The sequence below is a fragment of the Dermacentor andersoni genome, chromosome 1 (genome assembly GCF_023375885.2).
Source record: "Dermacentor andersoni chromosome 1, qqDerAnde1_hic_scaffold, whole genome shotgun sequence".
Lineage (NCBI taxonomy): Eukaryota > Metazoa > Arthropoda > Arachnida > Ixodida > Ixodidae > Dermacentor > Dermacentor andersoni.
In genome coordinates, this window is record NC_092814.1 from 105,108,417 (window position 1) to 105,384,733 (window position 276,317).

Genomic DNA, 276,317 nt, shown 5'->3' on the forward strand with positions numbered 1-276,317 from the left:
ACGCTCAATGCCGTCAAGCGACGGCGTCCGCAAATGTGCTGACAGCACTTCAGAGTATGCCTTTTTGACTGCAAGATTCGAAGGGGGAGGACACTTTTGGATGTCATTTTTTACTTACAGCATATACCAATAGGCCAAACATTGCGTAAACGGTTCCGCAGAAGTCATTGGTCTCACTTCAGGGCCGCGCTAAAGAAATATCATCTTTCAAGTATTGGTGGATAAAGTTCACGGATAAGCCGGTTCCTAGCTGTAGATCTATGTGCTCGAGATGTGGCTGTTTATAACATTGCTCCATGCAAAACAATGGCCACTTTTATAGCAGACATGAAATCCTTACTGCTGGAGCCCTTGACTAACAGGTATTACATGCAGACAGCTCCGCGTATGGTGACAGTCGACTCAATGAATGTAAACCTTTCTGCGCCCGCAGCTGCCTTCGTGGTTGCAAATGTGAACACTGATGAAGGGTCACACCATTTTAGCGACATGGCGTCTTCACTGTCGCTGACTGCAGGGTCGTCTCTTCGGGGCTTAAAAGCCTGACGTTCTTGCAACTTTTTCATTGTCGATTGACTCGGAAAGCGCCTCCGTTTAGTCAGCTAAGAATGGATAAGCTAAAATGTTCGCGAACACTACAATTTAAAGTGAAACTTGAAAGGATTGAACGACGCGTGTTTTGTTCAGAGAATCAAGCCACTGAGTGCTTGCTGCAGTCGGGAAGGGCACCGCCGTCCAGTTACTCCAAGCACAGCAGGACTCGACTTACCAAAGTTATGCGGTCCCAAGACACTTCTGGTCGATGGGAATCACTTCCAGGCACCCACCGCACCCAAATAAATTTTCCTTACAAAGGCTTCCTACCCGTTTAGCATGGAGTCCGAAACCGCACACGACTGCGGTTGCAGAACGCAGGCTATGCTTATTCTCCGAAACGCACTACTTTGGGCCTCCAGTGTAGCAGGTGACATGACGCACTTTCTTATGGGTTTTAGTGAACTTGTAACAAAGAACACTACACCCTGATGTACGGTGCCCTGAACATGATACGTCAGGGATGATCTGCCTACAGGGACCAATGTTTTTTTTTTTTTTTTTTTTTCGATGGGTGGTCCCGAATGGTACAGGGTGACGCTTCAGCCTAATCAGGTGGAACACAGATTGAGTAGATTCGGGCAGTCTTGCAAAAAAAAAAATGGATCTCCCTGAGGAATTAGGACACTCAATCGTTCCCAAGCATGTACAGGGAGCCGATTTTTCAACAGCACGGAGCGAGCGTTGATTGGTCTGCCGGTCAGCGCCTTCTAACAGTGCGAAGCGACGAGATCAGCAAGATCTTGCTGATCTCTTGCTAATTTCTCTTGCTCTTAATGATGTCATCGGTTCGCGCCGTTAAAATGCGCTGACCTGCCGGCCATTCGAAGCCTGCGCGGTAATTATAAAGAATCGGTAGACCGTACGCGTACACACACACAACGTGCAATATAAATATAGGAAACAATCACAACCATCTACACGCAGAAAATATGACCACTAGAGCGCAAGGTGTCACGCAACGCCTAAAAATACTGAACGGAGAGTCTAAATCTCGGTTGGTCGCGCCAGCGGCGACAGCCTACCTTTCTTCCAATTATTTTATTTTCTTGGTGGCAAGCGCAATACCACGGACCTGGTCGATGCGCGCTACATAGAACTGGAGGGCTAGGAGTTTATTAAGCTGCGCGAAGAAATGATCAGGCGCCCACTGGAAAAAAAAAAAAACTGAGACGTGGAGGAAAGGGGGGGGGGGCGTTTTTAATATATCCTCCTCTCCACTCTGCGTCTCCTCTTTCGTCTGTTCACTTCCAGGCCAAAGTCGATAGGCTTGCTCTCCGCGGGAAGTTTGTACTATTATCTGTTCATTTCGTCAAAACTAAGCTGGGTTTCAAAGATGCGGCGTTCTCCTTATTTTTTGTTTCCCTCAGTGGCCGTCGACCATCTCTTCCTCCCTCGTTATTTATTTATTTTTATTTTCGAGCGCCAATACGGTATAGGGAGGATGGCGCGTGCAGTCACTGAATGGCAGCGAGCGCGCCTTCTTGCTTTTCATCGGATGCGGGCTCAGAATTTTCCGGCCATCTTCCATGGTTCGTGATGCGACGCTGAAGTTGGCTGGCAGAATGCCCGGCCTTTTATGCCGCCCATATTTAACAGGCCGGACCCACGACGATGCATTAGATGTCTCTCCTTCTCCTCTTTCTGCGTTTTTATTTTTCTCGTTCTGCGTGAATTCTAGACTCGTGAAGCAGCGAGACGGAACGTAACAAGAAGTAGCGGGAAAAAAAAAGAGCATTGAGAGATGAAGAGAGAGATGCGCCGAGGTGGGGGGAGACTTTGTTTACAGCTCTCGAGTATCCAGTTGCGCGGCTACAGAGGAAAGCACTTTAAGTGCAGCCCGATGAGGGTATCCCATTGCGGCTGCCCGTCTCGCGCGGAGGCGTGTGCATCTCTCTCGCCGCTCTTATGAGAGCGCCCCTGCAGCCGCCGCCGCTTCGACCACCACCCCCGTATCCAGGGCGCATCGCTGTGATCTCTAAACTCCATGAACCACTGTGTTGAATTTTTATTCCCCCGTTGGCCTCCTCCGCTTCAATTTAAAGTCGTCTTTGATGCTCCGGCATTCGGCCCGTTCCACGCTGCAACCGGGGTCCGAATCCCGCTTGCGAGCGCCTGTGGCTGCGCCGACGTTTCAGCTTTCGTGGGCTATACGCCCCGGACCGACAGAGTGCGCCGTCAGTGCGACGCGCTGTGGGGCTTGTCACATAGCATACGTATAGACAGAGTGGAGTCTACTAGACACGTCTCAGGCTTTGGGTGTGACCCGAAGAGTCCTTGGTGGACCGACCAAGCAGGGAACGTGGCGGTCATGCTCGATGCACTATCCCCACAATATGTAACAGGCATGCCGACATTAACGGGTGCGTGCATAATTCTTTCAATCAATGTTTTTTTTCGAATCGCGCACGTATCGCCTTCGAAGGTCTTTCTCGGCGTTTCCGTCCTATACAAAGCCTGATCATTCATCCTGTTCTGTTCGCATGCCGAAGCGGCACTAGGTACGAGGAACGCCGTTAAGGAAAAACCTCGGATTAAATTAGAGCGATCATGAGTTAGTTAACGTTCCCTCCCCCAGAAGCACACACTACGTTTTTGGCCATGCTGCCACAAACTTAGCAAAAAAAAAACGAAAACAATTCTTACAATATATATATATGATGTTTCAGCCGGGGTCCGGCCTTCATCAAGAGTGCGACTGCAAGCTCAGAGAGCTCCATTTGCAGGCATAACAGCAGCGTCAACAAACACCCACAAAAGAAAGCAACAGTGACACGTACGGACAATCACTGCTGTGTCTGTCTGTGTTACTTTCTTTAGAGGGTGTTTTTTGACGCTGCTGATATGCCTGCAATAAGTGACCAACTCGCCTAAGAACTCGTTTTACAGGGCTCAATTTATACATTTCTCAGTAAGAATAAAAAGAAGTGAGCGAGAGGAAACAAAACGTAAATACAAACTTTACGAAAATTCACGCGTAAAGAAGAAAAAAAAAATGCCGTGGTGTCAAGAAAACCAGCACGCGCACTGGCTCATGTCAAAGTCGACGAAAACAACCATGAATGCGTTAAAAAATTTGCATGAAAAAAAAAGAAGAGCTTGAAACAAAGCAAAACGGGTAAGCAGTTTGTGAATGACCCACACGTCAACAGGTGCACATTCGATCGTGTCCACAAGGAAAGATAACAGATGTAGCCCGTGTAATGTAGGGAGGGGCGATAGGTTTGACCGGGGTTGCCGCTGCTGTGACCTTGAAGATGGTCAATACCTTCATGGGTTAGAAGGCACCTGTAATGTGACCTCCACTGACCCCTGAGTTGAACGAAGCGGCGTTCCATCGCCCTCTCTGCACAAGTAGTATCATTTGCGCCTGCGGGCAAGCTGTTTTTTATACAAAGTCTATGCGTGCGTGAAGAATAAAATAAAATATACGTGAAAAAATATTTTACAAGGTGAACTGATAAGTATGAACATAGCAGCAGGGCGAGAAGAATTTCTAAGAAATAATGTGCAAATATAGATGTCGTTTCATAAACGTGCCCTATGATATGCATCATCTATAACCGTCTGGAATCGCATAAGGCAACCAGGAAAATTATTCAGTGCTGCACCAAACTGACGTTTCGCTCGCACAATCAAAAAAGGAAAAGAAAAGAGAGAAACAAGTGAAAAGTAGAGACGCATGACAGCTAGAAATGCGCTTGTACACAATTTCACATCATGTCGACCAAAAGCGATAGGGATAAACGCATATCTAAACGTAGCTGGAGAGAACCAAGGTAATGTTGTTTGGCATCGCTTAGAGATACTCAGATTATGTTGGTTGCATTCCCCGGATTAAATAATTAGTGTTAGATAATTTCCCAGTTATCTTAATTAGATTAATATTCTGAATGATAACATTGTAGAGCAACATTAGAAACTCCCGATACAGCTTTCTCTTGCTCAACACGTGCTCCATAGAAGTGTTTGTCCGAGCATGAAGAAGCCCGCGATTACACGCAATGTGACTCGAGTGGCCGGTAGCGTAGCAATATATATATATATATATATATATATATATATATATATATGTGTGTGTGTGTGTGTGTGTGTGTGTGTGTGTGTGTGTGTGTGTGTGTGTGTGTGTGTGTGTGTAGGCCTTTGTGAAGAACTACGTAGAGTGGGAATAGACAAGAAGAAATATACACCTTATCGACTCTCGTCTATAGACAGCCTACAGACGAAGAATGAACAACAATAAATAGAGACTGTATCGACTTTTGTCTATAGGTAGTCTGTAGAGGAGAAGTAGACGAAAAAAGAACAAACACCTTATCGACTTTTTCTATAGACCGTCTATAGACTGCAAATAGACAACAAGAAATAGAAATCTTGTCGACTTTCGCCTATAGAAAGTCTATAGACAAACAATAGACAAAAATAAATAGAGACTGTATCGACTTTCGTCTATAGGTAGTCTATAGAGGGGAAGTAGGCAAAAATGAAACAAACACTTTATCGACTTTTTTCTATAGACCGTCTATAGAGAAGAAGTAGACAAAAAAGAAATAAAAATCTTATCGACTTTCGTCTATAGAAAGTCTATAGACAAATAACAGAGAAAAATAAATAGAGGCCGTATCGACTTTCGCCTATACGTAGTCTATAGAGAGGAAGTAGACAAAAAAGAAACAAACACCATATCGACTTTTTTCTATAGACCGTCTATAGACTGCGAATAGACAAAAAGAATTAGAAACATTATCGACTTTCGTCTATAGACAGTCTATAGTCTTTGTATCAACAAAAGTCCAAATCTATAGAAAGGCAAGATCGTCTATAAAAAGTCTATAGACTTTGTATAGACAATCTAAAGTCATTTTTGTAAGGCGAGATACCAGCAGTCATAGAGGCATTGCGTAATCAAAGAGTACAGACCGCGTACGTAAATACCCTAGAAAATATATACAGAGATTCCACAGCCACCTTAATTCTACAGAAGAAAAGTAGAAAGATACCTATAAAGAAAGGGGTCAGACAAGGAGACACAATCTCTCCAATGCTATTCACTGCGTGCTTAGAAGAAGTATTCAAGCTATTAAACTGGGAAGGCTTAGGAGTAAAGATCGACGGTGAATACCTCAACAACCTTCGGTTTGCCGATGACATTGTTGTATTCAGCAACAATGCAGACGAGTTACGACAAATGATTCAGGACCTTAACAGGGAGAGTGTAAGAGTGGGGCTGAAGATTAATATGCAGAAGACAAAGGCAATTATAAATAACCTGGCAAGGGAACAAGAGTTCGAGATCACAAGTCAGCCTCTAGAGCCTGTGGAGGAGTACGTTTACCTAGGTCAACTAATCACAGGGCACCCGGACCATGCGAAGGAAATTCACAGAAGAATAAAAATGGGTTGGATCGCGTACGGCGGACATAGTGAGCTCCTGAATGGGCGCTTACCGTTATAATTGAAAAGGAAAGTATACAATCGGTGCATTTTACCGGCGCTGACATACTGCGCAGAGACTTCGCGACTGACAAAGAAGCTTGAGAACAAGTTAAGGACCGCGCAAATAGCGATGGAACGAAGAATGGTAGGCATAACTTTAAGGGACAGAAAGAGAGCGGTTTGGATCAGAGAGCAAACGGGCATAGACGATATTCTAATAGACATTAAAAGAAAAAAATGGCACTGGGCAGGCCATGTAATGCGCAGACTATAGATAACCGTTGGACCATTAGGGTAACAGAATGGGTACCAAGAGAAGGGAAGCACAGTAGAGGACGGCAGAAGACTAGATGGAGTGACGAAACTAGGAAATTTGCGGGTGCTATTTGGAATCGGTTGGCGCAGGACAGGAGTAATTGGAGATCGCAGGAAGAGGCCTTCGTACTGCAGTGGACATGAATAGGCTCATGAGCATGATGACGATGATAATATATATATATATATATATATATATATATATATACTTTTTTATTGAAGCCTATGATGTAAGCGCATATTTCCCAAATTAGAAATAACAATTACGGGTTAAATCTTTCACAGTGAACAGCAGGTGTGATATTCGTCGTTTCTTTTTCGTCGTTTTGTATGCCACTCCAAGTCGGCCTGATGACTAGCATGGTGCGAATGGTACAAATGGGGCAGTATACGAAAAAAATTGCTTAGCATTTTACTTTCGAGAAAGTATGGACGCTTAGTTTTGGCGCAGACAAGGTCATGCACCTCCGGTGGGAGTGTCTGGAAGACAGATATGTGGGCACAATGCGTGTTGAGGAAACCCGGAGAACGGCTTCTTTGACGGATCTTCTTCGGGCCACCGAGGATCGCATCGTCAACAGAAAGCTGCAGAGTGATAGAATAAAGAGGGAAGAGAGAACAGAAACACAGAGATTAGATACGTAGCGTGCGGTGTTAGCCAATGGGACCCTGATACGGTGGTCACGACCCATAAAGCGCGGAGGAACTCACTCGTGAGGAAAACAGACCCACAGTGCTCCGGGAACGCAGTTAGCCCTAACGGTCCCTTGAAATGATCCCCGTTGCGCCAAATCATGCAATTTGTTATCTTGTTTTGCAGAACAAGGGAAGTGGGGACGCAGCCGGCAAACGCTGTGAGCCAGGTGAAAAAGACGGGCGGTTATCCCCGCGTTCACCCCTCCCAACACACACACTCAGACACCCACGGTATGCCAATAAGGCAGTGCTCGCACCAGGAGAAAAAGGGAAGAAAAAGCCTTCGTTTCGCTTTCAGTCAAGCAAGACAAGCGCAAAATACAGAAGTGGCCGAGATGTGCTATCGACTGCGAAAGGTTCTCACGCGCCTTCTCTGCTAAAATGTCGAGTTTTCGGGAAGCCAGGACGCGCAACCCGGAATTCAGAAATGTCGCGTGCACTTTGCGCTGATCACGTGGTTCAACCCTCCTGCAGGCTGCGCGCATATACGGAGTGAAAACTTGCAGTGTGTCATTTCATGCATTACTTTCACCACCTGGAGTAGCATCATATAGGCGCATATATCGAGACGAATATATCCAGTGCCCTTCAAATAATGTGTGCCTCTCCAAGCAAGAGTTTTCTTTTCTACCCATGGACACCGCAGCGTTTGCGCTGCTTTCACTAGCACGACTTCACACCGCAGATTTCAGCTAACCGGCTCAGTTGTGCGCACTTGTGCAGAAACAAACGGAGCGCACATAATCTAGGAAACACAGTGCACTCAAAGAATGCTGAAATGCGATAGAAGTACTTCGCACCTGGAAAACACAACACTCGCACCGACAGTGAAAGGTTCATATCCAAACTGCGCACTAACTATAGTCGGCAAACTTTTTCCGATATTTTGCCTCTTGTGCTGAACACTGCACGCGATAGCTATAGAAATAAGCTCGATGGTGACTGTATGCATTTATCCCGTTTTTATATGTAACTATTTTTCTGTATACGGAGTGTGTTTATAGATATACATCATCATCATGATCAGCCGCCACCGCAGCCACCGCTGCCTATATTTATGTCCATTGCAGGCCGAAGGCCTCTCCCACCAATCTCTAATTTCATTAGCCCTGCGTGGCACTAGCTGAACCCATTTTCTGTCTGCAAATGTCCTAATTGCATCACCCCACCTAATGCCCTGCCGTTCTCAACTACGCTTCCCTTCTTTCGGCATCCATTGTGTAACGCTACTAGACCACCGGTAATCAGCCCTACGCATTAGAGCACTAAATGGTCGACCCAGTGCCATTTCTTCTTCTTTATATCAACTAGTATATCAGCTGCTTCTGTTTGCTCTCTCATCCACACCACTGTCTTCATGTCCCTTAACGTTATATAAGCCCATCATTTTTTTTTTTCATTCTATCGCTATTTGCGGTGTTCATAACTTGTTCTCGAGCTTCTTTGTTAACCTCCGAGTTTCTTCCCCATATCTTGTCAGCGGTAGAATAGAATGATTGTACACATTTCTTTACAACGACAGTGGTAAGCTCCCAGTCAGAGTTTGGTAATGACTGCCGTATGCGCTCCAACCTATTTTTATCCTCCTGTAAATTTCCTTCTCATGATCAGGGTTTCATGTTAGTAGTTGACCTAGATAAACGTATTCCTGCGCAGGCTCTAGAGGCTGACTGTCGATCATGAATTGTAGATATATAATTGCTTTTAATTTTCATTTGATACAGATTTTCACACTAACTTGGCATTAATTTAGCAAGCACACAAGCTTGTGCGCTTGCTGTACTGTCAGTAGAGCCCAAGTATGAAAGAAAAATTTATCCTACACCCGACCGTAGCACGAAGCTTCATGCTTCGGGTCAATGACGATCTTCTGTTTCATTAACCCACCTCCACATTTCGGGCTTGTGCAGAATTGATTTGCGAAAGATTTGCCAAAGCCCGAGCATAAATTTGTATCGATTGGTCTTGAAACTTAGCGCGAAGTTTCATGAGGCCGAGGAACCCCCATGTAACGTCATGCGCCGCTAAATGTGCTGGAATTGAAGAAAGAAAGTGAAATGCATAGACAACAATTAAGCATGGCGTAGAATAACGCTCCCCCCCCCCCCCCCCCCGCACTACGGTTGTCGGGCTAGGTGGACAGAAAAGGACCTTCCATTAGAGGCTTCCATCTCTATCTTCTTTTTTCTTTAATTTATCATTTGCTGCAATGCCTTTAGAGCGAATCTCTGTTACAATTTATTCTCAACAACAACAACAGCAACAACAACAACAACAATAATAATAATAATAATAATAATAATAATAATAATAATAATAATAATAACAGATAATTGCTGACAGCCTTGCACAGAATGGCGCCGTGTGGCTGATGAACCTCTTCTCGTGGAAGGTGAACAGCAGCAGCTAAAGTAGGGGGACAGCGAAGGAGGGCGGTTACGCCAGATAAACATAACAGCTCGTATACCTTTGTTTTCTCTCTCAATTGGGCAGCCCGTAACGGGACAGCTGTAGAGTATCGTTGATCCTGGCTGTCTGCTGGCGTGCTGCCTACAAATATGTAGCGCGAAGTCTGCTGAAGAAAAAAAAATTACGAAGAAAAGACATACCTTGCAAGAAAGTACAACTAGCAAATGAGAAATAAAAGAAAAGAAAGCATTTCCGTGGGAGACGTCCATGTCCAATTTGCAGGCTCAAGTTGGAATCAGTTAGCACAAGACAGGGGTAATTGGAGATCGTTGAGAGAGGCCTTGGTCCTGCAGCGGGCATAAAAATAAGCTTTTCAGCAATCAGGGGATGCCTCCCCAGTATTGATTATCCCACAATTCGGCAAGTGGTGCCGACACGGACAACTTTATACGACCGAGTTACCGTAAATCGTGACCCACTTTAAGTTAGCGTCATGGAGATGGCATAATCACACGAGCCCAACTGCTCCCTTGGGTATTCGTAGTCTTTTTTTTTTTTTTTTTCAAGCGCAGTAACGGGAGATAAATGCAGAAACTTGCTTAATATTTCGCAGGCGTGTCGTATACTTCGCGCTTCGTCAAGTAGTTAAGGATCGGAGCTAATAGCACTACCTTCAGTTTATGCGCAACCGCAGGTGTTTTGTGTTTCAGTTAATCGCGTTTGTCGCATCAAACCGTAACCGAAGAGAGAGCCCAAAACGAGCGCAGCCGCTGGTCAAGCGAAGCAGCCACGACACCGCGCGCCTCCAGGGCATTGCGCGCATTCAGCCGAGCGGCGCGCATGCAGAGGAGCGGTGCGCGCATATGTGCCGGGCGGCGCGTCCGCATGTCGTCTCTCCTCCGCTACGCCGGCTGGAGTCCACGGGGGAAACAAGTCATAGAGCCGGTGGAAAGCCAGGCGCGAACAGGAAAGGGCCGAGAAATCGATATGTATCGATTGAGCGACTCTGCAAAAATGTTGTAACGCGAGTTGAGGGAGAGGGAGGGAGAGAGAGAAAAAGAAAGAAAGAAATACAACAATGGTGCGTCTTGCTTTCCTTATTTTTTACACTGTGGTATTCGTTTCTTCGGCGCCATTGGCAGTGCGGCGCAGAGGTTCGGTATATGCGTCGTGCTTTTAGAGAATTTGAGCGCGCGCTGCCTTGCCTTGCATGGAAACAAACAAGCTTGAAAGGGACGGCAGTGGCGCCTCGACCAGGCGAAACGGGGGAACAGGGGAAGGCCAGAACAGGAGCTATTCTCTTTTTTTCTTCCTTCTACTCCTACGCTCCGGTTCCTGCAACACCCCCTCCCGCGCCAACATCGCGTCCCTGCCTGACGCCCTCCTTTTCTTTAAAATGCGCGGCGAAAGTACGGTGTCTAGCGGGTAAGTAACAAAGCAAGAATTGAAGCTTCCCAAACAGCTGGAAGGACGAAGAGCGAGCACTTGCGTCACGGAAAGAGCAAGAAGAGCGGGATACGCGAATTTGGGAGGATGCAGAGCGATCGCGCAAGTGGCGTGCTTTCTGACGGGATATGGATTATTCTAGCCTCGACGCGGCAGCAGGGCGACGTCTGCGAGCCTTCTGTGCACGAAACTTTAGGGCTGTTGCTGCCGCTTTTCTCGCTTCCTCTCTCTCTCTCTCTCTCTCTCTCTCTCTCTTCCTTACGCCTCTTGTGCCGCTGTTACCTAAACTGCCCTTCCTCTACAGAGGCAACTGTCCTGCTTCTTCTTTGTACGGTTTTGCGCAATAACGCTCACGTTACTCTTAAGATGTTTATTATGACTAGCTGGCTAGCTTTCCGGCGTTATTCCAATGATTTTTTTCAGCCGAGTTGAAAGATCATTTAGGCTACACACAGTGCTATACGTCAACGCGTCCAACGCTGGAGTAGTGTTGCTAATGCCAGCTCACTGGGAGTAATAATATCTAAGAACAGCCACTCCGCTGCAGTTGTAGTCACCTTGTACAAGTATTATGAAAATAAAATATGACGCTTATTACAGGTATTGAGCGTTCTTGAAAAAAAGAAAAGCAGCATCAGACGATAGTTAGGGTACAAGAGTCTACACGTCTTTTGACAGAGAATTAGCTAAAAAAAATACGAGCGCAATCTTCGTCTTTGTCAAAGAGAATGAGAAAAAGAATGAAGCAAAGTTTGTACTTCCCCAAAAGTTACGTTGAAAAACACACCTAACGAGCAGTAGGAGAAAGAGATAAAGTTCACGAGGGTTTCAATGTGGGCTTGTTGGAAATGCATCTTCAAGCCTCAGCTAATCTTTTAGTGCGAAAACGCGCAGAGAAGGTGTCCCGTTCAGGGTAATGGTATCGGAGAAAGGCACGTGGCAGAAATCCATTGCAGTCTATTTATTAGACAATCTTAACCTACTTGAGATTAAAGATTCGTTCATCACGAGAAATTCCAAGGAAGTTTTAACCTTTGTAGAGGCCAACTGTAACGCGGGAATAAAAGCCTTCTCAGCAGATGTGAAGGACCTGTATTATTCTTTGCCCGTAAAACGAATTGTTAAGTTGTGTTCAATCATGTATAGGTGAATTCGGGGCTGTAAAATTTAGTACGAAAGCGGGCACAACCGTTGAATATTTTTTAGAACTTTTAGACTTGTACATGAAGTCAACATTTATGCAAGGAAATGACATTCCGTACCTTCAAAAACAAGGGGTCTGCATAGGGTCCTGCTTAGCGCCTGTTTTAAGCAACCTATACTTAGCCAAGCTAGACAGAGACATGTGCTCACGCATCAATGATACAAAAGTTGTTAAAATATTTAGATTTGTTGATGATTTTTTAGTGTTTGTCAATGTTAAGCTAGAAAACTTTCACACAGAGTGTTCAGCTGTTAGTAATATTATACGCGAGTGCCTTTGTCCACTGGAAGTTACGTTCGAAGTGTCCATAGAACAAAAGATCAAGTTTCTTGATGTTAAATTTAGCTTCGGTGATGATCTAACTTGGTGGTGTTACAGTCCCAGGACAAATAAACCATTGTCATATCATTCAGCCCATTCTAAACTGGTAAAAAGAGGAACTGCGAAAATGTGTTTTACTAACGCACTTAGTAAATCATACCATCATTGCGCTGACGAAGCATTCACACAACAGGCCATGCGGCTACATGAAGAGGGTTATCCTAATCATGTTCTGGCATCAGTTGCAAAGGGAATACTAAGGCGAGTGCAGCAATCAAAGACTTCTGAGCAAGCGGAAGGAAATAGTAACCGAGAGAAAGAAAGGCTAACAGTAATACCTTATGTCCACCGGTTGTCGCACAACCTAAAGAAAATTGCCCACCGAGGTAACACTGATGTGGTTTTTTCTGCACCTAACAAACTAATCAGCCTGTGCAGGAAAACAAGACCAGAAAAGAAAAAAAAGTGCTCTTAGCTGCCAAGTTAAACACAAGAAGGAGTTTAGAGATTCTAAGACATCAATTATATATCGTATACCCTTATCATGTGGGAAGTATTACGTCGGACAGTCGGGCATGCATTAATGATAGACTGCGCGAACACAAAATTAAAGTGGACAAACTTGTATCAAATGGCTTTCTCTCCCTTCATTGTAAGCAACATAAGTGCTCCCTCCCCTCTCTTCGTATCAACAATCATTACTGGTCGGAATAAGTGGGAACTCACTAGACTTATAATAGAAGCCGAGCAGATTGATGCCCTATAGGAGATTCATGTATCAGCAAACCGTCATTGGCTCTCTCTGAAAAAGAGCTGAAATTTTTTCGCATGGCTTAACATGTCACTTACAAAGATGTTTCGCTCTGATTGTTTATCTGTTCACGTGGCTGTGACTCATGTTGGCTGAGTGTATAAGTACGACCTGGTTTTCGATAATAAACATTGCTGGAAGTTAGCGCTGTGTGTGTCCCTGTGTGTCATCTTTTTTCCCGTCTTTTAATCGCGCTACCATACACCCTTAAAAAAGAGAGAAAAGGTCCCGGGAAATTCACAAACCAGAGGCCATGTTCACAAAGGTTTTCGTTTGTAAGTGCTACAATTCGCTCTAATGAAGTTTATAGCCTAAGAACGTTTTTTTTTTTTTTTTTTTTTTTTTTTTTTTTAATACGGGCCCTGGTTCGTTTTCCACTTGGGCAGGGATTTCATGTTTCCTGCATAATATATAAAGGAAAGGAAGATGGAAGAACGGCGGCACCGAAGGGAAAAGGGGGTCTCTCTGGGAAAGTGCTCAAAACCTTTGGTAGGAAATTTTATGTTGATATTTCTGTTCGTGAATCGCGATGATTTTTAACAGACACCCCAACTGACATATAGACCGACTCCTTCCAATAAATATTGAAGGAAGCTTTACCGATTCTTGCCGGAATGGCGAGAATGTGGCCGGGGTCGAAACCCTCTGCTGTGCCGCTGTCGAGTAGCTGTGTATGCTCCCATACACAGTAACTCTATCGGATAATGCATCATAGTGCCTCCTCTCGATCGATTCCGCCACTAACCTTTGACTCCAACTGTCGCGTCATGCCCTTTAGCATTTCCTCTCGGTCTATACTCTCTACCTCGCAAATGTGCACCTATTCTCTCAACCTGTTTTCTTCAGCTCTGAGGAGCTGCGCTTGTGCTTTTCGTTCTTCGTTTTCTGTGTTTGGACTTCGCGTGTCCGGTTTCGCTTAATTTCTCTGTTATCTGTGCTTGTTTATGCTCGTTTACGTCTGTTGAAATACAGGAAGCATTGCAATGATTGCCTCGAGATGCACTGATCTTCTTAGCTCTCGTACCTTGCCGATGATCTGATGGAGCTGACAGTTCGAGCTTCAGTTTTCATGCGAAAAGCCTCACTTTCAAAACGGCCATAGTACTTCTTTTAGACATGAATTAAATAAATATTTTATTTTATCCTTTCTCCGCCTGTCATGCCGCGTATAACAACGCGATCATCGTTTCGTGTTGCATGGGCGGTCTTAAAATGGTGCGCGCCGAGTCCACGTATTACTAACTGTCACTAGAATAGAACAAGGTGAAGTATGCATCCCCTAGATTTACAGCCGACTACTTAACCAAAAGAAATGCGGGAATATGTTTTTCATTGGTGGTACAGTTATGACAGCTAGAAAATATTTTACGGGTAGAAGTTGTCCAAACTGAATGTTCGCGCAATTTAAAGCTAACGGAGTGCGCTACGCCAATGGACTCAACTCGTCTGTGCTTGCGTCTGTAGCCCTAAATAATATAATTGAAAACTACACTAGTAACAATGAGCAAGTGTATAGAGATATTGAAGAAATGTTTCGCAGGAAGATGGAGAGTTGAAGTATTCAACAGCAGCCGAACAAGGTTTCGACAAAGGGACTTTTCTTGTCTACTTGTCAAAATGTGCCCGATACATCCCTCGCTCAGTCACTACCATATAGACGCTAGTGTAACAACCACTTTCTTTATATTCCGATCATAGTTCCCCAGCGCCGCACCTTTGTCCCAATCCAAACACCTGTAGACCTTCACCACCGACTTGACGTTGGAGGCTGAGTTTGGTCCGCTGCACGGCGTCTGTCTACCCTCTGGCTCTGTAGCCAGCTATCACGATAAGTTCCTCTGTGATCTATAGAAGTAATCGTAAAGGTAAGCCAATAACTGATGATTTGGGCCGCCTTACTTTGACCCTTCACGCTACGGGGAATCGAAGGTGGCTCTGGTGGCTCAAGGCGTGCTAAAAAGAGCAACCTTTGCGGTCGCACTGGGCGGTGTACGTCCGATGAAGACAAATATTACATTGCCGACGAGCAGTCCGAGGCGTGTCGTCAAATGTGTAACAGAAGATAAGAGAGAAAAACAAAGGGGGGGGGGGGGGGGGCGTATGAAGTTGATTCGAAGACATAGACAATGCGATGCGGTATTATCGGGTATTCTCTTGGGTATTATCTGCCACGCAGATAATGCCCAAGATCCCGTAGTCTACCTGTATTTTTGCTGGGAACTCGCCGCTGTGGCTTAGCGGCTATATGATGTTGCCCTGCTAAGCACGAGGTCGCGGGACCAAATCCCGGCCGCGGCGGCCGCATTTCGATGGGAGCGAATGCAAATACGCCCGTGTGTCATTCATTGGGGACACGTTAAAGATCTATTGGTGGTTAAAATTAATCCGGAGTCCCTCACTACTGCGTGCCTCATAATCAAATCGTGGTTTTGGCACGTAAAACCCCAGAATTCAATTTTTGCTGGGACTCAAGCGGCTTGCCCACACAAGTGGAACACAAGCCTCTTGCGTCCCGTGATTGTAAGTTCTCTATTGTATTAGACAAAAAGAACGTTTACATTGGGTTGCGATGATGTTTACACAAACACGCACACATGTGCGCGAAGACACACGTACACGCACATACGCATGCCACACACATACACAAAACTTGCCACATTTCAGTCGCTTGGTGCCCATTTTGTTCCTTAAGTAAATCGGCTATCTGTTTCTGGGAACTATCCATCTGGGAATTATCCATCCATCTGCGAGAGGTCCCTCCTGGGAAAGTAGCCGTGACATCACAAGGAAGAAGCAGAAGAAGGCCAGCATAGGTGCGGCATGAAACAGCTAGCCGGAGTTCGGACCCGGGACTTATCCATATGTTGTACGCATTACATGGCATGCCCAAGTTCACTGATTGCTCTGAATACTAACTACAGTTTCAGATATCAGTGTTTCCTCTAAAATAGAACAATTTGTTAAAACTAACCCCTTCGCAAGAACGAAAGAACGCGAGGACGTGCTAGAAGACCCTAAATACAATGGGATTGAGCTAATCAAGATGCCAAGACATTGCACCTGTATGAGAAGCCTTCCCGTCAAGAACTCCGTGGGCCGGGACTATGAGCCAGCCGTCGGATCATGGGCTCTTCAAGACCAGATCGTCGCCGCCAGCGCCGTACCGCTAAGACGTAAGGGACTCGCATTACTGCTACCATATATGGTTCGCATCTGCTCCCCATGGCCCTCCATCAGCCCAGGCTCGTAGGTTTCAACAAAAAGTTTTACTATCTCTTTCTAATCCACGCAGCATCTTGCTGTATCAATGTCGGTCTTACGATTATCTTCGTCTGCCATCGCTCCTGGCACGATCCTCAACTTCATTTCAAGTTTATTTGCTCTCCTCCAAGTTTCGGAGGAATAGGTCATGTGGCAGCTCATCTGAGAATATTTAAGGCGGGAACGATTAAGAACAATCATGGTAACATCCAGCACACTACTCGTATATTTAGACAGAGTGTTGTGACCCAGTGGCGCGAGTTTTATAGGAAAGACCTGAAGGCCTAATTTATGCAGCAGCGTTACTTGAAACGTGGTGTAGCTTATTTCAGAAGGACGTTCCTTTGACTGTTCTGCATGTCTGGTGTATTTTCACTTGCGTTTAACCTTGAAGGACTTTAACGGACCATTATGAAACGGACACAGAAGACACATGCACTAGAGTTAAACGACTTCTTTTTTTTTCAGAAAGCGATCGACTTCTCTTGAAACGAGAGTAGTCAGCATATCCACAAACTTTCGATTGTACGAATTTTCCATTCAATTTTCTATAATTATTGATTAGTGAAAGTTCACCCACTAAATCATGTTATTACATGCTTCGCTGGCCGAGAAACCGATTACATGACAGTTGGGACAACAAACAATTCCAAAAACACAGTCCTTCCAACAACTACTAAATATAGAACATTAAACACTGAATATTGAACGTTATGCTATTATGTTATAGCCATGCGCCGCAGCACGGAATAATAAGCATACTAGCGATAGAACTCACACTTGCATCTCTAGAAAAAAAATTATACAAAAGAAAAGAGAGAAAGTAGAAATACAGGCTGTACAAAAAAAGAAGACAGGCCATGGAAAAAAGTTATCACAAGAAATTGGAACCTCAGCAACCTCAGTAATTGCAACCAATTGCAATCTCAGAAAAAAAAAATTTCTCATCATATATTCAGAAAGACACGTTATTTGAGCGTGAAATATTGTGCTAGATTGCATTTATGAAGTATTGCTGGCAAATTATGCCATAACGCTTAGAACTTGTATCTACAGCGAAATATTTCAACATCCCAAACATTGCTTTGAGTGGGTGCATGATTTAACAGCTCAGGCACTGAAGGCACAAAGGTCTTATTTCGTAAGGAATATATATATATATATATATATATATATATATATATATATATATATATATATACACACATATACATATATATAATACGAAAGCATTATATGGCCCATAACGCGAAAATCCGGCGGCGGCATGACCGAGCGATTGTACCAACATGGCCGACGGCGCAAAGAGCGAACACACGTCAAGAAATGCTCGGATGGATGCCAAATTTCCCATTGAGGTTCATGTAAAGAAAGTAAATCAGTGGCTTTCAAAAAAGTAAAAACAATTCGTGCATTTCGGTCTGCGCGGGAATCGAACCCGAGAGCCAGGTTGCGAGATGAGCACTCTTCCCCGACGCCACGGGAGCGCCACGCTTTCGGCGGACTAAAGGTGTGGCCTAGTGCGCGCGTCATTGGGCACGTGACGGCGCAGTCAATGCGGAGGAGGTGGCGCCACGTTCTGCGTGTGTAAAATGAGTGTATAAAACATTTCGCCAAAGGGACTATAATACTTTCGCATTCCCACACGAAAGCAGTCTTAAGTGTCTCTGCCGAATTTTTCATGGACCGGCAGCATTCGCTGATATTATCCCCTTCAGGTGTTGTGAGAGCAACAGTGCTCGCCTAGATAGTGCACCAAAAGCGAAAGCACCGATGAAAATTATCATACTTCGAACGTGTCGAATACATCTTGAGGCAGTTGGGATTGGACATGGGCTGCAAGTAAGAGTAATACATATATATAAGATATTTTATTAAAACGAGTTGGAAGGTATACGGCGGAGCGTTTGCTCACGGTGTTGGTATGTCGTCATGCAACGGAATCACTTCTTTCGTTTCCTTTTCTAGTTTCTAGTTCCTTTTCTTAATCAGTAGTATTTTTCATGTCGCCGGATTTCCAAGTATGCTAAGCATGAAGCAGTTGATGCTCTCGTATCTGACGTTCCTCTGGGGAGTTCTGGCATAAAGACTGCATTCTTTAAGCTTGACAAAACACATTAACCATCGAAAGTTCCTATTAGTATGTTATGAAGCTGTACATTTTCCATTGTTCCGAATATGTAAGAAATGGGGTAAAAGTAAATTTCTAATTGACAGTATTAATTAGCGCCTGAAGTGGATAATTTGGGTCCTCACGATGCGCTAGTGCCTCTTCTTGCGAACCACCTTAGCGTACAAAATACTTTTTAGTATACGGGTCCTGGTGCAGCAACCTAAAAAAGTGTTTAAAGGCATCAGATGAAAAATAGGAGAGTGCAAAATACAAGAAGCATACATGTTCTCCCATTTTTACCCGGCGGTAGCATGTTTTAACTATTCCTATCATTCAAAGTGCTTCTGTACAAAGAAAATATAATTAAGCTATTTGTTCAGGGTAGAAGCAGCGAAAAGAGGAGAAAGAAGAGAGAGACAGCGAAAGAAAATTTTGGATTGGCAAGCAATCCAAAATTACCTAATTGAAACCACTCGATTACCATGTTAGACTGGTCGTCCTCCCTCCACCATAGCTTTCTTTTATTTATTTATTTATTTATTTATTTATTTATTTATTTATTTATTTAGTTAGTTAGTTAGTTACGTATTATTAGATTTTTTATGCACGGTTCTCTTCTGACTGCCTTCTTTTTTACAAAAATTTTACTTTTTAAGCGCCAACGTCCAAATTGTTTATTCCCCTGTCTTTCCTATATTTTTATAGACCTAATTTAACCGCCCAATTCATGGATAATCGCCACTATGGTTATGCGGCACAGCCACTCAGGAGAACAACAACAACAACAAATCGGCGTCATGCCTCGACAAACGTCCTCCAGGGAGCATTCTATCACAAGACTTCTTGAAATATGTTTAGTAGTGCAAGTAATGTGTGATGCGATGCCTTGACCTTCATGCCCGCAGGCTCTCATCCTTTGCTCGACCAGCGCCCGCCAGCGACCTTCCTCTTTTGCATTCCCCCATATAAGAGTTATATAAGAGTATATAAGGGTTCGCCTCCTTGTACACGAATTTTCTGGTATTCGCACAGATTGTCTGCCATATGTGCAGAGCAATTTAAAGTCGTTGGTCGTTGCTTTACAACTTGTGGTTCTCTTTTTCCTGTGTGATTGCGATAGAACAGTTCGTGGATTTGTGAATAACTACACGGTTAAATGATAACGACGTGCCCGACTGACAACAAGCACTAGATAACAACCGATTTTTTTCAGAAGAAAAGAAGCGCGTTTTATCAGAACAGGATGGTTGCAAATATATGAAGATGCAAGATGCCCTAGTATGCATGTTCATAGGCACGCAACCTTTTATCTCAGAATAAACTTGAAAAGGCCAGGAGAAACTTGTAACAGCCTAAATATTTGGCGCCTCAGCCAATAACCGTGTTTGTCATTATCACCAGCATCATTACTAGGGCCCTGAGGTAAATTTGGCCCCGGGGCCTAAAATGTCTTAATCCGACACTCTTGGAGACCTCTCGAACATGAGCTCCCTAGGCGTAGCCTTAATGCCATCTGGACGGTTGTAAGCCTGCGTGAGCACCTACTCAAAAGCGCTAATGGCATTAGCACGGCGCACTCTTGATACTCACGCGCACCGTGCACAGAGGGATGTTTTGTCGCCGCGATAGAAAGGCACGGTGGCCAAACCAACACACACTGAAGCAAAAGAGAACATGCAGAAAATTTACCGCATATTTATTGAACAGTGCGATTAAATATTGATAGGGATCTATTCTGCGGCAAAGTGGAATAAGAGATGAGGCCACAGTGGCTGAACCAAGCTAGCCTGCAAACATCGCATTAACTGTCCTCTTCAATTTAACCTTGATTAGCAATTAAATATGCAGCTCAATAAAGAAACAATAATTTCTCTTATATTTTTATTGGCTTCATATGGCTGTCAGTAAATATCGAGCTCCTAAGTACCCCTTCTCAGTGTTAGAGAGGTAATTTTGTTCCGCAACTAAAATCGATAGTGCGACTGTGGGCATTTGTCTCCGCTAACGCCAGATATTTTACCCTTAGAAACACTTTACGTGACGTGTCTTTCTTCAAAACAAATTTTCAACTTCAATATATCGTAAAAACAGTGATTCTCGCAATGGAATTGTCGGTTTCTTTCTGTTCATTTTTTTTTTCTAACGGCAGGACACTACTCGCGCTTACTATAAGAAAAAAGGAAGGAAAAGCTGGCATAACGATTCACTTAAGCGTAAGCCGAAAAACCCAAACAGCGAAGTGAACATTTCTTGGTTTTCCTTGTTTTAATTCTTATTATATTTGGTCAGCTCATGACTTGTGGAGTGCTTGCCTCTCTGTGAAACAAACACTTGCAGGAAAGTCAGCATCATAATCGTTGCGAATAAAATGTAATAAGAGCTTGTATTGCCACCAGAAACATATTAACCGATCCAGTTTTCTTTAAGCAGCTAGCGCCAGGCAGTGCCGGTAGCCTGCGCTTCCTGAGCCGCTTCAGCAGGCCTCAGCGGCAGGAGAGCAGTAGCAGACGACGCGATGCAATTTTCTCGTTAGAGCGTTTCTAGCGATCGCCACGACGGCGCTGCGGTGCCTGAGACAGCGAGCGAGCGCCAACGGGAAGTGAAACAGGCGCGATCCAAGGTAGTTCGATGCTTTCTTTCGCCTTTCTTAACGTTCTCTCGTGACATTTCTAACTTATAGGAGCGCCTGCTACTCCATTTTAAAATTGTGAGTTTGTCTGAGCCTTGATTTTTTCCGCTTGCGGCCGTACTCGCCCGGCAAGCGGCTTGTTTACATTCGTGGTAACGCCGGAAAGAAACGAGTCGCTGCAGCAAAGCTTGGTATTGCGTCTTTGCAGTGCTCTGTAGTTAATAACGTCTCTCTGCGTTGACATTGACATCTAGTTCAAGTCTACCGTTGCAAAGAATTAAAGACTTAAAGCACGTAAATGCCGCACCAACGGGCTTTGCGCAATTGCCGCAATTCGTGTTGCTGTTCTGATGTCGGTCGCAATGCGCCCGACCCGCCTAGCAAGAGCATGCGCTCTCTGAGTAACAAAACCGAAACTGCGCTTTCGAGGCGCTCAAATTTTGGTGGTTTATCCGAGTTAAAGAGCCTTGACACCTGCCCTGTGCGTGCGCTGTATGTGCGCCGAGATCCTTTGTTCAAATAAGTTGCTTTAATTCCTTTATGAATTTGTTAAGGTGGTTATTAGCGGAACTGATTACCTCAAAGCCACGCTTCATCAGTTACATACTCTATTTAATAATAAAATTGAAAGTCCAGACATTCTGTTACAGCTATCCGTGGCAGAGGTGGGACGCCGTGTCGTGGTATTGTTCCCTCCAACACGCTGAACCTCTTGATCGATAGCATCGGTGAGCGGTGCGCCTGGGTAATTGGTCTCGTTCGTTTATCATACACGCCGGCGGTGCTTTGGTGCGGTATTCAGGCCGGCGAGCGATGGGACGTCTTCACTGGGCTTATGATAACGACAAAGGCGCGCCAGGGCTTGATTTGCGTAGCTGACGTGACGCGTCAATGCTGGGCGACCGCATCCTCGCCTACGAAGGGTGGCGGGCGGTAATGGATGGCGCCTCAGCCCGGCCAATTAGGGCTGGTCAAGCGGGACTTCGGCAATGAATATTTGATAGCGCGTCTGCCGCCTATCCGCCGGGCAATTACCCTGGGAGTGGAGGGGCGCCCGTGTGCCTCCTGTAATGGGCATTCCGCGGCCTGCCAAGACGGCCGGCGTCTTTCCTCGATGTGCTTAGGCCGGCCCCAAGACAAAGGCGATTCTGCGTGCGGTGGCGGACCCTCCGGTGGAGCCACCAAAGTAGATTGCAGTCGCCTGTCGTTAACATAAAGAGCGCCCATTGAAAGTACGCCGAAGCAAAGGCCGCGTGGCATGTGGGCTTTCTTGGCGCGGCGGTCTCGGGACCCCGGTGCCACCGGCCTAACGCCCTCCCCTCTGAGGGTTTGAATGCTCGTGACCGCACTAACGTGGTGTGCCGTTTCGCCTTGGCTGCTGCGGCCACCTGAAGACACGAAGAATGCTGTATTGATAGGCTTCTATAGAAGGTGCGTCGTTATCTGGTTAACGTTTGAAATAAGAGCGAGGTCAGCTTCGTGATAACGAACGATGCGCACTGTTCCGTATATCTCAATTCCGCTGGTGGTTCCGGTTGCATTGCCGGCGGATCAAAAGTATAATTCATGTGCTTCATTTCGCGTATATATATATATATATATGTGTGTGTGTGTGTGTGTGTGTGTGTGTGTGTGTGTGTGTGTGTGTGTGTGTGTTTACGGCCGCGGCATCTTGAAAATTGTTTGGTACACGAGCGTGTTTGCATTTCGCCCCCATTGGTATGCGACCGCCTAATTCCGAAATCGAACACACAACCTCGTGCTCAGCAGCGCAGTGCCATAAGCACTCGGCTACCGTGGCGGGTAGGATAGACCATAGAGTTTCATATAATTACTAGTGGGTTCTGTGGCGCTAGTGTTTATGGGAGCTGGAAGCAGGGCAGTTCAGCCAGCATGGGAATCGTGGGTGGCGCATGGATTTGCCTAAACTTCGTCCTTCTGGCTTTAAATGGCTTCGTTACTTTGCAAAGTGATGATTTTTAAGAAAATACTGCGTTATAAATAATTAAAATACATTATTAATATTGTTTGACGCAGCATTCGAAGACAGGTCTAGCACAGATGCCTGGTATTGGAACTATTACGCTACGGACGCATGGAGAAGTGGAACCACTGAAATTAGCAGTAATTATGCGTGCTTGCGGAGTCTTATTACCCTCTGAATTAAAAAAGTATAAATCACTTTGAAACTTAGGGAAATTTAGGCCCAAATAAAGCCTAATGAACGAAGCCACAAGAACGTGTGAAGCCCCAAGCACGAAGATCAGACAAATCTATGTACTACCCATAATTTCCAGAGTGGCTGAATGATCACAGCGCCTGAGTTTCCTCTGGTAATGGTAGGAAACTCTGTGGCATAGCTGGCATGTTTTTATTTTCGCAGGGGTGGCTGGGAGCCAAACCAGCTTCTATCTATCTATCTATCTATCTATCTATCTATCTATCTATCTATCTATCTATCTATCTATCTATCTATCTATCTATCTATCTATCTATCTATCTATCTATCTATCTATCTATCTATCTATCTATCTATCTATCTATCTATCTATCTATCTATCTATCTATCTATCTATCTATCTATCTATCTATCTATCTATCTATCTATCTATCTATCTATCTATCTATCTATCTATCTATCTATCTATCTATCTATCTATCTATCTATCTATCTATCTATCTATCTATCTATCTATCTATCTATCTATCTATCTATCTATCTATCTATCTATCTATCTATCTATCTATCTATCTATCTATCTATCTATCTCTGTCTGTCTGTCTGTCTGTCTGTCTGTCTGTCTGTCTGTCTGTCTGTCTGTCTGTCTGTCTGTCTGTCTGTCTGTCTGTCTGTCTGTCTCTCTCTCTCTCTCTCTCTCTCTCTCTCTCTCTCTCCGTCTCTCTCTCATTTTCCGTATTTTGTCTCAAATCCCACCATACCGCGAATATATGAAACTCTAAGGTTGTATAAAAAATTGGTTAACATGAGAAACGTGGATACTTTTAGACTATTAAGTCTCGCTGTTTCTTAACATGCCTTATTGAAAAAAATCAATACATTAGTATTTGAAACTTATGAGTGACTTTGCCCTTATCACTAAAGATTCAGTGGAGGATGCTATTCCTGTAAACTTGGAAATTAACAGGGTTAGTACTTTGTATGAAATCCGCTTACTTCTATTACAGCTGGACAGCAACGATGCGTGGATACCAGCAAATTATCGACTCCAGTTGACGATTCCTGTCGATGTCTTTTGTTGTCGACAGTCTGATTGTTCAACTTCGCCGTGCGAACCTACAGACTAACAGTTATGGACATTTCCAACTATTTAGCCTTCAGAATGGGCCCCTCTGTGTCTGCCAGGAGTACAAGGCGTCAGCTACGATTTGTTGATCTTAATGCACGCAGACCAACAAAGAAACCTTTTGTCCGCAAGAAGAACCAGATTTCTCAGAGTAAAGTGGGCAAAACAGTATGGCAGCTGTACTCCTAAACACTGGGAAAAAATTGTCTGGTTAGATGAATCCAAGTTTCCTCTCTTCGGAAGCGATGGGATTCGTTACGTGTGACGTCCTATGGGAGCCATATTCGACCTTCCCTACATCGCTCCAGCTGCGAAGCATGAAGGAGGAAGTATTATAGTGAGGGGCTACTTCTCAGATTGTGGGCTTGGCACACTTCATGGAATTGAAGGCGTACTGACTAACGAAGTGTACGAAAATGTCTTCGAAAAGGCAGTGCCTCGGAGGGCAAGACGAAATTTTGGTTCTCAGTTTATTCCAGCAAGACAAAGGCCCAAACAATGAAACGTTCCTTTCCTTCGAGCGCTTCCTGACCTTACGTAAGGCCTCCTTACAGCGAAGAACCGATGGAGGAAGCAAGCGTACTCTGGAAAGCTCCCTTCGCCCGTCCTCACGTAAGGAGTGGTTGTCGCATGTCTGGGTTCGAGATGATCTCTTAAATGCTTTACGCAAACACCATTATTCAATTAAAAAATGTTGTATCGTTACACAATTTTTAAATTGAAGAGCTAATATAGAGATGCGTGGGTGTTTTTTTCTAGTTTTGTTCACTAAACGTAAAAAAAAAGTACCATATTACGTGCAAAACTTGATGTGCTCCAGCAACGCTGGCACGCCGGCGTCGTACAACGCCTAGCAACGCCTAGCAACGCTTTCATGCCGTACGCGTGACTGAAACGAACATGCCTGGCAAGACGTACCGTGCTCGCGCTTCTCCGCAGGTGGACGACAGCGCACATGCGCAAGGAAACGTCACGTGGCTATGCGTTGAGGTGAAGCGCTCGTTCAGGGCCAGGAGCGGCGTAAGGACGCATGAAGGTAGCTTCGGAGCTACCTTACGCTGAGGAAGCACCAAGGAAGCCTTCACCGAGGACCCCTCAGTAAGGAAGCTTTCAGAGTAACATGAGGTGGCCTCACCGCAATGAAGGCTTCCTTACTGAGGTAAGGAATATTTTATTGTTTGGCCCAAAGATGCAAAGTGCACATCTGCCGTTGTGAACGGTCGGCTCAAGAAGAAGAAAGTGACCATGATGGAGTGGCCGGGCCAGTCTTCGGATCTGAATCCTATCGAATGCCTTTGAGACGAACTGGAACTCCACGTGAAGCAGAAAACCGCGAGCGACGCCGACCAAGAATTTATTCAGCTGCTGCAATAATGGTCGATGATGCCGCTAATGGCGATTGACAGTTTGCCGGAAACCATGGCTTGGCGCTGGCAAGCTGTAATCGAAGACAACGCCTTCCCTAGAAAGTACTAACCATGTGTTTTTACAAATTTAAAGACTTGCTGTCCTTCGCTGATTTATTTTGCTATAAGGGCGGAATCAGACGTAAGTTTCAAATACTAATGCACTGAGGGTCGCAATTTTGTAGCGATGCCTTCCGCTCGATTCTATACCACGCTTATCATCCACCGTTCACGGCTCTCTGATCCCATTGATAATGTGGGCGTAACGTCGCTCCGACCACTCTTGAAGCGCGAAAAACGTGAAAAGGAAAAGCACAACAAAACGCATTGATACAATATCGCGGCCCAGATTTTTTCAATAAAGCCTGTTAAAAAGTAGTGTGGCTTAACAGTTGTAAAAATAATTGCCTTTCTTATTTAAGCACGTTGTCTTATAGTAACCTTAAGGTTTGCTGCCATATATCAAGTTTGATCACGATTTAAGACTAAGAATGAATATATATATATATATATATGTGTGTGTGTGTGTGCGTGCGTGCGTGCGTGCGTGCGTGCGTGCGTGCGTGCGTGCGTGCGTGCGTGCGTGCGTGCGTGCGTGCGTGCGTGCGTGTGCGTGTGCGTGTGCGTGTGTGTGTGTGTGTGTGTGTGTGTGTGTGTGTGTGTGTGTGTGTGTGTGTGTGTGTGTGTGTGTGTGTGTGTGTGTGTGTGTGTGTGTGTGTGTGTGTGTGTGTGTGTGTGTGTGTGTGTGTGTGTGTGTGTGTGTGTGTGTGTGTGTGTGTGTGTGTGTGTGTGTGTGTGTGTGTGTGTGTGTGTGTGTGTGTGTGTGTGTGTGTGTGTGTGTGTGTGTGTGTGTGTGTGTGTGTGTGTGTGTGTGTGTGTGTGTGTGTGTGTGTGTGTGTGTGTGTGTGTGTGTGTGTGTGTGTGTGTGTGTGTGTGTGTGTGTGTGTGTGTGTGTGTGTGTGTGTGTGTGTGTGTGTGTGTGTGTGTGTGTGTGTGTGTGTGTGTGTGTGTGTGTGTGTGTGTGTGTGTGTGTGTGTGTGTGTGTGTGTGTGTGTGTGTGTGTGTGTGTGTGTGTGTGTGTGTGTGTGTGTGTGTGTGTGTGTGTGTGTGTGTGTGTGTGTGTGTGTGTGTGTGTGTGTGTGTGTGTGTGTGTGTGTGTGTGTGTGTGTGTGTGTGTGTGTGTGTGTGTGTGTGTGTGTGTGTGTGTGTGTGTTGATGTATCGGCCGGTAAAACGTCGGGAAATAAAGATATTTTGGTACCTGCGTTCTTTTGTCTAAGTAAGCATCTAGAAAAACTGGAGGATAGTTACTTAGACACACACACGTGCGCGCGAGTGCGCGCACGCGTGTGTGTGTGTTTTGTAGTATTGTGAGCCTTTGATGGATTACTTAGTCCCGTTTAATCGGTTGTGTCAATTTCTATACAGAGCATATATATTCATAAAACACTACGTGCACATTACACTACATAAGTGTCTAAATTGGGCTGCAGAGCAGGTCGCGCTTACAAAGCAACTGCCTTTTTGCTCGTCACTGCCAGCACTTTAGAAATGTTGTGTCTGCATCGGTGGTTAACACTTATAGGGGCAGTCGCAAAGTGCAGTCACGATTATTGTTAAGTAAAACACCAATCCAATGCGCCGCACACTTTCAAGGCGTATCTTTCGATAGTCGTGTGAGGCACGATACTGCTAGAGAATGGGTGTGCTTTGTGTTCTAGATAGCTTCAATTTTGCATTAGAACATGCCCCCTGAATTATTATCCACAAGCTTAATTAGTGAATGTCAGTTGATTATGTGTTTGATGAGTGGAATTGTTCGCGCAGGTAATGTCTAGATAGTGTAGCAGAAGCTTGATGTGGACGAGTTGGTTTTGCATACTTGAAGAAAAGAGCGCTACGAAGACGCGGACTAAAAGGAACATGTACGACGGACAAGGCGCTGTCGTACATGTTCCTCTTTTAGTCCGCGTCTTCGTAGCGCTCTTTTCTTCAAGTACTAGATAATGTAGCATGCAGAAAACAAGCAGCACTCAGGTAACCTCAAGTCAGCTTTTCTAACCACTGCACCACGGCAGATTGGTTTACACTCAGGTAACCGGCACAGACATCTGTGTGTAAGTGGCGAGTTTCCATCACTGATAAATGTTGTAAATAATTAAACAGCTAGGTCATAAGCCGTGAACGTTTAGCGTACTCGCAAAAAGATGCAACATTGAGAAACGTATCATTCACGTCCATTTAACGCGTCTTTGAAAACGACTCCGCTAGAGAGATCACCGAAGTCTGCAGGTCTTTCCTGGCGTCAAAAAGAGAGAACAGAATCACCCTTTAACATTTCCCATATTCCCTGCATACGTAACTTAGTTATAAGCAGCGCACTTAAAAATATTGACAAAAAATATTCAGTGCTTGTAAATTTCAGTGCTTCGTGCGTGTCCTTATTTTTTCTGTGTCCGTGTTTTTCAGGAGCCCTGCTCGTAACTGAGTTATGAATTACCAGTTAGCCCATCAGTACTTCTTAAGATCCAAGTGTAGACTCCGGGAGTTATCTAGTTCTCCGAGGACACCGTTAGAACACGCCTATAACTATATATTTTGGGCTCCTCTAGTTGCACTAGCAGTCTGTAAAAACTTGCAGAACAATGTTTGAAGCAATGTGAATATTAAGCAACCGAATTTATTCTCTAGGTATATGCTATCAATACCAACAGAAATGAAGGTTAGTTTGCTAAATCTCTCTTTAACGGACATTTCTCCCTATTATCAGCATGCGTGTGTCGTCCGCCGCTTGCAAATGTGCAGTCGGCGGCCGTTGGTAATGTAGAACGCTACGCCATGCTAAAATACTCTAAATGACCAGAGGCCCACTGGGGATGTAAATGTTGCAAAGCATCATGCTTCCAACGACTTCGGAAGGAACCTGAGGGAAGAAGTAGAAAAAAAAATTACCGACGATTACGTTACTTCCTAATGCGAAATTTGAGCGCAGCAAATAAGCTGTTTCACCTTTTCGATAGATTGAGGCAAAGAAATCGAGCAACACATGTATGCGCTATCACAGAATTTTTTTTTTTTTTTTCACACGCATTCCTTTAACAAAGACTCCACTAACAGTTCTTGACAGTCATGAAGGAAGCTTTGTGGTCGGAGAAATAGACTGATATATGTTCGACTTGGTACACCAATGCTTGATTCTCAAAGACGAGATCTATACAAGTGCCTCGCGAGGTTGTCACAGCCGTGGGACGCGTTACGAGCAAGAGGAACGGGATGTTCTCCCGCATAAGTGTTAGGAAATTGCTGTTTGTCTTTATGTCAACATTAAAGTCCCCCACTACTAACATCGGTGTGGATCGATGGACGGTTAATGCGAGTTGCAGGAAGTGCACGACGTCTTTCGTGCTTGCGGTAGGGGCGAAGTAGGCAGCTACTACCAGCAAGATAATTTCGCAGTGGCGAACGGCAGCGGCAATTTCGGCTCGGGCGGTGCACATATACAGATCCGCCGCCACCGATCTGGCTCTCTGATTGCCACCGCACAGGGCGAACGGCAGCGGCAATTTCGGCTCGGGCGGTGCACATATACACATCCGCCGCCACCGATCTGGCTCTCTGATTGCCACCGCACAGGGGTTGCATTGGAGGAGGAGCGAAGAAAGGAATTAAGTTCGAGCCGGCGCTTTGACAACCGGAGACTCGCAGGAAGAGGGGGGAGGGGGGCGGCGTGTACACCCAGCGGCAAACGATGGGGGCAGAAGCGCGCGCAGCAAGCGGACAACACGATAAAGGGAGGAGGGAAGAGATAGCAGCGACTGACTGATGCCGCTGACGCCGATAGTGAGTCAACCCCAGCTGCGGAGTTGGTTTCAGGGACAACGCCGCCGATGCCGACACAAACAATATGATACCCTCGCTTCCGCAGCGCTAAGAACCAGGTCTAGCCGTGGGAAGGTGGGCACGTATTCGTCGACGTGCCGGGGCCTACGTGAAATAACCGGCGCGTCGGCAACTGAAGAGCACCCTATCCGCCACACAAGAACAGGGGGGGGGGGGGACCCTTTCCTCCTCTTTCTGCATGGCGGCGACGGTGTTCTATGCAGTCACGTTATCTTGACTCTCTAGCGGCGTCAGCGGCATCCAGCGGTATCAGTCGGTCGCTGCTAGCGCTGGGGGGATGAAAGGGGGGCGGAGCTGGTTACGAGGCCGACGACAGCGCCGACGACGACGCGAAACCCAGGAACGGACGCCAAAGAGCTGCGCTCTAAAAAGGTCGTGCATGTAAGACGGTCGCTGTAGGACGCTAGTGGAGGAGGCTATAGGCGTTCGCTGTAACATAGGTTTGCACATGTTTCGTTTTATGTGGCACACGCTGTCACTGCATCCGGGCATCTTCTGATGGTCTCATAGACGTTATTTTCATTCAGCGCGCAAGAAAACTTAAGGTGGGAGGCCACACACACACACAAAAACGTTTTCTTTTTTTTATCAGAAGCCGGGATTGAAATAATTTCTTTTCTGAATAAGCATGTGTTATTTAACTTAACCAACTATTGAAGCGCAAAAAATGGTTCATTTTATTATTGGCAGGTAATTTTTGTTATAAAATGTGTTAAAAAGTGTTAGTCGCGCCAGCAATCATAAGTAACTAATGAATTGCTGAATTGAGTAAAGCTTTGGCATTTATGTAGGACCTATGCAATGAACTAGGATAAGTGTATTATAATAAATATTAAGGAAGTAATGTTTGAAAAAGTAAGCAAAGAGAAAAGATTTGCTCATTTGGACCAAATTTATTTGCAATAGGAGCTGTCAATTCCAAAATATTACATCAATTACTTTTGTTCTAGTTCGTTGCACACATCTCTATGTGAGGAATGAATGTGCAAAACTTCATTTCAGAATATTCATTCAGAAAAAGAAGGTTATCAAAGTTTGCGTAACATGAGCTGGAGCAAATATTTGTTTCAAACGTAAATACATGTTTCAAGCCATGTGAAAGATGTCAGAAACAACACATAGAGGTCATAGATGCCATGTGGCCGTTTTTATAGATTTTAAAAGAATAGCGAAGGCTCAACTAAGTACAAAAATAATCGTTAATGTTACCGACAAAGTGAAAAAAATATTTTGAATAATATTTATTTAACAGAAACATCACTGATTTTCGGAACCAATGCAATGTGATTTCAGTTTCGCAATACGAGGGTATGGGTTGGAAAACTCGCTGTAACTCCCACTCTGATGGCGATAGGAAGATAATGTCTTCTGCAACATGTTTCTTAATGTTTGGGTATACATAATATGTAAAAAACAAAAAAAAGCAAAATCAGTTTTGTGCAGGAAAGCGCTGTCTACCAATTTGGCGTCGATTTCTCTTTGAAGGTCATTCATACAAGTGATAACAGGGCATGAATGTCAAAAAGCGTACCAAGACATATTTATATCAACACGTGCATTGACAGCGACACAACACGCGCGAGGTATAAAAACTAACCATCGCAAATAATAGGCACATAGGCAGCTAAAAACGATAGCTCGGGTCTTGTTCAAATATTTATTCTTTTGTCAGCGCGATCAAATGCTGGTTGACACTTATTCGCTCATAATTTGCAATCCAGCGGGCTTCTGCAAGTTCTCGAACACGTTGATTACTGTGTTTGGTAGCGTTCGGTTCGTGTTCGGCTTGTGTACTGCCTAATCATTTAACTTTATTTTTGATTCACTGATCTAAGGTCACATTATCTGCTAATCCTCCTTTCGTGCATAAAAGCCAGCGTTCATCAACAACAAAGCTAAAGTAGTGAGTTTATGCGCAGTTTGTTTCTCTGCTATAAGTGCCTACCATTGTTCCACATTCCTCGCTGAAATGCAAAAAGACTGCCGCTGATTTCAGTTATTTTGTTACGTTACCCTGAACGACGGCGCACTAACAGGGCAGCCAGGTTATGGTACTTCATTCACGGTTTTCAGAGAACGAAACGATTTTTATTGCAGTAGCATTTCTAATAAAAGCCTGTTTCTTTTTTTTTTTTTTTTGCCTTTTACTAAAGGGGAAACATTGTCGTCGTGGTCCAATCTTTGTTCGCACTGAACGAGTTTTCGTTGTAAGTGAGGTCTTCATGTGTGTAATCGAATGTATAGTGAGCTTCTAAGCTGGAGGCAGTCCCATGCTATGTGTTTATTCGCATAGCTGCTGTGCCTGAGCGTTGAGTTGCCTTATTGAGCCTTAAGGTATTGGTTCGCGACTGCTGTGCTGAAAGTGAACTTCTTTTAATTTAACAAAAACTGTTTATTGGCACACAAGCATCTCGGTACATCTTTTTTGACTGCGTGACTGATGTGACGGGAACATGTTAGCCCGGGCCGAGTTGTACTTCGGTGCATGAAACACTTGTGACATCAAAAGAAGCAAAGCGCGTCGTCATTAGAAAGTTTCGCGTGTTCTCTGCTCTCGAAGTGCGTGCTTACAAGGAAATAGACTATATAATTTCCGATTAAAGTGATCTTTCTGCAGCGCCTGAGAGAGAAGGAAGGAAAAAATATTAGAATGATTTTCTCCATAGTCTGCGCATTCCTAGACATGTGAAGTTCACGACCTCGTGAAGCACGACGTTCAGACTTCATGAATATTCTTACCGTGCACACCTGATAGGTTATCACAAAAAAGACAGACACTTTTTGTTACTTCACTGAAGTAAGCTTTCTCTCCCGCCGTTTATAGACACATGTCATAGTCGATGTAAACACAACACCGTGCTTCCTGTTCTTCATTGTCCTCACTGTGCGCGTTCTTGAAATGCTCCTGTCCTTCTTTTCCCCTTGTGTGGCACCAGGTCCAAGGATGGCGCACTTGCGGCCGATGCTGCACTCGCCCCTGGCTCGCACCCTCTACGAACGCCTTCTCCGCGACCGAGACCTGGAGCGCCTGGACAAGACACAAGTCTGTTTCACGTTATGCATGCCCAGCTTGAAGGGAAACTGAATGCAAACGTTAGATCAGGCTAGACTGGTAGACTGGCCCTTACGGGACCCTCTCAGCATTTCTTCTCGGCTAAGAGGTGACTTACATGCATGCCGAGAAAATGGGGATTGGAGGCCGAAATTTGTCCGGCATATTTGACTCGCTCGCAAACGCGGATGTAGCGTCACTCTCTTGACGCGTCTGCCTCCACCCTTCGACCAAGTCGGAGGGTAGCGCAACTGGAAATGCGAAAGGCGTTTGGGAAACGGAGGTGGGGGGCTTTTGCGGGTCTATGATGCCAGCGAGGCAAACTCTTCCGCTGCGGCATGCGCACGCTTTTTCGTAAGTTCGCAGGTCATTGTTCGCTTTGCATGAGCTATTACAGGTTGGTAAGGCAGTGCACTTATTGTATTCTCAACGCACGAATGCTCTGAACAGTGGTCAGATGCATCGTGCTCGCCTTCCACCCCTTGAGGCACTACGAGTGGCGCAGGAGCCTTACCGCACGACTCACCGGAAACTCTTCCAACGCCCGCATGTATATAGGCGTGTGTACGTATACTTCTGTCGAAAATACCCACCGTCCATGGTGGCTCGGAAGCTATGGCTTTCTGCTGCTGAGCACAATGTCTTGGATTAGTTTACTGACCACGGCGGATCCATTCTGTCCGGGATGAAATGGCAAAAACGCCCATGCACTTAAATTTATGCGCTCATTGAAGAGCCGCAGGTGGCCAAAACTAACTTGAGTCTATGGAGAGTCTATGAGCTAGAGTCTACGGGAGACGTGCCCTAAAGTACGTTATTAGGAGCTATGGACTTAATCATTTATTTGAGGGCATTACACTTTGCCTGCGCTTATGATTTAATGAAGAGGTGGTAGCTTTACCACTACATTTTTGTTAATTAAACATCTGAGCCATTACTCGCAAAGCTATTTGTATGTAAGAACGAACTTTGTTAACTCTGGGTTATCACCGCAAGAGCGGTTTTAGGAACTTGCCTCAGCCAACGGTTATAGGTAGAGTTCTGTGTTTTCTGCCAAGAAAAAGAAGAAAGGCTTAGAAAAGTCCTGCAATTTTTTTATTCGGATTATTCTTAAACGAAAACACAAATTTTGATCGAAATCACGAAGGCGAAAGAACACATGGCGCCATCCGGGCGAGTTAGAATATCCAGAGCACTTGGCGTACCGGAGTTTAGCGCTCGCGAATTCCGTCGGCCAAGAAGGCCCACGTGGATGCAGTTTTGCTTAAAGGGCCCTTCGCGAGGTTTGCGGATAGTAAACAGACACGTGCGGTGCGTGGATGATGTTGTAACGATCGCGTGTGCAAAATATTATCTCGCGAAAGCAGCTGAATATTTTAGCAAAAAGTCCGCGCGCCCTTCTCCTCATAGGAGCAACTCTGCCCGCCAGCAGCGACTACGTCACTGACATCGCCTAAACGTCACACTCGCCGACTAGAGTGCACTATAATAGCCGTCAACCAGGCGAACACCTCTGGGGTTCCCATGAAGTGCAGAACACAGTCAACCGCCACAGAAAATGCGTCGAACAGCAAGGAAAGAAGGGGGAGAGAAGGGAAGGGGGGCTTGCGACGTAAACGTCTTATGGCCATCGACTCGGTTATGGGAGAAAGCAGGGGATGAATGTTGCTTGAGGGCACCGGTCGACGCAATGGAAGAGCGTCTTCGCTAGGGCAGTTCGCCTCCTCGCACCATCACACCGGAACATTTAATTAGCTTCTATCGCCACTATTAGTAAACCCTTTTAAAAAGTTCTTGCGGTGGAATGGTTCCTGGGCGGCGCTGTACAACTTCAAGTGTACAACCGAAATTTTAAATGGTACCTAGTTAGGGGCCCTTAACAGTCTGTTGAAGCAGCGCGATGGGACGATGACACAAAAAGCACACACAACAGGAGTAACGCTGTGCATGGTCTTTTTTTTTTTTTTTTTTCGTATAGCGCTGCTTCAGTAGACCTCGAAGACGAATAAATTCACCCATGTCATGTTATTGCTATTACGGGCCCTTTAATTACCGGCATACCCGAATGCAACTGCTCTTTTATTATTTTTAGTCGGTAAAGTCGCCTAGCTCCTTAGCTCGTTTCTATTTCCCTAAAGATCACACGATCGAGTTAGAAGCAGTTGCAGCGGTGCACGTGCTGTTCACGATTTCGTCGTTCAATTTGCGACTTATAGTTGAAGGCCTCGTGGGAAGAGCTACCGTGTATTCGGCCTTGTACTTTATACCAGTGGGCATGAAGATCGTCTCTTCTCGGTGGTTTTGTTTTCGCGAAGCCTCAGAATATGTCCTGGATCGTTGGCACGTCACTCTGTGAATTTCTAGGCACGATATGACGCTGTAGGGAGGAGACGTGAGAAACGTGCAGCTTTTGAACCATCGCCACGCGCTGCGCAGCTTATCAACCTCGTTTCATAAGACAAACTTCTCGGTTGTCTTAGTAATCAAGCACGCTCAAGACGCGTATTCTTATGCGTGAAGTTGACCCAATGCCAAAAGTCACAATTCCCAATAAAACAAAATAAACACTGCATTTCGAATAATATGAAAATTGGCAATTCTCTTATAAACACCGAACTTTCGCAAATAAATGAAAAAAATTTAAAAACGAGAATTTTTGCGGAGAACACTTGGGAAAACATTCGCCACATTTTATCAAAATAAATTCCGAAAGCACGGAACACTATAGCAGTATTCTATAACTGCTGGCGCTCCGTTCACAACAATTTATACCGAAGGAGGTGATATCGAAGGTGCTAGCCAATGCAGACATAACTTATCAACTACAGGCATCGATGCCCTGGTGACTTATCCCTGTGAGTGTTGTCCCAGCCGGTGCCTAGCTTTACTGGTATCTCAGTTGCAGATGCGGCATTCGTGAAGCAGTCGTTGGACTTTGTTCACTCGTTTAGCTCAACACAATAAAAGGACTTGCTTGCTACCCTCTCATTAATGCTGTAGAATTCGTCAATGTTGCCAGCTATGTCCTAGGCTTCCTGATCCATAAGAACATAGCGGGCAACATTGAGGAATTCTACAGCATTAATGAGAGGGTAGCAGTAGTCGTAATAAAGCTGAATAGGAGGTGTAGAAGAAAGGTAGTAAAAACCTACACTCCAACCTCCAGTCACGATAATGAAGATATAGAAGAGTTTTATGAAGATGTTCAATTAGCGATGCGAAAAGTGCAAACTCAGTATACGGTAGTCATGGTGACTTCAATGCAAAAGCGGGGAAAAGGCGGCTGGTGAACAAACAATTGGCAACTACGGCGTGATTCTAGGAACACTCAAGGAGAGATGTTGGTAGAATTCGCGGAAAGGAATAAGCTGCGAATAAGGAACACCTTCTTCAGGAAGCGTTGGAACAAAAAGTGAACCTGCAAAAGCCCTAATAGTGAAACAAGACATGAAATTGATTTCATACTTTCTGCCGATCCCAGCATAGTGCAGAATGTACAAGTGTTAGGTAGGGTAAAGTGCAGTGATCATATGTTAGTGATGACTAGGATTCACTTCAATTTGAAGTGAGAAGAGTAAAATTGGTCAATAAGAAACAGGCCAACCTAGACGCAGTAAGGGTAAAAGCAAACCAATTCAGGTTGGCACTTGCAAATATGCAGCCTTATAACAGAGAGAAGAAGATGACATAGGGGCAATGAATGGAACCGTAACTAGGCTGGCTTCAGAAGCAGCAATTTAAGTGGGAGGTAAGGCACCAAAGCAACCAGTAGGTAAGCTCTCCCAAGTAACAAAGGACTTAATAAAGAAAAGACAAAGAATGAAAGTGTCCAGTTCAAAAGACCAGATAGAATTCTCAGAATTGCCAAAACTAATAAACAAGGAGAAAATAAGGGATATTCGAAATTATAGCGGGAGATGACTGAGGAAGCAGTAAAAAATGGACGCAGCCTGAAAACAGTGAGAAGGAAACTAGGCACCGTACAAACCAAGTTGTATACACTGAAAGATGGGCAGGGTAATATCATCAGCAATCTCAAAGATATAGTAAAAGCAGCGGAAGAATTCTATACTGACCTGTACATTACCCAAAGGAGCCACGATACCTCCATTCGATGTAGTAATGAACAGGTTACAGAGGCTCCATCTATAACTAGCGTTGAAGTTAGAAGAGCCTTGCAAGACATGAAACGGGGTAAAGCGGCAGGAGAAGATGGACTACCAGTCGATTTAATCAAAGATGGTGGAGACGTAATGCTTGAAAAACTAGCGGCCCTTTATACGAACTGTCTATCGACTTAAAAGGTCCAAGATAACTGGAAGAATACCAATATTATGCTAATCCACAAAAAGGGAGACGTTAAAGAATTCGAAAATTACAGACCTATTAGCTTACTTCCGATATTATATAAAATATTCACCAAGATAATTTCCAATAGAATAAAGGCAACACTGGACTTTAGTCAACCAAGGGAGCAGGCAGGTTTCAGGAAGGGATACTCTACAATGGATCACATTTATTTCATCAATCAGCCAATCGCGAAATCCGCAGAGTACAATCAGCCTCTATATATGGCTTTCATAGATTACGAAAAGGCATTTGATTCAGTCGAGGTATCAGCTGTCATAGAGGTGTTACGTAATCAAGGAGTACAGGACGCTTACGTAAATATCTAGGAAAATATCTACAGAGATTCCACAGCTACCTTAATTCTCCACAAGAAAAGTAGAAAGATTCCTATAGAAAAGGGCCAGACAAGGAGACACAATCTCTCCAATTTGATTCACTGCGTTCTTAGAGGAAGTATTCGAGCTATTAAACTGGGAAGGCTTAGGAGTAAGGATCAACGGCGAATATATCTCAACAACCTTCGGTTTACAGATGACATTGTCCTGTTCAGCAGCACTTGCGACGAATTACAACAAATGATTGAGGACCTTAACAGAGAAAGTGCAAGAGTGGGGTTGAAGATGAATATGCAGAAGACAAAGATAATGATCAATAGCCGGGCAAGGGAACAAGAGATCAGGATCGCCAGTCAGGCTCTAGAGTCTGTAAAGGAGTACGTTTACCTAGGTCAATTACTCACACGGGACCTTGTTCATGAGACGGAAATTTACAGAAGAATAAAAATGGGTTGGAACCCGTTCGGCAGACATTGTCAGATCCTTACTGGACGTCTACCACTATCATTAAAAAGAACAGTGTACAATCAATGCTTTCTACCGGTGCCGATATATGTGGCAGAAATCCGGAGTCTGACGAAGAAGCTCGAAAACAAGTTAAGGAGCGCGCAAAGAGCGATGGAACGAAGAATGTTAGGCATAACGTTAAGAGACAGGAAGGGAGCGGTGTGGATCAGAGAGCAAACAGGGATAGCCGATATTCTAATGGAGAAAGAAATGGAGCTGGGCAGGTCACGTAACGCGTAGGTTATATAACCGGTAGACCATTAGGGCTACAGAATGGGTGCCGAGAGAAGGGAAGCGCTGTCGAGGACGACAGAAGGCTAGGTGGGGTGATGAAAATAAGAAATTCGCAGGCGCTAGTTGGAATCGGTTGGCGCAGGACAGGTGTAATTGGAGATCACAGGGAGAGACCTTCGTCCTGCAGTGAACATAAAATAGGTTGATCATGATGATGATTATTGTTTTGCCCGTTCAGGTCTTTAAGTACTCCGGCTGAACAAAGTGGTTGAGCCGTCAGAGAGCCGCCCTGCGCGCTCGGCCGCTGGTGTGGACTTTGTGGGAGCGCATAAAATGCATACTCCGCCAGCCTTTCGACCCCGCGGAGCTGTTTCCGTCGTCGTCCAAAGCGGCCATGGCGGCGGTCGCTTGTTTTCGACTGCGCGGGATGCGGCGGCCGCAATAAGCAGCGCGCAGCGGGAGGTACGGCTCGTTCGTCACGATATGCGTGCCTCCGCCGCGGGTCCTCTGGTAGCGCAGTGCGCGAGCTCTTCCGGCGTTCGGAACCCGGCGGGAGGAGGGGGAGGTAGTTTCGCGGCGCCACTCGCGCACGGGTTAGGGGCCGTTTTATTGCTGCTATTGCTCGCCATTTGTCTCCCGTGATGGATCGGAGGCGGGATGCGCGGCATTCCACGGAAACAACACGGAGATCGCTTTAAACGAAACTCGTGGCTGGCCGGCCGCTGCAGCGCCAGCCTGCTTTGTTTCTTCCGCTCGAGCCGCCGACGCGACCCCGAGGCGGCGGCGCTGTCCCGCTTGGTGGCAATATGGGTGCCGCGCGACCTGTCTTCGGCGGCGTTTTGCACTTTTACTGCTGCCGCTGAGCGCTGCCTGTCCGGATGCGGTCTGCGTCATTTCTCAGGCCGTCGTCCACCATCCGAACGTTTCTCTTTCGGAAGCGCGCTGGGCAGGTGTACCCCGGAATCCCCATCACCCCTGCCCGGTTAGCCAGGAGGGAAGGGATTTATCTTGCAACAGAAGGACCACGATTTATGCCCTAGCTTTGTGCGGTGTGCATGCGAACAAATGAGGTACGGGCTTTGCCTAACGGCAACCGATGGGCTGCCGTGTGTGAGGCTCAATCTTTTATGTGTGCTGGCTCAACGAGGATCCCTCGTGCAAAACTTCCGTGGCATCGCTCCAGACCCCGTGTGGAACAGCTAAAGAAAAAAAAAACAAGAAAAGCATGAGTGTAACTTATTCTAGCTTGAATAACCGTTTTAACGAACATCTTGCCAACTAAGACTTTCGAAGGTGCGATAGGGCATCATTGGAGCAAAGCTTAGTTCTCGTTTCCCCAAAGAAGTCCTCGAAATTCAAATTTTTATCTACTTCTAGGATACCCGCAGTTGATTAATAGATAGGCATTTCCTGCTACCTGGGTTCGCTTTAGCGTATATCTAGACTTATTTATAATTCTGTTCCGTAGAGATACAAAAATGCAATTTTCTACGTTGTCTTTCCTGCTTTGTCAGTTTTAATGTTTCTTGGCGCCTTTTAGAACCTCTTTTTTTCTGATTGCATCAATATCGTCAAAATAATAAGTGGCCAGTGCGTTGTTAAACTCTCAGAGATTCAAAACATTAACTCTTTTGTTACCGCGCCTATAGAGATGTATCAGTTTGATCGACAATTTTTCTACGCGCTGTTAAATATTTATATTTGAATTATTCTGCTATTAACGTCAGGCACTTTCTGAAATTCACTATTCACAATTTGTGCCTTATTGTGGAGTCTGGAAAAGTAAATCTTAGCCTAGAGGTATCGTCAAAGCTAGCCTCCAGTGCTCCTAGCACTGAACCCGATAAAACGACGCAAAGTTCGCACTTTAGTCCTCTCGGCAACATAATATATAAATAACAGCAGCAGTGAAGACACAGAAGCTTCTCCTCGGGTTGTCTACTTTTCCGATACGACATCTAGGGTGTTTTAATGATGTTTCATACACCGGTAGATGCGCATCATTACGTATTATTTTGACAATTGCGTTGGCCTACTATCAAGTGCAACATTATTTTCCCAACTGTGAGTTGCTTTATTCCATCAGCATTTCGACAGCGTATGTACATATTATTACGAGAAATCCTTCCCATACTGTGGGGTTTTCACTCACACAAGATCACGCAGTCGATTTCAGACCGACCTTTGACGGAAGCTTGACAAGCAGCCTATTCTCTTACATTTTGAACACTGCCTCTGCAGGCACCCCTAATCATTACTGTACAATATTGAGCAAGATTTCACTTTACTCTACAGCACTGCACAGGAACTGAACAAAGCACGTGGAGGTTCCAGAACCAGTTGAACGCATACTGAACTACCGTGCTTGCACAGAAAAGTTGATCGAACGCAATAACCAAGTATAAGGAGACTTCCGAATGCTCTCTGACCTGATAACCATTGCTTCATGAGTCTTAATAGTGCAGTAAAAAACTAATCAGGCGCCTCCAGCAATGAGCAAACACAAATACTCCCTGTAGAATAGGAACTTATCCATTTCACATTTGTGAAGCTATTGCTTTCCCGCATAGCATGGGCATCGCAATGGCTAATATTGATGCCAACAAATCTTAAAATTCTTTTCTTTTTTTGCGTGATCTCACTTACAAAAGTTGGAAACTAGAATACACGTGCACATTTTGTATAATTCTGTATAATTTTGTATATTTCAGTTGTTTTTTTACTCTCAGTAGTTATACTAAAAAAAGCAAATGATCATTTTCATTCGTGTTCCTTGAGCTGTTTCTTTTGATTTTCACATAAATATTTTCAAAAACTGTGTGAGCAATTAAACCTTAAAGTACCGAAAAGAGCACAGTTATAGCGGTAACGAAAGAGTTTAGACTGTGAAGTTATTGTATTTTTCCTTGCCCCGTCTTCGCGCAGTTCACCCAAAAGTTTATACTCACCTCTACTTACACGAACTGGTATTCGCTCGCGTTCATACTCACGTCCACTAACTCACACTAACAGTTACTCACTCGCGTTCATACTTACTCACATTCAAACTCACACCCTTCGTTACTCACTCACCAATACTCGCATCTTTGAAATGAGTGTGAGTTGTGAGGGATGGTACTCATGAGAGTATGCTGACCTATCGTAGGCAGTGTAGGCCTCATTTCGCTTTAGGTCGAGACTTGCGTTAAGTACGTATGAGGCAGATGTCTAAAATGGGTTGCATAATGGACGCAACCGGAAGGCATTGTGGCCCAGGTTGACCCCATTCGCTCGGAAGCGAAGGTCAGGGCAGACCTTGCTAAAATTCGATCCATTTTTATAAGTTAGCTTTGCCGTAGTACAGATATGATATGCCGCGAAGCATATTAGGAGCTGAAAGGGGCCAGTATCTCCGACATAGTACGTGTTTCCTAATTATACACGCGCGAACTCATCATTTCTGGTCGCAGTACGAGCGCCGAGACGTCTAATAACCGTACTGGCAGCCAATCAGAGCTGTTTTTGACGTTGTTATAGCCCAGAAAAAAAAAAAAAAAACATCAAGATTTTCTTTGGTTTTCTTCAATTTATTTAAAGCTGTATACAAAATTAATGATGCATACAGGTGCTGGGAGCAAAAATCATGTTTTTATTTGAACACATCACAAAGGAGGCTTCTGGAATAAGGAAACATTTCTTTCTCACGCGGTAATGAGAACTGTAAACTCTGCGTACTATCACGGCCAAACGTACACCAGCATGTCTCTGCCTCTGGGTTTCTAAGTGGAAAAAAAAAAGTCGATGAAAAAGAAAAAAAAAGCTAAAAGGCAGTGTTTTGTGACGGACTACCCCGGGGAAAAAGCGCAGAAATGAGTAACTTGGCACAGCGCAGGTTGTTATTGCTACAGTACTCAGTGAATCAAGCACTCTCGCACGGACGTGTAGACGCGTACTCGGTTGTTGGTCATACCTACATTCGGGGTGCCCTTGTGATGGAAACACCAGAAAAAACGGCGTTGAATAAGGCCACGTTGGGTCGCAGACACTGGTCATTTCACGTTATGACCTGGTAACTTCACGACACGTACAAGTGTTCCCAAAATAATAGTGGCGGGCAAGGCACTTTAATTTTTTTTTTTTTCGTTAGGCTCTAGCGATACAACAGCTTATACAGACTAAGCAGCCGTGCTGTTTCGAAAGCACCAGTGATCTGAGCCTGAGTGTGAGCGACGTTCTTGAGCCCCGCCACAAGAATAAGCGCGCAACTGTTAGCGTTGACAATATGCGCCACCGTGGTCGGGTACCGTTTCAGTGCGATGACAAAGAGTTTCGCGGCCACACCGATTAGTGAGCGGCACAAGCGAACTTGACATCTCATTGATGCTTCCTTTAATGTACAAGCTACACGTTTAGACACGATACCCTGACCGCGCTTTGGTTAGCGTAGCAGAAGCCCCTTTTGAGAGGACAGTACTAGGAACGTCATACTGCTTCTCCTGCCGTCACTGAAAAACACAAATTTGCTGTTATCCCATATAGTATGCGCTTTACTAACCGCTTCAAAAAAATTTTGTGCCCTTCCACTCTGTGAAGAAGGATGACCAGCGAAGCTGTGTATCTGGGCCCCTTAATGGCGAACTGCACCTCCGCCGCGGGTATTCCCAGTTTTGCACTATCTTCGGGATCGCCCCACGTATGGGGAGTGCTTAGCGCCTGCTTCACCTCCGCCGCGGGTCGGCCCGGCGTTGTACTATCTTCGGGATTCTGTGTCTACACGCAGACACGATCCGGGGGGAACTAGCCCTTAACAGCTTCGCTGTAAAAATATAACAATGAGCCGCAAATGTTAAGTGGTGGGCTCCGCTCCGTCACCTGTTGTCTCACCAGGCCTTCTGGTCCTGTTAACCGTGACAAAGTCCACAAATGCAACTTTGTGGGCTCCAAAGCAGAGCATGCCCTTTATCGCGCACGTTTTTTATGTCGTTGGACCTCTGTTGGATAAGCAGTATAAATGCGTGAATGATCGGCGCAGACAGCGTCTCAACAACGTCAACAGCGGCTTTCTAGATCCTTGTTGCAAGGTTCACCGTTGTGAGATAAATTTTGATAACTGCGTTAGGGTCAGGAAAAGCCGTGACCAGCTTATCAAAGAAGTTACTGAACCGGAATTTGATAACTAGGTTTGGTGAACTTTTTTTGTTAAGCCCAAATATCAACCCAGCCTTCAATCGCGCTATCGAAAAAAAAAAGGAAATACGCAAATAAAACGAATGAAAAAACGAGACAATGGAATTTTTTAGAGCATGATTTGTTGATACTTTAGCAAGCTCTTGTAAACTCACGTAAATGCTGCAAGGTTACGTAAACAAGAAGGCCGTTGAAAGTTGGCGCTGAGTGTGCCTCCCTGTCTATGCTTTGTCCTTGTTTTTCGTGCGCAACGTGAACCAAATCATGAATTACCAGCCCGCCCAAACGATGCGCTTGCCAATGATGGTTCCATTGACACTTGCCAACGTCGCGTGATACGGCAAGTCAAGCTGGCTGAATGAACTGTCACTGTCACTGCCTCTCTTTAAGTTGATTTGCGTCGGCGCAGTGACCATCGTAGGAAATAAGACATTGATGTTGTATTTATTGGCAACGTTTGTGTCGTGAACAAGCTCATACCCAAGGCGTTTGCTGTGGTTATGTTTTGTTCAGTGAGTAAGATTATATATCTAGGAAATAAGCTTCTGGACAACTAGCCACCTTTCTTATATACAGCGTTTGAACGACCAAATATGACATGTGCGCGCTTTTTTTTTTTTTGCTTGATTATATATTAGCGTTTGTTCATGAGCTTATGAACTTGAATTCGTGTCTTCTTATTTCGTGCATGTATTGCGGTATATATTTGTATATATTTTTTGTGTTGTTTAACTACCCTCCAAAGGCGCAAGAGCGAACGGTATCAAAATAAACGCGTGAGGGGATATTCGTTTCACTTTTTCGGAGCAGCGTTTCCTATTCCGCAGGTGTTTCCACGCTGTCATTCTTTTTTTTTTTTTTTTTTTCACCGACCGTCGTGATCACGGAAATCTTCAAAGGAGGGGTGCTCCTCGTGTCGAACAGGTGCCCCGTCGATTGGTGCACGCACCATGCCGGGGAGGGAGGGGGGGGGGGGGGGGGTTTCCTCAAAGATGCGTGTGGTTTCCGCTGCACCAAGGAATGCGCCCGGTGCGGCGCGCAGGTCCTGTGCCCGCGACGCGTGAGCAGGCAGACAGGAGCGCGGCGAGCAGCGGGAGGAAGCGACAGCTCAATCATCGCTCGTGCCACGCGAGGTTAAAAGCCCTGACAGCGCGTGAACGCGGGCGCGCGCGCGCCCGCTACCCTACACGAACACAGCACGCGCGCGCCACACCGCACAATGGGCGTCTCCGAGAAAAGAAAGAAAAATGGGAGCTGTTGGGGGGAAAGGGGTACCCGACCACACGAGCTGACGCAAGCGCGCCCCTTCTCCCGTAGACACGCACGCCCCACCTGGGGTCTCTCTCGCCCGTCCCCCCGTTCACAGGCTGCCGTTCGAGGAAGAAGGGAAATCAAGCCGGCGACATCGGATATAAAAAAGGGGTCGGGGAGTTACAAAGCGCGATGCGACGACCATCGGAGGCCCTGAAGGGGTTTAAGATCCCCGACTCCATGTTATATCCCGGCGGTTCCTCTGTGCCGCTCTCTCTCTTTCTGTTTCTTTTCTTATTTTTTCTTTGGTTGTTACCACCGTCTTGCCACGCTTGCGTTTGTTTGCACTTGCTGCGAATGCGGTTCAGTCTGGGTGCCGCTTCGAGACCACCGTGCATGGAACACGCGGCGTGACGACACCCCCAAAGAAGCCACAAGTGGTGAATGGGGGTTTCGGCCAATTAAAAGCAAGTCGCGCGTTTCTTCTTCTTTTTTTTTTATGCTTCGCTTTATTTTTGCGGTAGAAGCTTTACATGCGCTTTTTCATTGTTTGAGAGCAAGGCTCCCCTTGGCGCACTCTCACAACAAGCGAATGTGTAAATAACGCGGGGGGCAGGCTACATTTTCAGCGTCGACATTTTTTTTTTTTTTCTGCCTAAGTGACATGGAATGCGTAAATGTTCAAATCTGTGCTATGGAAAGCTCGTTTCTCTTAATGCCTTGTAGCCTTCTTTTTTTCTTTCTCTGTCTCTTTTTTGATAGTGCCGGAAAGTGCTCGTTAACACGCATGCTTAAGTGGGATAGCACAAGAACACGCAGCACGTTTTGCTATTGCGTTGCCAATGGTGTGACATGTATATTTCACTTAGGTGTGCCCCGCAAAATGCACAAATTTCCACCTTTATTACACCTATTCCAATAACTAATACCACGCAGTGCATATTCGTGCATCTTTGAACCTGTATACTTGTTTTTTACCTACACAATTTGCTTCCGTCAAATAGAGTTCATATTGTACTCAGCTAGTTTTAACGAAACACTTCGGGACCGAGCAGCTTCCTGCTAACTGTTGTCATAGTTTTCAGAGTTCGGTGTAAACATTCCCCAAGCTTTAGCTGACCTATCCGTCAATTTCTCTCAGTTATTCTATCATTTGAATCAGCAGCAACACTCTTTGCAATGGCATTTAATTTACTTGGTTTCGCTATTTCGCTACACATTAACTCACAGACTATATCAAAATGTTTCATAAGACAGACAGTTGGCGAGAACAAAATTCAAGCTACCGGTTTTATTTTTTTTCTTGAAGACAAACTTCCTGGCTGGCTGCAGCCACCCATCACTGTAGAAAATATTAATTAGACGATGACCTGCCTTTCCACAAACTACTAGTAACAGTGCTATAAATACTTTAGATCATGCAGTTCTCGTAGCCTACATATATCGAGGTTAAACTAAAGCAAAAAATAAAAAATAAAAGTGGGATTACAGTGGTCCGCGTGATTAGTACTACGTACTAGGTCAGATTTTTTTCTGTAGTGCCAGTATTTGATCTCGAATTTCTGATTATATGTTTTATGTGCGAAGTTTGCTTCATTCAAGCTCGAACTACATTCCGTCTCGCATATGTGTAAGTATATCACTCGCTTTATTACCTTTTGCTATAAAATTAGTTTCTGGATGATTTTGTTCATTTAACATAGGTTGATTTTTCCTCGCGTCACCGCTTGGCAACGAGCATAGAAAACGCGCTGGTCTCACAACAGGCTCAATGCAGCACGTCCAGATAATATTGGCCAGTCGCTCAGTTTCATGGGAAGCGTCCTCTCCTAGTTTCAAGCAGGCAAAATGTTTTGCTCATGGTCCACTAGTGATGAGGATTTGGCGAGTTGGTATTTCATCCTCAAACTGGCACAGCGGAACAAGAGAACTAAAGAACGGCCGAGACAGCCAAAAGTAGGAGCAGAGACCTGACTTCCAACTGGTTTATTAGCAGATTGGGCGAATTATATAGCCACCAGAAAACGTCAGACATTATCGGCAAAACGTGTCACAAAACGTAATTAACATCGAGAGAGGACGGCGCAGTCATTAGTCACAGAACACGTGCAAATTTGCAGTGGTATAATGGCAGCTCCCGTTTCTTGGCATTCGAACTCTACCGAGGTATTTATCTTTTGTCCAGCTCACAAATCATTTTCAACACTCTCAGGTCCAGTGTGTACGAAAACCTTGCAGACTGCAAAGCTCTCCACACACACAGTATGCGTACGCCTATAGCGATTTAATGTTAAAGCTAGTTATAATAATAATTATGTACTTAGAAATTTATGGTTTGACAGTATCTCCAGAGATCAAGTATTAAATTACCTAAGAACAAGAAAACGAAAGCAAGAAGCCGGCCGAAAAGGTTGCGGTTAATATAGGTTTAAGACGTTTCGGGCTACTGTACGGAAGCCTTGTTCACAAAATATGAGCTGTTTGAAAGCCTAAGTTTGTTTTTCTATCCGACATTGGAATCTTGTGTATACAGGCGGAATATTGTCGTTGCTGCGGTTCAGCGTTCTTCCAGTAATCTGAATAGCCACAGACTCGAGATACTGCCGTAAAATACAGTGTCTTTTTTTTTTTTTCATTAGTGATTACGAAAGCCTTAACCTCGTCAGTCGCATGATTAGCACTTATCACGTGTTGTGCAAGTGCATTGTAAGCGGGATTCTTTTTAGCATCACCCATGTGTTGTTTCGGGGTACTTTGTAAGTATAGGTGCAGCTTACGCACGGTATTCTCTATTCCACATCTGGCAGCTTTTATTTCTTTGAGCTTGGATTTTACGTGCGCCACTTCATGCTGCGAGCAACATGCACTTCATACGTGCGCAGGACATGTGCCAAGGCTTCGCTCGCGCCAGGTGCTGCGGCACGGGAACGGGGTTCACGTGATGGTGCAGGGCTCCACGAATAATGTTCCACTGGACAAAATAAACGCTCGAGGCAACCCCGTTCGGAAAGCGCACCCTGATCGTCTTGACTAGAGTAAATCTTGTGGACTCACTGTGTGAGGGAAGCGGTGACTGAGCGCTTGTGACAGGCCGGCTTGACGGAGTTAAAATGCAGCTACCGGCCTGGTGTGTAGCTCCTTTATGAACGCTTCTATAAAGGCCAGTGTGCTTGAAAATGGCGATCGGCCACCTATACTTCCTCCTCGGTCCTAAACCTTTCTTTCTTTCTTTCTTTTGAGCCTCGTTACGGCGGTGTGCATGCGGCCAGCGAGCATGATCCTTTACTTTCTTCCCTGCGCCGTGTCTGCGTTGTCGACTTTCCCTCTTCTACCGCGTGGTGTCGCTCGGTACTTCTTGAGATGGGCGGACGCTGCTTGTTTGCGGTCATTTCCGTTGCTTCCGCGGACTCCATCGTTAATCTTACCCTATATGTCTGAGCTGTCGCCAGCAATGCTGATTCCGGTTTTTTTTCTTCTTATTTATACTTTCTTTCTTTCTTCCAATCAGTTTTGCATCTTGTGAAACGGAAGGCGTACTATGGAACTGTCGCTGCCTATAAATCTTCGTCGTCTTTTCAAAGTCGCCTGTGATTTCATTTAAAATTTGGTCTTCCGAAATGAAGAGGGAAATTGTGTTTCATTAATTGTGAAATGTTGAGGCTGCGTCGAGGTCTACGTGAGACATTTATCCTCTTCCTCGTCTACTTATTAAACGCGTTGAAACCTTATAGGAGCACTTTTAAATAATAAACGGTGACGAATTCAAAGAGCACAAGGGCGGCCTTTAATGCATGCTGTTAACCCTTGCGCAAAGAAGAGATTGAAATTTCACTGTTGGCTGGAATGCGAAACGCGCGACTACGTGGTATTTGTGTACATTTACTGCTTTCGTGTAGGTGCGTTTTCAAACTGTAAACACACAAATACTGAGTCTTTCAATTTTTTTTTTATTGGCATTTAATTTTTTTTTCAGGTGTAAGGTATATTATAGGCAAAATACCATGTGAGTGTCTTACGGCGATGCAACAAATTAATTTTTTGTTATTTTGTCCTTAACTACTGAATTCACTACTAAATATTGCATTATTTTATAAAATGGCACTCTGTATCGGTCCCTAGAAAACCAAAGGCATAGCATGGGATTGAAAACGCGGAGGCGTCGAAGTGAGGATGGGCTGGTGACCTCAATCTTCGCGCACTTGCATAGCTGAAGAGCCAGTTGTCAGAACGTGAACATTTAATAGAAAAACAGAAATCCGTTGCTTCGCTATTACCCTGTTCACTTCCTACGAATCCGAAGGATTGGCGATGTATTTGTTGGCCCATTTTTCGGTTTGTTTTTGATGACTTCCGCATCGAGGACTGCCAAACGAAGACAACCGCCACGTCATGTTTCAATGTCGGCTGGCAGTTGTGTCTGGGCTATCATTTTCAATAATAAAACAACTTTTGGTAGTAAGATATATAGATACATAATAAACCTTTAGTAATGGAAGGTAAACGCAGTTTGTTTTTCCAGTAAATGTGCGTTTGTGTGCACGTGTGCCTCTTAGAAGGAAGGGACGTGTTCAGTTTGTCCTCTTATAGAATGGGGAGATGGGAGCTTGCAGAAGTTCAACAACTGTAGACAAGCCGTTTGCAGTAGCTTGAGGGCTTCAGAACCTCAGGTGCTCAATAATATCAAAGTGGAAAGTTGGGCGAGTTGGTATGCATTCATAATGTAACAGCGCGAACAAAACGACGATGGACGTTGTTTTGTTCGCGCTGTTACTATTATGAAAGCTTAATGATATTCCAGATCCGAGTATTTATTTATTAATTCATTCATTCATTCTATTCATTTCAAACCGCACTCATGAGAGATGCCGTAATGGTCGAGAATCTCTCTCTCTCTGCGTGTGCGTGCGTGTGCGTGCGTGCGTGTGTGTGTGTGTGCGTGTGTGTGTGTGTTTGTGCATGTGTGTGTGTGTGCGCGTGCGTGTGTGTTTGTGCATGTGTGTGTGTGTGTGTGCGCGTGTGTGTGTGTTTGTGCATGTGTGTGTGTGCGTGCGTGTGTGTGTGTTTGTGCATGTGCGTGCGTGTGTGTGCGTGTGTGCGCGCGTGCGTGCGTGTGTGTGTGTGTTTGTGCATGTGTGTGTGTGTGCGCGCGTGCGTGCGTGTGTGTTTGTGCATGTGTGTGTGTGTGTGTGCGTGCGTGCGTGCGTGCGTGCGCACTACTTCAACGGTCAGTTGCACTTGTCCTCTACAGGGATGACAGCAATGGCACTGCCTGTATGTGATGAGCTTTGGCACTTATTTCTTCGTTCTATTCCGAACGATAAATGAAACGTACGCAAAGATATTTGATACGAGTATTGAGGGCAGAACAAATTTAATTTTGGCCGTCTAATTCATTTGAGCGTCAGGCTTATTAAGCTTGTGCGTTCTGTAACATTGTGTGCCATGAACCCTAGAGATAAATGGCTCGTGTGGTTTTCTAACACTGTAAAAATAGCTATAATAACAGGGGATATTCTGAGGGTCATTGAAGAGAGAGCCTTAACTGTGGCATCCAGAACAGTTGTGGCTAGCCCGACAACGATGACAACAACGCCGACGACGGCACAATGGCTGACACGTGCTACGCACGGTACTGAACGCCAGGTTGGGACAAATGCGGTTTTCTTTTCCTGCGGCTTATGAGATGACGACGTGATTATGATTGTACGTTATGAACGGGCACATAGACTGCTGTGAGAACCCATGACAGCTGCAGCTGAAAAAGACTAAGGGGGTCGTGCAGTTCCCCTCGCAAAGAATAAGACACAGCCTAAACAGTTGCACAAGTGCTTAGATCTTCTTGTCTGTGTGCACATGCTCGTCATTACACATTGCTGTTCTGTGGTGTTTCGCTTTGTATTGAACTTGTTTATTGGACTGTTTATTATTCCCTTGTCCGCACGCCTCTGTTCGCAGTCGTTGTATGCTTACATGTCTGCCTCTTCTTTGCTTTCCTTGGCAGGAATAAGTTGCTGATCCTCGAAGCCCGACCCGACTGGACGTTGCTAAACGCATTGATGGAGCATTTACGTTCTGAGAAATCCAAAGCACCTCGCCCTCTGTTTGCTCGTTGCCGCTGGCGTTGCTGTTTTTTTTACTTCATCGGCAAAGACCTCGAGTGTCCCGCGGCAATGCGAATTCCCGCGAAAATCCTGTCGACCAGTGGGCACGCGCGAAGAGCCATGCATCTAGATGTGTCATTGGCACGTCGGTAACGCATCGAGCAACGTCTGTTCTTAGCGCAGCAGCTCAGACGGTCGCTCGCGCCAAATAGCGTCTTCAGCAGCTGTCAGGGTGACAGCTACGTGACGGCGTTTTCACTCTACTCTGGTCGTGTCGTTGTTGATGTTTGCGGGGCTTGCGAGTGTCACTTGATGAGCACATTTCAAGTTTTCAAGGAGGAAAGAGAAAGCATGGGGTGTCGCCACTCCCGGCCGGCTTTGATCTGCATTCGTTGAGATAAAAGCCTGTCCCCTATTTCCTAATTTTTTGTTTGTTTTTTTTTTTTTTCTTTTTACCTTCCCTAGTTTGTCCTGACGCTTCACTCACTTCCTATATGGCCTTCCGAGCTTCTTATAGGCGCGAGAGGATGTTGTCTCCATTGCTGATTTCTTTTTCTTGTTTTGTTGTTCTCTCACGGATACAGGCGTGGGGCGAGCGCTAAATAAGTAGGCGAAGCACAACACACCGCTGAAACCCGGCAGGCACAAGTGTGGGAGAGGAAGCTTGGTGTTTGTTTGCTTCGGGCGCGGGTTATTTATCGGTGCAGCCAGCGTGTATGCACGAGCGCGTAAGCGCCTTCGAGGAAAAATATAAGCGACGCGGCGCGTGAATACGGGCCTGGCTCATCTTTGTTTTGCTGCTGCTGTTTGTCCGCTTGTTTGTTTGTTCTCAAAGATGGCCGACAGCAAAATTCGCTTTGTCGAGGAGCGGGGAGGAGTGCGTCGCAGGGAGGTCTCCTACTCGCGGGGCCCTGCTTGATGTATATATGTATATCTTTTTTCCATCCTAAAAGAGAGAGAGAGAGAGAAAGCGGGGTGAAGCGGTGGCGAAAGGGAACTGGGGAGAGCGCCGAAGAGGCGGCAGCGCCGGGGCGCTTTAGAGGCGCGCGATCCCTTGCGCGAATGGCTGCGGCGTCCTTCTGCCTGTGCTGAAGTTGCACACTAACCTGCCTCCCCCCACCCGCTTCCCTCTCCTTTCCCTGCATATAGCTGCCACGGGCAGATAAAACGGGGAGAAATCCGTATGATTGGCAAAGTGCACTCGCTTGAGGGGCCTCCCTCAAGCCTGGCGTGGGGCACGCTGCCAGTGAAATAAGCGGCGCCGCCGTCCAAGGTGCCGCCGTTCTAGCTATTGAGGACGCAGCTGTGCGTCAGTCGCCACTGCAGCCATCGCAGCCCTCCTCTGTCCTCCCCCGGCCCTGATTTCCAGTCTCGCCCGCCAAGATAGTCGCATATTTTTTGGCGCCCTCCACCCTCCCTTCCGCTTTCCTTTCATTACGGCCGGAATGCAGACGTCTGGAGGAGTGCGTCACGCGTCGGGTGCACTTGTACGCGCCCGAGGCGTTGGCAACAACACAGCTTCGGGAAGCAAGAGAGGTGGGATGGCTGCTTACCGTTGACGGAGGTGGTGAGGAGAAGCGCACCTACGCCTCAGCTGAGAACTTGATCAACTCTCAGCACTGAATGTGAAACGCGGTGTAGGAGAATTCTGGCTGACAATGCGCGTATCTCGGAAACGTACTCGTGATGTGTAAGTGTCAGGCGTTGGCAAAGCAAACACAAGCCTCCCTGACGTTACTGTTTCGCATACGCGTTGTGGCATCTGGAAAGGTCTAGTTCGCTGGTGATTCTCCCTGCCGGCGGCGCATGCTTCAGCTATTCAGAAACGCAAACCATGAGGTCGCAAGAATATATGACGACAGTAGAACCCTTGATAGTCAAATGTCTAAAGTCTTGTATTTATTCTTCACGCTGCGATTTTCGTGCCCAACGTTGAACATCCGCGTCAAACATGGCCATGACGCGTTAAACAGAAACGGAACATGTGTCGCTGTATGTTCCTTGGGCGCCATTCTATAGTATATACGTGCGCCTAGTTACGCCCGCGAAAGCTAATGAGGGCAATAATAATGCAGCTTAGAACTTTAGCTGAACTTTATCAGATTTCGCGGGACGAGCGTATATCGTTCCGGAAATAAAACTACAAAGAAATGTTCAACTTTTCTACAACGTGCTTGTCACTCAGGTGCTAAGTAGGCAAAGGATGTAAAGGCGCAACGAGAAAAGAACGAATGGTAATAGAATAACTCAGCGCCTAATGACACCAAGAAAAGCTAACGTTCACTTCCTTGGCACCAGCTGACATTATTATTATTACTTTATTCAGAACATTGTTAGGTTACCACGCGTTGTCTTTTTTTAAATCCGCATGTTCGCTGCTGTAAGAGACTGTTAATGCGCGTTAGGGATGTTAACGCTTTTTAAGTTCCAATACATGCTTCTTCCTGTAGCCGCAGAACTCACCGCGGTTAATTAAGTAGCTTAACACAGTTATACTCGACATAAGATTCTCCTTTGGTGGGGAAAAATCTTATTTACAGTATTGGTTCACTATGATCGGATAACGCGTGCTTATCATACAGATTAGGCTTTTGCACCTTCATAACTTCAGCTTTACCATGAGCGCTTCCGAAAGCATATGCGGATTCCTGGCTCCAAATAATCCGAGGATGACGTGTGGAGTTTACGCCACGTAACTGCGTCTTTATTGTGGCTTTCTTTATTCGCTCTAACATATGCTCAGTTAGTTCCTTCTATCGGCTTTGCATCGCTGCGCCAACCAGTGGCCGGACCTACGGCTCTTGCCCTACCACTGCTTGTCTCATCGTGGCCTTCCTGCAGCGAGCAGGTCTCCACTTCCAAGCGCTGGCCGTCTAGTTTTCCATTCGCTGCTCCGTCTCTCAGCCGGCCGCCATATTTTATTGGCATCCTGGCGCTTCCTCTCGCTTCGGCCCGGGCGCTTCTTGGCGCGCTCTGTTTATTGGAATGCAAACTGATTGACCTCCCCTCCCTAGAGCGCTCCTACGCTCTCTCGCTTCCTTCTTTTTTTTTTTTTCTCGCACTGGCTCGCTCTCCCCTCCCCGTCCTCTCCGCCTCTTGCTCCCCCTCCTCCCGCATCTTCAGCCTAAGTTCCCCTTCATTCTTCTCCGCTCGTTTCTTTTCTCTGTTGTGCCCGCTTCATTTGTTCGCTGGGATGCTGGGCTCATGGAGATCCCGCGTTGCTGCTAGCTTTTCCCGCTTTTCCTTTTTTGAACACCAAGCTGTACTTTTCAGTATCGATTCCCTCGCTTGGTTCAAAATAAGAAATGGCTACAAGAATGCTGATGCAGAAGTTTTTAGGCACTCGGGGCTTCACGCAAGCGGAGCCGGCGCGATGGAAGGAACGCGAAAAAACTGTTTTGTCGTCGTCTGCATTATTGCGATCCGAAGGAGTGCGCCGCGGCAACGAAATGAGAAACTTGTTTGCCGCGTTTCGTTTGCTTCCTCTTCTTGCGCGTCCGCTCCGGGGCGTTTGGCGCCCACCGCCGCCTCTCCCCCTGCGCCTGTCCCTGGCTCCTTCTTCGCCTTTGCCATTACGGCGCGCCACGTGGACCCGCAGGACTGCAGAGCGGTCCCTCGGTCCTAACGACGTTGCCTGCCGGCGTAGCGCCCTTCGCCTCGCCGCCTTGTCTGTCCCTAGTGTGCGTCTGTGCGTGCGTGCGCGCGCAGCGCTCCGGGAGTCGAGCGAATCCTCGCGCCCCCCGTCGCACGTGGCAGTAACGCGCGGATATGATAACGACAGTGTTGCCAGGGCGCTGCTTCTACATGCACGCCTGGCTTTCGTGCGCGCCGGAAATGACGACGGAATACCGAAGGCCGGTGGCATACGACGCTAGCCCATCGTCATGGCTCGCGTACTGCATTCTCGTCACGGATGCCCGTTGATTCCGATTGTTACGGGTGGTTTCTCTTTCCTATCATTTTGTTTTGTTTATTATTCACTGCCGCTGTTCTTGGCTGTTCGCGCGGATCTTTATGTCTGCTAGGTCGTGAAAGAATAGCTCTTGCAGAACAAAATTTAGCAGTAACGTTTTCACAGTTCTAGTCATTGATTTACTACCACTATGTTAGTTTATTCTGCGAGAAAACGATTTCGCCTTTGTTGTGGACGTTGCAGTGATTCTGAATGGGTTCAATAGCCGCGTTTCGTCGTGCGTGCATTTCAATATCGCATTTCGTTGCGGTGACCCTTGGATGGTTGACGAGAAATATATATCTTGCGCAGTGATTCAGCACTGAGCAAAGTTATTGCTCGAGTTATGAATGTGTAGATAGTGCTCGATGGTTAAGTGATAGCTGTAGAGGCCAGGTCTGGTATAACTGAACAAGTTGATCCCCATTGTTTTCCTTTTCGCGCTTCTTCAGTGGTGAGAGCGGCGCTCCGCCTACGTTCTCGCCATAATCATTCGGTCATTAACGATGGGTGATAAGAAAGGAATAGAATTGAGTGAAAGGAATCCTTGCATTCAACCAGCTCAGATCGTTCGTTTATAGTTCAAATGTCAAACACACCCTCTTAAAGGTATTTTGCACAACGAACAGACAAAACGATACAGCACACAGACACGTACGCACGTACGCACGCACGCACGCACGTACGCACGCACGCACGCACGCACGCACGCACGCACGCACGCACTTGCATTATGAGTTACTGTAGGTATAACGTGCATAACGCTTCTTATACAGGAACTACATCCCTACTCTTCGTGAAAAATGTCGCACTGAAGAAACTGCTGCGGCCTTTGCACAAATAATACAAGTCATTGGCAAAAATTCGTGAATTGAGGCCCGTCACTGCCGGGACGTGTCCCCTTGCTATAAATGAAAATGTTCACCCTCAAATGTGTGGCGGACAAACTCAGTTTATTTTGGTGTAAAATAAGAAGGGCGGGCGGGGGAAGGGGGAAGATACTGTATAGAAAAAGTGGACTGAACAGAACGGGCGCCACTTGCGACTAAGCTTACACGAAAGGAAAGTATGAACCAACTAGCACAGTAACATGCAGTAATAATGTATTGGCGTAGCGCCGCATTTACTCACCCCCCCCCCCCCCCAAAAAAAAAAAAAAGAAAGAGGAGTTCTCGTGCACTTTGGAGCAGTAATGCCTGATCCGCTAATTTAACTTGTGGCGCATTATGGAGACGGAATGTTCTTGAAGCTAACGTTAGTCTCTAGGATTTCTAGCAAGCTAGTGAGCATGAGTTGAACGCTGGCTGGTTTTAGTGCAGATTCAGTGCGCACACTGAAGTTGGTAATTTAATTTCAGTTAACGGAATGTCTTAGTAATTTTCTGCAAGGTTATGCACATCATGCAGGTGCCGAAGCCCGCGACCACTAACAAAGTGTTGCCGGTAAAATCGCCATATTCCCTCTTATGCCCTGTCTTATAGAGAACTCATTCTTTCATCTCAGCTGAAAGAGGTGATGTAAGTAAAATATAATTGAGTACGAATGGTTTTACGAGATCGTATACTCAGCAAGAAATACACGTATCTTCAGTTGTATTCTGGCAAAATCGGCTTCAAAGTGGGAGGACTGTGTATTAGGCAGTTTCATCTCATTCACTCAAAGTGACCATGTCATCTTTGGCTGGACTGATGACGGGGTAGGTGTAATTTTTCTTTGCTTACAACCAAACAATGAGCGCGCAAAGAAGCAAAACTATAAAGATCTGCGCAAGTGTTTTAAGACACAAAATGCGCGCGGCATAGCAGTGATTCGCATGGCGAAAGTGTAGAGAAAAGAAATAATATAATCAGGTTCTGGCATTTCATTGTTTTGTCGACATCGATCCATTGCGAGTGTGGTTTTACTGTCTTCCAATACACCGAAATATTGGCGTTAGTGAATGCTGTCTCGCATGTGTTAAGTATGAGGCACTCTCCTCTTTCATTTCCGGTCAGTGGATTTCACCTTATATGCTTAATGAGCGCTGAACACTGCAGAACACCCTTTTCTCCCTGTTGAACTTGTTCTGTCTTCCAGAAAAATATTTCTGCGTACATTGGATGAAGCCCAGGGACTTTCTTGCCGTGTCTTGAATATCCAGCATGTCGATGTAGAATTCCCGGACACCCTACAACCGCGGGACGTCTGCCGGACCGCGCGAGGCCAAGTCTCTCGCCTTGGTAGAGTCGATGTGCTGACGCTGACATGGTTGGGCTCGGTCGTCCGGGTCACCAATTTGTGGGGGGCGGCGCGAAGAGGTAGCAGCCATGGCCACGATTAATTTAGGTCGGCGAGCCATGGTGCAGCGCGGTCTCAGGAACGGCCGACACCGAGGCCGCTCAGGCCGAGAGCGCTGTCGTGTTCTATTTTCGCGCTACCTGCATGTGAGCCCATCTTCTTCGCCTGCTTTGGATTCGATAGTCGCGCCGCTACAAAGGCTCGCACGGCAATTTGTATATTTCTACAGTGCCCTTAATATCCCTACAACTCTTAAATTCCTCCGGCATATGTCCCCCAATGTATCCTTTACTTCTACAAAATTTCATCATGATACGCATATTATAGTTCGCATACGACAAACGTGTTTTAGTCCCTTGACAAACATCAAACGGATTATCAAATTAAAACAAATTTGATAATCTCCTACGACGCTCTTAAAGCACAAAAAAGTGTCTCCTAAGACACTTTTTTCTCACCGAGTGTCAGCTTAATACGTCTGCTCTTTCTGAAACGACGTGTTATTTAATATACCATCGAGCTGTAAACCGTAATTAATAACTTTACTAATATTCCGCAACGCGCCTGATTACCTAACACAATTATAACTCTGCCCACACATCACCACTGGCATGCACAATATTTTTTCCAAGTTTAATTACACCTGCTTCATTGGTTCTTAGCCAAGTGAACTCATTGCTAAATTGTGGCCGTAAATGCACGAACATCAAAATAGGCACTAAAGCCAACACTAAGCCTATTATTAAATCAAAATGCGGGCTTCTACATAGAAGAGGCATGGTATACATGAGAAGAAAACTATAAAGATATGCTTCATTATACCTGTATGAATTAACAAAGCTTTTCGTTCATAAGTGCTACTTTGCACTGACCCGCAGCTTTCGCTAATTTAGTATGTCCGTCATCACGACTGGCTGGTATATCTTCTTTGAATGAGAGCCCTGGTCGTTACTGATAACTGAAAATACGCGAGCGCATCTTCGAATGTACAGGCATTGTTTACATTTGAGCTACGTGCATTACACAAAACTTTTTTCCGCTTGCTGACAGAGCATCTTCAAGCTAATTGGCTTTTATTCTGTCTTCAAGCTTTCCGTAACTCCTTGCTTAAGTTGGCTCTTGCAACAAATGACAACAACGCCGTGCCGCTTTCCGTTAATGAAGCAATGAATGTAGCAATATGCGTGTTAGTTATTAGAATACTGTATTGCCGCGCGATGCGCCATCCATTACCGCGATGCGCGGCCACTATGTGAGCAGCGCCAGGACATAGCGCAGTTCGCTGTAATGGAACACGTGTCGCGGTATGACAAAGGGTTCTTATCGCGCTTCTGCTCTTGCGTTTGCCGCGTGATATATGGTTGTACGCGCTTTCGCTTTCTCTTAACAGCCCGTGCCTTCCCCCCACGCCTTCCCCAAGGGCTGCCACTTATGCATCGAATAAATCGAAAGCATGCATTGCCTGTAGCTCTCTGTAGAAATGACAAACGCAGCCTGAGCATTCAGTCATCCAGTGTGATAATTGTGAAGGTCCATCCAAATTACATTTAAAGGGGCTGAAAACCAATTTTTAGGGTAACCGTTTTTTTTTTTTTAAGTCCGACGGAGACCTTACTGGTCTGTGTGTCCAAGCATACGCTGGTACGCGGAAAACGCCGTGGAGCATTTGTTATTAGCGCTTTCCCATCTGGCTTGAGGATGTAGTCGCGCTCAAGGAACACGCTGGCAACAGTGACAGGTGAGCGCAATAACATTTATACGCCGGCATTGGTGGGAAGCAGACCACAAGTGCAGCTCTAGCTGTAAGAAAGTAACGTGTTGTTTATCAAACCGATGTTCCTGCGGTTCGTGTTTTATGAAGCAGTGGATTATTTTTACAGCAGTAGGTGGTGTCCGAATCTAAACCCCAGCGCGGTCCCTCAACGTAACAAAAACCGATCTCGAAGGCCGTGCTTTTGCTGGTTGCATGCACCAGGCATTTTTTTTTATTTTAGCCAAGCGAAGCTAAGTGGTAGCATATTCCAGTAGTGCTATTATTGCAGGGCTCGCACCCATTCGTGGTACAATTCGTCAATGGCATTTTGCATCTCGCAGAGGTAACAGAACTGGGGGTACCAACTCGCAAACTAGCTCATGTGCATCATGTGCGCCGCCATGCATTGAACAGCTCCGCCCGCACTCTCGCTCCACTCGTTACCACAAAGGCAGCGTCGCTCGTCAGCGTGCACTTATTTTACTTCGTAACGCGCGTAGAATAAAGCGCAAAAGCCTAATAATAAATGAACTGCAGTTTTAAAGCAATAAGTATGCTGTACTTAATAACAACCGACTTACCTACAGTAATCTCATATACTACATCGGAAGTACCAATACTTCACCGCCAGGCCGCGCTACTTGCTCGTTTTTGAGATGACCCCTTCCTAGTTGAGGGTCACGCTGCTTGCCTAAGGATAAAAACATACCGGAGCAAATATTCGCATCAAGATGAGGCATGCGTATGCTGCAGCAAAAATCCGGATACCACTCAGCACATCATCATGGAATGCGAAGGGATTCACCCAGTGAGACCCGGAGGTAGCGTAGACCTTCCAAAAGCGGTTATATTTAAAGTTAGTGGAAGCGTCAACCGGTCAGCAGTCGAGATATGCCAGGCACATTTAGGGTATTGGTGGAAAAAAAGCAAGGAAGCAAATGATACGACCAGGTCCGTTAGAGGCATAGTTAGCGATACAAGGTAGGTAGAGAAGTTTTGAGGGGAAAAAATAGGTAATGTACATGTATAGAAAAATGCTAGAAGAAAAAATATGTGCAGCATCCCTGATTAAATCAAGTGGTCTAGGTGACTATTTGTCACCGCCCCGTTTCGAAGGGAATGTCAATTAGTAATAATAATAATAATAATAATAATAATAATAATAATAATAATAATAATAATAATAATAATCCTCAACATGATTCTTTCTTTGCCAATTTAAAATTATAATTCCTACTTAAATTTCGAACAGCGTCCTAGACTCGTCCTAGAATAACTATAAATCGTAGTTATTTCATTTACATCAACGTCTCGCAACACATTCTGGACAGTTGTCAGTCCCTTTAAGCTATTGTGTTACGCGCTTTGCGTACTATTCCGACTGCGACTTGCTTTCCGGAGAGCTTGTTTCTGAGCGAAGCAGGACGCCGCTCGCCATCTACCGAGGAGCGGCTAAAACCGTGGTGTGTCGTCACATCGTATACACATGAGGCGAGATCGAACTCGTCCGCAAGAGATCGATGTCTCGCTGCAGCCGATGTTGAAGCCACATTCGACATATCGCGTCGCGGTTTCGGAGCTGCAGCGCCGAAACACCGACGTGCCAGGAGCTGCACCTTCTGGCACGTATAGGCGGCAGGTTACGACACAGCATTTCCCATGGGAAATGGTGAGGTAACCTCCCGCCTACGTGCCAGTCGATATATTTTATTTTGGAATATTCCTCTCTTTAATAGTTCAATTGCCTGCGTCTCAGGTGGTGCTCCCTTACGTTAATTTCACAGTAGTCATGAAGTTATGAATTATGTAAGGCACCGCCTGACAACTAAATTCTAGGATTCCCGCTAGTATGAGCAACAAATGAAATGCACTGAGCCAAACTACTTCCGTCTGCTGAAGCCATCAAGAACGGCTCAACAAGGTTCACCTGATGACTTTTAGTCACATACCGGGATGTTGTTAACGTCGCGCGCTCGCAACATTCTTCTTGTACCCACAGTTCATGCAAATTCCATTCTTTTGGGAGAGTTTTCACTCTGGACGTTAGTTGACGTCTAGTCTGGAGAATACGCGGGTGCTTGAGCCATAGTACCCACCTCCTGACTATAAGAAACTCGTCGCGGGCAGTTCATATTGGCATATTATTTCGTAGAGGTACGTCAAGACAAATTTTCGTGAACGAGCTATCAAGAACTGGCAAGAAGAGACTGTTAGGTGTTCCATCGTTCAACCATTCCATGTGAATGATGCTACGTGGTTGTCGATAAATGTGATAAAAGCTTTGATGTTCGAGTCCAGATCGTTCTGCTTCTCGGCAGACTCGTAGCCTTACCGCTTCATGTCTTGCCTTTTCCTATGACGAATCGTGCTGAAAAGACGACGTCTCGTCACCTTTGGGTGGTCCTTATTTCTTAACGGCAGTTGACACTTCGGTTGAGGCTATGTGCACTTTGAAGCTTTAAACTATGCTGTTCATCTGTCGAACTGTGAGTCTGCAACCTTGCACATATCTTGTTTTCCGAAAGGTACTCCTTGATAACTGGCCGCGTTGTTTCACGGTTGAATGTCCGATTCCGTCACTCCATTATTTCTGCCGGTAACTTTGATGGTCCGACTACAGCTGGTGGCAAACCTTCGCCGCTATTTCTTTAAGTAGTTTGGCTCAGCCCATTTCATTTTTTGCTCATACTAGCGGGATTCCTAGAACTTAGTTGTCGGATGGTGCCTTACACGATTCATAACTTCATCACTACTGTGAAATTACTTTAACCTAAGGGAGCACCACCTGAGACGCAGGCAATCGAACTACTTAAGAGAGGGATATTCCAAAATCAAATATATCCTGCCTGATACGTAGGCAGGAGGTTACCACACCATTTCTGGCACCTACGTGCCAGAAGGTTGACGGTTGTGTAGTCCTTAGCCATTCCCTTTTTCTTGTTAGCATGAGTATGATATGCATACAAGCACTCGGCCGCATTATGAGGCGTTGCCCCGTGAACGGGTTTGATCATTTAGACGGGTCTTCGCTTTGTTCTCCATCTTACTGCAAAACATCATAGTCACGTTCTTCTCTGTAATCGATCAGACTGGACAGCGATGTAACCGCGAATAAACATCGTCAGGTCAGGACATGTTTGCACGTTCTATACTTATTTGCATTGTAAGAAGAAAAAAAGGTATAACTAGAATTTCAAGAATTAACGCTAGCTGCCGCGGTGGCTCAGTGGCTATGACGTTTTGCTGCTGAGTACGAGGCCGTGGGTTCGTCTCCCTGCCGCGGCGGCCGCATTTCGATGGGGAAAAAATGCGAAAACGCTCGTGTGCTTAGGTATAGGCGCTTGTTAAGGAACCTCAGGCAGTCAAAATAAATCGGAAGCTTTTCACTACGGTGCCTCTCATATCTGTTGCTTTGAGATGTTAAACCGCATGAATGGAGTACACATTTGAGGATTAACGTTGAGCAGTGTATGATAGGTATATATCCGAAGTAAACGAGGCTTGCATCATCATCATCATCATCATCATCATCATCATCATCTTTTTATGTCCACTGTCTTCCGCTAGCTAATTCCAACTTGCGCCTGCAAATTTCCTAATTTCATCACCCCACCTAATTTTCTGGCGTCCTCCACTGCGCTTCCCTTCCCTTGGCACCCATTCTGTAACTCTAATGGTCCACCGGTTATCTGCCCTACGCATTACGTGGCCTCCGCAGGTCGATTTTGGTCTTAATGTGAACTAGAATATGGGCTATAGCCGTTTTCTTTGTTATCCACGCCGTTCGCTTCCTGTCTCATAATGTTACGCCTAACAATTTTCGTTCTATCCCTCTTAGGCGAGGTTCTTAACTTGTGTTCCAGCTGTTTTGTTATCCTACAAGTTTCTGCTCGATATGTTAGTGCCGGTAGAATGCAATGATTGTACACTTTTCTTTTCAGCGACAGTGGTAAGCTTCCAGTCAGGATTTGTCAACGCCTGCCGTATGCACTCCAACCCATTTTTATTCTCTAGTTTTCCTTCTCATGATCAGGGTCCCCTATGAGTAATTGACCTGGACAAACGTAGTCCTGCACTTGCTTATTAATACATTAATGCTTGTTTCCTGTGTATCCACACACGTGGTCCTTTACTACCAGTGGCATAACATACGGTGACTGGGTGCGTGACTGAGCTGCTGGTTTCACGCAAAACAAATTGCGTAAAAGTTGCCTTTTCAGGGGAGGATATCAACCGAAAAAGCACCCTGCGAACTTTTTTCGCCCATAAGTCGAGTAAGGTATAATTATATCAAAACTGCTCAGCACTTGTAACTATAGTGCGACATAATTCAATAATTTAATAACTTCACGTTATACTATTGGGGCTTTACGCAATAACTCAGGAATTTCTTTCCTATTGGAGTATGAACAACCTTTATGTGCAGTCGTGGGGTGATTCTGTGAAGTTTAGAAGTAATGCTCGAAACAAGGACCACCATTCCTCACTGTCAGCGACATTTAGTCAGCTGCAGCGTATTGAATACAGCGACAAATTGAGTGGTAATTGTCGATCTACCGAAGAACTCGTGCGTTCACTGCTTGTGTGCACACATAACAAAATACGAAGAGCGCGCGCACAGCCCGTATTCTCACGCCACCGTGGTATTAGCATTCGGCGCGCGTTAATTTATTAAATTGCCATGCATTGCTTCACGCGTCGGAACTGTGGCGCAAAACTGTAAAGAGCGCGGAGTACGATAGACAGGAGTGCCAACTCGCCTGATAAGGTATAGTCGAACTTACGTCCCGCCGACTGAAGTTTCTTGTAGAAACAATTTCTTGGATAGGTGGCGTTGAAACTTCTAACTATTGGTGATAGCAAACAGCGGCGCTGCGCAGCACCTGCGCTCGCTCGAAAGTTCTGGAATACCGTGAGGTCCTGCCTTTTTTTCTTGTTCTAAGATAACGAGCTGACGCACTTCGCTGACACGCGCTTCGCGCCACTGCCGCCGGTTTCGCGATGCCGACGGGCACGACGTGTTGTGCCTTCCTATGGAGTTTTCAGGCACAAAATGCGCGACGATTGAGCCTTTTCGCAGAACCCGTGCTCCGGATGCGTTTACACGCCGAGTGTGCATGCCGTGAGAAACTCGACATTTCAGCATCTGCCGCGCTTCGCGCTATCCTTGCTGCTCGGCAAAGGCCAGCTCGAGCATCGCGTCTCTCCGGGCCACTGCTGCGGACCTCGTTTAAGGGGACGGGCCATACGCCCTGTCAGAGGGGCTTTGCCCGGAAGACGCTCGGCGGGAGAGCTTTCGTGCTCAACGGGAGAGAGGAAGACGCCGAGGAAGGCCCCCGTTTGCGGCGGCCGGCTCGGCGCTGACTGACAGCTTTACGAGCTCACCGACGTCGCGGCGGCCGTCAGGGGAATGGAGCCAGCCGTTTGGGCGCTGTGCGTGTGTGTGTGTGTGAGCGGCGCGCCGTTTACGGCCGACCCCTGCTCCGCGTGTGTCACCTATTCATGCGCTTGTCTCCGAGACGCCGAGGCGCGTGTCATTAATTCCCGCACGGCAACGGCCGATTGCATCGACAGAAGCCGACGACGGCTGCCGCGGGAAGGAAGCTAAGAGAAAGCGCATCTGGCGGCGCGCTCCCCGCTCGCGCGCGCCTTCGCTCCCTCGTTTTACTTCCGCTTTGGCGTGTTTCACGTGCGTCATGTGCGTGTGTGTGTGTGTTTTTTTTCGTTGGTCCGGGCCGTTCCCGTACCACCGTGCGTTCGTTCGCTTTTATGATTTTTGCTGCAAGTCGAAACAACCGCCGTGTGCTCAACTGCCTTAAACGGGAGAAAAATGTAACGATGCTTCTTCTACCCTGAGGCACCGTTGTGGCGGCTAGGCTCATCATTTCTTTATTTTTATTTTTTTTTACTTTTCACGCTTAACGAGTGCGATGTTTGCGCGAGTGAAGTTAAAGAGTGCGCTCTCGCCCTTTTGTGTAGCGGCTCCAGGTTCGTGTAGTCATTACTTACATCCCTCATCGTGTTTGGCTCGTGGATGCCGTCGCTCCGGCGTCATATTCACGCCGACAGGCGCGTAAAAAAAAATGAAATGAGAAAAGAGACGAACAGTGGGGGGAGCCCCTGTTAGCGAGCTAGATGGAAGTGCGGGATGTGTCACTGACCCCGGAAGTAACGGCCGCGAAGCCTTCCTCGTCGCGCGTGGTTATTGTGCTGTCAATTCATGTTGTGCGTGCGTTCATGGCATGCGTTTGTGCATAAGAATGAAAGGCGAACAGTATGGCAGGAACATAACGTGTAGAGTAGGTGACGCAAAACACGGGACAAGACTGAGCTCGCGCTCTGCTTTTCTTTTTTCCACCGGTCGAAATTTTTTGAAACGTGCCCGTTTTTTCAGGCAACGTGGCTTGCTCTACGCCGAATATACGCGCGCGTGGCGGCCTTCTTCCGTGCGTGTCGGGTGACGCCATACAGGGTGGTCGTTGTCCCCGTAATGTGCGCGACATATCTTCGTTTTCTTTCTTTCTTCTTCCTCTTTATTTTTTCGCTCGTTTCGTTTCTGTCGCGCCATTGCGCGCGTCTGCGCGGAAGAAAAAAAATTGTTGGTTGCTGATTGAGAACTGGTTATCCCAACTTTCTCTATTGAGTTTTTTTTCAATGATTCCATCAACGAAGCCTATAATCTGCAATAAAGCCCTACATTTAGCATGTTGGTTACACATTTGTTCTTAAAAATTATGGCGCTAAAGTCGATCGCGAATGATGACTGAGACATAAAGAGCGCCATGTGCTGAATGATGTTTATTGCTCGAAACGGGACGCTCCCACATTCTGTGTTTCGGCACTGGCTACGCCTGGCTTGTGCTGTTTGTAAGTTGGGTCACATCTATCAGCAGCATTCTCATTAGCACAGCGTTGCGCCATATGTCTGGATGCGAAGTCTTCATTACACATGGTCAAAGGAAGCATATTATTTATGTATTATTGTGGTATTGTTATGTAATATATTGCTGGTCAAGGGAAAGGATATGGAAGCTTTATTGAAACATTAATTGGCAGCCTGTGAATCTAGGTACACATGCTGAAACTGACTACAAGCCATTCGTGGCGTCTTGTGGCTATTATATGCAAGGATGTAGTAATATTCATAGTTGAGGTCGTCACTTTCCGGAAACAGTGCGCCGTGTCACGGAGAAGCCGCCATAAAAGCAGGTCATTGGCAGTTTAAATATAGCCGGTGTTGGGGCAGGCGATTGGCAGAGCATGGTTAATATGACACAGTAATGCCAACGCAGTCTTACATTGATCTATAAGTTTGCCTGTTTGTATTTGACTCCCGCGCTGGTGTGGTCACGTGGCTTAAAGTAGCATCGCTCGACGTTTGCTGAATTCTAACGCCAAACTACAGGTTCAAGACGTTCGCAGTTGGCGAGGTGTTGCTCCATCACATTCTCCATACTCAGCGAAATCCGTCTTCCTTTCTTAACCGTTCCTTATCGTTTGAATTTTTGGTGTACAATATTGCCGGGCATGTTATACAGACTTTGTGAGAGCGAAAGTGGCTAGATCTGGCCATTTCCGCCTGTGGGCATCTGGTTCCAAACCTGTGTGCGAAATCGAGGGTTTAGGTATCACGCCACTAGCCTTCGAATAGAAGTACAATATGTACAGGCTTCGCGTTGTTGGGATATTGGTGGTGACGGTGGTGGGGTGTAGGGAGGAAGGTGAGATGTGAGTGGGTTGATCTCTGCCACCAGGGCAACGCCTCTCGCTGTTTGGATAATTCTTGATTACAACTCAGTGAGAGAACAGTTCAATGATTCCATCAACGAAGCCTATAATCTGCAGTAAAGCCTTACATTGAGCAAGTTGGTTACACATTTGTTCTTAAAAATGATGGCGCTAAAGCCGATCGCGAATGATGACTGAGACATAAAGAGCGCCATGTGCAGAATGATGTTCAGCACATGGCGCTCCCAAAAACGGGACGCTCCCACATTCTTTCGCGCATAAACACTTGCATCGTCACCATCATATTCAACAAAAATTCTAACCGCTGTCAAGGTGAGTGCATGACAGTTTCGAAATAACATTTCTTTATCAACGAGTGACGGCGATGCTTTACAAACACGTGTCATGTCCCGCTGCCAGATACAGACGCCTTATGTCACTTCTCTTTTCGTTTTCTCCTTGCTTTTCTCGCGGAAGTTTGTGCGTTGGAATAAAATGGAACGCACTTCCAGGATTTTAAAATTAAATTATGGGGTTTAACGTGCCAAGACCACTTTCTGATTATGAGGCACGCCGTAGTGGAGGTCTCCGGAAATTTCGACCGCCTGGCGTTCTTTGACGTGCATCTAAATCTAAGTACACGGGTGTTTTCGCATTTCGCCCCTATCGAAATGCGGCCGCCGCGGCCGGCATTCGATCCCGCGATCTCGTTCTCAGCAGCCCAGTACCATAGCCACTGAGCAACCACGGCGGGTTCCAGGATTTTGCATGCGCAGCCTTCACGTTAAGTATGTGTTCTTTCCCGCCGTAACAGGGTGGCGTTTATGGCGCTCCGCTGCTAAGCAGGAGGTCACGGGATCGAATCCCGGCCGCGGCGGCTACATTTCAATGAGGGCTATAGGTGGAAAAACTCCCGTGTACTGTGTGCATTGGGGGCACGTTGAGGAACCTGAGGTGGTCGACATTAATCCGGAGTCCACCACTACGACGTGCCTCATAATCAAATAGTGGTTTCGGCGCGTAAAACCTCAGAATTATTTTTTTTTCTTTTGGGCTTGTGTTCACGCGCCCTTTCATCGAAACATTGGCCAATTTGGCTGTAGTGTTCTTTCCCGCAACTGAGCAGAATAACGTATAGACTGCGCGCGCCAGAGGCGAACTATGTCACATGGTCGGTAGTGAATTTCCTGGCGTGCGTTACTCGTCATGGCGCACACTTTGGAAATACTAATATGGCGCAGACAGAACAACCTTCATATTAAATCAGTCATCCTACTGTGCATGAATGTGTGGAATCGCAAGCACGGGACGATGTCTGCTTCGCGCACCGTCGCATTTTCCGGAAGCGCTGTTTAACTTTTGCGATATGATCTCGCTAGAGATCAGACTGAGGGGATAACTTGCGCGAGAAATTCCAGCAACTTGTGTCGTAAAAGTGGCACGGAAGCTGATGCTCGTATATATGCTTTCGTCAGCGAGGCGAAAACGATCCCGCTATTTATCAACTTGGAATGGGTGCTTGCGAAATAGAGCGAGTCCATCCTTGAACCGGGGTTTAGGCCCGTAACTCGCGTTCACTCATTGCAGTTATATCAATTTGATATCTAGAAACTGAATGGACATATCTTTGAGTGTTTCAAGAGTGTTCCAACCCTTAGAAAAGTTGTCGAACTGGGTGGCTGTCACGTTAGTGGCCAAGAGGTGCGTTAAGTACATGAAGGTAGCCATCGCTATAGTAATAAATCTGGGAACTCTTTCTGTCTCGCGTCCTTCTTGCCGTCCATCTTTCGCACCGTAATCCTTAAAAGGAAACACGTGACGAAGCACGTCTAACGGTTCGGGCAGGAACTCACTCCTGTGACCCTTCTGCTGCTCAACCGAAGAAGTCGCGCAGTGCGGAGAACAATCCACAAAACGCACTATACAGTAGCAAGCGCGAAGCTTCATTTACGTACGAGCCGCTATGTATGAACGGGGCGCGCGTGCTGCACAAGAGTGCGTGTACGAGGCCGCGAGTCGTCGTTCCGCGAGCCGCACTGGTGGGTCTTAGTTTAACGGGTTCTCTCGTCACGGGGAGCGCGGTGTACAACGAGGCCCCTTGCCCGTACATCCGCTTGTTCGCACGGCGCCTGTAGAGCGAGCCTCGAGAGAGAGAGAGAGCACGCGAGCATGCCTGGGTGGAAAAGGCGACGAAACCGTCGGGCGGTCCCCGACGAGTGCGTATGCGGGTATAGGGGAAGGCTGCGCCAGCTCGTTATTACGAGCGCGCGTTTCTCGGGTGCCCGCGCCGCGCCCTGACACCCGTTCCTCAGTTCTTCTCTCTGTCGGAGGAGCGCATTCCAGGTTAAATGCTCGGCCCTCGGCTTCAACGGCAAGGGCGCATTGAGTAACGACTCTAATAAAAGGAAACGACCGCTACAGACGCTGGATTTATGGAGGAGTGGCAGTTTGAGAGTGGAGGATGCTTTCACCCGTTGAGGATATTTATCTTCGTGTACTTTGTTTCTAAATTCCTCCCTCTCTCTCTCTCTCTCTTGTTTTTCTTCTTGTTTCTTGTTTTTTTTTTTCCCTTCTGTATTCGCGTCTTCCTGCGCGGAAGAGCAGCGAGCGTCGAAGTTGGCGAAGCCATGCGCCGGCGTGGGAGCAATGCCATAGAAATTTCACTGTGGTACGTGGGGCTCGAGGAAGCTTGAAGCGGCCAAAAAAAAAAGATGTTGCGAGGCAAGCTTCTTGCTGGGCCTCATTTGCAAAAGTGCAAGACCTTGGCGGCCTTTATGGCGCCCGTGGTGGGACTTTCAAGCTGCTGCTGCCGCCGCCACCACCGCCGCGGCTCCTGTGTCGATTGAGGCGTGTGCCTCCCTCGTGAAACTTTCCTCTATCGGGTTACTGTATATATTCAGCGGGGATGCGTGGCCCACCTTGCCCTTCCATGCAGCGTTGCCCCTTTGCGTGTTAGAAATTTATATTTCATGGCAGCTGCCTTGCCTCTGTTTCCTTATACACTCGTCGTTCTTTTTTTTTTTTGCCTTCTGTGGAAGCAAACTACACTTTTGTATGTGAACGCAAACTTCGCATTTACGAGTTTTATCTTTCCTTGCAGCGAACGTACGAAACTGTGTTTCCTTGACGCAACCTGTGCAAGCGAAATGAACACCACCGGTTGTCTGGATTCGGGGACAATGGCTTCCTTTTGCTAATAGAAATTGTTCGTACGTGTGTCGCACGCACCAACAAGTTATTCAATAAATTATTTCAGTTTTCTGATATAAACTTTCCTGAAGTATTTTTTAATCTTTATCGATGATTAGAATAAACTACGAACAGACTGAACGCAGTAAACTTGACGGCATTGTTGGTTGTAGGTAACTTATGGCATCATTCTGCAGATAACCTAATTTCACCCAAACTTTATTTTTTAAGAAATGAATTATGGGGTTTGACGTGCCAAAACCACTTTCTGATTATGAGGCACGCCGTAGTGGAGGACTCCGGAAATTTCGACCACCTGGGGTTCTTTAACGTGCGCCTAAATCTAAGTACACGGGTGTTTTCGCATTTCGCCCCCATCGAAATGCGACCGCCGTGGCCGGGATTCGATCCCGCGACCTCGTGCTCAGCAGCCCAACACCATAGCCACTGAGCAACCACGGCGGCTCAATCCTTATTTGTTGTGGTTACCATGGACGCAATAATAATAATAATAATAATAATAATAATAATAATAATAATAATAATTGTATTAAATGCATGCTAACAAAGCTTGCAACTATTTCGAGCACCTTCGTGGCTTTCACTGGTCAGTCACATTCTGACAGAGGTGAGAACGGCGCTCGCGTGCGCACTTACATCGGCAAACCCTTCCCATTCGTTACAGCGTTTATGCGAACTCGCCACACCGTGGCAAAGAGCAGCAGTCCTGGCAAACAGAAAAGCGGCGTCTCGCGATGGCTGCTCAGGCGGCACCCAAGCGGCGCGTGTAACGACACGACGCGCGCAAAGAGCTGCCGCTCTGGGAAACCGGTGTCTTTTCACAGTCGATTAGGAGTTGATTTCACGCGAACACGCGCCGTCCCTTCTTCCGCGTGCCAGCACTGGGGATGCGTGGCGACGCTATCTGCACGGAGCCGACGTCGCGCACAATGCGACCATCACGCGCCGAGGAAACACTGGCTAATAGGCGCAGAGAAGCGGGAGCGGAAGGCCCTTGACGGCACACAATGGTGCACCCCCGGAACCCTTTCTCCCCAAAATGGAGGGGAGCGCAGCGCCTCCTCCCCGGGGGTGCTGCCAAGGAACTGCGGAGGCAGCGGGGGGAGGGGGGTTAGAGAACAGGGTTGAGGCGTTGCGCAACCAGCAGCCGAGCTCCCCAGATGGGCGCAAGAGGCCAGAGCACACGCGAGCGCATCGGCGCTGGCAGGTGCCGCGTGGTTCTTTCCTCCGAATGTGGATGGGGTTATAATGTGCTGCACGGGGACTTCGTATTACCCCCCTCCTGCCTAAGACTCGGTCGCCCGGTGGCGCGAGCTATTATGGGCTCTTCGATCTAACGGGGTGGCTTTCTTGCCGGCGCTAGGGAAGCCGGGCACCACCACAACCGTGCTCACTGACACCGTAAGGGGTTTGGCGACAATGAATTTCCCCAAGATCGCCTCACTGATACACGCTACATGTGTGCTGGGGACGCCGGGGATTGAGACGTTAGCTTCCGCACGCGCGCGCCCTCCCGGTCTGAGCCCTCTGTACGAGGGAGGAAACGAGGATATCGTGTTGATGGTTACCTTTGCAAGTTGTTGACGAACATCTCTAACTCATTGTTCTAGTCGCATTTGTGCAATATAATGCGCTGTTTAGCTTTATGTATATATGTAACAATGATATTTCGAGTCTCTGGCCGTGTTTAGGTCTTGTAAGGACTAATGCATGCTCCAGTCATAGTCGCATACGCTATAGTCTCTGTGCTTGGATCGTCCGCGTGCGTTGCTGCAACGCGTTTACCTGTCTTCTTTTTTTGTGTGCTCTTTTTCTTTTTTTGAACTTAACGCGTTAGTTTACATATCAAATTTCCTTTCGATCGCACATCCAAGTCATTAGTTTGCAGGCTTGACGAATTTTTTTTGAAAAGGAGATTGAAGAAAGAAGTCAACGTTGTGTAGTATATCATAACATGACTTAGTTTTAATTTTGTTGCGTCTTTATTGGCACTGAACCAATTATTTTAGGGTTTGACAATATATTTCATTCTTTTACAAATTTCACCCGAGCATGAACGCAGACGGGTTTGTCACGTCTGCACCCACATGTCATTCCACGTGCATATGGTACTTCCACAGCGCAAAGGGGCCCTTCTGCATCTTCTAGTGGATCCGTACGCAAATTTAAGAACAGAAAGAAAAGTGCGGTGCCTAATGGTCCAACCGTTCATTCACCCTGGCAGGCTACACCTATATATATATATATATATATATATATATATATATATATATATATATATATATATATATATATATATATATATATGAAAGCTGGTCCTCAGGACGCGACCTGGTCAGCACTGCCTAAAAAAAAGAACTTTCACCATGTACGTGTAGCCTGTCGCGGCCGCCGACTCTCTTACGAGTTTAGCTTTACATAGGAATTATTGCCTTAAATACGGCCTTGACACATGTGTAAGGATGAATCAGTACAAATATCAACTACCATACAAGAACCAGGGGCCGAATTCACAAAGTTTTTCGTTCGTAAGTGCTCTTTGCAACTGGCGGATTGGCATTGCTAATGATAAGTTGAGCTGAATTGATAATTGAATTGAACTGAATATACCTAACGTCGTTATTGTCTGGCATTTGCTTACGAAAATTGTATAGCCCAAGAGCCCAGTTGCTTCGCGTTGCGTGTTGCCAGTGCGTTGGTTCAATGTCGGGCCTGTGGTATTCAGCAGGAATGAAATGAGAAAATATCCACACCAAAGCATTGATTCAGGCTCAGGAACCTCGTTTATCTATAATTTCGCTGCCTGTTGGGATTTGTTTTACATTTAATGCGTTCCGCCCTAGTGCGTGTAATGCGTTCCGCCCGACGTACCTAATTTATGAATTAGGTAAGCCGCAAAGTAACACATTGAATTCATCTCCAGTTGTCGCGCTCTGTAGTTGTGGGTACGTGGGCTTCTTGTCTCTCTCGAGTACTTAGAGAAAGTAGTAAAACTGAAAGTTGTGTGCATCGTACGCTATAATTTTCATGTCTTACTTCTGTTCTTCTTCCTCAGTGCAAACTGGCATGAGCACAGATACTGGGCTCGCATTCACACAGAAAAAAAAAAAAGCTCTTACGCAAGAATTTTTCGTAAGAGCAAATACCAAGCGATTCCGATGCTGAACATATTATTACTGAAGGTGGCAGGCCGGTGGCAAAGTGCACTTACGGCCGAAAGTACTTAGTTGTTCGCCCCTTGATTAACTTTTGTATTATAATTTGTAACATATAAACATCTTAAACAGCGTCACCTTACTTTTTCACGTCGCAGTGGTACAGCATCGATGCAGAGCAGCTGGAGGACGAGTTCCTGCGCTCCCGCTTCGTACAGTGTGAGCTTGATGCTGAGACGCAGGCCTTTCTCGACCGGAGCACGGAAAAATCCAACTGGCTGGGCACCCAGATCCTCCACGCCGTGGCCCGGCTCTTCCTAGGGTGGTTCCTCACAAAGACTACACTTAATGGGTGAGTCGCTGAGATTGCTAAGTTTTCGTGTCTCTGTTCTGTGTGTGTAGAATTATGCCATAATTCCTCATTTTGTCTAGTGTGGAGCACGAAGTCGCTCGTTTTTTCTCGCCTAGTGGCATGGGTTGCCCTCGGGATTTCCCTGGGCCAGTAATACACAGATAACCGCTGTACGGAGTTGTCGGTGAACGTTAAATGTGCCCCAAATGTAGTCCTGCTGGATCATTCTTTAGGAGGCATTGGTCAAGATACTGCGCCAGAGCGGCCAGCTCCTGTTCTGTCACAGTGGTGTATTTTTTAGGCTAAGCGGCCCTTCTTAATATGGGTGCACCTGGACAAGTCTAGCTTATAGTTGTTCTCCGCATTATCATTTCTTGTCTTGCTTGAATCAGGCACCACTCCAAACCTTAGAATGTCTAATCGTTGGAAGGGAATTAGAAGTCAGGACATTAAGTACACGAGCCGCCTGCTCCATTTCTACTCCACGCCACCATCATCCGAAAAATAAACGGTTGTCGATTCAGTAGAGATACCAGCACTCATGGCGGCACTCTGTAGTGAAAGGTAGACGAAGCACACTTGAATGTCTTATGTAGTATCTGCTGGAATTTCACGGCTGCTATAATTCGTCACAAGAAATGTGAAAAAATACAAGTTGAAAAGGGTGAGAGGAAAACAGACGCAATACTTCGTTTGTTTTCTCTGCAATCTTAAAAAAGTGCTCTAGATGCTAGATTTAGAAACATGAGACGTAAAAATTTAAAGAGGCATATATCGCCCTCCTATGTATCGCAAATGACGTTCTCCTTTTCTGACATTGGAGATGACGCAAAAAACTCGAAGAAACATGAACCAGGAAGCGCTAAGGGTAGATTTGAAGATATGCGGAAAACTGAAACAATGTTGCGTACCCTTGCAAGAAAAATATATATGCGTGACGTTAAGAGACACGCGACAGCCTTGTGAAGAAGAAACGGGGGTTGGCTATATTCTGGTTGAGATTAAGAGACACAAATGAAGTTTGACTGGGCAGGAAATGCGTAGATCAAGTCTATTAGAGTGACAGAATGGGTGCCAAGGGAAGGGAAGAACTATAGGAGATGGCAGAGGTCGTGTGATGACATGAAAAAAGCTTAGGGTGGAGTCGGCTGACGCAGAGCAATGGTAACTGGGGATCGCTGGGCGAGGCTTTCGTCCTGCAGTTATCCTAAGCAGGCCGCCACCGCCTCCATGTAGTCCAAACAGTAAGCGGTATCAGGTACGCGGATACGAAGTGGCTCTTTCGCACATGCACTTGTACGACGCCTACAACACACTAACTCGATTTTGAAGGTAAGTTAAGATCGTGACCGGCTGCATATCGCACGAGAACGTTTGAGAAATGCTTTTTTATGTGGCATTACTCGAGCGGGTGTGAATATTGCTTTTCTTCTACAAATCTATAAGGGGGTATACTTCTCATTTTACGTGACTGTCCGCGACTGACCGCGCGTAGTACATGATAAGGCAGCTGGCCATTGCTGAGAACTTAGGTCTGCTTCCACTTTACCCTCTTGGCTAATCTGACTGCAAGAGCACTGGATGTAATGTACTGGCACATGCTTTCCTAAAAAGGTTTCGCTCGATCTGCCTGCTTGCTTGGGCTGCCGTTTTTTGCCGGAGCAGTGTTTCTCCTGCACACGGTGTTGAGCGTTATTCACTGGGAAAAAGAATGCGGACAAACGGTCGCTACGTATTCACCGTGTTGCCGTTGAGCGCAGACTGCGCAGAGACTGTGTGACCACAGGTTGCAAGCCCCCTAGGGATTTCATTGTCAAGTTCAAGGCTCGGGAAAAAAAAAAAAAGCTTTCCTTCTATCTACCCCGCCTTTGCTCCGATTTTTGTGTCTGGGCGCTCCTATAGGGCGCCGTTGTGTAGCCAACAAAAACTGCCGTCTTTGAAAACGTCTGTCTTACCTGTTTGCGTGCTTGCGCGCCTGCTTTCTATTTTTTTTTTTCACTTCGTTCTACTTTTTCGCCCTGCCGAGTTTTCCCGCTGCTGGCTTTCTCAGCGGTGGTGGCGGCTTCTTTTGCATGTCTCGCGCCGGCTGAAAAGCGAGGGTAGGAAACGTTCGAAAGAGCGGTGGCATTGACAACAGGCAGCGCCGTTGAAGCAATAATCGACAAGTGAACGGAGCTGAAATGCAAAGCGCACGCTTCAGAAAGGAAAGCTTGCTGGAGCCGGCGGCCTGTTCCGAGCCATTGTGGACGATGCGGACCAGCGCTGGACTGGCAAGGGGGGGGGGGGGGGGGGTATGCTTCATCGCGGCTCCGCCTCGCTGTCGGACAGTCTCAGGTGGCGCACAGTCAGCCGTTCTTCGCGCATCTTGTTTTACTTTTCGCGTCATTTTGGTCAATATATCTGTGTTTGTTTTTCGTTCCCTTGGCTGCTGATGCCAGCGGCCGTTCTCGTGTTCGACTTGGTTAACCGCTGCCGTATGTCGGGGTCTCCACGTTTGCCTTCTGCACGTTAAACAGGCGGCGTTTAGCTTTTCCTACTACTTTAAACCTTTTTTTTTTTTGCTACTACTGCCTGCTGTCACGTATTACCGTAACACCGTACAATTGAGGGCAATCATAGACCGATATTATAGGCATAGACAACCAACGCCTCTATAGTAACCGCGAATTAAATGCAGGCGCTGTATTTACATATAGAAAAATGGTCACGCGAATATCTGGTCAGACGAGCAAGGAACTCAAAGTTACTTGAGTAACTGAGTAAATAGCTACTGGGCACGCATATAGACTCACAATACGCATTCGGCAGTGCTGCTTTCTGCAGCCGCACTTTTCTTTTTTTCTTTTCGAAGTGTCTGCGTAGCTCGAGCTAATGTAGTTTAGCCGCACTTTAGCCAATCTCTTGCCTGTTTTTCTCATCGGCGATTCGGCTGACTATTTGTGGCTACGTTTGGAAATTTCGGGATGACAGTTTTAAATTTGGGAGCTGACGACCGTGTCTGTGTTAATTACTAACTGTGAGGTACGTAGTGTGACTGATTAGTCGTTCGCTCCTGTGCCTCTTAGTCAGACACATCCACTCCGATTTTTTTCAGGCAGCGGCTATACATGCATCTTTGCCAGCGCAACGCCATAGCAGCGTCAACAACAAATAGACGCCATGATGTAGAAGTCGTAAGACGTTGTCCAGAAGTTGCTCCTCCTTACAATTTGTTAAGTCTTCTTCCTGGTTGTTTCCAGCGAATCTTCGCAAAACCTACCTCTATGCACGCTGTGAAGGAACCGTCGTAGTTTCACCATGCCGCCAGTGCTGTGAACGTGAAGAATTACGTGGTGATTGTTCTGAGATACGAATTGGGAACTGACATAATTGTCATTGTTTCGTGATCATTCTTTTTAGGCATCCATGGTGTTAGCGTTCCTCCGACACTTTCGCTGAATGTACGATGCGTGTCATTCTGGCTGACGGCTTGCCGTACGCAGCATGTCTACATGATTGGTATGCTCCATAGAGGCCGTTCGTAGTCCAGCCTCACAGACCATTGTCCTCCTGCCAAGTTTAAGCGTTATAACTTCGCATTCGCGTAGTTTTGTCGATAGCAAGCAATGCAATGTTTTCACATATTTATCTGGTTACGAGGTTTTTTAACCAAGAATAATACACACTCCTCATTTTAGCAGTGTGGTTAGACTATAAAATTAACTGCGGCTGTCTTCTCTGTCTTGTCCTATGGTTGGTCATCGCTTCCAGTGAAAAAAAAAAAAAGAAGAAGAAGAAGAAGAAAATGATCACAGAAGAGATGAGCAGTGGGGAGTAGCAGAGAAAGCACAAGGAGATGTTAAGTGAACGTGGCCACAATGTTCACGCGAGGGAAACCGCTCGTATTGCTACAGTGGGAACCTCAGTGGCGACATGCAACACTCTGCTTTTCTCTTTACCTTTTTCCTCCTCCGTGCGGTTCTCCTCCCCCTCTTTCATCATTGATGCGCTATATGTATGCTCTCTCACAATCCCACATAGAGGAGAGACAGAAGGCGCCAACAAGCACAAAAAGAGATGACAAGAATAACAGTGCCCCCGAAAGCGTGGTTCCCACCGCCGCAGAAAGACCCAAATGGCCAGGCTTGTTTCTGACCCCTCCGATTTCCTCCTTTTCGTTCGTCGTTCTTTCTTTTTCGTCCTGTCTCTCTCGCTCCCTCTCTCCCCCTTACCCCCTCGACACTTTCTGCGCTGTCTGGGATCTCCACTGGCTGACCATGATTCATGGAGGCCGAGCTTGGATGTATACACGAGGCGCAGTCGTTTGTCTCGCTTCAACAGGCCCGTCCTTGTGGCCCCGTGTAAAGACGCCTGACCGCGGCGTAACGTGCTCTTGTGTCGCGGGCCGCGGCTGCTTCGCCCCGCACCTCTTCTCGCCGCATCGCAGGCGTGGCTGCCGCTCACGACACCGATCGCCTCTTTTCGCGCCGGCCTCGTTTCGCGCAACACGCTTTTCGCCGCTGTCGCCGCCGAAAACACGCGCCCTGGGTCACATTTAGGCAGCAATGGGACATTTTTATCTCTTTGAAAGCCATAACTGAATGATTATTCACCCGGCAATGTTTTTGAATGTCTGCGCGCAGCCGAAAAGCAAAAGCACTTGTATTTACATATGCACATACTGAGATAGCACTTATTCCGCCCCCCTTCATCAACGTTACTTCAGCATGCAGCGTGCTTCCATTGCAAGCTGCTCCTTACGTTGACGACGCTTCGCGGTTTCTTACTCGGGGCGTTATTGTGTCGCTATGAAAAACGTTTTAGTTAAAGAAAGCACCTGCAGTGAGTTGTTGACTGCAGCCGTTCATTCCTGTTTGACAAATATTGTGATAAAGACAAGGCATTTCAACTTGACGCGAGAGTGACCGCGGCACAATGTGATGCACTTCTTGTGGGTCGTGCTGCAATGCTCTATGTATACTTCGTGGCTTCATCCGGTGGCAGCACAGCTGCTTGCTGTGCCACTGTATTGCCCACCCTACTTTGGCGAAAGAAAGTCTATCACTGCTACGAATCGCAGCTACGTGTCGCAGCTACTACTGTAATCGCTGCAAAGTATACATAGGATGGATCCTGCAGTAAGGGATAATCGCGTGCTGACATATATCTTTGACTGGACGATTAATTTGATCCTGCACATCGACCTCTTAGCCTTCTGTTTACCTCATTGGGTATAATGACGACCCCGACCAAGCGATGGCCCCAACTTCTGTGCTCTGTTCCCGGTCGAGGGCAATTCTTCTTTTTAAACTACGAATTCTGCTTTCCCAGGAGCTCTTGCAGGTAGTATGCTGCACCTCTCTCCGCCTGCCGGATTCCTGCGTGCAGTACTTGTTTGGTAAACGCTTATCGCCAGTTCGCTCACAATGTTGAGTCATATTTGCAATGTGTGCGACTGCTTATGTGAATGCAGTTGCCACGACCTATTATGTATATGCATCTTGATCGAATGCATGAAAGGCCTGCAATGTAATCGCGTGCGCGTGGATTTTACATCTAAAGTATGTCAAATATTTGTATTGACAAATCTGAAAAATGTCCTTCGTGTAACCAGAGGCAAGACGAAGGCGTGATAATTAAGGCGACAACAATTCGGAAGGATGACGAATGTATAAATAAAATTACGCCGGTGTCGTGACTGGGGGTAGCGCTCAGGCCAGGAGCCCTTCAATCACAGGAAATGAGGACGTCCGAACAGAAGGAGAAAAACAAAAAGAGGGTTATTTGCTTCTTTCAGGAAGTAGCAGATTCTAGCGAGAGCTCTTTCTAGAATGTCCTACGTGTTGCAAGATATAAATAATCCTCTTCTTCTCTCGCTCCTTCTGTTCCGACATTCTCATCCCTATGCCTGCAGGGCTCCTGGCCTGACCGCGACCCTGAGTCACCACACCAGCCAGCCAGAGGCGGTGCGTATAGGGGCAACTTCTGTCAGATGGACTAAAGATATTCAGGTCGTCCAATGCGGTAAACATTTTAACGAAAGGCGGTCACCTGAAATCATTTCGTGCCATAGTGCGTTAAAGCTGGATTTGTTTAAAAGTGCCTAATAGATTAATCAGGTGTACCTGTGTTTGGGTATGTCGGTAGCGATTGCTACGCTGAGGTTTAGACCTTGTTGGCTGAGCCAGGATATCTGAGATCTCTTCGGCATCCGATGGCTTTCCAGAACGAAATACCCCTTTTCTGTGTTTCTTCGCACACGAACGCCGTCCTGAGGTATGTCAAACGCCTCTGGAGTGCCCGTGTGGCATGGCTTATCAACTTGGATATGTGGATATAAGCAGGTTCAAGAAGTTTTCAGCTTATTCTTGGCACTCGTGAGGGTTGTGAATATTTTTACATTGGAATAGCGGCATTTAATTTGTTCAGCGCAAAAGGATAGCAAGTAAGTAATGCTGGCACTCTTTACAGCGATCAGTTGCGGCTTCCGGAGGAACTAACGAATGATACGTAACGTAAAATGGTAGCCCTGACGGTGTTGTCGGGACATGGGGCACCCATGCATTTGAAGCGCGTTTATGCACGTGGAGCAACAAATGTATTTTTGTCTCATTCCAATGTGCGCGGGAGATTTCAAAGAAACATGCGGCAGGTCACGTTTCCTTAAGAGCAACAGGGTGCCGCATACTATCGGGACTTTCAAAGCCGGCCGAGTGGCGCATATCTTTCACATCTTTCACATCATATCTTTCACATCGAAATAACCGTGATTAAGGCAAGTGAGAACGTTGGTACGGCGTGTAGAGCATGACCACGTACACGAATACTGAATTCTGAGAAAAGCTTTGTTTCAGTATATCATGTTAAAATTCTTCAAAGCCGCTAAGTGCCTCTGACACTGACGCATAAAGGAGATTGCTACTATGAAGTACCTATAAAGAATAGATGCTGAACTCGACGATGCTAGCAATATACTTATTCTAGGGATAATTTTTTTTCTTTCACACCATTCCCGAGAACGAACTTGCTTGCTACGCTGTGCATATTGTCCATCTGTTGGACTTGGTGCTCACAATACTGGACTTCTAGTTATTTATGATGCATGAAAGACGTATTCTTCTCTTTTTATTATGACTATTCTTTACGTCTGCGAAGTAAAGTGGCATTTGTGCTTGGCCGTGACAAGTATTCCAAGCCGTCAGATTTTTTTGTGCATTTTACATATTAATTATGATATTTTTTTTCTCTCTCTCTCTTGACGGTGAGATGGAGCAGGCATGTCTCTTCGCGACCTAGCGGCGAGCGCTGAGTGATCTTTCTTTTCTCTCTCTGTCGAGTTCTCTTCCTCCCCGCACCATTGTTCGTGCTTGGCGTTGCATTAACGTCTGAACGGAAAAGCCAGGCCATGCGGACGGCACTATAAATAAACGCGCGCATGCGATGCTTGGCGTGTAAAAGTCATCAAATAAGAAACACACAGAAATAGAGAGAAAAAAAAAAGTAGGCGTCTTCCTTTTGACGCTGTCCGGCTCTTTTCTTTGCAATGGCCGGTGGTCTCCCTCCTTTATTTTTTTTTCCTCCCTGTGTCCGGCTCCCTCCTCCCACGGGTTATGCGCTTCTTTTTTCAAGATTTTCTTTTTTTCGTATTCCCGGCCAGTGCCGCTGCTCAGACTAGAGAACAATATCGATTTTTTTCTCCGTGAGCGGAGGGAGACCCCCCCCCCTCCCGTCCGGTGGCAACTTGGTGGCAGACAGCGGCAGTCGAGAGAGAAGGATGACTGTGCGGAGCGCGCGCGCGCTGCCGTCGTCGTCGTCGCAGCCGCCGTTTGGCGTGCTTTAAAGCGCCGCCATCTTGACTTTGTCCGGCGCCGATGAACTACGTTCGGCGTCCTCGCCGCTGGGCTTCCGGATGCGAATTCCCGCCGCCGTGTCCCCTTCGCGTACGCTGAAGCGTCCCATCGCGCGATAAGGCCGCGCAGTCAAGTTTTGGCGCGCCGAACGCGTTGCGATACTGTAGTATGTTTGCCCATTGGCAAAACGACCTCACCGTTGGCCTGTTTCCCCGTTTTACCGGTACAGTGTGTGATTTTCCAGATAAATCCTGCTGGTGAGCGAGCGGTGTGCGTGACCGTGTCACCGGTCGAGGAAACGTCTGCCTTGTCGACAGCAGATGAAACGCGTAGGGGGTAGCGTTTAAGATACCAGGGTTGCTGACCGGGATGCGATGGCTGGACTTGCTTCGGGAATTCGACTGCCGTTCAATACTGGCGAATCACCGCATCGAACAGATGCTTCGATGCCTAGATATGGTTCTCCGTTAAGTGTGAAAAACGTGTGCCAGTCAAACGGCTCGATTGTTTTAGTAGCAGTTGCTTTGTTTCTGCGTTATTATTAAATTGCTACAGTCATAAAGACTAGTGCACTTCATTTTAAACCGCGTTCTTAACTTGCGTTCACGCTTTCATCATCTCGGCGTGCGGATTGTGGGTCAGTTCATGCGTGTTTGTGTGTGCGCGCGTGGGTTTTAGCCTTATGTATGTCTAATCGGAAAGAAGATTGCGGGTGTTGCACAATGCAGGAAAACGGCTAGTAAAAACCTGCGTTGAACGCGTTAATAAAATTACTTACACATTTGTCACAATACCATCTTCTCATAGAGAAATTATTCGTCCATTTGACCCACTTTGGTTCCGCAGTAAGAAATTGACGCTGTTATAACTGGGCGTTCGCTCCTTCCCGCTGAAAGCGGCAAATGCGAAGACCTCAAATTGGTCCACACGACAGTGAAGATGAGCACTCAAGTTCAACGGGAGTGAAGAAAACATCGCAGTAGAAAAGGTGGCCAGTATAATTTGAGCACCGTGGAAGCACAGGAAGGAGGTTTCAGGCGTTGCATGCAAGGGACTAAAAGGAGCCGGCCAAGTCATATTTTGCTGTATATACCACACAATAAGCAACGCTGAGTACAGCACCAAGTACATTTCGAGGAGGAAGTCTAGCGTTAAGAGCATGCACACGAATGTGGTAATTGACAATGAAATGAAAAGTTTGGAACCGCAACATGTGCGGAACGATCCAGTTTCTAACTCAGGGCGTTATTGTGTCGCCATGAAAAACGTGGCATCTCGCGGAAATTGCAGCGGATGGAAAAAGAGACGATGATGATGAGGCGAGGGCTATGTTTGCAAGATAGCAGTGAAAATTATGGACTTTGGCTGCAAGAGAAAACAACTGACTTAAGAAGAGGTAGCAAAGTAATATAGATAAGGATGCTAACACCAAGCAGCTCAGGAAGGGAAAGGGCGGTAGTCGTTGGTGTCTGGTTGGCAAAATTCGCCAAAACAACAACCGCGCACGCAGAAACCCAACACATGTGGCAAAAGGATATCCGCACCATTTTCGCAGTACGCTGCGTCCAGATCCCTTAAATATAATAAGCATGACACTGGGTTTTTTGCGGAACTACTCAGGGCTTATATTCCCCCAAAAAACTTATTACTCCGGAACTTTTCGCAAGAACAGGTGCCAGCAAGTTGTGATGTTATACATATTACTAGCGAAGGCACTCGGCCACTGGCAAATAGCTCTTATCAAATGTGATTATAGCTCTGGCAAATGTGAAATATCAAGGTTGCGTGGAGTCCGTTTGCAAAAAAAAGAAAGCTGATTTACGTTATTTAATTGATGCATGTAATGCCGTTCGCAACTGGATGGATATAAACACGGATGTAAAGGATGGATGAAATAATAAAAAAAAAAATGTTGTAAATGAGATACAACTGAAATCTCATTGCGTCTGGCGCACCATGACACTGACAGTAATGAAGGAAAGGTTATCCTGCGCGTATAGTATAGAGTGTCGTGCTCGCTGAAATACTACAGCTCCGCACATCACTTTAATGGAATTCCAACATGGTGAGATATTAACCAACTAATGAATTGCTCTGCCTAAATTGAGGCAAAAAATTCGTAGGCTTCATGAGGTGAGGCGCGCTTGTTGAACGACTCGTAACTATTGCGCATAAATTATCTCCTCGCTCGGCAACTGTTGCCTCCGCGCAACAACCGCGGCTGCCGCGCAGCGGAGTCATTCCGAAGATTCTTCAATTGCACCAATCTTTCTCTATGCAAACTGCGATAGTTATTGTTATCGCTTATAGTATTCGATAGAAACGAATGTACGGCAACTTCGACTGGTTACTTCTCGAATCGAATAGCAAAGGTTATTCGATTTGTTTTCGAAATTTCGAATATTCACACATCTCATGTTTGTACCGAGTGCACCATGCTGATGTCACTCTTTAAGTTTGACTGGTTCTTGGAGGGTATAGATGTTGTGTCGAGGCAGCATTTTTTTTTTCTTACGCCTAAAAGCGAACAGGAATCTTAGGCATTTTGTCTAATGCGTCTATTGCCATTAGGATCTGAGTGTTCCAGTCTCATACTGTGAGACCGAATGGTCGTTTTCAAAGCTTTCCTTCATTCAGAATGGCCTGCACCTCGCCCTTGCACTGTAAAATAATTTACACCCCAAAAAGTGAAAAAGGGTGTAAATGTGTCTATAACTCACACCCTTAGGGTGTCCGTTATATAGATAACACCCTAAGGGTTGTGAGTTATAAACACATTAACACCCTTTTTCACTTTTTAGGGTGTAAATTATTTTACAGTGTGGTGGGAGAAAGCTGGAACCCCTAACCATTATGTCCATTGAACCGGACTTCTTGAGGAATATTTCAAAAGCCGCAAGGTGCATTTTTAGCCGTGAACTTTTGTTTCCCCATATTGCCATCACTTTATTTATGTATTCTTTTTCGTATGGGAGTAATATAAAGTTTCACGAGCCTACTGCTTATTGTCATCTTTGATTGGGGACCTCTGTCAAAAACTGTTTAACGTTTGCCTTGTGTCCTGTTATCAGGTCGTAAAGTGGTAGTCAAAATTGCACACGCTATAAACCTCTAATCCCCTTTGTGGGTTAAAGATGTGGTCTTACGTGTGCTTTCTGGTATTCGCGTATGGATTATGTGCCACGTATGTAGAGCAATTTAAGTGTCCATGTACAACTGAAATGTTTATTGGTTTACAACACGCGGCCCTCTCTCTCCTGAGTACGATGGGTCAGTTCGGGGATATGTGACTAACTTCACTGTTAAATTATAGCGACGTGCGCGTTAGAGAAAAGACGTTCGATAACCTAACAGAGACAAAGAAACGCGTTTTCGCAAACCATTAGTGTCGCAAAAGTTATACTATATAGATGCAAGGTGGCCTCGTGTGTACCTCCATAGGGATGTAACTTTTTATCTGGTAATAAACTTGAAAAGGGCAGGCGAAACCTGTAACAGTTGAAATATTCTGCACTTTAACCAATCACCGTGATCGTCGTCACCATCATCATTATTGTCGTCACTGACAACTCATCATTACTGGGGCCCAGCGGCAAATTTAGCCCCGGGCCCCAAAATTTCTTAATCTAGCCGTGATTTTTGTATAGCACTGACCCATAAGTTACTTCGCTTCACTTTCCTCTTAGGCAGTCGACTCGGGCCAGGAGGCCTTAGCGCGCTTTTTTATCTTAAAAATGAATTGTGCGGTCCATACTCGTGGTGTTGTCCCTACGTTCCGCCATTAAACAAATAACTTCGAACTAGTTCCGCACCGGGTACCCTATTAGAAAGACATGGATATTTGATGGCCCTTTACCTGATTTTGTGTGCTGGTTTATAGCAGGTATCGTCAGCTTTCGCAGCTCTATATTCAAAGAGCCATGCGCTAGCCTTATACGTGCTGACAGTGCGAAGCCGGAAACCTGTCTAGAAATCTGCCTTGGACAGGTACTGTGTGCTGCGGCTCCCATGTGCAGTCGAGTGCAACAGTCTAGAGACCCCCGCGTCAGCATAATAATAATAATAATAATAATAATAATAATAATAATAATAATAATAATAATAATAATAATAATAATAATAATAATAATAATAACAATAATAATAATAATTTCTTCTATCTATAGCACAATCGTGCAACGTGAAATTGTATAAATGCATGACGCTGGTCAATGAGGCGCACGTAGGCAGCATACCACTTGATTTCAGCCTATAGGCTGCTAAGAAAAACTAAATATTTTAGCGGCATCTCTGGCCCTTTGCACTCGACTGTACTTGCTTCACGGGGATACCCTGCATCAACCATAGCGTGTACGCAAACGTTTCATGGCAAGCGCGCCGGCGGGCGCGAACCCGCCGTAAAGTCGTGTTCAAGCAGTGTGTACTCGCGTGAAGCGCGTTGTGCGCAATCGTGTCGTCAAACTGCGAATCCTCTGTTCGCCACACTGCGGGCTGATGTCTAGCGTTAGACAAGTTACGGCATTTGCGACTATGGTTAGACGCCCCGTATCACGCAAGTATCGATGTACTGTGTACTATATAGGAATATACCTGTACGGCGAGAGGCGGTCAGCGCTCGAGCCACAGTCGCACAAAAGGGGAAATCCGCCCGCTGCGTTATCTCGTTTTCACTTACCGAATTGCTCCACACGGCCAGCGACTCCACGCTACAATGGTTGTTAGAAGCGGCTGCAAGAATAAAAAGTAAATAAATGAAAGCTGCCCAAAGGGGATGAAAGCGCTTTTTCCCCTCCTTTTTTAACACTCGCTTCATGTTCCGCCGACAGCCGTAATGGCGGCGCGAAACGCAATTAAGAAAGAAGGGCCTGACGAGATGATGTCGCTCAGAGTTCCAAAAAAAGTAAAAAATCGAGCGAAAGATCAGGAGGCGCAGACCGGGCCGCCGTGCACGAAACAAGTAATGTCACCACTCGCTGCTGCACTGCATGGAGCAGCGCACGCCTCGGGATGCGGCGGCTGAGAAAGCACAAAAACAGAAGCAGCCCTGCTCTGATTGGAGGAGAGCAGCCCCGTCGCTCCGCCAATTACAGAAGATCCCAATTATTCGAGCGCCAACGGTTTCACAATTCTCCTCCTGTCAAACGCAGGAGACGTATTTTTCTTTTTCTTCCTTCCTTCCACGGTTCCTTCCGCCCTATCTTCCCGCATGTATAGCGCTCGGATTTTTTTGCTGGACGTGTCATTTTCTTTTCCAGCCCCGCTGTTACCATGGCTGCTTTTCGGTTTCACCCCATGTTCTCTCTTTTCTGGGCTTTGCATCCCGCTCTTTTACAGCGGCCGCCGTGCGCAGCGCGTGTCCTGGTGGGCCAAGTTCTCTTGTTTTCGTCGCTTCCCGTTTTTCTTAGAGAATAGTGTTTTATCTGTCACATTGAAACGACAGTGACAAATGGCATTGTGCCTGTCCGTTTCTCTCTCCCGGCCCAAGGAAGGTGTTTTTTAATGGTCCCTTTACTTTCTCTTCAAACTCCAAATTATCTCCCTGTCGCCTCGTCCACGCTCCAGCTATCGTGCTCCTCTCCAATCTCTGCCCGTGCCTCTCGCTTTTCTTTTTTTTTTTTCTTCGGTGCTGATTTCTGTTTCCATATACTTTATAGGGCGACATTTTTTTCTCTCTCTCCCTCGTTGCTATTCTTGTTTCTCTGCTGAAAATGTTAATGCGCCGGCAGAAGCTCCCGAGAACTTCGTCCGGGAGCCTATACATGACCAGGGAAGTTGGTTTGTTGTTTCATAGGATCTTAGGTGTCGAAGTCGCATTGGCTTTCATTTTAGGTTGCCTTCATATACTGACATTTATGCTTCTCTCTCGAGCTGTAGCAAATGTGCAGTCACTTTCGCATTGTGCGTCTGCAATTTTGCATTCTGAAAGTGGTGAATGTTCAGTGTAATGAATGACTAAAAAAATGCTACAAAATTTCTAAGAAATGCCTACTAATGCGTAAGCGTTCTTTAGCTCGGGTGTTACTTCGCTTTTGCTTACATGCTTTCCCTATTATTGCGATAGCAATTATACGGACACTCCAGGCGCATTTCTGCCGTTGGCGTCGGCATTTTCGTCGCTGTCGCCGTGAGGTTCCGTATAAAGTCCAAGGGCGATAAAATCGTCACCGCGCGCCGTGTGCTGTATGTGCGAGTGAAAGCGTGCAAGGGTGAGCCGGCGATCGCACCTCAATCTCGCGCAAATAATGGACGAAAGCGGGAAGGAAGCGCGCCGCCTTCCGTCGGGCGCATGGATTCGGGAGGAGGGGAGAGAGGGGGGGGGGGGTAGCGTTCTACTCCGGGCGGCCGCACGCGCCCGGCCGAGCCGCTCTTATCTTGAAAGCCATCTGCGACGGGTACAGAATATGCGCGGCGCTTTGTTTTCGCGACTTAGTTCGCGTTGATGCGAGCGGCTGCACAAAGGTCAATTCGCTCGCTGCTACTGCCGCGTTTCCTCACTGCAACGTTTTGACAGCGAGTTTCCGCGGTCATCGAGTGAGACGTCTTCAGGTTTTCTTGTGCGCGTGTGACACCATGCTGGTTAATTTAGTTAGTATGCCTATGTTTACAAGTTTATACGGCAGATAAAACTACTATTCTTACTTCATATAGCTAGCTGTCAACTAATTTGCTATCACAATCGATGCTTCGCCTTTCGAGCGAAAGTGTGACTTTTTTAACCATGTCTACCCATCGCTTTTTCCGGTGACAAAGAAATGAAATACATGTACTGAACGGTGTGAAGATAAGTTGCCAGGAAGCTGTATGGCCCCTTTAAAGCGATCGTTTCAACTGAACCGGAACGCCTGACCAGTTTTGCCACAGCTGTTGTTTTCCTGTTGCTTTTATTTTCGCTTTTATCCTTTCTTCTCTCGACGGGGACGCGGTGTCGGCGACGTCATCAGTCTTCTTTTTTTAATGCTACCAATCATTTATTATTATTATTATTATTATTATTATTATTATTATTATTATTATTATTATTATTATTATTATTATTATTACACTATTATCACATGTACCAATTAATTATTTTCATACTCAGCAGTCCCACAGCAGGCTTCTCTGCACACGTACCCGTAATGCGGAAAAGTAAGCTTTCAAGGCGGCCTGACAAGAAAGTTTTTCTCTCTGATCATATTTTTTTTTTTTCAATTGTTCCTTATCGCGTATAAAACGACTAATCATCTTCATTTACTCTACTATAACGATTAAATTTAATAACTTTGAAAATTACGTATTTTTGTGCAGATACAAGGCATTAAGCTTTTTGCGTGACATGTTTTGCTGGGGTACTCGCCAAAGAATTTTACGCATTAATAAGGATTTGGTTTTAGATGTATTTCCGCAGGGGCTAACTTCTGTGCGTGTGCAAAAAAGCACGCAGATTCAGAGAGCGTACGAGGTGTCGGGCGCACGTAAAGACATGCGTTTGGCGCATAATTATTTGTTTTGCATATGAGCGTTAATATGCGGTTTGCTATTGATGCGAAGGCGTCAATTGGCCCATTGAGCGAAAAAGCCGACGTCTGTCCTCTGTAGCAACGAAACGGCAGGTAAATTACCATTTGCTGCGATGCCACGTCACGCGCACGCCTCGACGGAGTAGAGTAGGTGAAAGGGCACACCTGCTTCGGTGCTAGCGCTCCAGGTGTTGCGTGAGGGGAGGAGGTATCGCCGCGACGCCACGTCACCCTCGCTCACGCTCTCGGAAGCGTGTGTTATCCGTGCGTTCCTTCTCTGCGCAAGCTCTCACCTGCGTTCGAACTGCGCCTCCACAAGGCCAAGTCAAAACGCGCCAATCGTCTGAGCGCGCTCGCTTGCCCACGAGGAGTTTATGACTCGAAGGACCGCTGAGCGGGCGTTCAGTTGGACACTAATGCTTTCGCATTAACAACCCATAAGAAGTGCTTAAGTGTCCTCGGATATTTTTCTATCGTTTTGTTGTGTTTGTATATTTGCGGGAAACGGTAGTTAGCACAAGCCACCGTTTCGCACATGCAGACACAGACAGAGAAAATGAGGACAGAATAGCTCTCGTCTTGTTTGTCTTTTCTCCGTGTGCATTGTGATGTTTTCGCTAGCCACTATTTCACGAAGATGAACCGACTAACTAAGCCAACACCGTGTGCTGTTGATCTATGTTTTTACTATTTGCGTACAATAAATAGGTCGTGACTTTTTTAAAGGTAATGCCGTTTGACATGTCTAACTTAGTTATATAAACCCAGAAGAAACCATGGCCCAAAAAGTAAACCAGCAAGTTTGTTCTCGTGGTTCTTTCGTTTATTTCTCTCTCTCTCTCTCTCTCTCTTCATGTTAGCAAGAATGCATCGTCGTCAGTTATGTTATTTCTTGATATTACTTTTTAGGATTACATTAGCACCTGTTTTGTACTCGTCTTACGTTCGCCTGCTTCAAATACGTTCGACTAATTTGATCGATTTTGAGGACGGCTGAAGGCGTGATGTCTGGGTAACCTGCGCCTGGTCGCAAACAGATGCCATGCTTTTCTGTCGGCATATTTACCCCCTCCGACTTATTGGCTGAGCGCGTGTCCGGTTTATGCGCAGAGGAGGCATATGTTCTCTGAGCTCAGGTTACCGCGGCCCTGGTTCCTTCGAGGGCCTCCCCCGAGTTCTAAGTGGGGCCCTCAGAGAGAAGAGCTGCGATCGGTTCGATCACAGGGAACGGCGTGCGCCCTGAGAAGCGCAAGTCATCGACCGACTGGGTCGTCAAACCTGAGCGAGGTCAGGGTCGAGGTCGCATGCCGCACTATACGGCTTCCTTTTTCAACTGGCCTGCACTCCTCTCTCTTTCACTCACCGCCTTTTTTGCCTGCCTTCTTCCTTCGCTGTTTTGATGCGGCACGGGCCGATTCGTCTTGGCGTCGGTGACGCAACAGCAACAGCTTCCTGCGCACTTCCGTTCCCAAGTGGACGCCGCGCTTGGCGCGTGTGCGCGCGCGTGTGTGCGTTGTGGCTTTTGCGGGCTTGTGAGTTGCTTCTCCCGTGTTTCCTCGGGCTGGCTCGCTCTCTCTTTCTTTCTGTGTGTGTAGAGCTCGCGTGCCTCCAGCCAGCGCTGTTCTCGGCCACGCAAGGCACTGTTCCTGCGTGGCGGCACGCCCTCTCTTTCTCCTCGCGGTGAAGGCTAGAAGAAAAGCCGCGGCTGTGCGCTCTCCGAGTGCCGTCTGTTTGTCGAAGACGATGCCGGCTCTATACCGCTTGCCGTCGGGTGCACTCCCGCTAGCTGCTGGCCGCTCGTTGTTGACCACGCCGAAAGGCGACGTGCGTCACTTGGATGGGAAACTGTAGAAAAGAAACGAACGTCTCGAGCGTAGTCTAGAAGAGCACACTCGGGTATCACCGCATGTTGGCGGCAGGTAAACGGTGTGCTTGCTTTTGACGATCGCTGTTCTTGGTTGGCCCATTATTGTTTGCAAACGCTCACCTTTTCTCACTTCGCTATTTTGTTCTTCGCTGCAATGTTGTCCCTGTTATTTTACTTTGACAGCTTAATCTGTCTATGGTTTTTAGAAGTAGCGCGGGCTTAATGAGGGGAACCAAAGTGCGCCGAGTGCCTTCGATCCGCTTGTTTCTCTTCTTTACTCTATGATCGAGCAACGTTGTGTTCTTTTCCGTTATAAACAAGAAAAAGAAGGGGACGGCGCGATTCGTTTTTCACTCTTCAGAAAGGACATTGCGCGTGATGGCGAAATTTTTGGGACGGCCCCTGGCTTTCGGCGAGTTGCGCATACGTGAGCAGAAGGGACGCTTTTGAGGGAGCGCGGCCTTCCTCGCGTCTGACTCCCATTGGTACGGTTCGTTGTTTCAAACGGCCCCATTTTGCGTTACACCGTAGTAAACAAAGCTGCTCTTTGAGATGCCATTCCCGCAGTGGACCACGCATGCTGAGTGCGAATGCTTTCCGTGCCGTCCGGGCTGGGCGGCGCGAACGTGGGCAGGCACGCGCGCAGTTTAATCGTTCGTACCGAAAGGCCATAATAAGGCCGGCGACATCGCTGCGTGCGCATTTTCGTGGCGACGCGCCTTCCGTGGGCGCCATTTTGCGACGGCCCCTGCGTGCTTCGTTCCGCCAGGAGCGAGCAGAGAGAAAAAGGCAATTCCAGGGGCGCAATCGCCATTCGCGTGCATCGTGCAAGAAATTTTGCCCTCCCCCCTTTTTTTTTACTCCCCATTTTTCACGAAGCGTGCTGCGCAAGCTGTGCGGTGCGCGTTGCTCGGCACCACAGTGCTGCAGGGCCGACATGAAAACAAACTCCTCGCGAGTAAATACGCAGCCGTCGGGCCCTCTCGGCAACAACATGCAATAAAGTGTGTTTTCGCAGCTGGAATATCGACCCGACGTGTTATTTCGCGTTCAATTTGTGCGGGGCGGGGAGATTTGTAGCTTTACTTTCGTAAACCGCCGTGGCTGCTCGTTTCCAGCTCGCCAAGACAAGAAGAGGGAAAAAGGAAAATAGCGCGAGAGTGCGTCAGAATCCTGCAAGGGAAAAGCACTAAGGAAGGGCACCCGTCGCTGTGGGGTTGGGGATCTTGGCTGCTGTAGAATTTTGCTGGTCCCCGAGATTTGCGGGATCGAGAAGACATTCTGCATGAGCTTTCCGCCAGGCAGCGCCGGCCCGAGCTTCAGTCGCTATTTACATTTTGCGAATTTCTAGCCGGCCAATCGCGCGTCGCCGCTTTAATCAACACGAGTCGCTATTGGCCCGTACCTTTCTTTTATGTTAATGCGCCGAGTGAGAGATCGGCCTTCGTTGCGTTTCGCTCTGACTTGCTTAGCGCGCGCGGTGCTGCGCTGCTGGCATGGCGTGTGTGTGCGTCATACGCGGCGGGGCGCCTCTTAATGCGCCCTTTACGAACCGCGCTTTTCGTGTCTTGCTGGCCCTCTTTCTTCCGCTTGCGTCGCCTGGGCACCAGATTGTGTATTTAGTACGTCGACGCCTTGTTTTGCCGAGAGCGTCGCGAGTGTGCAATTTTTCGCCGTGCACACCTCGAATCTCTCCCTTGATGTCTTTTTACGCGTTAAGGTGCCGTCGATTGGCGTTATATCTCTGCCTTTCAAATGTCACTATCGTGTGTACTGGCTTTCGAGTAAGCCTGATGTCGGGTTTTTGCTGGTTTGGCTTTGTGAAAGCAAAAACAAAATATGAAACATGGCTCCTCTTAACCGTGTCGGATCAAAAAAAAATAATAATAACAACATGGCTCAAATGAATTACTGCATATGCATTGGCATCGGTGATTTTTATAATAGGCGAAGGTATTTATCAAAGTTAAATCGATCTGTTTTAACTTCACTACGCAGCACGGAAGCTGTGAGATGCGTAGTAGTGGAAGGCTGCTGGTTTAGCTGGGCCATGTATGAGGCTTCTTGAACGTGTACCACTGGAATCACTCCAGTAGAGTAACGAATGTCTGGCTCGTGCTCCGTTTCTGGCTCACACGTTTTTAACAAGGCATGCGGGTTCTGATTTCCTTTAGGGCCCCTAGGCGTGGCGCGTTCACGTCATCGACACCAGAGGAGGACCCTTACTCGCAAAACTTATCCTGCGTAAAAGTGCGGTCGCGGTTTAGTCCGTCTCGTTATAGCGCCGATCGCTGTCAGGGATGGCCGGCGTGCCGAACGGTACGGCCAAATGAGGAAATGCTCTTCTGTAAGGAAAATACGGGCCCAGAATTCTTATTGTTCATTTACTTATATAGAGACCGGGACCCACCGTGGTGGCTTAGCGCCTTTGGCACTGTGCTGTTGAGCACAAGGTCACGCGTTCAATTCCCGGCCGCGGCGGCCGAATTTATATGGGCGAAATGCGAAATTCTCGTGTACCGTGCATTGTGTGCACGTACCAGGGAACAAAAAATTTTCCGGTGTCCCCTCATAAAGATATCAGGGTTTTGACACGTAAAACTGCAGATTCTTTTTTTTTTTTCCTTTTTTAGATACCAGGCTAGTGTAATATTCCAGACGTAGATAACTGGAGGAACGATGAAGTAATTATCTTCGCTGGTTGCCGCAAAGGTGTCCGTGCGGTGTGCCTCGGACAGTGGAGAGCTATCGCACACGTCTACACGCAGTTTCGTGATGAAAAGAGCTCGTGAGCGCTTCCGTGCGACTTCCTTGTGCGCATTTTCCTCCACATCCCTCTCTTCTTCGGCAGCGTACATTATTTCACCACCAGGATAAACCAAGTAGAGCAAAAATCAGTTCACCTATATGCTCTCAAATGGCGAAACTGGCCAGCGTCGCAGCAGAGCGCTGTCCGGTTTCGCCGTAGTGCTTTTCTGCGCCTTCCCCAAACTACGCTGCCGGCCGAATCGCATTCGAGCTCTCCCGACACGAGGTGCTTTGCCTCAAAGACACAGAGCGTGCCGCGAAGCAGAGCCCGCGGTGTCAGAGCGGCGAGCGCCGTCGTCCGGGCGTTGACGAGGCTTCTTGGAATAGGCCTTTATCGGCCGGCCCCGCGTCGCCACTCCGAAGCTTAGCCTCGGGCGACTCCGCTGCCAAAAAATAAGCAGAAAGGGGGGGTTGAGGATGCTGGCGACGGCGGTTAGCGACGGCGCTTGTGATTCGCAGCCGCGGGCCCTATTGGCGCCGCCATGGCAAGCGGCTTTATTTGGGCTTTCTCGAACAAAATGCCGCCGCCGTGATGAGCGTGTCCGTGTATGTATGTGTGTTCGGTGTATGTGCTGCGTAGAAGGCTGCTGAGATTGCGCCTTAATACTTGTACATTGTGCGGCCCCCGTCTGTCGTGAGGGCGCTGCTTCGCTCGTCAGCCGTGTGTTCTTTTAGCCTGCCGTCGGGCCTTTGGACGTCGCTGCTCGATTAACGTCAGGCCATTGAGCTAGACTTATCGGTTACGCTTTCGGCGCCCGCCTCTTTCATCTCAGACCGTTTGCTGTATAAAAACGTGCGCATTTGTCGAGGCGTGACTCGCGCTGCAGAGACGCGCTGATAGTGCTCTGGAATTAAAGTCACTGTATATGCTCGATCTCAGCCTTTAATGTGAAATTTCTGTTATATATGTAAGGCAAGTTTACTACCTGAGCGTACAAAATATAGCGTGGCTTAGATGTGTGACCGACGTTGACCTTTTTTGTCTGATTACAACCGTGCAGCTTTATGACTGACATGGCTGGCGCCTACTGTTCGGGAGCCGAATTCGCATATTGAAGTGTTTATCAGCTGGTGCAGTCGTAGAACAATCATGCTAGCCAGCGATACTATGACCAAGGCAGTAGACAGTCATAGACCATGCTCGTGAGCGATGCGTCACGTGAATGCCTTTGTATGCCACTTCTCTTTGTGCTTGCATTTGGTTTTCATGCTATATATATATATATATATATATATATATATATATATATATATATATATATATATATATATATATGTATATATATATATATATATATATATATATGGCACTGTGAGGCAAGTTGTTTTTTCATCCACTTTCATTTCCGGTAATTTATCGTTTCTTTATTTCATTTATTAAGCACCAGTAATTTCCTCTATGTTGTCCTTGGTATCAGTGTTTGTTGGCTTCTTATCATATGACTAATCAAAATCGGGCCCCTCGGTTAACCCCCTTTCTTCTCGTTTGTATATATATATATATATATATATATATATATATATATATATATATATATATATATATATATATATATATATATATATATATATATATGTGTGTGTGTGTGTGTGTGTGTGTGTGTGTGTGCGTGTGTGTGTGTGTGTAAGAGAGAGAGTGCAGTGCTCACCGGTTCAAAGGCGGTATGCTGAGAGCACATGGCTGCCGGCGCTTCTTGAGGCGCATTGCGACAGCGGTCGGTCCTGCCGCGGTCACCCAGCGCTCTCCTGTGGCGCAAGAAGCACCGGCCGCCATGTGGTTTGATTACCGAGTTTCAATCGCTATGCGTTTTACAATTTCAGAACTAGCAAAGTTGAATTGATTTACTTTTCAAGTCGGCTCGTATTTTTTTATACGTTGGCTCATGAGAGAAGCCCGCGAATACGCGCAAAGCGCCTCGAGAGGCCAGTCGCGCGGCAATTTTTCGTGTATTTGCGGGCTTCTTTCATGCTTGGAAAAACACTTTTATGTAGTACGTATTGAGCAACAAAAAGCTCTGTCAGAAGTTTTTCGTGTTACTCTGCAATTTTATCATTGACATTTTTCTTCTAGTTATAATATTGGCGAAGTTAATTAAATAATCAGACTAGTTATGTAATTAGGCGGAATGCAAGAAATAATCTGAGTACGTCCAAGCGACGGCAAACAACATTACCTTGGTTCTGTTCAGCTACGTGGCATTTGCATATATGGCTCAATTTACTTGAAACATCCTATACAATGTGAAACGATTAGTCTACTATACTGCAGTTGCTGAGCCGATGCCGTTAGTGTTTACGTAGATGTAGCAGTGTGTCCTATGGGGATTCCTCGTCACGTATCTTTGTAGTAGGAGGTTCGTTGTCCTCTACTTTCTTAAACCGTTACTATTTCCAGCATGCCTTGGTAAGGGTGATATGCGTATTAAATTTCTCAGTTTGGGTAGTATAGTTGTTACGGCTATCGATGGATGCGGGGGTAATTTATGCCCTATATATGCTGCTCCGCGGGTGTCTCGCTTGTTTTGTCCGTTGTAATCAGCATTTCCTGGTCCCTGCTGTGAGAGTCACGCACAGCTTTTCAATGGCGTTATTTGAGCCACATTCGCAAGGAGCATCGTGCTTGAAAACGTCGGTATACTCTCATGTCTATTTTGTAGCTTTGCGCATTAGGCCATTGTTTATTGATATCTCATTTTCCCACATCGGTGAAAGGTAACTGATACCGGAGTCTTGGCGCTAAAGCGCTCGTGTACCGGGCATTGGGAGCTCCTTAAAGAACTGCAGGTGGCCAAAATTAATCCGGAGTATACGGCGTGCCCCGTGATCATATCGTGGATTTGGCTCGTCAACCCCCAGACCTCTAATTTTCTTTGGCGCATTCCACAGCCTGAGCATGTCGATAGGTATCCTTAATGCCCTTAGCTCCATGGGACATTCTTCGAAGCTTGGGCAGCAGCGGCGGACATTGTCTGAGTTGGGGCTGCATCCTTGCTATTGCGCATACATCTTTTTCCATCTGTAGGCCTAGGAGTTTCGTGTGGCCTATAGGCCTAGGATCATATGTGGTAGAGGTATTAGTACGCCTTTGTTGGTAAACACAGTTGCCGGTGGTTATGAACTAGCAGCTTTCCTTTTTTCAGGAGCACATTAAATCCGTATGTAATTAACTCTGTTTTTTAAGGACATTCAGGGATATTGTAGAGCATACTGCATGTGTCCCGTAGGTCCATTGTTTATCCATATTTCGATGTCATTGGCGTATATTGTACTTTTTTTAGGACTCGGTGAACGCGACAAACGCCAAGGTTTATAGCGTTGGCGATAGGAATGATCTTCGGGTATATGTCCCTTAGTGGGTACGGGTAGTATGGCACGGTGTTAGCTAATTCAATATTGTATGTGCGGTTACTCAGGAAATTCGAAAGATGATTATAAATTTGGTGGCCACAATTAATAGATGCTAGTTCTTGTATAGCAGTACATCGTGCGTTATGTTGTCGAACGCTTTCTTTTGATCTACTGATAGAATCGATTTTAGCTGCGAGCTGCTTGTTAATGACCACCCACAATAGGAGCCTGAAATACACCTCAGGCACCGGGTCGAATACATGCCACAAGTTTGCTCTATGACGCACTGTTACACGTTCGTCTGAGGAGGACAATTTCTGAGGAGGAGGAGATCAAATGAAATAGTGTAGGAAGAGCTGAACACTAAGAAGGACCAAGTGGCCCGCGATCGGCCTCGTATATTTCATACCTTCGGGCTAAAGGGACTGATCACGCCGTAAATCTGCGGTTGTACCTAGCCGCCGGGGTCCTTCGAAAAAAGAAATGCTATTGAAACACTCTGGTAGGTGCCGTTAGTTTCCATCCTTGGATTTTCTTGCTGTTGCGCGTTCGTCATAGAATTCGCTCTTTCATACAGATAACGTGGAAACACAGAGTCATGTTCGCCGTTGGCCCAGCGACTTGCGACTTTGTGCGTGTTTATCCGTGCAAGCGCGGATACGAGTCTGAGGAGGCGGGGGGGGGGGGGGGGGGGCAGCATCCAAACAGACGCGCGTGAGCGTGCGGCGGTCGTGAAGCGGCGGCGGCGTCGCTCGCGTGTGCATCTCCGCTTTACAGGCGCCCGTGGCGCATTGCCGAGGAGCGTGGGGAAAGGCCCTTAACCGAATTACTGGCAGTATTACCACGAGCGGGTGCGTGCGCCGAAGCCCAATTCAACAATGGGATCTGCTTCTCGAGACGTTCGGTTTTTCTCGGCCGGCGAACGCTTCAATGGCGTAAGAGCGCGGGCCGGGTTTGGAGATGGAAAAAAAGACCGGGCTGGATGAAAAGCGGGCTAGATGAGCGAGCGAAGAAATATAATAGACCGCAAGAACCGAGAAAAAGAGGAAAAGAAAGGAGACACGGCACCAAAAGAAGACGCTCGTAGAGAAAGGAAACATGAAAGGGGGGGGGGGGGGGGGGTAAAAAATAACGACAAGCGGTGGTTGCGAGCCACCGCGAGGCGGAGGAATGGAGCCCCATCAGAAATCATCATAATAAACTGCGCAATTTTCGATTGTTCGCCCGGTCCAATAGGAAACTCGGCGTTACCCAACTGAACACGCTTCGCTTCCGTCACTGGCGCGTCTCCTTCGCTCCCGCTTCATCGATGGTTTCTACTCTTCTTTTTTTTTTTTTTCTGTTCAGTTGGTTTTCTTTGGCAGACGTTTCTCGGAAAGGTAGAATTGGAAAAGCGAGAGAGAGAAAAGTGGCCGCTTGCCCCCTTGCGATGTTGGCATCCTCTCTCTCGCGCGTACGATTTATTTTACGCCGAGCTTTTGAATTCCACAATTATCCACTACCAGAGCATGCTGCGGCGGACAATGGCAGCCGAGGCACAAAAGGAAGCCAAATGTTGCGCCGCTGAACGACTTCGCAACGAGAGAGAGGAGAAAAAAATAAAGATAACGGGAGAGTTAGATGAGCACGGAATCGAAGATGAGCCACGGAACAGAGCTGAACTAGAGCAAAGTAATAATAATAATAACAGACCGCCGTACTCACCGCCAAAGAAGGCGATTGGCTTAAACCTTCGACAGAAAAATTATACGTCGTCTCGTCTGTCCCTTCCCGTTGTCTACGCTTTGTGTGAAAACTACACAGCTAAACAAAGAGGTTGTCCAGTGCGGCAGCCAAGCCAGCGGCCGGAATATAAGAGAGCCCTCGGGCAATACACGAAGCCATTGTGTTCGCTCACGAACGCACGCACGAAAAATAAAGCGCCGAGCGTAAAATTGATAATGTGCAACCTCGAGCCGTGTTTTTATCTCGAGCGTCGAAATACCGCAAGGGCTAAGTAGAAAGCGCTCGCACGGAGCGAATGCAGTGAACGAAAACGGCGCCATAGTATGTGCAACTAATGACGATTGTTCAAGCTCGTAAAGATTGATTCGGTATAGTGTGTTCGACATGACGAACATCTTGAGTTATCATGGGAAGCCGCAATGTGAAGGAAGATTCTGAAAAGGTTGTTGGCTTCCATTGCGGTGATATCGGGACGCTGTCAACTTTCCTCTAACCCAGTGCCTCTGTATATTTCTTCTGTTTATTTCAGTCTGAAAGGCAGAATCAGTTGTTTTTCTCCTCTCTTCAAAGATAAATATCATATTTACGAGGAATGAACCGAAAATAAAAGTAATGCATGACAAGAACCCTCACCTGCATTAGAACGTGTATCTCCTGGGCTCACAAAGTACGCGTTCCTCTCGTTAGAGGAAATGTCTTGATTATTATCTGGCATACCATATGACTCTTTATAGGTTATTGACTTCATATAATTGCGTTTACAACGCTGTGTTATTCGCTGCATTATATTCCACAGTTACTTCTGTTTATCATCTATCTTCATTAGTGCACATTTTTGCAATGTTTATCGAAAGAACGAACCATAGGTATGGAATTCAGTGTCTTCTAGTGTCCTCCTAACATCGTCACCGATAAACTGCTGAGACTCGCTAGCAGATACCCTGCGCTTATTTTCTAAGATACTCCTCAATTATCCATCTACAAATGTGAACATTTTCTTCACTAGAGTATTGGAATCGTTTTGTTATAAATCTCGAAATCGGTTAGCAGAGAATGCTTCTCACTGTAGTACACCATCGCTGCAGCGTTGTGTGCAAAATGTCCGTTATGCACAAATATCAATAAATTCGTAGATTTTAATTACTAGTTTAATCCCACTTGAGGGAAACTATTTCTGCAAAACTGTGTTGCGATGAACAATAGACGCCTTTAAAACATCACATACAAGCAATTATTTAATGGCAGGAACTATACATTTTCACAATTTCTGTTTGTTTGAGCCGTGTAACCAAGCGTGCCGCGGACTAGGTAATTTGGGGCAAAAGAAATATTGATAGCTTTGTAGCCTTGTTTGATAGGTTTCTTCTCTTGCATTGCTTTAGTGACTGTAGCTGTCGATCAAGTACTTTTTAATCCTGGCTCATCTCGGGGTCAGATTTTAGCTCTCATTTTCTCTGTTATGTAAAGATAAGAGGCATCGCCTGTAGTACGCCTTTAAATGTCTATTGCATTCACTCTGGTGGAGAAGCAAAACCAAAATGGTAGTTATTACATTCCGATTAAGAGCAACTTCATGAATAGCTATGCTAACGCTCTGTCTCTCTTTACGTTGAATTTCAACTACCGCATTACTATTTTGTATGGTTCTATGTTTGACACTTTTCTGTGATTTACCTGCATTCGCGTTTTACGACTGCGTTGCTTGACTGCGTTGTTATTTTCTGTTTTCTTATCGATTGACCGTGAGCAATCATCTATGTGGCCTTTTTTTAATTAGCATCCCTTAACGTAGCCCACTTTAAATAGAAAAAAAGAATTGCTGGCTCTTCCGTAATCGAGAGTAGGTGTAAGCATGAAATGGCAAGCGACAAAGCAGGTCGGTTGGAGATGATACTAACCACAATCTTAAAATGGACGTAGAGCATGTTCGCAGCGGCACACCCCACCACACCACACCGCACCACGCCATACTATGCACTGGTCCATATGGACGCTGCCCAGCTAGAAGTAGAAACCCGGCTGAATGCGGCACGATAGGCAGGGAAAGACGCCAGGGAGACAGAGCGCACTGCCTAGCTAGAAGAAAATCGCCACCATCTCTCGAATGAGGCGGCGCAAGACCCGCGTCGCGGAACTCACGGGCCGCTGGCGTTCGAAAGGGCACAGGCAACGCTGTCTCAGCACCAAAAGATCTGCCTTTTGAACGTCGCTATTGGAAATGACAAATAAAACTTCAGCGTTCTAGAAGTTACAGGTTGATCGAGTGATAGGGAGAACTCGGAAGTAATATTTTTTGTAACTTGTTTGGGCAGTAATTAGCGTATGGAATGCGGTCGTGTACAAAGGGTTGGGGGCCAGAGACCGCATTTTCTTAAGCTTTAACTGGTTGCCCGGATGTTCTCGTCTTGTTCTCGCAATTTGCCTGGATGTTCTCATTTGAATGCACGGATAACAGCTCTGGCTTTTGGCTCAAGGTCACTTGAAGGTCGCTGACCACGGGATCTAAAAGCATTTCATGATTAAAAAGACTGCCACGTCGTGTGCCGCCCACGTGTACAGCGCGGTTCGCTGTTAAAGCGAACACCTGAGCGTAGAGCGCGTTAGAAGTTTTCTTTCTGGCAGGTATAAAATCCACAGGCGTTGCAGCAGATTACTTGTGGTTGATGGCACTGGTACCTTTCTATACAGAGCTGTGCTGCGCATTGACGTAGGTTCAACAGGCACCTGCAACTCGAACGCCACCAGCAAAAAGAGACCCGTGCATTCCCCGTGTTTCATAAACAGCAAGTCGCACACCTTGTGGTTCTTCGGGCACGTAATGTACCTGAATTTTTCGCGGATAATAAAACTACATACGCATCTGAGCATGTGTGCACGTATGTAGCGTATAATGTTTATAATGTATCTGCTTAATCGCCATCTGAATAGCCTAGCGCATCGTTAACGACATCGACCCATTGCAACGGGATCGACGTGCACCATTAAAGACAATGTTGCTACTGATGCTCGCAAGTCAAAACATTGACTTGATATCAACTTCTAACTTATACAAGAGAATATGTCATGCTTGACAGCTTCTTGCCCGTCATTGGGACGTGCCTTTTACTACTATCGGTATTGAGAAATCAAGTGCTTCATATTCTTAGAATAATGTCATTGTCACATGACACCTTATCTGGCCATCCTTGTGCTTTTCTGCTGATATTTCTACAGACTGCAGCTACATACTGAACATGATTCGTCGTCGTTACTGCTTCATTAAAATTTTTCAATCACGAAATATTAACCACTACGAGAGAGAGAGAGAGAGAGAGAGAGAGAATCTTTGTTAGAAAAACACTGATAAACTAGAAAATACCTTTAGCATCGGTAGCGCTACTCGTGCTGTTGTAGTAGTGTAACGTAAAATCTATTCTTTGCATCCATTCCTCGTGATCACAAGGAATTAAACATTTTTATATGTCTTATTAAATGCTGGAGTCTGTTACTTTGATGGTAAATGTACTATCAGTAGAACGTCCCAACCTAATACAAGTATTCTGGAAAAGTCTACTTCCAACGTCGAATCCAACCCCGAATATCTTGATGTATTTCCTAAAACAGCCAGAAAACAAGAACTCAATAAGAAAGGACGTGAATGAGGTTTGTAAATCTGCAAGAAGCGAAATGTCACAATCTGAAGGACAGAAGTGGAGAAAGGAACGTAGTGCGGCAAGACGTGCATCTAAAGAAAAATCGAGTTATATATTTATGCAACAGTTCAATTTTTTTTTCTAATATATTTCAGGTATATGGGACTAAGTATCTTATGTTTTTGTGGCGACTCTCTCAAACTGTTAAAAATCGGGTATTCCAGAAAAAAATTTTCTGGCTGAGCTTTATAGGAGTGACGAGCATTATGATTTGTGTGCTAGTCATCAACGCGATTATAAATTACCGAGATTTAGGGGGCACACTGTAACTGCAGAATTCAAGTTAACCAGTACTCGAAGCATAGCCTTTTACTAGAAACTCTCTGTTTTGCACGAATATCTTACATTCTGTATTTGTGGATCTGGCAAGTGTTTAATTTAGCGTTAATATTGCTTAACGTTCTAATATAGTGTGCGTGCCTGAGAGATGTTTGTTTTTCTCTGTTGACGACACAAAGATTTTTTCAAACCTCTCCTGCCGCACTGGGCCTTCAAGTTTTAGATGCCACATATGATTAGATGCTAATCTTCAAAGTATTACCCGCTCATAATGCCAAGGTGGATGATGGCTGGTCAATTTACACTTATAGGTGGATGGAGCGCAACTGACCAGGAAACGGTAGAACAGGCGCAGGTCTTACACTGATACCCGTGCACGCGAGTAAACCACGCCAGTTATCCTGTATATAGGCACAAATGTACACATCGGCAACAGCGCTGCTATCAACAGCTTTCCCGCTGTGGTTTCATCGTACGTTAGTAGATAGCCACCACTTGCAGGGCTTTTCGTGGTGATTTCTTGCGTGTTCCCCTCGGGCTGCTCCGATTCGCAAGCTTTCTCTCACATTTGATCAATGGATCCCCTCATGACTTGCTGAGCAGCGACAAGTCGGACGCTGCGCTGAGACGAGCGTTTGATTTCATGACCCCCGCATTCTGGTCTTGCTGTAATAGCGCCGAAATAAAAAGAAAATGTACTAAAAAAAGAAAGAAAGCTCTTGCAGCCACAGAACCAAGAAAGCACTGGTGCACGTTTAGATCCAGGGACAATGTATTGTAATGCATTCCTCTGAGCAACCAGTTTGGATATTGAAAATGCTGTCATCTGTCGCACTTATCGACCTGTTTCACGCCGCAGATTACGCCGCACTTTGAGTCGTATCGGTGTATTAAACTGAATGATGGCACTGGGATTGTATGCATGATGCCGGCGCTCCTTTTCTCTCAAGAGTGGCGAATATGGTTATATGTGTAACTATAAACGCTTCCTGGGTTTTCCAGTATGTAGTCCAGAAGGAACTCCAGAATCATCAATGCTTAGAGACTCAGTGATAAATTGACTTATGACACACAATCATGAATTAACAAACGTAGTTTCTTCTTATTTTGCTGAGAATTAATTACTGAGCAAGCAGATCTGTTACTGTTCATTTGATCTCGTGAATACATTAAATCACTTGTGCTGAAAATTACACAGAACTGGAACCGCCTCCCTTCTCCGTCGTCTCCATCACGGATCCCTTGTGATTCAAACACACCGTTTCCGATTATCTAATAAAACCAAATATGTGCGATACATATATATTTATATGTATTCTCATTACTAAACTCACACTCTGTAAGGCCTAGTTGGTCCTGCGAGCAAGAAATCAAATGTCATGCGGTCAGGGGGACCAACTTGCAAGATTTCATAATGAATGGCGGCAATTTAAGCTATTCGTGAGAGCTAAGCGTTATTGTTTTTCTTTTATTCTTATTTTCTTTTCTTACGCTAGCACTTGTACTTTTGCACGCCACTAGTATACTGGAACACATTGCTTAGCTAGTGAAAATAAGAAAAGACAACTATAATCATTATTTTTATCAGTGACCATTAGCCAAGAATGGTTAGGACGCATATGCAAACAAAACTGGTCCTTTGCTCACTGTTTCGCTTTCCTTGAGCCTAACGACAGTTCAAGCTGTTAAAAACATTTTGGACGGCTCAGAGTGCACGTGATAGAGTCAAAAGAGTGGCTTGTTGTCTGTCTTAGAATCGGCAGAAACTGCTCTGGGGCGTTTGATTATTTTTCTAGAACGCACCATGACTAGGTATAACCATTACTACCATCACTAGTCTGACGAAGGTCGAAACGTTAGCAAGAAAATATGTGTTTTTTTTTTTTTTTTGTAATTGTGCTCCTTCTTTCACAACTACATACGTGCCGGACCAAGCCGCCGTGGTTGCTCAGTGGCTACGGTGTTGGGCTGCTGAGCACGAGGTCACGGGATCGAATCCCGGCCACGGTGGCCGCATTTCGATGGGGTGAAATGCGACAACGCCCTTGTACTTAGATTTAGGTGCGCGTTAAAGAACCCCAGGTGGTCGAAATTTCCGGAGCCCTCATCTACGGCGTGCCTCATAATCAGAAAGTGGTTTTGACACGTAAAAACCAATAACAAAAAAAATACGTACTGGACCCACAGAACATTCTGGTCTCTCTCTCTCTCTATATATATATATATGTGTGTGTGTGTGTGTGTGTGTGTGTGTGTGTGTGCCTTTTTTAAAATAAAAGCGAGTCTTTATCATGCATTGTAACCGTATTCGGCTGCTGAGCGATCATCCAGCGCCCACCAGTGGTGCAAAAAGCGCTGGTTGCCATGCGGTCTAACTATCAAGTTTCAATCGCGGAGAACCGTCCAAGGTTATCTTCGTAGAAGTTTTCGAGTCATACTGGGAGGTCAGCGGCCTTTCGGGATAAAGAAGAACCATTGCACTCAACGTTGTGCTGGTGCATTGTGTTTTGTTTTGTCAAGCAAAGCGCAATGAACCGTTGTTGTGTTGTGTTTCTGTAAAGAAAAAAGTAAATAAAGCAAAAAAAATGTCACACAACTCTATACTCCGAAACAAGAAACGTCCGCGGACATATCATACGTCCTGTAGCAAGCACTGATGCTAAAAGGATGCCAAAAGCAGTACACCACCTTTCTGTACGCTTAATGTAGCGTATCTCTTTCTATATTGTGTTTCTTCAAGTATATGTATGCTATATTCTAGAACAAAGCCACACTCATTATTTTGTCCTGCGCTCATACCACTGCCATTCATTACGAAAAAGTCACCACTATACAATGCCGCCTTTGTATGGCTTTACTGCGTTTTTCTTTCTTGTGCGCATGCCAAATATGAACTTATCCGTGGTCTTGGCATACAGCGCTAGTAATTTAACATCGCAAAGTATAGCTGGTCCGCGAGACTGAAACCCCTACGCGCAGGAAAAACACAGATTGTCTGTATCTGCATCTTTAACGCAGTTCGGTCGCGTTTATATATGTAGTCCAGTAAATACACTTGATGTACGTCTACATACTTTCTCTTGTTTTCATTATGTACTTTAGGTATCGCTTTGCACACGTACACCCGTGAGCAAAAGTATAAGGACCAGGGATTGCCCGATGAAACTCATGTTCTCCTCTCTGTGAATGCAACCTGACATTAAAGGCTGCAGTCCAAACTGCAGGGCATTGCGAGTTTTTGAGTGCACTCGTCAGTTTCCCTTTACGCGTGTTAATTATGAAGAAATTCTGTTTTTACGGCGACCCTGTGGTCGGTATACTTTTGCTCACGGGTGTACAATGTGAACGTACAATGTGAACGTACAATGTGAACGTACAATGTGAACGTACAATGTGAACGTACAATGTGGACGTACAATGTGAACGTACAATGTGAACGTACCACTCGCTCATCGTAACATCATTTTTGCAGCCGTGGCATGTATAGTGCGCCGGTGCCTGTGAACCTGCGTTTTCTTGTCGTGAATACGCGTTTGGGTGACTGCCCCGTGGCTCGTACCGTAGCTGTCCGGTTCTTCGGATGAGGCCATAGAAGTTTCTTATAGATGACATAAACTCTTTCACTGAGCACTCTCGGCTTGGCTGCCTACCTCCAACTGTGACCTGTGTGTCAACATTTCTCTCCAGCACTGGCTGATTGCTGAGAAGTCCTGTCACGCCTGTAGGCCACCTTTATTTCGATCCCGCTTACGACGGCCCGATGGCACTGTCCCAGAGAGTTCGCACGCCGCGGGAACGCGCCACTCGTTATTCTCTCTCTCTCCCCCGATGCCGTGCTGCAGCGCGTCGGTTATGCCATCGTGTTCGATCGTGCCGGGGCGGCTGAAGATGGGTTCGGGGCCTCATTCGCGTGCCGCCGTCGCATGCAAGTGCAGGGCCGTCCCAATTAATAAAAACAAAGGGGCTGCGCGAGGAGGGGGAGGGGGGGGGGGAGACAAAAGCGAAGTCAGGAGTGGTCGGGTCGAAACTCCCGGCGGGCTGCCTGCGAGGAACGGCGCGTTTAGGGCGGTGCCTCCCATTTGCCGCGCACCACAGCCGCTCATTATTGATTCGTGCGCGCGCAACCTAGGCGCCGCCCCCGCCCGCCATGGGCCCGCATAAATAATTACCGTCAAGACACATTCGAAAGCGCGACGCTGAAGGAAAGAGGGAGCTGGGAGCGAAGAGGAAGACGCAGAGCACCCGCTCTTCCTTCTCGTCACGCCTTGGAAGATGCTGGGCGCCGTTAGGAGAGTGGGGGCGGAGGATGCGGATCGTCTTTCCCGCGACTCCTGGCGCTCCCCGTTAGCCGCAATTGCACAGCGGCCTCGCGACAGGGCGCGCGCGAGACTCACCTGGCTGCTGCTCTTGCCCGCTGCTGGGTCTCTCGAGTTCCCGGCCCTACCGGCGTCGCGCAGGCCTCGCAAGCGCAGCGACGCTGGCGCGACCACGCGTGGCTCGTCCGTGTCTGGAGCTCGGACGCTGAGCCGAAAACGCGCTCACCGATCCCCCGCAACGAGGGGAGAAAAGGAAGAAAAAGTAGGTGCAGGGAGAAATGGGGAATTGGGGAAAATGTCTGCGCGGCAAAACAACAATAAAGTAAGCCCACGCGCGCCACGCTCGTTCACTCACAAAAGCTCGCGCCAGACACGCGCACGCACAACAAGCGCGACAAAAGAGAAAGAAAAGAAGCGCGCGCAAAAAAAAGAACCTAGCGGAAAACTGCCCTGCGCTGGAAAAGCAGGGTCACGTGGTTGCCAGGCTGGTTCTAAGCGCTGCCGTCCTTCACTTTGTGTGTGTGTGTGTGTGTTGTGTGTGCGTGCGTGCGTGCGTGCGTGCGTGCTAGCGTGCGAGCGCGCGCGCGCGCGCGCGCGTGTGTGTGTGTGTGTGTGTGTGTGTGTGTGTGCGTGTGCGTGTGCGCGTGTGTGTGTGTGTGTGTGTGTGTGTGTGTGTGTGTGTGTGTGTGTGTGTGTGTGTGTGTGTGTGTGTGTGTGCACGCGCACACGACTTGTTTGGCGTTTCTTTTTTACTCGCGTAGCGTTGATAGCGGGCTGCTATACGGGCCCGTGTCGGCTGTCCGACCCACCGGGAGAAGGCGGCTCGGGACAAGGGGAACCCCCGCGAGGCATCGGCCAAAGCGGACGTGGTCAACACGCCAGCTTGACGTAGGATTTGTTGGTCAGCTGGTCAGCGTGGCGACAGGGCTGTGGGCTTTCGCTGCTGACTTTTTTATGAGCTCCCGAGGCCATGGCAGGGACGCTGGCCGTCCGCGAACCGAAAAGGAAGCGCAACTCTTGTTTGGCGCAGGTCCGGCCCTCGCTTGACCACACCGTTGAGGTTTTTCCCCAAATCTTTTATTTTCCCCTACTTTTTTGCCCCTTGTTCTCTCTTTTTTTTCTCCTTCTTCTGTTGAGGCGTCTGGACAAAAGCCCTTGATACGTTCTGGACGCCTACAGGAGAGTCTTGTGAAGTGTGAATTCTCGCTGATGCTTCCATTGTTACTCCGGCCACTGTAGTTTGCACTACTCATTTGCTTTATATAGTTAAGCAGAAAGTAGTGTCGGCGCGTTAATCTCTTTGGTGGTTCTAACGGTTGCTTTAATTGAAACTTACACCCGAAAATCAATGACAACAGACCCTCTTTGGGGTTTCAAATCGTGCTCTTGTGGCGATCAGCAATGCTCTTGAATACTTTTTTCTATCTTAAAGTTTAATTGTGCACCTGAAATGCTGCCAGAAGCAGGAAAGAAATAAAGAGCAAGATTCTCACTCGGGATGCCAATATGGCTCGCAAGGTACGAGTTATTCGGTCTGTGCTCGTGTCTGCGTACATCTCGGTTTCTCCTGGTCATGTGATGGAGAGTTCCCGTTTCTCTTGTGCAAGGCGTAATCTTCAAAGCCTGAGGGCTGACGGCTGTTTTTTTGCTAAAGCTCTGTTACAGCCCCAAGTTTTGTTAAATCTGCATATGGTGGTCGTCCTGGCGGCGCGATTAAGTGTTCTCGCGCGTGGCGGCTTCGCAGTTCCGGCAGAGATGGAAAACGCAAGCCGAAGCCTCTGGGTTCGCGGCACCACTGCGCGCAGCGCCCTTTTGAACTCTGTGGCACTCGGAGGTCGAGTCAAGGACCGCTCCGACGGGTCAAGTGCGGCCGCTTTGTGCCGCGAGTCAGCTGCCCTCCGCCGCTGCGTCTGCGGAGACCGTTCGTCTCCATCCAGGCGCCGCGTGGCGCGCGTGCACGCATCTGGCAACGCGGGAGCCTGTTGAGCGGCGCATCTGCGGGCAGGGGTCACCGTCCCGCTCCTCAGTTTGCGAAGGTTGCAACCCCACCCCCTCTCGCTTTTACGGCCCCCTCTCTCAATTCCGTCCTTCGTATGCCCCCCCCCCCCCCCCCCCCCCCCCCAGCCCTGCCCTCTCCGTCTCGGAATATAACAGACTGATTTCCTTTAAAAAAGAATGGTAGGTCGAGGGTTACGTGGCGTCGCTCACAAAGACATTTCCCCGTACGTGGCGGGAGCAAAGGTTCTCGCACATCCTGACTCGAATCAGAATAACAATAAAAAAAAGGACCGAGCTCTGGCATAAAAGTAGTAAATAGTTTCCGGTGCCACTCAGCCACACGAGCCCAACGCAGCGTTTCCCTGTTATCCCGATACACTGGGCTTTTTTGGGGAAAAAATGGAGCTACGAGACGGGTGCGCGATTTTGGAGACGGCCCGCGCGTGCCGCGACTGCAGTCGCGCTGGCGCACGCGCCTCGGGTTTGTACCTGGTGGGGCGAGCACGCGTCTCGACAGGTAGTGTGGTGTCTCTTTGGGTTGTTTTGTTTTGTTTTGTTTTGTCTTTTATTTTTGTTTTCAATCTCTTGTTTCTTCTTCTAGATTCCACTTATATACATCTGTCTGCATGGCGTCGCTTGAAAACTTTGAGGCTGCCATTATTATTTCTTTTTTTGCGCTGTTCTTGAGAAAAGTGTGAAAGCGGTATATCTAATAGCTGCGTCCCGTGAGCGCCTTGACTACTGCCAACCTTTCCTCTCTGCCGAAATTGGGTGAGTTGCCCTTAGTTTTGATCTGCGGGAGTCAATCCGTCTGCACAAGTGATGGCTAGAGCTACGTTTCAGAATGATAAGGCTGCTAGTTGTATGTTACATGTACTGTATGCTATTGTTGGGTGGTGCTTTGTAAATGTAATGCCGTGCGTGCTTCGAACTTGTTTTGTGAATTATAGTTAAAGACGTCATCACTGTATATATATATATACCTGTGTGTGTGTGTGTGTGTGTGTGTGTGTGTGTGTGTGTGTGTGTGTGTGTGTGTGTGTGTGTGTGTGTGTGTGTGTGTGTGTGTGTGTGTGTGTGTGTGTGCGTGTGTGTGCGTGTGTGTGTGTGTGCGTGTGTGTGCGTGTGCGTGCGTGTGTGTGTGTGTGTGTGTGTGTGTGTGTGTGTGTGTGTGTGTGTGTGTGTGTGTGTGTGTGTGTGTGTGTCGCGCGCCGTTGCAAAAAATTGGGCATGATATTCAGTTGCTTCTCTACAGAAAGTATGTTGAGGGCGACTTTCTGTCGTCCTCAACATACTTTCTGACAACATAAGACGACCTAATTTTATACTGACTTTTGTGAAGGCTGAGCCCAAGTATGATGGAAATGCAGCCTTAGCCAAAGTGCCCACCCTTCAATCTAAGCGTGCAATGGATACTTCCCCGCGCAACCACCACATCGCTCAAATTTCCTCTTGATCCTGCCAGGCGAGATCAAGAGGAAATTTTGTTTCTGTTTTCGCTTTATCTAGTTCCGGGTTTTGAACGCTTTTGCGGTCGGCTGTACATTAACCGCGTGGCCAGAGAAAAAGAAAATCACCGCCCCCTTCCAGTCCGTGAAGATGGTCGAACAGCGAAGCTATGTTAGTTACACCGAGTGTTGCACCATGCAAGTCAAACTTCGCAAGTAGTCTATGCTATAGATCTTTTGTTTCACCATCTTTCACCTGGCGCTGCCGATGTGTTTCCACGTCTCGGGCGCGCACTTCGGGATCGGTCTCTCGGCGCTGCCGTTTAAACTCGGCATCTCTGGCGCGCAGCTCGGAATCGGGCCTACGACAACGAGCCCGTTCACGAGCCAACTCTCGCTGACGCTCGTGGTAGGCAGCTTCTTTCTCGGGAGTACGTGCTACTCGTGGTCATCCCATAGCTATAGCTGGGATGGAATGTGCGGAACCACTAATACAACGCTCCGTATATTGGGCGCAAGGCCCATCACTGGAGATGCGGGCGCTGCAATCGTTTCGACGATTGGTAGGATTTATTTGGCGGTTGACGTGGCTGCCGGTACTCGTTGCGCCAGCAAGAAGTTCCGGCAGCATCTCGCTCCAATCGCTGGGCACTGTTCGTTGGCCGCAAACCGCTAGCGTAACATCTGTTTCTTTCGCGGCAAGGTGGAATCAATTGTCGATAAATTCGATGCCGATCTTGCTCGATCGCCGAAAATGCACCGTGTGACAACCGTATAAGATTTGCGCATAAGATAGCGTTCTCACAGGAGGGAAGGGGTCACTTCAACGCCTTTCCCCCTGTTGTGCTCTTCTTTTCCTCTCCCGCTAGGTCACGTGGCCCCTATTTTGCGAAGTCCGACAACGACGTCACAGGGTCCGCATGCACAGCTTCGCTGTAAAAGATGCTGACAACAGTTTCAAATATGTCGCGCTACTGAGCATCGAAATCTCACCGAAATAAGATGCACGAGACGTGGACAAGCGCTACTCGTGAACGCACCTGTTCACGTGCGGTGTGTCTTTTTCCCATGCGTTCTTGTTGCTGAGCAGCGCGATTCAATTAGAATGCACGACCAATTAGCAACAACCATTTCCCTTTTATCTGATAGGCTCCAGTCAACGTGTACTGTTCTAACTGTTGCGCTCTCTGAAAATAGGTGAAAGTAGCGTGGAGTGCGTGGTGAAACTATCAGTGTGGCCCGTTTGCATCGCAGGTATCTGGAATATAAGACAAGCATCTCCTCTAACAGGAAGGCCACGTTGAGTTCTTGACAAAAGCCCCAGCAAATGCCGCATTTTTCGTCTTTTTTTCTTTCTGTCGGCCCAAACTGTGATCGGCCTGGCACCGACTTGCCGCTTAATAGCTATGGACTCCATAAGAGCTGTCAGTGAAATAATCATTAATATTCCGTTTATTTGTTTTTCTTGCACCCATCGTACCTGTCCGCTCACTCTAAGCAGTTGAATGTCGCTCCTTTTTGCTCTCCCATTAGCCTTAAGATCCGTGTCCTATTATTATTATTATTATTATTATTATTATTATTATTATTATTATTATTATTATTATTATTATTATTATTATTATTGCGGCTTCTTTAGCCTAGTAGTTGTGTTACGACCCGCCGCGGCAGCCGCATTTCGACGAAGGTGAAATGCGAAGACGCTCGTGTACTTTGATTTGGGTGCACGTTAAAGAACCCCAGGCGGCCAAAGTTAATTCAGAGACCCCACTACTGCGTGCCCCATGATGAGATCGTAGTTTTGGCACGTAAAACCCAAGAATTTAATTAATTCGTTAGTTCTGTTGTGTACACACTGCTGATAAGAAAAAAAACATATATTACGCCTCATTGCGTTCGCATGTGCATGTGTGGTGAACACACATACTGCACAAGGAGAATACATTGAATAACAGGCGAAATAGCTTCCTTGGCAGAGGCAGCAAACGCCACACGCAACAATTCGCTTCTAATCTATAGGGCGTCGAAGAAGCAGGCACGATATCACAGTATAGAACAAACAGGATGCCGTCGCCTGTCGTGGCTCTCTCCTTACCTGTTCCAAATAAATTTTTGTGGAAGTGTTTCTCGAAAGCCAAACTGGTATGATTCGTTTCCTTGCTCCTGAACAAGATGGTCGTTCTAAAATATGAGTCTCGATGAACAGACAGCCGTTGACTCTTGACCATCTCAAACACGACTGTACAACGCGAACATACTTTTAGTGGCCCACGGCCGAGTTTATACTTCTGTAGTGTGCTTTTTGTTCATTTGCTTCTGCAGTTGTTTGTTTGTGTATTCGAATCATTCCTACATAATTTCAGACCATTGACATCCCAGTGTTAAAATTGTTAGCAGACAAAGGTCCTTAAGATATGCTTCGGTATCTTCGTCATATCTCATTGTGTGTCCTTTGGCTTGACGTTGGCTAATCCTTATGTCTTGGGGCAAGCTTATGAAAGAGTTTGGATTGCAGATGTGATACTTGAAATCCGTGCTCATGAATGGCTGCATGCCCTGGAATTTTGTTGCTGTGGTTAGCCTCAATGAAAGAATGAATTGAGCAAGTCAAGGACTCATGTCGAAGGCTACGGCGTGGAAGCGGACTATAAGACATAAGGGGAAAAGACAGTAATGCAACGCTTGTGTTGTGTCTCTTCCTAACATCTTTGCTTACTTGCTGTATTTTCGGCATGAGTGGTTATCCTCGTAGGATTCTCTCGTGCATAGTGTTTTTTTTTTTTCTTTTTCCATACTACATTTTGCGTCATTTATAACATGTTGCCAGAAAGTTACGCAGGTTTTCAGAATCCACATTTATCTTGCTTAAGTCTCGCTCACCTTGTGACCTAGCTAAATATCAAATGATTATTATTCGCAAACATTGTCCGTGGAAACGTGCCATTGTGGAAAAAATTTCTCGATGATAAATTCTTTAAATATATATGGTCGGAGCTCGTATCATTTCGTGAATGGCTGACTAGAATAAGGACTGGGGAGCTCGGTCTTTATTCAAGTAACAATCACATGGAGCCTGCCAACAGTGAAGCCAAGGAAATTACAAGGAAAATTAAATATTGTGGCAGTGTTCGAATACAGAAATTTGCGAATCAAGTCGAATACTGCTATTTGAGAAAAACAACCTTGGAATACCGAAGTGAATGTCTTTTCTCATTTCGATGAAAAGTGAAGTATAAAGGTTGCCTGGAATCCTGTAGGCAAAAATTACGCCGTAATTGGCATCCGGGTGTCATCCTTCAACATGAAAAAACACGCCCTCGCATCACAAAAATGACCGAATTAACCAAAAGGGATAGGAAATATTTCCACGTCTAGCCTTTTCACCACAACGTCTATTTACGGAAAATCTTTTACCCTAGAACTGTTCTAAGAGCAGCTCTCAGCCAATCGGGAGGTCAAAATTGTCGAAGGTGGTCGGCCAATGTCAATTAGCTCTTAAGTGCGAAAAGCTTCGTGAGTCCGGCCGAGATTTCGCCTATTAAGACTATCGCCTGTTTCGGTCTCCGTCGAACGTGCTGCGCGGAAGAGTGTTTGACAATGGAGAAGAGGTAAACAATTTCTCGATTGCTTTTTTTTTTTTTTTTTTTTGCGGCATAATCAGCAGAAATTTTAGGAGTAGTGGTATAAAAGACCTCCTCTGGCATTGGAAGAGCATCGTGAACAGCGGTGGGGAATATGCAGTTGAATCATTCAGTGATTACTTCTGATAGAAGATGTTTTTTTTTTGTCATAGAGGCAAAAGAAAATAAGCACTGCATTAACTTACGCCCCAACCAATGCAATACGGTCGCAGTGTAACGGCTGCATTCATGTAGCGCTCCCTTCACTTCAGGCACTGCGAGCGTCTTACAGTGGCGCATCTCAAGATGTTCTGGATCGTTGCAATGTGATCGCGCCAGACGTTATCATTGCCTTTTTTTTATTATTATTCATGTTATCGCCTTTTTGCTTTTAATTAAAATCCGCATGATTATGTTTCTAACTGCATTATGTGTATTGATCCATGGTAGAGTGTATAAGCGCGACTGGACGAAGACGTAGAAAGAAACAGATACACAGACACAGCGCGATGAAGCGCTGTGTCTGTGTATCTGTTTCTTTCTACGTCCTCGTCCAGTCGCGCTTATACACTCTACCATGGATTCTAACCAACTAGCCCGCCAACGTGTTTTAGCCAAATGTGTATTGAAGGATTTAATTAATATTTGCCGACAACATGACTTCCATCTGGCCTTGCTTTTATGCACGTAGGTATACCGTGTGTCCTAGATAAGGTTAGCCAAGCTGTTGACAGAAAAAAAAAAAATTAAGAAATCTCTGTGCATGATACGTTTACTTACTTACGGTGTTCGGTCGTGAGAAGTCTCACCACCGATCACCTTACGTCTTAGAATTATATCTTGCAAGTGTTCCTTAATCTTCTTTCTTTCAACAGCTAGGCTAACGTTAGTTGGGACACCCTATATATGAATAAATATGCAGCATTAAGTTCCATATTCGAAGTCAGCATTTTCTTGACCCTTTACTGCACAATTTTTTGTTTCCTCAAAATATTATTCATGGAGTTGTAGGGAAGCATAAAAGTAGCTGCACTGCCTTGGAAACTAACTTTAGCGAATGTCTGTGGTTTGAATTTGCAGAAAAAATGGTATGTTGCATATTTGCAACAACGTGCAAATAAAGAAGTTGAAAATGAAAGATACGGCTTTGTGCGATTCAAACCCAGATGTTTATTTGCACGTGACAATCATTGGTGCACTTATGTTTTAGTGTGGAACAAAAAGAAGCAATTGTTTTTGTTTGTGCACCACAGGTGGTTCCCACAGTTCCTGTAGTGCGTCATGCAGATTCCCGTGCAGCCAGGAAACGATGCCGTGTTTTCGCGTACGTTATTGTCAAAATTTAGAACATAGAAGCACATATGTAAGGTTTGGCTCTTGACGACGGGACACGGCAGCGTGCGGATGCACCGCATCCTTTTGAAAAAAAAAGCGGTAATTGGACCAGAAAACATCTTGCGCACATATTAAATCGAGATGGACTTACACTCTTGTTTATCGTTGCTCCTGGAAGGGTCGCTGCCTTCACTGTCAGGAGGAATTGCTCGGCCATAAAAGTGTTTGGGAGCTATTTCACTTTTCCGAAGAAAGTAAACCATGCACACGTTGTTGCATTTGCGCAACATAGCAACGTTCCGTCGCCAGGAACAAAGTATTCCGAGAAAACATTGTTGTTGTTGTTTTTTTTTTGTATCTACAGAGTCAGGAGGATGTGGAGCTTAGCGTAAGAATTCTTTACTTTGCGATTTGTCTTATGGAGAAATACATTTACAATTGGCAAAACTTACCTGTATCACTGCTCGCGGGCAGCCTCCGCCACGTTTGTTTTGCTATAGAAGATGCAAAGGATGAGCACACATGGCAGCACAGGCGCCGTTTTTTAGACAAATGTTGCGGAAATGCAACAACGTGTACAGGCAGCTCCAAATGGACTTTGCTTCTGTTTTTAACGCCGTTCATCGGAATGTTGCGTAACTGCAACAAGGTGCAGTAAAGGGTTAATATTCGGTATCACGATTCCATTAGAAAAATTCTACTTTTCGAACGCCCTTTACTTGGTGTCATAATATGCAATGTAAAGATTATCTATTTGAGATTCTTGATTGCACGGTCAAACAAATTTAGGGCTTTAAAGTGGTTGTGGGTTGATGTACGTTAGGCGTTACATTATATGTTTAGTTGGTTATCGTACTTCGCTGGAAATAGAAATGGCCGTCTGTAAACGATTGCTTCTTCTATTCGCCGTATCACCTTCTCATATCACCACTACCCGCTGTTGCAGATGAGCGTATTTGCAATTAACCAATCGGTACTGTTAGCGAAAATTTCTTAATGTCGGTCACTGCAACACTGGAAAAGATTCCTGTTGCCTGCGTATATTCCTATACTAAAGAGTACTGTATAAGCACCAGCACACGGCATACTTGCAAAGGCGTTCTGCTGCTGTGTGATATGTTGGCTCGCGTTCCTTCGAACAAAATAGCTCGAAATAGTCATTGACTCAAGAGCATTTTTCTGAGGAACATAACCTCTAAACTATTTATCAGATTCTCTTGTATAGTTCGCAAGCGAACAGAAAGTATAATCCTTTGTTCTGCTCAAGATTATTATTATTATTATTATTATTATTATTATTATTATTATTATTATTATTAATATTATTATTATTTATTTATTTATTTATTTATTTATTTATTTATTTATTTATTTATTAAGAACTGCGCACAGTGGGCTACAAGAGAAACCGTAGTGAAAGGCTCCGAATAAATGTTGATCACCTGGGATCACCACCGCCGCCGAAATACAGCCACCATGGCGGGCAAGATAATTTGTCGATAGGCGGGGGTTTCATGCGAATAGCAGTGCTTCTCCTAAGTGGCATTCTCTGATGCCTACCGCCGATCGCATGGTATACTATACGACAGTCGGCTGTTTGGCCGCAGACACTGATCATCTTTCCTACCCGCGATGTTCGCCACTTCGGGCTTAACACCGTGTCGCTGTACGTTATCATTTGCGTCCTCCTTTTTTTCTTTTTATTTTATTTTTTGTTTTTGTTTTTTTTGCGGCATAACTACGGACGCAGTCTTTAATAACAATTACAACAATCAGAGTGGTACACTCTTGCTGCCTTCACTCTGCAAGTGACACATGCACTTTTTGGGTGTGATGCTTTACCAAACACGTGTCTCTTTCTTCTCAGTAACGTAGTAGCCGCGTGTGACCGCTGCTGACATGAAAGAAAACGGCCACACTTCGTCAACAAAAAGCGCGCATGAGTGCGGTGGCTGTTACTGTTGGGGTAAAAAACTGCTCCGCAATTACGGTATCGCTTCTCTAAAGCGCTGACTGGTCTTTGCTTGCGGTTCCTTTTGTCAATCGAGGTGCCCTTTTACCATTTCTGTGGTCTCCGGTATCGTTTACAGTGGCTTTTTGCTCTGCCGCGAACTATGTGTGGAAATATCGAGCTACCCGCCATGGTAACTTAGTTGTTATGGCGTTGCGCTGGGGCTCAGCTTGAGGTCGTGGGTTGGATCTTGGCCACGGCGGGGGCATTTCCATGGGGGATGAACTGCAAAAACGCTCGTGTGCTTGGATTTACTTGTAGGTTTTAGGGACGCTAAAGAGAAAAATTATCTGAGCTATAGTAGTAAATTACTCTTACGCCGTGCCATAAAATGGCTCGGTTACCATGACAGGATGTTTGATAAAAGCCAGGATAGACGCAAAAACGAGAAATCGGTCGCGACGCCACTTTGACGTTCGCGCACCAATTCGCCGTGACGTCATGAACTTTGACGGCGTCAGCTCGGGCCTTGTTAATTTGATATCGGTAGATATTGACTACAATGTATTCTAAAAAAGCCAAGGACTGAACTTAATTAGCAAGTTTTAAGAACGTTTACTCGCACAACTGCCCAAATACAAAAAAGATACTTTGAAATCCGCGACGTCACACTGATGGCGGGGATGTTTCGGGCGCGAAATTCGGAAAACGGAACCATGACCTTAATTTTATTTTGTAATGATCAACTTCTTAACGCCAAATCAACGAACGTAGAGACTTGAAAGCGTAAATTATTAGCCTAAACTGGGGTTCTTTGGCGCCCCTCTAAAGGACCTCAGTTGGTCAATATTAATCCGGAGCCTCGGGCGGCCTAATAACCAGATCGTGATTCTGGTACGTAAAACCACGTAACTTTTAGATATCGGACCTTCCGACTCCTGAGAGACTTGTGTAGTCAAAAACTCGCCATGCTGCCTTGTCACCGCCACGCTTGTGCTTCAGTAGCAACGTGGTTTCCACCGGTTTTCTTTGAGATTTGTGGTCATTCATTCATTCATTCATTCATTCATTCATTCATTCATTCATTCGTTCGTTCGTTCGTTCGTTCGTTCGTTCGTTCGTTCGTTCGTTCGTTCGTTCGTTCGTTCGTTCGTTCGTTCGTTCGTTCTTCTTCTTCTTCTTCTTCTTTTTCTTTGCTCACGTGATGCAATACTGGGGGTATTCACTATGAATACAGGCTTTTAAGGGAATGCACTGAATTTCGCTTTAGCCATAGACAAACATAAGTGTGCTGTAATGACTGGTTTTGAAGATGTCCTCTTTTTCTGAGGCACTGGCGGAGACGTTTTCACTAAAGCGGGGCTAAGTTCAGACACTCGGCACGTAATTCCGTAGCGTGTCAGGACGACTTCCTCGGAAAAGCGCGTGTGAAACACCACTCTATTCGCGCTGCATAGTAAGTTGGGTGGTTTATGCAACAGCGCGGTCAAGATACTGCATTTGAATTTCCTTCCTGTTTTTGTCGTTAAATTCAGGAAAGCGGGCTTCGGGGGGAAATAAAGCTTTTTGTTCAACTACACGTTTTCCACACATTGATGCCTAAAAATGGCGCTGGGAAGTTATGTGGTACTTTTGTTTTTTCATTCACTGGGCATTCGCTTGTCGCTAACACTCGCGCTGCACGACCTGCGATTAGTGCGGCGTCATGTAGCAGAGAAAGAAAACGCGCGAAAAGAGTACCTATACAGGGACGTGTGCTCGGAGTAAAGAAAACCCGCAATCCTGATGCAGCACTGCGGCGAGTGTCTTGCATTCTGGTGCGGTTGCACACAAACGGGACGCAATGCGTCTCCGAGTAGTAACGCCGGGTGTGCGACTGAGGTTCGTCGTCAACATCCGCGTGCCGTGGTTGACGTACATGGCTCGGCGTGAGTGCACGCGCACAATGGTGGCTCCGCGGGGAGGACGCACCCGAGGAAAGCGAGGTTGGAGGGAGGCGCACACAAAGGCGCGTGTGCGGCTTGCCTCTGGGTGGTCATTAGGCCTAGACGAGGCATTTCTGCATCTCGGGCAGAAAACAAGCGCACGACGCAGAATAGGGAGGAGGGGGCCCAAGACGACGCCAGCGGCAAGAAGGGCGCCCTGCTATGGGAACGAGGAGTAGGAATTTAATAAGCGATTTCTGCTCCTCTGGCTGCGCGCCCTTGTGCTCGGCTTGCCGCGGGCCCCGCCGCAGTCCCTTCTCCTCCGCGATGCATCCGCTGCGGCCTCGCTCACGCTGCTTCTTCCTGCAGCAGGGAAGTTTCTTTTACATGCTAATAAACAAGCGCCGAAGCGGAGGGAGGTGACCGGAAGCCTCGTTTTCCACCCCCTCTTGGCGGCGACGTCGCGCTGGGCAGCCGAGCCCTGGCAGCTACGCACACGTATCGATCTCGCGACGTGATCAATCAATCAGGGTTCCCGGAGTCCGTCCCGAACGTCCGGCAACCATTACCGATGCGCCAAGGGTGAAAGAGGCGCGCTGGGCTGTAGGAGAAGCGCGGGATGGGAAGGACGCGGTCCGCTAATGATGGCGCATTTTAAAAGGCTCGCTTTCTTATCGCTTGCGCTGTCCTCCCTCTCTCCCTCGCTCTCTCCGTGGTCCTAGTCTTTCTTTCTTTCTTGTTCTTTGATTTTTGTTTCCTTTCCTTTTCGCTTTATCTATTTACTTTTTTCTCTCTTTTTTTGCGTAATCAAGCGCTGTGGCTTCATGTCGATGCGTTGCCTGGACCTTCCCTGCCGCTTTGCACCACGCTTTCTTTCTTTCACTATATCTTTCCTTTTTCTCCTTTTTTGTTCCCCCTGATCCCACCGCCTTTCCTCATCCCTTATGCGGCCTATCCCTGCTCTCGTTTTTAACCGTAGAGCCCATACGTCTTAGGTGCCTCGTGCACTGGCGACATGTTTGTCAATATAGCCGCCCGTGGCGGGGGGTCTTCTAGAGGGTCGTTATATAGGCGGTGGCGCAAGTTGAAAAGAAGCTGTCGGATCCAGGCTGTGTCGGGCATTTTATACTTTTATTCCTTAAATTTCACGTACTATGCCGCTATCCTTCCGTTGGTTTGCATGCATGCTAGGAATGCTGGGAAAGTCCTATTACTTCAGTGCACACCGTCGTCATGACCGCTAGTATGAAGAATAGGTGCAGTGCCTCCGCAAACTAACATAAGCATTGTTCTTGTATTCAAGTCTTAAAAATAGGTGCTCCTCGGAACTGCCCATATTAGACCCGCAATTTCATTGAGCATCGCTTACACGTTATTGTGCCCCACATATGTAAATGAACCTGTCACCTGGTCAAGCACAGTTCAAATTAACCTTCTTTGGTCGTTGTTAGCGATTGAACGTTGCATTCATGAGCGCTTATTACTTCTTCACTGAAACATCGGAAAGGGCTAAGCGCAATGCCCTGCAGTTTCCGAGGAAACTTAAAAAAAAAAAGACAATCATCTTGTGCGTCTGCACTTTCTGAGACGAATAAACGTACCCTTTACTTTGCCCTGAATTCATTTTACGAAAGGGACCTTTCATTGCAAGCGGATGTGCTCTCGCGCGTCGACTACGCAAACGGCCTAAAGAAAGCTGCTGCGCTTCTCCAAGTTCACCGGCCTTGGTGACCGCCTGAGAGACTGGCTGTCTTCTCTCCTATACCTCTTCTTTCTGTGTTCCCCATTTCCACTTTCATAGTAGCGTTGCCAACCGCCACGTTGCCAATGTAACCTCCTGACATTTCCCATATCGTCTCTCTCTCGCTCTCTCTCTCAGCAGATTCACATTTCCAATCGTACAGGCAGGTATGCTTTAGGCATTGGACAGGTATTTTATTTAACTGTGACAAACATACATGATTCGATTATTTTACTATTTGTGCGCGACCGGCAAGAGTGAGATGATTATTCGTGTTCTTGCCATGAAGCTTTTTGGTATTTCGTTTATTCTATAGAAATATAATTGTTGATATTAAAAGACGTACCAGCAGATGGATGAGAAATTATCAACAATGTATAGCTTGCCCCCATGACCACATTTACAAAACAACTGAATTAATTGCTGGAGCTATGACGACGTTCGCGGCGAGTGGAATATGTCGTTGGTGTTTTCCTTGATTATACCACATGGAACTGTCAAGCGATGTGTGGTCGACACTTCGATAAGACGCTCCATTCGTTAAGCGAAAATTCAGCAAGGGGAAGAGAACTTATTCATTCCCTTTTTATTTATTATTTTTTTATTTATTATATTAACTTAGTTATTTACCTAATTATTTACTTTTATTTGGTATTTATTGATATTTCCTTATTTACTATTAACAAACCCCTTTGAGCACGGTCGAACGGATCCGCGTCTCCATAGAAAGTTCAACCGCAGGAGATTGAGGCAAGCGCAGGAGCCCCAACCATCTACGACTGCGGCTGGCTCGAAAGGCGTGGGGCAGTCTCGGGCGTCACGAGTAGGGGACTCATTTCTGCACCTTGGCGGCCCAAACAACTTTTGGAAAACACATGAACCAACCACTAACAGGGAGCGAGCACGATTGCAAAATTAGAACGTACGACCCCCACTACCTGTAACATAAGTTAAGCATGTAAGATTTCTAATGTGTGAATATTCTTTAAGTTGTGTATTTCGTTACGTCATTTATGTACCCCCCAGTGCCCATACACACTATGCAGCAAGCACAGCACGTTTCCACTGACGCAGCCCCACTGCGGCTGCTTCCCTGATATAGCCTACCCGATTTTTTTTTTTTTCTGTATTGAATAGATTCGTTTAACCGTGACAATAGGACATAATGTGTGTCGGAACTTGCATATCCGGAATGTTTGCTTGACGTAAAAATCATCTCACCTGATTTAAAAATTTTATCCCGTGTAAGCCTTTGTTAGTCAAGTCTAGACGTTGGTAGTTAAGTGTTACTTCTTATTGTAGAGTTATTTTTGGAGAAATTGTGGCGTTATGCGCATCACCCTCTTTGATTGGAAGGTCTTGACTCAAAGAGCTTCCAAACAGAATTTGTTTAGCTGTCACTGATACTGTCTATGCAATGGGCACTTTCCGCGGCTGCGGCTTTAACCTATGTTTGGGGGTGAATCAAAAAGTATTACCCCCCCCCCCCTTTTTTTTATTGCCAAGTTACTGCTGTAAATGCTAAGTCAACATATCCATTCCCAACGGTGGACCATTCTTGGACCGGCACGGCGCTGCTGTCAGTTGTTGAAGATGGCGGTTGTGCTTCACACGTCCACGGCGTACGAGCAACGAAGTGGGATTCGTTTTCTGTGGAACAAGGGACGAACACCCATCGAAATCCACAGGGAGAGTGCAGCCCACGTATTGGGAAAGGTGTCTCGCTTTGAGAAGTGTGAGGTGGCGGTGTTGTGAGTTCGCAAAAGGCCGTGAACACGATAAAGTCAAGACATCTGTCCGACGGTGGTTCCGCAGTCAGCCGGATGAATTCTACCACACGGGCATCTCAAATTTAGTGCTGCGATGGAACAAATGTCTGAACCGGTGGGGGGACTATGTGCAAAAATAGCGTAAGGTACGTAGAATAGTACGTATATTTGTACTTGAAAAAGGGGCACCAGCGAAACACAAAGGACGCGTACACAAGGAAAAGGCGTTGGACAGCGTCTGTCCGTGTCTAACGCATTTTCCTTGTGTGCGCGTCCCTTTGTGTTTTGCTTGTACTCTTTTTTTCAAGTTCAGCATGCAACAACTGGCCCAAGTGCTTGCGCTAATGTACGTATATTTGTAATTACCTCTGTGTACCTTATTTTGCTTAATAAAATATAAGCGCAAGGACTTTCTCATTGGCTCTCGTAGTATATGTTATACAGTGCAAAAGCATGCCCGTTGCTTGGTTTCGTATAGCAGTACAGACGATGTCAAGGTGCTTTTATGGGGTGTAAAACGGCAAAAACTCCAGATATTTTCGACTGTATATTCACAACTAATAATCTATTATTCCTAACAAAAGCAGATAGACTAATTTGTATCCATTTATTGATGTCCACATTTGGAGACAGGAATTACCATGTTTCAAGTATTGCTTTGTCGTTGTATAGATTAGTCGCCGTTGTTTGTTCGCATCCGGAAACACAGATAACTTTATGAACGAACCACTACAATGATGGTTGCTACGTGGTTTTGCGACGATCCTGAGCCATTGTCTAACTCGGAGCTTGTCTTGACAGCGGTCAAAAACGATCTTAATGTAGTGCCATCGCTTGTTCCAACTGTAAACATTGTGCGCCAAGTTTTATCTTAGTATTTAGTGTATATGCACTGAAATGTCAAAGCTATCTTGGAATGTCTTTAATACCTCAGTTTTCATTCTCGTGCACAATACACCCAGTCTTTTTTTTTTTCCTCAACGCCTGTGCGTCTAAGAAACTGTAATACGTTGGCCATAACTTTGACATAGCTGTGAACCTGCGAGGTTATAATGGCAGTCGGTGCAGAAAGCAGTGCGCTTCTGAATTTTCGCAGGTTTCCTTAGGACGAATTGTCAGGGTCCATTGCTTCTCCAGTTCTGTCGCAACTTGGAGAACCGGAAGTTCGCTCATTAGTGACAAACACGACAGCATGGGGCAAACCAGGTGACTTCTACATGTTGTTCGGAAAATCAGTGCGTGCAGTGTGTTAACTTTGTAAGAATTCATAAAATCTTAGTCGATTTCCATTATACGTTTTGCACACCGATGATGGAGAATTTTACGTTATGCATCATAAGTTATGCACGGGTGCCAGGCGTTGACAGCTTACTTTGCACAAATGTTTAATCTGCGGATTCTGCTAGTACTCTGGGGTTACGTTCCTGTGGACATCTCGCATTTATGTCTACGCAGTCGGTTAAGGTTATGCTGCTTGATTTGATGCATTGTTTCATTCGCTCTGCCAATAACAAAAAATGTCGCATCGTGTCAAATCAACGGAGCTACGTTCAAATCAATGGGGCTACGTGGCTCTTTCTTTTTTTTTTTTTTTCTTTAAGAACGCGTCAAATAAAATTGCTAAATGAAGAAACAACATGTGCTGCGCTGTCAACTTGTGTTTCGGACTCGTTTCTTCGTGTAGTGCTTTCAAGTCAGCGCGTTCTTAAAAGAAATGTCAATTGAATGTTGTGACACATGGTACAGAGAGGTTACCCACATGGTCTCGCACGTAAAGTTACTACGCAATTCCTGAATCCTGTCCTGCTACTTCGACTCAGTACTAGTTTGCTTCAGCTTACTGCTACTTCTTTCTTACTACTCCTACTTCGACTACACTGCTACAGCTACGACAATTACTTCTGCTTACTACTACTTCTACTCACTACTACTACTACTACTACTACTACTACTACTACTACTACTACTACTACTACTACTACTACTACTACTACTACCACCACCACCACCACCACCACCACCACAACCACCACCACCACCACCACCACCACCACCACCACCATGATTGTGCCTTATATGCTAGGAATGCATACAACTTTGTATTCAACGAAAACGAGCTTCACTTTATTGTTCAACACGCGCGTAAGAGTAAGCGCAGATAGCATATCGCCCTCCTCTGTATGCTGCCCTCGTCGTGCCCTTTCCAGCAACAGTCCCGCCATTCGTACTGCGCGATGTCACAGCGACCCGGGCGCGTGACCATCGCGGCGCCACTAGCGCATTCGTGGTTCCAATCTCGCCATGCGGCGGCGGCGGCAGCACCTTGGCGCTCCAGAGCCGAGCGGCTACCTCACTTCCGCGCCCACTGCCGTGATGCGGAGCTTTTAAAATGGCGGACTTTTGGGAGAGTTGAGCAAAGAAAAATCATTATTCTCCTTTTGCCGGAATGGCATTTTTCTTGCCCATATCCCCGTCTACGCACCCACACACTTACATACACAAAGATACGCACTACGGGACTTTTTTTGTTTCAGTCATTCTTTTCTTTTTTCTTTATCGTTTATCACCAGCCAAGAATCTTTTCTTATCTTTGGAGCTCCCTTTTCCCCTCTCGGTGCATGCAGGCGTGTAAAAAAATGGACGTGCGAGGGACGGGAATGCCGTGCTCCTTTGTGCGTGGGTCCCTTCCCTTTCCCACTCTTAATGACAGCGTCTCGGGGCAGCGGTAGTGGCCGGTCATTCCCGCTCCGAGCCCCTCTTTTTAATTTTTTTTTTTTTTGCTTTTCTCTACTCGCCATCACCTCACCCTCGGTGCTCTCATCACAGCCGCGTCGCTGCCCCCGCAGCACCTCCCTCCTCCGCGCAGGCTCTCCTGATTATACGTATGTACATATCTTTCTTCGCCTCCGCTGAGGATACTTTCCCGGGTTTTTTGCTCCTGTCGCGAGGGTTCCGCCTGCAAGGGAAGGGGGACAGGCAAGTTGAGGAGCGTCTTTAAACGAAGACGACAGGCGAAGGAAGTTGCGCGGCCTCTCCCACCTCTGCCAGCCGTAAAGAAAGAAGGTATAAGTAATAAGAGGTACCGAGCGGCAAGAACAAACGAGAAATTCTTTAAGATTCTCCCGCCGCCGCTCCCGCTTTCTTTTTTTCTGCCTCTTCCGCTTTTTCCCTCAAACTCGCTATTCCTTCCCCTCTGGCCGCACATACGCACATCTCGCTGCCCCTCACCGTGCCATCGCTCGGAATCGATCGACGTCTCTTGGACTTGCGAGATTTTATTTTCCCTTGTCCCGCTCGCGCGCGCGCGCGCTCGCTCGCTCGCATTTGTGTGCGTATTTTTGTTCTAAAGTCCGCATTTTCTTTCCACCCCCTCCCTTTTCCATATCCTGTGCTTCTTCCTTCGTGTTACGTACTCTTGTGTATTTGTAAATAGGCGGGGGAGATCCCGGGACTTGGCTCTCTCTCTCTCGTCGCGAATCTCCCGGAATCCTTCTTCTTGGCCCCCCATCCGCTGGCGACTAAACAAGAAAATTTCGCCTCTCTCTTTCGCCGACGTGCCGTATTTGTTCGTTCGGCGCGCGCTCTCTTGGCACGCGCCCTGCCTCCTCTGCTGCCGGCGTCTTCCTCCGCCTTCATTCCGGCGCTGCGAGATTAAAGGAGCTGCAATGAACAAACAACAAGCACACGGCGCAAAATCGACGGGAGACGCGCTTCGAGAGTGGAAACGGAGATAGATACAGACTCGGGCGTGCAGATGCGTGCGCCACGGAAGAGAAATGAAAGGACAAAGAAAAAAGAAAGAGGAAGAGGGGCGATGCAAAGGAGGAGCGCAGCGAACTGTGCCCCGAGCCTCGAAACAAGAAAGGCGGAAAGAGCGCGCCCTGAAATCGGCAGCTGCGGCGGCCTCCCATTGGCTCATCCCAAGGTGGCGAGGAATTTGCATGTAGCACGCCCCTTCCTCTCCTCCGCTCCCCGCGCTTAATTTTTTGAGCAGGCGCGCTTTCTCCCCCTCACTCTCTTCTTTGGACGCGCGCGCGCGCCTCGGGCTTTAATTTTATGAAACTTCGTACGAGCGGCGAGGAGGGCCGTCCCTTCTCCGCAGTAGCCGTTGTCATCATCATCATCAGCCAGTGTTTCCTTCTCGCGCTCGACACCCTCGGCACAGCGGCGTTTTTGTTTCCGCGGCCGGCTTGTCTCTCTGCAGAAGGAGGAATTTGAATAGTGGAACGAAGGGGGCCCCGCAAGGCGACGGCGGCCACCGGAGGATGGAGCCAAATGGATGCGGAGCAAAAGAAAGAGAAGGAGATCCACGCGGCCGAGTCCACCCCCCCTCCATGCCCCGCGGCTGCTCTCACCCCCCGGCTGGTCTTCCCTCTCCCCGCGGCGCTTTGCCTGCTGCTTGTTTGGGGCCACCGTTGTTACTCAAAAGTTTAAAAGCGTCGCTAGCTGGCAACAATGGTGGCCAGCGACGGTCCAGGCGAAGGAAGGCAATCGATACATTTCGCGTTTTAAGCGGATGGAAAAGAAAGGAGGTGAGCGAGCAGTGGGCGAACAGAGACAGCTCCTTAGGCAATGGCGGATGCTACTGCATGGGCTGCCCGCACTTTCTTTTTTTTTTTTTCATCTACGAAATGGCCGAGCTTCGTTGCACAACGCGCAGCGCGCTCGATGGCTTGCGTCGTACGGCTGCGTTTGTGACAGGCCCGTCGCTGAGGAAGTCATGTGGCATCGTTGTCTAGTTTCTCTTTTCTGTTTGAACCTGTCTGCACTGGTGTTCTGCACTGGTCATTCATCGTTCCATGCTGCATGTTCATCTTTAGGTGCATGCCTTGCCTGCGTGCACTTTGGCTTCACGTTGTTTGTTTGTTTGTTTGTTTGTTTGTTTGTTTGTTTGTTTGTTTGTTTGTAATAGAATAGTCTCTGCTTTCGTTAGAAAGCTGCTGCGGGGCAAATTAGGTCTGCATAAACATCCCACAGTGCTCTCAGTCTAAAGGAGGAAGTGTTATCGAAAGATTTGCATATTACACATCATGGAGGCGCCGAGCTCAGCACACGAAGCGTGAAATCTCTACTTGCAAGCTCCTCGTAGTTCCGTTGCTAGTCATGCATACCTCAATGGGAGAGAGGGCGGGGGACAGCTGTCATGGATGGGGCCTCTTCGATACAGTGCGGGGTGTCAAATTCCGGAAGTCTAGAACAGAGTCCCGATACGCACACTGAAGTTTTTGCATTGATGGTTACCCCTGTCCCGGAATTTGAATCTTCCAGCAGGGATAGATCACACTTCTCGCATCGTCGGAGAGGACAGTGGCGCTCATTCTTAAGCAATAATATATTATTGTTATCGTGAGGAGCTGCGGTCTTTCTTCTAGAGCACTTGGGGTGTATCTTTAACCAACGCTGTCGCTGTTAGTATTCGAGCGTACGTCATCAAAGTACAACAGCAAGTGCCTGTCTTCGCTATCGCCGTCTCCGTGGCGTTGAATCGGATCAACGATATTCAAGTTGCCGGCCACCATCTAGAGAAGCCAGGCAAACACGCCACAGAGAAGCTTCAAGTGCTCAAGCATATAGCAACAACGGCATCCTTAAGAAGGTGTTACCGCGCCTCGCTGAATATCTCGGAGGTCATGATGCGAGATTTCCGTCGTATCCGCTAAACACCAGGCGTACGAGTCGTCTGCTTGGGTGCTATTTAAAAGTTATTAATAAGAAAATTCAACAGTTACCAGTCCTGAAGCTTCGCAACGATTGCCATGAAAAGTATATACTACTAATTTATAACTAATTTAGCCAAAGTGAAAATTCGTTACAATTGGCTTTGACAGGGCCAATCCAATTGTTCAGTTGGATTGGCTCTGTCAAATTCATAAATTCACATAAGAAATGCTAAATACGCCGGACAGCCGTCTTTGCTTTGATTGTAAACACTCCCCAAAAACAAAAGCCACACTTTCTTAACTACTCGCACACTGCTCTTATTTAGCATGCTTATGTTGGTTGTTCTCTTTTCCTTTTTTTCTTTCTTTTTTTTTTCTTTCTTTCCCTCTTTTTTTTTTTTTGTGCTACCACATTTCGGTCACCTGCGTGAATTTCACATGGTGGCTGGCAGCCGAAAATATTTGCAAAGAATAACTTCGGCGAATAATTAATGCGACTGAATGATCAAGCATAACTTTCTTTTTGGAAGAAATCAATATAGGTCGATTTAGGAAATAAAATCAAATAACTCGGAACCGCTGTCGTAGCACGCGATCGGGCAGCCTGTAACGACAGCGGCACCATGCCAAGATAATGGCGCGAGCGCAGAAGCCGGAGGGCAGTGCGCGTGCGCAATGGTGACTACACGAGCGGGCCTGGTCCTTGCTTAGCCTACGCAAATAAAGTGACTGCTGATTTTCAAGTACTGTAAGCTTTATTTAAATCAAGAGCAACAACTGCAAGGCACACCGCGCCGTCATATCTTGATTTCACCAGCCGAGAGGAGAAGAGAGATAGAGATTCTTGTTTGGGAAGGAAAAACATGGGGTAAAGTGCAGCGCAGTAACTGTCTCTCAGATGAGGACACCTCAACCGCGCTGCACAGGGGGGGACGGGGTAGAAAAGAGTGGCTGGGTACAGTTATCATCTTTGCCTGTACCTCCGCCCTGTTGTCAGACCAAACGCCGCACGCAACAGCCGCGTCACATCAGGGAGGAGCTTTACGCCGATCCTCGTTATCTTGCACGCGTAATCATGCGAGCGACAATTAAAATTTGGAGTCGGATATCTCGGAGCACAGACACACTATAGCACTGTAAAATAATTTGCACCCTAAAAAGTGAAAAAGGGTGTAAATGTGTCTATAACTCACACCCTTATGGTGTTATCTATATAACGGACACCCTAAGGGTGTGAGTCATAGACATTTTTAAAAATTATTTTACAGTGTAGAAGAGTTATTCCAACTGATACCGTGTAGAAACACGACTGCCTCTAAATATTCAATACAAACATACTCACTTACTGCATTCAATAAAAAGTTAATTATTCAATTTTAGTTAATTAGGCTGCTCACAGCGATAATTATCATCTCTATTTGTGTCCCCCTGACCACATAACTTATTTGCAGACGTGGTCTTCGCGTGCCTCCCAGTGCCTAATTTTAAGAAAACCATAACGCTTAATTTTGAACACCCTGTATATTCTTTGACTTTACAACCACAAATTCAGCGTTTTTTAAAGAGCGGTGTTTTCTTTAATGAAGTGTATGACTATAGTGCTTTATATACGGGGCGTGGTAAGGTGCAGAATTGTGAGTGGCTTTACTACACAACTTATAGACATGATAGTGAGGAAACCATAAATAAGGTGCACAAGACTTCTTCTTATTCATACTAATCGATCATCTCCTGTTCCACAAGCTCCAGTACATCTTTATTTTATGGACATAACATGGCGTAAGTTAGAAAAGTGATGATATACGCACTGTCGTTTTCGTTCCTTACTGTTGTTTATCAATTTAGTTGTCGATGCGTTTAAGTAAAAGGACCCGAGTGGTTTTTCGTCGGGGTCAGCCATCGTTCAGTGACATGCTGTTTTCATGAAGTTGGAAACGCGACTGCATAGTGGTCATGTTAAGGTCACGTGAACATTGCCCCCTTTTACGTTACCTCTGCATAGCTGCACAGCGGTGGGTTCGGCGCAAATCATGAAATCTATTTATTTCTTGTTTCCGTGTTTGGGGATTCCCAGGTCCACTTCCTGTTGCTGCGTTTCCGGAGTAAGGTATTCATTATTTGCAGTCGTTTTTCTTTAGTGCAGTCGTTTTTCTTTCACGAACTCGGCCAACATACGTCCTCTAATATTTTTTTTAGTCGATCCCATATAGTTCCTGTTTCACTATTCCACTGCTTACCCTTTCTCCTCTTTTGTATGGAGGTCGGCCGTGGCTACGGTGTACCAAGCTCTGACCTTTCTCTTTGCTATTTTAACTTCATAGTACTGTTACCCGCCGCAGCGGCTTAGTGGCCGTGGCGTTGTGATGCAGATCGCGAGGTCGACGGTTCGATTACTGGCCGCGGCGGCCGCATTCCAATGGCGGCAGAACGCAAAAACTTTCGTGTGCCGTGCTTTGGCTGCACGTTAAAAAAACGCACACACACACAATGAATCCGGAGCTCTCCACTACAGCGTCCCTCATAAAAAATTGTGTAATTTCATGACGTTAAACCCAATATTTTTTTTTTTAAATACAACTGTTCCACTTCATCATCGTGATTTGGCTTTGGCGCAAGGACTTGTACTACATATATCAAATTTATGTCTCTCACTTAGCTTTGTTACAATGCCCGCTGCACTTTCGTTAATGCTGTTGAATTCATTGATGTTGCCTCTGTGTCCTTAAAAATCATATACCCCACGCCGTAATCTCTTTTAAATGAAAGGTCCTTGTAGCAGAAGAAGTGCCGGAGACTGGGGGTTAATTGCAAAATTTTTGCACATTTTATTCGTGCGAGATTAGCACTTTATAGCTATATAGACCTGCTCTCGCAGCTGCATTATGCAGCGAAACTCGCGGAATCTCTGCTGCAGGCTTCCTGTGATGTAGTGAAGTCGCCTCGTTTCAGTTGACATATTGATGCTGTCGTGTTAAACCTTGTAATCTATTTTATTTTTGCTTACTATACGCACCCTCTCTACAGCCTTGGTTATATTCAACTGCATTTTTCATGTAACCCGAACCTTGAATTACAAATATATATATATATATATATATATATATATATATATATATATATATATATATATATATATATATATATATATATATATATATATATATATATATATATATATATGGTAATTAGTAGACATATCACGCAAATAGCGTATTCTTCAGTCCTCTTGAGCTTTTCAGACGGATATACTATATCTATGTGCGAAGTATTTCTTTTTTCCTTTTAATTTGGTTTAACTTACGTCTAATGTGTGGTATTATAGTCTGTTGGCTGCAAGCCGAGGTTCACTGCCAAAGGGTTTCCGAATAACCATGGTGTGTCGCTTCGAATGTTAGTTTTGTTCTAGTTTTATCCACCTACAGTTCGCCTTGGCAGGTTTTCTGAGGAATCTCTTTCTTGTACGGTCAGCAGTAAAGTTTCACGCAAGCATTATTACTGCGTCGAGTGGGTCGCATTGAGCTCTGCGCATCATCGGCTTTTGATGAGCTCGTCCTCCTGACATAAACCGAAAGATCAAACGGCCTGTGCACTTAAAGGTAGACACGAGGCGCGCTTCCCTTTACTGCCCCCCCCCCTCCCTTTTCCTCGCCTTCCTTCCTTGCACCGCAGCCCTAGCATTCCGCCGTCGGCCGCCATGAAGCAGGGTGCGTGTTCCGTCTTCTCCGAGCGGAACGAAGAGCGAGGCTGCGTAACGTAAATAGCCTTCAAAAGGCAAGGAGATCTAGATCGAAGATCTCGATCAGAACGAAACTTGAGAACGACGAATGGGATGGACACGGAAGCGGCTTAATTTGCATACGAAACTTGCATCATCGACCGGTGGGCCTTTTGCGTTCGCGCCACACTCGCAGCCTCGGTGCAGGCCGCCCGAAGCCTCCCCTGTTCCAGTATAGTAGTGCCCCCCCCTCTCAACCCCCCAACCTTTCCCCTGGTCGCTCCCCCGCGTAACTCAAGCCGCCGTGCGCGATCGGGGGACGACGCTGCAGGGCGACTTGTTTATTTGCGGCGGGGTAAATAGGCCGCCCCGGTTGCATCTGGGCCCGGCTGATCCCCTCTCCTTTCCTCGGCGGTTGCTGCTTACCTGGCCGGATGCATTTGCATGCGGTTCTGCTCGTGTTACCAGGCTCGGTTTAGAGCATGCCGAATCGACCCAGACACTCATTTCCATAAGCAGCTTTCTTGCTCCAGTTTCTCTTCTTTTTTCTCTCTCTCTCCTGCGTGAGCTTTCATCCCCGTTTCGTGCCGCTTTTCTTCTTTGTCCGCTTGCTCCCATGCTTTCTTCATCACTCCGCTTCTCGTGCCTCCGGTTGGTGAAAGGCGAAAGGGAAGAATTCTCTCCTTCCACGCGCCGTTCATCGCGGCGGCTCTGGCGCTTCCGCGGCCGCTCGTGTTGTCGACCGCGAGGTGCGGCACGCGCTTGCGAATGCGCCGCCGAACGGCCGCGGGGGAGGAGACGCCCACGTTGTGTGTCGGCGTCCTCTCGCCTGTGCGCCGCTGGTCGCGCGCGCAAGCACGTAACGAGCGCGGGAGCGTTGCACGTGCGTGCGTGGATGGTGTCGTAATGCCGAATATGTCGAGCATTGGCTCTCGGCACGCCTGGTCGTTCCCGTTCAGTTGGGCTTATTTCTCTCGCTCAACCCTATGCTATCCCACTTTCAACGTGAGCTTGATGCAAAGTACCCGGCTCGTTAATGCTCCTTTGATTCGTTTGCTACTGTTTTACTGTAGGAACAGCGCCGACAGGCGCCGACGCTCCGGGGTGGGGAGGGGAAGGGGGGAGCGACGAAAGTATCGTTCCTGCGAATAAGCGAGGAAAATGGCGGAGATCGACCTGTCCTGGTTATTTTGTGCCTGCATTCCTTGAAACTGACCATGCTGGTAACGTCGGTTGTCGCTTAGGTGTTTGCGGTGATACACCATTCCACGTAAATGAACATTAACACAAAAAACTTCTTCGACTTCTTCGATTTCTTCGATTTCTGGCCATGGAGAGTACATTCGTACAGAAAAAAAAAACAGTGCAATGTTATGTGAATTAAACATTAAGTTGCCTGGTTTAAGCATGGTTTAACGTCCCGAAACAGCTCAGTGGGCTGTGAGGGATGCGATAGTGGAGGATGCCGGAATAATCGCCACAAGGCCCATAGTAGCGTTTTTGATACGCTATAACGAACTTTCAGTTAGGAATATTTATAAAAGACGACTACTAATTAATACAGTAATTAATTTTTATTTCTAATAATGAATATGACGTTGCGAATATGACGTTGCGCAAATAACATTTAATGTCAATCATAATTGGGATCAAGTTGGAACACACAGTATTCTCACTCATATAGCGACATCAATCATGCAATGAAACGGTCCAAGTAAATGTGGGGCCTATGGTAGGATATTAAAGCAGGCTTTGTTGGCAACTTATTCAGAAAAATTCAATTCAAAGAATAAATTTTGTATTAAGCGAAAAGATAGATTTTTGTACTGAACAGTCACAATATTGCGCCGAGCTTCTCTTTATTTTGTCTTCACAGCGCTGTTCGACATGTTGAATTGAGTTCAATTGGATTCTGGGGTTTTACGTGCCAGAACCGCGATTTCATTATAAGACACGTCGTAGTGGGGGACTCCTGGTTAATTTTGACCACCAGGGGATCTTTAACGTGCCCCCAATGCACGCGAAGCTGGCGTTTTTGCATTTCGCCCCCGTCGAAGGGCGGCCGCCGCGTTTGGGATGTGATCCCGCGACCTCGAGCTTAGCAGCGCAACACTAAAGCCGCTGAGCCACCGCGGCACGTGGTCAGCATGTTACACCGGCCCCATTAACGTGTTTTTATTTTGCCTTTTTTAATATTTACTGGGTTCTTCACCGATGTATTATTTATCAAACTAAACTTTAATTGAATGCTCATTGCGTTTTATGCAACCCCCCCCCCCCCCCCGCTTTTTTCTTTTTTCCAATACAAATTCTAAAAATCATCCTTAACAGTTAGCCTAATTGTACAGCATGATAATAATTATTTGACTAGGCGGACGTCATTTGCACAAGCAAAGTAAATGATTGGCTGATTAACAACGTTTCGCATATTTGGTCGTTAACTAGGAATTGTAGTGCTCGTGTTAAATGTGAATTGAATCGAATTGAATTGAAGTTTTATTCTCCTTGAACAAATACACAAGGAAGGAGTAGCCACAAAAAGCTACTGAGATTAGTAGCTTGACGAGGTGGCTGCCCCTTTACACAGCAGCATTTGAAAGCCGGTGAGTTCGCAAGGCATGCAGGTATGTCTATTTAGATGAAGCTGTGATGCTTGCACCAGTATTGGCATATTTCATTTCAAATACCGCCGTGAAGAAAATTGGCGTTCCAATTAAATTTGTCCTTTTTTCCTCGAAAAGTATTTCTTTCTTTTTTTCCTCCAAGAAAAGTGATTACACGTGCAAGAAATGTCCACCGCATCGAGGCATACATCTGAGACAGTATTATTGTGCTTATGCCACAAGCTATTAAGGCGCAGAAGCTGTTTTTCGAGAGGTCACCTGCAGACTTCTGTTCCATGAGACGGAAGCTACGTCATCGCCCAACATGGCGACACCTGGTCAGCCCGCTTCAGGTCAAATGGACAGCCGTTTCTAACCCGTTTGCCTCCTCACGGGAAGTGAATTGTGCTGCAGACTTTCATCACACCTCCGCAGCAAAGTTGCGACGTTATCTCGGTGGTCTCTGGAAATTGGTTCACGAGGTCGAGGGAAGAAGCCCTTGCGTATGGTAACGCACGCGTGGCTAGCCATTGTCACTGTCTTGGATTGACGTGGCTTCAGGCAGCATCGTCTCAAGGCAGCTCGTGCCTTGAGACGATCGAAACATACGCTGGCGCATGCACACGCGTGAACTCGTCGAATCACTCAATTTCAGTAGGTATAAAGATGCGAAATAAACAACGACATGAAGACACACGTCCCTCGTTCTACGCGTCTCACTACTAGAGCCAAATAACAAAGAACGCTCACAAAAAAAAAAAAAAAACGAATAATCTTTTCGGCCACCCTTTTCTCGCGACAGCTCGCGTCGTGAGGCGATTGAAGCGCTCATTTATGTTCAGAAACGCACCAACGTTTCACAGGTGTATCGTCTTGCCATTGACGGAATGACACTATTTCAGGCAGTACACGCCAACATACTATAATAAATTGAAAACACGCAAGGCACTCAGAACGCAAGCGTTCAATTGAGCAGCAATTTGATTAATAATAATCCGGCTAGGCGCTCGACAATTTAAGAAAGAAAAAAATAAGAAAAAATGCGTGAAAGGGGTCTGTTTAGCATACCGTCCGGCGTGCTGTGCAGTGAAAGCGAAATAAGGGAATGTGCGCGCAATATTGTAGTTCGGTGCAAAATTGTTGGGCTCTCTTGGAACAACATTTGCTCCTTTAAATTTTTCTGAGTAAGTTTCCAACAAAGCATCCTGTATGATGCTATATAGGCCGTGTATTTACTTTGACCGCTACAATGCGTAATTGATGCCGCAGTACCAGTTGCATTTTCAAATTTGTCACAATGTTTACAGAATGTTTATGTTTGCTTGTTCTCAAAGTATAGTTTTATCAGCTAGTGTACACACCTAAGAAACCTACAATTTGAATTTTTCCTTATGAAAAAGTATTTTTTCTTCGAAAAAGTTATTAATTGCAACATTTTGTAACATTTTTTCTCGTTGATTAAAACAATGTAATTTTTTTCAAAACTATAATATTAACTAAGGATAAGCGTGCTTACATTACAGAGAATAAGTTTCGCAGTATTGGGTGAGAACAATTATTTCGTAGAAATTATTCTGCACGACCTAGTTTCACGTCTGTGCTCAAAGTTCGAAGCGCCCTCATGACATGAAAAGAATCAGAAAAAAATATCTTGTGGTAATACTTCCCACACTGAGCTTAACAACTACGGTATTTTTCAAATGTATTGGAGATGGTCGACAAAACCTCTGGTAAAGTTGTGATAACGCGCGCGCGCGGATGTGTATGTGCGTGTATGTGTGTGCGTGCCCGCGTGTGTGCGTGGGCGTGTCATTTACCTAAAATATTCCATCGCAGGATTGCTGCATAACTTCCTTGGTTGCCTTCCAGAGTAACCTATACATGATCATTTCATCATTTGTACTTCCCTCACCCCTCATTTCTTCTTTCAATTATCTGTTAAACTTACGAAGTAAGAGGTCAATGATTTCCATCTAAAATGGGCTTAATTAGCACCCAAACGCATGAGATGGTTTTTTTTACCAGTGGCTAAGCTTATACACATATTCCTTTTCCTCTTTTCAATGATTGAGAATAAGCCAGCTATCGAAGGATAAACGTAATTCACAACGGTTAATGCAATTTCCCCAGATAAAGTCAAATATTAATTCTTGTTTACTTTCTTTATCTTAGTGTTAGCACCCTTCCTACTTCAGTAAAAAGAGCTACTCTCTTTGGTGAAAACCACTGCATGATTTTGGCGCTGATCGTTGATGCTGTACCTTCGCCTTGTACCTCTTTCTCCGTCACTTTCAATCTATTTATTCTGCCTTATATTAAGCACGAAATGCTTTTAGCTCCCGTTGCCGGCGACGTTCAAGTGACCTTGAGCCAAAAGCCAGAGCCGTTATCCGGGTGCTCAGACGAGAACATCCGGGCGTCGTTGCGAGAACAAAACGAGATCTTCCGGGCAACCAGTCAAAACTTAAGAAAATGCGGTCTCTGACCCCCTACCCTTTGTGCAGGACCGCATTAAATACGCTAGTTATTGCCCAAACACGTTACACAACACAATTGCTTTCGAGTTCTTCCTAATCTTTGTTAACAATATCACTCAAGCTGTAACTTCTAGTATGGTATGGTATGGTATGGAGAACTTTATTGGGTCCTGAAGGTCAACCATACGTTGACGCGGGCCGCTCCCACGTTGGGACTGTCAGGCCGAGCCCTTCAGCCACATCGCGGGCCTTCTGGACTGCCCGTAATTGGTCAGAGAGTGATTCACTATGTAGCATTTGCCGCCACCATTCTTGTTCCTTGTCACGGTCTGTGAAGACCGCGGGGCACTGCCAAAGCATGTGGTCAAGAGTAATGATGCCATTGCACTTATTACAGTTGGTTTGAATTTCCCTCTCCGGATAGATCCTGTTAATAAAATATGGACTTGGGTATGTTCTTGTCTGTAGCAAACGTAATGTGACCGCTTGGGCTCTGCAAAGCTTACCATGTGGCAATGGGTATTCCCTTCTGCTTAAATAATAATGCTTCGTGATTTCGTTATATGTTAATAATCGATCCCTGTGTTCCCCGGGTGAAGTGTAAGTTGCTCGGTCTTGAAGAGCACGGCTAGAAAGTCCTCGTGCTGCTTCATTTGCCACCTCATTGAGGTTTCTCCGAGCTCCGTCCACCACCCCCAGATGTGCAGGAAACCAGCGGATTTCGATCCTCTCACTCTTGACCTTCTCTAATAATTTTGTTGCTATCCGTGTCACATATCCGTTGGTAAAGTTGCGTATGGCTGTTCTAGAGTCGCTGTAAATATGTGTCCACCGATTAGCCCGGATGGCTAAGGCGATTGCTACTTGTTCTGCTACTGCTGGGTCCTTGGTATAGACGGTGATGGCATCCTGTATGTTACCTTGAGTGTCTACGACAACGGAGGTATACGCATCCTTATTTTTAACCCAGGCAGCGTCAACGAACACCGCCTGCTGCTTATGTTGATCTATGTCTTGAAGGAGTGCCTTCGCCCTTGCCTTCCGTCTCTCGAAGTTATGTGTCGGGTGCATGTTCCTAGGGAACGGGGTCGTCTTTATTGTTTCTCGTAGTCCCGCTTGCAATTGTGTTAATAATTCTCCTTCGTTGGTGTGGTTGTTAATTTCTACGCCAATTTCTTCAAGTAGCGCCCTCCCAGGGCGTGTCCCTATTAGTCTCTCCTGGTGGGCCACCTGTTGAGCCTCAGCTATCTCCTCTAGTGTGTTATGCAGCCCTAGGCGCAATAAGCTATCATTGGCCGTGCTGATGGGAAGTCCTAGTGCAGTCTTTATAAGTCGTCTGATTAAAGCGTTTAGCTTGTTCTTATCAGCCTGTGTCCATTGTAGCATGCCAGCCACGTACGAGAAGTGGCAAAAGGCGAATGCATGTACCAATCTTATGGCACTGTCTTCTCCTAGCCCCTTATTCTTGTTGGTAACTCTACGCAGAAGCCTAATGACTTCTTCTGACTTGTTAGAGATGTATTCTATCATCCTGCAATTAGATCCGTTCGCTTGCAGGAGAAGTCCTAACACTCTAATAGTCTCCACCTGTCTGATTGGTTCTCCATTCTTGGCGTATATGTCAATGCGGGGTTCTTCCTCTGGGATATATCCCTTCGGCCTGCGCCCACGCTTACTGCTCCGTAATACCAATAGTTCTGATTTTTTAGCAGAGCAGTTCAGTCCCATACCCTCAAGTGTTGTTTCTACCACATAAATGCTTTCCTGTAGTTTGATCTCTGTTTGTCCCATATTACCTTCGGCACTCCAGATTGTTACATCATCTGCATATATAGCAAAGTGGATACCCTCAATCTGCGCGAGACCTCGAGCCACTTTTGACATTGCCAAATTAAATAACATGGGAGATAGGACAGACCCTTGTGGTGTCCCACGATTCCCAAGTTCCAGGGTTGTCGATTGGAGTTCGCCTAACCTGAGACAAGCCGAACGGCCACCGAGAAAGGCTTTGACTATATTGTGCAGTCGCTTACCCAATCCCATCTCCGAGAGGATATCCAATATGGCCCTGTGCTTGATGCGATCAAAAGCCTTTTCTACATCTAGGCCTAGAAGAGCTCTCGTATGTAGCAGGCTAGCAAGAATAAGGTGATGCTTGATTAAAAGCATTGCATCTTGAGTCGAAAGTCCAGGACGGAAACCGATCAGGTTATGCGGAAGAACATTTCTGTTTTCTACATACTTAGTCAGTCTATTGAGTATGACATGCTCCATGGTTTTGCCCAGGCATGATGTTAATGATATGGGTCTTAGGTTATCTAGACTGAGTTGCTTGCCTGGTTTGGGAATAAGAATTGTGTTAGCAATTCTCCATTCCTTCGGATAATCACCGTTTTTCCAGAGTTCGTTGAAATACTCTGTTAAATATTTTATGGAATGATCGTCCAAATTTTTCAACAGCCTATTGGAAATGCCATCTGGACCGGCAGCAGATCTACTGTTGAGGTCGTACAGGGCTGCACGAACTTCGCTTTCTGTGAAGTCTTGATCCATAGGCTCACAGTCTTCCCCTGTATATTCAGGCAGGTCTGTACTCTCATCGCTATCCTTAAGTGGTAAATACCTAGCTGCGAGCCGATCCAGAATGGCTTCCTCCGTTGTGTCCTGACTCTCACGATGGACGAGTCGTGCTACTGCTGTTCTCCTATTAGATTTCGTGTCGTTCTCATGAAGCAAATGTCTAAGTAAGTTCCAATTCCCACCACGTCTGATTCGACCATCTATGGAATTACAAAGCTCATCCCATTGTTGTTTCTGTAAATTTCTGGAGTGTTCTTCAATCTCCCTATTCAACAATGCTATGCGCTTCCTGAGTCTCCTGTTCAGTCGTTGCGTTTTCCATCTATTTAACATAGATTGTTTCGCTTCAATCAAGTGCGCCAGCCTACTGTCCATGATTTCGATATCCTCCTCTGTGGTAATATCCTTCGTTGCCGCCTTTACATCTTCCCTGAGCTGAGTGGTCCAAGTTTGGAGTGTTTTCTTTTGTCCTGCCTCTGTCTCAGCTCTGCTTTTCCTTGCTTTCCGAAAAAGATCCCAGTCAATGTAGTTAAAGTGCTTTATCTCATTACTTGGTGTTTCCAATAGTATTTGTAATATGTAATGATCACTACCCAGGTCAATATTGGAGTTATTCCAGCCAGCGTTCGCTAAGTTTGATACAAAAGTAAGGTCTGGGGTGGAGTCCCTGCATGTAGATGTACCACACCTAGTGGGATAAGCTGGGTCTGTGATGAGGGAGAGATTAAGATCTGTAGCTAGGTGCCAGAGTCCATCCCCCTTCTTAGTATTCCAGCGATATCCCCAGGTTTGATGTGGGGCGTTGAAATCCCCTCCAATAATGAGTGGAGCGTGCTTAGTAACAGCCATAGTCTTATTAAGAAGTGCCCTGAAACTCTGTTTCATGTCGCTAGGGCTGCTATAAACATTAAGACAAAAGAGGCTTTGCGGTTTGCTTCTATTCCTTTTCAAAATTATTTCCACTAGTAAGTATTCTAATTTGTTTAGTCCAAGGCGCAAATCATGTTCTATGTAAGGTATTTTCTTATCTACGAGCGTGGCTAACCCCCTACCCGGCTCTTTGCCCCTGCATGTCGCTTTGTATCCGGATAGGCTGATCTCATCCGCCAAGGTTTCCTGCAGCATAATTATTTTCGGTTTGTCTGGAGAGGTTTTTATTAACTGCATAAGAGGTGCTTTTTTGTGATAAAATCCTCGGCAATTCCATTGCCACACGGTAAAGCTCCCCCTGCTAGCCATTGCTTATAGAACCCGCCTTACTGCTACCCGCTAGAGTACGCTTCGTAGAACCCCCCGACACGCCAGGGAGCGATCTGACGCTTTCTGCTTCTGAGGGGAGGTATTCGTCGTCATCGCCCTGTGCTTCTACTTTGGTGAGCCTCTTTTCAGCCGTCAGTCTCCATTTCCATAACTTATCAACTTTGAAGGTAGTTTTATCTATGGCATCTCTAAGTTGTTTAATCGCCTCCTTGATCTCTTCCAAAGCAGAGCACACTGTGGTTTCTACTGGGCTTATTGCCCGCTTCTTTGGAGCTGGTGTGTTTTCATCATCCTGGCTGTTGTCATTATTCACCGCTTTGGCTATTGCTACTTTTGTGGAATTAGTCTGCGAGTTCTTGCGAAGTTCTACAACCTGCTTAGTAAGTTCTTCATTTGCCTTTCTCAGATACGTTACTTCTTTAATTAGCTGTTCTACCCTGGCATCATTATCTCCGACCAGCCGCCCCGCACCGCTCTCCGCAGCCCTCACAGTACCTTTCACTTTGTCGGCCCAGGTTGTTCCAGATGTCGTCTTGTCGCCAGGCGTCTGCCCTCCTCCTTCGAAGCGCACCTGCACTTCACGTGATCTGGAGCGGCTTCTGCCCTTCGACGGCGAGCGGCGTCTTGACCGTGTGGGGCTCCTTGAGCACGTGCGCCCCCTGGTGCCCGTTTGGGCATCCCATTGCAGCTGTGCTGATGTCGCCTCCGATGCAGATCTGTTGCGTTCTCGTCGTCGAACTCGTACCACGTATGGAATTTGGTACCGCTGTCGGCAAGTCTTGTCCCCAGTTGGGTGGTCCCCTCCACAGAATTTGCACTCAGGCACACACATGTGATTGTCCTCCGGGTTTTGAGTTCCACATCCTCTGCACTGTACCACGTCCGGTGTTGGACATACATCTGATCGATGTCCAATCTTTCCGCAAGCATAGCAGACATCAAACTGCTTCCTATACAGGTAGCACTTTACGAGGGTCGACCCGTATCTTACATAATTGGGTACCTTGAGCCCATCAAACAGAACAATAACCGAACCCGTGGATTTAATACGTTTCGCTGCCAATGCCAGTGGGTTAAAGTCATGCACAATGTTCTTCGTTATCGTGGCCTGATTGTCTCTGAGGTCAACTCTCCGAATCACTCCTTTACACGTGGTATGCGGAGCTGTCTCGTAGGCGTTCACTTCGTATTCGGTTTCCACTATAATGATTGACCTGATTCGCACATACCTGGCAGCATGGCTGGGATCTGGTGTACTAACCACCACGATGTTTTGCGTGAAGTTAGGGCAAACGACATCCTCTCGGGCTTGTTGCGGAGTCAGGCCCGATGCTTCAATAACCGCCACGCCTATCGCTGTGGTGCTCACTTTGCTCAAGTTGAGACCTCCTCGTGGGCGGATGATGATTTTGCTGTGCTCCTCGGGCAATTGGGGCATCCTTGATGCCTTGACAATCCGGTTTTTGAACATAGTGGCTGTAGGTCCCTTGTTCTTGCTGTTGTTGCCTTGCTCTTGCTGGCTCTGCGGCGATGTTTTCCCATCGCCAGCAATCCTTGTGGTGGAGCGAAATTTTCGGCTTGTCACAATTTGCCAACCTAGATCTTCCTCATTCTCTTCTAATCCGGTAGCGTCTTCATCTTCCATGCGCGTTTCGGCCATCGCGGCACGGCGGGGCCAGTAGGCCTACTTGGGTCTTGCACCAAGAAAGGCCAGTAACAGTCCAAAAATGAAAGTCCCACCTTAAAGAAAGGTGTCCGCAAATTCCCGGTGACTTCACAAATCCAGTGATGTGCTTGAATCCGTGATGGTGGCAAAGAAGGCTGCACAAACATTCAAAAACGACGGAGCCGATGTGAGGGACGTCCGCACCTCGGCTTCTTCTTCCTCCAGCGCCCCAACTTCTAGTACGTTGAACTTTTATTTGTCATTTCCGATAGGCGACGTTCAAAAGACAGATGCAGTGCACCATACACTTTATTGTCATCTTTTGGCACCGAGACGGTTGCCCGTGCTCTTTTCAACACCAGCGGTCCGTGAGTTCCGCGGCGCGGGTTTTGCGCCACCTTCTTCGAGAGATGGCTCCACGCTGCGTGACCAGGCCGGCAGCGTTCGGCACGCCGCGGTTGGTTGTGAGTAATCGTCGTAAATACTTCAACCAATCTGCTTTGCCAGTAGCCATTCCGTGCTTACATCTACTGTCGATTACGGGAGAGCCAGCATTTTCTTTCTTTTTTCTGATGCATGATTGAGCGCTGCCTGGAAGAGTTTTTTTATGTGGAGTTTCATCGGGATTAACAGCTGCGTTTTCTTTTTGTTCTCCCTATTTGCTTTATCATTTCATTGTCTCTCTGCTACGGTGTATAGAGGCTGGCTACAGATATTATATTTCCCATCAACAGACTTTCGTTGCCACGCCCTGCAAGTTTATTACGGTTATTAGTTTTGCGAGCATCTTTCAAAAGTGACAATAATTCTTTTACAACCATGTGTGCCAGTTCCTGCGTGTGGATGTTTCCACAGTTACGACGTGTTCTTGTTGGAATGGTTTGGCGAAATAACGAAATTGAAAATACGTGTGCTGCCTGTAGACTCTTGCGCAATATTTTGTTGGATCTTAGAAGCAAGTCCAAAACACCCTATTGGTTTTTCTATCGACACGGAGTGGTATCTTATAGGGAGAATCTCGAGCATTGAAATAACTTTGCTTTCTTTCTTCTTTTTCTGAGTGAGGCAGGAAAGCAGGGAGCTTCTGCCTGCATTGTGACTGCAGTACGTACACGCCTTTCAGTAAAGAAAAATGGTCGGCATGTGCGCCGCAAAGCGTCATGGATGTTAAGTAAATGTAACTGTTGTGCATTCTAGTTCTTTAGTATTGGTGAACTTATATACATGCGCCGACACTGGAAGAATGGGATCGCCCAATGAGCAGAAGCCGTCGCGCGTTTGGAAGTGAATTTCGCAGAAACCACGTGCGCGTGTGTGCGTGTTCTCCGCTACGAGAGTTCCACCGCACGCCCTACGTTAGATGTCGTCACACACTCCGGTCGTGCGAGCGTCGCGGCAGCGTTCGCAGTTTGTTGACCTTCCGGCGTCTCTCGCTTCTTGTTCCCGATGGCAGCTGGCCGCTGCTGCGATCCGCCATCACTTCCCTCTCGTGATAACATCTCAAGCAGCGGCGAGAACCCAAGAAGTAGTTTAGGTTAAGTTGTTCCTTTGTGCGGGGAGCTCCCCGTCCTGAAAAGGGTCGCGCCCGGCTCGCAGAAAAGGGACGCCTCGGGCTTCCCCGTCGGAAGTTGATAATTTGGGCATTCCGAGAATCCCTGCGCCCAAGGTATCAGTGGATAATCCAGCGGTCCTTTTCATATTCCCGGAAGGCGCCGCACCAGAGCTCGCTCGGCCTGCGTGTCACTCCCTTGGGGCATTACTCCTGGGGCCGATGGAAACATGCGGCAACACCTAACTATTATGCCGCGAGCGTCATTGTATGTGCCGCCGTCGCGTTTGCTTCGGCTGCGCTTCCGCGGCGCGCTGCCTCGGACGTGGTGCGTATCTAGCCGGAAGTGTTCTCCTTCCACCGTGAATGCGCTTGCGTGCTCGAAAGGAGGGCGATGACTCGACTCTCCTGTAAGCGTGTTCGCTTGCACCGCTTATCCTCGCCGACAAGAAATGCTTCCGATGATGTCGCTGTATTGCGGCTTGCTCCTTCAGGTTCCCTTGCTTGCTTCTTAAAGAATTTATTAGTCGCCCTGCTTGTAGCTCTCGAGTGTTCAGCTTGTAAGCGTAGTTATCTTGGTCTGCCCTTTGGTTGGGTAACTGCATTTAAAAGTGCAAAAACAGAGCGCATGCGAACTGCCGTTTACGTTTGAGGCTTGCGAGGGAGTAGACATAAATTCATTTACGCGCTGTCACAAGCAGTGTGTTCGGTACGTAACTAATGTGTAAAGAAGTTGGTAGACCTTAGCCATGCGACAGTGTTCACACCTAGGTGTAATTGAAAAAATTTCTTGCTGGAATTTAAACGCTCTCAACTTGAAAATAAGCGTAGGACTATACGATTTCAGAATAGGTGAACAAAAAAAACACTGCTCGCTTTGTAAGCATCTTCAGCATACCACGTCATCATGTCACGTGATAATGGCACCAGTCTGAAGCAGCATGAAGAAAACAGAAGTTTGGCTTAATTGATCATTGCAAAAGTATAGGCAATCACAACGCAGCGATCGCCGACCTATGGCTGCCATCCTTGTCCCACCATTCATCAATTCCCAAGGCAATGAAAATACTCCTGCTGCTTCTGAAATCTAGGAGTTTGTTGTGCCAGTGCGCGGTTTCAAGCTCGTGTGCCACATTATTTGTTCTTATGTGCTTTATTTATTTTCATCGTCTCTCTGGCCCTGTTGCTTATTGCATTTCCCTGTATTGGTTGCAAACCCTCTTCCGTATAACGTAAAACTATTCCAATACGTTTTTATTCCAATCTCCTGACGTCAAATTTGCGTAACCGCCGACGCAAGCATCGGGCGGTTATCCGCAGGGTTGTCTGAACAAACCAATAAAACGCTCCCCTCGTTCATGGGGGTCACTTTTGTTTTCTTGAAAAACGAATAACATTGCCTACACTGAGCGGCTTGTCTTATCTAATTGGCTCACAATAGGCGAGGAGCACGCTCTAGTGGAGAGGGATTCGATGGGGCCGAGCCAGTGCACTGAAAATAGATAACTGGATGAAGAGAGTGGTACCGGTGTCTGCGATTGGTCCACTTTCTCTTACTTAGCTTGCGGTCGCTCGTCGACAATCGCGGTGGCATGCAACGGAAGCTCAAGAATGACGCTAAAACGGATCCTCAGCAAAGAAGAGTTGGCAGAACGAGGTCGTAAACGTGCCGAAAGTTCTCCAAAACGTTACACGGCCACGCAGAAAGTTTTATTACACGCAAATAAACCCATGCTCTGCGGCAGGTGCAAGTAGCCAGTGCCCCAGCGATCGGCGGCAGCCATCTTTTATTCCTTTCGGAACGGGGCAGCCTGCGGCTATTCAGAAGAAAATTCAGTTTTGTTCGGCGTATTAATGCATCTTTAACGCGTATAAGTCGCTTAGACGCCGTAAGTTTTTACGATTTTGTGACGTCGCGTTAGAGGCAGGTGAAGTGGGCGCAGTCCGAAATCTTTTTACCAATAGCCGAGGGCTAATGGCGAAAAGGCGTCGAATGAGAAATAATTATTTTCTTTCGTTCGGTCGAATCATGCATAATCATTGTGAACACGTCAGATCAGATGGGGAGCTATCGCGGTTTTCGAGACGTCGCGTGACAGACAGGTGAAGTGGGGGTAGTCCCAAAATGTTTTTGACCAATCGCAGAGGGCTGATTGCAGAATGGAATAGAAAATTTGGAATAGTTTTACGTTATAGCGCCCCCTGTCGGGTTCATATGTCGGTTCACTCAGACTACTTATCAGGGAGTGAGTCTTATGTTGAATTCCAATGGCGGAGTCAGAGCAGCCGATAGACTCCGCGAGCGAGCACTCGACTCTGGCGTAGAGCAACCCCTCCAAATCCGCAAGTGGAACACAACCTGCGCCGCCGGAGCAAGGCGGAAGCAGAAATTCTATCGCCGAGTTACCCAGGATACCTTGCGTGTTGTCATTTTCTTCCGCTGTTTGATCCCAGCACCGCCGCAGCGGTCACTTGTCTCTTTAGCGCCGTTCACGTGTTGTTTTTTTAAAAGTGCGGAATGAATATCTCGCCAAGCGTGCAGCAGCTTTTGCTTCCTCGCGAGTCGTGACCGGTGGCGCCTCCCAGCAGACAAACGTGGTAAAGGAAATACGTCACGCAGAGTTCCGGTCCACTCCGCCGATTTTGGCGGAGCACCTTTTTCTGCTCCACGGAGTGACTCCCGCTCTGAATCCCCTCCGACTCTCTCATTGGAACACCTTACTCCCGCCCTCACTCTGTCATTGGAACAAACTTGCTCCGAAACGAGCAGAAAAACTTGCTTCGACTCCGCCATTGGAATTCAACATTAGTGAGCACCGGCAAGTCCTAGGCAGTGTGAATCTGGGTGAGCCCAGGTGAGTCCGAGTGATTGGGAGTCCGAGTTTGAGTGCATCGAGGTGAACCCGAGGGGGTGGGAGTCTGAGTCAGAGCGAAGCTGCAGTGAGCATGAGTCTGAGTGAGTCCCGCTGAATCGGATCTTGTGCCAGTCAAAGCGAGTTCGAGTCTGAATCACGTGCGATCCGGTGCGTTTTTGAGCGCACATGACCACATTTATACATGTGAGGATGGAGTCAACATTTTCCGAATTCAATCTGCTTCATGTGACCGTTGGAACCATTAAGCCGGGATGAGAACGTGTGAATGCGGCTCATATGAAGTAAATCATTTAACAGCCTTGAGAATGCCCCTAAGGGCACAGACGTTGCAAGCGGTATCTCGCGTCATTCCATCCGTATATTACAAGAAAAGTTTATTTTAATTGCTGTAAAACGCGCGGAATCCACTCCTGCATTGCATTACTTACTTAGGACTCTAAAAGTTATGAAATAAAGTCGCAGTTTTGCACGAAAGGCGAAGCATTGATTGTGATAGCAAATTAGTTGACCCCTATACGAAGTAAGGATAGTAGCTTTATCGGCTGTATAAGCTCTTAAACATTCGCTTACTAACTAAATTGACAAACATGCATGGTGTCACGCGCGCACAGGCAAACATAAACACATCTCACTCGATGAGCGTGCACACTCGCTGTCAGAACGCTGGCGTGAGGAAGAGCGGCAGCCGCAGCGATTGAATTGTCCTTCGTGATTGCCTCTTACTTCAACGCGAACTAAGCGGCGAGAACACAGCGCGCATGACACTATAAGCCTCCAACGCTCCTAGACTCTGTACCCATCGCAGATCGCTTTCAAGGTAGGGCCCGCGCGGCCACGACATACGCAGCAGCAGCCGGAGTAGAACCCCCCCTTTCCTTCTCCCCTCCCCCCGGTTCCTTGCGCGCGACGGAAGACTGCGCGCTTCCTCCCCACGTTCCTCCCTTGCGCGCGCGAGATTTAGCCGCCATCGTTGGCTCAGTTTCGCACGCCTTCACTCGCACATATAGCATACGGTGCGCGGTGACGATTTTGTCGCCCTTGGACTTTATACGGAACATCACGGCGGCGCCGACAGTGACTGAAAAAAGTGTGCCTGTAGTGTCTATATAATTGCTATCGCAACATAACAGTTCCCTAACGGTGTTTGCTGAGCCTTGTTTGGTTTAACAACGCGTGAATTAAATAGATACGAGTTCGCGAAACCTAGCGCTTTACATCGGAGGGCAAAGGAAGGCCGCTTATCACACATGAGAAACATGATTAAAAATATGCATGCTTTCTATAGTACCTAAAAGCGTGCTCCATTTTCAGCCCTCCCTTCCCACCTTTCCAGATACTAAAACGCATATATTTTGCTCCTTCGTCTAGCGAACGCAGCCCGCTGATAGTCACACGATTATCTATAGACTCCTAATCGAGCAAATGCCCTCACCGGGAAGTGGAAATTCTGAGCCTCCGTTATTTATTAGCCCGTGAGTCTGAGTCATGTGAGTGCATCGCCACGGCTCCATGATTCCGTGAGTCTCCCATTTTTCTTCGTTTAATAATAATAAAAAGTTTGTGATTCCTTGAGTCTGATTGATTTCGTGATCCCGTATGTCGGGTACAGCCTGCTTGAGCCTGGTTTCGGTAAATCTGAGTCTAAATCAATCCAGCTGGGTCTGATTCCGGTGAGTTTCTGTTCAGAGTAAATTTGCCGAATTTTAGTCATTGAGATGAGATATAATATAAAATTTATTTCGTGAGTGAGCCTGAGTGAGTCTTGATTATATTGACGATCTGTATCCTGCGTTTACGTCTCGATTAGTTTCTTCGCTTGTTTCATGTACCCTTCTATCCCTCTCCTTTTCGTAGTGGCCTCTTAGCGAGAGCAATTACTTTCTGTAAACATATCAACGAAACTTGTAATGGACTGTTCGGATAATTAAATATCTGAGAATTTGCGCTTCTGAGTTGCTTGCTGAAGTTGGCACCCAGCATACGCTTGAAAGCACACTTCCAAGTTTTTCGAAGCGTAGTCTCTCGCACTCTCCCTCGCCATGCACGTCTCGTCAGAGTTTCTTGCATGAGAATCCCTGCGAGTAAACAGTCGAGAAGAAAACGTCGAGAAGGAAATAATTTTCTGGAGAAACAAATTTGCTCCGGTAAGTGAGAAGAGAGGCCGCGGCTGCTCGCAATTGAATGGCTCACATGAGCGCGGCGCGTGAGATTGCCTCGCTCTCCGATGGTGGCGCCCACCCATCACTGCTTGGATGCGACCCTCCCGTTGGCCGTTTCCTATCGGATCGGCTTGGCAAGGCTGTGAGTCGGAATACGCGCCGACTTTTGAATTTCGCGAGCGCTGCGCCGGGGCAGCCACGATGCCTCTCTCCGACTCTCGCCGCCCGTTATTTTCTTTTCTTGTTCTTTATCCGCGCCTATTCACCGCTGTGTGTGTATATGTGCGTGTGCTCGCACGAGGCCGCCTCGGCATCGGCGGGAGCGGTGAGTAATTGCAAGGAGCGGCTCGAACCCCTGGGCGAAACCTGTTTACTTGTTTACTTACTCGGATGCACAAAGAGGGACGCGCCCGATCGGACTGCAAGTGCGCTCCTGCTCGGGATGTATAGATGCGGAAAGGGGGAAGGAAAAAGAAATGAACGAAGAAAATACGCACATTGAGCAGAACGCGAGTGCAGGGAGACGCAACGAGAGCGCGAGCAAGAAATGCACGGAAAATTGGGGGATCTGCATTTGCTTGCGTTGATGACTCACAAGTTCATTGAATTGGGTTGCCCGTTCCTTGTGCGGCTTCGAGACCTTCGCAGTATACGCCTATAAAAAAAAAAAACATCTCTGCAGTGCAGCCTTCACGTTTCATTTTATATAAAGTTTGTCCTTTCGTGTTTTTTTTTTTACTTTCGTTCTTTTTTTTCCGACAGTTTCCGAAGAGGTTGGAGCATAAAGTGCATCTGAGAGGAGAGGCCAAGTGCGCCTCTACTGCAATTTTTTTTTATTTCCAAGCGCCTCGTGTTGCTGTCGTTCGTCCTTATTGGTGTGCGCCAGAAGAAGAGCATTTATATTTTATTTTTCAAACGATGTCTTTAAGCAGGCTTAGAGGGTGAACTGCAGGAGAAGGTATACATCATGCAGAAGGTGAAAGCATCTCTGCTTTTGGCACATTGAGCCTTCCGGGGGTGCCCTTCGAATGGCGAAGAAATGCGAGAACCTATAGCAGGCTAAGGACCTTTGCTGCGTTTACTATAGCAGGGTCGTTTGATGCTTAAAAAAGAAGAGAGGATTGAGGATGGTAAAGCTGGATGAGGTGAACCTTCCAGTCAAGGCAAAGTAGGGCGGGCTTCGAGAACATCTAAAAATATTTGCGCATTTGTGAGATGTCATTTGACATAACTAGCTGACGGGCTGTGGTCTGCTGAGAATTTCGACTGTGACACTTCTTCACGCGACGAGACAAATGGCTGATTCAGTCAGCAGATGAGCGTGATGTGGGCTAACTGGCTGAGCCGCTACGAATCGGGCCACCAGCAGCTCGTCTGCGGCGTCCTTGTGTGCAGTGTGACTTGGTGTCACGTAGCCACGTCATGCACGTCCGCGGACTGAATCAGCGATCAGTCCCGTCGTTGAATCTAGAAGTTTCAGAAGTGCGGAAGTCGTGGACATGACGTGATTGTTGCACGTGCATAGACACGCGTAACGCAATATGGCCTGAATTCATGAAGCAGTACGCACGTTAGATTCGTAAGAAAAGCCGTCGGACAATCGCGGCAGCGGACATAATATTAGCCAAAGCGGACTACCATTGACATGTTTCTAACGGGTGATCTTCTTTTGTGAATTCGCTCTCACATATTTTTTTTTACTGCGAGCAGCCGTACTTGCCGAGGTAAATCAAGGCGGTATTTCTCTGGCGGCCGTGATCGTGACTTGACGTTTGTGAATAAGGGCTTCTGTTCACAAACGTTCCATCGTTTGTGAACAGACAAACGGCTTCTGTGAACTATTGAGGATGTACTCCAGATGAACTATTGAGGATGTACTCCAGATAGCAGCAGCTCGAGACCAAGCCGTCGCGCTGGCTTGCGAGCATTTGGAGCGCAGCTCTTAGGTGCCCGTTCCTGCGGCGAGCGTCGGCGTCGACATAACCGAGCGAACGAGCACAGCGAGGATGAAAGAGCGAACTCGGAGTGCAGCGGGGGATGAAAGACTGCGATAGCGGAGAGAGCACGAGGAGAAAAGCGGAGGAGGAGGGCGCAGCGGAACCACGAAGCGGGAAGTGAACGAGGAGGGTATGGCGAAAGCGGGAGAAGAAAAGCGTCACGCCACGCAAGACGAGCTCTGCGGTGACGATGGATACGAGATGGCGCCAGAGTAGCGCGCGTCGTCTGGGGCCCTATAACGTAAAACTATTCCAATATGTTTTTATTCCATTCTACTGATGTCATACTTGAGTAACCGCCGACGCAAGCATCGGGCGTACACCCGCAGGGTTGTCTGAGCTGACCAATCAAACGCTCTCCTCGTTCATAGGAGGTCACTTTTGTTTGCTTGAAAAACGAATAACATTGCCTACGTAGAGCGACTTGTCTTATCTAATTGGCTGACAAGAGGCGAGGAGCACGCTCAAGTGGAGAGGGATTCGATGGGACCGAGCCACTGCACTGAAAATCGATAACCAGATGAAGAGAGTGGTGCCGGCGTCTGCGATTGGTCCGCCTTCCCTTACTTCGCTGGTGGTGGCTGGTCGAAAATCTCGGCGGCATGCAACGGAAGCTTAAGAATGACGCTAAAACGGATCCTCAGGAAAGAAGAGTTGGCAGAACGAGGTCGTAAACGTGCCAAAAGGGCTCCAAAACGTTACACGGACACGCAAAAAGCTTTATTATACGCAAATAAACCCATGCTCTCCGGCAGGTGCGAATAGCCAGTGCCTAAGCGATTGGCGGCAGCCATCTTTTATTCCTTTCGGAATGGGGCAACCTGTGGCTATTCAGAAGGAAATTCAGTTTTGTTCGGCATATTAATGTATCTTTAACGCGTACTCGTCACTTTGACGGGGTGAGTTTTTGCGGTTTTGTGACGTCGCGTGACAGGCAAGTGCAGTGAGTTCAGCCCGAAAACTTTTGACCAATAGCCGATGGCTAATGGCGAAAAGGCGTCGAATCAGAAATAACTATTTTTGTTTTGTTCGGTCAAATCATACATAATCAGCGTGTACGCACATATCAGATGGGGAGCTACCGCGGTTTTAGTGACGTCGCGTGACATACAGGTGAAGTGGACGTCCTCCAAAAAAGATTTGGACCAGTCGCGGATGGCTAATTGCAAAATCGGCATAAAAACGTTTAGAATAGCTTTACGTTATAGCGCCCCTGTTCACCGATGGCAACGATACCATATATGGAAACGAAGTGCTGCATGAGCGGATGTCTGTCTGCGGCGGCTACTGTAAATCGCGCGTACGCGTCACCGACGAGGTGCCTCTCGCGATCTCCCGGTTAGCGAGGCAGTCGCGCCACACTTCGCTCCGTTTGCAAAGTGCCACACGAAACAGATTGTCCGCGCCAGCCAACATACCGCGGCATGAAAACACGTATGGAGCGGCGCTCAAATTTCAAATTTGGGAGCATCGTAATCGTCGGTTAATATTTTTCTTCTTTCTCAGTTTGAATTTCCGATAACTACCTGCTTGTAGGAGGATTTCCTACGCATGAAGTAAACTTCATTCTGTGTCGCATTCGGTGCCACGCCGCGAACGTACTTGCAGGTGTGTGAGCATTAAAACGAAATTTATCATATCACATCGGCTCCCTGGTGTTCTGCGATCTCTATACTCATCACTACATCCTATGAGAATTCATGCTTAGCGACTATGTGTGCTCGCAGACGCTTGCTGCTGTAGGACCGCTAAGGCCGTCAGTTTTTATCTGTACAGTGGACGCACCTGAATCCTGAGTGGCCGATCGAAAAACCTGTACGTGGTTTTGTGCAGTCTTCATTTCTTTAGCGGAACGCATCTTACCGCAAAGAGAATCTTGGCCTTTTAATTGGCATTCTGATGCTTTACCTCGTTTCACTTTTCTAATAATTGTCATAGTTCGACGCGTTCAATACAAAATATGCTCTTTCTGCTTTCTTTTTCGACCATAGTCTGGTTATGTCGTTAACCCCCTACACTTACTGTCCTGTCCGAAACTCTATGTTACTATTATTGAAAAGCAACAGCCTCGCATGTTCAGTCATCTCTACATACGGAGCAGTTCCTCCCGCAGTAACACGCAGGCAGAACCACAGTCCTGAGTACCGAAGGAAACATAGGAGGCGCCCTGAGGAGACGAGGTCAACTCAAATGGATAAAAAAAAAACATCGTAGAAAAGAACAGCTTTCGAAAGCCACGTCAGTACATGAGTAGGCTTGCGCATCATGATGTTTTATTCTCGCCGCACGGCATGGTCAGGTTCGGCAAGCCGAGCTGCGAAAAAGAACGAAAAGAAAGAGAAAAAAAGACGGAGCGGCTGAAGAGAAATGAGGAAGGTAAAAGGGGAATGAAAGGCGCGGGGAGCGCGCCGCAACCCACAGGGCGGAGAGATCACACCTGGTATAGAAATTAAGGTGCGAGGTCGCGCCGTTGGTGTGGATGCATATTGTATGGCGCGCGGAGTGGCTCCATAAAGCACGCCGCCGCTTTGTTAGCAGTTGCGTGCGTCGCATGGGCGGTAAACGCGGCGGGCGCCTCGGCTCCACCGCTTTTCTTCTTCCGCGCATCTGTGATCATCTTGTTTGATTTACCGCCGCCCGCGCAGGATTACTGCTTGGATCGGTGAGGATATATGCGGTGCGCTCTCATCCTTGCCTTCTGTTTCCCGCATATGTAAAACTTTGTGCTTTGCTGCTTACGTTTCCTGCTCTTGCTGGCGTGTTCATGCACGTGCCGCTGTAGCGGTATCCTTAGCATTGCGAGTCTCGGGAATGCAGAATGGCCGTCTGGAGGAACATTCTGTTTTAAATCATATTGCGATGCGATGCACGTATACTAGATTGGAACAGAGAAACCCGACTGCTGCTTGCAAAAGCAAATACTGATTTGACGAACGCTATACGAAAGTGCGGCTTTGACAGAACATTATAGAATTCTCCCGGATTCGCGCAGCACGCGCTTGAGACGTTCCACTTTTATGAAGAATAAGCCTACTGTTCAGCACCTGCTTCTCACCGACTAGAGTTGTAACAATTCCTTGAATGTATGCATTTTTTAGAATTCGCAGAGATTGAACGTGAGAGATTATTCCCAGTACACAAAAGGACGTTCCTCCGTGTCTATTGTTGATTGGTATATTTCTGTTCAGAAATCGTTTTACTGTGTGTTCTTTCTTTTTTTCTGTTGTCATGTATTCAAGGTAGAAAATAACTCTCTGTGGCGTATCTCGCCTGAACCCATATTTTTTAGGAGGATTTCATGCTTCCTCTTGAAGTACTTGAAATGCGTGTGCATTGTTGTTGTTGTTGTTGTTGTTGTTGTTGTTGTTGTTGTTGTTGTTGTTGTTGTCGTCGTCGTCGTCGTCGTCGTCGTCGTCGTCGTCGTCGTCGTCGTCGTCACTTGAAGCGCCATTTAAATCGACTCTAATGTCTTTCGAAAACAAATGCTCGCCCTCGGCACAGCCTTAAACAAGGTTTTGATACTACGGGCTCGCATGTATGCATGGGTACGCGATCCGTAGAAATGCAAGGCCGCAACATGCTGGCTACCACTTACTCATATTACTATCCGTGCCTCGTCAGTGCATGTTTCGAAAAAACACAGGACCGTGGCCCGTACTGTGATTTTGATACTAGGTGTTTGAAACACGGAGCATGTTTTCAACAGACGGGTCGCAATTGATCGTTGCGTGATGTCATTTCTTCTAATGCCACTTTGAATTATTCGAAAGTATATCCTTAGCGCTGGGTTGCATTTGCGACACTCTATGATATAGTGAAATTAGTGATGTGGACTTAGCGATGAGAAAAGTGCAAACTCAGTATATTGTAGTAATGGGCGACTTCAATGCAAAAGTGAGGAAAAAAGCAGGCTGGTGAACAAGCAATTGGCAAATACGGCGTTGATTCTAGACATGCTAGAGGAGAGATGTTGGTAGAATTCGCGGAAAGGAAAAAAGCTGCGAATAATGAACACCTTCTTCAGGAAGCGTAGCAACAAAAAGTGGACCTGGAAAAGCCCTAACGGTTAAACAAGAAATAATATAGATTTCATAATTTCTGCCAATCTCAGCATAGTGCAGGATGTAGAAGTGTTAGATCGGGTAAAGTGCAGTGATCGTAGGTGAGTGAAGTCTAGCATTCACCTCAATTTGATGAGAGAAAGAGTAAAATTGGTCCATAAGAAACAGGCTGACCTAGACGCAGTAAGGGTAAAAGCAGACAAATTCAGGCTGGTAATTGCAAACAAATATGCACCCTTAGAACACAGAGATAAAGATGACATAGAGGTAATGAATGAAACCAGGCTGGCTTCAGAAGCAGCAATTGAAGTTGGAGGTAACGCACCAAGGCAAGGAATAGGTAAGCTCTCCCAAGCAATGAAGGACCTAATAAAGAAACGACAAAGAATGAAAGTGTCCAACTCCAGAGATCAAATAGAATTCGCTGAATTGTCAAAATTGATGAATAAGTAGAAAATAAGGGGTATTCGAAATTATAACGTAAGAAAGACTGAGGAAGCAGTAAAAAATGCACGCAGCATGATATCATTGAGAAGAAAACTTGGCATAGGACAAGCCAAGATGTATGCACTGAAAGATAAGTAGGGTAACATAATCAGCAATTTCGAAGAGAAGTAAAAGCAGTGGAAGAATTCTATATTGACCGGTACAATGCCCAGAGCAGCCACGATACCTCCATTCGAAGTAGTAATGAACAGGATACAGAGGCTCCTTCTACAACTAGCGATGAAGTTAGAAGGGCCTTACAAGACACGAAACAAGGAAAAGCGGCAGGAGAAGGTGGAATAACAGTCGATTTAATCAAAGATGGAGAAGACATCATGCTTGAAAAGCTTGCGGCCCTTTATACGAAATGTCTTACGACTTCGAGGGTCCCAGAGAATTGGAAGAATGCCAACATTAGACTAATCCACAAAAAGGAGACGTTAAAGAATTGAAACATTGTAGGCCCATTAGCTGACTTCCAGTATTGTATAAAATATTCACCAAGATAATTTACAATAGAATAATGGCAAAACTTGACTTCAGTCAACCAAGGGAGCAGGCAGGTTTCAGAAAGGGATGCTCTACATTGGATCATGTCCATGTCATCAATCAGGTAATCGAGAAATCTGCAGAGTACAATCAGCCTCTCCATATGGCTTTCATAGATTACGAAAAGGCATTTGATTCAGTAGAGATACCATCAGTGATAGAGCTACCTTAATACCATCAGTCACAGCCACCTTAATTCTCCACAAGAAAACTGGAAAGATACCTCTAAAGCAAGAGGTCAGACAGGAGACACAATCTCTACAATGCTATTCACTGCATGCTTGGAAGAAGTATTCGAGCTATTAAACTGGGAAGGCGTAGGAGTAAGTATCAACTGCGAATATCTCAGCAATAATCGGTTTGCAGATGACATTGTCCTGTTCAGCAACACTGGGGATGAGTTATAACAAATGATTGAGGACCTTAACAGAGAGAGTGTAAGAGTGGGGTTGAATATTAATACGCAGAAAACAAAGATAATGATGAACAACTGGGCAAGAGAACAAGAGTTCAGGATCACCAGTCAGCCTCTAGAGTCTGTGAAGGAGTACGTTTACCTAGGTCAATTACTCACATGGGGCCCTGATCATGAGTAGGAAATTTGCAGAATAATAAAAATGGGTTGGAGCGCATTCGGCAGCCATTGTCAGATTCTGACTGGAACCTTACCATTATCATTGAAAATGAAGGTGTACAATCAATCCATTCTACCGGTGCTAACATATGGGGCGGAAACTTCGAGATTGACAAAGAAGTTCGAGAACAGGTTCAGGACCGCGCAAAGAGCAATGGAACGAAGAAGGATAGGCGTAACAATAATAGACAGGAAGAGAATGGCGTGGATGAGAGAGCAAACGGGGGTAGCCGATATTCTAATTGACATTAACAGAAAGAAATGAAGCTGGGCAGGCCATGTAATGTGTAGGTTGGATAACCGGTGGACCATTAGGGTTACAGAAGGGGTGCCAAGAGAAGGGAAGCGCATTCGAGGACGGCAGAAAACTAGGTTGGGTGATGAAATTAAGAAATTCGCAGGCCCTTGTTGGAATGGGTTGGCGCAGGACAGAGGTAATTGGAAATCGCAGGGAAAGGACTTCGTCCTGCAGTGGACATAAAATAGGGCGATGATGATGAGATATTTATTAACTCGAGAAGCGTTTGTGTCGTCCTAACCAGATAATTTAACAGGGTGTACCTTTAAAAAAAAAAAAAAAAGATGCACAGGGTCCTGTTTACGAAGCAAATAAAGAAGGCGCCTTACCAGAAGTTCCATAACATAGCCGTATGAGTAGAAATTCTTCGTTGTGTTTTAATGCTACCGCACATCCAGCTACGTTACATTGTGTTGTACAAATGAGCTGTTCTCATAAACCTTAAGAGTTTTGCTGGAAGCACAAAATGTGCATATGCTACGCATACTGAAGTACCTTAACGAAAATGCCGTTTTCTTTTAAGAAATAATGTATACAAAATAAATCTGTTTTCTTTCCCCATTCCTTTTTTTTTTTTTTTTTTTTACCGGCTATCTGCTTATTGCACCCCTACGCTTCTAAGTATGCTTCTTTCCAACGGTCACACTGATGCGTTATGTAAATCGTATGTAAGGCATGAATTGCGTTCCTTTTAATGATTTAATTATTGGTTCCGAGAAGATCGTAAGTTATTTCTGACTAGCTAAGTTTCGCACAACACACCAACTTCAATTAATGGTTTAAAGCACGCTTTCCAAGCCAGGTGAAATTAAAGGCGCGCGATAATTTTTTTAGTTCACACGTGATATTTCTAGCTGCTGGTAGCTTGTCGCCGCTTACGTGTAAGGCTGTGCGTGTTACTTGACATTAGCACAATCCAGGACCAGAAAAACAGAATTTATCTGAAGAAACGAAAAATTTTGAAGCCCTAGGTAATGGTGAAACAAGAATATCTAAAAAAAAACGCCTATGAAATCCTATTGAACTGAAAACACGCAGAAAAGAGGGAGCTGAGCGAAGGTTTGAAGGGGATGCCGGTATAGTTCGTGTCTGCAATTCTATAAATTTCAACCGTGATCGACGCTTTTGTTGCTTGCCTCGCCCGTTCCGCTTGGCAGCGGGTTGGGGGTATATGGCCGTCAGCAGCTGTGTATTAGCGCAGATAGCTGACTTAACCGGCAGTTCGTTGTTGCGGTGGCCGTCGTTGTTTTCGATGTCACATGTGGCCTCAGACCGGCGCTTTCGGGTCCTTCTGCGTTGCTGTCGAAAACCGAGCGGCAGGTGCCGCTAATGTGGCTGCCAGCCGCCCAGTTATAGCCTGCAGCAATTGAAGTTTCTCCTCCCTCTCTCTCTCTCTCTCTCTCTCTCTATGAGGCTTGTGGTGGAAAAGAAAGTAACAGAGACGTTTCACATGAGTTGGGGCCCACTTCATTCCCCCTGTAGGTGCGATGGCAGAAACTCACGGTTTGTGGACTTTGATTTTCCGGCCGTGGTCGTGGATGTCCGTCGACAGGTTGCTATAACGGCTGCTGTAATTTCGGCTCGACAAAAACAATTACATTGCTCCTCCAGTATTTTTCCCCCGTCGCGTCGGCTGCTGTGGCTACAGGTTTTCCGATTGATGCACTTCAGTCCAGCTTGGCATCATTGTTCGCGACAATTCGTTGCGTTTTCTCCTTCTTCTTCTCCGTCTTCTTCTCGTTCTACAAAATCTAAATCATTTTTTTTTTATTGTTAAAAATTTTTCAGCATAATGTGTAGCATCGGACACGTTTCACTCAGTAATTCAGTTCACTTTTGTTAGCCAATAATATAGAAAGCTCGGTCCACGCGCTCTTTTTTTGTATTGTTGGCCCGTTTGGTGGAACACATTTACCCAGAGGTAAATTTACCTTGGAGTAAATTGGTGAAGAACCGTCGTCAGTCATAGCACAAGGTTGTCCCTAAGCACCCGTTCGCAGCGTCGGGTGTGTCACTCGCTCCTTCACGCTACCGCGCGGCGAAACCACTCACCAACTTATATGAAGTTGTATCCTTTTTACTGTTACTTTGTTCTTTTGACATGCATCCTTCGGCGCGTCCTATTTTTTTATCTCCTTACACAGCAGCTTGTAAGACTTCTAGCAATTTTAACGCTGTTCATAAAGCTTGCGTTACGCCATTTTCCCCCACCACTTTTAGGCGCTATCGAACTTTATATCCGTTCTTCCATCGTAAAAGTGCGACGAAGTAATGCCAAATATTGCGGCCATCTTTCTTTCATATTTTGCACATTTGCACAATGTCTACGATGGGTGCCTAGTGAAAACTATTGGTTGAGGTCGCAGTACGGACGTACACTCGAGTTGCTCGCTGTTCTTCACTATTCCATCCGATATCCACTGCGAGGCTCGTACGCAATTTACGAAACGTGAACCTACTTTGGCCTCAGTTATGCTCGAACTGCAGCAATACGGGCACTGCAAGGAAGACGAGCTTAGCGGACAGCACAGCGAGTGCATACTATGCTCGTCGCGTGCGCGTACATCCGCGGTGCCAGTGGCGGGGCCCCGCTCGAAGCCAGCGTGGGGCGCATGCGGCTCGTGATGGGCTGGCGGCGGGGCACCCCTTTGGCCGCCGCAATCCATCAGCCGGCGGGCCCTCCGACTTGGCCCAGTTTGTCGCGTTCCCCTCCCGCGGCGGGAGCTAACCCGTGCCCTCCCTCCTGGGAGCAGCGCCTCGTCTTACATATAAAAAAGAAAGATGCGGGGTCCCACGAGTGGATCTATATAACCACTTGTCAGCCATTATTATGACGAGATGGCGGAGTGAGCTCCCACCAAGAAAAGAGAACATCTCCCCCCCGTCCCTCACTTCTTTCCCGTGCCGCTTGCCCTTGTCTGTCTTTTTTTACCCGTGCCCTGCACGCGCCACGGCGAGCGAGAAACCGGCACGCGTGCGCCACCGTAACCTTGGCCACGGCTTTGGCGCGGCTCTGCGGACTACGTACCATACAGACACGCTTGCCGTGGCCTCCGCTCGATGACAGCGAGGCCCTACCTCCCCCCCATCAGACCGTCCTCGCGAAGGCTGCTTTCGCTGCATCCCTAACCCTTGGGCGCTTCTCACTCACCTGCCCTGATCGCGTCTAGGGCCGGGCTGACTTTATGCTGACGTCACTGCTGGACGGTAGTCTTATCGACACGAGGCTATGCCGCTCACAAGAGAGCGCAATCGCAGCCCCTCCTCCACTCAAGATTGTCGAGGCGTCTGAGTTTGGGCACAATTTATTTATTTTTCTTAACCGACCTCCAATTTTCTTTAGGAATTGCCGTTGCGATATATCACAACTCCGCCTTTACAGCTGAATTGCATGAAGAGGTGGACATAGTTCGACAAATCACGTGACCTCTTAGATTTCACGAGCCGTTTATGTACGTTTATGGCATATGATTCTACTGCATAGATGAAGCTTATCATTTTCCAAGGAGTCTCTATTTCGCGTGAGTCAATATAACCGTTGCTCAAATCGCGATTCAGGGGTTCAGTTCACAGAGCTTGTCGTTTGTAAGTGCTGATTGATCAGCCGTCTTCGCTATTAATAGGTTAGTTATCAAGATTGGCTGGCATGCCATCTGACGAACAGTTGTGTAGCGAAAGTGTCATTTCTGAATGCAAGCCTAGATGTCGTTTTTTTTTTTAACCTCATGGGTTGCCCCCGCATGGCTTGCATGCCTACTTCATGCAGAACTTCTGTTCCAATAAAGAAAAAAAATGCTTTGTTATTCGAGTATATGGTCCGTGATTTCTCGCCACCTGTATAGGGTATTTTTGAAGATTTTTTTTCCATCATTCAGATTTGGCACTGCTCCCGCAGTACGTAATTCTCTCCTATGTGACCTCTTTTACGAGGTTGAGCGCTCAACAGTGATACCGAAAGTTCTGAAACTATTTTTCAATTACAATAGTAGCACTTCCATGCTGTGATGCCTATTTGCTTAGTCTAACCGCGAGAAGGCTCATTAACCATCCTGTACGCGGAATGTTATGCACCGAAAGTTTCCCATTCGCTAAGGTAAGTAGTTCGCGGAGGAGCTGCTCTAATAAAAGAAGTCTGATGCACGTGCACTCGCATAGTTTTCTGCTGACTACAGTCTAGTGTAGTTGCAGGTAAACACTTCCGCCTTTATGGTTGATTTACAACATGTTTTTCCGTAATATTGAACTGCGGTCATTAAATATCGTTTACAGCGCTGTCAAAATCTGTAGCATGTCTGTGCGTGCTTGATATATGGGAACGCGACAGCCAACGCCATATTCTGGGCGCCGCGAAAACCTGTAGACGTGTTTGTAGCCGGCGACTTTTAGTGATCGTAAAGAGCGGGCCGCCTCCGTAAGTGCGGGCTTGTTTTGGCCCTCGCTTTCGTGGTCGGAGCTCCTGCCGGGTGGTCCTCTTGCTGCGAGGGCAGACGAATGAAATAGAACATTGAAGATAGGCCAGCCAACTCAGCGCACTCTTATCGTTAAATTGCATCGTAAATAAAATAGTGTTGAAGCCACCGATGACGACAAGCCTATGCTGGCGTCTTAAATTGGACGGAAAAACAGCGCTCGGCCTTGGCTTTCTGTGCTTTGTATAACTAACTACTCACTCATAAGAAAACGCGTTCAAAAATCGTTTCTTGATTCTTTTGGAATTTGGTTATATCACGCTTTCTTTAGTTTCTGTTTTTCTCCTAAGTTCAGGCGGTCTCTATATTCTCCTACTGTCGTGTAGAACGATTTTGGTGGCATGTTTGCAAGCAATTTATAAAAGCCATGTTTGCTTAAGAACCTTTCGGAAGTTCTTGTGGTACCGCCTTGTCAAAAGTTTTCCTTGCCTCCAACACACGGGTCTTGTAAAACTTTACTTTGTAATAGGTGCCCCGTTAGCAAATGCCCGTCATAATCTGTAGGTCGCAGCATCCTGACGTGCTGCTTTTGATTTGTTTTGTCTTTACTACTTGAAACATGTCTTATTATTGTGCAAACTTCGCCCGAAAGTGAACAAGGCCTTTAGTTGTAGAACTATGGCAATTTTATAGACCTAATTTGATCTCTGTGGAGTTGATCACTTGTATTTGCTTTCTTAAGGCGCGCTAATAAAAGTTATTCTGTTGAGTTTAGCTGATGCTATGACTTTCCAAACAAACAATATGCTGCACCAGTAGTTGGCTTAATTGTTTAAACTTGGAAAGGGCACTATAATGCGTCATATGGCTAGAACTTGCGTCAGCTTCGACCGCGGAAATTGCGTCAACTGGAATCGAAGACTATAGTAATTGCAAATTACACGCATCTTGTACATCGGATTCTTATATACAAGAATAGTAGGGAAGTATGAGTGACCCGCCGGTTGGTGATTCAGTGATTATCGTGTCGTGTTATGTTGTTGAGCACGAAGTCTCGGATTTGATTCCCAGACGCGGTGGCCGCGCTGCGATGCACGGGGAAGGAATTCAAAATCTTTCGTGTACTGTGCTATTGTGTGCACGTTAAATGCAAAGCTTTTCGTTCGTTTGTGCTGTTTGCTGTCGCCCAGCCGCCTTCGCTAGTGATATGTTGTAATGCAGTGTGTGCGTGTGCGTGTGTGTGTGTGTGTGTGTGTGTGTGTGTGTGTGTGTGTGTGTGTGTGTGTGTGTGTGTGTGTGTGTGTGTGTGTGTGTGTGTGTGTGTGTGTGTGTGTGTGAGAGAGATAGAGAGAGAGAGAATACGGGGCTCAAGTGGTCACCAACAGAAACTAGTTGGCGGCTAGAGAGGATATGTATAGGAATAAAAGAAGTAAATGACACAGACTTGCCGAACATTTTAATCAGTAACCTAACGAACTTTTGGCAGACAATAAGCACGCGAGAAATAACAGCGCTCAAAAAAAAATTCTGTGGCGATTTACTGCTAAATGCGAGAGAAATGCGTCAGAATTGCGTCGCCCTCTTTGGGGTCCCAGTCTCTCCCACTAGCGCTACACACACACACACACATACATACATACATACATACATACATACATACATACATACATACATACATACATACATACATACATACATACATACATACATACATACATACATACATACATACATACATACATACATACATACATACATACATACATACATACATACATATACACACACACACACACACACACACACACACACACACACACACACACTTTTCTAAGCTTTCCCATACCCTCTCTACCATGTGACCGGCTTCTCGCTTGTCACAAGCAAAGCAGATTTTTCCACTTTGACACTCCTAATGCTAACGCATTAATAGTCGATGACACTGACTGTCCCACGATCTTCAATACGACCTTTGCACATGTGTCTAACAAAGAATCTTGCATCCCCAAAGATTCTCACATCGCTACCGTCTAAAGCAACAATCCGTTTCAACCACCAGCGTACCCTCCAATATAAGACAGCATGTCTTATGTTCTGAAATTAACTTTCTGGACGTAAACATGCCTCCCCTGCCCCCCCCCCCTTTTTTTCTGAGCATGGTTTCCGCAATGACTTCATATACTAAACCCAAATTATCATTTTCCTGTATAAACTTCGTACTAATCTTGATCTCACCCTACAAACTTATCTTCTTGTTCTGTGCTTCGCGAAAGCATTCGATAAGGTGCCTCAACTTCCACTATTATTAAGCTTGCTCAGGCGAATTTATATCCAAGCTTCCTGCGTAGAATAAAGCATTCATAACAGGCCGGAACCGGTTCTTCTTTGTTAACCGTGCATCTGAACCCCTCCCAGCAGCAATCAGCGTTCCTCAGGGCTTCGTTCTTGCACAGCTACAGTTTTTGTCTATATCGACGACTTGTTCTTAAATCGGTCCTGTCACATTCGAATGTGCCCACATTATTAAGTAATCTCTCGCAAAGTCAATATCAGTACTGATGAAACAGCCCTTGAGATCTGGATTCACCAGATTCCTTCACCCTTTCACCAATGCTCTTCACCAGATTTGGACATTGCAAACAGGCAAGCGCGGTGCGTAGATCACACAATGAATATCGTGTCTCCGAGGTATTGCGCTGATGTACGTTGCGAAAACAGCCGAAAATTCAAACGAAAGTCCGCGCGCCAATCTTCTCAGGGAAACCACTCTCTTCGCCAGCGGCGACGACGTCATTGGCGTCGCCTCTACGTCACACACGCTGTCTGTAGCGCACAAACAGCCAGCAGCAGCGCGAACAACTCAGGCGCTCCTGTGAAGTGCCCAGCATTCAAAACCGCCACTGGAAATGCGCTGAGAATCAAGAAGGAAGAGAAATAAAAAGTATGCGGGTGTCTCCACGTAAACATCACGTGGGCCCTCGGCGCTGATGTGGGGAAAGCAGGAGAGAAATGTGACTTGCCAATGCTGATTGAGGCAATGGGAGAGAGAGACAAAGAGAACGAGACATTTATTTAATTCCGACCCACTGTCTGTGGCTGCTGGCAATGGAAGAGGCTATCCTCTGCGGGGAGCGTAGCTAGTCTAATCGCCGTCGCATCGCAACATTTCATTTGCTTCCATCTCGTCTACTACTAAAATTTTCGTTTTTTTTTTCTTGTGGTATACTGCTTCCTCGATACCACTTTACAACTTCCAATGTATAGCCAAATTTCCGACGGGGCCTGGTGAGGGTTACTGTAATGATAATATGCAGATATCATACGGGATTGTGGCAAGCGCAAGCTCACCAATGCTATTCACCAAATGCTATTCACCTACGCCGAAACCTTTTGCTTAACGGTTACTCTTTTTCTACAACTCCTATATTCTACTGTTTCCCGGCGATGTCCACTGGGAAACATTACGATAGTATAAGTTACGGTGTAGCTGTGTAATTACCTAACCTATCGCACTCACATGACAGAAGTCATATTATCCACTAAAATAAAACACTGGAATATTTATAACGTCACTTCAAGCACGCCCCTCAGTACATTTGTAGTCGAGCAAACGGGCGAATTATTGTTTTGTGTTAACGTTAACATAAAACTAAGACAAGCATCCGCCCTGTGGAACCCTCAGCAAATGTGCCCGATGAATGCCTATAGAATCACTACTGAACTGCCACAAGGTTTATCCATCTTTCATAATCATCTGATGTCAGTATATCAAACTTTGGGTCCGATAACGTAAAAGTATTCCAATCTGTTTTTATTCCCATCTCCTGACGTCACATTTACGTAACCGCCGACGCAAGCATCGGGCAGTGACCTGCAGCGTTGTCTTAGCAGACCCATCAAACGCTGTCCTCGTTATACGAGGTCACCTTTGTTCGCTTTCGAAGCGAATAACATTGCCTACACTGAGCGGTTTTTCTTATCTTATTGGCTGACAAGAGGCGAGGAGCAGGCTCAAGTGGAGAGGGTTTCGATGGGGCCTATCCAGCGCAGTGAAAGTGGATAACCGGATGAAGCTGCGTCTGCGATTGGTCCGCTTCCCCTTACTTAGGTTGCGGTGGCTGGTCGAAAATCGCGGTGGCGTGATACGGAAGGTTAACAATGCTGCTAAAACGCATCCTCCACAAGGAAGAGTTGGCAGCGCGATGTATTATACGTGCGGAAAGGACTCCATAACATTTTACTGCCCCGCCAAATGCTTTATTATAGGATATAAATCCATGCTCGCCGGCAGGTGCGAGTAAGAGTGCCTGAGTGATTGGCGGGCAGCCATCTTCTATTCCTTTCGGAACGGGGCATTCTCTGGCTGTTCAGAAAAAAAAATCTGTTTTGTTCGGCACATTAATGCATCTTTGACGCGTACACGTCACATAGACGCGGTGCGTTTTCGCGGTTTTGTGACGTCGCGTGACAGACAGTCGAAGTTGGCACAGTTTGAAACCTTTTGCATTTTTCCATTTTTCCAACCTCTTCTTTCGACTAGTATACGTTTATACTAGGGCAACAACCGACTGGAACGGCCTTCCATGCGGAAATGCAGCGATCGCTTGTTCATCTGCATTTACACAAACTGTAACCGAGCATTGTTCAGATAATGTTTCCGTGGCCCTTTTAAGTATATTTAACCCCACCCTTTACGTAGCACCTCTTGCTAGCGTTTTCAGAGAACGAACTGACGCGGTGTGATGATCAGGAGCTCATCACGATGGTGTTGACATGAGTGGCTGGAGAATATATGAATAGAAGTAAATGGCGCGTATTTATTTCACGTAGCTATACTAGAGTGTTGTGTCCATGGTCTTGTGCTAGCAACAGCGACAGCTCCTGACAGTCACAGCGTACATCCTGATACGCTGATCTTATTAAAAAAAAGCTGTTATCATGACGTGCAGTGCACCAGGCCACGGCAAAATAAAGATCACGATGGCGTCCTCCTGTGCGCTGTCTAATCTGTACTCAAGAATATTGGTTGTGTTAACAACGGCATCTGTTTGCATAACTCATTTCTCACTCCTTATGAACTATGCTTTGCAAGTTTGTTGCACAAATTGCTACTATACATGCAGTTAGCCACACTCTGCGTAGTTGCACTATTTATTTCCTTTGTTTGATGAGAAGCTCTTGGCGTTTGCCTTCCTGAACGCCTTTTTAATGATAGGGGCATTATTTCGTATTTCCGTCCCATGTGGGCTTCCTGGGTTCTATTTTTGCTCAGCCTCATTCAACTGTGAAGGAATTGGCGCCGGCGCAACGCCGCCGACTGCAGCCTAAGCCACAGCTACGCGCGGCCGTCCGTAATCAGACGCTGTTGACCGAGAACCGGGACCCGATCTCTCCCTTCCCCCAGCGCTGCTACTGGCTTCTCGCCGTTGACTCAATTGCCTCTTTAACAAGAGCGCGGGCGGCGCCCCCGTAGCCGCCTGCACCCAAAGACAAACCCGCGGCGCCTCTTCCTCCGCCCCGGCGAGAGACGTCTCTCCTAACGAACGGGAGCTGCTGCTGCTGCACTACGCGCAGGAACGCTCCCCTGCACATCTCTTGTTTCCTGAGCCCGATGCAAATAAGATACCTCGTTCCACCTTCGCTCCCCCCAACGGGCCGTTCTGTTCGCTCCGGGCATGCCCAATTTGGGAACGCGCGGGGCCTCGGGTGACGACACTAATCCCTGCTCTTTGCTCTGCAAATTCAACCACCTTCTCTTTTTCTGCGTTCCCGGTTCTCGCGGCGGAGCGAAATGCGGCGAAAACAATGCTTATAAAGTAGTTGCGTATGTCTGGCGTTGCTGTCTCGCCTGTACATTTTTTTTAGCTTCTCTCGGTGTTTGAGAGCAGCATGATCCTCGATGTAATTGAGCTACCTCTGCCTGTTCGGGAAGCCGTAACATAGCCTCCCGCTCTCCGTTTCAGGTCCCGACGAGGGGCGGCTGTAAAGCACATCCAAGCGCGCCGTGGCATTTGTTGCAAGCCCCGGAACGCGGTGCAATTGTTCGCTCAAGAAACGAACTCGCGAGCCTTATCCGACTGAAGGTTTTAAACAAAATAGAAGGAGAAGCGTAGAGGAGGCAAATTGGCAGGCTCCGCTGCATGCCTCGGAGGTCTCCCCCAAGGGCGAGCGTACGGCTTTCGTCCGTGGCCACTGGAGGCGTAAACAAAAGGCGTCTTTTGCTCTGGACTCGCAATTGTTTTCTTGCTCACGGTGCGACACGCTTCGTTTGCTATTTGCATTCGCGCGTCCCCTTCTCGTTTGGTGTAGCACAAAGCCGATGCGGATGCTTTTGAAGTTCGTTGGAAATTGGATTCTTCGTTCGCGGAAGTGTAGTGCACGAAAGATGATGTTCCAACTGCTCTTTTTTTTTTTCTTGTTATGACTGGTGGCGAATGCGGTGAAATTATCATCTCCGATACTATCGTGTGTTATAATCCCGCGCTCACAGAGGCATACGGAAAATAAATAGAGGGATGTGGGCGAGGCGGAGGAAAGGTTATGCGGTGTTTGTTGGTTGCTGCGCAAAAGTTTCGGAGTAGGGGGGTGCTGGTCTTATAGGCTTTCAGCTATGCAGACTTCGCTACTCTTCGGCTTCAAATTCGCATTTACATGAACCCTAAAGCTAGTAATTCAAAAGTTAGCACATCTTAGTTAATTAGAGAAATAATCGTTGATATATTTCTTGCTACTAATGCCCACCTAGCCATAGCCCATCACCAAGAACGCCAGGCGCCATATATGACAGTTCTTGGGCCCTATAACGTAAAACTATTCCAACATGTTTTTATTCCAATCACCTGCCGTCACATTTGCGTAACCGCCGACGCAAGCATCGGGCAGTCACCCGCAGGATTGTCTGAACAGACCAATCAAACGCTCTCCTTGTTCATAGGAGGTCACTTTTGTTTGCTTGGAAAACGAATAACATTGCCTACACTGAGCGGATTGTCTTATTTAATTGGCTGACAAGAGGCGAGGAGCACGCTCAAGTGGAGATGGATTCGATGGAGTTCGATGGGATTCGACAGTGCAGTGCGACACTGCACTGAATATCGATAATCGGATGAAGAGGGTGGTGCCGGCGTCCGCGATTGGTCCCCTTGCCCTTACTTAGCTGACGGTGGCTGGTCGAAAATCGCGGCGGCATGCAATGGAAGCTTAAGAATGACATTAAAACGGATCCTCAGCAAAGAAGAGTTGGGAGAACGCGGTCGTAAATGTTCCGAAAGTGCTCGAAAACGTTACACGGCCACACAGAAAGCTTTATTATACGCAAATAAACACATGCTCTCCGACAGGTGCGAATGGCCAGTGCCTGAGTGATCGGCAGCAGCCATCTTTTATTCCATTGGGAACGGGGCAGCCTGCGGCTATTCAGAAGAAAATATAGTTTTGTTCGGGATATTAATGCACCTTTAACGCGTACACGTCACTTTGACGCGGTGAGTTTTTGCGGTTTCGTGACGTCGCGTGACAGGCAGGTGAAGTGGATGCAGCCCGAAAACTTCTGACCAATAGCCGAGGGCTAATGGCGAAAAGGCGTCGAACCAGAAATAACTGTTTTTTATTTATTCTGTCAAATCATGCATAATCATTGTGTACACGTCATATCAGATGGGGAGCTATCGCGGTTTTCGTGACGTCGCATGACAGGCAGGTGAAGTGGGGCTGGCCCTAAAAAGTTTTTACCCATGGCGGAGGGCTGATTGCAGAATTAGAATGGAAAAGTTTGGAATAGATTTACGCTATAGCGCCCCTTGTGTTGTAAGAGTGTCCCGCATAAAAAGAAACATTTGATATATGCCGCTGTCTCACCAGAACTAATGGACAGTCAGCTTGTAGCAACGACTAATTGAGGTCCGTGATAGCTGCTATTAACTCCACCAATTATGTAACCATGGTTAAGGTTGTTTGTGTAACAGCCATAGTGGAGGCACGGAAAAGCGGACTGCGGCACCTCGCCCGTTATTCATTGCTTCACTCAGCTTCGATATCGACTCGTCGGCCGGCAACACAACGGTCAAATATTGAAGAGGTCGCGCTATTTGCAACTCCCCTTTGTTGTATGACACAATCCTGTGGCAATACACGTGGCATAACGCACAGGCGTAAAGTTGGAGCGGCGCTCTTTTAAGCCGAGTTCTCTGATATTGCGCGCAGAAAGACTACAATGAACTCACGAAAGCGCATCGTGCAGGCGAGCTTGCCGCAGTGATGCGTTCATGTGTTTGCGGGACCCTTTGTCGCGCACGAACTGATGGTATCTCCGCCTTCACTCATTCTCAGTGCCACGCGCAGCCGTTATGCACGTGTTGTCCCTCCTATTGCATATGGAATAATTCTATCTAATTTGCTTTTATTAATAGTTCGTTATTTTCTTTATAATGCATAATTGCGTACATCGTTCAATATCTTAATCTCTCTCTCTCTCTCTCTCTCTCTCTCTCTCTCTCTCTCTCTCTCTCTCTTAGGTCTGAACAATGCTTTTTTGTCATACTATACTGTAGGTGTACTTCTTTGCGTGTTCCGTTTCTGGTAAGAAACTCATCCGCTTAGTTAGCGGCTGGCACAATGTGGTGCGTGAGGGCAGCTTCATGTGCGACCGCATCTCACTGACGGTTAAGCGTGGAAATGACAGTGCGCATCGAGTGTGATGCGCGTTCAAGCACCTTACGTGGAGGATATTGGACGACATTTCTTTCGACGTGTATTGCATAGCTTGAGCATAGCAGTGAGACGAAGAATATGACTATCGCGACAGCATCAGCGGCCGCATGTGCCTGTTTTCTTTTTCATCTCTGTTTTCAGCGTTTTTCAAAGAACGAAAATACAGAGAGGGGAAAGCACGGAGAGTGTGAGAAGAGGCTGCTCTTGCTCACCGAAGCATTGCACCTGACATTTGTTTCCCCGCTCTCCGTGTTACGGTTCGGAGCTGCGCGCAGCTCGGCATAAAACGACCATGAAAGCAAGGCGGGAGCGCGCTGTCGTTACCATCGTCTCGGCGCATTGGAGATCACCGCGCTGTTTTCTTTTACTCTTCTTGTTGTTTTTTTTTCCCCGAGCGATATCGCTAAGAGCAGCGGAGCGTCCTCCCCTTGGCAGTACCAAGCGTTCTCGGAAATCGCGCGTACAGAGTGTCTCGTCGGAGGGAGACAGGGAGCGTCCTCAAGACGTGCACCGGGGGACCGCGCGCTGCTGGAGAGAGACGCGCCGCGAATGCGTGCCGAGGTGATTGCGACGGTCGCACATAAATGCAGCGACGTGAACGGCCATGCAAATGCGACCAAACACGCGCGAGACGCTGACACGGCGACGCGTCGGCGAGGGGAGCGAAAACTGCACGGGGTGCCGGGGCTGCCGCGACAAGCAGGCCGGCGCGCGCGCGTTTGACAACAACTCGCAAATGGGACTCTTGGGGAGCGGGAGAACTCGCGCGACTCAGCGGGTACGGACCGGGGGAGGCGTCCTAATGGTCCTCTCTTGATCCGGAATCGCCATTAGCATCGAGCTCCCGGGACGTCCTCTCTCGAGTCCCGCTGAGTCCTCAATTAAGAAAAGCGGGCGACGACGAGGCGTTGCTCTCCTCCGGCGCGTTCGTAAAGGGGGCGAAGAGAGATCAGCCGCCGGAATTACGCGTGTCGCCGAGTGAGTGAGAAATGGCGCCTCTTGGAAGCAGCCCATAAAGTCGTGCCCGGGAGGAGGTGGCCGCCGCCGCTTCTTGGCGTCATAAAGAAAAGCCGAGGTCGTGGGTTCCTCCCAGCGCAGACAGAATGTGCTGCAGGAATTTAGGAGTTTGCGGGGACGCCAGACTCAAGGATGAGGCCCAAGATGGTTTTAGCGATGCAAACTTGGGCGAAAACCATTTCGTTGTCGGGATTTCCGTTTGCTCTCTCCCCGCCGACCGCCGTGCTCCGGTTTCCTCCGCAGGGCTCTTCCTCCTGTTTTGCGTGTATTCGTTCCTGGCAGGGCCCTGTTTGTTTCGTGTGCACGGAAGAGCGCGGCCTTTTGTCCGCAGCCTCTGCATGCGTGCCGAGAGAGGGACTTCGAGAGGAGGGGGGAAAATGCGGTGAGGCCATAATGGGCCGCGCAGTCGCACTCTGCGGAGCCCTTTTCGGATTCGGTCTGGATTTATTCCCTGCTCGGCTCGGACCCTGTTCACGAGACGAGGCTATATTGCCCGCTTTCCGGGCGGCCCTGCTTGCTATTCTTTTGGTCGGCGTGAAAGGCGCTCTAACGAGAACTGTGCATGGAGATTGCAGCGTGCTACCCTGCATATGCCGCAGAATGTCGGCCCGCCATAAACGCCTGGCTTCGAAATTGCGCGGGGAACTGGGGCGGACTTTGCAACTCCTGCGCGCACCGCCTTCGTATATGTTCTGCGGGCTGAATAGAAGACTGAAGAAAAAAGAAAACACCGTAGAAAGATGCAAACTACTCTGGGATAAGCCGAGTCGCATCGCAGGAGCGGGCACGTAATTTGAAAACCTGAAATGTTCGTGGCTTGCGACCGCAAGGGCTGAAATGGGGACCCTTACTTACGAAGCATTTTGTTTTCTTAGGTTGCGTTTGCAGCATAAAACATAGAGAGCCTTCTGTGTTCTCATGAACGAATGAGCTCCCAAGGAACCACGAAGTTTATTGTGCTGGGTGTGTTACATCAGAAACGTTCTCGTAAGCAATATCCGAGCTACGGCATTCAGAAAGCAACAGCAAACTGCACGTGCTTTGTGACACATTTCGTGGAAGCTATAGTTTCTTTGTCACACACCCAGGTAGCGTAGTGGCTGCGGCGTTGCGGTGCTGGCCTCAAGGTTGCGGATTCGATCCCTGCCGCGGTGGCCGCACTTCGATGGCGGCGAAATGCAAAAGCGTTCGTGTACACAAATTTAGGTGCACGTTAAAGAACCCCAGCTCTTCAGAACACCAGCTGATCAAAAAAGGCGTGCTCCATAATCAGATCGGGGTTTTGGCACGGAAACCCCAATGATTTGTTAAAGTTTCGTTGCTTTACAGGCTTTCCGTCCCATGTCGCCATTGCGATTGCGGTGGTCTCAGTGCAGCGCGTACAACGCCCAGAACTCTCGACGCTTGCGCGTGAACGTGTTGCCTTTCTCCTTTACAGGTGATAGCCTGCATATTGCATTTCGACGCTTTATATGACCGTGCAGTTCCCCAAAAGCGTTCATAAAAGTTGGCCTTCCTCACCGTAAGAAACCCTGTCAGGAGAAACCCATATTTTTTCGTGTTATAACCATGTATAACCAAAGGGTTTACGCGTACGATTAAGTTGGAATGTTACCATGACCGTGGTAAGCGTTATAAAGGTATACATCAGCCGGGATTAAGCCTAGGTGCCCTCTATGCTGGGACTACGCTCAGGTGTTTGCGACACCTGGATATGGTGGACCTGTATGCGCTAGAAGGATCTAATGCATCGTGACGCAGCGTGCGGTGCATGCCTCGTATTCGGAACTCTGCTAATAACTGAAAGGCCAAGTAGCAAGATGGTCAAGTGACGAATGGCATGCACAGTAAGTGGGAGAAAGTGAACACAGAAAAATTCGCCGTATTTCCCCTAGCGAGAAGGAGTGCTAGCTATATCTAGCGCAGTGTCACCTGCAGTAAACATTCACTGAGGCGCACGAGCAATCAGCAGATCACTCTTGAGCTGAAGCCGGATTTTATTTGTACCGTTCTCGTCCGATACGAACGTAATGGAATCGTAACCAACGCGACCTAGACCGCACAAGGCCTGTGCACTCCGAAACAAGACGTCATGTTACCTGGTCCGACTGCCATAAAACCTAAAGTGGATGCTCCCAAGTAAGTCGCGGTGACGTTATCACCGCGACTTACTTGGGAGCATCCACTTTAGGTTTTATGGCAGTCGGACCAGGTAACATGACGTCTTGTTTCGGAGTGCACAGGCCTTGTGCGGTCTAGGTCGCGTTGTCCTTACACGCTGCCTGAACTCGAGACAAAAAAGAGTCAGATTGGAGCCCCACTCGCGTGCCTGGTCGCGTATTGGTTTCTGTGACGGCCAGAGAACTTCCATGACACCAGCTTACATACTTAACCCTGACCACAGAACTTTCATATAGGAGTCTGCTCATGATACCTTACAAGGCCACCACGTTGCTAAGGTTGCCCTGCTATTCTGGGAAAATATTTATAGACTCGCGAGGGATCTATGCAACTAATAAAGAGATTTCTGTTATGTACATCCTACTTAGCGTACATTTGCTAACAGAGACAACGGGAAATTGCATGAAATGCATTTGTGCACTAAAATAGAAAATTAAGTTGGGGAACTTCTGGAACATTATGCTTTCAGCGACGGCAACGCATCGAATGCGACTAGGAAGCACCAATCAAAGCTATCGCCTTAAAACGCACGGTTATCTGCTATGACATTGCGATTGCGTGTTACCGTAAACAGACCCGGTCTTTCTTTTCTTTCTTTTCTCCAGTGAACTTGTGAACGTGCCCTGATCTGCAGTCAAAAAGGAAACCAACCAGGGGTGGCTTTCATGCTAAGTCACATAACAGAAGGTACCCTGGCACGTTGATGCTACAAAATATTTACAAGTGTTAAGTCGTAAACGTAAGAGTGTCGAGGCACCTTTAAATGCATCTGCGCTCACATGACGGCTGCTTATTTTATAACTGCATCGTAATTTTTGTGTACGGCTTCTTGAGAATCCTGGGAGCATTATTTGCATGCCCATACGTCGCCAAAGCTGTTAATATTCAGTAGTAGCCCTCTTATTACTGCCTGGTATAACTGAAGCAAACAAAGGTACTTCTGCGCACATGCCGTATTTCTGTCACTTCTTTTGAGAAAAGTGCTGCCGTTCTTTCTTTTTTTTTGCTTGCGCGAGTTTGCACTTTATAGTAATTTTTCCTATTGAATTCCAGCAACAAAATAATTTGCTGTGCAGCAAGACATCATTGCTGATTTCTTCTCGTGTTACTGCGGAGCATCGAGTTGCCTGTTTGCAGGCTAAAGATAAGCCCTCTGTGTTACCGAAGCCAGTGCTGCCTGCGTGGTGTGCTGCAGCTGAATTGCTCTCCACTATTCCGCGGCCTCCCACCCGGTCTGAAACACCTTTATTGGCGCGCAGCTAATGACGCGCAGGAGTTGATGATTGTTTTGCCTTTTCGCTATAACATGCGCCCCCCGCGCCATTTTTGTCCCCTGGCCTGGAGCCGGATCATCGTTCTGCTGTCTTCTGTCTTCCTCCTCGCAGTGCCATTGATTTTCTCTTGATTGGGCACCACCCAATTTGAGAAAGCCTCCTAATTGGGTGTCCACGCAAACAGGCGCTTAATTCATTGGCCAATGAGTTCACCGCTTGCCTCCTCTCTTGCTGTGCCATTGTGCGCTTCTCTCGTCGTCGTCGTCCTCCCCCCCCCCCTTTTTTTTTTCGTCCGCTTTCCCCTCACCGTTCGCGGTGGAGGAGGAGGAAGGACGTCGATTGCATTTATCGATCCAAAATGGCCACTCGCTTCCCGCTTTCTTTAAAATGTATATTCTCTCCATTTTAACTATTTCCTGCCCGCCTGCTCCCGGAATGCGGCTTCTCCTCGCGGTTCCTGGCGCTCCTCCACTGCCGTCGGCGTCGCCGCCATTGCGGCGCGCATTTCTTGCGCACGGACTACCCCCCCCCCCCCCCCCTTCTTCCTTCTGCGAGAACAACTAAGGGCGGGAAGGAATGAGAAAGGGGGCATTCACCGTGGCCGCTGTCGTCGTGCGCTACCTGGCCGTCGGTGGCGGAAACTGTTGCTGCTAGGCCATGTTAGCACATTTGACGCCCCTTTGTTAGCTGTCCCACCAGTGTGATTGTAGCTTGACTCCTGAAACTTTCATAACAAGTCGGCAAGCTGGAAGTAGTGCGATCTACCTCAGGTTAGCCTGTGCGCGCCCCGCATATATATTCACTCTTTTCACTCCGTTCTTTTTCGTCTGTTTAAGCTATTTGCTGGCACCACATTTGTTCGCGTCTGCTGGCACCACACGCGAAGATTTTTCTTGTCGCGTTGAAGGTAGGCGGGAAAATTGCGAGAATAAGATGTCTGAGGAGGCGTAACGGCGCGTGGCTACGCTTACCTTAAGGTTGCGTGCGGAGTGTCGTTATGGGATTTACCCTTAGCGTGTCTTCCGTACGCAGCAAATATGTGAAAACAAACATTTTCTAAAGGTGTAGCTGGAATGGAAACGATAGGTGCAACGCGCCCAGAGTTTCAAAGCATGCCGCAAATCTGCCCTGAAACGCTCCTATGGACCCTCTCGTGACGCTAATTTCTTTGGTATCTCTCGTATCTCTTGTTTCCTCGGGAAGCTTCGTCTTATTGCGTTGCTGAATATTAAAGCGACCATTGACCGGTCTACATATACTGGACGATCGGTATTATCGAATTCAAAAGAAAATTGCCGTTTTCAAGACCGTATTCAAAGGAAAATTGACATAACGGAAAGTCTTATGCAAGGGCGGTATAACGTTAAGCTATTCCAATCTCTTTTTATTCCATTTCTGGCACTAGATCTCGACGATTGTTCCCCTGTCTGTCACGCGACGTAACGAAAACCGCCAAAACTCCTCCATCTGATATGACGTGTACACACTGATTATGCATGGTTAGGCCGAGCTAAAGAACATAATTTATTTCCTATTCTTTGCCTTTTTCGCCATTATCCTTATGCCAATGGTCAAATTTTCTCGCGTTGCGCCCACTTTGCCTGTCTGTCACGCGACGTCACAAAAACGCGAAAACTCGCCACGTCGAAGTGACGTTTGCGCACTAAAATGCATTAATACGCCGAAAAAACTGAAACTTTTTCGAAACAGCCGGCGACTGCGCTGTTCTGAAAGGAATGAGGGATGGCTGCCCGCCGATCGCTCTGGCACTGGCTATTCGGAGTTACCGTAGAGAATTAATTTCTCTGCGTATAATAAGAATTTTTTTATGAACGTATAACATTGTCGAGCCCTTCCAGCACGTATACGACATAGCTCTTCTTCACTGAGAACCTGATTTAGCGGCATTTTCGATCGTCCGTTGCACGCCACCATGATTTTCGACCAGCCACCGCCTAATAAGCAAATGTAAGCTGACCAATCGCAGACGCTGACACTGCCCTCTTCATCTGTTATCTACTTTAACTGCGCTAGCTCGGACCCATCGAAATCCTCTCCATTCCTGTGTGTTCCTGGCCTCTTCTCAGCCGATGAGATAAGAAAAACCTGTCAATGAGGCAATGCTATTTGCTTTCAGAGCACACAAAAATGACCTCCTATACCTCCTATAATTATAAACGAAGAGAGCGTTCGATTGGGATGTTCAGGCAGCGCTGCGAGTCATCGCGCGCCCGATGCTTGCGTTGGCGATTACGTAAGTTTGACATCAGGAGGCTGGAATGAAGTTAGAATGGAATAGTTTTACGTTATACGGTCCAACATGCTTACCCACCGCTATATGACCATCACGACCGTTGTGAAGTTCATATTGCTGCCGTAACCTTTTGAAGACGACACATGCATTCATGCCAATTAATCAATTGGAGCGCATTACACAACTATAGTGTGAACACATAATTACTAGGATACTCACTGGTAGAGCATGGAAAACCGGTATCAGGCAATTCGGCAGTTTTCAGAAAGGCAGGGGAATATTGGGAATTATACTTATATTCGCTCTCCGTCAGATAAATTATTTTCGTCATTATGGGACGAAACCAGTGTCCCCACTAGAAACAAATCATTTGATTCCTTCATCAATGCCAACGATCACCGGTGCGTTTAGTCAAATTTTAACCCGCCGTGGTTGCTCAGTGGCTATGGTGTTGGGCTGCTGAGCACGAGGTCGCGGGATCGAGTCCCGGCCACGGCGGCCGCATTTCGATGGAGGCGAAATGCGAAAACACTCGTGTACTTAGATTTAGGTGCACGTTAAAGAACCCCAGGTGGTCGAAATTTCCGGAGTCCCCCACTACGGCGTGCCTCATAATCAGAAAGTGGTTTTGGCACGTAAAACCCCATAATTTAATTTTTAATTAAGTCAAATTTTAAAAATTCTGAATCCGTCGGGGTTGGTTGCGGGCTTATTGACAGGGTCGTGGCACGCCGCCAAACGTCAGGGAACTGTTTATATGAAAGCCTAAAAAATTAAATTCTGAAGTTTTACGTGTCCAAAACACGATATAATTATGAGGCACGCCGTAGTGTGGGACTCCAGATTCATTTTGACTACTTGGGGTTCTTTAATAACGTGCATCCAATTCACATATGGAAGCTTGGTCGCGCACCTCATATTGCTGGCGTCTGCAGCACTGTACTGCCTTTTCGCTTGTTCTCGAATTGCACACGTAGCCACACTATTCTAGCTTCCCAATTTTAAACGCGATGGGTTGGATTTATAATAACTGATTGAATTATTCGATTTGAACTTTGAAGCATTTGAGCCTTCGAATAAAATAGGCAGCTCAAGAGGAATTCGACACAACATATAGCTAAGACCGCAGCAATGGTCGCGAAAACCACGTACAGTTCACGTGAACCTCTGATTCACGTAAACGACACCGAGTTTCATTTAAGCCGAAAATGAATGCGTAAAAATGCTGCAAATCTCACGCACTGTGGGAATCGATGCTATGCGGAGCATATTGCGGGTAGGTGGTTATCAAGCATCGTTTGGGTTTTTTCAAAGCGTTACCAGACAGATGAGCACGTTTGTGCAAGGCGAGCAAATGTGTTTGTGATGTCTGCGTGCTCGTGACGACAGAAACAAGGCGACGACTACGACGATAGTATGACGGCGATGGCATGACGACTGATTTGTTGTACTAAGGCGAAGAAACTTTATGACGTTGTGCAGCACAGGACATAACAGCGATCTATGTTCGTGCAGTACACCGTTCACAAGCAAGGCTGAAATGCAAACACCAGATAAGGGGGATTCACAGTGTGAGAACTGTACGCGGTGATATGACTACGACAAAGGTGATATATGATGACGCTTGTCGAGGGAAGAATGGTAACGAGAAGAAGAAGAAGAATTTATTAAATGACGATGTGGTCCGAGTTGTCCCCGCTTGTGAAGGTGGCGCTCCCCGGTGGTGAATTGGCGACGGATGCGATCGTCCCTTGGATGTGACGGACGCGGCGCACCAGGAGCAGGTACAGGGTCTGGCGCAGGCCTTCCCGTGGTGCGGCCCAGCTCGCCCAGTTGTGAGGCATGTGTGGTGTGAATTTGGCATCTGATGATACGAGGTGAAGAGAAGGCGCGGATACATTCCCAGTACGTGTGCATCGCGTTAGAATGCTGACCACAGACTTGACAGATCGACAGCGTCACCTGATCAAGGCTCATTTGCTTCATTGGGGAGAGTGAGGGTCTCAGATTGTTGGAAGAGAGATGCATCTGCCCGTGGAAGCAGGTGTGAGAGAATCGGAAGAAGCATACGGGATTTGCGGGCCTCTTTGAGCTAAGCCCGGCGTTGCTTGTGGTGCTCAGCTCGACGCGCTTTAGGCGAATAGACTTGTAGCTTTTCTAATGGGGCGCTTGTTATGCCAACACAGTCTAGCGGATGCGCTTGCTCGTTGCATTCTATCCCCTGATGGCCAGGAATTCATTCCAAGAGGATCGGTAAGTTTGAATGAGAGGACATATGTGTGTTTAGATGAGTACGAAGATGACACTGATGAGAGGTGTATGCCACATAGTATATCTAAATTTATTTTGGCATTCTATACGCCTTTTGTCACCGTGGCACGCCAGAATTTGGGAAGAAGTGTTTGAAGGCCCTTGTGCCTTCGTATTTGCTCTCCATGTTCCAAGTATGAGTTTGCACAGACTTTGCTGCAGTGCCTGCACAAAGCAGAGTTGCAAGCTTTTATTTGATTTTTTTTATTCCCCATATGCCTTGGGGTAAGTCCTCCGAAATTAAAAAGGAAAGGTATGAGCTGCCTTTCTTTTATTTTTCTTTTCTTTTATTTTATTTTATGGTTCATCGACTGCTTAAATTTGCTTGGAAAGTAGAGTGAACATTGCTTTCTTTTTACTTTGCCGACAGGCTGTTTTCTCCGGGTCGTAGTTTGCCAGTTTAGTGCTCTGAGGAAACGGTGCTCCACTCTTGACTGATTTTACATGCCACTTTCAGCTCGATATAAAACTGAAACTAAAAATAGCAGTGCACTTTACCACGAAAAGAAATCGTGGAGCGTTCTCCGTTCGTTCAGCGCAGCCTTGTTGGGGTAGGTGGAATTTCACTGAGCAGTCAGGAATTATATAAGAACAAGATGAGTATTTCAAGTACTTGACTCACTTCCAGGTTTGCACGTCTGTACGTATCTTTATTAATACATACATGACCCGCAGCGCGATTAAGGCATTATTACGGGGGGCGCTAAAGCACATCAACATTCTTGCGGCGCACCACATCTGCAGGTTTTCAATTTCAAGCGACAATGCTTCGTGGGAGAGAAAAAAATATTCGAAGAGATTGACTCAGGAAAAGTACGGCCTAACTTTAAGTGGATGGTCTTTACGCGAGAAAACATATTACGGGGGCGTCAGAAAGTCTGATGAACATATTCTCGTATGTATATGGAAGGTTGACTAAAACAGCTCAAGGCGTAACCTGCTTCTTTGTTCAGACAAAGGGATCCAATCAAGTTCTTCTTTTATTGACCTTACACTCAGAAAGTGGTTGTATCTCTCCAGGACAAACCTTGCCACGAGAGACTGGATTTTCTCTAATGCATTAACATGAACACCATGAAATGGGTCCCATACAGGGCAAACATACTCCAAAATTGGTGAAACATATGTTTTATATGCTGCTTATCTTACGTCAATGCTTACATATCTTAAACTTCGTTGCAATGAACCAATGACACGCCCCGCAATTCCAACTACGGTTCTGACCATGAGCCATATTCCGTCAGCACAACGCTTAGGTATATCACTAATGAATTATTTTCTTTTATTTCTTTGCCACTTAACAATTACTTATATCTGATTTCGTTGATCTTGGAAAGCTAACGTGTACACATTTGTTTAAGTTCGTGGACATGCTATTATTGGCACACCATGTTTCTATGCGCTTCAGGTCAGTCGCCAGTTGCAAACAATCTTGCATACAATACACCCTTGCATACAATAACCTTGCATACCCTTGCATACAATCCACAATTATCCGCAAATAATTGTATCTGAGATTTGATACCATCGCAAATATTATTAATGAAGACAAAAAAAAACATGAGGCCCCAACACGGAGCCCTGCGGCACACAAAACGTAACAGCAACATCATCCGAGCAACTCACATTCAAAGCAACTCTTCGCCTTCTAGACGACACATAATGTTTGAACTAATTTTAAACAGTTGTGTTAGTGTTTATGATAGGAAGTTTCGGTAACAAAAGTGAGTGAGACGCAGTGTCGTACGCTTTTCTGAAATGCAGAAATAGAATCCAATTGACATCTGTAATTCTGTGAAACAAATTCAGGTAGTTGCGGGGTGCAGGAAAGGCCTTTTCTAAATCTAGGCTGCCGATCGGGTAGATACCAAATGGAGTCTAAGTGACAAGATAAAGCCGAATGCAAAATATGGTCGAGTAGCTTGCAATGTATAGGAGTAAAGGAAATAGCTTTATATTCGAGACGTCACTCTTGGAACAACTCTTGAATATGGACACAACGTTAGCTACTTTCCTGTAACCAGGAAGTTTACCTTCCGCAGCCATTTACAAAGTTTGTCAAATGAACATTGTTTAAGTCGAAACAAAGATAGGTAAATAATTAAATAAAATGTGTAATGTCCTTTTTTTTGTGGCTTCACCGCAGATGTCGCAGAGAAGCCAGCTTTGAGTATTAACTGAGCGCCCACTTAAAGGGCTCCTCACCAGGTCTGGCCATTCTGAGATGACAAGCGCAGAGCGTACATTGCGCGATAACGATCGTGCCAGCAAAGTAGTACATCGCTACGTGCCGCGGAAAGATCTGATATTTCAAACCGAACGCCGTTTTCCCTTCTCCTCGCGGCCTCTGCGCGTCAAGCCCGAGGATGACGTACACGTGCTAGTGCACCTACATACACGTGTTTGCACTGTGACGTCTCCTCGTGGTGACATGTGACTTCGAAAATTTCGAAAATTATTCAAGGCAAAATCTATTATTTGTGTAATATGTTGCTTGGATAGACGAATTAAAGCTTAGAGAAATAATAAAACACAGAAACCGAATGTCTGCATGTTTTTGTTTTACTTCGCACCGCAGCAAAAGAGATGTACTTCCGTTACGTCTGCTTCTTCTCACGTCGGGAAGTCGCGCGCGCAGACACCGAAACTGTCATTGTCGACTGTGTTCCAGCGTGGGATCATGCTCTGTGATCCGCTTGTGTCTGCCTCAGTATTCGTCTATCACTGACTTATACCGATAGTCAGGTGTCCTCGTGCACAGCGCCCGAAATCGTGTGCTGCGCGAAACGAGACAATCACAACAGCTCGCGCGCGACGCCGTCAGCGGAAGTGCGCCGCGCCGCAAAAAAAAAAAAAAAAAAGAGCGAGGAGAAAAAAAAATGAAGGCGGGGCCCGTTACGTATGCGTCACGCGATCCTTGAGGTCCGGTATGGGAGAACGCAGGGAGGGAATTTCGCTTGCGGAGGCTAGACAGGGCAAGTGGATAGATTGTCCCGCTTGGCAGTGCAGCTCGCCTCCTGAACCCATGGGTTCGCGGCACTCAAATATTTCTATCTCGGCTATTAATGAGCCGATTTTAAGACTCTTTGCGGCAGAACGCTCCCTAGAGGACACGTAACAACTTCCAGCGTATAACCAAAATTTGTTATGGGGCCGGGTGAGGGGCCTTTCAGAGAGACGCTAAAGAGAAACACTAAATGAGTTTAGGCTGGTAAAGTATTCTTCCAGAGCTCTATTTTCGTTATTTCGCAGTAATGGGTTGGTTATCGGAAGAGGAAATGAAGTTCAATGTTACGCGTTTTAATCTACGCACTGAAACATTCGCGCTCGTACGGGAGTGGGACGTCTTCAGCGTTCTTTTTTTTTTTTTCGTACCAAGATCCTTGTGGCTAAGTAAACGTTCTGGAATCTCGCTAAGTTCAGCCTTTGTCTATTTTTGAATACAATGCGGTCGATCTTTGCAGATGAAAAGTTAACTAGGCCCGAGCAGGCGCCCTCAGAATCCATGACGTCACGGCAACCTGGTGCAAGAAGGTCAAGGCTCAGCCGTCGTTTAACTTTTTTTTTTCTGACTTATCAGGTCTCCTCTCGCGGTATAGGAGCGGCCTTTCTTTCAATATTGTAAGGTGGTAACTTAAAAAAAGCCTAAATTGAGGGGTTTTACGTGCCAAAACCACGATATGATTATGAGGCATTAATTATAATTATGAGTTTCTTTAGCGTGCACCTAACTCTAAGTACATGGGTGTTTTCACATTTTGCCCCCATCTAAATGCGGCCGCCGTGGCCGGATTCGATCCCGCGACCTTGCGCTTAGCAGGCCAACACCATAGCCACTAAGCAACCACGGCGGGTTAAGGTGGTAACTTAATGCAGCTCAAATAATTGTTCTCTTTAGTGTCCATCTTCAGGGCCATTACACGGAAATATAAGTTGAAGTGTATCAGTGAATTGCATTTCTACAAAAAAAAATAAGAAAAAGAAAGTCACTCTAACCGTGAAAGGAGGGCTGGTAAGCCAATAAATGACGCGAAGATCGAAAGACGGGTGGCGACGCCGCCTTGAGATTCCCGCACCAACTCGCTGTGACTTCGTGTATTTTGACAGCGTCTACTCAGACCTAGTGCACATTCGTACTTAAAAACTACGACTCCTCCTCTTCGTGCCAGTGGCATGTGCAAGGAAACTATTTTTCTTCTTTTTAACGTGGAGGGATATATGGCGCCGCATCACGCTCATTGGGAGGAGCCTCTCCTGCATTATTTGTCATTTTTAAAGATGGACCACATTGTATACTAAAAAAAAGTGAAGAGGAAACTTAGCACGTTTTAACAACACTTACAGAGCCGCAATGGCCCAAATATGAGAAATCGCTTTGAAATCTGGGATGTCCGACGTACAAGCGCTGAGGTTTCGGCGCGATATTGAAGATCATCATCATTCCATCTTCTATTAATCAACCTATTACGGCAAAATTAATTAAAGTAAAGTTTCAAAAGAATATTTTCCCATCCTAAATTATTAAGTGATTTTCTTTACTGCCACTTCAAGAAGGCCCTTCAGGAAGCCCCGTCGGGAATCTCGGTGATGCACTGAATGTTGTAAAGTACCCTTCAGGGAGAAGTCTACAATAGAATACTTCAAAATAGAGATAGCGGGTAAATGGGGATTGCGGAGATGTCGAGGTGATAGTGCATGGATACGAGCTACCCTACCCGCCGCAGGTCTCGAGCTCCTTTCCTTATAAGCGTTCCTTGTAGAGAGCTGCAAGTAGTAGTAGTAGTAGTAGTAGTAGTAGTAGTAGTAGTAGTAGTTGTAGTTGTTGTTGTTGTTGTCGTTGTTGTTGTCGTTGTTGTCGTTGTTGTCGTCGTTGTCGTTTTGTTGTTGTCGTTGTCGTCGTCGTCGTCGTCGTCGTCGTCGTTGTTGTTGTTGTTGTTGTTGTTGTTGTTGTTGTTGTTGTTGTTGTTGTTGTTGTTGTTGTTGTTGTTGTTGTTGTTGTTGTTGTTGTTGTTGTTGTTGTTGTTGTTGTTGTTGTTGTTGTTGTTGTTGTTGTTGTTGTTGTTGTTGTTGTTTATGGATATCAGTCTAAACACAAAAAAAAGGTCACTTCAGGACACCGTGCACTCAGAACAGATACCGCATAGCACAGGTGTCTGCATGTATTCACGTTCTTCACATTGACGAAGCGTTCCCGCATAGCAAATCGGTACACATCACAGTTGACGTCGATCTCGGCAAAATCTACGCGATTAATTTTTTGGGTTGGCTTAGTTCAAGTTAAATAAATTAAAGGCCACGCGCAACGCAGAATCCTTCTTCTTTTTCTACTCCTTGTGCTTTCCCAGTAATATCACAAATACTTCTTTTTGTTCACGCTTTTTAATGGGATGGTGGGATGCGGTTGCTTCTTTGAAATAGTAAAAAAATATTACAAGTTTCTTGCAGTGGTTACTCTTGCTTTGCTTTCATTCAAAACACGAACAATGTAGCTACAATTCGATGCATCACAGCGTATGTTGAGACTGATACTTTTTTTAATGACACAATCAAACATAAAGTACTGTAAATGCTCACATCTCCTATGGTCAGGAAAAAAAGTTAAAGCTGACAAATGCAGTGTATTACACTTGGCCTTAAGCAATGAATTTAAATTGTGAATGGCACTTTGCAAAGCTCACGTAACCGACGAAAAAGGTACATATAACCTCGAATTATGATGGATTGATTGATTTTAGCGTGCCAAAGCAACATAAGAGCCGTGACAGAGGCCGTAGTAGATGGCAAGGGACTCATTTTGATTGCCTTGAGATCCGTATTCTAAAGAGTGTGCTCGATACAAGAAAGTGTTTCTCTCTCTCTCTTCTTCTTTCTTTCTTTCTTTATTTTATTTTTTTTTTTTTGAATGGCGGTCGGCTCGGCGCGGCCGGGAATCGAATCCGCAACCTCATGCTGAGTAGGAGAGCGCTGTAGCCACTGAGTCACCGTGGCGGGCATAATTGCAACGTTAGATATGCAACCTGTTTAAAGTGCCTGTTAGGCGCAGCTGACAGAATTGCGGTGGGGTTTTTTTTTTCTGCTTTGCATTTCAAATGTTTCGAAAGTTTACGGTTTTCACCGCATTTCGTGAAGTATTTCGGGACTTAAGTCGGAATTCCCTTACAACCGGTCGCTAAGACGTGGCTTCCTTCTTCTTTTTATGCTACAAAATTCATTCAATTTGAGTGATCGCTAGTGAGATGCATAATGCCTCCGTTTCGCATGCATTTGAGCGTTGAGGGGCCGAGTTTCCCGTTACAACTCGCTTAGTTAAGGACATAAATGTATCTTTCTTCGTACTTTTATATTTTTTTCTAATAAATAATGAGAGTTTCATGCTCACAAGTGTCTTTTGGCCCGCGTGAAGAACTCTACTTGAGAAGCGAACAAAAATTTATCTCGGTACTAAGGCATATGCACGGGACGTGTCTGGAAAGCAAGTTCCGTATGCCAACATTTACAATTTTAGCACTGCTGCGCTTCGCTACCATTCGGTACACCAATTATGCACCTACATTGGGCTTGCCTTTATTTTGTGGGACGAAAAGATTTACCATACGACCAGATGCTTTTTCGTCCAGTAAGACGGCTTGGAAGGAGCGGGTGTAGAAATTGTGGACTTCTTTGCTAGTTTATCTATCTATGGATGGGTCGCATAAGATTGTATTAACCTGGTGCAAAACAATACAACAGGCCGCCTCCACGCTTTTCGGTTTGTGACCCCTTTCGATCTGTGATCTTGCTTTTGAATGAATATGAGTACACTGACAGTTAGCTCAGAGGGAATTTACATAGGGCATAGATAAAGCGCCCTGCTTTTTCGACTATGGCGGGGGTTGTCGACTATGGCGGGGGTGACCCCTTTCGATTTGTGATCTTGTTCTTGAATGAATGTGTGTATACTGACAGCTCAGAGGGAATTAGCCTAGTGCATAGATAAAGCGCCTTGCTTTGTCGACTATGGTGGGGGTTCTCGTTTACGCTTGCACACAACACAATGCATTTTTATTTTCTTTCATTACCCACGATGCCTTATTTCTACAGTAATATCTATAAATGTTAGTGCGCGTACCTCGGATAACTGTTACAAATGGGCCTCTGGTTTATAGTTTTCTTGAAAGTAATGTGCTGTTACGCATGTAATGTATATTTCAGGTAGGTTCGTTATGAAGAAAACAAAGTTTGGTGCTCTAATGTAGCGGTGACATGTGTGCTCGAACGTCAAGGCCTATATATCTATGGTTTTCTTGTACAAGTCAGAGGTAGCCTAGCTCGTGCCCGTTGTCTTTCCATTCCGCGCGCGGCCATGGCGCCAAGCCGTGCCATGCGTTCAGTCGTTTGGCGCACAGCAATCCATCACAGGGATTGAACTTTGCCAGTACAAAGTAAGGCGCTCGGCTGAACACAGCCCCGCGCAATTCGTAGCACGCCGAATTCGTCGGCGGCTCTGCCAAACGCACGCGAAGGCACCGACGCATACGGTTCACACGGGCCGCAGTCACACGAATGTTCGTTGCATGCGGCTTGGCAACGTCCTCCGTCAGCGTGCCGTCTTTCTGGGCAGCGTACTTACGAGCTGTCTATCCGTAATCGCATTCGCGCTCGTCACTTGTCTCATAACGCGCGCACTAGACGCCTTGCCGCGCAGCCAAATGTCACCGTCAGCGACGTTTATATGCGAGTTCAAGGAATCTCGCCAGCGACCGATCATGGATATTGGACACCTCAACAGAATTCTCACGCAACTAAGGAGACGGGTTGGCACTTTCCTTGGCCAGCCTTTCTTTCTTTCTTTCTTTCTTTCTCTCTCTCTCTCTCTCTCTCTCTCTCTCTTTTTTTTTTCTTTCTTCCTTTTTCTTCCTCTCTTTGGTTTCGTTATTTGGTGCGGCGACCACGTGTAGGCGTTGCACTATAAAAGGCCGGCTGCGAATTCGATTCCTGTCACCAATTTTTCGTTGCAAAGCCGCAGTGAATCTTGATTTCCGTCTTTGCTACGTTTCATTCTTGCAAGACGAACCTTATTTCTTTTTTTCTGAGCAGATATCTACTCAAGCCTTCATTCGCACCCTTGATCGCCGCCATTATATTTATTAGTTTGGTTATTTATCTGCAAGTTATTTTTTTTTCGTACCTTAAGCGTAATTAAGGTTATACGACTCTTCACAATGGAGACTGGAGATTTAAGGCCAGCGGATTCGGCTTTGTCTTATCTGATAGAAGCTTCTCAAACGGCCACTGGCTCGTATACAAAGCCTAAACTGCCTCAAACAATTTACGCAATCTCGAATTATAAACACTGATGAAGAGAGCGAATCAGCACGTGTCCTCTCGTATTTGCAGCTCTTTATCTGTGTCAGTCAGTGTGCAGTGCCAGCAGCTGCGCTGGCGCTCAGGCGTTTTCGAGCAAATGTAGCGAGCAAAGAACGAAAGACACGGACTGGGAAAACGCTGGCGTTGTCTATAGGCGCGTGGAGCGAGGTGATGACCGCAATGAATGAAGTCCTGCCTGGAGACGTGCAACTGTTGGGTTTTGGGGCGTCGCCGCAGCGGTCAGAATCGACAGAGTGGCGGGCTCGTGGATGTTGGCGAGCTTGGCCAGGCGGTCCAGCGGCTTGTCATCACAGGTGCCGAGAAAGAGGCGAACAGGCTGGAGACCACGCCGTTGTGCTCCCCCGGGAACTTACACATCCAGTAGAGCATCCGTGAAGGGCGAGTTACGATATTGCTACGGTATTGTGAACGCTTCCTCACAGACGGTTGTGTTATATAGGCAGGATATGCGTCAAAATATTTCCTCGAGGCGCTGGTGCTGCTTGCCCAAAAGTTCGGCGAGGATGTCGGTGAGCTCGTTGGACCTCCGGTGATAGGGACGAGATCGCCTTGTACTGGATCACCTGCCGAGGTGATCCGGAGAATCTATATGCGGGGATTCTGGACCTGGGAGAGTGGTAGCTTAAGGCGAACCTCTGCTAGCTACTGGAGGCAAATACCTTAGTTCGGGGAGTTACTAGTTCAATTATGGAAAACCGACAAGCCCAACAATCAACTCTTCGGGGAATTGCTGCTTGGGTCAACCGCATTGTAGTTCCAGGTCATCACTGGGGGCGTGAACGAAAACAATTCGACCGGAACGAGGGCCACTCTGTCGATAACTGGTCCCCCAAGCCCGTGCTAGTCTTATCTTTCGTAAGCCCGTCGAGCTGAGCGCCACCTGAATGAAGGCAAAGCTGAAGTGGGCGTTGTGAAACATTACCCACAGGAACGAGTCCCTTTAGTATTCAAATTAGGTAATTCGCGGGCGCTAGTTGGTATCGGTTGGCGCAGGACAGGGGTAATTGGAGATCGCAGGGAGAGGCCTTCGTCCTGCAGTGGACATAAAACAGGCTGCTGCTGCTGCTGCTGCTGCTGCTGCTGCTGCTGCTGCTGCTGCTGCTGCTGCTGCTGCTGCTGCTGCTGCTGCTGCTGCTGCTGCTGCTGCTGCTGCTGCTGCTGCTGCTGCTGCTGCTGCTGCTGCTGCTGCTGCTGCTGCTGCTGCTGCTGCTGCTGCTGCTGCTGCTGCTGCTGCTGCTGCTGCTGCTGCTGCTGCTGCTGCTGCTGCTGCTGCTGCTGCTGCTGCTGCTGCTGCTGCTGCTGCTGCTGCTGCTGCTGCTGCTGCTGCTGCTGCTGCTGCTGCTGCTGCTGCTGCTGCTGCTGCTGCTGCTGCTGCTGCTGCTGCTGCTGCTGCTGCTGCTGCTGCTGCTGCTGCTGCTGCTGCTGCTGCTGCTGCTGCTGCTGCTGCTGCTGCTGCTGCTGCTGCTGCTGCTGCTGCTGCTGCTGCTGCTGCTGCTGCTGCTGCTGCTGCTGCTGCTGCTGCTGCTGCTGCTGCTGCTGCTGCTGCTGCTGCTGCTGCTGCTGCTGCTGCTGCTGCTGCTGCTGCTGCTGCTGCTGCTGCTGCTGCTGCTGCTGCTGCTGCTGCTGCTGCTGCTGCTGCTGCTGCTGCTGCTGCTGCTGCTGCTGCTGCTGCTGCTGCTGCTGCTGCTGCTGCTGCTGCTGCTGCTGCTGCTGCTGCTGCTGCTGCTGCTGCTGCTGCTGCTGCTGCTGCTGCTGCTGCTGCTGCTGCTGCTGCTGCTGCTGCTGCTGCTGCTGCTGCTGCTGCTGCTGCTGCTGCTGCTGCTGCTGCTGCTGCTGCTGCTGCTGCTGCTGCTGCTGCTGCTGCTGCTGCTGCTGCTGCTGCTGCTGCTGCTGCTGCTGCTGCTGCTGCTGCTGCTGCTGCTGCTGCTGCTGCTGCTGCTGCTGCTGCTGCTGCTGCTGCTGCTGCTGCTGCTGCTGCTGCTGCTGCTGCTGCTGCTGCTGCTGCTGCTGCTGCTGCTGCTGCTGCTGCTGCTGCTGCTGCTGCTGCTGCTGCTGCTGCTGCTGCTGCTGCTGCTGCTGCTGCTGCTGCTGCTGCTGCTGCTGCTGCTGCTGCTGCTGCTGCTGCTGCTGCTGCTGCTGCTGCTGCTGCTGCTGCTGCTGCTGCTGCTGCTGCTGCTGCTGCTGCTGCTGCTGCTGCTGCTGCTGCTGCTGCTGCTGCTGCTGCTGCTGCTGCTGCTGCTGCTGCTGCTGCTGCTGCTGCTGCTGCTGCTGCTGCTGCTGCTGCTGCTGCTGCTGCTGCTGCTGCTGCTGCTGCTGCTGCTGCTGCTGCTGCTGCTGCTGCTGCTGCTGCTGCTGCTGCTGCTGCTGCTGCTGCTGCTGCTGCTGCTGCTGCTGCTGCTGCTGCTGCTGCTGCTGCTGCTGCTGCTGCTGCTGCTGCTGCTGCTGCTGCTGCTGCTGCTGCTGCTGCTGCTGCTGCTGCTGCTGCTGCTGCTGCTGCTGCTGCTGCTGCTGCTGCTGCTGCTGCTGCTGCTGCTGCTGCTGCTGCTGCTGCTGCTGCTGCTGCTGCTGCTGCTGCTGCTGCTGCTGCTGCTGCTGCTGCTGCTGCTGCTGCTGCTGCTGCTGCTGCTGCTGCTGCTGCTGCTGCTGCTGCTGCTGCTGCTGCTGCTGCTGCTGCTGCTGCTGCTGCTGCTGCTGCTGCTGCTGCTGCTGCTGCTGCTGCTGCTGCTGCTGCTGCTGCTGCTGCTGCTGCTGCTGCTGCTGCTGCTGCTGCTGCTGCTGCTGCTGCTGCTGCTGCTGCTGCTGCTGCTGCTGCTGCTGCTGCTGCTGCTGCTGCTGCTGCTGCTGCTGCTGCTGCTGCTGCTGCTGCTGCTGCTGCTGCTGCTGCTGCTGCTGCTGCTGCTGCTGCTGCTGCTGCTGCTGCTGCTGCTGCTGCTGCTGCTGCTGCTGCTGCTGCTGCTGCTGCTGCTGCTGCTGCTGCTGCTGCTGCTGCTGCTGCTGCTGCTGCTGCTGCTGCTGCTGCTGCTGCTGCTGCTGCTGCTGCTGCTGCTGCTGCTGCTGCTGCTGCTGCTGCTGCTGCTGCTGCTGCTGCTGCTGCTGCTGCTGCTGCTGCTGCTGCTGCTGCTGCTGCTGCTGCTGCTGCTGCTGCTGCTGCTGCTGCTGCTGCTGCTGCTGCTGCTGCTGCTGCTGCTGCTGCTGCTGCTGCTGCTGCTGCTGCTGCTGCTGCTGCTGCTGCTGCTGCTGCTGCTGCTGCTGCTGCTGCTGCTGCTGCTGCTGCTGCTGCTGCTGCTGCTGCTGCTGCTGCTGCTGCTGCTGCTGCTGCTGCTGCTGCTGCTGCTGCTGCTGCTGCTGCTGCTGCTGCTGCTGCTGCTGCTGCTGCTGCTGCTGCTGCTGCTGCTGCTGCTGCTGCTGCTGCTGCTGCTGCTGCTGCTGCTGCTGCTGCTGCTGCTGCTGCTGCTGCTGCTGCTGCTGCTGCTGCTGCTGCTGCTGCTGCTGCTGCTGCTGCTGCTGCTGCTGCTGCTGCTGCTGCTGCTGCTGCTGCTGCTGCTGCTGCTGCTGCTGCTGCTGCTGCTGCTGCTGCTGCTGCTGCTGCTGCTGCTGCTGCTGCTGCTGCTGCTGCTGCTGCTGCTGCTGCTGCTGCTGCTGCTGCTGCTGCTGCTGCTGCTGCTGCTGCTGCTGCTGCTGCTGCTGCTGCTGCTGCTGCTGCTGCTGCTGCTGCTGCTGCTGCTGCTGCTGCTGCTGCTGCTGCTGCTGCTGCTGCTGCTGCTGCTGCTGCTGCTGCTGCTGCTGCTGCTGCTGCTGCTGCTGCTGCTGCTGCTGCTGCTGCTGCTGCTGCTGCTGCTGCTGCTGCTGCTGCTGCTGCTGCTGCTGCTGCTGCTGCTGCTGCTGCTGCTGCTGCTGCTGCTGCTGCTGCTGCTGCTGCTGCTGCTGCTGCTGCTGCTGCTGCTGCTGCTGCTGCTGCTGCTGCTGCTGCTGCTGCTGCTGCTGCTGCTGCTGCTGCTGCTGCTGCTGCTGCTGCTGCTGCTGCTGCTGCTGCTGCTGCTGCTGCTGCTGCTGCTGCTGCTGCTGCTGCTGCTGCTGCTGCTGCTGCTGCTGCTGCTGCTGCTGCTGCTGCTGCTGCTGCTGCTGCTGCTGCTGCTGCTGCTGCTGCTGCTGCTGCTGCTGCTGCTGCTGCTGCTGCTGCTGCTGCTGCTGCTGCTGCTGCTGCTGCTGCTGCTGCTGCTGCTGCTGCTGCTGCTGCTGCTGCTGCTGCTGCTGCTGCTGCTGCTGCTGCTGCTGCTGCTGCTGCTGCTGCTGCTGCTGCTGCTGCTGCTGCTGCTGCTGCTGCTGCTGCTGCTGCTGCTGCTGCTGCTGCTGCTGCTGCTGCTGCTGCTGCTGCTGCTGCTGCTGCTGCTGCTGCTGCTGCTGCTGCTGCTGCTGCTGCTGCTGCTGCTGCTGCTGCTGCTGCTGCTGCTGCTGCTGCTGCTGCTGCTGCTGCTGCTGCTGCTGCTGCTGCTGCTGCTGCTGCTGCTGCTGCTGCTGCTGCTGCTGCTGCTGCTGCTGCTGCTGCTGCTGCTGCTGCTGCTGCTGCTGCTGCTGCTGCTGCTGCTGCTGCTGCTGCTGCTGCTGCTGCTGCTGCTGCTGCTGCTGCTGCTGCTGCTGCTGCTGCTGCTGCTGCTGCTGCTGCTGCTGCTGCTGCTGCTGCTGCTGCTGCTGCTGCTGCTGCTGCTGCTGCTGCTGCTGCTGCTGCTGCTGCTGCTGCTGCTGCTGCTGCTGCTGCTGCTGCTGCTGCTGCTGCTGCTGCTGCTGCTGCTGCTGCTGCTGCTGCTGCTGCTGCTGCTGCTGCTGCTGCTGCTGCTGCTGCTGCTGCTGCTGCTGCTGCTGCTGCTGCTGCTGCTGCTGCTGCTGCTGCTGCTGCTGCTGCTGCTGCTGCTGCTGCTGCTGCTGCTGCTGCTGCTGCTGCTGCTGCTGCTGCTGCTGCTGCTGCTGCTGCTGCTGCTGCTGCTGCTGCTGCTGCTGCTGCTGCTGCTGCTGCTGCTGCTGCTGCTGCTGCTGCTGCTGCTGCTGCTGCTGCTGCTGCTGCTGCTGCTGCTGCTGCTGCTGCTGCTGCTGCTGCTGCTGCTGCTGCTGCTGCTGCTGCTGCTGCTGCTGCTGCTGCTGCTGCTGCTGCTGCTGCTGCTGCTGCTGCTGCTGCTGCTGCTGCTGCTGCTGCTGCTGCTGCTGCTGCTGCTGCTGCTGCTGCTGCTGCTGCTGCTGCTGCTGCTGCTGCTGCTGCTGCTGCTGCTGCTGCTGCTGCTGCTGCTGCTGCTGCTGCTGCTGCTGCTGCTGCTGCTGCTGCTGCTGCTGCTGCTGCTGCTGCTGCTGCTGCTGCTGCTGCTGCTGCTGCTGCTGCTGCTGCTGCTGCTGCTGCTGCTGCTGCTGCTGCTGCTGCTGCTGCTGCTGCTGCTGCTGCTGCTGCTGCTGCTGCTGCTGCTGCTGCTGCTGCTGCTGCTGCTGCTGCTGCTGCTGCTGCTGCTGCTGCTGCTGCTGCTGCTGCTGCTGCTGCTGCTGCTGCTGCTGCTGCTGCTGCTGCTGCTGCTGCTGCTGCTGCTGCTGCTGCTGCTGCTGCTGCTGCTGCTGCTGCTGCTGCTGCTGCTGCTGCTGCTGCTGCTGCTGCTGCTGCTGCTGCTGCTGCTGCTGCTGCTGCTGCTGCTGCTGCTGCTGCTGCTGCTGCTGCTGCTGCTGCTGCTGCTGCTGCTGCTGCTGCTGCTGCTGCTGCTGCTGCTGCTGCTGCTGCTGCTGCTGCTGCTGCTGCTGCTGCTGCTGCTGCTGCTGCTGCTGCTGCTGCTGCTGCTGCTGCTGCTGCTGCTGCTGCTGCTGCTGCTGCTGCTGCTGCTGCTGCTGCTGCTGCTGCTGCTGCTGCTGCTGCTGCTGCTGCTGCTGCTGCTGCTGCTGCTGCTGCTGCTGCTGCTGCTGCTGCTGCTGCTGCTGCTGCTGCTGCTGCTGCTGCTGCTGCTGCTGCTGCTGCTGCTGCTGCTGCTGCTGCTGCTGCTGCTGCTGCTGCTGCTGCTGCTGCTGCTGCTGCTGCTGCTGCTGCTGCTGCTGCTGCTGCTGCTGCTGCTGCTGCTGCTGCTGCTGCTGCTGCTGCTGCTGCTGCTGCTGCTGCTGCTGCTGCTGCTGCTGCTGCTGCTGCTGCTGCTGCTGCTGCTGCTGCTGCTGCTGCTGCTGCTGCTGCTGCTGCTGCTGCTGCTGCTGCTGCTGCTGCTGCTGCTGCTGCTGCTGCTGCTGCTGCTGCTGCTGCTGCTGCTGCTGCTGCTGCTGCTGCTGCTGCTGCTGCTGCTGCTGCTGCTGCTGCTGCTGCTGCTGCTGCTGCTGCTGCTGCTGCTGCTGCTGCTGCTGCTGCTGCTGCTGCTGCTGCTGCTGCTGCTGCTGCTGCTGCTGCTGCTGCTGCTGCTGCTGCTGCTGCTGCTGCTGCTGCTGCTGCTGCTGCTGCTGCTGCTGCTGCTGCTGCTGCTGCTGCTGCTGCTGCTGCTGCTGCTGCTGCTGCTGCTGCTGCTGCTGCTGCTGCTGCTGCTGCTGCTGCTGCTGCTGCTGCTGCTGCTGCTGCTGCTGCTGCTGCTGCTGCTGCTGCTGCTGCTGCTGCTGCTGCTGCTGCTGCTGCTGCTGCTGCTGCTGCTGCTGCTGCTGCTGCTGCTGCTGCTGCTGCTGCTGCTGCTGCTGCTGCTGCTGCTGCTGCTGCTGCTGCTGCTGCTGCTGCTGCTGCTGCTGCTGCTGCTGCTGCTGCTGCTGCTGCTGCTGCTGCTGCTGCTGCTGCTGCTGCTGCTGCTGCTGCTGCTGCTGCTGCTGCTGCTGCTGCTGCTGCTGCTGCTGCTGCTGCTGCTGCTGCTGCTGCTGCTGCTGCTGCTGCTGCTGCTGCTGCTGCTGCTGCTGCTGCTGCTGCTGCTGCTGCTGCTGCTGCTGCTGCTGCTGCTGCTGCTGCTGCTGCTGCTGCTGCTGCTGCTGCTGCTGCTGCTGCTGCTGCTGCTGCTGCTGCTGCTGCTGCTGCTGCTGCTGCTGCTGCTGCTGCTGCTGCTGCTGCTGCTGCTGCTGCTGCTGCTGCTGCTGCTGCTGCTGCTGCTGCTGCTGCTGCTGCTGCTGCTGCTGCTGCTGCTGCTGCTGCTGCTGCTGCTGCTGCTGCTGCTGCTGCTGCTGCTGCTGCTGCTGCTGCTGCTGCTGCTGCTGCTGCTGCTGCTGCTGCTGCTGCTGCTGCTGCTGCTGCTGCTGCTGCTGCTGCTGCTGCTGCTGCTGCTGCTGCTGCTGCTGCTGCTGCTGCTGCTGCTGCTGCTGCTGCTGCTGCTGCTGCTGCTGCTGCTGCTGCTGCTGCTGCTGCTGCTGCTGCTGCTGCTGCTGCTGCTGCTGCTGCTGCTGCTGCTGCTGCTGCTGCTGCTGCTGCTGCTGCTGCTGCTGCTGCTGCTGCTGCTGCTGCTGCTGCTGCTGCTGCTGCTGCTGCTGCTGCTGCTGCTGCTGCTGCTGCTGCTGCTGCTGCTGCTGCTGCTGCTGCTGCTGCTGCTGCTGCTGCTGCTGCTGCTGCTGCTGCTGCTGCTGCTGCTGCTGCTGCTGCTGCTGCTGCTGCTGCTGCTGCTGCTGCTGCTGCTGCTGCTGCTGCTGCTGCTGCTGCTGCTGCTGCTGATGATGATGATGATGATGATGAATTGTTCGCTGTCAAATCACAAAACTCCTCTCTTCATTTGATCTTTGATTTGTCAAAGTGCAGTTCAACCGCACAAATAGTTGTACCGTTTCTTTTTAAGAAAGAATTATCTTTATTCCAAGCTCGAGAGAAGAAAAAAGAACGGGTGGGGAACAAACATATTTATTTAGCACTTATATAGTACCGGTGTCTTTATTTGCAATATCACACGAATAGCAGTCATTCACATAAATTATAGCGAACTGTAGGACATAAGCAAGGAAACCGACTGAGAAGTATTCGTGTTCAAACTATCGGGTTGAAAAAAGCGTCTAATTTTATGGCAATCTTATCTTCGTTAACTTGTTGCTCCTATCTTGGTTCATCCTTCAAAACTGAATCTTCTTCTTCTTCTTCTTCTTCTTCTTCTTCTACTTCTTCTTCGTCTTCTTCTTCTTCATCTTGAGCTGTGCTCCTAACAAAACTGCATCCTCGATGGCTGCCTTGTTTTGTTCTTCCAGTCTTACCGAAAGGGTTCTTGATACCCGTGAAGGGCATCAAGAACGCCAGCTTAGACATATACTGGATCGCTCTTTTTCTTTCGTGGCTTGACTGTCATTCTGCATATATGCTGCGTGACTTTCACCGTGGCCGGTGCTTCTGCTGCTGCAAATGGCGTTTTCAACTGGCCTCTCGTCACGGAGTGCTAGACAAACAGTCCTGCCGTGCAGCTACGCTATTTCGTGCTCCACAGCACGAAATGTGGTGGCATACGGAATGCAAGCGCCATCTATCAAACTCGAGATTCGGCACAAACGCGCAAAACAGGCTGGGTTTTTTCACTGCTTCCCATAAACGGTTCGGTGTTCTTTCTCTCCTCTAGCCCTTTCTGCCGCATACAATCACTCCGCTGCCTGGGCTGTGGTCGTGAGAACCCAAGTGCTTGAAAACAAGATGAAGGATGCAAATTAAGTGACCCGGAAGTTTAATACCACCATCACGCGATAGACCGATTGGGCATGATAACGCCCTGGGTAAATGACGGCGCCGCCTCTCACGAATCAGTCAGGCGAATGGAGTGCGAAGGCAGCGCTTGCGTGCGTCACTGTTATGAGTTGGGCCCATTGTTTTCGCGTGGCTCAATTTCTTGGCATAAAGTGCTGTTGTTTTTGCCGATTTGTTTCTTACTTCTGTTTTTTTTTCTTTTTTACATTAAGACCGTTAACTTCGCTGATTGTCTGGGTCCTTCTTTTGGCATATTGTCTTGTATGAAAAAGGAAACCATAGATACCCCGAAAGCTTTCTGAGAAAGTACTTACGTATAGACGATCTACTGCCCAGCTAAAGTGTCTCCGCAGACATTCCCCCGACTGACCCTCTGATATTAGTTGTTATCTGTGCCTCTTTTATGGCCATATATAGCAGAGTGATTGCCGCCAACACTGAAGGCCAATTTCATCACTATGTTTTTCTCTTCCGTCAGTCGTGTATAAATGTCTGCCGAAGGCATACCTACGTGCTTAGGCGTCTGTGGGTCCTTCGGAGGTCCTTCGGTTGAGACGTCTTATGCGCACTTCCACGTTTCAAATTACGAACGCTGCAATATTGCATATGTGATGTCCACCTGTTGTTTGATTTCACGTCGTCATCATCATCATCATCATCTTGTTTTTATGTCCACTGGATGACGAATGCCTTTCACAGCCATCTCCAATCCGCCTTTTGCGACGCATTGTGGCGCCATCGTGCGGTGGCCACGAGAAACAATTTGGCAGGCGCCACTGTGCGCCGCGACAGCCGCCCCACGCGAGACTCGCGACCAAACAAGCAGCGTGTGAGACAAAACCGAAACTACGTGTACGCGTCGTCATATTTTGTCATCGTCAGCTAGCCATCGAGCCCGCTGGTGAATGCTTTCTACCCGGAGGTTTCTACAGCGTGATGATTGGCTGGAAGAAGAGCTTCGGCAACGCTTTACAAGCTCCTCCTTGGCCTGAAACCGCTGCACCTGTGGCGTAAAGTGAATAAGTAATAAAACAGTATGAGTGCGCACAAAAACGCATGACTCGAATAGGGCATGAGGTGTAGTTCTTAGGGCGAATGTCACGTTTCACCATTGCATGTCTTGTTTTATGGTGTGCCATTGTGCTAGGCGTACATACATACAGATACAGTGGGGAGGCAGTGGGGAGCGGATAGAACGATCGATAACATTGGAGAAACTTCCGATACATGCAGGCGCGTCCCGCGCTGAACGATAACATTTCTTTGACGGTTAAAAGCGGTCACCCGAAAAGGATAAACAAGTACACGTGTCAGTATGAAGTCCAGGTGTCTGGGCGACAGCGAAGGCGCCCCTGAAATGTGTCAGTTACACAATAAGACGCGCCATTCGAGTGCAGAAGATGCCGTACAGGAAAATGAGCCTTAGTACAAACCGTACTACATCCCAATTCGCTAAACGAACATAAAAGCCTTCTGCAAGTAAATATTACTTTACTTGGCGCCGACAAGAATGACGAAACGACAACTAGCAACGATTGCTAACTAGCACTATCAGCTACTTCCACAGTGCACGCTGTTTCCCACGTCAACCCGGCAGTGCAGGTGAGCTTGACTCCAACAGATAACTACGCCGACATCACGAGCATTCGCTGAGCGTTTATCAAGCTGCAAGTGTGCACAGTGTGAAGTTGCGAAATGACGTGTTCTAGCGACGGACGCACAGAGACAATAGAAAAAAAAAACTTCGCGTTTCACTCAACCAGGTCGCGCGAGATCAGAGATCGTTTGTTTCGCTAGCTCAAACACACATTTGCGTCCTCGTCAAGATTTTTCACGTGAGTCAGTAATGACAAAAACAGAGAGGTAAGCTGCATATGCCAATACATACCTGTCACAAAGTGCAGCCCTAATCCAGGCTTCACGACGCTGTCGATCGCGTTTTACCGACGGAAATCGGAAAATCCGCATTGCCCTGCTGGGATGGTCACGGGTGGTGCAGCCGTAAACGAGACACGACATTGGCATTGCGCCAAATTTTGATGGCAATAATGTTCGAAAGGCGTTCCGTGCGCGCAGTAGCGAGAATGGCAAGGCTGACAAGTGAGTGAAAGAACTTTATTGGAGTTCCGGCGAGGACGCGGAAGTCGTCGCGCACCCAGCCAGTCCCATGTCGGCACTGGCAGGTCCAGCCCACCGGCCCGGTCACGGGCACGTCGGACAGCCAGGATTTGCTTGTCTAGAGCGGGGCCACGCAAATGCGAGTCCCACTCCTCCTTGCTGAACTTGGGGTATCTCGACCCGCACTCCCGGAGAATGTGTGCTAGAGTGGAGGTCTGCCCGCTGCACGAGCAAGCGTCGTCACGATATACGTCGAGGTAAACCGTATAGAACGGCAAGACGGGTATGTGCCGGTCTGTAAGGGTCTAAGAGAAACGGCTGGCGCCCTATTCCACTGACAAGTGCAGCGCCTGCCACGGCCGTACTCCACTCACTTGGAGGAGAGAATCGTGTCCGGCCGTGCGTCTGCCAAATTGCTTCGGTCCTCAGCCGCTAGGGCGCTGCGCATGCGCAGTTTGGCGTCGCAAAAAGCGGATTACCCCTGCCTTGCACTAGCTGATTCCAACTTGCGCCTGCAAATTTCCTAATTTGATCACCCCACGTAATTTTCTGCTGTCCTCGACTGCGCTTTCCTTCCCTTGGCAGCCATTATGTAACTCTAGTTGCGCGCCGGTTATCTGCCCTACGCATGGCCTGCCTAGTTCTGTTTTTTATCTTAATGTGAACTAGAGTGCCAAAGAATAAAACCTAAGAAAGAAAGAAAGAAAAAAACACGGTCTGCCCGGCTCTGTTGTTGTTGTTGTTGTTGTTGTTGTTGTTGGTGGTGGTGGTGGTGGTGGTGGTGGTGGTGGTGGTGGTGGTGGTGGTGGTGGTGGTGGTGGTGGTGGTGGTGGTGGTGGTGGTGGTGGATGTCGTCGTCGTCGTCGTCGTCGTCGTCGTCTTAATGTCGACTAGAACGTCGGCTATCTCCGTGTCATATTTGATCCACACCGCTCTCTCTTCCTGTCCTTTAACGTTACGCCAACATCTTTCGTTCCATCACTCTTTGCGCAGCTCTTGTTCTGGAGCTTCTTTGTCAACCTCCGAGTTTCTGCCAGAATATTAGCACCGGTAGAATGCAATGATTATACACTTTTCCTTTCAACGACAGTGGTAAGCTCCCATTCAAGATTTGGTAGCACCTGCCGTATGCACTACAACCCACTTTCATTCTTCTGTAAATTTCCTTCTCTTGATCAGGGTCCCCTGTGAGTAATCGACTTATATAAACGTACTCCTGCACAAATTCTGCAGACTGAATGGCGATCATGCATTCTTGTTCCTTTGTCAGGCTATTGAGCATTACCTTTGTCTTATGCACGTTAATTTTCAACCCTGCTCTTACAGTTTCTCGGTTAAGGTCCTCAATCACTTGTTGCAATTCATACCCAGTGTTACTGAACAGTACAACGTCTTGTGCGAAGCGGAGTGTGTTGAAATATTCACCGTTGATCCGCACTTCTAACCCTTCTTTCTCAGTATAATAGCTTTAATAAGTTTTTCTAAGCATGCAGTGACTAGCATTGGAGAGATTGCGTCTCCTTGCCTGACGCCTATCTTTATAGGTAATTTTCAACTTTTCTTGCAGAGAAACAAGGTAGCTTTGGAATCTTTGTAGATACTTCTCAAAATATTCATGTACGCCTTCTCTACTCCTTCATTAAGCAACTCCTGCATGACTGCTGGTATCTCTCCTGAATCAAATGCAAATTCATAATCTATGAAAGTCGTATAGAGAGGTTGATTGTACTCCGCAAATTTCTCAATTACCTGATTGATAATGATGATATGGACGTCATTTATTGTAGAATATTTATTCCTGAAGCCAGTCTGTTCTCTTGGTTGATTGAAATCAAGTCTTGCCCTGATTCTAGGTTAATATCTTATACAATACTGAAAGCAAGCTAATGGGCCCATAATTCTTCAATTATTTAACGTCTCCCTATTTATGGATTAGTATAACGTTAGTTTGCGAATTCTGTGTAAGGAAGGCAGGGACAAAAAAACACGGAACACTACACGAGCGCTGACTTACGACTGAATTTTTATCGCAGCAACCACGCCTTTTTATAGAGTACACAACTCCATATCACATTTTCAAACGACAAATATAACTTGCTTCGGCCTAAAAACCTACGTTAACACGCAGACGTTTGCACGTTAACGTTGATAACACTGTGCGCACGCAACCATTACACTCAACATCATGGAAACGGTTACAAAAGGAGCTTAACGCAAGAATTATTAAAAATCAACAAGACGATTGACTAACATGCCAATTTTTTCATGAAGGCAGACACGTACGAGGACAACATCTTACGTGTGAAACAGAAATGATACATGACCAACAAGAAACAGGGAAGAGGAGATGCCCTAAATGTGTCCTTTGAGATAGCCGATCTACGTATAACGTTGGCATTCTTCCAGCTTTCTGGTACACTTGAAGTCGTGAAGCATTACGTATAAAGGGCCGCAAGCCTTTCAAGCACAATATCTCCTGTCTTTCAATTAGTCGACTGTTATTCCATCTTTTCCTGACGCTTTTCCCCGGGACATGTCTTGCAAGGCCCTTCTAACTTCATCACTAGTGATAGAAGGAGCTGATGTACCCTGTTCCTCACTACTTCCCATGAAGGTTGCGTGGCTTCTCTGAGTACTGTACAGGTCAGTATACAATCCTTCGGCTCTTTTTACTATATCATCAAAATTGCTGAGGACATGATCCTGCCTATATTTCACGGCCTACATCTTCCCGGTCCCATGCCAAATTTTCCTCTTACTTATTTTATACTGCCGCCATTTTTACTGCTTCCGTAATCTAGCTTTCCTTATAACTTCGAATATCGCTTACTTTTTTCTTGTGTATCATCTTTGACAGTTCAACGAACTCTATCTGATCACTTGAATGAGACACTGTCATGCTTTGACGTTTCTTTATTAGGTCGTTTGTTACTTGAGCGAGTTTACCAACTGGTAAGTGCTGCATGAGCGGAGGTCTGTCTGCGGCGGCTACTGTGAATTGCGCCCACGCGTCGTCCACGCGCTGCCTCTCGCGATATCCGATGTTCGCAGTCGCGCCACGCTTCGCTCCGTTTGCAATGTGCCGCGCGAAACAGATTGTCCGCGATAGCCAATATATCGCGAAATGAAAACGCGTATGGAGCTGCGCTCAAATTTCGCATTGAGGAGTATCTTAATCGTCGGTGAATTTTTTTTTGACAGATTTTCCTTTTTTTTAATTATGTGGAGCAGCACATAGCAAAATTCGGCCCGTTCATGTGGATTAGCTGAAAAGGCGGAGGTTACTTGCATGACATATCGCAACATTCAGGCGGCTAATTAGTAAGGTTCACTACTTAACTTTTAGGTTATAAATTTGGGCGCATGTTGCAATAGCGAAATTGAAGCCGAGTAGTAATAAAATCATGCGTGCTTAGGAAAAAGCCTATGAATAGCATTAGTTTCCAGATATCCGTCCTGAAACGTGCTACAGGCGAGCGTGAACCGAAACGAGAGATCTCACCTTGATAAGGACTCTCGCTTCGTGCTCGCCCAACGGTGAGGCGTAAACTGTTACGTCACTCACGGACGTCTGTTAAGGGCATGACATTTGCGCTTTTCGACCTTTCAGTTGTGATTTCTTGGTGAAATTGGCCAGTATTTATTGCGCTGCAGAAATGAGCAGCATCAGCTTTTGCTTCTCTCGAACCTGTTTATAACTCCTCAGATGACAGGCTTCAAGTCTTTCATTTGGATCGCTCGTCTGAATCTCTACGTTAAAAAATTGTATAACTTACATAATTACGAGACTAATTACTACCAAGAGTCTCTTTAAAATTTGTATCTTAGTGGTAAAAGCAATGCTGAGGAACTCGGTTAATTATAGGTAAAATGCAAGAACTCCCGGCTGTGTATGGTGCATGGGTGCACGTTAAAGAACCCCAGGTGGTCAAAATTAATTCGGAGTCCCCCACTACGGCGTGCCTCATAATCGTATCGTGGTTCGGGCTCATACAACCCCAGAATTTAGTTGTTATCTTTTTCGTCCGAATCTCTCGGTTAAGAAGTTAGTCCAACCTTTACAATTGCTTGTCTAAACACTGCCTCGAGTCATGTTAAAAAGTATGTCTCCGTCTTAAACATAATCCAGTGGAAATCGTTAACTTATTAGATGTTCCCTATATAATTTCGAACTCGTTTTCTGAAACACCGTGTGGATGATCTCGTTAGACCAAAGGTAAAACTCTGGGCTATCGATGCGCTTACTCTATGACATGACGATGGTGGTGACGCTGCTAGTAACGGTTGCAGCGTTCCTCTCAACCACGGAGGGAGACACAGGAGGAGCGACTCGCCCATCTATTCGACGCGTGCAACTGATGTTACTCGGGGCGACACGCGCCCGAATTTCTGCAGTTCTCTCTTCCACCGCTCACCTGCTCTTCTTCGCGCCTGCGTAATGTGCGCTGTCCCCTTCATTTCTCCGTTAGATGTATGCACTAAATGCGTGCGCCACCGTACGGACAGGGCAGGAAGACGACGAGCGTGCTACAGCGAACGTAACCGTTGACCAGTAATATTGACACGCTTACTTGTTCATCTTTATGGGGTGACCGCGTTTCACCGTCTAACAAATGTTATCGCTCAGCGCAGGACGCTCCTGCATGTATCAGAAGCTTCTCGAATGTTATCGATGGGTCTATCCTTTGTCTGCTGTCACCGAACTCTGTGTAATCTGATTGTATGTATGCGCGACGCGAATTGTACTTTCTGGAAGACACGCGGGCACCAGCGATTTCTCTGGAACCTTCAAAGGCTCATGTATGAAAGCCTACGCGCTCGACTCGCTGATCAGGTTTCGACGATCGCCGACCGTGTTCGCCGCTATTGCTGCGCTTTTGTGTGTAGCTTGCGTTTGTGGGCACAAGTTCGCCCAATAAAAAGTTAGTTCGTCATTCACAGTTTTACTGCTGTATTATTCACCGTCACTACTACGTGACAATATCATGCCGACATCGTGAAACGCGCTGGTCATGCATACACTCGTTCGTTATCTGCAGCTGGAAAAATGCGCGATAGGTCCATTGACCGCATACGCCGAGCAACAGCCCCGCTGTGTGGCTGTTGCTACGTGCGACTGCTAGTCATAGTGACTAGCATGTGCTCAATTGCAGTGCCATGCACTTCGGCACCGGTGCACGAAAGTAACATTGGCAGGATATTAATTGGCGTGCCTTAAGCTTATCAGCCGAGTCGACCGGCACCTGTGCTGTCCGCTTTACTTTATGCCACGGAGTTTGACCGACAGGTGTGCCGACTCCGCTGATAAGCGTCGGTTCATAACGCAGAACTGCAATTCTCCGAGATGACAGCTCTCTCACTTGTCCACAACACATACGCGCGCCGTTTGTGTCCTTCACCGCGCTCCCCGCCCGCCGTATACTGTACAGCTCTCGTCGTCTGTTAGCCAGACACTCGCGACGTACAGATTCGTTCGCCTTGGTTTATTCGCGCGGGCTAAGTAGCATTCGCAGTCTGAGAATTCTGGCCTAGCGACCACATACGCAGTTGCCTGCGTTTTTATTCTCACAATATTGATGATGTTGCACTCACCGCCGCTTTGTTCCCAGTGAGATTTACAGCAAGAATCGTTCTATGATTCTTGTTCATGAGAGCTTGCGCTAACGAAGTAGGTTACTGTGGGAACGTTCGCGTTTACTTCGTGCTCGACCCGCCGCGGTGGCATAGTGGCTTCGGCGATGCGCTGCTAAGCACAAGGCCGCAGGATCAAATCCCGGCCGCGGCGGCCGCGTTCCGATCGGGTACAAATGCAATAACGTCCGTGCACCGTGCATTGGGCGCACGTTAAAGAACCCCAGGTTTGTGCTCATACAACCCCAGAATTTATACGACTTCGTGCTCAGAGCGGTCAAGGAGGTCTGATCACCTTGGACAGTTGAGATGGCAAGGGTTGATACCAATGCTAACGTTCACTATCCAACCGTTACCTAATGTTTTGCACAAAAAAAAAAGTTTTCGGACTCGCGATGGCCATTGTGGAACTGTCCCCAAAACGTACTATCTGTGAATGTTTTATTTGCATCTGCATGTTGCACACCGGGTCTGAGGGGGAAAAAAAGGAAAAAGATTGAAATTTGTTGTAAAAAAAAAAAGAGAGAACCGCCGTTTGTCCTGTGTTTAGACATTAAGAACACACTGAGCTGGCTCATAAGTAAATGCTGCGAAAAGTGGGTGTGATAAGGAAGGGTAATAACTCTCAGTGCAGGAAGTTTAATAAAGTTTTGTTTTGACAAAGAGAAGAATATTTCAAGTTGGTCTCCATCATTCCAATATTTTGATTCACAGTTGGGTTTCACATCATAGCACCTTGGCGGAAAATACAAACCAGGGTGACGCACACTGTGTCGAAATGCGGAAGTTGGATTTGCTGCGCGAAGCCGAAAGTGGCAGAGTTGTGCAACACAGGATTTATGGTTTTCGTTTCCAACTAAATTCTTAGTATATACTTCATAAATGCTATAATTAACGCAATTTTGAAGTATAGTGTGAGAGGTTATTCTATATGTGTTACTTCATTGGACCTCTGATGAGACATCGTAATTGCATTGATACACTTATGAAAACGAACGTAATTATTATGCCTTGTTAGAGATGTTATTTCTTCAAACCTTTAATGAGACATCCAAATTTACATGTCGCATTTATGATAACGAACGCAATTTCGATGTCTTGTTAGAGATGTTACTTTAATAATGTCACCTATTTAAACGTCTGATAAGGTTCTTGTTTCCAACTAAACTGTCGGTATAAGCTCGATAAATGCTATAATAAAAGCAATCTTGATGTATCGTTAGATATGCTATATTATTAATGTCACTTCATTAAATCTGTAATGAGACGTCGAAATGGCGTTATCGCGTATATAATAATAACAAACGCAATTTTGATGCCTTGTTAGAAATGTTACTTTATTAATGTTACTTTTTTTAAATCTCTAATGAGACTTCAAAATTGCTTTATCGCATTCATGATAACAAAGGCTATTTCGGTGTCTTGTTGGAAATGTTATTTATAATGGTATTGCTTTAAACGTCTAGTGAGACATCAAAACTGCGTTATCATAGTTATGATAACAAATGCAATTTCGGTCTCTTGTTAGAGATGTCATTTTATTAATCTTGCTTCATTAAACCTCTAATAATACATTTCAATTGCGTTATCGCATTTGCAGTTGAAAACAAGAACTGTTAACCGCGTGTTGCACAAGTGTTCCTTTTGGTTTCGCGTGACGAATCGAGCTCCTGCATCTGGCCATGTTATAATTTGACCGTTTCTAACTTCAGGTTAATATCGTCCGAAATTGTCTATTTAGTTCAAGCATAATGCCCAATTTAATTCAGTTCAAGTCAATTCGCTTTACTTCCCAGAAAGTGAGGAGGAAAAAAAACAAAAAGAAAAGCTTTGTGGAAAGTTTTGCCTGCTAAAGCTGCTATCAGCGCCTTGACAAGGCCGGGAAACCCTTGCAAGGCAGATGGCAAGAACTACAGACATTATTATAGATAAGTTCAAAAGCACAAACAATAATACTTACCGCTAGTTACATTGATTCGCGGTGTGTTTACACATTAGAAAAACGCTTCTACTACGACATGAAATTTCCATATAATGCACAAATGAAGTAAAGTAACAAAAGAAAAATAAGTAAGTACCAGACCAAGAGCACTTCAAGCATGTTAGAACATGAACACCGCAATACTAATACCCTATGTTTACAAAGTACATGTGTAGTTCTTGCAACGAGAAATTTATGGCGTGTTTGTACTGGTTAAGTTTGCTTGGTAAGTTGTTGTGCAATATTTGGTATTTATAATTATTTCAAAACATTGGAACATACTAGATATCAATGTTTCTAGTACATGCGGTAGGAACCCTAGGCGTTAAGCATGGAGTATTAGTTAAAAACTGCTACAAAACATCAGAAGCAAAATAAAAGAACGCGAAATACGGAACGCATACATGTGTTCAACAGCGGAAACACCGCACTTATTTAATGCAAGTCTTGTTGATGACATATAATCTAGATTATGGCTACGTATCGAATATCGTGGCGCAGACTACACTTCCCACCTACGCTATATTTTTGAGAGGGGGGGTGGGGGGGAACCGCAAGGGACTGGAACGGTCTGTCTGCCAACGCCACGCATCACTACGACGCACATCACTTCAAGGCTGTTCTCAAATCACTGTTTTGTTAAACTCAGCCCATCTCTCGTGTAACACCGCATCTCTGGGCCCTTTGAGGTGTAATAAATGAAATGAAATGATCTTGTTTCATAAAACCTCAAGTTTTTCAATGTTCGCTTTAGTCGTAGTCGCCCACAGTAGATTTCAATAATTTAGGTTTGGTGTGAAAAGGCCATGATATACCGCTATATTGACCTGCGTCGGGAGGAGACGTCGACAGCGAGCAAGTAGGCCAACTATAGAAGCAGCTTTTATAATGCACATTGGTGACGTGCTGATCCCAACTCGGGCGAGAAGAAAAGGTGGCGCCAATACTTCTGTGTTCACTGGCAATATCGATTTCCTGCCCGGCATACGCAAGTGACTTTGTTAGAAGACTTTCTTTATTTATGGCTCGAAAATTTGTAGCTCTTGAGTTCTCCGTGTTAATTGTTATTAAATTTTCATTGGACCAAAGAAATAATTGCTGTAGTAAATTATTGCACCTAGTAATTAATTCGTCTGCGTGTGGGCTTGATAGAAGCATGCTGGCGTCGTCCGCGTGTATCACAAATTTTATGGTATTATCAATATTAACAATGTCGTTAATATAGATGTTAAACAATAACGGGCCTAAATATACGCTCCCTTGTGGAACACCACTTAAAACAGTAAAATGAATGACGTCTAATTATCTAAACGAACGCGCTGTTATCGCTTGCTTGAGTAAGATTTCACCAAAGCCAGTGGTGTACCCAGCATACCGCGCATGTACAGTTTGTGCATTAAGATTTCACGACTTAAGGAGTCAACGGCCTTGCTGAAGTCTACAAGAAAAAAATTTAAATTATGGGGTTCCAAAAACCACTTTCTGATTATGAGGCACGCCGTACTGGAGGACTCCGGAAATTTCGACCACCTGGGGTTCTTTAACGTGCGCCTAAATCTAAGTACACGGGTGTTTTCGCATTTCGCCCCCATCGAAATGCGGCCGCCGAGGCCGGGATTCGATCCCGCGACCTCGTGCTCAGCAGCCTAACACCATAGCCAAGTCTACAAGAAGGCCTGCTGTATAAGTATAATTTCTTTGTCAGTAGCGCTGTCAGTTGACTTGCCTTTTCTGAAACCGAATTGAGAATGGGTTATTACGTCTCGTGAATCGAAAAAAAAAAATGTGAGGTACGAGAGAAAATTATTTTTTTCTAAACCTTTCTGAAAATATTGGATTAATGATATCGATCTATAGTTTGATAAATTCTCTGTATCACCTCCCTTAAATATTACTGTTACCCTACTTTTCTCCGTATCATCAGGAAATACTGAATATTAGCAATGCCTGGTGCTTTGCTGTATTTTAGGTTCTTAAAGTCGTGCCGATTTCTTGTTCATTTGTTGGCGCAATGAAGGTACTATGTGGGGAATGGTTCGTTGATATAACTGCTACTGGAGTGTCGACTGAGGGTTGTCGCACTTGTATACTTACGTTTACAAAGTGACCGTTGAAGTGATCCGTGAGCGCTTTGTCGGTTAGTTCAATATCTTTAACAGCAATGTATTCTGGCGCGACATTTTGCTTTGTCCTGCTGAGTACGTCATTGATGAGCTTCCATGTTAAGTCAGTGGATTTATTTGTACTGTCAGCAAATATCGTCTCATACACTCTTAAGCAAAATTACACCTTTTGGGTCGTATCTTGCCACACATCAATAATCGTCATCTGTCTTGCCCGCATTTCCTTTCTTTAACGCTGCGAACCCGGTACTTCCAAGTCACGAACGGCACGCGCTTTATCACCATGACAGCTCATTCTTAAAGGAAAGTAGCTAGCGCAGCGTTTCCAAGAAAGGAAACCAAGCAAGACAGATGACGATTATTGTTGTGTGGCAAATATTGTTATTCATTCATTAATTAATTCATTCATTCATTCATTCATTCATTCATTCATTCATTCATTCATTCATTCATTTATTTATTTATTTATTTATTTATTTATTTATTTATTTATTTATTTATTTACAAATACTGCTATCTCAGATCTGAGGCATAGCAGGAGTAGGTAAGTACATTAATACAACATACAATCAGCATGTCACTTGTAAAGTAACTTATTTTACAAAACACTCATGTGACGATTCTCGGAGAGAAGTATCTAGGTTATTCCACAATTCAATGGTAAATGGCAAGAAAGAAAATTTGAAGCTAAGTAAGATCGAAAGGGAACAATATTCAAAGGATTGGCTCTTCGTGTTCTACGCGCAGAAGAGCTAGCAAATGTCACCGGTACGTCGATGAAAACAGAACCATGTACTTTCATGAGCAATATGAACGGAAACACGCGAACGCGTGGCAAATAGCCTCGAAACCGATTTGGAGTGATACGCGCATGGCGCTGTCAAAACAGGGGAAAGGGGACGCTTTTCCGCTAACTGTTGGCACTCCCACCACGCCTGCGTTTGTCGAAAACGGCAGCTTACGGCATTTCAGTGGCCGCGATAGCCGATAAGACGGGTACGTGCACAGTAATTTACAGCGAGTCATTTTTTTTTTTTCAGTCATGGCTTTCTTTTCTTCTTCTTCTCTTTTTTTTTTTTTTTGAAAGAGAGAGAGTGCAGCTTTTAGGTGCCCGTTCCTGCGTTTAGCGTAAGGTATTTTCAGATATACCCCATGGAACCTGATCTATATTTTATGGAGCGCATTGTATGACGTGTTCTAGACAGATGGACAGATTTCCCAGGGAAGTAGCTGTCGAATGTTTACGCTTCAAAACAGTGCTGCTATTGGCCAAGCTTCGGTGCACAAAGTTATCAGTAACGGAAATATCAAGCAGCTTTGTCAATGTGCGCTGGCGATTCGAAGTTCCGCACTTTGTTTAAAGAGACGCATGGTGGGAGTGCCCACGGTTAGCAGAACAGCGTCCTCCTTTCCACTTTGTTTCCGACGTCCGACGTTAGCCGCCACGTATCGCCCATATCAGGGTTCGAGGCTATCTGACACGCGCTCCTGTGTACTCGCTCTTATTGTTCACGATGGTACAATTTTCTGCCGTGCCCCCCCCCCCCCCCCTGTGCCGGGGGAGGGGGGGGAGAGGCAGCCGCACCCACAAAATATTCGCCTGCCCCCCTTGGCTGGCCACCACGTCGCTGGCCTAGCTTGTGTACGTAGGGAACAGTGTATAGTCGGAGAGCTGTTATTTGCGTTTGTTATACCTGCTGTATTCTACGGCCAAATGTGACACTGACGATGCCTATTGCGTACCCTGTTTTTGCAGTTCTCTTTTCTATTTGTTTTTGTTATCCTTTTCCCATATATATATATATTTTTTTATTCTTTTCTCGTTTCCACCGTTTAGAATCACCAGCCGGCGCCACAAGGTTGTTGTTGTTGTTGTCGTCGTCGTTGTCGTTGTCGTCGTCGTCGTCGTCGTCGTCGTCGTCGTCGTCGTTGTTGTTGTTGTTGTTGTTGTTGTTGTTGTTGTTGTTGTTGTTGTTGTTGTTGTTGTTGTAATCTAGCGCGCCTTTACCAAAGTTTGCATTGATATGCACATTGCTTAGCGATGTTAGTTCACTCTCCTGCTGTGAAATTACTCTTTTGAAGCTATATTGTGATCTAGTTAACTGATGTTATTTTGTTGTTGCTGGGTACCTGTTTCTTTCCTTATTTATTTATTACTGTATTTATGTATGTGCTGTACCATGTACTATATAAATTTTCATTTTCTTGGCAGGAGCACTGCTGTGTAAGCATGGGCCCTATAACGTAAAACTATTCCAATATGCTTTTATTCCAATCTCCTCACGTCGAATTTGCGTAACCACTGACGCAAGCACCGGGCGGTCACCCGCAGGGTTGTCTGAACAGACCAATCAAACGCTCTCCTCGTTCATAGGAGGTCACTTTTGTTTGCTTGAAAAACGAATAACATTGCCTGCACTGAGCGGCTTGTCGTATCTAATTGGCTGACAAGAGGCGAGGAGAAAGCTCAAGTGGAGAGGGATTCGATGGGGCAGAGCCAGTGCACTGAAAAGCGATGACCAGATGAAGAAGGTGGTGCCCAGGCACGTACCCAGGATGTTTTTTCGGGGGGGGCCCACCACCTCCATCATCATCATCATCATCATCATCAGCCTGTTTTATGTCCACTGCAGAACGAAGGCCTCTCCCTGCAATGCGATCTCCAATTACCCCTGTCCTGCGCCAACCGATTCCAACTAGCGCCCTCGAATTTCCTAATTTCATCGCTCCGCCTAGTCTTTTGTCGTCCTCGATTGCCTTTTCCTTCTCTTGGTAACCATTCTAATGGTCCAACGGTTATCTAACCGGCGCATTACATGACCTGCCCAGCTACATTTTTTCCTCTTGATGTCAATTAGAATATCGTCTATACCCGTTCGCTCTCTGATCCAAACCCCTCTTTCTCTCTCTTAACGTTATGCCTAGCAATCTTCGTTCGATCGCTCTTTGCGCGGTCCTTAACTTGCTCTCAAGTCTCTGCCCCATATGTCAGCACTGGCAAAATGCACTGATTGCACACCTTACTTTTCAATAATAATGGTAAGCTTCCAGTCAGGAGCTGGCAATGTCTGCCGTATGCGATCCAACCTATTTTTATTCTTCTGTCAATTTCCTTCTCATGATCAGGGTTGCCTGTGATTAATTGACCTAGGTAAACGTGCTCCTTCACAGTCTCTAGTGGCCGACTGGCGATCCTGATCTCTTGTTCCTTTGTTGTTGTTGTTGTTGTTGTTGTTGTAGCCTGTGGCACGTGTGGCTCCTACCCACGATGGGGGATTGGCCAAGAAATGGGTGGATTATTCCAAAATAATATAGAGCATAAATTTCCTAATATCTATGCGAATAGCATTGAATAGAGTTGAATTACCGGCTAAAATAAAATCAGAAATGTGCTGTTGAATGAGGAATAATTAATTTAAAAGTAATAAAAAAATAGAATTTAGCAGGGCATTCGTTTAGATTCTGTAAGGAATGTTTGGACAGCGAAGCATGCATCTCTGTGGCTGAATCCCAAAGTGGACGCCCCGAACGAAAGAATTGCAGGTTCTGTCAAGTCCAGGCCAATTCTTCGAAAAGGTATCTCCAACAATGTTTTTCTTAACGCAGCAAAGCGGCGGCAAGATAGAAGAAAGTGCTGTATCGTCTCCTCCTCCTCACAAAAAGAACAAAGGGGAGAGGGAACCAAACCCAACCTGTATAAATAGAAATTTAGGGAGGGAATGCGGCAGCGTAATTTGGTGAGGCAGACCTCAAGCATCTTTGTGTAACAAGATTCGCTATGCCAGGGAAATGCCAGGTGTTTATACTCTGGAGAAGCTGTCAAATGTGGGTTTCTGGGTTTCTGTGGATTTCAAATGTGGTTTCTGTCAAATAGGAGTTTCTGTATCCTGTTCATTACTGTTTCTAAGTGAGGTATCGTGACTCCTCTTGGTACTGTATACAGGTCAGCTTAGAATTTTTCCGCTGCTTTTACTATATCTTCGAGATTGCTGATGATATTCCCCTTTTTATCTTTTAGTGCATACATCATGGTTTGTCCTATGCCAGGTTTCTTTTTTACTGATTTTAGGCTGCGTTCATTTTTTACGGCTTCTTCAGTGTTTCTCATGTTATAGTTTCGAATATCAGTTATTTTCGCCTTGTTGATCAGTTTTGACAGTTCCGCGAATTGCGTAACGCTGTGCGGCCGCCAGTCCCATACAACCGCGTAGAGCGCAGGACTCTGCGATTCTAGACGTACTGCGCTCACCGCGAAAGGTTAGAAAAACACCCACATAAGCACAGCAGAGAAGTGGCTACGTGAGGCGGTTCGACCGATAACTGTAGAAGCGTCATTCAAAACAAGTAATTGTTCTCCACTTCCGGCGGCGTTTTCTCTACTTCCTTTTTCAATAAAAAGATGTTGATCCATAAATAGTCTCATAAACAACGCTTAACTTTTTTATTATTCGCTTTTGCTTGCAGTTTGGTTCTTGCCTTGGCTCTCTCCCTTAGTAAATCGCTTAATTTTTCAACTCCTTGCGATTTTTGTTTCCAGTTGCCAATTTTGCACGAAAAGTGCTATACAGTTAGGGAAAAACAGACGAGGTAACGGGCGACAGTCATCTTGCTTATGGGTTTAAGGGTTATTGCAGGGTTTCATGATGGACGCTCTTTCACATTATTTTATTTCCTACCTTATCTAACCCATATCACGTGTATATGGTTCCGGGCATCTGCCAGCGTCGCGGCGAGCCGTAACTCAAGAAAATAATGAAGCAAAGAGAAAAGTTAAACGCAATTGGTGTTTTCTCCGGCCGCAACTCGTTCCATGAGAGTACAGACCCCAGCTGAGTAACAGCCGCATCCCTCTCCTGGTCCCAGGATCAGCCTAAACAAAGAAGGTTGAACTAACAAAAGCAACAGCTATGCGCGTGAGGGTTGAATAGATGGTGACAACTGAACGCATCTCGAGTTAATCGCGCGGGTGCGGAATCTATGAGAAACCTGTCCTTCACATTACAAGAGGTGCCGATAACTACCACCGTCTAAAAGGAGTGAAAAAGGCAGCATAATGCTGACCGATGAACAGCTGTCAAGTCTCAACATTGATCTGGTGGCGCTTTAGGAATGTGTGAGGAGTGGTGGCGTGGGTGGGGAGGGGGGGGGGGGGGTATGCCACTTGATTTCGGGGGGGTCCCGGACCCCCCCGGCCCCCCCCCCCCCCCCCCCCCCTGGGTACGTGCCTGGTGGTGCCGCCGTCTGCGATTGGTGCGCTTTCCTTACTTAGCTTGCGGTGGCTGGTCGAAAATCGCGGCGGCATGCCACGGCAGCTTAAGAATGACCCTAAAACGGATCCTCAGCAGAGAAGAGTTGGCCGAATGAGATCATAAACGTGCCGAAAGTGCTCGAAAACGTTACGCGGCCACGCAAGAAGATTTATTATACGCAAATAAACACATGCTCTCTGGCAGGTGCGAGTAGCCAGCGCCAAAGCTATCGGCGGCAACCATCTTTTATTCCTTTCGGAACGGGGCAGCCTGCGGCTATTCAGAAGAAAAGTCAGTTTTGTTCGGCATATTAATGCATCTTTAATGCGTTCACGTCACTTTGACGCGGTGAGTTTTCGTGGTTTTGTGACGTCGCGTAACAGGCAGGTGAAGTGGGTGCAGCCAGAAAACTTTTGACCAATAGCCGGGGGCTAATGGCGAAAAGGCGTCGAATCAGAAATAACTGCTTTTCTTTTTTCGGTCAAATCATGCATAATCAGTGTGTACACATCATATCGGATGGGGAGGTATCGCGGTTTCCGTGACGTCGCGTGACAGACTGGTGAAGTGGGGTGGTCCAAAATAGTTTTTGACCAATTACGGAGGGCTGATAGCAGAAATAAAATAGAAATGAAATAGAAAAGAAATAGAAAAGTTTGGAATAGTTTTACGTTATAGCGCCCCATGCTAAATTTTAATTTATATCTTACATGCGCTGCTGGAATAGCTTATTCGCATTGATGTGTTTGAAGGCCTTCAGCCCAGTCAAGCTGTTGTTAAAAGATTTTAGCCATCGAGCAATTGGTATCCGCTTCGCAACCCTGTTGGGCTCTCGGATGAGCGTGTTGAACGTACATAAATGAATGTTGTTTTTTTCACATCCTTTCACTCTTAAATGACGCAAAGAAAAGCACGCCGAATAACTACAAAGTACAGTTAGTTCAATTAAAGACAATAAAACTAAGAAACACGTTCAGGAATAGTGGGAGAAATTCTAATGCACGGAAGCGTTGGGTTGAACAATAACTGACATCTACTGAACATGCGTAGCCTCCATATCTGTTACGTGGCAGTTACCTAAGCAGAACACTGTACGTGTTTATTGGAGTCTTGAGCGACTGAAGAAAGCGTAGGTGCCATGAAACAAGATTTATCTCGGACTTTCCGTCGATTAATTTGAACGTTTATAAAATAAGAGAAGAAATTGGAAGGTAGTTAAACATAGCCAAAACACAACGCATAAATTCGCCGCCTTCCTGGCCCTCCGAAGGAACTCGCTTGTCGTGGCTGCCCCCCCCCCCCCCCCCCCCCATTAAAATAATCCTGGCGCCACCCCTGTTTGTGCAACATTATAATCCTTTCACACGTGCGTCTATGTGCCAACGGCTCAAGCGATAGCAGGCCAGCATGCAGAGAAGGGGAGAAATTGCGATCAAATTGGTTGCAAATAAATCTAATAACTTTCTTCTGCACAGCCTCAAGCTTAGATACGTTAGATGCGCAGTGAGGTGACCAGACAACAGATGCGTATTCTAGAGTGGGCCTCACAAGGGACTTATAAGCGGCTAGTTTGCGTTCCTCGGTTGCTGTTTTTAGTGTTATTTTTAAATACCTAAGTCGCTTTATTGCCCTGGAACAAATTAAATCGACGTGCCTGTGTTATTTTAAGTTGGAAGAAAAGCTTACACCAAGGTAGTTGAACTCGCTGACCTAAGTCAAAATCTTCTCATCGTTTGTGTAGGCGGAATTCAGGGGTTGTTTTTTGTTCGAAAAGGTCATGGATACTGTTTTATTGAAGTAAATTTCCATTTGCCAGGTCTTACTCCAGTTGCAGAAAGTATTGAAGGTATTATTCAAGATCTCCTGGTCATTGACGCTGGTAATGTTAAAGTACAAGACACAGTCGTCTGCATTCAAACGAAGCTTAACAGCAGTGTTAGTAAGAACATTCACGGCATCATTAATGTAAATAATGAATAAAAGAGGTCCTAACACGGAGCCCTGTGGGACACCTGAGGAAATACCGACTGAAGATGAGTGCTCTTGATTAAATGGAACAAACTGAGACCGCAGATGCAAGTAGTTTCTTATCCAGCCGAGCAATTGATTTCCGTGCATACCTCTGAAAATAGTCTCAGGTTTCATTAAGTAGCTTAATATGACATACCGTGTCGAACGCTTTGGAGTAGTCAACAAAAATGGCGTCAATCTGTCCACGAAGATTAAGAGGAAGCTTTAGCTCGGGTTCTCCTATCTAAATACATGTAAAAGGAAAATTCGTTTTCTCGGCAACCAGTGCAGCAAATCTGACGAGGTTTGTTGCATTTAAAAGAAAAACTTAAAATCTAGTGACTGTTGGGTTCGCATTTTAGATTTAAGTCCTCTTTTTTTTATTAAAAATTGGCAGGAATCGCAAACTTTCAGAGAACGAAACTATCACGTTTACAACTGTGTAACTCAGCAAATAAAAATGGTATCACAATTTTGTGAATTGCACCTAATAGTACATCTAAAGCGGGCACAATTGATATGTTACACATGAAGCTAAAGAACATTAGTAATATGAAAATAAAGCTTTTGCAGAACCCTTGCACTCAACGTAACGAATTCATGTAAAATATAAATTGGCATATCAAATTTGTCCGCTTTGTTTGGTTTAATGGATGCCGTTTACAGAACCGCGATGTCTGTTCTTGATGCAGAGCTATTAATTTGTAAACTTCGTGTTTCTATATTTCTCGAACTTTCGAATTTTTGAAAATTCTTTTAACAAAATTCAGGTCCTACATCGAAATTCCGCTTCCAACAGTCACTAGAATTTATCTTTTTCTCTCAAATGCCGCAAATTTCATTAAAATCAGCCCAGGGGTTATCTCATAAAAATGTTTATGCGTTTTACATGTATTTGAATAGGCCGCGTCGGAGTTAGGCTCGAGCTAAAGCTTACTCTTAAGTGTAGTGGCAACGTCGTGAGTAAATTCAACCGTAGAAAACCTGATCTGAAACCATGGTGGTGATGTGAAAGTATGTTGTTATCATTGATGTACTGTATAACATGCTTATGAATTATGTGTTCTAGTAGTTTACAGCAGGTCGATAATAACGAAATTGGTTTATATATATAATTGGAAATTGTTTGCCTCTTGCCAGGTTTGTGTATTGGTACAACTTGAGCAACCTTCCAGACACGAGTATCAGTTTGCGAACCGATAGATTTCTGCAAGACGATAGTTAGATACCGCGCACAGTTTTCCGAGTATCCTTTAGGAACATGTTTGGAATGTTATCTGGTCCTGTACTGTTGCTGGTATCAATATTTAACAAGAGGCTGTGAACTCCGCTGAACGTTATCTGAAGTTTTGGAAAACATGCTGAAGCACTATCACAACGAAAAGTAGGGATAATGCCGTTATCTTCAACAAAAACAGATTTAAAATAAGTATTCAACGCTTCAAAGATTATGACAGCATTAGAGCACGCCTGTCGGTTCACGACCATAGAAGTTGAGTTGGACACAGGAGGAACAAATGTTTTCCAGTATTTGGATGGGTTTTCTTTAGAAATGCCGTCAGAGTGTTGTTATAGTAGCTGCCTCTAGCATTCTGCATTTTAATCCTGAGAATGTTTCTAAGTGATGTTAGCGTTGAGTTTTGTCGAACTTTCTGTGTGCGAGAGCCACGACGAAAGCGCTTTATCCGGCGAATCAACTGTATAGGCTCTCGAGTATACCATGGGTGCTTCGGGTTTCATTTTATACACCTTTTGGGTACAAACCATCATCTTTCGTCGTCTTCACTTTCAGTTTATATCGGCGTATTATTATTATTATTATTATTATTATTATTATTATTATTATTATTATTATTATTATTATTATTATTATTATTACTATTACTATTATTATTATTGCCGTTGTCGTCGTCGTCGTTGTTGTTGTTGTTGTTGTAAGGGCTCACTGCGGCAGCTCAGTCAATATTGCACATTCTGCTGCTGAGCACGATGTCGGGGGTTCCATTAGCCGACCACTGCAACCGCATTCCGACGGGGTCGCAATCCAAAAATTCGTGTGCAATGCTTTGGGTACGCGCTAAAGAACCCCAGGCGATCGAAATTATTCCGGCACCCATCACTACGGCGTCTCTCATAGCCCGCGTGTTGCTTTGGGACGTTAAACTACATTTGAGCCGGCTATAAGCGACCTGTCGTTTTCTGTGCGTGCGAAGCAATATGCAGGAGATGTTGTGCTCAGAGACTAAAGTGGCGAAAGAAAGCAGTAATACTAAAGATTATAATATGAGAAGGCGACAGGGGGCATGAATTCCGCGCGATTGGCGCTGTGTCCTGTCCCTTATGAAGCAGCTCTTTCGTCCGCTTTAGGTAGTTTTAGAATTTATGTTTCCTTCTTTATCTTTCTTCTTTAGAAGTTTGCGTGCAAACTACTTTATTGGTGCTCTGCTTCTTCTGGACACAGTCGTCGTTGTTTCACGTAACGCAACAGTTTTAATGTAGCAAGCATTCCGATGTTCACGAGTCAGCAATTTCGTTGGCCGGCGCGCGTTCTCATTCGCATCACGTCGGTTGCACCGCATCGACAAGAGCATAGTTCTATCGGCACTTCCACATCGCGGTATGGCAGCGACATCTCTCTTTAACAAGAAACACCACGATGCGCGCTTCATTCAAAGCTTGCTACGTGCATGACAACATCGTATTTCGCTTTGTTTCTTTCTTTGGTTGTTTGTGAGCGTGTGAAGGGGGGGGGGGGGGGTGCTGGACTTATTCTAGGGCTGATATATATATATATATATATATATATATATATATATATATATATAATCGTACGACACCGACAAACAATGATAACAAGCACAACACAGGGAAAATTACTTGTACTTGCTAATTGAATTAAATAAATGATAAATGAATGGACATGAAAGTGAATGACAAAACAACTTGCCGCAGGTGGGGAAACAGTAGAGCATCGCACGCGTAATGCGAAGACGCGGGATCGTTTCCGAACTGCGGCAAGTTGTTTTTTGATCCACTCCGTCAATTGATCCACTCCGTCAATTCAATAACTAAGCGCAAGTAATTTCCCCTGTGTTGTCCTTGGTATCATTGTTTGTTGGCGTCTTATGATATGATTAACCAAAGTCAGACCCCTCGTTTAACCCCCTTTCTGCCATAGGGCCTGTAAGGTTCTTTTGAATAAAGATATATATATATATATATATATATATATATATATATATATATATATATATATATATGTGTGTGTGTGTGTGTGTGTGTGTGTGTGTGTGTGTGTGTGTGTGTGTGTGTGTATTGTTACGGGGAGATGTCAACAAGGGTTTATGTACAATATTTACACAGTCGCAACGAATGGCAACACAACAACAAAGATGGCGGCACAGCTCGTCCTCTTTCTCGTGTCCCATGCAACGTCTTCTTCGTCCTCAGGACAGGGGGCTCATAACATTACCCTCCGGCGGCGAAATCACCCACTCGGTGCAGTCGAAATACAACGACACGGAAAAGGTTCACCGCACTCGCAGGGTTAATCAGTGTCTGACATGATATGGCTTCAGGCGAGCGACGTTGCACCATGTCAGTGCGAGGTTGAGCCGATGGAGACGAAGACAACGAAGCGATTTCGTACGTTACGTCGGTCACTTGGCGGCACGCTCGATATGTGCCGGTGTACGGGAACAGCAGCTTTTCAGAAACCCCGACACTTCGCGCTGGGGACCAGAGGAGGACAAGGGGCCCAGGGTCAAAGTGGTATAGTCCTGTGATGGCTATTGTATCGCGATTACTTTTGGACCTGCGACTCGCTGAAACGAGCGCAGGTAAATGTGCGTGCATGAATAGCGCGGGCAATAGCCTCTCGAGCATACTCCGTAATGGGGCACGGGGAAGAATGCACCAGCGTGTCCATGGGCAACGTAGGATCTCGGCCGAATAAGAGAAAGAAAGGTGAATTACCAGCAGTCTCATGTCTTGACGCGTTATACGCGAATGTTACAAAAGGTAATGCAGTGTCCCAATCCTGGTGGTCGGCGCACACATACATTGCCAGCATGTCGGTAGTTGTTCGGTACAGTCGCTCCGCAAAGTCGTCTGTGGATGGTAGGCCATGGTCAGTTTGCGTTGCGTCGAGCAGAACCGTAGAATGTCGTCGATCACCTTCGAAAGAAACTGTCTGCCGCGGTTGGTTAGGGGTTGCCGAGGTGCCCCATGCTGGAGAACGTCGTTCGCGCAGCTGGTCGGAAGAGCACGGGTTATCGCGAATCGCGTCGCATAGTCTGTAACGACGGCGACCCATCTGTTTCCTGAAACAGACAGCGAAAACGGACTAAGTCGAGGCTGACGCGATGGAACGGCTCATATGGGACGTCAATAGGCTGAAAATTGCCAACAGGCGGGAGTTATGCGGCTCTTTTCGCCGTTGACAAAGGTCACAAGAGGCCACGTAACAACGCACTGAGAGGGAGATGCCTGACCAGTAGAACCTACGGCGTGCGCAAACGTATGTGCGCGAAAGGCCAAGGTGCCCCGCTGTTGGCGCATCATAAAGCTGGGCCAGAACAGTCGACCGGAGGTGTGCCGGAATCACAAGTAAGAGGTCAGGACCATCAGAAAGCACCTTATCGTCGCCCTTATCGGTATGGCCTGCCATACCGATAAGGGCGACATTTTGCGACGGCCCAAACAAGAACGAGGCACTCTCTCTCCGTAATCAAATAATTCCGCTCAGCGGCGGAAAGGAGGCGGCTGGCATTTGCAATGACACAGTCCTGACCACGTTGAGATTGAACCAGAACAGCACCGATACCATGGCCACTGACGTCTGTACAGACTTCAGTAGGAGCAGAATCGTCCAAGTGAGCCAGCACAGGTGGCGTAGGGAGCAGTGCGATGCGATGAGCTGCGGAAAGGCAGACGCTTGGGCAGTACCCCAGGTAAAAGGAACGCTTTTCTTGAGCAAGCATGTAAGAAGCCGGTCTATCTCTGCAGTCTTTCACAAAGCGACGAAAGTAAGAGCAGAGGCCAAGGAAACGAGTGGACGTCTTGCGAACAACGGGACGTTGGAAAGTTGGTAACAGCGCATACTTTGGCAGGGTCTGGTCGGATAGATACCGGCCGCATCAACAAGATGGCCAAGTACGGTGATCTCTCGGCGTCCAAAACGGCATTTGGAGGAGTTTAGTTAAAGCTGGGCGTTGCGAAATAGCTGCAAAATAGCCCATAGTCGTTGTAGATGACTGGGGAATGTAGGCGAAAAAACGACGACCTCGTCAAGGTAACAGATAATCAAGTAAACCACCTTAACCATCCAAGCAGAGAGTGCATCATTCGTTAAAATGTCGCTGGGGCATCACACAACCCAAAGGCCATGACTTTAAACTGGCAGAGCCCATCGGGCGTAACGAAGGCGTTCTTTTCGCGGTCCTGCTCGTCAACGGCAATTTGCCAATGACCGGACCGAAGATCTATAGAAGGAAAGTACCTTGCGCCGTGCAGACAGTCCAGTGCATCGTCTATTCGCGGCAAGGGGTAGATGTCTTTTTTTGCATTTCAATTTTTTATGCAAGTAATGACCGCCTCACCGATATATATATATATATAGTAAGAGAAAGAGAGAAAGTGAGGGAGGAAGGGTTGCATAGTTTGTGGCTTGCGCCTCCCCCCTCCTCCTAGTCGAGAAATAGTTGGCACGCCACTGGCCCGATGATCTCTTCTGTGAAGGGCCTATCATCTAATCATCATGAACCAACCAGCCCAAATGCGCACTCTTCTGCAGTTTATTTCTACTGCTCGTAATCATCCAAGTTCCTTAAAGTTGTCCGAAGGGCAATTCTCTCATCTTCGTATGTTGGGCAGTTTCACAGGAGACGGTTGATGGTTTGTTCAACACCACATGTGCTGCCATTGCACTGTCCTCTATTCCAATTAGGTATGAGTAGGAGTTCGTGAAATGAACTGCTAGTCGCATACGGCACAATAACGTTTCTGCGCGTAGAGTACGTGAAAATGTTCGTGAAAGTGTACATCCCTCGTCAAAGTGTTCAGCCGTTCAGGCTGCTGAGCTTTTCTTTTTGAATCAGGGATGGGAGCTGCCCCAGATGATGCGGAGCGCAGTGGTGGCGCCAGTTTCTATGAGCGGTCGTGGTAAAACAACAGACCAGCCGTCGGGCATGCCTAAAGTCATTCGTTCTATACAGGGAAATTCGTTGTCTTCGTTGTAGAGGCGTTCACAATACATATAATAAAAGATGAATTCGGCCGGGACCTACGAACTCATTAGTTAAATAGGTAATTTCGTTGTAGTGGCGATCGCTGTAGAGGCGTTTGATTGTATATAGATTCCGGTCTGTTAATGTTGCGCCTATTTCCCTTCCATCGCTCCATTTCGTTTCCATTTTCGTTCCATTGCGCGGTTATTAGCTTCTTCTGAAGTCTATCCAGGTTTGGACCTCGTAGGTTAGTACTGGTAGAATGTCATTACTACATGAACATTTGCGTGAAGACCACCGCAGGGTGTTCTCTCTCTCTCTCTCTCTCTCTCTCTCTGTTTTTTTTTTTTTTTTTTTTTTAGGGCTCAACTCTTAAGGCGACTACCCGCCGTGGTTGCTCAGTGGCTATGGTGTTGGGCTACTGAGCACGAGGTCGCGGGATCGAATGCCGGCCACGGCGGCCGCATTTCGGTGGGGGCGAAATGCGAAAACACCCGTGTACTTAGATTTAGGTGCACGTTAAAGATCCCCAGGTGGTCGAAATTTCCGGAGTCCTCCACTACGGCGTGCTTCATAATCAGAAAGTGGTTTTGGCACGTTAAACCCCATAATTTTTTAAGGCTGATTCACACCGGCGATTGAACGCAGTCGCTCGACCAAGTTGGTTGCAAACGGTCGAAAATGGTCGCTTTTCTCGAAAAGCGACTATTTTGGGCCATGGTCGCTTGCTGCGCGATTTTTCATTCGCGCGACCGTGGTCTCAAAACTGCTAAACAAATCAGCGGCGCATCGAAAATTATGTTAGCATGTGTTTTCATCCGCGTCCTCCTGCGTCGCACCAAATACCAAGTCCAAACCGCCATGGCATACTACAGGAACGCAATTACAAAGTCCACGCCACCATAGCAGATTAGAGGAATGTAGTATGGGGTCTTGCCTCGTGATGCGCCTGGGGTGCAGCGGTCCCAACAACGCGTCGAATATAAGCGGTAGCATTCGCAGGAAGCTAAACAGCAGCAAAAGAAAGCACAAAAAATTATGCACCAATTCCCACGCAGCGCGAACTACAAATTACAACTTGCTCTCGCTAATACTTCTCGTGATGCGCGCGGAGTTTGGGCAGGAGGCGGCTATAGCGTGGCCGGCCACTTAATAGAGACCTTTAGCTTGTACGCTATTCCGGTAAACGGGAGCGGTTTGGGCGGATTACCGGATGGTCGGGGCGTAAGCGTGAGCGGTGAAGCCGCCTGGTGTTGTAGAGCTCAACCAGACAAACGCATAGCTAAAACTGCAGTAACTCACCATATCCTGCTTCGCCACTCGTGCAAATTTTTGGCAGCGGCGTAATTGTGAACACGATTACGCCACTGTCGAAAATTTACGCCAGCAGCTAAGCAGAATATAGTAATTAGCTCTGTGTTTGTGTGGTTGAGCTTTGCGCCACCAGCTGGCGCCACCAATCTGGCCGCTCACGTTGACGCCCCCGCTAAACCGGAAAACCGCCAGCTATCACGGCAGAGCACATCAGCAGAATGACGGCGTCTTCCTCTTCGCTCGAATGAAAATCCATGGCTGTTGCCGGAACGCCAAAGCAGCGAAGTGCGCGCGAAGTGCGCAGATCCCTATAGAGTTCTTGCTGAGAACAATAATCTCCGGGAATGCGATTTGCAGGTCGCGCTCAGCCAGGCTTGCCAGTGTGAGCATAGGTCGCCTTCAGTCGCTTTTTGGCGGCCAGTCGCAAATGGTCGCGCGACCTCCTCAAGTCGCCGGTGTGATTGAGCCTTTAGGCGCCCGTTCCTGCGTTGAGCGTCGGCGTCGGCGTAACCGAGCGAACGAGCAGAGCAAAGGATGAAATATCGAACGCGGAGCGCAGCGGGGGATCAAATACAGCGATACGAAGAGAGCGCGAGGAGGAAAGCGGAGGAGAGTGGCGAAAGGGGGAGGAGAAAAGCAGAGTGCCGCATGACACTACGAGATGGCGCCATAGTAGCGTGCGCCGTAGTGCGCTGATGACGTCATTACTAAGGCATGCAGCGAGCGCGTCTACCGATACCATGTATGGGCACAAAGCGCTGGCGTGTGCTTCTGACCCACATAGCATGCACGACTTTCTCCGCGCCGCCGGCGCGATGCAATGCGCATGAAAAATGCGCTCCGCGCGAGGCATGCGTTCCCATGTTCGTGCTTTCTTTCTGATAAATGACCGACGCAACCGGTGGAATTCAAAACACCTGAAGAGCTGCCCTCAAATTTTGCATTAGGGAGCATCGTAATCGTCAGTGAATATTCTTTATTTCTTTTTTTATAGCGCAGCTCTTAGGCGCCTGTTCCTGCGTCGGCGTCCCTCAGCGTCACCGAGCGAACGAGCACAGCAAAGGATGAAAGAACGAACGCGGAGCGCAGCAGGGGATGGAAGACGGCGACAGCGAAGAGAGCGCGAGGAGGAAAGCGGAGGAGGAGAGTATGGCGTTCGGGTGAGGAGGAAAGCGCAGTGCCGCACGAGACGCGTGCTCTACGATGTCAACCAGGCATACGGCGAGCGCGTCCACCAATACTATGTAAGGAAATAAAGTGCTGCCGTGGGCTTCGAACCCACTGCGCATGCGCTGCTTCGCCTGCACCGCCGCCGCTAGAGAATGCGCTCCGTGCGAGCGACGCGTTCCCGTGCTCACGCTTTCTTTCTGAACAATGAGCGTAGCAACTGGTGGAAATGGTTCGTCTGCCGCTGCTGCTAAACGATCTGCTCGAGCTGAGGCTGAGCGCCGCCGCCGAGTGGACCTTGTCGTTCAGAATCAAATTCTTTGCCACAATATATCGCGCATTCAAAACACCTAAACGGCTGCGCTCAAATTTCACGTTATAGGGAGTATCGTGATCATCGGTGATTTTTTTTTTTTTTTTGACGAATTGGAAATGGAATTAGTGGTCGCATATTCGTTTTCAGCGTGTCATACTGCTACTTCACTGTTCTCACGCCTCAAAATACTAGTTGTTAGGCCGCAAATTGAGTAATCACACTGCGAAGGCGGCCCGTACATCTTTTGTTGATGCAACCGCAGTTCTTTGCTTCTGCCGTTTTCCTCTCTGGTGTTCTCATTGCAATCGCATATCGAAAACTACTTGGGCGAGCCTATAGTGCTGCACGCCAACGCCCGCGACGCGGCGCCAGTTATGCGTAACGCTGTCGCGTATATGTATTATTTTTTTTATTATTATTACCTTCGTTTTATTTTTTTATTCTTTTTTTGCTTCCTTTTTGCTTGCCGGTGTGCCCGTGAACCTGCGCTGTTCTGTAGTTCAAGAAAACTTGCTAGCTAAGGCGTTGAGCATATAATGAGGCACTTCTGTGCACATTGACGCAGATGTGTTGAGGAAATATTCCAGAATGAAACGAAGAAAAGGGGCGATGGGGTCGAAATGCAAGAGCACCCATGTACCGGGTATTGGGTGCATGTTAAAGAACCCCAGGTGGTAAAATTAATCCGTAGTACCTCACTACGGCGTGCCTCATAATCAAATCGTGGCCTTGGCACGTAAAATCCGAGAATTCGAAGTACCTTTAATGCAAACGACCGATAATGCTCTGCGTAAACACATAATTATTGTGGAAGTGAGCATAACTCACGCTGCAGCGTTGTTTCCTTGAAGGAAATATTCCAACAGGGACTGTTAAGCAAACCCTGTTAAAGAGACACGGGTTTTGGCTGCATTCGTAGCCTGGATACCAACTAGGGGCACAATTAGGCGGCGAAACACGAGTGTAGTAGGGTATAAAGCGCTAGAGATTCCGCATGAAGCTCACGACCCGTTTCTCGAAGGAAACGGGCCTCAAGCTCTCGCGGTGGAAGTCCGACCCACGAGAAGGGGTCCGAAACCAAAAAAAAACTGGAAACCACTGGCCGACATCGAGATTACGCTGCGCACGGCTGCGGGGTGGCGGATACCGGTGGACTTAACACGTGTTCTGGGCATGATCATCGAAGCCAACGGACAGAACGGCCGCACGATCGACCGTCTGACTACCAAGGCGGGAGGGGTCATCCGATTAATCGCTAGGATCTCGAACAGTCGGGCTGGGCTTCGGGAGGGCAACGTCTGTTCCATGCCTTTTTGATTAGCTACATAAACTATGTCGCATCCATTACAAGTGGCAACGCCACAATAGGGCTAAATTAAACACCTAGGTCTTCCGATGCGCACGAGCACAGAGAACCTGCTGGGCCTTGGCGTCCACAGTACGCTTGAAGAAGTCATCGAGGCTCAGCAAACGGCACAGGTCGCCAGGCTTTCAATTACATCAGCAGGGAGAAAGATCCTGATTGACACGGGACACAACCCTCTCACGCTCGAAGTGCAAAACACACATCTCTCTGTCTGCATGAGATCTTGCATCAAGGTCTTCTCCCTTCCACGAAATATGCACCCACAATACAACGTGGGCCGGCGGGCTGCTCGCGCCTCCTCTCTTTTAGCTCGCGCTCACGCCCACTCTTCGCTTGCATGCTTTGTCGATGCCGCCCAGTACGGCGCTTCCGATCATTTTGCAATAGTAGCCACAGATACTAAGGGTCGGATTCTGACCTCAGCGTCGGTTCGAACCTCTTCTTCTCACAAAGCAGAGCAGATGGTCATCGCACTCGCTCTCCTTGATCCGCAAAGACTTGATATTTACACTGGCTCTAGATCCGCTGCTAGGGCCTTCGCATCTGGGTCCGTCTGCAAGGAAGTTTTTAGAACTCTCGCTTACACGGAACTCACACACACCTCACCATCACTTGGCTCCCTGCTCATCTTGGCTCGAAGGTCGGGGGCCTTTCGAATTTCAATGAGCTAGTACACTCCCAGGCGTGAGGTCTTATACTTTCCGCGCTGGGGCTTCCGAGGCTCGGACCGTCAGTGCGGCCTGCGCCGGGACTTGCGCGGCTCAAACGGAGGAATCAGCCCCCAGCCTTCATTTTAGGGACATTTTGACTACCTTCAACGAGGTCACGAAACACTATCAAATGGGCCGTAGGCCCTTCCCACTCCCACGCGAAAAGTTGTCTCGCCCACACGCAATCTCTCTTCGCATGCTTCAGACGGGGACATACCCCAGCCTCTCCATTTAGATTCATTACTCAGACATTTCGGCACTTTGTCCAGACTGTAACGAACGCAGTGATTTTAGATACATGTTCTGGAGGGGCCCCTCTTTACAGGAAAAACATCAAGAGTTCTCTGAAGATGAATTTTATTCCATGCTCAAGAGCCCGGTCCTACTACATCAACTACAGGCTGTCCAAAAGGCCCATGACGCGGCGGTGAGGCTATAGGCCTCACCGCCCGTGGGAGCGACGTGGGAGCGGCCCGCGTTCCTCCCCCTATAAATCAGGGGCGGATTTCTTCAGGACCTCAGTAAAGTTATCTATCTATCTATCTATCTATCTATCTATCTATCTATCTATCTATCTATCTATCTATCTATCTATCTATCTATCTATCTATCTATCTGTCTGTCTGTCTATCTATCTATCTATCTATCTATCTATCTATCTATCTATCTATCTATCTATCTATCTATCTATCTATCTATCTATCTTTGTAACGAAAGCGCTGATCACTACCTATGACCCACTTATTACATTTTTTTGCGTCTTCTGGAAGAATGCCCTAATTACGGATCATGCAAATGATCCGCAATATATGCATGAGTCAACACTGGTTTGCAGTTTTACTCTCAGGGTAGAGTTGGGCAGTATTGGCTGTCTTGACGAAAAGGGTATGCTGCTCTACTTGCAAACGTTATTGGAAGAGACCTCATTTCTTTTTTGCTCAATCAGAAAGATTGGTGTTATTTATTTATTTATTTATTTATTTGTTTGTTTGTTTGTTTGTTTATTTTGTTTGTTTGTTTGTCCTTGGAACAGTTCAATGCTACCTAGAACGAAGTCTCGCGTAGAACGCGCGTCCATTATTAAGAGCCGACTGATTATAGATTCGCTGCGGTTATAGCTGTTTCCATGTTTCGCTGGTCGCCGTAAACCCGTTAGGAGTTGATTGGCAGCGGGTGTTCTATGCGAGCGGGGAACGCTTCTTGTCCGGCAGACAATACGCAGCAGCGATTGGGACATTCACCACAGCAGCACGCTTGCTGAAGATTCTCATCAAACTGAGTGCGCTTTGCATTTCTCGTTGCCCACTGTCCGTGCAAGGAGCGTTCGTGAGTCAGAGAGCGTGCGCCACCTGCGCTGTGCGAGTGTCTCCGGCGTGTTTGTGATCGGCGAACTGGGATGAAAATGCGCCTACTCCCTCCACCACGACCGCCGGGCCGAAAACAAATGTGGACGGCGGGCCGGCAAACATTCAGAGCAGCCAGCAGAGACCCAAATTGAAGTGTGGGGACGCGCCGCAAGGCAGCCCGCGTGCGTGATGCTTGCAGGACGATTGCGTTGCCATGGTGACCGTAAGGTGGTTGCCGTGACAACCAATTCTCCGCATCTCCCTTGCGTTCTGCTACCGCCCGCAGGAAGCGTTCCAGAGAGGACGAGATGAAAGACTCCTTTTCTGCTGCCTTTATGTGTGTGTGTGTGTGTGTGTGTGTGTGTGTGTGTGTGTGTGTGTGTGTGTGTGTGTGTGTGTGTGTGTGTGTGTGTGTGTGTGTGTGTGTGTGTGTGTGTGTGTGTGTGTGTGTGTGTGTGTGTGTGTGTGTGTGTGTGTGTGTGTGTGTGTGTGTGTGTGTGTGTGTGTGTGTGTGTGTGTGTGTGTGTGTGTGTGTGTGTGTGTGTGTGTGTGTGTGTGCGTGCGTGTGTGTGTGCGTGTGCGCGCGCGTGCGTGCGTGCGTGCGTGCGCGTGTGCGTGTGCGTGTGCGTGTGTGTGTGTGTGTGTGTGTGTGTGTGTGTGTGTGTGTGTGTGTGTGTGCGCGCGCGCGCGCGTGTGTGTGTCAGCGAGGCGGAAAGTGCTTTGGTGACCTTTTATTTCAGGCGTATGCATGCACGCGTGCACTGCTTGTTTCCGTGTCCTTTTACTTATTTGCATTTCGAAGCTGCGCGCAGTGGTTGATGATCATTTGTTCTTGGAATTTAACCTGGTAGTCGTTGCTTAGCAGTCAGAGTGACTCTTTTTGACGAACGTTTGCTGGTATGCACAGGTACCAAGCCAGCTGTGTATTTTAGACCACATTGCCTCTGGTCATGCATGCCAGGAAGACGATAGGTTATTTCAGGTTTCATCAACGCCGATCACGTAATGCATCATACGAATTGAATAGCTTAAAATAACGATAGAGAAAGCAAGCATTTATGATGGTTCATGGCGGTATCCTTGCGATAAGCAGTTCTTGCTGCACCAAGGGGTGTGGAAGCGGTGTGGGACAAAGGGCGAGGTAAGGCAGACTGCAATTAATAGCAATGCATGACCGTGACTGGTTATGTTTGTGATTTCATGCGCGATTGGCTGTGGTGTCTTTTGCGTTGTGTCAGCCTCACCTATAGGGCCATCAAACTGCATATTTGGTTATTCGAGCAGTAAGCGCTGCGATGGAATGTTCCGAAAGTGCAGTGAATCTAAGCAGGCAATAAGTGAAAGTGTCGCTATTTTGCTATTTGATTAACGGAAAATTCCTCACTTAGCCTATCCGCTATTACTGCTGGCTGATTACTTGGCTATACTTCCGCGCCTCTTCGCTACGGCGTCTTACACACGTGCTCGATACGATGTCCGCTGTTCAATACGATAGCTACACCACGTGATTGTCTTCTATCTTTAGTACGCTTTGTTGAAAGCTACCCTTGGGGGAGGTGTGTGCGTATTTTTGTTTTTCTTGCTAGTGTTGTTGAAGAATCGTAAGAGCACTTTTCCCAGCTCGCCTGTGTGTCAACTGACAATAAAGTAGAATACCTACACGCGACTGAGTAGCCGGGTTCGTATTAAACTGCTGATGTGATGATAAAGCAGTTCTTGAGAAGACGCAGCGTGACAGCGAATGGTTTATTAATGAAGGCGGCGCAGTTCTCGCGAATTAAAAGCTTTGTAAGTTCGACTCAATTATTATTATTATTATTACCAGGCAGAATTTAAACGTTTCGAAAGCCGTCCAGCATGGTCCTGCATTCTCGCTGTCTTCAAAACAGGGTTATTTCTCTCATAAGGACTGTTAGTAATTGGCCACGGCCTTTGCTAATAAGTGCCTTGTCACGATTAACCGGCGCCTGCTCTCAGAAGAAGGTCTAGCGTACAAACTGTTTTGTGAACATAGGTTGAAATTTTTCATAAAACAGGGGTACGACTGCATGTTAAGAGTAAGGGTAAGAGTAAGAGTAAGAGTAAGGGTATTATTAAGGGTATTATTAAGGGTATCCTACGACACTGAACGAAAGCCTCGAGAGCATACTTACGGCTATTGGGTATACAATGAATGAACCAGTTCCAGAAAGGAACATTGAGATATGCCACCACGTACCAACTCGGGACGCCTCGCGACAGAATATTGTTGTCCATTTACGACGTTAGGATGGATAGTTGGGCGTGTTGGTTAAGCATGATCTGAAGCGAAGGCGCTAAAACGACGGAGGACAAAGAAGAAACACACACACACACAGGGCGCCTTCGCTTCAGATCATGCTTAACCAACACGCCCAACTATCCATCCTAACGTCGTATATTTCTAGTGCATCGGGCTCTTCACGGCGCCCTGTGTGTGTGTTTCTTCTTTGTCCTCCGTCGTTTTAGCGCCTTCGCTTCAGATCACTGTTGTCCAGTTTCATAGCCGCTCTAAACCCAATGCTATGCTTGAAATGGCAAGAAAAAAAAGCACATTACCAGCGAGCAAGCCCGTGAGGCGGCGAGGAGACAGGATCTCCGGACCTCCTCGGGGGCGGCCTAGGCCCAGGCCACGAATTTGCCGGATCTTCAATAAGGTTGTTACCACCACCACCATTGCCAGCGCTGACATCGGACAGCAAAATTGCCACCCTATATACATAAACCAGCACCTTGCAGACAACATTGTCCACTGGGTATGTTTGCCCTGCATTGAGAATGCTGCGCAGAAAGATAGTAGCCCCCCCCCCCCCCCAAAAAAAAAAAGAAGAAAAAATTAGAAGAGCCGGCACTTCTGCTGGACAGAAGAGGGCGAAATATTCGCGAGAAAAATTTAGTCATCGCGTGTTCTTCATGTCGAAAAGCTCAGTGACGGTGATAAAATAGAGTAAGCCAAGCAAGTGTTAAACTTTCAGTTCGACAAGACATGGAAAACCGCCTTTTATCGGTTTCAGAAGTAATAACGTTGTCGAGAAACAAAATATATTCTTCTCTACTTCACAGTATTACCCAGTCCGCTAGAAATAAAGAGCAAGAAATACAGTGTTTATTATTACGTATTGCTTTTCAGCTGGGTTTGTGATGCTCACTGGGACATGATATCATGGTGCTACATGTGTTGTAAATTCCATTATATACTTCTTACTTTTCAAACCGCGGCCTAAAAAGTGGGGGCGGAGTTATGATGCTAGTGAAAAGTAACATCAGCTGTGTTATTGTGGAGGGACTTTCGAAGATTACTACTGACTTTGAAATCCTCACCGTCAAAAGTGGCGTTCCAGTGTACAGCGTAATGTATCGTCCACCTAACGCGAATGTTTCCAATTTCCTTACATTTTTGAAAACCTTCCTAAGCTATATTAACTATATGGCCGGCACTGTGATCCTTGGAGGATGACATTAACATCGATTGCTTGCAACAATCATCAAATCATAACGAATTTTGTAGAATCTTGCATGCGAACAACTATATCAACGCAATTAGCCTACCGACACGAGTGCAACCAACTCCATCCTTGACGTCTTTATTACCAATATACTGCTGGCACTATCAGCTCTCATATAAGCGATCACTTACACATTTATCTTCTAACGCAGTACGCTAAGCCATCTAACAAATCAAAACCCCTACTTGCCAAGACTTACATACAGATAAATTCTTGTACACTGGAACGATTGTGCTGTAATTTGCGTCTCGCTGACTGGAGCCAAGTCATAAATTCTACTGAACCCGAGGAAGCTTATACAGAATTCATAAGGGTTTTTAACGCGCCGTACGACCAAAGCTTTCCATGTAAGTTAAGCAAACGAGCTCAGAAAGACCATAAGCCATGGGTCACATGGGGACACGTGAAGAGTACGAAATAAAAGGATAACCTCTACCAGCGTTTCATGAAAACAAGAGACCTAACTGGCTTACATTTCTTTAGGTATTTCCGAAACAACCTAAACAAACAGCTTGGAGAAGCAAAACGGATTTACATCCGTTTGTGTAAAGTGTGTAAAAGACCCCACCTAATGTGGACATGACTAGATACCGTACTGCAAGGCGACCCACAAGAGGAATCAATTTTATCAATCACCGATAGAGGCGAGACACTAACAGATACACGATTAACGGATTCCTTTAAAGAACGCTTTCACATCATTATTCAAGAGTAAGCACGATCCCACTTGCCTTAAGTAGTTCACGACACCAATAATAGATAGTGCATTGTTGTTTCTCACTACGGTGCTGGTAATTGTAACTTCGGTCATGTCACTGCGGAATAGTATGTGTACAGATACTGATGACCTCCAAATCCAACCTGTACATATGCTATCAATATAATCCCACCCATCTTAGATCATGTGATTAACCATATGTTTTCCATTGGCACATTCCCCAAACGACTTCAGATATCAAGAGTAACCGTGATATTCAAGGACGATGATGTCAACGACTTCTCTAATCACAGGCCAATTTCAATTATTTCCGTGGTTTCAAAATGCATTGAAAAGTTTATGTATCAACACATGGCCAGCATTTCAATGAATCAGAGTATTATCGCGCCACGCCACTACGGTTTCACGATAGGTTTCTCAACCGAAATGGTCTTTCTGTGCCAAAAAGAACACATCATGCAGTCTTTTGAAAATCGGCTGTGTACACTAGGCATATTCATTGATTACTCTAAGGCATTTGACTCAATTAATCACCGCTCCTTACTTGAGAAACTGGGACCTTATTGCTTTAGATGTACTTTCCCCAACACTTCTCACGTCATATTTTCATCATCGTCGACAGAAAATTACAGAAACTGTAGGGGTCTTGTGCAAACGTCGCTACATCCTGCCTTGGTATACAAAACTGTTCACTTACAAATGCCTGTTTTTCTCTTAATTATCGTACTGCGCTACTTAGTCTGCGGCATGAGAACAAAAACTCACTCACAGAAACTACAGAAACTTCACAAGAAAGCCCTTCGCAACATCGTTAATGCTGCATACGACGACTCACGAAACCAATCTTTAAGGGTCTAAATATATTGCTACGGCACAATATGCGCGATCACGAAAGGCCAGCAGTGTGCAGACGACGACGACGATTAGAAGCTAGCGCGGGCTGTTGCCTCTTGGCCAAGCGCAGCGTATTTTCCTTGTAAATATATTTGTACATAGCTTTTCGTCTGCGTCTTCCTACGTAACATATCTGGTGGAGGTGGACGTTCCCTGTACCTCGTCACGGAGCTTCGCAGTGGACGGTACGTCGAGCCTTCCTTCATGGCTCCCGGCGACGACAACCCGACTCCGCCGGCTCCGACACCTGCTGCCACTTCGACGACCTACATCACTCTCCCCGCTCCCCGTGATCCTGGCGTATTCTCGGGCCAAGATGGGGAAGACGTCGATGACTGGATCAGCCTGTATGAACACGTCAGCCGCAATAACCGGTGGGACCCTACTATTATGCTCGCCAACGTAGTCTTTTACCTCGGTGGCACACCTCGAGTTTGGTATCGCACGCACGAAGATGAGCTCACCAGTTGGGATTCACTTAAGACACAGCTTCGAGACTTGTTCGGCAACCCCTACGGTCAACAACTTGCCGCGCAGAAGGCGCTTTCCGGCCGTGTGCAGACGTCAACAGAGCCCTATGTCACGTACATTCAGGACGTCTTGGCTCTGTGCCGCAAAGTTGACACCCACATGACTGAGTCAGACAAGGTTTCCCACATCCTCAAAGGCATTGCCGATGACGCCTTCAACTTGCTCGTTTGCAACAACGTAGCCACGGTGGATGCTGTTATAAGAGAGTGCCGCCGCCTGGAACTCGCCAAAAGCCGACGTATTGACCAGCAGTTTGCCCGTCTGCCCAACACCCCAGCGACATCTTCCTGTGCCGACGCTCCTCGTCCCAACAACACTGCCGATGTTACCAGGATCGTCCGGCGTGAGATCGAGGCCGCCTATCCGGCTGCCTTCGACTCCAGTCCCACCAACACATCTGCAGTCACGGTCTCACTGATCCAGGCAGTTGTCCGCCAGGAGTTTGAAAACATGGGTCTTCACACCATCTGCTCGGCCCATCGCCCTAATACCCGCCCGGCTTCTTCGATTTCGCCCCGTCCCGCATCTTCTTACCCACCACGTTTCCGCAACCCATCTGAATGGCGCACTGCTGACGACAAGCCTATTTGTTTCCACTGCCATCGAATCGGGCACATTTCTCGGCACTGTCGTAGTCGCTGGAGTTCCCCGAGCCGGCCTACTTATACTGCCTACTCTCGCCCCTCAGGTGGCCCTTCTCGTCCCTATGCCGCACGCTCCGATAATGCCGCCACTGATTCTCCTGCAACGAACCGCCCCTATTCTCGTTCGCCTTCGCCCCAACGACGACAATCTCGCTCTCCCCAGCCCCGTCGCTCCTATTCGCCGACTCCCTTCGGACGCCGCTCCCAGCCGGAAAACTAGACGATGCAGCGCCTCGAGGTGACGCTGCATTGCTCCCTACGCCGCCAAATCCTCTACTGACTTTGCCCACTCATCTGAACCTTCTTGACGTGCAAGTCGACGGTGTTTCTGTGTCTGCTCTCATAGACACTGGGGCGCATCTGTCCGTAATGAGCGCTGACCTTCGTAACCGGCTCAAGAAAATTATCACGCCCGCCACGACGCCTGTTGAACGTGTCGCCGATGGCGGAACAGCCCCCGTAATTGGTATGTGTACCGCCCGCGTCTCCTTCGCCGATCGCTCAACAATCGTGCTATTCACAGTCATCGCCCACTGTCCCCACGACATCATCCTCGGCTTAGACTTCCTTTCCGCACATTCTGCTCTCATCGATTGTTCCGCCAGTACTCTCCGCCTTGACCTGCCTGTTCTGGATCCTGCTGAACCACACCCCAGTCGCCTCAGTTCCGCCGACTTCGTTCGCTTGCCACCTTCGGCACTGACCTACGTTGACCTAGTGTCATCCCCACCAGTCCCCGACGGTCACTACATCGCGGCTCCTATGCAAGACGTCCTCCTTACACATGGGATCACAGTACCCCATACAGTTTTATCTATTACGGCGAATTGCGTCTGCCTGCCAGTGGTCAACTTTGGCTTGACGACACAAGTGCTGCCACGTGGGATGTCTTTGGCCCAGCTTTGTTCATTCGAGGATCACTCAGTAGCATCCATTGCAGTAGACGACACTTCATCCGATACTCCTCTACCATCGCAGTCGGCAAATTGTACCATCGCTGACTTACGGAAAATGATTGCCCCCGACTTGCCCTCCGAGCACGCTCGTGAACTCTACCGCGTTCTGTTTTCCTACCACGATATTTTTGACTTTAACGATCGTCCTTTAGCCCAAACTACAGCTGTCAAACATCGCATTAATACCGGCGATGCCCCTCCTATTCATCGCCGCCCGTATCGAGTGTCACCAGCTGAGCGTCAAGTTATTCACGCAGAAGTTCGCAAAATGCTTGCCAAGAACATTATTGAACCATCATATAGTCCATGGGCGTCACCTGTAGTACTGGTCAAAAAGAAGGATGGCTCATGGCGCTTTTGCGTGGATTATCGGCACCTTAACAGGGTTACCAAAAAGGACGTGTATCCCCTACCTCGGATTGATGACGCCCTTGACTGCCTCCACGGTGCTCGCTATTTCTCTTCTATTGACCTTCGCTCCGGCTACTGGCAGATTGCCGTGGACGATCTCGACCGCGAGAAGACTGCTTTTGTCACACCCGACGGTCTTTATCAATTCAAAGTGATGCCGTTCGGTCTATGTAACGCCCCTGCCACTTTTGAACGCATGATGGACTCCCTTCTTCACGGTTTCAAATGGTCCACGTGCCTGTGCTACTTGGACGACGTTATCGTATTCTCCCCAACGTTCGCTACGCACCTCGAGCGCCTCTCAGCAGTCCTGGACGTTTTTCGGCGAGCCGGTCTGCAACTCAACGCATCGAAGTGCCAATTCGGCCGTCGCCAGATTACCGTCCTTGGACATCTCGTTGACGCGAACGGAGTGCAACCGGACCCAGGCAAGATCCATGCTGTTACGCACTTCCCTGTTCCGAAGTGTGTCAAGGATGTGCGCAGCTTCATCGGCCTTTGTTCGTACTTCCGCCGTTTCGTGAGAAATTTCGCCGCCATAGCACGACCACTAACCGACCTTTTGAAAAAAGACGCTCCTTTCCAGTGGGGCGATAACGAGGCCTCTGCATTCTCTCATCTAATCGACATTCTCACAACGCCTCCCGTTTTGGCCCATTTCGATCCTTCTGCGCCTACCGAAGTCCGTACTGATGCCAGCGGTCACGGAATTGGAGCAGTACTGGCACAACGCCAGCGTGGCCACGACCGTGTTATCGCTTACGCCAGCAGGCTCCTCTCACCCGCGGAGCGCAACTATTCCATCACTGAGCGTGAGTGTCTGGCACTAGTTTGGGCGGTTGCGAAATTCCGCCCATACTTATATGGCCGATCCTTTTCCGTTGTCACAGACCATCACGCGCTTTGCTGGTTATGCTCACTGAAAGATCCTACAGGAAGACTTGGTCGCTGGGCCTTACGCCTCCAAGAATATTCGTATACTGTCACCTATAAATCTGGCCGACTACACAAGGACGCTGACTGCCTGTCTCGCTACCCGGTCGACGAGCCTGACGACGCCGACAGTAGTAGCGCCAACGGCATTTTCTCTGTCTCTGCCTTCGGTAACATCGCCGATGAGCAGTACCGAGACCTATCGCTGCGAGCACTTATCGAGCGTCTGCGCTCTACACCTACCGACGCATCCGTTCGCCGATATGTCCTCCAGGGTGGCATTCTGTATCGAAGGAACTTCCTCCCTGACGGCTCTGACCTTCTTCTTGTCGTGCCAAAACAGCTACGACAGACTGTGCTCTTTGAGATGCATGACGCACCCACTTCAGGACATCTTGGGGTAACCCGCACGTACGACCGCGTCCGCCGCCGCTTCTATTGGCCTGGTCTCGCTCGCTCCGTTCGACGCTATGTTGCTGCCTGTGATCCCTGCCAGCGTCGGAAGACACCTCAGGTGCTACCTGCCGGTCATCTCCAGCCGATCACCGTCCCTGCGGAACCGTTCTTTCGTGTTGGATTAGACCTGCTCGGTCCCTTTCCCACGTCATCTTCTGGGAACAAATGGGTAGCCGTCGCGACTGATTACGCCACCCGATACGCTATCACTCGGGCTCTCCCTACCAGCTGCGCCACTGACGTCGCGGACTTTCTCTTGCGTGACATTATCTTGCTTCATGGCGCCCCGCGACAGCTGCTTACTGACCGTGGTCGAAACTTCCTCTCGAAAGTTATCGCTGACATTGTGCGTTCCTGCTCCATTCAACACAAACTGACTACTTCATACCATCCTCAAACCAATGGCCTGACAGAGCGGTTAAACCGTACTCTTACCGATATGCTGGCCAAGTACGTTTCCAAGGACCACCACGACTGGGACATTGCCCTTCCTTACGTAACATTTGCGTACAATTCTTCCCGGCACGACACCGCCGGATTTTCTCCCTTTTATCTACTGTACGGTCGCGAACCTACCTTGCCCCTAGACACGGCACTTCCTCCTGCTGCGGTCTCAACAAGCGAGTATGCGCGCGACGCCATCGCCCTCGCTGACCATGCACGCCAGCTTGCCCGTGCTCGACTGACGGCCTCACAGACCACTCAGCAGTGTCAGTACAACGCCCGCCATCGTGACGTACAGTTTTCACCTGGTGCGCTCGTGCTCCTGTGGTCGCCCTCTCGTCACGTCGGACTTTCAGAGAAGCTCCTTTCGCGATACACAGGGCCCTACCGCGTGCTGCGCCAGGTGACGCCTGTGACTTACGAAATTGCTCCTGTGGCCTCAACCTCGTCCTCTCCTGTGGCATCTAGTGATGTCGTACACGTCAGTAGGCTCAAGGCCTACTACACTGCTTCCGAGTCCGATCTTTAGTCGCTCCGGGACGGCGCTTTTGCAGCCGGGGGTAGTGCTACGGCACAATATGCGCGATCACGAAAGGCCAGCAGTGTGCAGACGACGACGACGATTAGAAGCTAGCGCGGGCTGTTGCCTCTTGGCCAAGCGCAGCGTATTTTCCTTGTAAATATATTTGTACATAGCTTTTCGTCTGCGTCTTCCTACGTAACAATATTACCAGTAAATGAACTCTGCCATACAGCGTTAGATAAACGCTATAATTTGGAATTGAAAAATAACAATTCATTTCTTGCTGAACTTTCCGAACGAAGCCAGACTGAGCATGTCGGTACTGTAGGATGCGTGAACTCTGGAAGGTGTCTAGAACGCGTACAAACTACGACACTCAGATGTTAAAATGTCAGATACATGTGCTGCTTAATAATTCAGAGCTCCAAATATAACACAATAACACACCTATTTGTTTTATTTTGCTTTTCTGTGATGCTCCTATTTTCTCAGTGTTTTCCCTTCACAACACGATGTGCAGTTTCATGTGGTATTCATGTACTCATGTGAACCTGTTTCTGTCAGCAAGCGTTTTTTGCATAATGACTTGTTATTATGCTTTCTTTTTTTACTAATATTTATGGCATTAGTAACAGATTTAGGACCTTTCAATTAATGTACCTGACTTCTGTACACTCTTCGGTTTATTTCTGTTCAAGTGCTGTATTTACAACGCGTCTTGTCTGCCATTACTCGAGGGGGCAGACCCTGTCAAGCCTGATAGATGGCTTTTTGTCTGTATCCACGAAGTGTCTTTCAGACTGAAATAAAAATTGATTGATTGATTGATTGATTGATTGATTGATTGATTGATTGATTGATTGATTGATTGATTGATTGATTGATTGATTGATTGATTGATTGATTGATTGATTGATTGATTGATTGATTGATTCTAGCATTTGGTTTAGAGCTTTTTCCTACGCCACGTTCCGGAAAGAACATCGCGGATGTTCAAGTTCCAGTTCTGGGTGTGTCTTATAGACCGGAACTTTAGGCAAAATGCCTGTTTTTTTTTTTCCTTACGTCGTTATCGTGCCTATTTAACACATAAGCACGAACTATGGGTCGAGAAACATTTTAGTGACACTTGTGCCTATAAATGCCTATCTCGATGTGTGTGGATATATTAAATTTTCAGAGCCTAAAAATGCCTTTCTTCCTTGTTTTGTCCTAGCCTCATTTTGTTTTAACGTTATAACCCACTGGGAAATTGGGCTAGAGGCAGCCGACTGTTGCCATAAACAAAGGCTGTTATTAACATATTTGCAGCAGACGACAGCGTTGCCGGGAGAAAGGCTCTAACTGCGCTATACGCGACGATACATTTGAAGGTTATTTGGGGTGTTTGTGCGCTCACTTAACGTCATTTAGGCGACATTATTGAGAAACTTGGATGCTCGGTCACAACTCTGACGCGGAATGTAGGCCTCATTTTGTATGAATGGACGGACGGACGGATGGTATATTAAAATTAAAAATGAAAAATAGTATTCTTAGTGTCTAGACACCCGGTCATTAGTCATGAATGATCTTGATACTTCGCACTATGACGGTGAAATGGCAACTTTGCAATCATTGCACAAGTATATAATATAATGGGGGAGAAGGGAGGGTCAAAAAAATAAACAGAAGTGTGCATTGACACTTTATTCATGCAAGAACTTGTGCTATCGTTCACAAACGAAGCACGCAAAGTCTTACTATAGGAAGATATTATTTAAGATAAGTAGCAAAAACTGTATTGAACTACGGCACTCTATGGCCGTCCTTAGTAAAGGTGGCGCTTCTTCGCTTCTCCGCGAAGATGCATTATGACATGAGCCAGTATAATTTAAACAAAATATATGTGCATTTAATGGAGAGGTACTTTTTTCATGTCGAGGGGTAGAGATGGTATCTCCTGGCGTTTTTCATATGTGACTACAACGGCCCGACATTTTTCATGGAAGTTATCGATAATAGTCGCACTGATGTTTCTGCCTGATGCACTAAAAACTTATCGCCGATCGAAACATTTCCTCTCTGCCTGGCACGTGGTTCTGAACACCGCCTTGCTCTGCTCGCAGGTTCCTCGGGCGTGGCTCAATGTTTGTCTTCTCAATGAGCCAGTTCCTGCGGCTTCTGCGCCTAGACGCTGACTCGCTGAATCTGCCGTTCTTCAGCTCTCTACTGGACGTAGGAGCGGGCGACGGCAACGTGACGGCAGCCATAGCGCCCCTGTTTGGCCAGGTAGACGTGACCGAGAAGTCGCCTTCCATGCGACGCGTGCTGGGTCGGCGTGGCTTCCGAGTGTTGGACGCCGCGTCGCTCAGGCCTGCCGATGGAGACGACGACGGGGACCAGCAACTGTACGACGTGGTCTGCTGCCTGAACGTGCTGGACCGCTGCGAGGCGCCGCTGGCACTGCTGCGCACGCTCGAGGCTCGGCTCACAAAACCCTCGGGCAGGCTGGTGCTGGCGCTCGTGCTGCCGCTGTCGCAGTACGTCGAGTCGGGCAAGCGTGGCGCCGAGCCGCTCGAGACCCTGAACGTGCGCGGCTCGACGCTGGAGCAACAGGTCCAGTCGCTTTACAAGGACGTCATGGTGCCCGCTGGTTTCACCTTGGAGTCCTGGACCCGGCTTCCCTACCTCTGCGAAGGCGACCTCGAACAGGCCTACTACTGGCTGGACGACGTGGTCATGGTGCTCAGAGCTGCCGACGCATATGGAGCTGGGCCATCCTGACGCCCGCTCGGCTGTCTAGAACCAACAGCTTCGTCAGAAAAGGACATCTTCGTGCAATACATGGCGCACTACAGCCTTACTCTCGCAGCAGCTGTTCTTTAGAAGCGAATGGCTCATGTAGCACCGGGAGTGCACCGCAGTGGTTTCTTTCTTCTTTTTCTTGTACTGATAGTTCCACAGCGGAAGCCTTCAGTGTAGCGCAATTTGAAAGTTATCGGGTCAGCATCAACCGATGACTGCATTCTTGCGGCATGATGGGAATCAAAGTGATGATTTCCCTGTTACTTTTCTCTCTTCACTGCTATTTACTACCAACCATCTCTCCTCTCTGAAACAGAGCCCATCTTCATTGACTGTGCTTGTTTTTTTCTTTTTCCTTTTTTTTTCTGATGATTTATGGTTTTGATTCACATTCCTTGCCTATTGTGATAGTGCCAGTTACTCACAACACTGCGTCAGCTATTTCTGAAGTACAGCTTACGCATCTCGACATTAGATTTTCTTGCGCGTTTCGGACCCAGCTAGTTTGGGTTAATGTCCCGCGAATCCGCTTATTCCTGACAGCTCTTGGCGCCCTTGAAACTGCAGACGTCTTATTAAAAAATCCCGCTTTGGCATACATTGCAGGTGAGTTTTCATGGGCTCCTGGTGCGTGTGTGTGTGTGTGTGTGTGTGTGTGTGTGTGTGTGTGTGTGTGTGTGTGTGTGTTTGTGTGTTTGTGTGTGTGTGTGTGTGTGTGTGTGTGTGTGTGTGTGCGCGTGTGTGTGTGTGTGCGTGCGTGCGTGTGTGTGTGCGTGTGTGCGTGTGTGTGTGTGTGTGTGTGTGTGTGTGTGTGTGTGTGTGTGTGTGCGTGCGTGCGTGCGTGCGTGCGTGCGCGCGCGTGCCTCTCGCGCAAAAGCAGGCTGACTTTTTCCAAAATTTATTGGCGCTTAACTGTTACAACACGAATAAAAAGTGTTGCAAACATTGTTATGTTATCCCAAGTGTTCATTGAACACATCCGGGGCGTAAAAGTAGAAATAAAGAAACGTACGTTGTCGCGGTTCATTCGTAGCACTTCGCTTTGTTGAGTGACACTGAAATGGCCAAGTATATACTGTTTGCAAACGGCGGTTTTGTCGCAACTAATGAGAGCTCTGAATGAAACTCGCGGATTGTGGCAACTAGCATATATAGTACTAAGCGCGAGCGCGCGGCTGTCCATCGGCTGGCAGAGCTGCTGCAGAGTGTATAAGCTGGGACGAACGCAGTCATATTTGACTACCCATTAGCTCTTTGTTTTGTAGTGAGATCTCGCGATCGGCACGGCAATGCATAACTGCAGCATTTATATGGTGTCAAAAGTAGACGTGTAGCGGCAACCGCGAAGAAATTCGTGCGCAAGTACGGTTTGTAACAGGCACCGGGGCCGATCGTGATAACAGAGGCGCCGGCCACTGACACACAGGATAAGCTTCGTGAATTTGCCCCATTTGAATATTCGTGACGCTGTGGGCCAGATGGCTCCCCCCCCCCCCCTCTGGACCGGCCAGTGCTGAGAGGCCCACGTGAACCTGACTGACTACATTTGTTTACCCCTGCCCTTCCAGCCATGCCCACACCTAAATTTCTTAAGCCCATATACCATAGGCCAGAGCGCCACTCTTATAAATAAATAATTCATTAATAAAGGTTCATTCACTCCTTTGTTTGCATTACCTTCGCAGTTGACCAAAGGAACCATTTGTGACCGGTCGCGCTACCTCTGCGAGTCGCTGGTGTGAATGAGCCCTTATATTGCTCCAAACCAGAGTCCCAGCGCGCCGTTTGGGGCGGAAGTTTACGGTCTCAGCTCCGAAAACACATATCAGAGGGCGCACTTCTCATGAAAAAGATGCTGGGAATTGCTTTTTCTATTTGAAGAAAGAGAGATTAATAAGACATTAAGTAAAATAAGAAAAAGAGCTTGATGGCGCAACCCGCAGCCCTGTTTCGATGGGGACGCTCATAGCATCCAACCATCACGTGCTATCACGTCGTGTGCAGCACTTGGCTTCACTGGGCTGTGTAGCCAATCAGAGTAGAAGCTCTATTTTCGGCACTCATGGCGGCTGCACGGCCGCCAATTCCGCCATGTTGACTTTCTGATTGGCTGTCGAGAGCTCACGTGCCTTGAAATTTGTGCCGGTAAACGGAAGTTTTGTAAAATGCAGTTTTGCGTACAGCTGCAAATTTTATCGACTAATAAATTTTTTGGGTCCTTGGCGACCCCCCCCCCCCAACGACCCCACCCTCTCTCCCCCTCCCCCTGTGTACATAAAGCCCTGTTTTGCGTGAATAAAATTTAGTTCGGCGTTGAGAAGAAGAGCACGGAGCAGACACGTCTCTCACATCGGCTCCATCTTTTTCGATGTTCCGCTGGCCAATTTTTCGAGGTACGACGATTTCAAGCACATCATCAGATTCGTGAAGTTGCCCAGACTCGACTGATACCAAATTTCGAGGTGGGAACCAATTTTTGACAATTTTATTGGACTTTCTCTTTTCATCCCACTACGTTCGGAGCTAACCCTTGCGAGGATCAGGTCCCATTAGGCCTTGCCGGCCTACGTGCCAGGCGGACATGGCGGACTCCCGTATGGATGAGCAAGAGTGCAACAACGAGGAAGATTTCGGTTGGCAATTGGCTACCGGACGACGATCCGATCCCGTGCTGGAAAGAAGAGCAACAACGCGGCCAACGCGACGCGAAATACCTCGCAAGCGTCCGGCGGAGATGCCGCTACCGGCGGTAGCAAGGGACCCGCCACCAACACCGGCTCGATCAAGAATCGTATAGTCAAGGCCTCAAGGATGCCCCAACTGCCCGAGGAGCATCGGAAGATTATAATCAGGCCACGAGGAGGACTAAATTTGAGCAAAGTAAGTACCACCGCAATTGGAACTGCAGTGATCGAGGCTTCATGCCTAACGGCAGAGCAAGCAAGTGAAGACATGGTGCGCCCCAACTTCACACAAAATATCGTGGTGGTCAGCACGCCTGAACCAGAGCATGCGGCAAGGTACGTGAGAATCAAGTCCTTCAATATCGTGGAAATGGAGTACGAAGTCAATGCGTACGAGACGGCCCCGTACGCCACGTGCAAAGGGGTGATTAGACGAGTCGACATCAGGGGCTCCCAGTCCACTATCACAAGGAATATCGTGCATGAGCTCAACCCGCTCGCTTTGGTCGCCAAGTGCATCAAGACGTCGGGCTCAGTCCTCGTCCTCTTCGATGGACTGAGTGCCAAACTTTGTGCGCTACGGGCTGACCTTGTTGAGATGTTATCTCTACAGGAAACAATTTGATGTGTGCTTCACTTGTGGTAGGGTAGGACACCGCTCGGACGTGTGCCCCACGCCGGACTCTGTTCAGTGTAGAGGGTGTGGGGCCCTCAACCCACGAGTGGACCACGTTTGCACGCCCAAGTGCAAGTTCTGTGGAGGAGACCATCCCACCGGAGACAAGGCGTGCAAGCAGAGATTTCAAACACCCTATGTGGTACGGGCTCGCCGAAGGGAACACGCCCGGTCGCGATCTGCCACGAGGGAGAGAAGCCGCTCCAAGTCGGGAGGAGCGCAGGTGCGCTTAGAAGACGGAACACCTGGTGCAAAGCCGACAGTTGGGACCGCCAGGGCGGATAAAGTCAAAGGTACGGTGAGAATCGTCGGTGGCGCCACCACGCCGGCGATGACTGAAAGCAATGATGCCAGAATAAAACAGTTGATTAGGGAGGTAAACTCTTTACGTAAAGCTAACGAAGAGCTGACCAAACAGGTAGTAGAACTCAAAAAGAAGGCAAAACCGAGCCCTGCCAGCGTAGCAGTAGCCAGACCAGTAGGTCAAAGCAACGAACCAAGCGAGGGAGATAACTCCGCCGCCCCGAAACTGACTGTTTTCTCAGTCCTCAGCGAGCTGAAAGAGGTAATCAAAGAAATCAGAGAGACGACAGAAAGGACTAACTTTAAAGTGGATAAACTATGTAAATGGAGGTTAACGGCCGAACAGCGATTCAAGAAACTCGAAACGACATGCGACGACGACGAATTCTTGCCGTCAGAATCAGAAAGCGTAAAATCGCTCTTCGGAACGTCAGGGGGCGCTCCGAAGAGATCGATCGCGGGTAGTGGCAAAATTAACCCATCCAATAATTATGGATACCGCCCACAGTTTTAGTGTGTGGCAGTGGAATTGTCGCGGATTCCTCAACAAAAAGGCATCGCTGCGCCAATTAATTCGATCGATGGGGGTCAAACCACAATTAATTATGCTGCAGGAAACTTTAGCGGACGAAGTCAAGCTAACCGGGTACAAATCGGTATGTAGAGAAAAAGACCGCGGGAGGGGATTGGCAACCCTCGTTGACAAAAAGCTACCCTTTATCGAACACGATATTCATCTCGGATTGAGTAAAATCGAGTATACCCTAGTAGCAGTCATACTCAAAAGGCACAAGGGCAGGGCGCACAGTATCTTCTGCCTAAACATTTATAGCAGCCCCACCGACAAGAAACAAAGCTTTAGCGCACTTTTCAACAAGGCAGTCGCAAAGCTTTGCGACTGCCTTGTTGAAAAGTGCCTTGTTGAAAAGCTCTAGAGCTCCCCGCTCATCATCGGAGGGTACTTTAGTGCCCTCTACCACGCGTGGGGATACGCTTAGAATACAAGGAAAGGTGAGGGGTTATGGGACCTTGCCACGGACTTGGGACTGTGCCTGATCACCGATCCGAACCTGCACAAGGCGTAGAGAAGCAAGAGCGGAGTACGTGCAGAGAACCTTGGCGAACAAGGACAACACAAGGTATACGGACGCGGCAACGTTCGTCAAAGACGGAAGACAAAACAGCAGAGCAGTGGCGTCGGTGGTTAATTCGGACCTCAAGGAGATCACCAGCGCATCACTACAGGACTGCACGGTAGTCGAGGCCGAAGAGGCAGCTGTGGCTCTGGCAGCACTGGAGGGCTATCGATCTGGTAGGTCCCTAACAATAATAACAGACTCTCAAGCAGCATGCCGTAATTATACAAACGGCAGAACTGGGCGCAGAGCACGCCACATACTCTGCTCATGCGACCCGGGAAACAGAGTTCAGCATACCATAATCTGGGTACCAGGGCGCACTGGCATAACAGGAAACCAAGAGGCGGATAGGATAGCTCGAGGGCATACCAACCGGGCGTCCGACACATCCAGCCTTGAGGAACCCGAGTCAGCACCCATGGGCTACTCAGATATCCTAAATTATTATAAAGGGGTCAGACTGAAGTACCCACCCCCAGATAAGGATCTAAGCAGAGAGGATGCTGTTGCATGGCGACAACTGCAGACGGGTACTTTCCCGAATCTAAACCTTCTCAATAAAATTTTCCCTACACAGTATGAGGCTAAGTGCCCATGGTGCAGAGAGAAACCAGATCTATACCACATATCATGGGCCTGTCAAAATATTGAGTCCTCAACTATCTATAAAATTAAAAACCCGAGTGCGGAACAATGGGAGAGTATGCTTTCCAGCGTAAGCTTGAACGGCCAAAAGCGCCTAGTAGAGCGAGCTCGCGGGTTGCCCATACTCAGTGGAGCCTTGGACTAGGGCACCAACCCTGTGATTGCAGACAGAAGAATCCATCAAAAGATGGAAGAGGCCGTCTGAAGCCGCGAAGATCTCTTTTCTAGAGCCCAATAAATGTTTTCCGATCCGATCCGATCCGGCTTCCCCCCCCCCCCCCCCCCCCCCCCCGCTGTGGCACGTCCACGTACAGGGACTCTACACCAGACCTCACTTTTGTCAACAACTTGAAACAAGCTAGTTGGGAAAACTCGTGCACCGATCTAGGCAGCGACCACTATATCATACACATAGGTATAGGTATGCCGAAACAAGAGAATAGAACCTTTCGCTGCACAGACTGGGACCTTTTTAGGAAAGTTAGAGCGAAGAGACTAGAATCGGAACTGATAGAAGCGGGCAGACAGTCCTTCCAGACCTGGGTCAACCAGCTCGAAGAGGACCTCAGGGAGGCCACTAAAGAAATTAAGACAGAAGAAAACATAGAGAGCATAGACAATAGGCTCGCGCATCTGATCGAGGCCAAACAATCCATCCTGCAAAGAGGGAAAACGCAAAGACTGAACCGAAAGCTCAGGGAAAAGGTAGCGTTGCTAAACAGACAGATCGAGGAGCACTCTAGAACGCTCGTGAAACAGCAGTGGGACGAAGTTTTCCACTTGGCAGACGGCAGAATCAAACATGGAGGCAGTTGGAACATCCTCAAACATCTATTGAACGAGAGCGACACTAAGTAAAACAAGAGAACGGCAATTACAAAACTAGTACATCAAGTCAGCAAGTACAGGACTCGGCAGGTAGTCATGAGACAGCTCGCGGACAAAAATCTCTCGCTGAAACAGCCGGGCGATAGCGACGAACGCGTAAAGTACATGGGAGGACCGTGCTAGGAAATGGACCGCGATTTCACCGAGGGTGAGGTGCGGGCCGCCCTCCATGGTCTCTCTAGTAGATCGGCAGCCGGACCCGACGGTATTACTAATAAACTCCTAATGAATCTAGACGATGAGTCGATCACTTTCTTGACGGATCATTTCACCGAGTTGTGGAGAAAGGGAGACTATCCGGAAGAATGGAAGATGGCCAACACCATCCTCATACCCAAACCGGGTAAACCGCTCCATCTGGATAACCTACGTCCAATCTCGCTTACATCGTGCATAGGTAAAGCTATGGAACACGTTATTCTCAACAGACTCACTAGATACGTCGAGCAAAGCGACATGCTTCCGTATAACGTGATCGGTTTCCGCCCCGGGCTATCGACTCAGGACGCCATGCTCCTGATCAAACACCAGCTCATACAAGTTAGCCCGGTGCACGCGAGAGCGATTCTGGGACTAGACGTCGAAAAAGCTTTTGATCGCATAGAGCACAAGGCCATCCTTGAGGTCCTGTCCGAGCTGGAGTTGGGCGAGAGGCTATTCAGCATAGTCAAGGCATTTCTGGGCGGTAGGCAAGCGAGCCTCACGCTAGGAGAACTAAAATCGAAGGTGATGAACCTAGGTAACAGGGGCACCCCGCAAGGGGCCGTGCTTTCGCCCATGTTATTTAATCTAGCAATGACCAGAGTCGCGAGGAAACTGGAGAGTATAGAAGATATACACTTTGCAATATACGCCGATGACATTACCATATGGAGCGCCAACGGTAACGTAGCCCAACGGAGGACAGACTGCAGGAGAGCATACGCACCGTGGAAAGCACGCTAGGCGAGATGGTACTAAACTGTTCGGCGGCAAAATCGGAGCTTTTGGTCCTAAAATATCGGGGCAGGGGTCGAAGACCCAGGGGCTACGTCCCCGGGGAGGAACCCAAGATTATCTTACGCTGTAACGACGGATCCGCGATCAAGCAGGTCGACAAGATGAGAGTTTTAGGCTTCCACATAGCAGCGGGACGTACCAACCTCAATGCCATTCAATACATTTCAAACAAGACGGACCAAGTCATCAGGTTACTAAGGAAAATCAGCAACAGACACAGAGGCCTGGGTGAGGACAGCGCTCTAAGGCTAGTGCACGCCTTCGCTCTCTGTCACTTCACCTAGGTGGCAGGTTTATTTAAATGGTCGCAGGCCGAGCTGAACAAGCTCAACACTATGATCAGAAAGTTAGTCAAGGCTACCCTAGGTATATACCCATCAGCACCTCGAACGTGAAGCTCATGAACCTAGACGTACACAATACGATAGAAGAGATGGCGGAAGCGCAACAGATGGCGCAGCAGGAAAGACTGAAGAAAACGCGAGCGGGCAGGCTTATACTCAAAGCGATAGGGACAGACCCCAATAGATCGATGGACCCGAAGGAGGCCGAGGTAGAGTTGAGCGCGGACCTTAGAGACGCGATCAGAACCGCCCCCCTCCCGAGAAACATGCACCCGGAACACAATGTTAGCAGGAGAAAAACGAGAGCGAAAGCCTTGTTGAAAGAAATTGAACAGCTAGGACAACAGGCGGCCCTCGTAGGCGCTGCCTGGGTCAAAGGCAAAGAGGCCTACACGGCCGTGGTGGTCGACAGCCAGGGCGAGGTAGGGACGCCGTCACCATCTTCACTAAAGATTTCAAGGTGGCAGAGCAAGCCGCGATTGCTCTAGCCATCAGGAACCGTAAATGGTATTTCATTTCATTTAGGCTATGTCGCTGGGACTGCGGCTAAAATTATCGACAAGGTCGAAACTATCAAAACTGAAATCCGATGGTTTCCTGTACATATGGGACAAGTGGACGAGACACGGCTTAACCTCAAGGAGTTGACGAACGACCTGGCACGAGGACTTACTTGCCGTGCCGGTCAGAACCGAACCGACGCCCATTACCATTTCGGGGAGCGTAAAGATCAAAAGGATAGAAAGTTGGGCGAGTTGGTACGGTAACATGATCTTGGATTGTAGCGCGAAGTGAACACGGACACAGAAAGGAGCAGAGAGGACGAGCGCTCGTCCTGTCTGCTCCTTTCTGTGTCCGTGTTCACTTCGCGCTACAATCCAAGATCAAGCATAAAGATCATTTACTAACTTACAACGACATCACTAAATATTACTACTTGGGGCGTAGGCAATTCCCACTGCCACACGTAAAGTTGAACAGGGCTCAGGCAGTCACGCTACGTTTACTGCAAACCGGGACGTACCCCACTCCGTACTTTATAAATAAAATTCACCCCTAAATAGAAATTAGGAAAGAATGTAACGTGTGCGATGGCATCATTAACATCAGACACATGCTGGCGGGCTGTCCCGCGACTCTCGCCGACCCCGAAGAAAGATGGCTGTACTGGCACAAGATGATATCAAGCTCTTCATATCAAGATCAACTACGGGCTGTCCAGAGGGTCCACGATGACGCCATAAGGCTCGGCCTGACGGTGCCGACGTGGACGCGGCCCGCCTCGGTCTGAAAAGAACGGGCTTCAGGACTCTAATAAAGTTTTGTGAATGAATGAAGTCCGGCGTTTGTGTTGTCCTTCTCTTCTCGTCCGTGTTCAATTGTGTTCTGGAACGATGTTTCATAATGCCAATCACAACCAACTAGCCCAGCTGTCCATACTTAGTATGGTTCATCGCTGGAAATGCTACTTCCTTCGACTAAAGAGCACAGCAACCACTGTTCGGCGCATATGCCAGGCCATCATCACATGTGCCCCCATCCACGTCACCGGACCGTGAAATAAATAACCAGCAACCATCCGGCGTTCTTCGGTGGGCATGTCAGCTGGCCATCGGTTGACACGATATTAAGTCCGTTTGTCTTCTTCATGCACATAAGTAACAATATATCTACATTTAAATCTAGTAACCGCTGTATTATCCGGTTGACATGCCCACACAGAGTTTCCATGGTCTTTTCTTCTGTAAAAATTCGGGCAGAACTAATCTACGATGAACATCCAAGTATGTGAATAGCCGAATTATGTCATAGCCGAAACGTGTACTGTAGCCGGGCCTCTCTCGCGCTTCCTTCTGGGCATGCTGCGCCTTCTGGCGCCGCCGCCGTGAAGTTCGCGCATGCCCAGTGGCACATAAATAGTGACCTAAGTCGGTGTCTAAAAGGCTCATTGAAGAGCGGCACATACCCAGTGGCAAATGCCCAGTGGCTGTAGGGGCACAACTGCAGTGGCTCATACCAAAGTTCGCGTCAAAGAGGTTCATTGAAGAGCGGCACATACGCAGTGGCACATACCCACGCCAATGGCCCACATTTTTAGACTGCACTACCTTCGGCATCGGCCCACATGTTAGAGCGCAGCTCTTAGGCGTCCATACCTACGGCGAGCGTCGGCGTCGGCGTCCCTCGTAACCGAGCGAACGAGCACAGCGAAGGATGAAAGAGTGAACGCGGAGTGCAGCGGGGGATGAAAGACGGGCGATAGGGAAGAGAGCGCGAAGAGGAAAGCGGAGGAGGAGGGTATGGCGAAAGCGTGAGAAGGAAAGCGTAGTTGAAAGTTAAAAGCGTAGTTGAAAGCGAAAACGTAGTTGAAAGCGAAAACGAGATGCCGATGGAGTAGCGCGCGTCGTCTATTCACCGATGACGCCACCGATACCATATAAGGAAACAAAGAGAGACCTCCGCTGCATGAATCTGGTCTAGCTGTCTGTGGCGGGTGCTGTGAATCGCGCCCACGCGCCACCCACGCGCTACCTCTCGCGGTCTCCCGATTAGCGAGGCGATCGCACCACACTTCGCTCCGTTTGCAATGTGTCGCACGAGACATTGTCCACGCCAGCCAACGCATCGCGAAATGAAAACATACATACAGCTGCACTCAAATTTTGCATTAAGGAGTATCGTAATCGTCGGTGAATTTTTTGGTGAGATAGCTTGCGTTATGGTTCAGTTTGTACGCCAATGAATTGAACAGATGCCAAACACATGGGACACTGCGTGCCTAATCATCACGCTCATCAACATGAAAATACTTGTCCGTCGGGTGTATGCGACGGGATTACGCGCGGAATGTGCAAATCCTACTCCCCTCTGTCCTACGTTCAACCCCTCTAGGCCAAGGAGTGGTTTCCCTCCCATGCCCCTCTGTGTGGGTTGACCCGACGTTTCCTGACAGGGCCCTCTACCAGCTGGCAGCAGAGAACGAGAGGTTGCTCGGGTGGTGGCGGGTATATAAGAAAGCCAGCGAGCCGCCACGTGTGATCGCATCTACCCTGCCCTTGCGTGTAGGTGCACGCATGCTCAACGTTTCTTTATTTTTTTACAGTGAAGCTGTTAAGGGCTACTTTCCCCACTATCGTGTCCGCGTGTAGAAAAACATCCCAAAGATAGTGCAACGCCGAGGCGACCCGCGGCGGGGGTGACGCAGGCGTTAAGCACTCCACATACGTGGGCCGATCCCGAAGATAGCGCAATACCGGAACGACCCGCGGCGGAAGTAAAGCAGGCGTTAAACACGCCCCATACGTGGGCCGATCCCAAAGAGAGAGCAATGCCGGGCCGGCACGCGACGGAGATGCAGCTCGCCATTAAGTGGCCCACATACACAGCTTCGCTGGTCATCCTTCACAAAGTGGAAGGGCACTGAGTTTTTGTCTTGGAGCGCATCGCTAAACCGTAATGATGTACTAAATTTCTGTTACTTGTTTTTACATGACCTCGTCTTCCCTGCCGAACCCTCTCCGATGGTCAACCTAGTTCGAGCTCCAAGCAGACGATGTTGAAGGCCACAAAACTCCGTACCCTTAACTGGTAAGCAGCGGTGGGACATGGATCTACGAGCCTCGTCTGCCAAGTTGCAACTGAATCCAGCGTTTGCGATGGTCTACGCCGGATTCTTGGCTGCAGAGTGGGTGTGCGGGACTTTCTCTGCAAAGTTTTGCTGAAGGGTTTGAACAGAACTGGTAATTCGAGCTATTGTTGTCGCCTAGTTAGGTTGCGGCAAGATAGTTGTGTACAGTAGAGAGAGCAGCACTGAAAACAGCCATAAATTTGAAGTAAATACGTAAACTGGAGTTGTAGGTGGCGAAAGAGTTGCACCTGGATGTCACGGGCGCAATGCGAAAACTAAAGTTGATTGAGGCTACTCTTGCTCTGGAGACTGAGGATGATGAGCTCACGGAATGCCTAGAGATCATTAGAGAGAGGGAGAGTGCAAAAAGTCAGGCAGAAAAGCGTGAACAACGGGAACGTAAAGACCAGAAAGAACGTGAAGAACGGGAACGTAAACAACAGAAAGAGCGCGAGGAAAGGTAACACGCACTTGAATTGAAGCGACTCGAGCTTGAAATGGAACGCGCTCGAGCAGCAGGGCAGAGGAGCGAAGGAAACAGTACAGGAAAGCGCGGATCGTTAAAGGTGACGGAGCTAATGCGGCCGCTTAAGCTCGGAGAGGACATTGGTTTGTTCTTGGCGACCTTCGAGCGGACGTGCGAGAAGCAGGGGTTCTCCCGCGAATCGTGGCTACTGCTGCTCACACTGATACGGGCGAGTCAACGGACGCAATCGCTCGCTTAACCAGAGAGGAAGCAGAGGATTATGATAAGGCAAAGTCCAGCTTGCTGAGGAAGTATAGGCTGTCAGCGGAAGCGTTCCAGCGGAAGTTCCGTGAAATGGAAAAGGCTAGGAATTAGTCCTATACAGAATTGGTATATAAGCTTATAAAAACTTGGTGGAATGGCTCAAGGGACAAAAAGCTTATGGTGATCACGCGAAGGTTGTTCAGTGCTTTGCACTTGAACAGTTTTATAAGCGGTTACCTGCATGCTGGGAGAAGAAAGGCTAGGGCAGAATACATAGACAAAATCACAAAAGATACGAATACCGCGAGACTCACTTATACTGCGCCTTATTAGACAGTTGTAAGGAGTGCGGTGGCAGTGGTCACGGACCGTGGAGGGAAAGTTACATCCTGCGCTTCAATAGATCACGCCTCTACAACAGAAGCGGAAGATGTTCCAATTACCCTAGCAATAAAAGAGGGCTGGACGCGAATAGCTCCATTAACAATAATCGCTGACTCACAGAAAGCTTGCAGAAACTATCTAAGGGGCAAAATGGGAGCACAGGCGCTCCGAATACTTGTCTGGTGTTGTGAAGTCGGGGGTCCGTACGGCCACGAAGGTTCGATGGATGGTGTCGTGCCAGGTGCGGGGAGAAAGAAAGGCCTCGAGTGACGTTTAGGAGACAAGAAAAAGGTTTATAAACAAAATTACATGATCAAGTTTAACAAACACGGCTCCAACTCTCGGAGCACACTACATGCTAGAGTCTTTGCATAGCCGAGCCTCTCCCACAGCAGTCTAGATCCGCTTTTTATGCCGTTTATTTCCCTATTTCACTCGTTAAGGGAATTCGCTGGCCAATCGCAAACGCTGAACCGATCACATTCTATCCCGATCCCAACGTCCCACCTTCCTGCAGTACTCCCCCTTTTTTGTACTTTCAAAGAAATTCGTAATTTTCAAATGCCTACTCTGGATTAATCGTGGGGCATGGAGGGTTTCTCGCACCACGAGCCATATCATCGCTGCAATCAAGCGTCCTTTCCTTCTTTACTATCTCTCTTCCAGCCGAAACAATAGCAAGGTGCAGGCGCCGCACACGACACATATTAAACAAACTATCGCGCGACATCCAGGAAAAAGAACAAAAAGACATCAAAGCCTCTTTTATAAAAGAAGATGGTTGAACGCGAAGCTTTCCCCCAATGCAAACCGAATCAAAGTCCCAAGTCAACAACCACGCAATGAACCCTGCATGCCGTAGCCGATACACGGGATCGGCCTTACGATCGCGCTCGCGCTTACATTCGCGTACGGCAGCCTCTTCTGCCGTGCGCTGCACCCTACCCATGGGGACGGTCGAGAATGTACTGCGTAACGCGCGTAATGCAGTGCAGATATATACAGTTCGTCTGGGTAGCGTGGCGTTCAACCATCTGTCCTTAAGAAAGGGGCTTTGATTTTTTTTCCAGATCCTAAGACGAGCCCGTGTTCATGCACACTTGCTGTCTCCGATAAGCAGGGAAGCTCAGTTAATCGCGACAGGGGTGGTGTCATGCCTAGCAGACACAACTTTCGCTACTCTTGCTGAGCTCGTCGCTTCGCGCCGGCCAGTCGACGCTGGCGCGGTACAGCGAATGTAAACTGCAGTGTTCTACGCAGATATGTAAGTTGTCTTTCCTGCAGCGAGTTTTCGGCGCTCACGGACGAATCAGTGAGACATAGAAAGCTTCGCTTTAAAAACAACTCGCGCAGAAACTCCTCCGGGAGTTAGACTAAGTATGCGTAAGCATTGTGCCACTTGCTCATCCGAGACCGCGCAGCCCGGTGTCATTACCAATGTAATGTAACTTGATTAGGCCGGTACTAAAGATAGCGCAGTGGCGGTACGAACTTGTGCCGACGGCGGCGCAAGGAGCATTGATGACGCAAGCAAAGTACTGCAGGTGGATGCTCCAGGTGCACTGATGACGTTGCGATCATTATAAGCTGTTATATAAACAGTTATCGCTGTTTAGCGCCTTATTCATCCGCGTCGAACCATTATGAACCGTGAACGTACTCAGGCGTCGGCTGCGTATGGCAACGCCGCGCGGGCCGCACTTTGAAAGCGATCTGCGATGCCCACAAAGAGTGCCGACTGCTCATAGTTTCTCAGGATGTGTTCTCGCCGCTTACTTATTTGATGTGTTCGCAGGATGTGTTCTCGCCGCCTTCTTTTTCACAAATACAACGAAGGACGCCCACGGGCTGGTTGAGGGTTGAATTACGTCGTCGTCTAGCATTTGCTTCACTTGACAACTAATCGCCTCTTGCTCCTTTTCAGACACGGTATAGGCGTGCTCACGCACGGGGCGTTCGGTCGGGTGCGTTATAATACGGTGCTTCGCGATTGGGGTCTGTTTTACTTTTGACGTGGGTGCAAAACAGTCACTCAACATGCATAAAATACTTCGCATGCGCTCTTTCTGTGTGGTTGAGAGCTCAGGATTTACATCGACTGTACTGACAACCGTGGTGTCACTTTTGACGGCTGCAGAAAACTAGGCAAGCGTAGAACTTATTCCATCCCTATAATCTCTTCAAAATGAGAAATGCCCGTTCGCTTTACCAAGTGTTAGTACTCGCTGCTGAAATTCGTTACTAAAGGCTCAGTCATCTTGCAGTTAAGTTCTCTCGCCCGCCGCTCCGTGAGCGGCGGGTGAAGAGGAAATCGAAGCACCCTAGAGCAGAGCGATTTGTTGGTCGAACAAGGTTGGAGTTACTGTGAAAAAATCAGTATGCTCGCTTCAGGTTCTCGATCGCGTTCATCCACTTTAAATCGTTGCCAAACAGCCTTGTTGCTGAAACCTCTCGCAGGATGCAGAGGTCGTCTTCAATGGAGAAACACATTCGATGCTTTTTCGCCTGCTGGCGCGCCAACCCCGCGTTTGAAGTTGACGCCGACGATATCCTGCTGTTCGGGCGGGTGGTCGCCATGTTTGTTTGGTAAAAATGCTGGTTCGCTGCGCGCACTCCGCTGGGGAGGGGATACCAGCGAGCAAGCGACCCGATCCGTAAAATAGTGTCAGTTTTGCACGAAGACAAAGCATTGAAAGCGATAGCATGGTTTAGCGTTGCACTGAAGGCGTCTCAGGAGGCTGGCGTGGCAGTAGCGTTGCAGGTGTCACCGCTCGATGGCGCACGAGATGGCATTACCAGAAAACACACAGACGCTGCTCGGCGCCGACAGCGCCCTGCGCGTTGCAGTTTGACCTTGACTGAGCTTGAAGGTCATATTTACGGAACCAGGCGTTTTCTGGGTTTGTAGCAGGAGTATTAGAGCTATCGCTCTAAAACGCTGGCCGCCCCAGCACATGCGCAGTGGCGTCTCCGCTCGCCCGCTGGGCCCACTTGTCCGTAAACCCGCTGAGCTATAGCTCTCTACTGTAATGGTAGCAGTCGCTTTCAACAGTTATGAACATACTAGTTCGCGGCGTGAGTGTCACAGTGTCATCAACAACACGCAGTGCTGTCTTGCACTTGTTACTACTATCTTGCAGTACGGGGGCGAAGTTGTCGGAAGACGTTAAATCAGCTCCCGAAGATCGATAACAGCTCCGTGCTCGCGAAGAAAATCAATCCCCAGGATCACTTTCCGAGAGCACTCGCGCAACAGAATCAACGAGGCAACGTACGTTAACTGCCGAATTTGGAGCCGGGCGGTGCATCTCCCAATCGGCTTCAACAGGTGACCACCTGCTGCCCGAAGGCTTGGTCTGTGCTATGGCGTCGTGACTTTTTTCAGTTCAGCAGCTAGCTCAGGACTCAAAGCAATCGGCGCCAGTATCCACGAGGGCAGTGACCGGGTAGTTGTCGACCTGAATGGGGATGTCAACGAAAATACTTTTGTAGTTGACGGCATGCGACTGTGAAAGGGCATCGTTGGCGATCGGCTGGCGTATAAAAGGAGGAGGATGTTTTATAGCTCTGTAAACAGCGGCCCACCTCGGTAGCTGCTCCTAGTTCCCCGACGCGGGCTTGGGGAGCTTGGGGTCCTCGGCAGTAGTGACGAGCTCCGTTCACTTCGTCTGAGCCGTTTTCTACATTTCGCTACAGATAATTTCTGCGCGGCCTGCACGGCACACCCGATCCTGATGGTCAGTTGGACACATGTCGGCCAAATCACTGACACCGTGCCGCACAAGGAGGCGTGGATGGCGGCCGTGTCTGTGGTTTTGCGACAGTATTTCTACTATAAAAGCATCGTTTCAAGCCTCAAGGTATTTACTTGGCAGCAGTGACGAGCTTCGTTCACTTCGTCTGAGCCGTTTTCTACATTTAGCTGCAGGTTGGTGCTAGCACTTTTTGTCCAATTACTTAGTTTTTCACGCTCGTCACTGCTGCCAAGGCCCTATGCTTTTTGTTATTTATGCTACTTGATTGTGTACTATCTTTGTGACCTGCATCTTTCATTCTTCTCGAAAGATATAGCAAAGATTAAGGAAGACGTCAATAATGATCTCGTGAAACTAAAGGATGACCTTAAACAAGAAATGAAAATGCCGCGCGAATCGTTTGAGAGGGAACTCAGAGATGAAATGCTTGAATTTCGAACTGAGCAACGCAATGTTGGTCAGAGCCTTGAGTTTGTTCACAAAACCATAGAAGGCCTGAAAAGCCAACTCGCAGCAGCAGAAGCAAAAAATACTGAATTAACCAAAAGTAACAAAGAACTGCAGGAAAAATGCCAGACACTTGAGTCTCGTACAGAATATCTAGAGAAACGGCTGGTTCACCTTGAACAATATTCTAGAACCGTCACTCACCTTCATTGCCGATTAGTAGAGGTGTCCCGCAGAGAAGCGGGACACCTCTACATTAGGTTCACTTCTTTTTAATGCCTTTATAAATGACATTGTAAACAATGACAAAACAGTGAAATTTATAATATATGCTGATGATGCCACAGTCTTGCTATCTGGCGAAAATGCAGATGAGTTGGCAGAAAAATGTAATCAATTATTAGGCAACATTAAATCATGGTCGCTATCAAGTAAACTTACAATTAGCCCCGGGAAACAAAGGTAATAATTTTCAGAGCTAGAAACAAGACATTAAACATTAAACAAGATATTACGCGCGCCGAACAGAAAATCGACATTGTTGATGAACACAGATACTTGATGTAACATTTTCATCTCATACAAGTTAGGCTTCTCGCATAAATAATTTATGTAAGAAACTTTCTTTTACTACGGGAGTTTTATCGCTTTGCTGAGAAATTCTCCCAGCACAAATAAACGTTACACTGTATCATGCGCTATTTCAATCACATATAAACTACTGCAGTTTGGTTTGGCTTACTACAACTCGGCATAATATATATAGAATACTGCTTTTACAGAAGAAAGCTGTCCGTCACATTGCTAACATTGGTTATTCATCTCCGTCTTCCACATACTTTCGCACTCACAGAAGAATTAAAATCCCAGATATGCATGAGTTTTGCATCCTGCGTTCATTTTACATCTGCTCATCTGCATTGAAACACTTCATTCAGACTACTGCATTTCTGCAGCGCAAAAAAAGAAAACAGTCATGATATCAATACTAGTAACGTGGGAGAGTGGCTTATACCCCGTTTTCGTCCCGACTATAAACACCAGTCTTTGAAACATTTATATCCTTCTATTTGTTCTAAATAAACATACTGACTTAGACTAACCCACGGTAAATATATTACGTGAAATATTCCTGAACTACTAATTTATTTATTCATTCAATTATCTATTAAAATAGGGTCTTCATTAGTAACGGACTTTGTTCTATAAAACAGGTTACTCTCGTTTCTGGTGCCTTATGTACCATTGTATTATTCTTGTTAATTGGTATCGGTACAACTGACGTTATTTTATACTATTGGGATTAGTTGTATTAGTAGTGTTACCATTTCTTTCTGTTAGTAAAATTAGTGTTACGTATTATGCTAGAATTGTGCTTTGTTAGTTCCTAGAATTTATGTTTGTTTTGCATTGCAACACACATGCATTGTTGCGGTTTTTTTTTTTTTTTGTTCTACAAGCAACAGGGCAAGTTCTTAATTAATGTATCGTAATAGTCTACTATCTGTGTAAATAACTTTTGTGTATAATGCTTTTAAACATCCGTTATCAGTTTACGTACCTCTCACGGTGCGGCATTATTCGATTCGGCGAAGCACCGATCACCGGGTGCCAAAAGGGTCGTAGTAATAGTAACCGACGAGCAAGACGGTTATTGCCGGCCCCTCAGGCGAGCGGCTGAAAAGGATCGAAAGCAGGTTTAAGGATTATTATTCTCGGCGCGACCGTGACGCCCCGACGGTGTTATTTTTTTTTTTTTTTAAGGAACCCCTGTCTATTTTCTGCTCCGCGCGTGCATTAGAAGCTCACTAAGAAGGCGGGGGTGCGAATACTCCGAAGTATGGTGTGTCTGTGCGATCATGTTTCCACGAAGTGCTGACAGTGTATGTGGTGTCTCTGTGCAAGCCCGTGTCCACGAATTGCTGCCAGTGTATGTGTGCCGACAGCGCCGTATGGCTAGCTGCCGTAGTTTCTCCCGTGTTTATGAACGGACAATGGAGGCCCGGCACGGACTCAAGGGTGTGCATGGGTGGTGCAATACGAGTGCGCGAACTCTATCAGCATGGGGGAAGCACCCGTTCCCTCGCCCCTAATTAAAAGGGGCGCGGCCAAGACCTTGGGAGGAGCCAGTATACAATTGGGTGAACTTGATTGGATAGTCACCAATATCTGCCGTCCTCCAACCCAGGGCACTAGGGAAAGGAGAAGTTATTTAAGCACAGGTTTTAGACCAAGCTAGGCAGTCTAGAGTCTAGAGTCCAGAATCTGATCATGCAATCTGCAGAAGCGCCAAGGAGCTAGTGCCGTCCAGTATCGCCTGGGCCGCCTAGCCGCGTCTGAACTGCGAGTTACTAGTTCGCGTAAGAGACGACAAACCAACGTCTGCAACGAAGCTAGCCAACTGCCGGATAGCCAACTGCCGGCTTATGATTAGCGCTTCGGCGTACGACAGGAGAGGGGCTGTGGCTGGCGGCGCGACCAGCGGTTGTACCAGCTACCTGACCTCTTCGCGAACCATATCACTTAGAGCAGTCACGTGGGGTTGAGGAGAAGTGCACGAACTTTTTGCAGCACCTCACGCACAATGCTGCGCACGAGTTCCCTGAGGTTCCTCAAATCAGGGATTGTCATGAGCGACGAGAGATGTATAAAGTTGCTTGGGCGCTCGTACTGCGACGACCACTGCCGTAGCAAAAAGCAACTGCCAGGGCATTGAGCGACCTGCTGGGCAAGATGAGGCAAGGTATATTTTTATATTTTCAGAAGGCTTTCAGCTGTGTGTTACATCTGAAACTTCTGCTCGAACTACGCCCGATACTTAAGAATGAATAGTTATTTGTATTGATAGCGGTGCACCTTTCCTATCGCTAGCGGTGTTCCACGAGACATCAAACATGCATGTCCGCTTGCTATTTTTGTTTTGTCTGGTCTTTTTGAATTCCATGTAGGAATATTATATTTAAAATTCACGGAACCGAAAATTTTATTCCCGAAAAAGTGTTCCCAACAAGCCAAAAACCATTTGAAGGTGGCTGCGCGAGCGTCCTCCTATATATTGCTTACCACAATTTTTTCCTATTTCACGGCCGAATGAAATGCAAAATGAAAACGTTGTGTCGAAAAACATTTCTGCTCATTTCAGTGCGTTTCGCAGTGAATTAGTTTCATGCGTTTTTTAGACTGCCCACAAACTAAAAAAAAAAATAAGATTCCAAACATGGCTCAAATCAGAAAAATTTTGTAACTTGGATGCGTCTTTGCGCAATTTCTATTTCACACAGAAACATGAGGTTCCTCAAATCAGGGATTGCCATGAGCGACGAGAGATGTATAAAGTTGCTTGGGCGCTCGTACTGCGACGACCACTGCCGTAGCAAAAAGCAACTGCCAGGGCATTGAGCGACCTGCTGGGCAAGATGAGGCAAGGTATATTTTTATATTTTCAGAAGGCTTTCAGCTGTGTGTTACATCTGAAACATAGTGTCAAACATAGAACGTTCTCTTTGCAACATTTATGCAAAATAATATGTTCCTACATTTAACACAAGAGAGGGAAAAAATAGTTAAAAAATAAGTTTTTTTAAGAAGACTCATTTTCATAAAATAAAATTCCGGTTCCAAAAAAAAAAAAATTTGGATGGAAGTCCGCTTATGTCGGGCAAAACGCAGGTGTGATATTGTTTCCTCATTTGCTTTATTCACAAAATACAACGAGCCAAAGTGGACCATGCTGAGATTGCTGGCTTTAGTGCCGCGATGGCTCGTTGCAGTTTGTTAACATTTACTCTCTTCAAAAAAAAATCTCAGTGCCCTTTCACTCTGTACAGAAGGATGACCAGCGAAGCTGTGTATGTGGGCCCCTTAATGACGAACTGCACCTCCGCCGCGGGTCGGCCCGGCATTGCACTATCTTCGGGATCGGCCCACGTATGGGGAGTTTTTTGCTTACGGCACGAAAATTCCCTTGGAGGGTAGAGGTATACAGCTTCGCTGTAAAAAAAAAAGAAAAATAAAGAAAAGGCAATGGTTGCCACAAATGAAGTGCAACGAAGAGTAGCCTTCGCCTCAGCAGCGTCACCACCGGCATGAGGTCGTGGTTGCTGTTCTTCGCCGAACGCTTAACGCTTTTGACTGCTGCCCGTTCGCCTGCGTCCGCTGATAATAAATCTCTTTGCAAGAGGTGGCGGTAGCTGGGGTTCGACCACCCTGGAACTTTGTAGTCGCACTCTATTCCCCATCATGCCCGACGACGCACGCCCTCCTCAAACTCCTCCAAAGGCGCCGCCCACCTTGGTTTGTGCCGGTGTATTGCGTCAGCGGTATCCCCCTATCTTCTCCGGCATAGATGACAAGGACGTTGAAGATTGGATCTCCTCTTACGAGCGATGAGTGCCCATAACCAGTGGGACGATCTTAGCAAGGTGAGAAACACGAGCAAGTGAATGCACATAACCAGTGGGACGATCTTAGCAAGTTGCGAAACGTATGATTATATCTCGCGGACGTTGCAAAACTGCGGTTTCTAAACCATAAAGCCGACCTACCTATACGTGGTTGGTCTTGAAGACCAGCTTTTCCCAACTTTTCCGTCGGCCAGCAGTACGAAAGCTTTGTGCAGAACAACGTTTGCGTACACGATCCCAAGAAATCCGAGAGAATTTTACGAGCTATATTGAGGACATTGTTGACCTTTGTAAACGGGTAAACGCGTCGATGTCAGAGGAGAAGATCAAACATATGATGAACGGAATCAAGGAAAACGCGTTCCAAATATTATTGAAGAGTCCTCACATTGTCGTCGAAATGATAGAATTGTGTCAGAGTTACGACGAGTTGCACAGGCAACGGCTTCATACTCGACGTCCCCCTACGCCCGCCGACTCTCCGTTAAGCCTTGGAGTCGGCGACAACCATGCTACTCTGTTCCCAAAGGTTCAGGAGTTCGTTCGCGCAGAGGTCGCTCGCCAGCTATCTTTGATATCTTGCGTCCCGGCCGCAGTTCCCGACGCACGAACTGCGTCCACGTCACAATGCCCAAGTCCTCGTCCCTCTCCAGTCAACGTAATTGAAGTATCTGTCGAAGGAATCGCCGTCCACTTCTCGATACAGGAGCCGCCGTATCCGTAATTTCCGCCGAACTCTGTCGAATACTAAGAAAGGTTTTGACGCCTCTCTCCGGCCTCTCCCTTCGCACCGCGAACGATCAAAACATTACGCCTCTCGCTGCCTTTACTGCTCGAGTCTTCATTCAAGGCCTTGTGTATATCGTCGAATTCGTCGTGCTGCCTCGTGTTCCCATGGCATTATATTAGGCTGGGACTCCCTTGCAAATAATAGCGCCGTTAACGACTGTTGTCACGCCGAACTCGAACTTTCTGCACTTTCCTACCTTGAGCCTGTCGAGAACTTCTATACTCGCGGAGAGCTTTCTGTGGCTGTGAAGGGAATGCTACGGATGCAAAGCGCACAAGTGAGAGCGCTTCTGGGAAGAATCCCGCGTTTTAATCCACGTTGGTTCAGGCTGGGGTAGACAAAATATAAACACCTTATTAGCAACAGTTAAATAAGACAGAACACCACTGAGTGTAACGGTTTACTTATTTTGCGGCTTTTCCCATCCGCGTCTGGGGAAATTTGAAAGCGTCGCACGTGGAAGCTGCGTCAATTCAGCGTATGTTTTGATCAACCAAAAGCACTGTCAGACGCTGCCGGATTACTTGGCGCGGTAACACATGTGCAGCAGCCACGCGCCCGTATCTTTCCCTTCATAGCCACAGAAAGTTGTGCTGACAGTCGCGGGTCGGGCCGGTATTGTACTATCTTCGGGGTTGGCACAGGTATGGGGATTGCTTAGGGCCGATTTACGCTCGAGCCGCCCATCGCCGCAAGCCGCACCGCACGCTTGCGGTCGCGTGAAAAATTGCGGCGATGGGCGGCTCGAGCGTAAATCGGCCTAACGCCTGCTTCACCTCCGCTGCGGATCGGCCCGGCATTGCATTATCGTCGGGATCGGCCCACGTATGGGGAGTGCTTAACGCCTACTTCACCTCCACCGCGGGTCAGCCCGGCATTGCACTATTGTCGGAATCGGACCACATATGGGGAGTGCTTAACGCCTGCTTCACGTCCACCGCAGGTCGGCCCGGCAATTGCACTATCTTAGGAATCGGCCCACGTATGGCGAGTTTTTTGCTTACCACAACGACACGAAAATTTCCTTGGACGGTAGAGGTATACAGCTTCGCTGTAATTATGTTTTCTCGTATATTCAAATTACAATTCGAGAGCTATCATGTCCGTAGGTTGTGTGTAAGTCGTAGTTTACAATTTTCCACGTATTTTAGCTTGAGAAATTCAATTAGTTCAGTGAATTCATTGCGTGACATGAACGGTCTGGGAATGTGTGGTCCGAAAATCGTCGGGGACGCGGGCTCCTTAACGCTATCGCGTTAAAAGCGGGGTGCGATGAATATGCCGTCGCCTACGCCTGCCAACTCTGACAAAGGCCGAGGCTAATTACTCGGTTACAGAGAGAGTGTGTTTAGCCATTATTTGGGCCCTTGGAAAATTCCGGCCTTATTTGTATGGTCACCCTTTCGATGTCGTCACTGACCACCACGCCCTTTGTTGGCTGTCTATACCTTGAGAACCCCTCTGGCCGACTTATTACGACATTCGTGTTCTTTATCGTTCCGGCCGAAAACACACGGACACTGACGCCCTTTCTCTCTCAACGGCCTCCGCTGACAGCACCTGCCTATCCGCCCTTGAGCCCATACTTGCATCACATGATCTGCGCAACATGCCGTCGGAGCAGCGCAAGGATCCCTGAATCAGTGCTCTCATCAACAACCTTTCTGATCCATCCACCCCTTAACCATCTCGCGCTCTTCGCCGCCAGGGTATACCCACTTCTGCATTCACGACGGCCTTCTTTGTTGTAATAATTACCTTTAATTCTGACGTTCGCAAGTGACTTCTGGTGATACCTCGCCATCTCCGTGACTTTATCTGAGACGCTTTCCACGCAGACCCACAGCGCGCATACCGTCCTCTTCAAGACCTACGCTCGACTACGCCTCCGATTTTATTGGCATGGGATGTATAACTACGTCTGAAAGTTCATTCACTTCTGAGTTCAGTGCCAACGCCGAAAATTACCTCCCGGACAAGTCTACCCGTCGAAACCCCTTCCCTGCACTAGTCAACCCTTTGATCGTGTTGGTATTGATATATATGGACCGCTACCATCCACTCCAGCAGGTAAGCGCTGAATTGTTGTTGCAGTGGGTCACTTGGCCCGTTAGGCTAAAACAGCCGCTTTGCCGACTGCCACCGCCCGCGACGTTGCCTCGTTTCTGTTGCGACATTTGGTTATGCGCCACGGTACCTCTCGCGAACTTCTGAGCGATAGAGGCCGCGCCTTTCTTTCCGATGCTTTGAAGGCATCACTCGACGAATGCCGAATCGTCCACCGCACAAGTGCAGCGTACCATTCGCAAACTAGCGGCATGACAGAGCGCTTAAACCATACTCTTGGCGATATGCTCTCAATGTACGTCGCCTCTGATTATTCAAATTGAGACCAAGTTCTCCCTTTCGTAACTTATGCGTACAATACTGCGGCCCAAGCAACTACTGAATCTTCCCCGTACTTTCTCCTATACGGACGAGAACCATCTAATACGTTCGATACCATTCTTTCATATAAACCTGATGCGTCCGAAAGCAGTCCGCTGTTTAAAGCTGCTCGACATGACGAGGAATGAAAATGAGACGCTAAGATATTTATTAGCAGCGAACGCAGGTGAACGGGCAGCAGTCACAAGTGTTCGGCGAAGGACAGCAACCACGAGCTAATGCCGGTGGCGATGCTGTTGAGGCGCAGGCTACTCTTCTTCGTTACAGAAGGTAGGTCTACCTGGATTTCTTATTGTGGCAAGAACAGAGAACGTGTTTTCTGCTTTGTTTTCTGAGGCGCAAGATAGAACAAACTCGACACTCACTACCAGTGGCGTAGCCAGAAATTTTTTTCGGGGGGGGCTACGCCACTGGCCCCATGTATTTATATATATATATACATACATACATATATATATATATATATATATATATATATATATATATATATATATACATGGGGCCAGTGGCGTAGCCAGAAATTTTGTTCGAGGGGGGGGGGACACGTTGCAGCTCGTCCTCCTCCTTAAGAGGAAGCTTTAGCTCGGGTGCTCCTATTTAAATACATGTAGAAGGGGAATTTGTTTTTTCCCTGCAACCACTTCACCGAATTTGAGGAGGTTTGTTGCATTTAAAAGAAAACGTTTAATTCTAGTGACTGCTGGTTTCGAATTTTTCATTTAGGTGGTCAATTATTTATTAAAAATTGGTCAAAATCCAAAATTTTCTGAAAACGACACTATCAAGTTTAAAACTCCGTGACTCAACAATGCAAAATGATATCACAATTCTGTGAATTGCATCTAATAGTACATCTACAGCGGACAAAATAGATATGTTAGACATGAATCTCAAAAAAAAATTAGTATTGTGGAAATACGGCTTTTGCACAACCGTTGTACACAACGTAACCAATTCACGTAAGATACAAATTGACATATCAAACTTGTCCGCTTTCACTGTTATAATAGATGCCGTTTACAGAACTACAATATCTGTTCTTCATGCATAGCTATTAGTTTGTAAACGCCGTGCTTCTATTTTTTCAAGCTTTCGATTCTTTCAAAATATTTTAAACAAAATTCAGGCCCTAAATCGAAGTTATGTTTCCAACAGACACTAGAATTTAACTTTCTCTCTCAAATGCAACCAATTTCAATAAAAGCGATTAGCAGGATTATCTCAGAAAAGCGCTTCTGCGTTTTACAAGTATTTGAATAGGCCGCGTCGGATTGGGCCCGAGCTAAAGCTTCCTCTTAAACAATTTGTCGAGGGATCAAATACATGAATAATAACTGCATTGTCATTGCCAAAGATGCTGCAAACGAATTCTTGAACGCTACGCACTGTCAAAACAATAAAATATGTATTTTTTCATAAAAGAATATACTCGTATGTGCCAAAAATTTTGCCCAAAATAACTGATATCAATGCTTCCATATTTTTGTCTATTTATTAAGTAAAGAAAATATCACACGAACTTTAGAACTATATCAGTTCGAAACCAGGAAAGCAGTGCATGCCGCTGATATGAAAAATTAAAAGGCAATGAACTGGACAAGTTGAGGACAAATATGTTAATGAAACTTTGTCATTCAAGAACTGTGCCTACATTCTTGTATGTATGCAATGGCCAGTGAAAAATCTCAATAACGCTGTCGTTTGTTCCGATGTATTACGCAGGAGTAGCTGTCCCCTGTCGTGTATCGTGAGTAATTGCACCGAAGTTATAGTCGCGACAGAGAGCACGTATAAAAAGCAGGAGTTCTGCAAGATATACGAGGGCAAGTCAAATGAATGTGAGCCAACAACGGGGTATTTTATTTAAAAGTAGTCGTCATGAGAATTTAGACATTTGTCCCACTGACTAACTAGTCGCGTGATTCCCGTCTTATAAAACTCCTTGGGTTGCTGCTTAAAAAAGTCTGTATCTGGTTCCCTTGAGCTGTTTTTTCGGTTGCCCCAAAATGTAGAAGTCGCAAGGTGACAGGTCTGAGCTGTATGGCGGATATTGCAGCGTTTCCCACTTGAACTTTGCCAGTTTTGTATTAACCACATAAGCGACGTGGGGACAGGCATTGTCGTGGAACAAGATGACCCCATTCGTCAATTTTCCACGTTGTTCGTTCTTGATTGCGACACGCTGCCGTTCTGGCATTTCACAATATCGGAAACAATTGATAGCCTCTCAAGATTTAGCCAATTCTATCAGTAATGGACCCTGACAATCGAAAAGAAAGTCAACAACACCTTTCCAGCGGAAATGATGGCCTTTGCGTTCTCTGGGCGTGGTAAATTCGAACGTTTCCACTGTAAGCTTTGCCATCGTGTTTCAGGCTCATAGTAGTGGCACAAAGGTTCGCCCCCATCACAATTTCAAACAAGAAGTCCTCATCTTCATTGTGATACCCGATCAGATGAGTCAAGGCAGCGCGAAACTTCGCCGTCTTTTCGCGATGGATCAAAATCTTGGGGATCCATTGCGCGCCAAACAGCCGATAACCGAGAAGCTCATGAATTATGGCGTGAACCGAACCGTGACTGATGTTCAGACGGTCTGCCAGTTCATCGATGTTTATCCTCCGTTCTTGTTTCATCAGCTCATGAACCTTCGAAATTGTGTGGGGGGTGATTGCACGATGGTTTTGGCCCGGTCTTGGAATGTTTTTGCAACGTCCTTTGAACCGTTTGCTCCAACGCTTGACAGTGGTCAATGAAATACAGTGTTCAACGTACAAGGCAGCCATACGGCGATTAATTTCTGTTTTGGAAACACCTTCAGCTGTCAAAAACTTCGCGACACCGAGCTGTTCAATTTTCGAAGTGTCCATTATGTGACGCAACCATATTCAACCCAGTGTATGAGAGCCTTAAAGAACATTTATCTTCACACCTGCGTGTCACTTTTGTAAATGAGACATGCCGTTCTCCTACGCGCATGCCTCGCAGATAATGAACCGAACCATTATTGCGTGGTTACAGTAGGCTCACTTTCATTTGACTCGCCCTCGTACATTAGAAATGCAAAGATACAATGGGATATACAAATGCGAAAATACGGCTTGATAAAGGACAAAAAAGTGTCACTGGAAACAAAGTTCACTGCATGTATACACAAAACCTCGCAACAAGATATTTAAGTATAAGTATAAGTCTCCAATGAGTCTGTGTATGTAAGAAAAAGTAACTGTGTATAATGCGTCAAACAAGGCAAACAAAGATGTTGCACAATCATACATTCACAGAATCCTAGATTCCGCCCCCATTCCATCCACTCTCCCCGATGTATTGCGCGCGACGGAAGGCTGCGCGCTTGCTCCCCGCTTTTCTCATTTGCGCACACAAGACTGAGCCACCATCGTCGGCTCACCCATTCCACCTCCCCTCCTACGCTTTCACTCGCACATACAGCATGCAGCACGTGGTCACGATGTTATTACCCTTGGACTTTATACGAAACACGAGGGCGACGGTGACGGTCGGAATGCGGCTGGAGTGTCCATATAATTGTTCTCGCAATAATACAATAAACGTATCCGGCAACTGAAGCGTCCCGTCGCCCATTACTTTCCGCAAAAGAAGTATCAAAATCGAACTTTCACCATGCGACAATTCGCTGCGCCGTAACAATGTATTTTTTTTTTTTCTGTGGGGCGGAGGCACCGAAATGAAAAAAAAAAGAAACGCATAGGAAAGTATGTTGGTCAGAATCGAATGCCTACTTCGGGCACCTAATGGGGCTACGGAAGGAATGCCGAAGAAAACATGAGACGCTTGGTCCACTGAGAACCATACGCATACTGCTCAGTATCCTACACCGGCGAAACAACTTTCCGGAAAGGTTCCGCTCAAGGAACGCGGTGCAATCCTTCGATTCCCCACAGTGATGGCGGCGAGCGACCATTGTTTTTTTTTCTCGTCTGCTAGCCAGAAAGCGTCCAAAACTCTGTCAGGTGAAAATCCACTCGGCCAGAGCAAACCGAACGCGCACCGTAGTGCACCGCGCGGTAGTCGGGGCCATACGAGAAAAACGTATGCGCTCTGGCTGGCTCTGGCAGCCCGCGGGTAGGGTAGCGAGAACAAAAAAAAAAATTGAAGCGGCTCAATGTGACCTCGCGAATAAAAGTCAAAGTAGAAAAAATAAACAAGAACGTAGTTACTTCGGCTGGCATTAGTGTCTTTACATGGATGTTCTGGCGTAGGTTAAAAAAAATGTTGATATTCTTTTATGTGACATGACGGCACAAATGAACCACCCCAACGCTTCGTCTCATTGGACCTCACTGCGTGCTTTGTCAACTCGTCTGCCACTGCTTTGATTTGGCTTGTCTCATTGTATGTTCCTATGTAAGACTTTAGAAAAGTCAATGAACCTTTGGCGTCAAACGTTTATAACAACATTAAACCCACAAAGTCCCGCAATTCAAAATCTAAAGCACAACTTTGGAAATGTTAATGCACCTTTCACATCAAGAGCTTATGAGATTTATACCCATAAAGTTTCGCAATTGATATCCATGCGCTCCATAGATTCCGTGGCCTCAGTGAGATTCCGCGGCGAGCCCGCTCACCATCAAAGCGCCCTTGAAACTTTGTGCTCGGATGGGACTGCTTGGCGTTATGTGACTCCCGGTGTATGGGCGTGGCCACGAAATCCAGCCCGAGTTCGCAATCTTCGCGGTCAGATGTCTTTTCGAGCGCCAAAAGGCATGCTAGACAAAATCCAGAGTGATTTCCGGCGCCGGGGGTCGCTTTGGTTGGCGGTCCATGGACAACCCGAAAAAATTTCGGGGGGGGCTGAAGCCCCATAAGCCCCCCCCTGGCTACGCCCCTGCTCACTACTTGTGATGCTCGAACAAATTTATTGCGCGTCCTTTGCAGTTAGTATTAAAAAGGGTTTAATCATCGTCAGCTGGCTAGCGGCAGTTCTCGCAACGGACAGCGTATGTCCGCTTGAGTGATCGCAGACAAACACCCACAGATGAAATGATTGAATTCCCGGCACACACGGTACTGACTTTGTTGTAATCTCAGCGCTGACGCCCGTTGTTGCAATCGGACCGCTGGCACGAGTTGTTGCAACTGGGTCGCAAGCCCCAAGGGTAGCGTTGGCCTGGCGGCCTGGGGCACAACTGGAAGCATCCGAAGGTCCCGGCAAAGCATGAGTCGACTGGTAACAGAACAACTTGTTTATTCTAGCATCGCAAAAGAACGGGCGGTCAGGTCGACCGAAGTGGAGACGGGAGAGCACATAACTCAACGGAAGAAATCGGAGCCTCTCCCTTGGCGTCCGGGGGCAGCTGCTTTTATACTCTCGCAGTCGCGGGCAAGAAGGAACGTCTCTGGATGAGACCACGTGACGGCGGCGCTCGGGCACGTCGAGACTAGAAGGTGACGCATCCGCCGGGCCGGCGCCGGTCAGACCTCCTCGCTTCACACTTGGGGAGCTCCTCTCCCCGGCTGCCGCGCTTTGACAAGCGTGGGCCCCAACATGCACACACACACACACGCACACTTGAAGACACGTGGCATTGAAACATGCCTGGACGCGCTTGACGGGGAGGCGTATCGGCGGCGCTGAACGGGCCAAAATGTCCGCCGCTTTGAACGAAGCCCCGGCGTCCGTTGCATCCGCGCCGGCTATACCGCGCGTCGTAGGCGAAACGTAACAACTTCCACTCCACTGACTTCTGCTGACGATGCCCCTCGATGGCTGCAGCAGGTGCATGAAGCAGGGCCACAATCTTTATGTTGCCGCTAAGTTCAGAGACCTCAAGTTGTGCAGGGAAGCCTGGTGCTTAAGAAGTAAGTCCACCCATACCATCACAAGCGTTCTTCCCATGCCCGGTGTAGCGGAAAATATCCACCTCGCGGATGTATACTTGGAGTGGCACAACTCATACAGTTGGTACGTATTTTAATTTGAAATGGCTCGCTGCACCATCGCTGACGTATGTTACGTGACAATAGATGGGTGCTCTTTCATCTACCACTTCGCGCACTCTGACTAGGGCGTAGTAGGCGTGCTCTGCATCGTGATGCATGTCATCGCTTATGACTGCAAAGTTGTGTGTTGCTTTCCCTGTCGTGGCGACACAGGTGAAAATTGAGATTTGTTTCTTGTGCCAATGGTACGATTGTGTTTCATTTGAGAGGACAGCCCAGTTTTCCGCAGAATCAAAATGCAGAACAATGTTTCTACGCTGCTCGCACTTCTTTGCCTTATGAATAGCCGTGGCTTGAGTGCGGCATATGTATTCGTGAGGAATCCATATGGTCATCGATTTGGCCAGCTCTTTCACAAAAATGGTTGGAGGCGACGTCTTCTTGATCAAGTCACCGCTTTCCCAAACAGAAAATTTGACCTCGTCTTCGTCGACCATTCCCAGACTGGCCAAAGTGAGGCTTTCACTCCGTGGTCAGCGCTCGCATTCACCTAACATACAATATGTGGTTGGGGAACCGCAAAGGCACATTGCTTTCATGCCTTCCAACGAGATTTGCATGCCGGTTCTCAAGTACGGATGCACAGAGGTTGGCATTAGTGCAATAAACACAAATGCAAAGCTCTTGTTGTGGTGTGAGTAGCACCCATTTTTGGACGCAGGCTGTAAAACTTTGACAGCGTGATGACACTTTCGGGTCGAGCTGCTTTGAATACCTGGAACGTCTCGCACATAGAACGTGTCATAAGCCGCTTCGATACGTACTCTCTCTAGCCATTCATGATGACTGACACAACGCCCTTTTTGTTCGGGCTCTGTCGAGAGCACCCAAGTTCGTCCTTGGTGAAGTAGTCGAGCGCAGCTTGTAGATGCGATGGGCTTAACAACCTTGACCTCGTGTACTGATCAAAATCTGAACACATTCCATGCTTCTCGCACCAATTTCGGGCCTTTCTGAGCATGTACGTTGTCACAGCTTGGATTGCCTCTTGAACGTGTTTTCAACTTCTGGTGGCATGATGGTTAAGAGACGGAGGCACTCTCGATAGGACCTTGAAGCCTCGTACGCTTGCTTCAAGCTATTTAACCAGCCAGCGCATACACGACATTCTGTCACAGACGGTTCAAGTGTACTGACGCTTTCGTATGCAGCGCTTAAAGTTGAACGTATCTTCGTCACCACGACGCTTTAAATCTCGGCCCGTTTTCTCTTTCCGTAAGATCGTCTGCTGCGTTTGTGAATGGAAGATGGTGGCTTCAATGGTGAAACATCAGAAGAAAGGTATACGTACCTGTTCAAGTCGTCGATCACTTCTTCTTCCTGAAGGAATGCCTCGACTGTTTCATAGCGGGTGTCACTAGATGAAGACAGGATTTCCTTGAGGCGCGTAAAGTAGTGCTGGCAGACCTCGTAGGTGTCGCGAATATCCTCAACCTCTGGCATCTGGCAGTAGCTTCCGTAGGAAGCAACATCCAAAATGTTTACGCAATGAAAATTTTTTACTTAGCAATCTTCTTCTTTTGAACGCGTAAATAATCGGCACATAATACTCGGATCTAGCTATGAGGCGCATGCATCGCGTGCGGCTCATAGCTGTGGTCACAGCTAGACCAAGTCGAAACGTTTATACCGAACAGCACCACACTCTCTGTCGCTCTTTCTGCACCGCTGTCGCGACTGAGCCTGAGCCTCCAGAATGCCTCACGGCTTCATGTTCTATGAACATGGCCGCCTAAAGCTTTTCACTGTGAAAACGTGTGGGCCACGCTCGTTATCGAAGTTGTTGTGACTTTAGGGTGGAGGACGAAAGACGGACTCTTTCCGCAGACGAAGAAGAAACGAAAAACTTTACACAATATTTACAGATAGTGGATGATAGCGTACAGGTAGCAGTAAGAGCGCATCAGACCGACTGGGCGGCTGGAAGCTACTCTCTCCTCTCACAATGGTCCGGTTCTCCCTTAAATCCTTTCGGCGACTCCTCGCACCTCGCCGGTAGAAACCAGTTTGGCGACTTCTCTTCGGCAGGAACCATGCAGGCGGGGCAGGATGATGACGTCGGCCGCATCGAATTCTTGATTCGTCGCGGAGATGGCTGGGCCACGGCCGCTCAATGGAAACAAGAAATGGAAACAATGGAAACAAGAACAAGGCCGCTCAATGGAAACCTTGTTTCCATTGAGCGGCCGTGGCTGGGCGCTTGTTGAAGTCGCCTCCCGTGTCGAATTCTTGATTCGTCGCGGAGAAGTGGGAGCTCCCATCGCCTCGCTGATATGCACCTGGTACACGTAGTATGGCAGCTCCCGTCGCCTCGTGGTAGCCACGTGGTGCACGTAGTATGGCAGCCCCCGTCACCTCGATGATAGGCACGTGGTATGGCACAACAAAGTACAATGTCTGTCTGGCGCCACCAGTGACCTTTGCTGTTCTCGGCGTGGGAAAGCGCGTCAGCAAGGTGCACTGACAAAATATAATAAATTAGGCAACATCGTCAGCCTTTGGCTCATTCGTGCCGCACTGCACTTTTGCGGACAGCTGAAACGCAGAGGTGAAGGTCGAGGTAAGACAGGAAGACGTTATCTGTGAGCGACGCGGAAAACATGTGATAACGGGAAACGAAATAAACGGCTTGGGAAATGACTCGGATAAGTTTTTTAGAATGGCACAGTGTGAGTCGCACGCGGTGGTGCCGAAGAAGGTCCCACTATCTATATCACATGGGGGATGGGGAGGAGGCAGTGACGTATCACCTCCATACTGGCGCACCTGCTGATTATGGAAGCGCTCCGTCGCTTACGGATTATAAAGCCCCAACCAGACGTACGCGTTCGGACGCATCCGCCCGCGCCGCGCTCACTCGACGTCGCGACGCGCCCGACGGAGGAAGAGGGCGCGTACCCAAACGATGCACGAGTTGCCGCGCGTCGCCGCGCGTTTCGTCGCCGCGCGACAAAAAGTTCTGAGGCTCAAATGCACTCATTTTAGCTTTCGCCAGCTACCCGCGCCGAGATCGGTCCCCACCGAAGCTTAGGCCTAGCGTATCCGCCGAGTCCGTCTGCACGCGATTGGCGCGTCTAGGCTCAGAAATCAAGAAGTCCAACAAGGATAAATCACTCTATATTTCAGCTTTCGCATCGGTGTTCTTAAATAAACCATTTTTTCATGTCTACAGTGCCAGTTGAAATCAAGAAAAATAAATCGGCATGGGCAGGACATGTAATGAGGAGGGAAGGTAACCGATGGTCATTAAGGGTTACGGACTGGATTCCAAGGGAAGGGAAGCGTAGCAGGGGGCGGCAGAAAGTTAGGTGGGCAGATGAGATTAAGAAGTTTGCAGGGACGACATGGCCACAATTAGTACATGACCGGGGTGGTTGGAGAAGTATGGGAGAGGCCTTTGCCCTGCAGTGGACGTAACCATGCTGATGATGATGATGATGATGATGATGATGATGATGATGATGATGATGATGATGATGATGATGACAGTGCCAGCACAAGAAGCGACAAGCGCCGATGTGACGCGTCAGAAACACAGGTATGTGTGCTGTCGCCGAAGGCCCCCAGCACTAGCCTGCTCTTCTATGACGAAGATATACGACTAGACAGACGTGTCGACTGAAAGGCATCACAAGACTAAGAAAACGTTGCATATCCCTCTCGTGAAGAACAAGAAACGGCTGTCGAAATCGGCAGTAACAGCCCATACAGCGTCCCGGGTCGGTTGTTCATTTTAGTACGTTTTTCGAAGTTAAAATACCAATCGCAAATGAAAATCAATGTTGTGGCACTTCCGAGCATGCTACTGAATACGGACAGCAATTTTTTTCTTTGTGGTACAGGCATAAGTTTTATTTGCTGGGCGATAGCGCATCTACCATGCCTGTGCGAGGCGTATATCTCTGTGAAACTAAAGCTGCTTCTCGATCTTGACATGTCAAATTATCCGTTCTGGTTTATCTGTTGGCTACATACAAACTGGGATACATAGCGCAAGAATGACACAGGGACAAGCAGGAACACGCGACGCGTGTTCCTGCTTGTCCCTGTGTCATTCTTGCGCTATGTATCCCAGTTTGTATGTATCCCACCAACACGCCCAAACTTCTTCCCTGTCATCTGTTGGCGTGGCGTAGTGGCAAAGTACCGGGCTTGTGATGTCTAGGTCCGCCGTTCGAATCCTGTACCAGACATTTCTATTTGCGTTTTATTTCTTTTTATTGCACTGAAACGCTCTCTGTTGTTTTCTGTATTCAAAAACATATATACAGTGTCCAGGCACCGCGTACTTAACGCGCTAGAGCTATTCTTCGCACCAGTAGCCAGCGCCTCCCAGTACGCCACGCCTGCTCAGCATCCAGCGCGCGGCACTGGGCCCTGTTAGGAATGGCCGGCCGGGGTGGCAACGTGCCAGCTATTTCAGCCCGCTGCACGTGCTTCGACCGACCCGCGGTGGCGGCGCCCTTCAGAGAATGAGCGAGGACGACAACGCTAACCGACCATGCGCCGCGTTTGGAGGATCGGTGACGACAGCAGGGCTGGCCACGTTTGGCACCCCGTGCATTGTTGGTTAATTTGCCGGGTCGTCATGATCTCTCTGCGGCAAGGGGAGCTTCCCTGGCAAAAGGGTGCTTTGCGGTGGGGGCCCCAGGATTCGTCACAGTCTGCTGACACACGTGGCGACTACAGGAAAAAGGCAGCTCTGGAATTTAGCGGCGCCGGCTGGGGTCGGGCGTGACCAGCTGACTACGGGGACGCCAGACAATGGATACCACGACGACTGCGCTGCAAAGGTCGTCTGCCCTCGAGAGAGCACTGAAACCTGTGCGGTACGTGTGTGTGAGCCCTCCTCCTCCAAAAAGGCGTGTAGTCTGCGATGACGTCGAACGGAGTGGTTATAAGCGGCTGTTGTCGGCTGCTAGTGTGTGCTCGTCGTCGTGCTCTGTGCTCGAAATGTACTTGTGAGCTGTGTGCTCGATTGCTGTATGCTTCGTCTTGCGGGCACCATTTGGGAGCCACGCTAGACTGTCGATGTATGTCTTGTTTAAACTGTAAATAATGTAAATAAACCCTGCTCGCCTAGTCCTGTCCCCTCAAGTTCCTCGTCAAGGTCCCCCCTACAGCTACGATCGCCAAATCTTACAGCCCATAATCCGGCGCTGCACTGGACACTGGGTACTGGATACTGGGTTCTGCAATAGGGATTGCAGGACTCCTAGTGGTTCAGTCAGCTCAACTGCGACTTAGTACCCAGTATTGCGAACCCGGTGAAACCTGCAGCAGCGTCGGCGTAGCATCACTCGCGTGCTCTGTGCCTCACGCGTGCTGCACGCTGTGTCAGGCCCCAAACCTCGACGATGAACATTTCGTTAACAATGCACTCGTTACGGCTGAAGACTTCAGCGGCTGCCATCATAAAATACCAAAACCCGCGCGGCACTCCGATCACAACGCACGCAACTTGCCCGGGCTTGACGGGACGCCGCGCGAAGAATCGTTCCGGAAGTCACGTTAGTTTGCCGTGGTCACGTGAGGTGCGTCTGGCGGGTGAC

The 276,317-nt window shown here is 47.5% G+C and overlaps 1 protein-coding gene and 1 long non-coding RNA gene across 2 annotated transcripts; one reads left to right on the top strand and one right to left on the bottom strand.

Moving 5' to 3' along the window:
- Positions 1–30,419: 30,419 nt before the first annotated feature.
- LOC129380553 (uncharacterized) lies at positions 30,420–107,063 on the bottom strand. Its single transcript, XR_008608678.1, has 2 exons — positions 106,710–107,063; positions 30,420–32,873 (listed from the first exon to the last, which is right to left on the bottom strand). It is a non-coding gene; the product is annotated as an uncharacterized lncRNA (long non-coding RNA).
- On the top strand, positions 32,790–242,759 carry LOC126543302 (protein-L-histidine N-pros-methyltransferase). Its single transcript, XM_072286550.1, has 3 exons — positions 32,790–32,888; positions 73,075–73,268; positions 239,839–242,759. The coding sequence occupies exons 1-3, from the start codon at positions 32,790–32,792 to the stop codon at positions 240,494–240,496; spliced, it is 951 nt and encodes a 316-aa protein (XP_072142651.1). The 3' UTR covers positions 240,497–242,759.
- Positions 242,760–276,317: the final 33,558 nt, after the last annotated feature.

Bases quoted from the DNA above. Each gene is read 5' to 3' on its own strand.
- LOC126543302 (XM_072286550.1), top strand. From the start codon at position 32,790: ATGGCGCACTTGCGGCCGATGCTGCACTCGCCCCTGGCTCGCACCCTC. The intron at 32,889-73,074 runs GTCTGTTTCACG...TTCACGTCGCAG, and splicing joins AGCGCCTGGACAAGACACAA to TGGTACAGCATCGATGCAGA. The intron at 73,269-239,838 runs GTGAGTCGCTGA...CTCTGCTCGCAG, and splicing joins ACAAAGACTACACTTAATGG to GTTCCTCGGGCGTGGCTCAA.